The sequence below is a fragment of the Scyliorhinus torazame genome, chromosome 8, assembly GCF_047496885.1.
Source record: "Scyliorhinus torazame isolate Kashiwa2021f chromosome 8, sScyTor2.1, whole genome shotgun sequence".
NCBI classification, from domain to species: domain Eukaryota; kingdom Metazoa; phylum Chordata; class Chondrichthyes; order Carcharhiniformes; family Scyliorhinidae; genus Scyliorhinus; species Scyliorhinus torazame.
This window is the reverse complement of record NC_092714.1, coordinates 28,077,397-28,303,831: the sequence shown is the minus strand read 5'-3', so window position 1 is coordinate 28,303,831 and position 226,435 is coordinate 28,077,397. Positions and strand designations below refer to the sequence as shown.

Here is a 226,435-nt window from a genome sequence, read left to right as displayed (position 1 = left end):
AGGTGGTGCTGAGCCTTGGGTGTTCCTCTACATCTGCTGCCCCTTGTCCTTCTAGGCACAGCGCAGAGGGTCAGCACTGCTGCTCACCGCACCAGCAACCCGGTTGATTCCGGCCTTGCGTGTACTATTCCAGTTCAGAATTCTAATCAATGGTAACCCTCAAAATATTGGTACTGGGAAATTTAACGATGGTAATGCCATTGAATGTCAATGCGAAATGGTTAGTTTTTCTCTTGTTAGAGATGGTCATTTGCTTGAATGTTACTTGCCACATATCAACCCAAGCTTGAATTATGTTGCGGCATTGCTGCATTTGGACACGGACTGCGACAGTATCTGAGGAGACGTGAATGATGCTGAACATTGTGCAATTATCAGCGAACAAACTCACTTTTGGAAAGAAAACGTTTTTTATTGGTTTTCACATCTTGTATTTCACGGCTCTAGTTACATATGACAAAACCGTGCAAAAATGAAAAATTTAAAAGACAAACCAGCACATATATTTATAGGCAATTGGTCTTCCCTCCAGTGGCTTGTGCCCCCCCCCCCCTTTAGTCGGCATGCATTTGTTACAATCCCAGTATGGCCAAAGCACGTATTTACAGTGTGTCTACAGGTTAGTTTGGGCTTCAGCTCGCCCCCCTGACCAGTCCCCTGCGGCTTTGTCCCTTGTCCCTCTCGTTTACTCCCCCCCCGTCCCCCCCAACCCACTTCTTTTCCTTTGTCCCGTGGCTTGTTTTTCTCTCTCTCTCTCTCCCTCTCCCCCTCTTTTCTCTCTCTCTCTTTCCCCCCCCCCCCCCCCCCCCCGCGCGGGTTCACAGGGAAGATCTCGATCTCGCTCTTGCTCAGGTTAAGTTCATAATCCGAGAAGGCTCCAAACTCCTTTAAGGAGTTTGATTAGCTCTTCCATGCTGGTCAGGGGATTTGAGATGTAGAGGAGCAGGTCATCCGCACAGAGCAATTATTTAGAGCTGGTGTTTTTTGTTCCTATGCTCGCCATGGCAACGCTATACACTAGTTTCATTCAGGAGGTGAACTGTGGTCTGAACCCAAACTGTTCCAGTACCTCTAAGAGCTACGTCCACTTGACTGCTGAAGGCTGTTTTTTCTGGCCCAGGGAGATGGTCACTCGTGGTGTTCACTCCCCGCTGGGTTCATTATCTCGTGCAGGTGCCTGATGTTCGATGTGAGCTGTCTGCCCTTGACAAAGCCAGTCTGGTCCTCCACTACAATCTGGCATGCAGTTCTCCAGCCACGTCGGCAGGATATTTGCGTCTATGTTGAGTAGTGAGATGGTCCTGTAGGATCCGTACTCTGTCGGATCTTTTTCCTTTTGGTGTATCAGCCATACTGAAGCTTGTGCCAGTGTTGGTGGCAGGGTGGCCCTTACTCGCAAGCCTGCGAACATCTCCCGCAAGTGCAGGGCCAATGCTGGCGTGAATTTTTTGTAGAAGTCCGTCAGGAACAAAGAAAAGTACAGCAGAGGCACAGGCGCTTCGGCACTCCAAGCCTTTGCCGACAATGCTGCCCGTCTAAACTAAATTCTTCTGCACTTCTGGGGTCCATATCCCTCTATTCCCATCCTATTCAAGTATTCTGTTCAAATGCCCCTTAAACGTCACTCTCATCCCTGCTTCCACCACCTCCTCCGGCAGCGAGTTCCATGCACCCACTAACCTCTGTGTAAAAAAAAAAAAAAAAAAAAAAAACTTGCCACGTACATCTCCTCTAAACCTATGCCCCCTAGTAATTGACCCCTCTACCCAGGGAAAAATCCTCTGACTATCCACTCTGTTTATGCCCTTCATAATTTTGTAGACCTCTATCAGGTCGCCCTCTCCTCAGCTAATGCCCTCCATTCCAGGCAACATCCTGGTAAAGCTCTTCTGCACCCTCTCTAAAGTCTCCACATCTTTCTGGTAGTGTTGCAACCAGAATTAAACACTGTACTCCCAGGTGTGGCCTAACTAAGGTTCTATACAGCTACAACATGACTTGCCAATTTTTATACTCGATGCCCCAGCCAATGAAGGCAAGCATGCCGAATGCCTTCTTGACTACCTTCTCCACCTGTGTTGCCCATTTCAGTGACCTGTGGACCTGTACACTAGATCTCTCTGACTAGAATTAATTTGGTCCTGGTGCCTTCCCTGCCTGCATGGAGTTGATACTCTCCATGACTTCTCCCAGTTCTAATGGTGCTTCCAGCCCCATCTTTCCCCCCCCCACAACCGTCATGTGCAGTCCATCGAGGAACTGCTTTATCCCCGAGACCCCTTGGGGTGGGGGGTGCTCAGAAGTGGACAGCCCCCGGTCGAAGGTTGTGAAGGCATTGTTGACCTTTTCTGGCGTGGCGACTAGCCTACTGCTATCGTTCCTAACCTGAGCAATTTCCGTCGTGGCTGCCTGCTTTCTCAGCTGGTGAGCCAGCAGGTGGCCTGCTTTCTGTCCATGTTCAGAAAGGTCTCCCGTGCCTGGCGGAGCTGGTGCACTGCTTTCCGCGTGGAGAGCAGGTCAAAGTCCATCTGTAGCTGTTTTAGTCTCCACCAGTAGTTCTACGGTTGGGGTCGAGGAGTACCACCGGTTCACCTCCACTATGGAATTGACTACTTGTTGCCTTGCCCTCCTCTCCTTATATTTGCATGCCTTGTACGCAATAATTTCCCCTCCTATCACTGCCATCAGTGCCTCCCAGAACATAGGAGGGTGAGACCTCCCCATTCTGGTTGTTGGTAATGTATCCATCCAAGGACTGTGATATCCGTTCACAGAATGCCTTATCGGCCAAGAGGGCCGTGTCCACCCTCCATGGAGATCATTGTCCCCGGCCCATCTCCAACTTCATATCCACGTAGTGTGGAGCATGGTTGGAGATTATGATTGCGAGTACTCTGCCCCTACTACCCCTGTAATACCGTTTTCCCCACTACAAAAAAGTTGATCCTAGTATATAAAAGTCACAAGTTAACCCCTCACCCATGATGAGTTGATGATAAATTTGTGGGTGTCTATGTTGGGGATTTCCGACATGGCTTTTTTCATAAAATCCACCTGTTCCCAGTTGGGAGCATACATGTTTACAAGGACCTTCCATCAGGTAGAACCTTCCATCAGGCATCGGGGTACATCACCACCAACCTCTCCATCTCCAGTGAGGCATTCTGGGTGGTCGCGGCCTTCTTCAGCTCTCTGATCATCGCCTCCTGTGTCTCCAGTCGCCGTTCTGTCTTTTCCAGTGCTGTTTGAAAGAGGATTAGCGCCTCTCCTACCACCACTTTCGCCTTCGCCGTCGCCATCATTTTGAATTTCATGCCGTCTCTTGAGCATTTAGACCTGTGTTAGGAAATCCCTCCATTCATTTAACGGTGGGTATCCCACCATATGTTTTGGTGGCCCATCCCGTTTGGGTGTGGCTGATCCCTCGTCGCCCCATGTGTGTGCCATCGCCTCAATCTTCCTCTCCAGACTGTTACTGGCTCTGCCAGGTTGTTGCCTGGCATACCTCATTCATTGTGGGGGTGGTGTTGGAGGAATTTCCCCCCCCCCCCCCGGGTTTAGCGGTCGGTATTTGGACTAAAAATGCCGAATTTGAAGATTCCAGGAGGAGAGCCACCTTTTGTGCTTCCGCTCAGTACATCCCCGTCACCGGAAGTCTCGCAGCTTGATTCCGGAGGCTGAACATCCTCACTTCTGACCTTACAGTAAGAGGAATGCTAGGGCCTAGGACACTGCCCTGAGGAACTCCTGCAATGATGTCCTGCGGATGGTGCCTTGTTAAAATAACAGACTGAACATGTGGATTAATTGACAATATTGCACACTGCTGTGCAATACTAATGGATTTTCAAAAAGCTTCTGATAGGGAATGCATCTCGATCCCTGACTAAGGTCCGAGCATGTAGGGTCACAGGACAACCTGCAAAATGGGTACCAAACTGGACCAATTTGCAGGGGATGTGTAATTGACAAACAAATTTCAACATGGGTAAATGTGAGGTGGTGCATCTTGGTAGAAGAAAGCAGCATATTAATTGAGAAGTCTAAATAGCACACAGGTGTAAAAAGATCGAGGATACTGATTGGCAAATCGTTAAAGAGTGCCAACAAAGCACAGAAGTTCTTTTCTAGCGGAATAGAGTTCAAAAACGAAATGTTATGGGAACCTTGGTGAGTACTATGTACAATTCTGCCCTCCATATTACAAAGAAAGATAGATTAATAAAAGTAGCATAGAAGGTGCAAATGTGACTTGCAAGGATAATGCCAGAAATAAGAGGGTAAAACTGTCATGAAAATTAAACAGGCTGGAGCTCCTTTCTCTGGAAAAGAGATGACAAAGCTGATCTTACGTGAAGTTATGAAAGGGTTCAATAGGGGAGACATAGAGAATATGTTTCTACTTGGTGTTCAAAACAAAGGCTGCAAATATAAAATAGTCACCAATAGACTAACGAAGAATTCAGGAGACACTTCTTTACCCAGGGAGTGGTGAGAAAATAGCACATTGCTTGGTTCAGGTTTATTGCTTAGAGGTATTTAAGGATATGCTCGATAAGTAAATTAAAAAGTAAGGGGTAGAAGGACATGATGGATGAGATAAAATAAAGTGCAGCAAAAATACAGGCGTAGCCCTTGGGCTGAATGACTCGTTTCTGTTCTGTGAGATGATGTAATTCTGATATTTAATCCCAGTAAATACCTATAATCTTGAGATTTTACAACTCTTTGAGATCTGCAACTGAACATGGAAGTTGCATATGTTTCTGTAGAAATGTTGCCTGTTTACATACAAACATTGGGCAGCACGGTAGCATTGTGGATAGCACAATTGCTTCACAGCTCCAGGGTCCCAGGTTCGATTCCCCGGTGGGTCACTGTCTGTGCGGAGTCTGCACATCCTCCCCGTGTGTGCGTGGGTTTCCTCCGGGTGCTCCGGTTTCCTCCCACAGTCCAAACATGTGCAGGTTAGGTGGATTGGCTGTGATAAATTGCCCTTAGTGTCCAAAATTGCCCTTAGTGTTGGGTGGGGTTGCTGGGTTGTGGGGATAGGGTGGAGGTGTTGACCTTGGGTAGGGTGCTCTTTCCAAGAGCTGGTGCAGACTCGATGGGCCGAATGGCCTCCTTCTGCACTGTAAATTCTATGATCTATGATTGTTACGACACCCTGGGTTTGTGCGCGGTCAATTCCAGCCCACTTGACCCAGAGTCGCAACACAATTGAAATTTACAATGAATTCTTGAAAAGCACCCAAAGTCTTTGGTCTTTGCCGGCTGAGTAATTACAGTTACCAGGTTTGTAAATTTAAACACAATTTATATTTTATTAATTACAAATATAACTATTATATAATTCCTCACCCCCTTCTTTAACTCATCCCATCTTCTACACACACACACACACACACACACACAAAAGACAGACAAACACAGGGGAAAGGGGTGTTTTAAAAAAAAAAATACAAAAAGGAAAGGGATAAAAGTTTCAGGTGGACATCTTCCAGATGGAGTCTTTGAATCTAGGCCATCAGTTGGGTGTTTTTGCTTTTGGTCCGTAATGGTTTTCACTGTAGATTCATCAGGATCACACAACTTCTCTACAGTCTCAGACACAGCAGGCTGGAAGTATTTTTGGAGGAAGAAAGATAAACTCACAGCTTCTCTCAGCATCCAGAACCTTCTCTCCCTTTCCTGATTCGTCTAAAAGCATCCCACCTGGCAGGACCCAGTTACTGTCTGTGGCCGGGCAGAATGCAGTCTTTGGCGAATCCACTGGCCATCAGCCAACCAATTTAACTGAGTCCCTCCGATCGCTTGGGTGCCAGAAAGCCTAAATTCTGTTCAAAAGCTAGATTTTCACAGCAGTGTAGCATTTTGCAACTTTTGAGTTCCTCACTTCCTCTGCTCGACTTAAAGGTACATGTCAATAAAATATCCATGGATCAAAAACAACAAAGTAAAAGAAATGGGAAATAAGGGAATCATCTGGAAGGGCCCTTAGGATATACGAATTAGGAGCAAGTATTTGGCCCCTCAAGCCTGCTCTGCCATTCACTCAGATCATAGCTGAGTGGATTGTGGCCTCAACTCTGCTTCCCTTCCTATCCCCTACACCCTTTGACTCCCTTATCTATCTCACTTGAATGTAAAAGTATTCAGTGACACTGGGCTGGATTCTCCGCAGCTTCGCCTCAAAATCGTGTTTGCTGCGGGGGCGGAGAATTAAATTTCATGCTGAAATTGGGACCGGCACGGTCCAGCGATTCTCCGGCACCAGAGAAAAGGCGTGTTTGCGAAGTACTCCACGCGGCTGGGAGGCCATTGCCAGAGGCTCGCCCAGCGAGCCTCTGCTCCCGACCGTCTCTGAGTTCCTGATGCCGTGGTTAATCACCTCTCGCTGTTCGGGAAGCTCGCTGGTGGGAGGCGGGGCGGATCGGACACTGGGTGGGGGGGGGGGGGGGGGGGAGAGAGAGAGAGGCCTTATAGGCGGCCCGGGACAGACAGATATCTTCGGGTGGGTGCAGGTCAGTGAATCGGCTCCACTTTTTCACAGGAATCTTGAGAGTGAAACACCAGGGTTTTTACGCCAGCATGAGGACATAGCCCCATTTTGGGAGAATCCAGCCCACTGTCTCCATTGACTTCTTCGTTCAGAGTTCCACAGACTCACAACCCTCGAAAGAAAATAATTCTTCTCATTGAGTAGAGCCAGAGCGCACGGGAATACAGCTATTCCCGCATCACATGACCCCCTCCCCCAGATTTATTTTTATTGATTTGCCTAGAATAATATAATTTACAATAATTGTTTAATTCACAGATCCCACTGCAATTGGGGAATCTATAACAAGTTCTCAAGCGATTCCAGAAAAATATTCTTCATGCAAAAGGTTGTGCGAAGATCAAACACATTGTTTCAGAAGGTTGTTGTGGGCAGTCACATTGGATCTTTTAAAGGGAGATAGATGACTGGGAAATTGAACATTGAGATGGCGAGGGGAAATTGGAGTTACAGAGAGCTGACAAGACTTAGAAATTGATGGAGCAAAGTTAATGAGCCAAATGGATACTCTTGTTACCCATTAAACTCTTGAATGTTAAATTCAGTGCCAGCTGATAGGCAGCGGACGCTCGTAGATATCTCTGTGATTCAAATATCTTGCTCTCCTGAAAGTGTTCTTCACATTTAATCATGAGCAGATTGTTTCTATTTAATGTAATAAACTGAAGGTTTCTAATGTCAGTGATTTACCACCCCTCGTCATTCATGGCAGGCAAACCCATCGATGATCAGGATTGACCAAGCGGCAAATGACGATAAGAAATTCTCTAAAGGAGTCCAGTGTTGCCGTGTGTCTGAAATGCTCATAAATAAATTGTTCCTGGAAACTGGATATTACTATCGTGCGGAAAAAGAGCTACAGGGGACAGTGAAGGCAGGGTCATGTAACCACATTCTCTTCATCAAATATAGAATGATACAGTGCAGATTTGGTCCTTTATACACGAGCTAGCTCCTTGAATCAGTTATCCAGTTAATGCCAAGTCTCTTCCTCTTATCCGTTCGCTGGATGTGGCCGTTGCTGGCTGGGCCAACATTTACTGCCCATCCCCGAGTGCATTTAAGTGTCAACAAATTTTCTCTGGGTCTGGAGTCACATGTAGGCCAGACCAGGTAAGGATGACAGATTTCCTTCCCTAAAGGGCATTTGTGAACCACATGGGTTATTACGACTACCTTTCCATGGCTACACAATTAATTACAGATTCTTTTATTTTTGAATTCAAATTTCAGCATCTGCCATGGTAGGATTCGAACCCGGGTCCCCAGAGCATTAAATACCCTGGGTTTTTGGATTACCAGTCCAGCGACAACACCAACACATCACTGCCTCCCCATCGTGGTGATTGAATCACGGTTCTTATAAAATTCCTATTTTTATTACCCACCCTTATGTTTTATATTTTAAACTGTTTTGGTGCTTATAAAAGCAGAACAATATCCATAGTGGGGCATAAAATGTACTTTTGGTGTTCAGTGTTAGTATGAAACACTCCAGAGTTATTTCTAAAGCATAATCTGGGTCTGCCGTAATACCTCCTTCAGTAAATCCTGACAATATGAGAACGTAGAACCTACAGTGCAGAAGGAGGCCATTCGGCCCATCAAGTCTGCACCGACCCATTTAAGCCCTCACTTCCACCCTATCCCTCTAACCCAATAACCCCATCCAACCTTTTTTTTGGTCACGAAGGGCAATTTATCATGACCAATACACCTATATGCTTTAATCCTGACCTTTTAAATGGGATGTAGATAAATATTTCGAAATAGATAAATTTAAATTGCTTTGGGGAAAAGGCGTGGACAAAGTGAAGTAGCATTTCTCTTTAATTCATGAAATATCCATTAACTTTTTACCTTTATTCCGTGGGCAGCACAGTGGTTAGCATTGCTGCCTCACAGCGCTGAGGTCCAAGGTTCCATCCCGGCTCTGGATCACTGTCCGTGTGGAGTTTGCACTTTCTTGCCGTGTTTGTGTGTGTTTCGCCCCCACAACCCAAAAGATGTGCAGGGTAGGTGGATTGGCCACGCTAAATTGCCCAATAATTGGGAAAAAATGTATTGGATACACTAAATTAAAAAAAAACACTTTTAACCTTTATTCCAAAATCTTTGTACACAAGTAAGATTAGGATGTTTTGTGAGGTCTCTTTAATTTAGGGTATGTAAAGGCCTTTCCTATTGATTCCCTTACTTCCCATTTCTTTTATTTTGCCGTTATCATTTTTGATCCGTGGATGTTTAATGGACATATACCTTTAAGTCAAGCAGAGGAAGAAAAGTTGCAAAATAGTACACTGCTAGTTTTTGAACTGAGTAAGAAGTCTTACAACACCAGGTTAAAGTCCAACAGGTTTGTTTCAAACACTAGCTTTCAGAGCACTGCTCCTTCCTCAGGCGAATGGGTGGAAGGAGCAGTGCTCCGAAAGCTAGTGTTTGAAACAAACCTGTTGGACTTTAACCGGGTGTTGTAAGACTTCTTACTGTGCTCACCCCAGTCCAACACCAGCGTGCCCACATCATAGTTTTTGAACAGCAGAGCTGAGATCTTTTGGCCCCCAAGAGATCGGAGGGACTTGGTTCGATTAGTTGGCTGGTGGCCATTGAATTGGCAAAAGGCTGCAATTTGCCCGGCAACAGGCAGTGATTAAATCCAACCCCAGTGGGGTGGTTTTTACGATAAAAAGGAAAGGACAGTCGGGTACTTGGACGCTCAAAGAAGAAGCTGCGAGTCTCTGTATCTCTCCAGAAAAGCTGCACAGCTGTTGTATTTCGGAACCTGCAGAGAAACTGGATGAATCTACAGTGAAACCATTACAGATTGAGAGCAGAAACCTCAAACAGAAAGCCTAGCATGAAGGAAGGTGGGCTAGAAGACAACCATCCGAAACAGACACACATCTTTTTCATTCATAATTATTTTTACACCCCTAGTTTCCCCTGTGTTTAATTGTGTGTCGAGGGTGGGGACGAGTTAAAGAGGGGGGGGGGGGGGGGTTAGGAACTGGATCAGGGTTTTCAAAGGGTTTTCACAGCCCATGGGTGGGTGTCAGAAGGGTTGCGGTGATCTGCGCACATCAGCCTCTGAGGCACTTTCCCAACGACAACATTCAGAAGCCTGCAGGGAAAATCATGCCTTAAATGCCGATGAAGTCCTCTTGCAGTGGTTCCCGATCACGGGAAGCTTGAAAGTGTGCCCCAATCTGCTGCTGGAATGTTTCAGTGAGTGCAGCACTGGCAGCGGAGGGAGGGCAAGTGGGGACTGGAAGGAGCGCAGTCATCAGGCACAAAAACACCAGATATTTTTAACGAGCAGCATTTATGTGGTTACGCATCAGCGATGATCCGTTACTCCCATCTTATTAACATCACTGAAACTGTAACGTCAATGATGATACTGAAGAAAATGCAAGTCCCATCTCGGCGAGCCGTGGGGTCAACCATTGCAGAAAGCACATCTGAAAAACCTGGGTTTTTTCCTAATTTTAGTCGTTCGCCTCCAGAAAAGCGAGAGACAACTTGATTGCGTCAGAGGTTCAGTTAGCTAAGCGGGACCAAGACTTTCTTAGTCACAGATAAAAGCTCTGCACCTTGATCTTTCTAAAGCCTCGAGGGAGTAAGTTTAAAATGAGAAGCACCTTCACCTCCTGCTGTTTCTTTGTGTTTCCAAAAAACACCTCCTTATTGAAGTTGAAATCGCCACCTTATAATTCCCAGAGGTGAGCACTGACTGTATACAACTGAGAAGCTTCCATTTTCTTGTGCTGCCTTAAGGTGGGGTGAATGGTGAATATGCAACGGGACTTCTGATTGAACCTTGGGCCTGCCTCTCATCACTTTCAGCTTAACCTGCCCGTTGCAATTCCGACATCTGCTTGCATTTCCGATTCGCGTTTTGATTTTCATCCTTACAGTTTTGCAAGGTGATTTATTTTCCCCCAAAAGGATCGCAACATGGAATGGAAAGATTACGAGAGTTTAGTTTGAAGTAGGCGGAGTGGTGGGAAGGGAGTGTGAATTCTCCTTGGAGATCCTGTTAACCTGAGAAACCTCCAACTGACCAGGTCCCTTTTGCAACAAGCCATCGTGGGGCTGAGCGATGGTCATCAGACCAGCAGACTTGGGAAATGTGATTAACCGAGCCAGCTGGAGAGTTTCTTTGGTGGTGGAGTACCAGAACAGTTACTTATTGGACTGCGCCATACAACCTGATTGCTTCTCAATACACCAGACAGACCTCACGCCGTTATCAGGCAAAGCGAAGGGTGGAGGGGTTTGCCTTCTCACCACCTCCTGGTGCTTGGACGTGGCAACCCTGGCGAACTACTGCCCCCGGACCTGGGAATTGTCATCCATATCACCTGCCCCAGGAGTTCCCTTCTGCCATTATCGCGGTGGTCTACATCCCCCCCCCCCCCCCAGGCAGAAGTGAAGAAGGCGTTTGATGAATTGGACATAACAGTGGAACAGAATACCCGGAGGCCTTGTTCATTGTAGCCGGGGACTTCAACCAGGCCAACCTCAAGAGTGTACGGCTAAACTTCCACTAACACATCTGCTGTCCCACCAGGGACCCCAACATCCTTGAGCACAGCTACACAAACATCAAGGGCACCTACCGATCCCCCGACCTCACTTTGGAAAATCACCCATAAGACTGTGCTGCTTCTCCCAGCATACAAGCAGAAACTTCAGCGGGAAAATCCAGTTAAGAAGGTCGTGCAATGCTGGTCCGATGAGATGAGCTCATACGTAACTGTTTGGAGTCAGTGGACTGGTCCATATTCAAGAACTCAGCAGCCAACCTAAACAAGTATGCCACCACTCTCTCAGACATCACCATTAAGTATACAGAAGACTGCGTGCCAAAGAAGATAGTATGTAGTTTCCCCAACTGGAAACTATGGTTTAATCGGGAGATTCACTCCAGCACAATGGCTAGTATGTTGCTTCACAGCTCCAGGGTCCCAGGTTCGATTCCTGGTTTGGGTCACTGTCTGTGTGGAGTCTGCACGTTCTCCGTGTCTGCGTGGGTTTCCTCCGGGTGCTCCAGGTTCCTCCCACAAGTCCCGAAAGATGTGCTGTTAGGTAATTTAGACATTCTGAATTCTCCCTCTGTGTACCTGAACAGGTGCCGGAATGGTAACTAGGGGCTTTTCACAGTAACTTCATTGCAGTGCAAATGTAAGCCGACTTGTGACAATAAAGATTATTTACTGAAGATCAGTTCTGCAGCATTCAAGACAGGTGACTCTGACGTGCACAAGAAATCCAGATACGATCTCCGCAAAGCCATCAGGGATGACAAGAGACAATATCAGACTGAACTAGAGTCGCAGACTAAGGTCACAGACTCTCGTTGTAGCAAGGCTGAAACAACATAACGGGCTACAAAGCAAAGTCGAGTAGAATCTCCGGCAGCACCACACCCCTCCTTCGAGCAGGAAACCATCAAACCATTGTCAACTGTCCCAGCAGCCTCGGACACACCCATACCTACTGTCATAGCTTCCGAAGTCAGATCAGCGTTGTTGAAAGTGAACCCATGGAAAGCGACGGGTTCTGACAGGGTCCTTGGTCGTTCACTCAGATCCTGTGCGGATCAAGTGGCGGGTGTGTTCACGGACATCGTCAGCCTCTCCCTACTCCATTCCAAGGTTCCCACCTGCTTCAAGAAGACCAACATCATGTCGGTCCCAAAGAAGAACCAGGCAACGTGCTTCAATGACTACAGTCCAGTGACCTTAACATCTTATCATTATGAAGTGTTTCGAGAGGTTGGTCATGAGACACATGACCCCCATTCTCCCAGATTGCCTTGATCCACTGCAATTCGCATACCGCCACAACTGATCCACAGCAGATGCAATCTCCATGACCCCACACATCCCTGGAGCATCTTGACAACAAGGACTCCTACCTCAAACTTCTATTCATTGACTACAGCTCCTCCTTCAACAACATAATCCCAGCCAAGCTCATATCAAAACCCCAAAACCTAGGACTTGGCTCCTCCCTCTGCAACTGGATTCTCAACTTTATGAGCCACAGACCACAATCAGCAAGAATAAACAACACCTCCACGATAGTTCTCAATACCGGGGCTCCTCAAGGCTGCAAACTTAGCCCCCTACTATACTCCCTATTCACACACAACTGTGTGGCAAAATTTGGCTCCAACTCCATCTACAGGTTTGCTGATGACAAGACCGTAGGGTTGGATCTCAAACAACGATGAGTCATAGTACAGGAAGGGCTTAGAGAATCTAGTGGAGTGGTGTAACAACAACGATCTCTCCCTCAATGTCAGCAAAACTAAAGAGTTGGTCTTTGACTTCAGGAAGCAAAGTATCAAACACACCCCTATCTGCATCAATGGTGCAGAAATGGAGATGGTTAACAGCTTCAAATTCCTAGGTGTGCACATCACCAATAATCTGTCCTGCTCCACCCACAAGAACACTATGACCAAGAAGGCACAACAGCGCCTATACTTTCTCAGGAAACTAAGAAAATTCAGCATGTCCACATTGACTCTTACCAACTTTTACAGATGGACCATAGAAAGCATCCTATCTGGCTGCATCTCAGCCTGGTATGGCAACTGCTTGGCCCAAGACCGTAAGAAACTACAGAAAGTCGTGAACACAGCCTAGATCATCATGCAAACCCGCTTCCCATCCATTGACTCTCTACACCTCCCGCTGCCTTGGGAAAGCGGGCAGCATAATCAAAGACCCCTCCCACTGGATTATTCTCTCTTCCAACTTCATCCATCGGGCAGAAGATACAAAGACTGAGGACACGCACTAACAGATCAAAAACAGCTTCTCCCCCACTGTTACCAAACTCCTAAGTGACCCTCTTATAAACCGAGCTGACCCCACCACGCATCTTCTCTACTGAGTAGTACTATACTCCGTATGCTTCACCCGATGCCTGTGCAAAGTATTTACATTGTGCAGTTATCGTATATCCTATGTTTTTTCATGTATGGAACGATCTGTCTGGACTATACGCAGAACAATACTTTTCACTGTACCTCGGTACACGTGACAATAAATCAAATTCAATTCAATTTTGCATTTTTTCTTTAGTGTCACACATGGATATTTTGGCAGCACCAGGGTGGTTGACGTTGGCCAGCAAAGGAAAATTAGATAATTTTCTTTTCTCCCCCCCCCCCCTTGCTGGGGGAAAGAAAACTTTAATGTCCCAAACGCCGTCTTTACTCAGGGTAGACTGGGTAAGCGAACGTGCCGTGGGCCCCGAAGATTAGCCAGTTGGCAAAATTGGGTCCCGGGAAAATAAGTTTGAAAAACACTGAATTAGATAATAGTTAACCAGTTGTATTTGCTGCATATTTAATTAGTTATTATTAATTAAAATTGTGCTTAAATTTACAAACCTGGTGACTGTTATTGGGCAGTCAAGGGCCAAACACTTTGGGTGTTTCTCCAAGAATCATTTGTTATTTGTAATTCTGTTGTGACTCTGGGTCAAGTAGGGCTGGAATTGACCGTGCCCTAGGCGGGGGGGGGGGGGGGGGGGGGGGGGCGTAACAGGTAAAATGGAGGGTCGGTGCAGACTTGATGGCCCGAATGGCCTCCTTCTGCACTGTAGCGATTGTGTTTCTAGATGAATTCATATGTCCGAATTCCGAATTCTGCCGGAGGCCAGACCAACTAGCACATCTGCCTGGGGTGTTCTGTTTCGTTTTTAAAATTATAAGTGCAGTCCATGTGAAAGGCACAAATCCCAGCAATTGCCCAGGCACGCAAGTTATAACAGCAAAGAATAATAGAAAATAAAAGGAATACATTGGGGAAACCAGGTTTAAACAGGAGGACCTTTACAATTAGCAAATTGAAAATGCACAATCTTGTTGGGTATCTCTATAGTCATGCAGACATAATGTATCTGTGAACACTTTAATCTTTTGTATATTTGTTGGTATAAGGTGAAAAGAAAGTATGTGAGTGCTTTTAAATAATTGCATGTGTTTTATTTACTGATTAAATGTGAAACACACTTACCGGCATTGTCTGAGTGTATGTCAGGCATTTTCACTATAATTTGTGCAAGTGGCCAAATTGGTACCACTATAGTGGCTGGTCAGAAATTTCAATTGAACAATACTGGTGTAGAGCAGCACATATTTCTGGTGCAAGTTTGCCCTCTGCTGGTGAAATAAGAAAATAGCATCATTGGTTTGAAAACCTATGAAAACCATTTGCAATTGATAATGCCTTTCGCAGCCAATGAAATATTTTGAAGTACAGTCACTGTTGTTACGTAGATGAAATTGCCAGTTGCACGGCAGAGCGATGGTGCTCAAACTAGTTTCCCGCATTCCATCTTTCAAATGGCTGCTTTGAATGGAAGTTTGGCATTTGGATTTTTTTTTTTTTAAACTTAAAGGAAATAATTTCTTTATGGGCTTCAACATTGCAATCGTTTAATGCTGGTGCATTGTCAAAGCAAACACCGGTATACCCAAATCATCCTACGTGTATTAATGTTCCTGCCGACTGTATGTTTTTATAGCTGTTCTGTGAACCCTATCGAATGGATTGTTAACGGAATCGTAGAATTTACAGAGCAGAAAGAGGCCATTCGGCCCATCGAGTCTGCACAGCCCTTGAAGTGGATTGAAACAATTGTTTAGTATTAGACGGCATGAGGGTAATGTTAGAATATTTTCTAATGTGATTCATTAGTTCGTGGTTAAAATTGTGTTTTGTGTTGTGAGTTCAAGGTGCCATCTGTCTGGGTGACTAAACGTCCAGCAGCAATGAGAATCTGGCCTGTGAAAGGCTGCCTGGTGTCCCAATGCTTGGCAGGCTCATTCCTGATGAGCTGCATGGCAATGTTTGATAATGAGACTTGAAGGATGAAGTTAGAAGGACAGATCATAGAATTTACAGTGCAGCCCATCGAGTCCGCACCACCCCTTACAAAGAGCACCCCACTGAAGCCCACGTATCTACCCTATCCCCGTAACCCCCACGTAACATTCTTTGGACACTTAAGGGCAATTTAGCATGGCCAATCCACCTAACCCGCACATCTTTGAACTGTGGAAGGAAACCGGAGCACCCGGAGGAAACCCACGCAGACACGGGGAGAACGTGCAGACTCCGCACAGACAGTGACTCAGCCGGGAATTGAACCTGGGACCCTGGAGCTGTGAAGTAACTGTGCTAACCACTATGCCACTGTGCTGCCCATCGATTTGGCTTTTATTTATTGGGGTACAGGGATTGAGGGTGATCTGACCAATATGTTTAAAATATTAAAGGGTCGATCAGAGTAAGGTGCCGTCTGATATTGGGTGATTATTCTTCAAGGAAATACATGAGTGAGATTTATGAGCAAGGAATAAGACAAATTGCAAATCCATTTAAACATGTACGTGTGGGGTGAAACTTCATGTCCCAGATGATTGAGGGCAAGAGCCATATTTATGCTGCAACACAGCAGCAGCATCTGCACTTTTTCCTATTCATTATCCTCTCCCAAATGCTGGAACCAACTCAACACTGGTTGCTGCATTGCTCTCAGCTGTGGCAATCACTTTTATGTCAGTAGGCTCTTTCCAAGCTTCAGGAAGCGATTATAATGATCCCAGCCCACTTATATTGCCATGGTTGTAGATACACTCAGTTTAATTCTTCCATACATATCCACGTGGGTAATGTTAAGGCTGTCTTTTACTTTTAGGAACCATGGCCCAGTATGAAGAAGCTGCTGGCTAGCCGCAAACCCATGTAGAAGGAATTTTCACATTGTAATTGGAGCTGATTTTTCAGCCTGCCTTTTTCAACAAAAAAAAAAATCAGAAATGAAGCAATACTTCTGTTTGCAGTATTAGGTGAGTAGAGTAAAATAGTGGATCTCAAGCTTTTTTCTCCACTGACCTCATAGGGCCAATTGTGATTTCATGGTCTTTGGCCCGGCCTATGTCACCTGCTTTTGTTTGCCACTGCAACCCCCCCCCCCCCAGAATTAATGGGCCGAATGGCGCTAATTTCAATGTGATTGATACCAATGGGGTGACGTCTGGTTCTACGCCCAGGCAGTTCCTCCTCTTTGTTGTTAGTGCTGAAAACCCGATTTTGCTTAACACGAGCTGAAAACATGCTTGTAAAATACTTATTGCAGCTCATGTGCACAACATGCAAGTCTGATCAGGTTGTGTCACATCAGGTGAATGGAAGGTTTGTGGCCTGTTCTCTCCCATGACCTCGTAAGGTGTGCATTGGGGACTTCCATTTTGGACCAGCCTGCAGACCACCTGGAGGACCCTTGCAGAGCAGACTTTCGAAATGATTTTCCGACAATAAATAATTCACACAGCAAAATTTAAAATGGGCTGTCTGAAATTCACCAGTGCTGAAGGCAGTTGAAAGGATTTAAAGTCTAAACCACCCCCTCCCCCTTCCAAGTTGGGTGAGGAAATGCTCCCAGGAATGTTTGTGAGAGTTTATCCTGGTTTGAGTGGCGATCGTGTGGAATCGCCTACGGACTTTGATCAGTGTTGTCTGATGTGCTTTGCTGTGATAAATCTAACTTACGCTAGCCTCATGCCAGCTAAAGCATTCTAGCAAACATTTCTCACCTCAGTAAGAACAAAGATTCACCCCCAAAAAATAGATTTAGAAAGTCTTGATTGCTGAAGAGCCCTTTGATGCAACTGTGGCTGAATCCAGCCCCTGACAAATAGAAGCAAAGTACTGCAGATGCTGGAAATCTGAAATAAGAACAAAGCGCTAGAAATACTCAGCAGTTCTGGCAGCACGTGTGGAGAGAGAAATAGAGTTAACACGGAGTGAAATATGGCTTCTTCAAATCAATGTTAACATAGAACATTACAGCGCAGTACAGGCCCTTCGGCCCTCGATGTTGCGCCGACCTGTGAAACTACTCTAAAGCCCATCTACACTATTCCCTTATTGTCCATATGTTTATCCAATGACCATTTGAATGTCCTTAGTGTTGGCGAGTCCACTACTGTTGCAGGCAGGGCATTCCACGCCCCTACTACTCTCTGAGTAAAGAACCTACCTCTGACATCTGTCCTATACCTATCTCCCCTCAATTTAAAGGTGTGTCCCCTCGTGCTAGACATCACCATCCGAGGAAAAAGGCTCTCACTGTCCACCCTATCCAATCCTCTGATCATCTTGTATGCCTCAATTAAGTCACCTCTTAACCTTAGACATAGACATAGAATTTAGAGTGCAGAAGGCCATTCGGCCCATCGAGTCTGCACCGGCTCTTGGAAAGAGCACCCTACCCAAGGTCAACACCTCCACCCAATCCCCATAACCCCACCCAACACTAAGGGCAATTTTGGACACTAAGGGCAATTTATCATGGCCAATCCACCTAACCTGCACATCTTTGGACTGTGGGAGGAAACCGGAGCACCCGGAGGAAACCCACGCACACACGGGGAGGATGTGCAGACTCCGCACAGACAGTGACCCAAGTCGGGAATCTAACTTGGGACCCTGGAGCTATGAAGCAATTGTGCTATCCACAATGCTTCCGTGCTGCCCCTACCTTCTTCTCTCTAACAAAAACAGCCTCAAGTCCCTCAGCCTTTCCTCATAAGATCTTCCCTCCATACAAGGCAACATTCTGGTAAATCTCCTCTGCACCCTTTCCAATGCTTCCACATCCTTCCTATAATGCGGTGACCAGAATTGCACGCAATACTCCAAATGCGGCTGCACCAGAGTTTTATACAGCTGCAACATGACCTCATGGCTCCTAAACTCAATCCCTCTACCAATAAAAGCTAACACACCGTACGCCTTCTTAACAACCCTCTCAACCTGGGTGGCAACTTTCAGGGATATATGTACATGGACACCGAGATCTCTCTGCTCATCCACACTGCCAAGAATCTTACCATTAGCCCAGTACTCTGTCTTCCTGTTATTCCTTCCAAAATGAATCACCTCACACTTTTATGCATTAAACTCCATTTGCCACCTCTCAGCCCAGCGCTGCAGCTTATCTATGTCCCTCTGTAACTTGTAACATCCTTCCGCACTGTCCACAACTCCACCGACTTCAGTGTCATCTGCCTATCAGGGCGGAGCTATTATACACTCTCGCCAATGGCAAGCATACAGGTTCTACCAATGGTACTTTAGCCTCTCAGGTACCGTAATACCTATAATACCGCAGTGGCAGACAGTGACCCAAAACGGAATCGAACCTGGGACCCTCGAGCTGTGAAGCAATTGTGCTATCCACAATGCGACCGTGCTTATAAACCTTTCCAAGATTTTTCCCACAACAGAAGTAAGGCTCACTGGTCTATAGTTACCAGGGTTATCTCTACTCCCCTTCTTGAACAAGGGGACAACATTTGCTATCCTCCAGTCTTCTGACACTATTCCTGTAGACAAAGATGACTTAAAGATCAAGGCCAAAGGCTCAGCAATCTCCTCCCTAGCTTCCCAGAGAATCCTAGGTTAAATACCATCTGCCCCAGGTGACTTATCTATTTTCACACTTTCCAGAATTGCTAACACCTCCACCTTATGAACCTCAAGCCCTTCTCGTCTAGTAGCCTGAATCTCAGTATTCTCCTCGACAACATTGTCTTTTTCCTGTGTGAATACTGACGAAAAATATTCATTTAGCACCTCTCCTATCTCCTCGGACTCCAAGCTCAACTTCCCACTACTGTCCTTGACTGGCCCTACTCTTACCCTAGTCATTCTTTTATTCCTGACATATCTATAGAAAGCTTTAGGGTTATCCTTGATCCTACCTGCCAAAGACGTCTCATGTCCCCTCCTGGCTCTTCTTAGCTCTCTTTAGGTCCTTCCTAGCTAACTTGTAACTCTCGAGCGCCCTAACTGAACCTTCATGTCTCATCTTTACATAAGTCTCCTTCTTCCTCTTGACAAGTGTTTTGACTGCTTTAGTAAACCACGGTTCCCTCACTCGACCACTTCCTCCCTGCCTGACAGGTACATACTTATCAAGGACACGCAACTGTCCTTGAACAAGCTCCGCATTTCTATTGTGCCCATCCCCTGCAGTTTTCCTCTCCATCCGATGTATCCTAAGTCTTGCCTCATCGCATCATAATTGCCTTTCCCCCAGATATAACTCTTGCCCTGCGGTATATACCTATCCCTTTGCATCACTAAAGTAAACGTAATCGAATTGTGGTCACTATCACCAAAGTGCTCACCTACCTCCAAATCTAACACCTGTCCTGGTTCATTACCCAGTACCAAATCCAATATGGCCTCGCCTCTCGTTGGCCTATCTACATACTGTGTCAGGAAACCCTCCTGCACACATTGGACAAAAACGGACCCATCTAATGTACTCGAACTATAGCGTTTCCAGTCAATATTTGGAAAGTTAAAGTCCCCCATAACAACTACCCTGTTGCTTTCGCTCCTATCCAGAATCATCTTTGCAATCCTCTCCTCTACATCTCTGGAACTTTTCGGAGGCCTAGAAAACCCCTAACAGGGTGACCTCTCCTTTCCTGTTTCTAACCTCAGCCCATACTACCTCAGTAGACGAGTCCTCATCAAACGTCCTTTCTGCCACTGTAATACTGTCCTTGACTAACAATGCCACCCCTCCCCATCTTTTACCACCTTCCCTGAGCTTACTGAAATATCTAAATCACTGTTAACAGTGATGTTCTCTCTCCACAGATGCCCTTGATAACTTTCCCGCCCTTGTTTGGGCGGGAAAGTGGAGCCGAGTCCACAAAAGATCAGCCATGATCTCATTAAATGGCGGAGCAGGCTCGAAGGGCCAGATGGCCTACTCCTGCTCCTAGTTCTTATGCTGCGCGTGTCCAACACTTCCTCGTTTCAGATTTACGGACTTATATTTTGCTGTTAAAATAACGGTGGCGGGTTAGTACCACAAATGATGCAGCAAGTTCAGCCAAGGAGCAATGTGTGGTTCGCATGTTCAAAAGTTGATGTCCGAGTTGTGTAGGTCTGCCGTCAACTTTGAGGAAATGGCATCTTGTTAGTTGCCCTCTGAAATGCTGTGAAGTTATTTGTGGTCAGCGCACAGTAGATCTGGACTAAACTCACCCCAGTCATCATTTCAACTAAGTTTGATGTTACTGATTCTCCGTCACTGAATTAATTATTACCAAACGTGGAACCCCTTTCCTAAGGTAATTATCACTGGGGATTTCAAGAATATAATATTTTTGAAGTGATCTTCCTTTCTGTCTCAACCAAATCTAACTTTATATATTTCTTTATGTCCCTGATTTGACAATTAATTCACCTTCCAATTTATAACCTCTTCTCAGTCCCTACGCTGGTAATTATTCTATGTTTCAGTTTCAATTGCAAGACAGTTGCTTTCCCTTGCTGCAAAGTTATACATTTAGAAATCTAAATGCGCACAAAGAGCAGTCGACACCAGTTGATGATCTGCTGCAGCAAATGATGGCCGCACATTGTTTTCTTTCCCGTTTCCTTACGGTTCATGAACACCATTTGGTGACTGAACACCTCACAATGAGGTGTGCGATAAAGACTGAGGGCTCCACAGGTGGAGAAAGGAAGAAATGTTTGTAAATGGGGGTTAAAAAACATTCAATATGCTGATCGTGCTCATAGCCGGAGGGGAGGAAAGTGAGTCCACATTAGACTTCAATAACGTTCTAAAGGCCACATTTCTCAAAGGTTCAATGTTTTATTTATAGATTATTTAAAAACGCCATCACCTTTCAGATGTAGTTCAACAAGTCAGCACAACAAAATAGGGTAGGTGGCATGGTGTGTTGTGATGGTGAATTGATAGATATTTTCCCCCATGTCGTCCACTCTAATCTTCCTTACTCGGGCAAATTAATATCATTCAACTTTCCCCAGATCTGACGAAAGGTCATTGAGCCGAGAAGCTGACCCTTTCACTCTCCACAGAAGCCACCAGAGCTGCCAAGTGTTTCCAGTATTTTGTTTTTATTTCTAATTAACGTATGGTGTGATAGCCATTTTCTCTCCCACCCCACCCCCGTCAGCTAGAACAGATCCTTAATGAGGGCTGGCACATCAATTTGAATACTAATCAAACCCATATGCTTCTAAAATAAAAACAGACGATCCCGGAAACCATTCTGTGGCCACAAACTAAGGTTACCCAACAAGTCCCGAAAGATGGGCTTGTTAGGTGAATTGGACATTCTGAATTCTCCCTCTGTGTACCCGAACAGGCGCCGGAATGTGGCGACTAGGGGATTTTCACAGTAACTTAATTCAGTGGTAATGGTTAATGTAAGCCCACTTGTGACAATAATAAAGATTATTGATATTATGAGATTGCCCAATACATTCAGGCCTGTGTAGTTCTAAATATTGTTTTAACCTCCAGCTCCTCACAATTATGACTTATGTAACAAGAATACGTATATAGTCTCTTCAACTTAATAGCTGGTGCATTTATGCAACAAAAAATAAATTTAAAAAATCAATATGGCACACGATGGGGCAGAAGGCATTTCAATTTGGCATTTATACAAAATATTCAGCTGGTTTACCATAAATCCTAAAACCTCCTTGAGGGATTATATTGTGGAAACATTAAAATTGCAAAATATTGAGTGCTCAACTTGCTATTCCCTTGCAATCTTAACACAAATGCTTCAAAAACAAAGTGAGATCATGGTCACATTTGGATCTTGAGAGAACAGCTGAACCGTTTCCATTTTCGCTGTCACTTTGGCATGACAATCTTTAAGAAACGTCACAATTCCTGATAAATACACGTTTTAACAGGTCACAAATGACCTCCTTTTATCGAAGTTGAATGGCACTTAGTTCTCTGAAGTTAGGAGTCACTTTTTCCAAAACGTTACAGCACAGGAGACCATTCGACCCATCGCACCTGCGCAAGCCCCGAGTGAGAAATTCACCTCCAGCCACCCCCCCACCTTCTCCACGTAGCCCTCCCCATTCCTCCTTTTTTTGAAGGCCAGATTAAAATCAAACGTATGTTTATGGAACAAACAATAATTTGACAACATTGTAGAAAGCAATGATCGCTGTAACTTCAACAATTATATATGTTGATTCCCTCACCGAACACACACTTAAGAATGAAAGGTTGGTGCATTTTTTATAATTTCAGGCAGTTCAGGGAAATCTTCAGACAGGAGAGCATGAACTCGACATGTTGGGCAGGTGCTATTCTCTCTCAGCCATTGCTTGATGCACTGTAGGATGGCAAATCATAAAAAAATTTTCAGCACATTCATCATTCTACCGATTTCACAATGGAACAATGACGTGTCTTTAACATAACAAACAGCCCAAGGTACTTTACAGGAGCATTACAAGGCCAAATTTGACACAGCCACATCAGACCGGATTAAAGCAGATAGTCAAAAACATAGCTTTAAGCAGTGTCTTAAAAGAAAGAAAGAGGTTTAGGAAGGGAATTCCAGAGCTTGGGGTTTGGCAGCTGAAGGCATGGCTGTCAATGGTGGACCAATTAAAACCTGGCGAGCAGGGCAGCATGGTGGCTCAGCGGTTAGCACTGCGGTTTCACGGCACCGAGGACCCGGGTTCGATCCTGGCCCTGGGTCACTGTCCGTATGTTGTTAGCATATTCACCCCGTGTCTGCGTGGGTCTCACCCCCACAACCCAAAAAGATGTGCAGTTTAGGTGGATTGGCCACGCTAAATTGCCGCTTAATTTGAAAAAAAAAGATTGGGTACTCCAAATTTACTTTGAAAAAACTTGGCGTGCACAAGAGATTAGAATGGGGGAGGTGGGGATATCTCGGGAGGTGGTGGGGAGGGTTTGGTTTGGGGCTGGAGACGACGGAGGGAGAGTCCAACTGTCTCTCAATCAAGCAATGCTTTGTTAATGGACATAGGTGAACGGGATTTAAAAAATGTTTACAGATCAACAGCCCAATTTAGTGGTACAACAGGTCACTATCGAAGCAGTTAACAGGTAACAAAAATGATCTAGTTGGAAGTTGAATCATGAACCAAATTGTATCATAATTTAAACAACCTCTTCCGTCACCATTCTTTAAAATTATCAAGGAAATCTTATGCACGATTATAGCTCTGCAGAATGAGCACTTTCCCTCTTTGTCATTCTCGCTTACCTGACTTTAAAAGCAGGCCAGTAACAACTGGGTTAATGCTGTCATGTTACCCCCTTCTCCGAAGGTGAGCTATCCTCATCTTGACCACACCCTCTGGAGAAGTTGCAGGAATTACTCATATCAAACCCAACTCACCTGCATTTTCCAGAATTATCAGAATTGCAAATTTTGACTTCACGTGAATAGATGTCAGCCCTTTAATCACAATAGTGTAGCAATTCGTACACAGCATTACATAGTACTGACATTTAGGGGGAATTTGGACTTTTATCGCCTTGTTGTGCTGTGCACAAATCGGCTGCCACATTTCCCGTATTACAACGATGACCTCAAAAGGATTTGGCTGATAAGCACCATAGAAATTCAGGCTGGTCTTTATTCATTTCAAATTTCAACTGTCCTCTCCCCGTGTCGAATAACGTGGACATTTAATGATATTTTTGCTGTATTAGCATTAATTAATTATTAGGTTCAGCTTTCACCCTGTGTAGAAATGATCTGGCAGGATGATCTTTCAATCCATTCTTCCTCCCAACCTCACCATTACCATCTAACGCAGGCCATTTACCATCTAACGCAGGCCATTTACCATCAAACGCAGGCCATTTACCATCAAACGCAGGCCATTTACCATCTAACGCAGGCCATTTACCATCTAACGCAGGCCATTTACCATCTAACGCAGGCCATTTACCATCTAACGCAGGCCATTTACCATCTAACGCAGGCCATTTACCATCTAACGCAGGCCATTTACCATCAAACGCAGGCCATTTACCATCTAACGTAGGCCATTTACCATCTAACGTAGGCCATTTACCATCTAACGTAGGCCATTTACCATCAAACGCAGGCCATTACCATTTAACGCAGGCCATTTACCATCTAACGCAGGCCATTTACCATCTAACGCAGGCCATTCATTAACACTTCTAAATTACAAAAATGAGATGAATTGACAGCTATGCTTACCAGTTTATGAAAGTGATGTTTGCATTGAAGCACACACACACTGTCTCGTGTTAAATCCTCGTGACAAATAATACAAGGCTCGGCATCAAATGTCTATGATGAGAAATAAGGAAAACTTTTCAACAACCATCCTTGCCAATTAAAAACCATCTCGTTCACTGTGCTCCATCTAATGACCTTAGCTCTGCTATGCTCCTTTCTCTCTTCACCCAATGCTCCCCCTTCACGAGTTGAGATGCATCATGCTGGGGGAAGACTTCACCAGCAAAATTCTGTCCTATTTGAATGTTCAAAACAGTGAACTAGAGCTTAAGTTTCCAATGGTCACAATTTATGAGAGTGTGCCATTTCAGGGTATGTCCTGTTAAATATCTCCCTGTACCGTTACCTCAAAGGTGTTTCTTCACCATAGCTGATGGAAGTACAAGCTGGGAAGAGTGTAGTGAGGGCAACAAGGCATCTGGGAGCTTGATGAACCAATGACATGAAAGGATGGAGAAATTAACACAGGAAGGACTGAGGAAGAGTGTAAATAAGAGTGGGTAAGCTCACAGAATGGTAACAGAAGGAGGCAGTTCAGCCCATCGAGTCCATGCTGTCTTTCTGTAAGAGAAATCCAGCTAGCATCACTTCCCTGTACTCTCCCCTCGGCGCTGTAACTTTTTTCTCCTCAAATAATTCCCAAATTCCCCTTTAAAAGTCAGAAGTGATCAGCTTCCAGCACACTCCCAGTAAGTGCATTCCAGATCATAGCCACCCGCTGCATAAAAATGGTTTTCCTCATGTCCCTGCCAGGTTCTTTTACCAATCACCTTAAATCAGTGTCCCCTGGTTCTCAACCAGCCTGCAAATGGGAACAGTTTCTTTCTCAACCTGCCCTGCCACCTTCACCGAGTTACACCACCCCAGGGTCTCTCTGTTCCTGTACTCTTTCCTGAATTGTACCTCTAGTTTATATTGCCTCTCCTCATTTTTCCTATCAAAACGTGTCACTTTGCACTTGTCTGTGTTAAAATTGATTTGGCACATGGTTCCTTTACATCAGCCTAGGTGCTGTTGAAGTTAGGGTTAGGGATAGGGTTTCACTATCCTCCTCCTAGTTCATTATATTTCCAGGTTCTGTGCCACCTGTAAATAAAATGCTGACCTGTACACTTAAGTCCAAGTCATTGATATATATCATGAAAAGTAGTCCCGCTAGTGGCCTCTGCGAACACCACTGAATATTTTCCTCTATCCAAAAATCTGTTCACCACAGCTTTGTTTCCTGTCACTCAGCCAATCTCATCTCCCGCTTTGTTCATATCCACGGCTCCTTCTATTCCATGGACTTCAACCTTGCTGGCAAGTCAATTATGTGGCGCTTCCTTTTAAAAGTCCATATTCACCACAGTGACCACCTCGGTTACCTTACCAAAAAACTCAATTAAGTGTTAATTATTTTCCTTTAACAAATCTTTTGTTCATTTTCCCTAATTAGTCCACATTTGTTTAGGTGACATTTTGACCAGCTTTATTGTTTCCAAAGCATTCCCTCCACAGAGGCTAAATTAACCGGCCTGTAGTTGTAGGCTTTATCCTCACACTCTTTTCTGAACAAAGGTATAAAATGTGGAATTTCTCCCATCCTCTGGCACCACTCCCACATCAAAGCAGGCGTGGAATATTATGGCCAATAACTCCAGAATTTCCACCCTTCCCTCAGCTACCCAGGATGCATTCCATCCAAACCTATTAACTCATTTACTGTTAAGTACAGTTAGTTGTTGTTCCTGTACTTCCATCCTCTATCAATGTAAAACCCATCCGGTATCTCTTCATCCACTCGGACTTTGGCAGCATCTTGTCCATTGGTAACGAAGCTGCAAAGTGCCCATTTGGAACCTTGGCCCATACCCTCTGCCTCCATGCATAGGTCTCCACTTTGGTTTCTAATCAGCCTCAACCATCATCTTAGCACTTAGCAATATTAAATTCCTATAGAAAGCCTTTCAATGCCCTTTTATGTTTACTGTTAATCTATCTTCTGTTTTTGCCCCTCTCATTTCCGTTTTCATTTTCTGAAGTGTTTTAAATTCATCCTGGTTCTTATTTTATTATTCATTGGCATCTGTCATTATGCCGTTCCTCTGCTTCATCCTACTCTCCATCTCTTTCACCATCCAGGAAGCTCTAGATTTTGTTGGTCTATATTTCCCCTCAGGGGACTGTATCCAGAATACACCCAAACCATTTCTTTAAAAGTCACCATTGTTCGATTAGGGCTGGAATTCTCCGGACATTCGCTGACGGCGGATTTTCTGGTCCCGCTGGCAGCGCCCATGGGTTTCCCAGCGGCGTGGAGTGGCTCGAATGGGAATTCCCATTGACAGGGCGAGAGCAGAGAATCCCGCCACCAGCGAACGCAGCTGGGAAGCCGGAGAATCGCACCCTACATTTCTATCTGCCCGTTTCAATTTACCTGGCCAGATCTGTTCGAAACCCATTTAAAGTGGCCCACCTCTGATTAAGTAATTGTTGAATCAGCTCGAGAAAGAGAAATGAGGAGAACGGAAGAAGAGACAGACAGGAAAAGCAAGACTTTTAACTTTTATTACATTTTTAAAAATTTGATATCGTTAAATCGCCAACAATCCAAAACCTGAAGAAATGAGACTCCACATTTACTTTTAGTAATTTACTTTCTGGGCAAGGGTTGATAGGCATCATTAACAATTGTTAAAAGGGTACCTTAAGCTGTTTTGCTTTGGTGAGTTTAATGCCAAACCTTATGTGCAAATGCAGCAACTTCAAAAGGATGAGATGCTATTTTCACAAAGCAGCAAATCAGCAGGAAACGTCAATTTGCAACTCATGGGGTATCTTCCCGTCTCATGTTGCTAGTCAATTTGCACATGAATAACTTGCGGGCTTGGTTCACGCTGTTAATTTTTCGACAAAGTTTGGGCAAGAACTTGATAAGACTTTGATGTTATTTGTGCACAGTGTGTCGGCAGTCTTTCCTTGTCCCTACCATTATAGTGAAGGCAGTGAAATATATACTTGACTCTCACTTACTGCAGGATCGTTTCCATGCCACTGTGAGACAGTCTGAGCTTTGTCAGGTTTCCAAGCAGCTGAGGGAGTATTTGGTCTCGAGCCCTCACCCAATGCTGCAGGTAAAGCAACAAAGTCAGAGGTTGGCCTTTGGTGAGCCAGGATTGCGGACTGTTGAATGGTGGAAGACGGAAACTGTAAGGTGAGGGTGGGGTAAAACAAATATACAGGCATCATTATACCAGTCATGTGCTCTTCATTAAAATCAATAAGACCAATTCTGACAACTAACACCATCTAAGCTTGAATTCATTAAAACATCATGCATACGTTCTGGTTACAATTTCTAAGTAGCATTGCAGAAATAAGTTTAATATTTTTTCTGAGTATAATAATATTTGCTTTCAGCTGCCTAGAACCTGAGCTCTGAAATTCCCTTCCTAAATCTTTAAATCTCTGTCACATTCTGACTAATGATGCTCCTATGAAATGCCTCGGAATATTTTACTATGTTGAAGACTCAATAGACATGCAAGTTGTTTTAGCTTCAGAATGATCCGCTAACTGTCACCCTATGGATCCCTGCAGAACTTTATACACCGTGTAATATTTCTCCCAAGCATCAAGACCAATTGCAGCAGCCCTGCTGTAAATCGGCCGCGATTAATTGCTTCAATACAGATTAGGGATCACACAATAGCCAGAGTAACAAACTTTCAGCCACTGCAGGGGATAATAATATTGTTAATTATGATTAGCAATCATAATTAACAATCAGAGGTGGGCCACTTTAAATGGGTTTCGAACAGATCAGTCAAAATAGTATTGGGCACAATAACTTGTTTTCCACTAAAATATCCAGAGGCACTTCATAGGAGCACTATTAGTCAGAATTTGACAGAGGTGACACTTCAAGGGCCGCTGACGGGCTTTCTTGGAAGATGAGCACATACTGCCTTTGGCACACGTCTTTGTAGTTTAAGGGGCATCAGGCCAAAATAAAACCCTCCTACAAAGGCACAGCTTCCTGAAATGGGCCATCTTCGGGAAAGTGCCTGAGGTGTTGGAATATAAACTGATATCAGCTGTTCTTACAGTAGCCACTGTATAATAGAACTGAGCGTTGAAGGATGGAGGGAGATTACTGAAGTGAGACAGAGCAATCAACAGTGACCTGGGGCTCTTGGGATTATGGATGATAGAAACCTGTGTGTTTTGCTTCGAGACTGGGGGCATTGCCATTCTTGGTCATAATGCAAAAGGGAAGGCAGGTCAAAATGAACAATGTTTGTTTTCAATTTAAATCTCCACACAAAAGTCCAGAACACAGCGGACTGCAATAGAGTCAGAGTTTTACAGCTGAAAAAGAGGCCTTTTGGCCCAGTTATCAAGCACCAATCTATTCGAATCCCATCTTCCTGCAGTTTGCCCGAAGCCTTGTATGCTATGGTGTTTCAAGTGCTTATCTAAATACTCGTTAAATGTTGAGGGTTCCCACCTCTACCACTCTTTCAGGCAGCGAGTTCCAGATTCCCACCACCCTCTGGGTTAAAAAACCTTTCTTCAAATCCCCTCGAAATCTCCTGTTCATGAAATCTATGCCCCCTGGTTATTGATGCCTCTACTCAGAGGAAAAGTTTCTTCCTATCTATGCCCCTCTTTATTTTGTACACCTCGATTGGTTCCCCCCTCTGCTCTAAGGAAAACACCCAAGCTTAGCCAGCTTCTCTCCACAGCTGAAACGCTCCAGCCCAGGAGCACTCTGGTGATCCTCCTCTGTCCCTTTCTGGTGCAATCACATCCTTCCTATAGTGAGACCACCAGAACTGCACATTGTATTCCAGCTGTGGCTTAATGAACATTTTAAACATCTCCATCATAACCTGTCTGCTCTAAATATCCCACAAACCTTATTCACCACCTTATCTACCTGTCCTGCCGTCTTCGGGGATCTATGTACATGCACTCCAAGGTTCCTCTGCCCAGCTATGCTCCCAAAAGTCCTACTGTTCATTGTGGATTCCCTCCTTGTTAGTATTCCCAAAATACATCATATCACACTTATCAGGGTAAAATTCCATTTGCCTCTGTTCTGCCCCCATCTGACCAACCCTTCCATACCATCCGATAACCTAAGGCTTAGCTCCTCACTATTTACCACACCATCAATTTTTGTGTGATCTGCACACTTACTGATCATCGAGATTATTAAGTATGCTACAAACAGCAAGGGACCCAGCAACGAACCCTGCGGTACATCACTGGACAACAGGCTTCCAGTCGCAAAAACAACCTTTGATCATTGTCCTGACTCCTGCCACTAAGCCAATCTATGGGTCCAATTTGCCAAATTGCCCTGGAATCACATGGGCTCTTCCCTTCTTGACCAGCCTCCCATGTGAGACCTTGTCATAAGCCTTAGTGAGGCCCATGCAGTGGCGTCATGGGATTGTCGCTGGACTAAAAATCCACAGACCCAGAGTCATGCTCGGGGGACTCGGCTTTGATCTCACCATTCTTGTTCCACGGACTATGGTGAAGATTGAATTCAATTAAAATCTGGAATTAAAAATCTAAAGGTGACCAAGAAACCATTGTCGATTATCATAAAAACCAAGTGGAGATTAATTCTGTTCCTCAGAGGTTTTTCCAATAATTTGCCTACCGCTGATGTTAGACTCACTGGTTTGTAATTACCTGGTTTATCTTGAATAATGGTAGCACATTAGCTGTCATCCAGCCCTCTGGCACCTCTCCTGTGGCCAGAGATGATTTGAAAATGATGTGGAAGGCACTCAAACTTTTATCTTACCACAATCTTGTTCCACGCACTGCAGGAATAAACCTTTAAACCATCCAGACTTCTCCGCCTTGTTAAATATTAAAGTGGGGCAAGATAGGAATCACCATTTAACCGTTTCCATTTCCATCTTTCACAATCCCAAGTGCCAGATTCTCACCCTTGTTTTGTCCTGACGATCCAAGATGAGTTCTGCCACTCTGTTGATTATTTCATCGTATACTAATCCAGAAAGGGAACCACCATTTGCACTACGAACCTCTTTAATGAAGTTAGTCAGATGGGCCCTAGAAAGCAGGACAAACAACTATGATTCAGTATTTGTTACAAAACACTTATCGCTGACCTTAATACTGCACTGCTCGAACACAGCAACTTTTGTTTAGCTTTCATAGAATTTACACTGCAGAAGGAGGCCATTCGGCCCATTGAGCCTGCACTGCCCCCTGGAAAGAGTACCCTACTTAAGCCCAGGCTTCCACCCTAACCGTTTGGACACTAAGGGGCAATTTAGTGTGGCCAATCCACCTAACCTGCACATCTTTGGACTGTGGGAGGAAACCAGAGCATTCGGAGGAAACCCACGCAGCCACGGGGAGAACGTGCAGACTCCGCACAGACAGTGACCCGAGGCCGGAATTGAACCTGGGACCCTGGTGTTGTGAGGCAGCGGTGCTAACCACTGTGCCACCCCAAAGGCTAGTAACCCAGCTCAGAATTATAGCAATATTCATGTAAGATCATGTAAACTTATTAACTGTTTAAATTGGCCGCAGCCTTACCTTGAATAATGGGGGAACATGGTCGAAAGACGGTTGATGATTTTATCAAAGCTGTTCTTGGATTGCTGAGATGTTGTAATCACAGGTCGGCTTGCAGGAGGCTGAATAACAGCAGACTTTGCAAGCTCAGGTACTGGAGGTTTTGCTGATTTATTATTTATTGGCAGCCAGGCAGACTGATGTTTTGCCAAAGACGCTTTATGTTGAATTTGATTTGCGGAAGACTGGTTTTGAAAACTAGATGTCACAGATGGAGCCTTAGAAGTTACTTTAGCCGTTCCTAAGGTCGCTTGCATTAGAGAAGACAGAGGTTTGTGTGTTGCACCAGCTTGCGGAATGGATGAAATCTCACTTGCAGAAGGGAAAGATGCTATAATAGCAGGATCAACAAAGCTCCCATTCTCCAGTATCATCTGAAATAAATGGCAACAAGATGAAATTTGTTTTTTTTCTAAACTCAGTTGCTTAAATGAAAAGGTTACTTTACATTTACACACAAACAGGTCGTCAAACATTTAGATGCATTGACTTCCGGTCGCGGCGATGACCAGCTAAGCCGCACGTTTCGGCGTCTTTTAAGAGCCCCAACGGGAATTTTGTTTTCGACAAAACCCGGTGTGGGGTGAAGCGACAGGGAGTCCCCCCCAGTGGGAAAGAAAAAGATCGGCGTCGGCGGCCAGATCTCGGAGAATCCTCGAGGGCAGCGGCAGAGGAAAGAAAGGAGCAAGATGGCGTCGGAGGGAGCCCAGGCGACATGGGGACCGGACCAGGATGAATTTTTAAGATGGTGTGTGGAGCTGCTAAAAAAAGGAGGTGCTGGCCCCGATGCTACAGACAATCGAGGGGCTTAAAGAGACACAAAAGGCCCAGGAGATGGAGCTCCGTGTGGTGGAGCAGAAGGTAACGGACAATGAGGACGAGATCCTGGGCCTAGCGGTCAAAATGCAAACGCACGAGGCGCTCCATAAGAAGTGCATCGAAAGAATTGAAGTCCTGGAAAATAGATCAAGGAGAAAGAACCTCCGGATCCTGGGTCTCCCCGAGGGAGTGGAAGGAGCTGACGGCGGGGCTTATGCGAGCACGATGCTACGCTCGCTAATGGGAGCTGAGGCCCGCTCGGGCCCCTTGGAAGTGGAAGGGGCCCACCGGGTCCCTGCGAGGAGACCAAAGGCTGGAGAACCACATAGGGCGATGATCGTGAGATTTCACCGCTTCAACGACAGAGAGGTTGTTCTGAGATGGGCCAAGAAGGTACGAAGTAGCAGATGGGAGAATGCGGTGATACGAGTGTATCAGGATTGGAGTGCAGAGGTGGCGAGAAGGAGGGAGAGTTTCAATCGAGCCAAGGAGGTGTTGCATAAGAAGAAAGTGAAGTTCGGGATGTTGCAGCCGGCGCGATTATGGGTCACACACCAGGATAGACATTACTATTTTGAAACGTCAGAAGAAGCATGGACCTTCATTCAAAAAGAGAAACTGGACCAGAACTGAGGGACTGATGTTGGAGAGGAAACGACAATGCTGATGTATAGAGGTGTAAATTGGTGAGGGGGGGGGACACTGAGAAATGTGGGCGCCTGTGGGGGGAAAAAGAGACACAGGCGGGGGATGGGGAATGGGAACGGGGCGGTAGGGGGAGCTGCGCCAAGGGGGGGCGGGATGGTTCTAGAAAGCGCGGGGTTTCTTTTTCTTTTCCCGCGCCAGAGATGATGGCGGGAAGATAGGCGCAAGGAGGATGGGTGTTCCTCACACGGGTGGGTCAAGGAGAGAGCGGGAGAAGCCGGGGTCAGTTGAAGTCAGCTGACTTTCGGAAGCAATATGGGGGGAGTAACCATGCTAGTTGGGGACCTAGCCCGGGGGGGGGGGGGGGGGGGGAAGAGACCAACTGGGTTGTTACTGCTGAGATCGAAAGGGAGCTGGTAAGAGAAAAGGTGGTTGAGGCGGACGTGGGACTGGCCCAGAGAGGGTGATGGCTAGTCGACAGGGAAGGGGGCGGGCAGCCCTCCAGTCCGGCTGTTCACGTGGAACGTGAGAGGCCTAAATGGGCCGATTAAGAGGGCCCGAGTGTTCGCGCACTTAAAAGGACTGAAGGCAGACGTGGCCATGCTTCAAGAGACGCATCTGAAGGTGGCGGACCAGGTTAGGTTAAGGAAAGGATGGGTGGGACAGGTGTTCCACTCAGGGCTGGATGCAAAGAATAGAGGGGTGGCCATATTGGTGGGGAAACAGGTGTCGTTCGAGGCTAGGAACATTGGAGGGGACAGCGGGGGCAGATATGTGATGGTGAGTGGCAGATTGCAGGGAATAGAGGTCGTGCTGGTCAACGTATACGCCCCGAACTGGGATGATGCGGGATTTATGAAGCGGATGCTGGGACGCATCCCGGACCTGGAGGTAGGAAACCTGGTAATGGGGGGGGGGGGGGGGGACTTCAACACCGTGCTAGACCCAGGGTTAGATAGATCTAGATCCAGGACCGGAAGAAGGCCGGCAGCGGCCAAGGTGCTTCGGGGGTTTATGGACCAAATGGGGGGAGTGGATCCGTGGAGATTTGCTAGGCCGCTGGCCAAAGAGTTCTCCTTTTTCTCCCATGTCCATAAGGTATACTCCCGGATAGATTTCTTCGTTTTGGGAAGGTCACTGATTTCGAGGGTGGAAGGAACGGTGTACTCGGCCATAGCTGTTTCAGACCATGCCCCACATTGGGTGGATCTGGAACTAGGAGAGGAGAGGGAACAGCGTCCACTCTGGCGACTGGATGTGGGATTATTGGCGGATGAGGGAGTCTGCGGAAGGGTGCGGGGATGTATCGAAAAGGTACCTGGAGGACAACGATGATGGGGAGGTCCGAGTGGGGGTAGTATGGGAAGCGCTGAAGGCGGTGGTCAGGGGAGAGTTGATCTCCATCAGGACTCACAAGGGGAAAACAGAGGCCAAAGAGAGGGAAAGATTACTGGGGGAGATTTTGAGTGTGGATAAAAAATATGCGGAGGCCCCGGACGAAGGACTATATAGGGAGAGGCGACGACTCCAGACGGAGTTTGACCTGCTGACCACAGGGAAGGCAGAGGCACAGTGGAGGAAGGCACAGGGGATGAGATATGAAATGGGGAAAAGGCGGGTCGCCTGTTGGCCCACCAGCTTCGTAAGAGGACAGCGGCGAGGGAAATAGGGGGAGTTAGGGATGAAACGGGAACCACGGTGCGGAGAGCAGGGAAGGTAAATGAGGTGTTCAAGACCTTTTATGAGAGGTTATATAGGTCCCAACCCGCGGTGGGAAAAGAGGGGATGCAGCAGTTTCTGGACCAACTAAGGTTCCCGAGGGTGGAGGAGCAGGAGGTGGCAGGCCTGGGGGCGCCAATTGGGGTGGACGAGGTGACCAAAGGGCTGGGGAACATGCAGGCAGGGAAGGCCCCGGGACCTGACGGGTTCCCAGTGGAATTTTACAGGAAATACGTGGACTTGTTGGCCCCGCTGCTGGTAAGAACCTTTAACGAGGCCAGAGAAGGGGGGACCCTACCCCCGACAATGTCAGAGGCGACGATATCACTAATCGTGAAGCGGGATAAAGACCCGCTGCAATGCGGGTCTTATAGGCCTATCTCGCTCCTGAATGTGGACGCCAAGTTGCTGGCAAAAGTGCTGACAATGAGGATAGAGGATTGTGTCCCGGGGGTGGTGCACGAAGATCAGACAGGGTCCGCAAAGGGGAGACAATTGAATGTCAACGTGCGACGGCTATTGGGGGTGATAATGATGCCCCCAGCAGAGGGGGAGGCAGAGATAGTGGTGGCAATGGATGCAGAGAAGGCATTTGATAGGGTAGAGTGTTTGTACCTATGGGAGGTGCTGAGGAGGTGCGGGTTCGGGGAGGGGTTTGTCAGCTGGGTTAAACTCCTCTATGGGGCCCCAATGGCAAGTGTAGTCACAAATCGGCAAAGGTCGGAGTATTTTCGACTACATAGGGGAACAAGACAGGGATGCCCACTGTCCCCATTACTGTTCGCGCTGGCAATTGAACCACTGGCCATAGCGCTGAGAGACTCCAGGAAATGGAGAGGGGTGGTTAGAGGGGGTGAGGAACACCGAGTGTCACTCTACGCAGATGACCTACTGCTATACGTGGCGGATCCAGTGGGGGGGATGACAGAGGTTATGCAGATATTGAGGGAGTTTGGAGATTTCTCGGGATATAGGCTGAACATGGGAAAGAGTGAGCTTTTCGTGATACACCCTGGGGACCAGAGTAGAGGGATAGATGGCCTGCCGCTAAGGAGAGTGGAAGAAACTTCCGATACCTGGGGATTCAGATAGTCAGGAGCTGGGGAACCTTACACAGACTTAATCTGACTCGGCTGGTGGAGCAAATGGAAGAGGATTTCAAAAGGTGGGATATGCAGCCGCTGTCACTGGCGGGCAGAGTACAGGCGATTAAGATGATGGTCCTCCCGAGGTTCCTACTTGTGTTTCAATGTCTCCCTACATTGATCACTAAGGCCTTTTTCAAAAAAATAGATAGGAGCATCATGAGCTTCGTGTGGGCAGGGAAGGCCCCGAGGGTAAGGAGGGGGTTCCTGCAACGTAGCAGGGACAGAGGGGGACTGGCGTTGCCAAATTTGGGCGACTATTACTGGGCCGCCAATGTGGCGATGATCCGTAAATGGATGATAGTGGGAGAGGGGGCGGCGTGGAAAAGGCTGGAGATGGCGTCCTGTAAAGGAACGAGCTTAAAAGCGCTGGTGACGGCGCCACTACCGCTCTCCCCGAAAAGGTTTACCACGAACCCAGTGGTGGCGGCAACATTAAGTATCTGGGGGCAATGGAGGCGGCAGAGTGGTGTGCTGGGAGCCTCGGTGTGGTCCCCGATCAGGAACAACCATAGGTTTGCCCCAGGGAGGTTGGACGGAGGGTTCCAGAGCTGGCACCGGGCAGGAATTAGGAGAGTGGGAGACTTATTTATAGATGGGTCGTTTGCGAGCTTGGGAGCGCTAGAGGAAAAGTATGAGCTGCGTCCGGGGAATATCTTTAGGTATATGCAGGTGAGGGCGTTCACGAGACAACAGGTGAGGGAATTTCCGTTGCTCCCGACACAGGGGATCCAGGATAGAGTGCTTTCGGGGGTGTGGGTCGGGGAGGGCAAAGTGTCCGAAATATACCGGGAGATGAGAGAAGAGGGGGAGGAGCAGGTAGAAGAACTGAAAGGAAAATGGGAAGAGGAGCTCGGGGAGGAGATTGAGGAGGGTTTGTGGGCTGATGCCCTAAGTAGGGTAAATTCCTCTTCCTCGTGTGCCAGGCTTAGCCTGGTCCAATTTAAGGTGCTACATAGAGCACCCATAACAGGAGCGAGGTTGAGCAGGTTCTTCGGAGTGGAGGACAAGTGCGGGAGAAGCCCGGCGAACCACACACATATGTTTTGGTCGTGTCCGGCACTGGAGGGGAGTGGCGGGAGTGATCTCGAAGGTGGTGAAGGTCTGGGTCAAGCCAAGCTGGGGGTTAGCTATATTTGGGGTAGCGGATGAGCCGGGAGTGCAGGAGGCGAAAGAGGCCGATATTGTGGCCTTTGCGTCTAGTTGCCCGGCGTAGGATTTTACTCATGTGGAAGGAAGCGAAACCCCCGGCGTGGAGGCCTGGATAAACGATATGGCAGGGTTCATAAAACTGGAGCGGATGGAGTTTGTGCTGAGGGGATCGGCTCAGGGGTTCACCAGGCGGTGGCAACCGTTCCTTGACTATCTAGCGGAACGTTAGGGGGAAAATAGATAGCCAGCAGCGGCGGCCCAGAGTGCGGGGGGGGGGGGGGGGGGGGGGTAAATTGTTTGTGTTCTAGATGGGGTGAAGGGGTGGGGCAGCACTATTTCGTGTTATTTTGTTAGTTCACTATTTTATTTAAACAATGTTATCTATCAGTTATCATGTTGCCGTTTTTGTTGATTTGTAAGGGGGAAAAATTGTGTTTGAAAACTTTAATAAAATTTAAAAAAAAAAAAAAACATTTAGATGCATCACCAGGGCTACGTGCTTCCACTCCCAAACATGAAGTGTCTCCATTTACCTCCCCTTTCTGTTGCTGAAACTCACATCCAGTCTTTGGTGACGTGCAGACTTTTCAAATACACATTTAGGCTTCCCTGGCACTGCCCTACATACATAGATACATAGAAGATAGGAGCAGGTGAAGGCCTTTTGGCCCTTCGAGCCTGCTCCACCATTCATCACGATCCTGGCTGATCATCACAGAATGATAATATGCTAAATTCTAACTCACTCTGAGCTTTACTACTTGCATCTTGTCTCGTACAAAGTCTCATTCACCACCACGATGTTTGTTCATCTACGGAGGCTCAATTTCAAAATTCCTGACCTGTCTTCAAATCCTTAAGAGGGCCTCGTTTCTTTCCTGACTTTACAATTTCTTTTAGATTCCTAAGTTCCTGGCCATATTCTTTATTCTTTCAACACTGATCAAACTGCATGCGTTTCTGTTTCCATTCCATATTCAAACTTCTTTTATAAGCCCACAGGACTTGCTACAGGCATCTTTCCCACATTTGTAAAAATATCAACTTAAAGCAAGCCCTTCAACATCACCAACCCTTTCAACTGAAGTCCATCGCCTCATCTGCAAAATGCCCATGGTAATGATAATTTGTCATGTGAATATACAAGTTTTTGTAGTTTTCAGCAATGAGCCGAGTCTCTTTCCCTGAAGGTTGGTGAAGTGGTGGTGGGGCAGCACGGTAGCCTTGTGGATAGCACAATTGCTTCACAGCTCCAGGGTCCCAGGTTCGATTCCGGCTTGGGTCACTGTCTGTGCGGAGTATGCACACCCTCCCCGTGTGTGCGTGGGTTTCCTCCGGGTGCTCCGGTTTCCTCCCACAGTCCAAAGATGTGCAGGTTAGGTGAATTGGCCATGCTAAATTGCCCTGTGTCCAAAATTGCCCTTAGTGTTGGGTGGGGTACTGGGTTATGGGGATAGGGTGTAGGTGTTGGCCTTGGGTAGGGTGCTCCTTCCAAGAGCCGGTGCAGACTCGGTGGGCCGAATGGCCTCCTTCTGCACTGTAAATTCTATGATAATCTATGATAAAGTGTAGCACGGCACTGCACAGACAATGTCACACATACACTTAGAAAGGAGCCAATGTTAGTGGTAGCACACTGTAACTGCAGGAATCAAAGGAGGAGAGACGGGGGTGAAACTTCTTATAACTTTACCGTCACATATTATTCAAAAACCTATCAAAGTTGTGTCTACATCTACAATATAGGTTATTGCATTAATGGCGTAAAATCAGGAATTGTACCGGAAGAGGAGATTTGGCAGACAAGTAGACAAATCATTAAACGCTATTTACAAGCGTGTGAACTAATAAGAAAAATGGAATATTGACCTTGACCTTTTTCGCAAGGGGTTAAAGTACAAAGGGGAGGATTAGATGCATCAATTCTATAGAGCCTCAGTCTGGCCCACCCGGCCCACTGTGTAAACTGCACTTCAGGAAGGATATTCACCCAAATGGTACCGGAACTCAGGAGGGTTAAACTCGGAGGACAGGTTGCACAAATGTGGCGCATGTGAGCCCTCGAATATAGAGATCAAGGGGTAATCTGGTCAAGGTGCTTAAAACGTTACAAGGATTCAATAGAGTAGGCGCAGAGAAATAGTTTTCAAATTGGAAAGGTTGTTGAGGTAGGAAATTGAAAAGCACCTTTTCACAAAAAGGGGAGTGGAAATCTGGATTTCTGTTCCTAAAAAGGCTGTGGGATGCAAGAGCAATTGGCGGATTCAAGACCGATACAAACAGGTTTTTTTTTGCTAGATAAGTATATCAAGAGATAGAGTTTAAAAAAAAATTATTTCATGAGATGTGGAGCTGGTGGCTAAGGCAATTATGGACAAATTTATTATTCGCCCATAATTGCCCTCAAGAGGGTGCTGGTAAGCTGTCTTCTTGAACTGTTGTAGTCTTTGTGTCAATTTAATTAACAATATAAGGTGAAGGAATGATACAGAAGCTTGTCCTTTACCGTTAGAAAGTTTATTCCTAAAAGAGCTCAGTACAGTTACAAATTCCTTATGGTTCCCCACCCCCAACTGTTGCAGCTGTGTCTACTCGGTCCAATGCCAATTATCTGTCCTCAGCAATTCAATTGACGTAACAAGGTAATTGTCAAAGTATACAATTGCTAACAGTGTAGGTTCAGCCATAGTGCTGTTTGGGAGGGAATTCCCGGATTTTGACGCTGCGTCAGTGAGGAATGGTGATATATTTCCAAGTCCAGATGGTCCGTGTCTTTGAGGGGAATTTGCAGGTGGTGGCGTTCCCCTGCATTTGTTGCCCTCTTCTCTTTGTGGTAGAAGTCACAGGTTTGGAAGGTATGATTGGTAAATGGAGTCGAGATTCAGATCAGTCATGCTCTAATGGGGGGGGGGGGGAGAAAGAGAGAGAGAGACAGGCTCAAGGGTCTGAATGGTTTACAGCAAATTAGAGAGATTTTTTTTGGGGGGAAGGTGGGAAAGTGGAGTTGAGGAATATATCAGGTCAGTCACAATTTCATTGAATGGCAGAGCAGACTCGCTGGGCCAAATGTCCTATTTCTGCTCCTATGTCTTATGGTCTGAGCGAAGACCAACAGAGAAGATAGAATGGTGGGCAAGGAGGTAATCTTTTCTTGCATCTAGTGCCTGCTGCAGACCTGACTGCACCTACCGTGCATAACTGTGTATTTACCAATGTGTTACAACAGCACTAGTCAATGGCAATTTGAACAGGCTTGTCTTTTGTGCTGGTTAATAATAGTTTTGTGCTGGTTCAATGGACCATTCTCCCAAGATCCAAACAGTAATTTTTAAAACAGGTTTAAGCGACGCAGTCATTTGTCTTCTGAGTTTATACAAACATTCTGCGGCTAAAACCCTAAATCCGTACGAAAACTAGAGCGTTTTCTTAAGGTCCCATTGTTTTGTTTGACTAATGTTCAATTCTATCTAATTTGAATTACCTGACGTATGATTGAGGCATATGCTGCAGGATGCAGGCTTTTCCGACAGAATACATCTATATAGTGTCAAAAGTGTAAACTTTGTGAAAAGAAAGATTTCACTGAATACTTACGTTAGAGTTTGGTAGTGCTGGGAGGCTTGGGATATTCACTAGTGGAAGGCTGTTCAGTTGCGTTCCATCTTTTACCAGAGTCATCTGATTATGAAACTGTATCTGTAATATTTGAATACTTTGTGTTATTGCTCAAGCTCGAGAAGTTTTCAAACCTTTTCTGCAAAAAATGTTGCTGATAAAGACCATCAACCTTCATCGATAAAATCTGTGGTCTCAGTGCATGTCACGGGAACGTGACCACGTCGAGGGAACGTGACCACGTCGAGGGAACGTGACCACTGTTTGGTATTTAACTGGTACAAACACACTATCAAGTCAAGTCTGCTGACACCAGAATGATCCCATTCTTTAAAAAAAGAAATTCTAATTAAGGGCAATTTAGCCTGGCCAATCCACCTACCCTGCACATCTTTGGGTTGTGGGGGTGAGACCCATGCATGTGGAAACACCACATGGACAGTGTCCTGGGGCCTGGATTGAACCCGGGTCCTCGGCACCGTGAGGCAGCAGTGCTAGCCACTGTGCCAGCCGTTGTCCACAGAATTTAAAGTGGAATGTTTAGCACAATTATAGAAACGGACAAAGATAAAACAGGAATTAAAGTTGTAAATTGGGCCAATGCCCATTTTACCGAGCTGAGGAGTGATTAGACAAAAGTAGACTACAAACAGCTACTTGAAGGTGAATCAGTTTCAGAACAGCGGGAGGAATTCAAAAGTGACATGCAAAGGATTCAGAGTAAACAAGTCCCCGCAAGAAAAAGGGGTAGGATGGCCAAATGTAGAGCCGTCTGGATGTCAAGGAGCTTAAGGCACAAAAGGGAAGCTTATGTGAGACACAGTAAGCTCAATACTTTAGAAACGCCAAGAGAGAATAGAAAGGAGGGGTGAAATCAAAAAAGGAAACAAGGAGCGTAAAGAGAGGGCATGAAAGAATATTGACAGGCAAAATCACAGAGAGCCCAAAGATGTTTCATCAATACATTAAGAGGATAACTAAGGAAAGAGTAAGGCAAAAGGCCATAAAAGTAACACGTATGGAGGCAATGGATGTGGGCATGGTTCTCAATGAATACTTTGCGCCTGCCTTTACAAAGGAGGGAGACAATACAGACATTGTAATTGAAGAGAAATGTTATGTATTGGATGTGATAAACATAGGGAGAGAGGAAGTATTAAGGGGATTAGTATCCTTGAAAGTGGATAAATGACCAGGGCTGGGTGAAATGTACCCCAGTCTGTTAAAAGAAGCCAGGGAGGAAACTGTGCAGGGCCTGACCATCATTTTCACATCATCATCAGATACAGGCGAGGTTCTGGAGGACTGATAATGTTGTACCATTGCTTAAAAATGGAGCAACAGATAGATTGAATTAATTGCAGGCCAGACAGTCTGACCTTGGTAGTGGGAAAATTATTGGAATCAATTCTGAGGGCCAGGATAAACTGTCACTTAGAAAGGCACAGACTAATCAAGGGGGGTCAGCATGGATTGGTTAAGGGAAGCTTGTGTCTGACTAATACGATTCATTTTTTGAGGAAGTAACAAAGAGGATTGTGGAGGATAGTGTAGTTGATGTAATCTTATCATAGAATTTACAGTGCAGAAGGAGGCCATTCAGCCCATCGAGTATGCACCGGCTCTTGGAAAGAGCACCCTACCCAAGGTCAACACCTCCACCCTATCCCCATAACCCAGTAATCCCACCCAACACTAAGGGCAATTTTGGACACTAAGGGCAATTTATCATGGCCAATCCACCTAACCTGCACATCTTTGGACTGTGGGAGGAAACCGGAGCACCCGGAGGAAACCCATGCGCACACGGGGAGGATGTGCAGACTCCGCACAGACAGTGATCCAAGCCGGAATCGAAATTGGGACCCTGGAGCTGTGAAGCAATTGCGCTATCCACAATCCTACCGTGCTGCTCTTAGCAAGGCTTTCGACAACCTTCCATATGGAAAGCTGGTTTAAAAAAAATAGCCCATAGGATCGTGGAGAATGTAGCAAACAGGATACAAAATTGGGCGCAGTGGCATGAAACAAAGGGGAATTATTATGGATGTTTTTGCGACTGGAAGGCTGTTTCCAGTGTGGGGCCGCAGCTCAGTACGAGGTTCCCTGCTTTTTGTGGTATATATTAAATAATTTGAATTTAATTCAAAGGGGAATGAATGACCAAGAGATTTGCAGATCACAGAAAATTGCCCATGCAGTAGATAGCAAGGAGGATATATATTGAGAGGATTGCTGCGGGTGCAGGAAGAGGATTGCTGCGGGTGCAGGAAGAGGATTACTGTGGGTGCAGGAAGGGGATTGCTGCGAGTGCAGGAAGGGGATTGCTGCGAGTGCAGGAAGAGGATTGCTGTGAGTGCAGGAAGAGGATTGCATTGAGTGCAGGGAGATAATTGCTGTAGAGAGCAGGGAGAGGATTGCTGTGGGTGCAGGGAGAGGATTGCTGTGAGTGCTGCTATGAGTGCAGGGAGAGGATTGCTGTTAGTGCAGGAAGAGGATTGCTGAGAGTGCAGGAAGAGGATTGCAGTGAGTGCAGGGAGAGGATTGCAGTGAGTGCAGGGAGAGGATTGCTGTGAGAGCTGGGAGAGAATTGCTGTAGAGTGTAGGGAGAGGATTGCTGTAGAGACCAGGGAGAGGATTGCTGTGAGCGAAGGGAAAGGATTGCTGTGAGCGCAGGGAAAGGATTGCTGTGAGCGCAGGGAGAGGATTGCCGTGAGCGCAGGGAGAGGATTGCCGTGAGCGCAGGGAGAGGATTGCCGTGAGCGCAGGGAGAGGACTGCCGTGAGCGCAGGGAGAGGACTGCAGTGAGCGCAGGGAGAAGACTGCCGTGAGCGCAGGGAGAGGACTGCCGTGAGCGCAGGGAGAGGACTGCCGTGAGCGCAGGGAGAGGACTGCCGTGAGCGCAGGGAGAGGACTGCCGTGAGCGCAGGGAGAGGACTGCCGTGAGCGCAGGGAGAGGACTGCCGTGAGCGCAGGGAGAGGACTGCCGTGAGTGCAGGGAGAGGATTGCTGTGAGTACAGCTGTGAGTGCAGGAAGTGGATTGCTGTGAGTGCAGGGAGAGGATTGTTGTGAGTGCAGGGAGAGGATTGCTGTGAGTGCAGGAGGAGGATTGCTGTGAGTGCAGGAGGAGGATTGCTGTGAGTGCAGGAAGAGGATTGCTGTGAGTGCAGGAAGAGGATTGCTGTGAGTGCAGCAAGAGGATTGCTGTGAGTGCAGCAAGAGGATTGCTGTGAGTGCAGCAAGAGGATTGCTGTGAGTGCAGCAAGAGGATTGCTGTGAGTGCAGCAAGAGGATTGCTGTGAGTGCAGGGAGAGGATTGCTGTGAGTGCAGGGAGAGGATTGCTGTGAGTGCAGGGAGAGGATTGCTGTGAGTGCAGGGAGAGGATTGCTGTGAGTGCAGGGAGAGGATTGCTGTGAGTGCAGGGAGAGGATTTCTGTGAGTGCAGGGAGAGGATTGCTGTGATTGCAGGGAGAGGATTGCTGTGAGTGCAGGGAGAGGATTGCTGAGAGTGCAGGGAGAGGATTGCTGTGAGTGCAGGGAGAGGATTGCTGTGAGTGCAGAAAGAGGATTGCTGTGAATGCAGGAAGAGGATACTGTGGAATGCAGGAAGAGGATTACTGTGGAATGCAGGGTGAGGACTGCTGTGAGTACAGGGTTAAGATTGCTGTGAGTGCAGGGAGAGGATTGCTGTGAGTGCTGATAGAGGATTGCTGTGAGTGCAGGAGGAGGATTGCTGTGAGTGCAGGAGGAGGATTGCTGTGAGTGCAGGAAGAGGATTGCTGTGAGTGCAGGAAGAGGATTGCTGTGAGTGCATGGAGAGGATTGCTGTGAGTGCATGGAGAGGATTGCTGTGAGTGCAGAAGAGGATTTCTGAGAGTGCAGGAAGATGATTGCTGTGAGTGCAGGAAGAGGATTGCTGTGAGCGCAGGGAGAGGATTGCTGTGAGTGCAGGGAGAGGATTGCTGTGAGTGCAGAAAGAGGATTGCTCTGAGTGCAGGAAGAGGATTACTGTGGAATGCAGGAAGAGGATTACTGTGGAATGCAGGGTGAGGACTGCTGTGAGTGCAGGGTGAGGATTGCTGTGAGTGCAGGAAGAGGATTGCTGTGAGTGCAAGAAGAGGATTGCTGTGAGTGCAGGAAGAGGATTGCTCGGAATTCAGGAAGAGAATTGCTGTGAGTGCAGGGAGAGGATTGCTGTGAGTGCAGGAAGTGGATTACTGTGGAGTGCAGGAAGCTATCAACAGACAGCTCAGATGTGCAGAAAAGTGGTAAATAAAATTCAACCCAAACAAATGTGAGGTGATGTATTTGAGGGGGTCAAACAAGGGAAAGGAATATACAATGAGAGGTGTAAAGGAACAGAGGGATCTTGCAGTGAATGTCCGCAGGTCCCTCAAGGTAGCAGGACAAGTTGATAAGGTGGTTAAGGAAGCAGATGGAATTCTTTCAGATATTAGCCGAAGCCAAGAATAGACAAGAGTAGGGAGGTTATGCTGGAACTACAGAAAACATTTTTGGGCCACAACTTGTGTACTGTGCTGTTCTGGTCATCTCATCACAGAAAGGATATAATTGCATTAGAGGGGACATGGAGGATTGGAAAGTTGCAGCTATGAGGAAAGATGTAAAAGTGTTGGTAGAAAGATTAAAGGGGAGATGAGGAAAATGATTTTCACCCCGAGGTTACGGGGGTCTGGAAGTCACTCCCTGAAAGGGATGGGGCAGAAACCCCCACCCAACTCATTTGAAATATGGATATGAACCTCAAGTAACCCTAACCTGCAGAGCGACTGGCCAAATGCTAAAATGTGGGATTAGGCATTTGGCCATTGGAGATGCGATGGGCCAAGTGACCTCACTCTTTCTGTGCTCTCAACTTTCTAGGATTCCAAGTGCAGTGAACATTCTTTTCCAATTGGCTATTTTGTGTTTGGTAATTGTATTTATGAAGGTACCAGGACACCGTCGAACAAAAGTTGCAGTTGTGCCAAATCCAAGACAAACTCACCTCAGTTTGACGGATTTGCTGGTTGATTGCAAATAGAAAAGATTCCCAAGCCGCAAGTAAGATCTGAAGTTGTGGCATAGCCGAGATTGAGCTGCTGCATAAAGAGAGACTATTCAGATACAAGATCTTTCTCTGAAATGCAAGCACTGTTGCTTCAACACTTACACTGAAAGGTCTTGTCGGGCCTTTCTTCAAAGTCATAATAGGCATGTTTGTGTGCACATCTTCAGACATTTCTCATCAAAAAGGATTATGCTTTGAATGATCCTTTCTTTTATTATTTGTTTAATCTCATGATGCAGTCATCAGTGGCAGAGCTGAGTTTATAACCTACCCCTAATTGCCTGGGAGGAGGCATCTTTGAAAAGCATTTTTACACTGAAGTGATTTACTAGTCTAATTCAGAGGGGACTAAGAATTATTTCTATATATTTTTTAAAATATATTTTTTAAAAATTTAGAGCACCCAATTCATTTTTGTCCAATTAAGGGGCAATTTTAGCGTGGCCAATCCACCTACCCTGCACATCTTTGGGTTGTGGGGGCGAAACCCACGCAAACACGGGGAGAATGTGCAAACTCCACACAGACAGTGACCCAGAGCCGCGGTCGAAGCTGGGATTTTGGCGCCATGAGGCAGCTGTGCTAACCACTGTGCCACCGTGCTGCCCTCGAGTCATGTCTATATTAAGATCAGACGTGAATGGCATTAGCAAATTCAGTGATGTGTTTTAAAATATTCATACAAAAACTGTAGTTTTGATGGTCACTTTGTTCTGATGAGTGATGTTAGTGATGTTAATTTCATGTGTCGCCAGAGTGGAATTTAAACCGTCGACCACTGAGCTTCCAGTACAACCACTGCCCTGACATGCCCTCAAATCTCTATCTGCTAGACAAGACCAAGATTTAAAAAAAAATTAATTTAGAGTACCCAATTATTATTTTCCAATTAAGGGGTAATTTACTGTGGCCAATTCACCCAACCTGCACATCATTGGGTTGTGGGGGTGAAACCCACGCAGACATGGGGAGAATGTGCAAGCTCCACAGACATTGACCCGGGGCCGGGATTGAACCCGGGTCCTCAGAGCCGTAGGGAACAGTGCTAACCACTGCGTCACTGTGCCACCCTCAAGACAAGGCCAAGATGAGGGTCAACTGTACAAAGGAGACAAAACAGGGGGAATGCAAATGGTCCAAATTTGATGATGATACCAAAAAGAGTCGGACTAGTGAATTTGGAAGACAGCCTAGAGAAATTAATAAATGGGCTGAATAAAGTATTTAAGTGGACAGGACAATGGTAGATGAAATGGAGTGGCGACAAGCATGAATGGTGCTGTACAGCTAAGCACAAGGCGAGAGACCTAGGAGTTTTAGTGGATTCAATATGTCCAACTAGTAAGGGAAACAAGACACAGCAATACGTCTCTTCCCCCACTTCCCTATACCACCACGCTTACCTCAACTCCAGAGTCACATTCACTGCAGCTAGTACGGATCGGATTGTGACCTTAACTCCACTTTGCTGCTTGTCTGCTGTACCATGACTCCCTTATAGGTCATTGTGCAATGAGGCAGAGTTAATTAGCAATCTTGTACAGTATTGCATGAAACAATCTGTGCTTGGTCTCCGCAGTGCAGAGGAGACCACACTGCGAGCAGGGAATACAGTATGCTGGATCGAAGAAACATATGTAAATTACGGATTCACCTGGGAGGAGAGTTTGGGTCTAGGATCACTTCGATATTAAACCCCAACATCTATTAAGCAAAGAGATCGAAAATTTCCTGCACATTTCCCACACTTCTGTTCTCATCCCTTCCCCTCCCTGAGAACCACACTAGCATTCCCCATTGTTGCCTTCCACCTGCCTCTCTATTTTTTTTTTATTCGTCATGGGATGTGGCCATTACTGGCTGGGCCAGTATCAGTGCCTTCGTATGGGCAATAGAAGAGTCAACCACATTGCCGTGGATCTGGAGTCACAAGTAGGCCAGGTGAGGACAGATTTCCTTCCCTAAAGGATATTAGTGAACCAGATGGGTTTTAACGACAATTGACAATGTTTTCATGGCAACGTTTAGACTTTTTAAAATTGTATTCAAATTTCACCATCTGCCACGGTAGGATTTAAACCCGGGACCCCAGAGCATGACGCTGGGTCTCTGGACTACTAATCCAGCCACAATACCACCAGCTCCCCGCATTCAACATATCATTTTCTGCCACTTCTCAGCAGGGACCATTCCATCTGTGATGCCCTGGTCCATTTCTCAATCACCCCCAGGACCTCACTTTTCCATGAAAGCACAAGAGATGTAACATCTTTTATCTCCTCTCCTCATCATCCAAGTGTTAAGTATGTTCAAAGTTGAGACAGACAAGATTTCTAATCAGTAAGGGAATCCAAGGTAATGAGGCTAAGCCAGGAATGTGGAGCTGAGGGTATCAGATCAGCCATAATCTCATTGAATGGTGGAGCAGACTCGATGGGCCGAGTGGCTTTCTTCTGCTCCTACATCTTTTGGTCTCACTGAATGATGGAGCAGAATTGAGGGGCTGAATGGCCTACTCCTACTTATGAATATTAATCTAAAATGACTTGTTCCGGAGTTGGTTGCTCAGCTTACTGAATCTATAAATTATCTTGGATGCATTCAATAAACCACAAATGTGATAGAACATAGAACATAGAAAAATACAGCACAGAACAGGCCCTTCGGCCCACGATGTTGTGCCGAACCTTTGTCCTAGGTTAATTATAGATTATCATAGAATTTACAGTGCAGGAGGCCATTCGGCCCATCGAGTCTGCACCGGCACCCCACCCAAGGTCAACACCTCCACCCAACACTAAGGGCAATTTTGGACAGGAAGGGCAATTTATCATGGTCAATCCACCTAACCTGCACATCTTTGGACTGTGGGAGGAAACCGGAGCACCTGGAGGAAACCCACGCACACACGGGGAGGATGTGCAAACTCCGCACAGACAGTGACCCAGAGCCGGGATCGAACCTGGGCCCTCAGTGCCGTGAGGCAACAGGGTGAACCCACTGCGCCACCGTGCTACCCACTCAATAATAATCTTGATTATTGTCACAACTAGGCTTACATTAACACTGCAATGAAGTTACTGTTAAAATCCCCTAGTCTCCACACTCCGGCGCCTGTTCGGGTACACAGAGGGAGAATTCAGAATGTCCAATTCACCTAACTTCCGGACTTGTGGGAGGAAACCGGAGCACTTGGAGGAAACCCACACAGACACGGGGAGAACGTGCAGACTCCGCACAGACAGTGACCCAAGCGGGAATCGAACCTGGGATCCTGGAGCTGTGAAGCAACAGTGCTTTGCAACCAAGTGTCCGTATTGGCTATTCAAAACCCTTACATTTCTATCTGTGATATTAATTCACTGTTTGGATGTGAATGTTTTGCACAAATGTTGTACCTAAGCTTTAACTTTTTTCTATTTCCCCCCAATTTCATCTTGGTTACTAATGCTCCATTATCTTTATTAAGCTCTCTAATACGGAGTGTGTATTTAACAATCTGCTCAAACATCCAAGGCAGTTTTTACTGTTTTTGAAATTGTTTTTTGTGACTTCCCACACCCAATTACTTGATTTGCCAGAAGTGGCATCAGCCCAGTTTAAGTGGAACCTGCATCAACAGAACTGCTCCTCCTTTCCCCAATGCTGGTGTTAGTGCCCCAAGAATCGGAACCCTATTTTTGAATTTCAATCCTAGCTCCTCAAGCTCTCAGCAGAGTCTCATTCCTAGCTGTACCTATATCATTGACACCTAGCTGCACTGCAAAACTTGATGCCCTCCCACTACTGCCACAAGGAAATATCTTTAAATCTAGCACTCAGCAGACAATAGAGCTGTTGGAACTCCTGGTCACAGCTGCAAAAGGATTGCCTTGACTATCATGTCCTGTACATCTACCACTATCATATTCCTTTTCACTCCCTGGTACTGCTGTGCTACCAAGTTTGCTAGTTTGCTCAACCACCCTGCACACTCTGCTCTCATTCACACAGACATGAATAATCTTCTACCTGTTCCGTTAAGTGCAAAGCTAAGATTCTACGCGTGCTGCACCTGGGGTCCCCTTACTTACCTAACTCTCAATCACAACCTCCTGTCCTTGACCATTACTTAACCTGATGCATGACTGCCTCCTGGATTCAAGTGTTCTGGTAACTCTCCCCTTCCCTGAGGCCCCACAACAGCAGCACCTTGGACTCCAGTTCAACAACTCTGAGCTGAAATTCAAGACGAAGATTTATTACTGCAAATATGGTTCTCTGGGATTTCCCGCAAACTCCCAAAAGTGCAGTTGCCGTACAGCATTTGCACTGCAATCTGCATCTAATCTTGTTATGTATTGAATCAACTTTGTTTATTTAAGTTTTTAAACCAATTGCTTGATCTCGTTTAAAATAAATGTTTGTGCTTTGACATAACCTTGAAAGGTGAAAATCTTGTAATTGTTTAACCAACTGGATGCCAGAACGATTGGGGAACACGGGTTTCTTTTTTTTGCTGGATAAAGGCCTTTCTCAACCTCTACTTAACTTGTGGGGAAACTGGTAAACGGGAGGGAAAACAAAAAGCGGCTCTCACCAGAGTGTTGTAAATCAGACACATTTCCGACTCACCTGGCAGCTGTTGCTTTCATTTTATCTAGAAAACCTTTTGCGTCTTCAGCGGCTCTGTAATGGAAAAACAATTGTGTGTTCCTCCAGCTTTCCAGTGCAGACACCTGAGCAAAATGAGGGAAGAGACAATATAATTGAGGGATGAAAAACTAAAAAAAAAAACGACAAATAAAATTTCAATCAAATAGAGTTTACTTGCCTTGAGGGAAAAGAATCCCATAAAACAGCAATAAGACAAACTTCAAAGCTACACAAGATGGGTATTTTCTGGTTCTTACTAATTAAAGATCACCGTTTGTTCTCAACTTTAATAATAATGTCTGAATGAAACTAGGTCCTCTGATGTTTGCCAACAATTGTTGTTATTAAACCACAGAACTGTAATGTTTGAACTGCAGACCTTTATTGGTTCCTCCAATAGCTTAATGGACAATACGATACAATGCAGTTTTAAAGTTTGGGAGGTGAAGAACCTTTGAAACGCTTAATTTGTTGTGGGTTAGGTACATTGAGAGCACTACAGTTGATTTTGGCGAAAAAGGAGATTGAAAGCAGCAAATCAGTTCTTCAGATTAAAACCCAGTATCCCTGGCTGGAAGGCAGGGGAAAGAGGACTGGGTTTGTAACATATGATGAGAAAAGGCTGGTATGGGGAGAGAGAAACATCTCACTGGGTAAACTGCAATTCGTAACTTACTGTCGAACTGCGAGGAGTGGAAGCATTGCACTGTTCTCTTTTAAGACATGGTACAAATTTAGCCATCATCGAAGGCTGAAAGTCTGAGTGAATCCTGCTGAAATCCAAATGCATCTGGCTTCAAGCGCAGTGGTCAAGCCAACTAAACTGTGCATTTGCCCTCATCTGCCTCTCCCATTTGAATGATCTGCTGAAACTCATTGTCCAGACCTGTACTTGGAAACAATACCAGTGGGCTCCTGTGCAGTTGTAACCAGGCACCAGTCACTGGCTTCAGAAGTGGATTAAAAAACAGAAAAAATTGAAAATTAAAGTCTCTACCTCTGCATCATTGGCTCTTTTCTTAGTTTCTTGGTACACATCCACACTCTTTTTAATGGCATCTTCCAGTCTTTTCTTTTCTCTTGATGACTGATTACTAAGGATTCAACAAAAATAATATATATATATATATTATTTTTTAAAGTGGCATAAAGGAACGTTTAATCATTTTCGATTTTTATTTATCCTTTTATATACAAGTGCAGTAGTCAATCACGTATTTCAGAAACCTTTGCTGGGAGCCCTCAAAAAAAAGACTTGCCTCAATTCCTCAAATTCTTGAGAACGCTTTTCATAAAGTTGTTCATTTGCTTGAATATGCTCAGTGTACCTTCAGGGGAAATAAGGAAAAGGACATTACAAGTTTAAGATAAAACATCGGGCATGTTTTAACTGCAGCACAGGACACAAGTCCTCTCGAGTTTCTAATCATAAAGTTATTCTAAGTGGCACCAAATCAGTGGCCAGACCAGGAAAAGAGTTGGTGTTGATCAAAGGAGGACATAATAAATTGAACACCTAGAATCTGCTTAAAGCAAAGCAAAAGCAAAGGCTTTGGAAAGGTTGTCGACAGACCAAATAATGTAAAGAAAACAGAAAAATTGGAAGGATTCAACAAGTCTTAAAAACATAAAACTGCCATTCATATGGGACTTCGATTGCTGCATGTAGGCATGAATTGCGGCTAGTACATGATTTTTCCAGTTAATAAGTTGTTTAGTCACTTGATTTCAGACTACATTAATTTTATTAATGTACTGCAGGCGAAAGGTGTTGATTGTTTGCCAACTTGACTCTCTAGTATAATTTGCGATCATTTGAAATTTGGCATTCTTGAGTTTGTCTTGATGAGTGCAAGACAAAAACCTTCAGCAACAGGTCTCTCTTTTCAGTAATATCCAAGTTGTGTACAACCAAATGACTATTAATGGATTAATCCACCAAATCCGGTGGCAAGAAAGGTGGTCCAAAAACAATGTCCTCTCCCAAGCCAATTTGCCAGCATTGAGGCGCTATACACGCAAAATCAGCTTCATTGGCAAGACATGTCTTTCATACACCTACACCAGACTGCTGAAGCAACCGTTCAGCTTGGAACTCAGTCATGGCAGGAGGCTCCCAGGAGTCAGCGCTTTAGGGATGTCCTCAAAGCATCCCTGAAGAAGTCAAACATCTTGCCGACTCATGGGAGTCCTTGGTTTGCGACCGATGAAAAGGAGATGGTTTATATGGGAAGGCACCAAACACAAAGAGGCAATGTTGGGAGCTTACTGAGGTGAGGCGAAGAGAGAGTGCACAAACGTCCAAACGCCTCATTTGCCTTACTCTTCAAGCACCAACCTGCCCTGCGTGGGATAGAGACTGTAGGTTGCGCATTGGACTCATCAGTTATCACAGAATCCATTAAACTGGAGTGGAACCAAGTTATCCGCAATCCCAAGGGATTGTCTAAGAAGAGATATTAATTTTGTCCTGGGAATAACAGTGATACACAAGAAATAGGGGTTGGAAATGCCCTTTTGGCCATTCAAGCCTTGTCCACCATTCAACAAGATCAGGGCTGATCTTTCACCTCAACTCCACCTACCTGCACTGTACCCAATATTTCTTAATTCCCTTAGTACCCAGATATCTGTCTTAAACATACCCAAACACTGAATTTCCACAACTCTCTAGGATGGATACATTCACATCCCTCTGTGAGGAAATCTCTCCTCGCCTTAGTCAGAGATGGCCAACACCTTATTTTGAGACTATGACCCCAGTGTTCTAGATTCCACAACCAGGGAGCAATCCTCCAGCATCTACCCTGTCAAGCTTCTTAAGAATTGTATATGTTTCAATTCGATCACCTCTCATCCTTCTAAACTCTAGGAAATATGGGCCAGGTTTACTCAATGTCTCTTCATAGAAAAATTATACATCCCAAGAACCTTTGCGGAACTCCTTCTCGGGGAAGTGTGCTTCCTTTGCTATGGAGACCAAAACTGCATTTAATACTTTAGGTGTGGACTCACCAATGCCATGTATAATTGTAGTAAGGTTTCTTTACTTATGCTCCAACCCCTTTTCAATAACTGTTACATATTATTTACCATACACAAGGGTGGCCAGGTCCCACGGAATATTTTTTTACTCTCCTAACATTCAAAAAATCTTTGCTTTTTAAAAGTTTTTCCTACCAAAGTGGCTAACTTCACCACAGTGCATTCACCTGCCATGTTCTTGTCCACTCATCCAACCAATGTCCCTCTGCAGTCTCCATGCACTGTCCTCATCATTTACTTCCCCACCTGACATTGTATCGTCAGCAAACCTCGAGACATAATACTCACTCCTCATCTAAGTCAGTAATACTAAGGCCCAATATAAATCCTTGCAATATCCCGTTAGTTACAACCTGCCAACCCCAAAATAACCTATGTATTCCTACTTTGTTTTCCGTCTATTAACTGTTCCTCAATTTGTGCTCATATATTAACCCCAATCCCATGAATCCTAATTTTGCCATTGCCTCTCTTATGGAACGTAATCAAATGTTTTTTGAAAATGCGAGTACACCACATCAGTGGTTCCTCCTTATACACTGCATTATCCATAGAATTAAATTCTGTTAGTTACACCCTCAAAAGTTCCTTCCATATTGTGATTTTCTAAATGTCCTGTTACCATGTCCTTAATAATAGATTCTACTACTCATATTAGGCTAACTGGGCTAGTGTTAAGTTGCACAAAACAACAATACAAAAAGCAAAATACTGCAGATGCTGGAAATCTGAAATAAAAACAGAGGATGCTGGACATACTCATCTGGTCAAACAGCATCTGTGAAGAGAGAAATGGAATTAACGCTTCAGGTTGATAGTATATTCAATATTATATTTAAAAACCACTAATCTCCTTTAGCTGGATTCACTAATTAAACTGAAACTTATGACAAATTTGTACATTTCATAAACAGAAAAACTATTTAGTTTGCTACTGTAATGTCCCTAAGATGTAGTAGAGATCATAAACAGAGTAATTGGTTGCCCATTTGAGATAGAAATTAGGAGGAATTTATTTTCTCAAAAGGGTAGTGAATCTGTGGAATTCTTTACCTCAGAGAGCTGTAGAGGCTGGGTCATTAAGTATGTTCAAAGCTGAGATAGAGAGATTTTTAATCAGTATGGGAATCCAGGCTTATGGGGATAAAGCAAGAAAGTGAAGTTGAGGATTATCATATCAAGTCAGTCATGATCTCATTGAATAACGGAGCAGACTTGATGGGCTGAGTGGCCTACTTCTGTTCCTATTTCTTATGGTATTATAAACTATTTAAATCAAGCCTTACTATTTACGCTTATTTAGAAAATTAACTTTGTTGCTACAGGTCGCATGATTCACAAGCTGGCTAAATGTTTTGGAAATTGTCAACAGCAATTATAGGACAAAAGCTCAACACTTGTCCTTGTGGAATCTCACACCTCTCGTTGTGAGGACACATTACAATCAACGAAACCAGAGATCAGCAGATGTTCTGTCCCCCCCCAGCCTGGTCCTACAACAAAGGGAGAGCAATCAAAACATGTTGCACGTGTAGAGGTGCTAATAGCCACCATCTATCTCCTAAGGTAAACAATGAATTTTGACCAGAGGCATGGAAACGGCACATTAGTCTGCAATTGATTCATTAATGGGCAACATGACATGACTCAAGCTTCTGGTCTTTGGAAAGTTTAAATATTACATTTCTAGACTCAACTCAGTCTACTGATTAACCTCCAACCAGAAAATATCCCACCATGACTCCAGGATGATTAACAGCCTGCATCGAAGCCTGCTTCGCTGGAATATTCCTGCCATCAACTGCTGGCAGACCCAGTCTCTGCACACCAACCTCATCTCACTGCACCATCAACTTTAAAGGAATTATGCAACTCCTGCTTCAGCTAGCGGAACCTGCCGGAACTGTAATTCTTCCACGAAGGAACCCTCACTGAACTTTGACTTTCTGAACTCTGGCAATCATGTGAACAGATAGTCATATCTGCGGTTCAAACTCCTCTTTCCTTTCTTCTTATTGTGAGCTTGTGGTGAGAAGGTGCAACCATCTTCCTGGTTTCAACGTATGAATAAACTATACTTCTGTTTTAACTTTAAATAAAGTTTGCTGCGAGTCACTTTACAAATTGACCTCGCAGAGGGTTTGGGGAAACATGCCAGAGCTGGTTTCAAAAATTAAAACACCTCTGTTTATGGTGAGAAAATAGGGAGTTTACATTTCCCTCTCTCTCCTGTCTGTGACACTATTACTTCACAGGCCTATTGAAAATAATTCGACCTTCCACTTTAAGATCTTACATTCATACCATCCTTTTTAATGATGTCGGTGAGGTAATCGGGTACTATTCTGATTCCCCATGAGCCTTAGTCATAAGAGATAAAAAATAATGTTTTGAAACAGCAAAAGAGACACAATCCAATAAGTCTGTCGCTATCCACCTCAATATAACGGAATACAATTTTGCTCTGCTCCAGAAAGAGATCCAATCGTCTCCTGAACCCCGAAGTACGCGAATAACCACTGTAATAGCTTTCAATGTAATATTCTTTAAACCTGTTATTCTTTCCATGAAGCCCTGCTGCCTCACGGCGCCGAGGTCCCAGGCTCGATCCCGGCTCTGGGTCACTGTGCAAATGTGGCGCTTGCACATTCTCCCCGTGTTTGCATGGGTTTCACCCCCACAACTCAAAGATGTGCAGGCTAGGTGGATTGGTCATGCTAAATTGCCCCTTAATTGGAAAAAATGAATTGGACACTATAAATATATTTAAAGAAAAGAAATTCTTTCCATGAAAACTTTCTTCATGACTTCCCTGCTTAGACAGAATTTTGAAATGTACGTCTGATGACATTGGAACGTTTTGTTTTTGTGATTAATTTGCTTGAAGCAACTTAGTAATTTATTTTAATCATTTTGAAAACTTAATAGGTCTAAATCCCATGTGCAGAAAACTAAATGTGTAATCCTCATCTAGAAACCTCCAAGGCTACAAAAACAAGGGCTCTTCCTTCTCAATGTAAGGAGAGAATAGTTTCTGTTAAGTATGCAATTGGTCCATATAGGTACAGATAAATCAGCTAGCTTCAGTATGCCTCATGTCAGCAAAATGCTGGCAACTATTTAAACTATGTAAATCTTGGATCAAAATTTTTACTTACATTACATTGAGATCAGCAAGAGATTTCACTTTTGATTTCAGTATCTTTAAGTTTTCATTATTTTCTCGCTTTTCTTGCTGACTTTTCTTGATTTCACTCTCCAGGTCTTGGCGTAGCAAGTCAAGCTCAGATTTTAGCAGCTGCGGAGAGACTTTCCAAATTAGCACATCTCCACAATGCTTTGTCTACCAAGTGCTTTTTTAAATTAACAAATAACAGGCAGTTCATTCTATATACAAGACTTTTATACTATTTTGCTAGTTGACTGCTCATGGTCACACAAGGGTAGATTTTAAACACTATGAGTCATAGAATTTACAGTGCAGAAGGCCATTCGGCCCTTCGAGTCTGCACCTGGCCTTGGAAACAGCATTCTACTTAAGCCCACGTCTCCACCCTATCCCTGTAACCCAGTAACCCCACCTAATCTTTTGGACACTAAGGGGCAATTTAGCATGGCCAATTCACCTAACCTGCACATCTTTGGACAGTGGGAGGAAACCGGAGCATCCGGAGGAAACCCACGCATACACGGGGACAAAGTGCAAACTCCACACAGTCACATGAGGCCGGAATTGAACCCGGGACCCTGGAGCTGTGAGGCAGCAGTGCTAACTACTGTGCCGCCCCCAATAGTGCAGTAGTGCTATGCAATAGTGTAAAACTGATTATAGCAAATTTACAGCCCATTTTTAATCTCGCTTTTTTAACGTTTTTGTATTTCTACTGACTTTAATAGTAATGTAAAATCAGGTGGCTTTACACCATCATATTTAAAATCTACTTCAGGGAATTAAGACCTATTGTATAGGCTTGAGATAAACAACGTTCAAATGCAGGGGGGACATTTCCAGCACAGTCTGCAGATATAATTCAGACCCAATATTAAAATGATCCCTAATCAATTTTTAACGCAGCATATTTTTATTTCAAGTTGAAATTGAAACAGAAACAAAGGACAATTTAGAAAATAGACGTGAAATTAATTAGAGCAGTACAGGCCAAGGAGTGGAGGTGCAAAACTGAGACATCATTGACACAGCAGGCAGGAGGAAGCAATCCAGCATAGATTTGCTAATGATGTGGTTGCAGATGTAAGTTTTAAAATTCCAATTCCAGGTAGAAGAATTCTGCAAGTACCTCATTTTTCTTTATGAATGCAGACATCTTTTTTTCAAGTGCCGCAATTTCCTTGGTGCTGCGAACCGCAAGCTGGTCGTATTTTTCTTCTGCTTCTTGCAGATGCTTCTGCAGAACATTGTGCTCTTTCTCAATCCTCAAAATATCACCCTGTTATAAGACCATAAGACATAGGAACAGAATTATGCCACTCGGCCAATCGAGTCTGCTCCGCCATTCAATCATGGCTGATATTTTCTCATCCCCATTCTCCTGCCTTCTCCCCATACGCCTGATCCCCTTATTAATCAAGAACCTATCTATCTCTGTCTTAAAGATACTCAGTGACTTGGCCTCCACAGCCTTCTGCGGCAAAGAGTTCCACAGATTCACTATCCTCTGGCTGAGGAAATTCCTCCTCATCTCTGCTTTAAAGGATCTTCCCTTTAGTCTGAGATGGTGTCCTAAGTGGAAACATCCTCTCCACGTCCACTCTATCCAGGCCTCGCTGTATCCTGTAAGTTTCAATAAGATCCCCCTTCATCCTTCTAAACTCCAACAAGTACAGACACAGAGTGCTCAACCGTTCCTCATATGACAAGCTCTTCATTTCAGGGATCATTGTTGTGAACCTCCTCTGGATCCTTTCCAAGGCCAGCACATCCTTCCTTAGATACGGGGCAAAACTGCTTACAATACTCCAAATGGTGTAAACTCTACTGGTGACACCAAACAACAAATGATTAGATTTATTATCAAGCTCTATAAAGCAGTTCACTTGTTACATGGGCAGGGTGCGTATAAAGGGATATGGGCCAAATGCAGGCAACTGGGACTAGCTTAGTGATAGAAACTGGGCGGCATGGAACAGCTGGGCTGAAGGGCCTGTTTCCATGCTGTAAACATGTATGACTCTAGGTTATTTAGCAGCTCATATGGTATAGGTGTTGGAATCGTGCAACTTGTAGTTAAACTCTCACCTTGAGCTCAGAAAATCATGGTTTCAAGCCTCATCCAGAGACTTGAGCACATAATCAAGGCTGATACTTCAGAGTAGTACTGAGGGAAGTCTGCACTCTCACTGTTGGAAAGTTTGTCTTCTAGGTGACACATTAAACCAAAATCGGAATATGGAGTTGAGGCCATAATCAGGTCAGGCGTGCTCCCACTGAATGGCCTGGGTGGCTGAATGGCCTACACCTGCTCCTAATTCGCATGTTTATTGAGACTGCAGGAGAAATATCTTCCAACCATTTCCAAAGCAGGGTTTATCCCTCAACTAATATCAAAAAAACAGGTTATCTACTCCTTTATCTCATTGCAGTTTCTGAGATCATCTTCAATCAGAGAGAGGTCAGCCCATGGAATTCGCTACCACAGAAAGTAGTTGAAGCCAAACATTGCATGTTTTCAAGGAGGAGTTAAATATGGCACTTGGGGCGAAGGGGATCAAAGAATATGGGGGAAGTCGGGATTAGACTATAGAGGTGGATGATCAGCCATGATCATAATGAATGGCTTGAACGGTCGCAGGGCCTCCTCCTGGTCCTATTTTCTATGTATAATTTGGATTATAATACTACAGTCCTTCACCCCTCCCGTAGCTTAATAAATACATGCAGATTTTAAGATTTACACAGATTACAAAGTACATCTTACACTACAACGGTCTCACTAACAAAAAGTTATTTTAATCACAGGTTAGCTGTGGTCAAATGCACACACACTGCTCTGAACCCAAGTTAGTGTCTGTGGTTTTCTCCTCAGGATTGCCCCAGCCGATTGTCACACGAGAGATTCCAAACTCCATTCCCAGAAATCTTCTCACAATAATGCTTTTCGTTAGTGTTTGCATTCTGAAATCCAGTCCAGGTTTTACAAATGACTCTTTTAAACAGAGCTTCTACTCCACTTTTAAAAGCGAATATAGCCCAAGATTTACACTGCCTCCTTTAAGATTTCTTTGTCTTGATTGCTGTACAAACTGTTCACCTTGCTTTAACTTTCGATTCCCAGATTGTATTAAAATGGCAACAGATGTTTAATTTACCTCTGAAGTCTGCTGAACCATATTAAATCTGGTTCCTGCAATCGTCTCTTTAACTCAGAACACTATGTTTACTCTTCTCTGAATTCTTCTGAACAATACCTTGGTCTCTGTTCACTTAACTTTAGTCATCTTGAGAAATTATTGTTGTCCCAATTCCCTGGTTATCTGGATTGTATTTTGTTCCTTAGGAAGCCTGCATCTTTGCAACTCCCTTGTCCTCCCAGCTTCTCCTGGCACAGTTGAGAGCTGTTAACTCTCCAGTGTCCTATCTCCTAACTGCTCTGACTTCCAGTTAAAAGCACAAACAAAGGAAGGCCCTTCCCTCTGGAAAACGACCTGCTGTTGCTAAGCAATGACTTCTATTTACTCTTCACACCATAACCCTCTTGTAGCACAATAGAATCACAGCTGGAATTGAAACCAACCCCCACACACAGAAACATCTTTGACAAGCATGAATATAACTCTAGGTTTTACCTTCCAGGCACAGAAATATTAAATTAAACCCACTTAAAATTCTACCTTATTTCCTATGTTTACCAATACAAAGAAAAAGTTGCAAGAAGTTTGGGGAATCTCCCAAATCTGTGAAAAGGCACTATATAAATGCAAGCTTTTTTTCAACACTTACCTGTTGATTCTCAAATGGTTGAAAAGGATCAGTATTGATTTTGGCATTAGATAAAGATTCCTGATGCGCCTGCAGCAAAATCAGAAAAGTATTTTTAAAAATCAGAACTGAATTTTGTTTGGGAAGATATGTTATTTGAGTTAAAGATTTCTAATCTTTAGGCAGCACGGTGGCATGGTGGTTAGCACTGCTGTCTCAGTGCCAGGGACCCAGGTTCTCCGTTTCTGCGTGGGTTTCATCCAGGTTCTCCAGTTTCCTCCTACAGTCCAAGGATGTGCAGGTTAGGTGGATTGGCCATGATAAATTGCCCTTAGTGTCCAAAGGTGTGCAGTGGGTTGGTTGGTCATGATCAATGCGTGGGGGTAATGGGGAAAGGGCGGGGGAGTGGGCCTAGGTAGAGTACTCTTTCAGAGGGTTGGTGTAGACTCGATGGGCCAAACAGGCTGTGCACGAAGGATTCTACTTTTGTTATTGCTGATTGCCTTTACATTTGGAGCCAGTCTTATTTCTGTTCTGTGCACAATACTCAAAAGTATTGATATATTTTTTGTAATATGGTGACTTGAACTGACAAGTTTAAAAAAAAATAATTTAAGAGATCTGGGTGTCGCTGGTTAGGCCAGCATTTATTGCGCATCCCTAGTTGCCCTTCAGAAAGTGGTCGTGAGTTGCCCTCATGAACAGCTGCAGTCCCTGGGGTGTAGGTACAGCCACTGTGCTGTTAGGGATGGAGTTCCAGGATTTTGCCTCAACAACAGAGAAGGAATGGCAATATATTCCCAAGTCAGGATGGTGAGTGACTTGGGAGGGGAAGCTCCAGGTGTTGGGGTATCTGCTGCTCGTCTTTATAGATGGTGCTGTCTAAGGAACCTTGGCGAGTTACTCCAATGCATCTTGTAGATGGCTCACATGGCTAATAAAGTTAATCGGTAGTGGAGGGTTTGAATGTTTGTGGAAGAGGAGCAAGTCCTGAAAGACATGCGGTTAGGTGATTTGGACATTCTCATTAATGAATGAACCAGAGTCCACATTTTATTTAATTTGCTATATCTGCCCAATTGCTCATTTAACTCCCAGCTGCATCAGCTGCCACTAATTCACACCCTTCTTTACCTGCAGTTTCTTGTAAGCTTGGGAAGTTCCAGACAACAACCATCACCCCCACCAACCCCCCAATCAGTCCCCTCACTACACCAAAGGAATTGGTCCCAGAAAAGTCAGTGAAGTTTCTATAGCCATAGCATATAATGGCAGCCCCCTGTAGATAGTAGATAACTTTAAGAGTCAGAGGAAGAAATAATATTTCTCCTGTAACCATCTGGAAATGCCGACTCTAGAATTATGATTAAGTGATTAGCATTTGATTTCTGTTCCATTTTATATTATAGTGAATCATGTATTTTGGAATAGCAAGTTCGAGTCCCATAAGGATTTTATCAACTATTCCTAAAAATAATGCTTTTAAAAAAATGCAACAGAATTAAAACCGATAGCAAACAAAACACACTGCTTAAAGATTAGATTTCCTTTCGGTGCAATTTTAAAAATTACTTCTGAACCTCTGGGATGTGTATTTCCTTGCCCCTAGTTTCTCCTTTAAATGGTAGCTGATTTATGGTTCAAATAATGCAGGATAATAATAATAATCGCTTATTGTCACATTCCGGTGCCTGTTCGGGGAGGCTGTTACGGGAATTGAACCCGCGCTGATGGCCTTGTCCTGCATTACAAGCCAGCTGTTTAGCCCACTGCGCTAAACCAGCCCCATATCATTGTTATTATGGCTGACATGTCTGTTCTCAACACTTCCCCCTTCCCTAGTGTTTTTAACTGGTTGAACTGGAACAAACAGTTGAAATGAAAAACGCTTATTGTCACGAGTAGGCTTCAATGAAGGAAGTTACTGTGAAAGGCCCCTAGTGGCCACATTCCGGTGCCTGTTCGGGGAGGCTGGTACGGGAATTGAACCGTGCTGCTGGTCTGCCTTGGTCTGCTTTAAATGCCAGCGATTTAGCCCAGTGTGCTAAACCAGTTACAATAACCAATGACAAAATCCGCAAATGATTCCCCTTACCTGTACTGCAATGGTCCTTAGTAATGGACCTCGTTTATTCCCACACTTATTGTTACTTGTATTATTGGACTCCTTGCTGCTCAACTTGTTTGATGCACCATTAGCGTCTTCTGGCTTAAAATCGCTGAGAGGTATTTCTTCAAGTGTGTCCATTACTATTGTATTCGCACTGGTAGATGCAAGTATCATATTTTCCATTCCATTTGTCATGGGGTTACATCCTCCATGAGAATTAAGGGATTGAAACTGATAATTATAATTAGTAATAGGTAGATTTGAAAAAACAGGTCTTCCTTGCTCTATGTCAGGGTGCATAGGACTAGATGATACATCACTACAGAGTGTTGGATTGAAAGCTGATGAAGATTGAGAGGCAGAAGCAACTGCACTTAAGTGATGATCTGCCAATGGATCATTAGCCTCCAAATTATGATCCAATGAGCCGATATTTGAGCTCTGGCTATCTGGTATGGATTCATCAGAGTATAGATTACTATTCGTATACATATTATCTGTTGAAATGTTATTTCCTAGTTCAGTATCATAATGTAAATGCTGATTAAGATTTTGTATTTCACTTAGTGAAGTTGTAACTGACGGACATGATAAAGATGATTGATGAAGAGAGACAGGTTTAAATTCTTTAGCAGTAGGGTTGAGATGAGCCACTGGGCGTAAGCTTTCACTAGAAACTTCATCTGAGTTGTTCTCCGATTCCACGGTGCCTCTGGTTGCTGCGTTTTTGTTTAAAGGCAAGTTCTTCAATTGTACCGCATGCTTCATCAGTCCTATTAGGCTGTTAATCATCACAAACCGCAGTGATTCCATGAGGAATGATTTCAAACCACCTGCATTTACCACCAGCTGTTGGGCCTCCGGTGGGAAGTTTTCAAACTCGCCAACTAACATCGGATCATCGATTTCCATTGGGCCGTGCTCATTCAGAATTTGGGCAAAGTAACTAGGAGAAATGAGAATGGGGTTTGGAGGCAGGGACGGAGAGAACCAGGGATAGAAAAATTAGACAGAACAGTAATGTTATACCTGAAGCATTAATGTTGGTTAAATGCTATGGGCTGGATTCTCTGTTTCTGAAGCTAAGTGCCGGTGCGAATGGAGAATCCGCTGGAGGTTCGCAACAAGAAAATCGTCGTGAACCCCTCACTGATTCCGGTACCGGTGAGGGGCTAGCACCGGCGCTAAGTGAAACTCCCGCGGATCGCGGCGAAAACGGCCGGAGAATGGTTGGGTCCCAGGCCGCGCATGCGCACGGCTGACGATCTGCACCGGTCGCGCCGTAAAACATGGCGCTGGCCATGCGTGAACACTACCCGCCAACCGTGACCCCACAGCCCATCCCCTGGCCACCCCCACCAGTCCCCCAAACCCTAGCAGAAGCCCCCTTGGCCAGTGGCATGGATCCGGCCGAGTGTGGCACCGCTGGACACTGTCCGCAGCCGGCACACAGGTTCCCGACTGCTGGGACGACACGTGGTCCGTGCCGTCGGGAACCCGGCCGATCGGGGGTGGAGCATCTTGGGTGGGCTGGCCAGTGACGCGCCAATGACGTCATAACGGCGTGTGTCACGACGATGCTGGTTTGGAGGGGGCGGAGCAAGGCAGACTGGCGTCGGCTCCGATTCCAGCATCGGAATCCTTTCTTCGCCTGATCGCCGATGACTATTCCGGCGTTGGGCTACGGAGAAGCCAGCCTATGTGTATGCTATTTCTGTTTTACAAATGGCAAAATGAAAATGACGGAACTGTCAATTGCCAAAACGTAGGCTTATGTTTCAGTGGGACGCCATCAGAACCCAGTCCCAACTATTTTAGGTATGAACTGATCTATTGCGCACTTCAAGTATTTTCCATTTTGTTTTAGATTTTCAGCATTTTGTGTTTCCATTTCCCTATTTATTCATCAATCCCTATATTGTTCTCAAATGGAGACTCGTAGGATGCTACCTATATCCAATGAGCAAACTAAATATCTTAAAATAGCATAATTGTATTCTTTTCATATATTATGAATCGAAAAATGTTAGATGCTGCAGTTGAGTTAAACAAACGGATGTCCTTTTGTATCCCGTCTCAATTGAATAGGTGTTAGAATATCAAATTGACCACTGAATGGGAATTGCTCATTTCGAATGGTAATACCGACTCATCTGAGATACGGAACGCTACAGCTGATGCATAATATGCAGAATTCAAATTACTGTTACAAAAATAAACTAGTCTAATGCATATTTTTTAATTTTAAGATCATCTCTTCCTTATTGCATGTAGTCATATCGAGGGATGGTTCCATGTGCATTGGTTGCGATCCACCACCTCACCATGATCCCAGACAAATGAACGTGATATTGACCAGGACCGACTCTCTCCTTGACCCAACATTCACACTTACACATGTTACAGAATGTTACTGGAGAACAATTTCCCTAAAAAGCTTTGCAAGTTAGCTTATGATATTAATGCAGAGTGCATTAATAGGTTTAGAAACACAACATTGGTGAATATACTACTTCACATCTTGCATCCACCTAGAAAATAATAGAAATATATACTTACTCATATAGACTTTCACGTGTTGGGTCTGGGTGATTGTCTAGGACCCGCTGGTAATGATTGCCGCATATCTGAGGATCATAAATATCATCAAAATCCTCGAGCTGACCGCGAAGGTACTCCGGTATCGTAAAAGGGACTGCAGAGTGCATTTGGGCGCTATTGGAGAGAATAACCAGAAAGATTAATGTATCAGTCAGTGACGAGTAACTTCAGCCGATGAATTAAGAACACAGTACCGAGCACATTACAAGTGCACAGGAACCTCAGAAAAACATATCTCTGGTGCCAGTTCTTCTTGTTTCGTTCTATAATTAGTTTTCTTCATTCTGGTTGCATTGGAAAAACAGGTAAAGTCACCAATTTCTTCTAAACATTTACTGAAATTGAGATATCTTCAAACCATGGACAAACCTGAAGAACATGCAGTCTTTTGCTGCAGAAACCGCTGGCAGTACTGCAGAAACTGGCCTGGAGATGCCACAGCACAACCAATGGCATCCGTTCGTCTCTGAAGGGCGGCTGCACCCAGGGTGTACGTCATTTCTGGATTAAACATTCTCTGCTGTGGCTCTAAAGGTAGATTCCCGAGTGTCAGTCCCTCCCATAACTGGCACAGATGAATAGCGTGGCCCAGGGTCAACTATTGTTTTTCCGTTCCATCTCTTTTCTGCCACCTGGTTATTTATTGCTTTTGTGCAGTTTTTTCCGCACCCTACCTGACTTTTTGTCTCCACTTTGGTCAGCAGCAAGGGCTCCCCGAGTATCGACTACGATCCTCTTTAACTTTGAGGTCTTGTTTACCAGACACCCTTGTATTGCAGACATGGGAAACCTGTTAAGTCTCGGGCCGAAAGCAAGCTTGACTCAGAGCATGCCTTTGGGGATGCAGGTAACATCCATTTGGCTCATCCACGTGACCCAGCCAACGGAGTTGGTGCTGACTCAATAGGGCGAACAATCTGGGGATTTGTGCACTTGGTCCTGCCAGATGTTCAATACTCATCCAAGGCAGCGGAGGTGGAAGCTGTTCAGTCGCTTCTCTTGCTTGTATAAGTTATCCATGCCTCACTACTGTAAAGGAGGATACCGAGAACACAAGCCTGGTACACATGGAGCTTTGTATTTTCAGTTAGCTTGCTTTGGTCCATAATGAACTACATGATAGCTGTGGCCGCGGCAATCCTGGTGCTGATTTCAACAAGGGGCAGGTTGCTGGTGAATGTTGATCAAAGGTACATGAAGTTGTCAATGTTGATGGAAGGTGGAGTCTCTACACCCTGGCCCATAACTTTAGTCTTCCTGATGCTGATGGTCAGTCCAAACTCCTTGTAGGCCCTAGAGAACTGATCTACAGGATGTTGTCAGTGAACTTCAGTATGGGACCATCAGCAAACAGCAATTCATGGGTTAGGACATTATGTACTTTGGTCTTGGCGCACTGTCTTGCCAGGTCGGACAGCTTGCCATCAGCTCTGGCATGCACGAGGACACCCTCATTTGAGTTGCCGGTAGCATGCAATAGCGGCATGGAGAAAAACATACCACAAAGAGAGTTGGCATCAGGATGCAGCCCTGTCCTACCCTGTTGCTGATCTTGACGGAGTTTGATGTTGCCCCACAGCAAGTCATAAAACTGTACATGTTCTTGTGGAAAGAAGAAATGACACCCAGGACTTCAGGTGGGCAGCCTATTTACTGCAGCGGTTTAAAGATTCCGTCTTTGCTGACGGCATTGAAGGCATTGGTGAGGTCAATGGAGGCAATGTAGAGTATCTGCACTTTTTGCTGCACTTCTCCTGTAACTGAAATGAGAAAACCATGTAAACTGTTGATTAGCCAACTCTGAAGTGGCACAGAGATTCAGGGTAGATGCATGATGCAAGGGTCTTCAATCTGTTCAAGGAAATGTGAGCAAAGACTTTCCCCACAGTACCTATTAAGGGAATACCTCGGGAATTGCTGCAGTCACTGCGATCGCCTTTGTTTTTGTACAAGTTGACTATATTTGCGTCACGACGCGAGGCACAGATCTTTCCTTCCAGCGTAGATGCAAAAAGGTCATGGAAATGCTGCATCAATGTCAGTTTTCCACTTCTGATGACGTCAGACATCACATGATGAGCCAGTCAATGGCCTTGTTCAGTTCTTACATTCTGGCCTCCCTGTCCAGCACCCGCAGAGTGACAACTGTTTCTGTTGCGTAGAATTCGAGGAAGTGCTCCGTCCACCTTTTCATCTGCTTGCTTGGCTCAGAGATTTGTTTTGCTCTACAAGAGGGCTAATTTGGTTGCTGTTGGGCTTGTTGTTTTCTGGATTATTTCATACATCCCTTGAGTACCCCTGGATTCAGCTGCAGATTGTATGCTGTTGTAGACTTTCAACCAGTAATGACTGGCGCAGTGCTGTGCAATCTACTGAAACTTGATTCCGGCAGTTTTGAGAACTAGATTTTGTTTGCGAAGGACTTGCTTGTAGTTCATGAGGACCCTCCTCTTAGTTGTAGTAACTAGCTCCGGATGAATCCAATAAGCCTCAAACCAGTCAGTATTTTTCTGATCTCTTTCCCATCATACATAGAGCGCAGATGTAGATGGCGTTGCGCAGATAATCCCACTTTGACACCGCACTCTGGCATTGGGCGTTGATGTCCAAAAGAGCCTGATTGATGATGTTGAACGACTCCTGGGTGCATTCTGGGTCAGTGGTTATGGTGAGTGTTGAACTAAGGATGGCTCTTCTTCTTGGAGTGGTACAGTTTCCTTGGCTGAAGCCTGACCTTGCTACACACCAGGGGGTGATCAGTGTCACAGACAGCACTATGATACCTATAAGCGATGGTGAGAACTATCTGGTATAGGTGCCGTGATTTTGGGTGTCTCCAGGATGCCTTGTGGCGTGTCTTGGTTTGGAAGTTAGGTTGTTCGTCACAAAGTCCGTGGTAATAGCATAGTTCCAGCAACATCTGTCCATTTTCATCCAACTTGCCGATTCTTTGGTGCCCTCTGCACATTGGCCAAGCTATGCAGTTGGTACGCACCCTTGCATGGAAGTCCTCGAGGAGGTACAGTCCCTTCAGTGCTGAATTCTGCTGATTCTGTGGTGGCTGAGTGTCGGGGCATTGGTGCATATGTGATTAAATGTCTACTGTTAGATTTGATTCCGTGAATGTTCAGCAAGTTCTACCCAATCCTGAGTGAGCTAATAGCTACACTAACAGCCAATTTAAGATAGAACTGTCCAGCTCGTAATGTGACTCATTTACCCTTGCTGGAAGCAACATGTATTCTCACACAGGGACTCATTTTCTGTAATCAAAAGGAACACAAACAAAGCCTTGAGCCATTTAAAAATTATCCAATTGTTTAGGCGCCTGTAGTTTGCCGTTGCTTTCGCCAGGGCAATGCCTCAGCCAGTCAGATTCAACTTGCCAATAAACCAACACCCTTTTATCCTGTAGTATAAATTGTTGAGATTGTTTGAAATTTGACATTCTTGCATTGGTCCTGATGAGTGCAAAATGGAAAGCTTCAGCAGCATGTCTCTATTACTCTTACTTGCAGGTGTGCTATTTTAGTGCATGAAAATGCTCTGTGAGAATACTTACAGGATACCATCATCTGAGAATATTTCATCTTCTTCCTCCTCACGGGTTCCAGTTCCAACCGTCCCAGACAGAAGGACAAAAGGCTGAGAAGCAAAATTAAAGAAGAACGGATGAATAGAGGATTTAAAACTGGGATCATAAAAGATACAGCAACAACAATATTATAAACTTGTTTCAGGATTTACTCATTATAGCTGGGTGGAATAGTTTGGATTTCAGTTCTTTTCATAATCCTAAAAAATCTGTGAAGTGATTTTTTTACCTCACTGAATAAAAGACAGGCTGACATTGTCTTATTCAAGAATGCAGCAGCACAGTAGCACAAGTGGATAGCACTGTGGGTCCCAGGTTCGATTCCCCACTGGATCACTGTCTGTGCGGAGTCTGCACGTTCTCCCCCTATCTGCGTGGGTTTCCTCCGGGTGCTCCGGTTTCCTCCCACAGTCCAAAGATGTGCAGGTTAGGTGGATTGGCCATGATAAATTGCCCTTGACCAAAAAGGTTAGGAGGGGTTATTGGGTTACGGGTGGAAGTGAGGGCGTAAGTGGGTCGGTGCAGACTCGATGGGCCGAATGGCCTCCTTCTGCACTGTCTATTCTATGTTCTAATACGGATTCATTTGAAAAATTCAACAATAAGAAAAGACAACAGTCCAAAACACTGCAGAACAATTTCTGATTCATCGTTTTCTCCCCTCTTCTTCCCACCCCCAGCATTTGGGAACGCTCAACAACTTTCTTTGTCAGAATCCTCTTTTCCAAATCATTTTGCAACTCTACTGTAATAGCTAACCAATCCTGACTTTAAGCACCTTTGAGATTCACTTAATTATGTATCACTCTTCCCCCTTTTCCGTACCAAACTATTTTTTTGTGTATCAACCCCTCAAACAAAATCTCTCAAAATACCAAATGTCTACCTTTGGCCTCCATTCACCTCAACATTTCAGCGATACTATCCGCGCAACCGTCATATTTGATGCCCTGGCTCTCATTAAAACTATTACGCTCTCGGTCACCCGGGTTACTCAGAGTTATGATTTTCAACTCTGCTCCTTTAAGCCCAACGGATTTGGACTCCCAACAGATACAGCGGGCAATTGGTTTAACCTTTGACTGCCAGATCTGGCAGGATCACATAATGCACTATCGGGTCCTGTTCCCATCTACCAAAACTGTTCACTGGATTTCGGAACGATCATGGAAGGTATGCATCTTATCTCTACGATAAGTCACCTTTTTAAAAATACCTTCCATCCTCACCTCCAATAAGTGAGAGCTCAGGGATTTATTTGCCACCGAGAGAGACTTGACCAAATCAGCTCCTCTGCCACTTTCCTCTCTTCCCTTAGTGTACCTGGCCGAATGTCTTCAACAGTTGTCTCCTGCTGTAGCTCTGAACTCGTCTCATTCTCTCCTATCGTTCATCATGCCCTCTACAAGCTCATCCTGTCCTCGACTCTATTCCCAATGGCCTGCTAACCACTCAACCTTCCTTCCCAGCTCATATTTTTCTATGTTTCAGTTGCTGCCCCATCTCCCTCAAATCTATCATCACCATTCTGACAAAAAAAATCCTGACCCCTCCAACTACTGCGCCATCTACAACCTCTCTTTTCTTTGTAAAGTCCATGAACATGTTGCTGCCTCCGAAATCCATTTCCACCTTTCCCAGAGCTTGATGTCTGTATTCCTACAATCAGGTTCCCACTCCAACCAATGTACCAAAGCAGCTATTTCCACTGTAACAAATGATATCCTGTGACTGTGACAAAAGGAAACCAGCCCTTCCTAGTCCTTCTAGTCCTGCCTGCAGACTTCGAGATGGCGAACCACATCATCCTCATCCAACAACTCTTGTCATCATCCAGGTGGGTGGGACTGCACATGTCTTGTTCCAGTCTGATCTACTCGCAGCCAATCACTTGCAATGTCTTCTCCTCATACTCTTGCACTGCTACCTCTGGTACTCCCAGAGAATCTATCCTTAGCCGCGTCCCTGTTTCTTGTCCACTTTCTGCTCCTTGGCAACATCATTTGAAAATATTGCATCAGACCCTACATGCATGCAGATAACACCTAGTTCTACCTCACCACCTGCCTGTAAAAACAGGTTGCTTATCTGACATCCAGTAATGGATGAACAGAAATTTCCTATTGGGAAGGCCCAAGGCATTTTCTGTCTGCACCGTAAATTCTGTCTCCTAACCACTGACTCCATCCCCTCTATCAAGAAGCTTTTGCAACCTTGGTATTTTATTCCAGCCCACAATGAGCTTCATGGCTGGCCTCCCATATTCTACCCTCTGTAAACTTGGGGTCACGCAAAACTCAGCAGCCCAAGTCCTTACTTGCACCAACCCCATTCAACCACCATCTCCAAGTTCAGTGACCCAGATTGTGACCTTGTTCAGCACTGTCTTGATTTTAAAAGCCCTGCATTTTCTCGCTCCTCCCTAACTCTGCACCCTCCTCCAACCCCTGAACCCTCAGATATCTGGATTTCTGTAATCTTAAGCATCCCTAATTTTAATCACTTCAGCATTTGATGGCTGTACCATCAGATACCAACCAAGGCTCTGAAGCTCTGAAAATCCCTCCCTAAACCTGTCTATCTCAATTTCTCCCTTAAGATACTCGTTAAAATCTATTCCTTTGACCAAGCTTTAGGTGACCTGCCCTTATAGCTCATCTAGCTTGGTGTCAAACTGTGTTTCGGAATACCCTTGTGAAGCACCGTGGGGAATTTTACAACTTTAACGGTGCTGTACAAATAACGGGAACTAGAATGAGGTGCCAAAGGGTTGTGAGTGTTTGTAGCAGTAAGGGAATAGGGAACAAAACAGAATTTTTAAAAAGTAAAAATATGTTTACACAGAAAATTCTTACAAAATTGTGACATAAAAAATTAAAGGCTGCTATATGGAGAAATTACTAAACTACTGCCATAATTGAACTAGCGCAAAACATGAATGCAGAGGAAAGGCAAGTCCCCCACAGGTAAAGAGAAAGAAAGATCAGAGACACAACCTGCCTTCACTCAGCTGCTTCCCAGTGGGCAGTTTCAGGATGAACTACTGTAGGCGATGGGCCAGAATGACTGCCCTCCACCACAATACAGAATTGTGTGATGACCCAATAAAATGCTGGGCAGTTTCTCAAAAGAAAGGAAGGAGGCCGTTTCAAGACATTTTATGTTCCGTGGAATAAACCAGTGAAAGCCGGAAAGGCATTTGTTATCAAAATATACTAACCTTGGAATCCTTTGGTTTCTTTTTTCTGTTTCTAATTTTACTTTTAAGACCAGTATTCTGCAGGAAAATCAAAACAATCAACAGCTAGTTAGTTGAACAGCACTGAAATTAAGAATGGTCAATTCTCAAGAAATATACATTTTTAATTTTTTCTATATTTTTCTATATTTAGGTACAAATATACCTTCCTGAATTAAGGTTTGAGATAACACCAGACGCTCGTGACGTTTCTTCTATGTTTTTGCTCATTTAAAATCTAGTTATTCTTCAGCGGGATGATGGAATTGCAGTTAACATTCAGCTAGGATTGATTGTTCGGGGAGGCTGGTACGGGAATTGAACCGTGCTGCTGGCCTGCCTTGGTCTGCTTTAAAAGCCAGTTCTGCTTTCTCCTTTCTTTTAAGTTTTTATTGGGTTATCACGCAATTATTCTGTACTGTGGGGGAGGGCAGTCATTCTGGCCCAGCGCTTGCAGTAGTTCATTCTGAAACTGCTGGTTTTAGCACAGGGCTAAATCGCTGGCTTTTAAAGCAGTTCATATCAATTCGCTTCCATTTGCTGATTCACGGTCTCCTTCAGCAGTCAATACATTTCTCTTCCAGCGTGTAAAGTGTTAAATATAAATTAAAACCTTTCCCCCTAGTAGAGGGGTCAATAATCAGGGGCCATAAATTTAAGATAAGGGGCAAGAGATTTAGAAAGGCTTTGAGGAAAAACCTTTTCACTCAAAAGGTGGTGGGAGTCTGGAACTCACTGCCTGAAAGGGTGATAGAGGCAGGAACCCTCACAATATTTAAGAAGCATCTAGATGAGCACATGAAACGCCATAGCACACTACGCTATGGGACAAGTGCTGGAAATAGGGTTCGAATAAATCGGTGTTTGATGGCCGGCGAAGACATGGGCCGAAAGGCCTCTTTCTGTGCTGTAAAAATCTTCTCCTCCCTCCAAGTTAAAACTCAAGAACTCTTGAAAAATACAAGGCAATGCTAAATATATTAAAGTCCATCACATCTACGTCTTTTACAACTTAAACAAGTGTCAGCCTTGTCTCAGTGATACTGCTCTTCTGTTGGTCAGAAGGTCATGGACTCAAGCCTCACTTCAGAAGTTGAAGCATCTAATCCAGGCTGATATTCCAGTGCACTACTGAGGGAATGCTGCATTGTTTGTGATGCCACTGTTCGGTTGAGACCTTGAAATGCAGTCCCATCCAACCTTTTTGCTGAATGTAGAAGTTCACATGACAACATTTGAAGAGGAGCAGACTGCTGGTCAATGTATCTTCCACAAACAAAACTGTTGTTATCTGTGATCCTTCGTGTGTGTAAATTGGTTGCTGCCTTCCCCTGCCCGCAATGCAACACCGACTAAATTTTACATATACTTGATTGGCTGTGAAATACCTTGGAAGATTTTGAAGTTATGATGGTTATGAAGGGACGGTGCAGTGCTGGACCCAATTCTGGGGAATGAAGCCAGACAGGTGGTTGAGGTTTTTGTGGGGGGAGCATTTTAGTGATAGCAGCCAAGGAAGAGCTGATTTTAGTCAAATAAAGTACGATCTGGCCAAGATAGACTGGGAAGAGTTACTTGTGGGGAAATCTACAGAAGAGCAGTGGGGCATTCAAAAAGGAAATGGGGAGGGTACAGGCCAAACATGTTCCCTCTAGGGTGAGAGGAAGGAATAACAAGCATAGGAGAACCATGGATGGCTAGAGATATTCAGGTGACAATGAGAAGGAAAAGAGAGGCTTTTAGCAAGTACAAAGGGAGCAAATCAGTGGTGGCATTAGGGGAGTACAGAAAGTGTAGGACGTAGCTTAAGAAAGCAATTAGGAGAGCAAAGAGGGGATATGAGAAAGCTGTGGCTGGTGAAAATCCCACAATATTCTATAAGTATATCAAAAGAGGATAAAGACTAGGGCCCATTAGGGCCATCTGTGGGTGGGGCCAGAGGACATGGGTAGAGTGTTGAACGAATATGTCTTCACCCAAAAGAATGAAAATGTCGGCATGGAACAAAGAAGCATAAGGACAGGCCTCTTCAGCCTTCCAAGCCTGCTCCGATTATGATGTCTGTCCAATCAAAATCCTTCTGCACTTCCGGGGTCCATATCTCACCATTCCCATCCTATTCATGAATTCATCAAGATGCCCCTTAAACTTCGCTATCGTCCCATCGGCAGCGCATTCCAGGCACTCACCGCCTTCTGTGTAAAAAAAACTTGTCTCGTACATCTCCTCTAAAATTTGCCCCTTGCACCTTAAATCTGTGTCCCCGACTAATTGACTTTTCCACTCTGGGAAAAGCATCTGACGATCCACTCGGAGAGAGAGAGACTGTGATGTTCTTGAGCAAATTTACGTAGGGAGTGACATAGTATTGGAGGTACTGGCAGGCTTAAAAGTGGACAAATCTCTAGGTCCGGATGAATTGTGTCCCAGGCTGCCTTGGAAGCGAGGGAGGAGATTGCAGGGGCTCTGTCCCAAATTCATCATTACATCATTTCCAAAGGCTGAATGTAGATCTCACAAGCAGCTGACCACAATTATACATATTACTTCAGGTCGGGCCAGGCAAGGTTTGATAAAAGCAAATTACTGCGGATGCTGGAATCTGAAACAAAAAAGGAAAATACTAGACACTCTCAGCAGGTCTGGCAGCATCTGTGGAGAGAGGAGGGAGCTAACAATTTGAGTCTGGATGACACTTTGTCGAAGATGACGTTTGATAGTCAGCAGTGCTCTCCAGTAATAAGGTGTGGTGATCTGGGAAGTGACTATTATATGAACTAACAGAATATTTGATTTTTCACTTGGAAATCAATCTTAAATTAAAGGTTTGCACAGAATGCAAGTACAACTTACAGATAATTCTTCATTTTCCTGTTTCTTTAGTACAGTACAAGGAGCATCTACAGAAGAAGGAATAATGTTACAAAAGAATTCATCTAGAATGAACCAAACAAAGTCGCGCCTAATATGATCAGAACCAACAACCAAGTAGAAAATACATAAATTATACAAGGGCTGTAGCAACAAAATATACATCCTGGTTTAAACTTTTACCCAGCATGCTTACACTCACAGTCGGAGACCTCTCTCCTTTCACCTCCAATAGTAAAAATATCAGAGACGTTTTACTCCCATCTCGCAAACTGTTCTGGAGACAAATAAGCCCACATAACACGAATTAGGTTTGTCACATTTCAGGTAAGGTAATGGCTGGTTTCTATGGCTGGTTTGTACATTCCCTGCAGTGCGATCCATCCAAAAATGTGATTTAAATGACAAACTTCGGATGGTTTCGATTGGATTACGTTAATAGTTACCCAGAAAAAGTTAGGATTAAAACCACATCTAACATTGAACTCTCCACAGGACTCCCTTGCCAACCCTCTGCTTCCCTGCCACCCCGCGGTGGGCTGCATCCAGACTCGCGACATTCACTTACAATTACAAAAGTAGGGCCAAGGATACTGGCTGACATTAGTAAATGGTTAATTTTAGACTCATGGGAGGAACAGATTAACAGATGAATAACAGATTATTCACAGAATAATCAACAGATTGAATGCATTCCTGGATACAGCAGTCATTTAATTGTGCACTGGGGAATGTAATGTAATTCTGGATGTATTGACTAAGATGACTTTCTTCATCTCGTGTGGAAGAGCATTATATTTTCAATATCTACATATTCATTCTCCTATTGTTGTCTGCCGACTGAAAATAGAAGTCTGACTAATTTGAAGAGTCAATAGTAATTAGCTTTGCTTGCTGCTCAAGTACAGAGCCAAAACTTAAATACATACCCATTGCATTAAAATATTCATCTAAAGGATTCTGTAGGGAAGGGAATTGTTCTCTCTTCTCCTCCAACATCCATATAAAACTGCGGGTTTTTGTAGGCGATTCCTGTTTCAATTGTTCTACAATTTCTTTACTGCTATCAGACATGGGTAGATCAATCTTAGATGCATCCAGCAATTCCAGTAGAGAGCTCAAGTCCAACTGCTCTAAGCAGTTTGAGTAACGAGACAAGAAGAGGTCTGCTGCTTCACGGCCTGTAATTAATTAAATCACTACTTCAGGATCAACAATAACACACTATAACAATGATCGTTCGTACCGTTAAATAACCATAAAGCCTTGTAACTTCCTCAGAGTAGCAATCATCGCAGACTGGCATACTCCCTGTGCAAAGTCTCTGTGTTGCCCGGACAACTACGCTCAGGTTGGGAGTCAGATTGAGGTGGGGGAGGGTTCGGAGTCAGACTGGGCGAGGACGCGGTTCGGGACCACAGAGGGTCAGCCGGCAGTGTATTTGTGTTGGGGAGATGGGGGGGGGCTTCCAAACGGGGTTCAGTCTGGGACTTTCAAATTGTTACCCTGAAGTTAGAAGTGCTTTTATTTCTTCTAACTCTTTCAGAGTACATCTGGCAGAACCATCCGAAGTTAGCAATTTAAATCACTTTGTCGGACGGTTTTCGGCCCAGGGTAATCATCCAAGGGAAGTTAGCCATTCTGGACAATTGCCAGGTAAACCCTTGCGTCGGAACTTCCAAGAGGGATTCCCTCTCACATCATTGGGGTATCTCCCAAATGAGGCGCTGGAAAACTAGCAAGTTATGGTCCAATTTACTTTCCTGCTCTCCTGCATCTGAATAACTTGCTGGAACAATTGTAACAGTTACCCAAGCCCTGCAAACACTACCATTAAACTAAATACACATTCACTTTTACCTTGTTTTAACATTCAATAGTATTTCTTCACTGATTTGCAGTTGTCCTACTATTCCCTCATTCTGAAGTTAATTCTATGGGCATTTTTCAGTTTCATCACAGCCTGTGTGCACAAACCTTCGAGTTTGCATGCATTGTAACATTACCTGCGTCATTTAACCAATTGATCCAATCTAACAGCTTGTTGTCAACCTCATCGCACTTGCTAAGGGTGTAAAGGAATTCTCTGGTCTTTATTCTGTTATTTTTCTGGACAATGAGGTCAAGAAGTTGGCCCATAACCTGGCATGGTTTGGAGGCACCTGTGCAAAGCCTGTCATAGTCCTGTTCACTTAGAACATGAAAGGAAAGCAATTCTTGAAGTAGGTTTGAAACATTCTGCACCCCAGTTTCTATTTGTTCCTTGTTCTCAGTTATCAGCTGCAACATTCGATCACCAAGAGGATCCCAGGAATGACCTGTGTGTATAAGGAGGCCAAGTTATAAAATGAGACATGTAACATGCACTTGAAATCTATGCAACTTCATCAAAAATACTGTGTGCACTCTGCTGGACTACACGGAGCAAAAGCAAAGAACGTCAATTCACCAAAATGCACTATTCACTTTGTGCATAATTTCGTATCTATCACAGTACCATCGCAACGAGCCATAATTATCGGGAATTAGGCAAACAAGCAACGAGGGCTACATCCCCTTTTCTATCTTTATTCACATGTTATAGTCAAAAACATTTAATTTCTTCCCACACACACCACCAGCTGGTATAGACCAGTATTGATCTGAGTGGTAGAGCAGGCTCAAGGTTGAATGGCCTTCCTCTGCTCATCAGGCCTAGTAGCCATACAAGATTTGACAATAATATTTAGACCCCGATGGGGTATACTAACAAAAAACTCAGAACCGATATCACTGTGACCATGGACTAACAATCTCATAAGTATGGTTGAAAAAAATCCATTCACTGTGAGGTTTCTAGAACAAAAGAATTTTACAACACAAACAGGCCATTTGGCCCATTAAGTGTGCGCTTTCACCTTAAATAATCAAATTCCACTCACATCCCACATATTTTCAAACATCTGTACAATTCACAAAACAAAATGGATTCTACTTCAATAATATTTTGTGGCAAAAAATTCTGCATTATATTTCTAACCTCTCCCTTAACTTTCTTTTGCAATGCTCTTACATTTATGCCCTTTCTAGTCAACCTCATTATAAATTAACTTAATTTTTAATAGATTGAACAGGCACGCCAACTCCAAGATCATCAGGTTAAACGATCACTATGAATCAGTCATCTCATCTTTACCGGATTTAGAAGTGGCTTCTTCCACGCCGTTATTCCTTTCAACTTTTTCTTTCATCTGTTTTTCAGCTTTGTGTCTTGATGCTTCTTTTCTTAACTGTTTCCTGGCTTGCTTACGGTCTTCTTTAATCATCAACTTTGAAAGACTGTTAAGGAACAAAGAAAGTGTTTGAATCGGTGACAGATATAGATCATGGCACAAAAAACAGTGGACAATTGCTATTTAGAGATGACTGCAGCAAGAGAGAGACCGGAAATTAGGAATTTAAGAGCAACAATGAGTATAAGTGGTAACCTCGTTAAAGTGAAGATGGAGATACAGCAGGCATTGTAATAATGACAGAGACTGAAATGTGTGTGTATTATATGTATGTATGCATGAGGGAGGGAGAGAGGCAACCGGCGCTTGGGAGAGGGGGAACGGGCGCTTGGGAGAGGGGGAACGGGCGCTTGGGAGAGGGGGAACGGGCGCTTGGGTGAGGGAGAGCGCGCGCGAGGGGGGGGGGAAAGAGAGCGCGCGCGAGGGGCAGAGAGCGCGCGCGAGGGGCAGAGAGCGCGCGCGAGGGGCAGAGAGCGCGCGCGAGGGGCAGAGAGCGCGCGCGAGGGGCAGAGAGCGCGCGCGAGGGGCAGAGAGCGCGCGCGAGGGGCAGAGAGCGCGCGCGAGGGGCAGAGAGCGCGCGCGAGGGGCAGAGAGCGCGCGCGCGAGGGGCAGAGAGCGCGCGCGCGAGGGGCAGAGAGCGCGCGCGCGAGGGGCAGAGAGCGCGCGCGCGAGGGGCAGAGAGCGCGCGCGCGAGGGGCAGAGAGCGCGCGCGCGAGGGGCAGAGAGCGCGCGCGAGGGGCAGAGAGCGCGCGCGCGAGGGGCAGAGAGCGCGCGCGCGAGGGGCAGAGAGCGCGCGCGCGAGGGGCAGAGAGCGCGCGCGCGAGGGGCAGAGAGCGCGCGCGCGCGAGGGGCAGAGAGCGCGCGCGCGCGAGGGGCAGAGAGCGCGCGCGCGAGGGGCAGAGAGCGCGCGCGCGAGGGGCAGAGAGCGCGCGCGCGAGGGGCAGAGAGCGCGCGCGCGAGGGGCAGAGAGCGCGCGCGCGAGGGGCAGAGAGCGCGCGCGCGAGGGGCAGAGAGCGCGCGCGCGAGGGGCAGAGAGCGCGCGCGCGAGGGGCAGAGAGCGCGCGCGCGAGGGGCAGAGAGCGCGCGCGCGAGGGGCAGAGAGCGCGCGCGCGAGGGGCAGAGAGCGCGCGCGCGAGGGGCAGGGAGCGCGCGCGCGAGGGGCAGGGAGCGCGCGCGCGAGGGGCAGGGAGCGCGCGCGCGAGGGGCAGAGAGCGCGCGCGCGAGGGGCAGGGAGCGCGCGCGCGAGGGGCAGGGAGCGCGCGCGCGAGGGGCAGGGAGCGCGCGCGCGAGGGGCAGGGAGCGCGCGCGCGAGGGGCAGGGAGCGCGCGCGCGAGGGGCAGAGAGCGCGCGCGCGAGGGGCAGAGAGCGCGCGCGCGAGGGGCAGAGAGCGCGCGCGCGAGGGGCAGAGAGCGCGCGCGCGAGGGGCAGAGAGCGCGCGCGCGAGGGGCAGAGAGCGCGCGCGCGAGGGGCAGAGAGCGCGCGCGCGAGGGGCAGAGAGCGCGCGCGCGAGGGGCAGAGAGCGCGCGCGCGAGGGGCAGAGAGCGCGCGCGCGAGGGGCAGAGAGCGCGCGCGCGAGGGGCAGAGAGCGCGCGCGCGCGAGGGGCAGAGAGCGCGCGCGCGAGGGGCAGAGAGCGCGCGCGCGCGAGGGGCAGAGAGCGCGCACGCGAGGGGCAGAGAGCGCGCGCGCGAGGGGCAGAGAGCGCGCGCGAGGGGCAGAGCGCGCGCGCGAGGGGCAGAGCGCGCGCGCGAGGGGCAGAGAGCGCGCGCGAGGGGCAGAGAGCGCGCGCGAGGGGCAGAGAGCGCGCGCGAGGGGCAGAGAGCGCGCGCGAGGGGCAGAGAGCGCGCGCGAGGGGCAGAGAGCGCGCGCGAGGGGCAGAGAGCGCGCGCGAGGGGCAGAGAGCGCGCGCGAGGGGCAGAGAGCGCGCGCGAGGGGCAGAGAGCGCGCGCGAGGGGCAGAGAGCGCGCGCGAGGGGCAGAGAGCGCGCGCGAGGGGCAGAGAGCGCGCGCGAGGGGCAGAGAGCGCGCGCGAGGGGCAGAGAGCGCGCGCGAGGGGCAGAGAGCGCGCGCGAGGGGCAGAGAGCGCGCGCGAGGGGCAGAGAGCGCGCGCGAGGGGCAGAGAGCGCGCGCGAGGGGCAGAGAGCGCGCGCGAGGGGCAGAGAGCGCGCGCGAGGGGCAGAGAGCGCGCGCGAGGGGCAGAGAGCGCGCGCGAGGGGCAGAGAGCGCGCGCGAGGGGCAGAGAGCGCGCGCGAGGGGCAGAGAGCGCGCGCGAGGGGCAGAGAGCGCGCGCGAGGGGCAGAGAGCGCGCGCGAGGGGCAGAGAGCGCGCGCGAGGGGCAGAGAGCGCGCGCGAGGGGCAGAGAGCGCGCGCGAGGGGCAGAGAGCGCGCGCGCGAGGGGCAGAGAGCGCGCGCGCGCGAGGGGCAGAGAGCGCGCGCGCGCGAGGGGCAGAGAGCGCGCGCGCGCGAGGGGCAGAGAGCGCGCGCGCGCGAGGGGCAGAGAGCGCGCGCGCGCGAGGGGCAGAGAGCGCGCGCGCGCGAGGGGCAGAGAGCGCGCGCGCGCGAGGGGCAGAGAGCGCGCGCGCGCGAGGGGCAGAGAGCGCGCGCGCGCGAGGGGCAGAGAGCGCGCGCGAGGGGCAGAGAGCGCGCGCGAGGGGCAGAGAGAGCGCGCGCGCGAGGGGCAGAGAGCGCGCGCGCGCGAGGGGCAGAGAGCGCGCGCGCGCGAGGGGCAGAGAGCGCGCACGCGAGGGGCAGAGAGCGCGCACGCGAGGGGCAGAGAGCGCGCACGCGAGGGGCAGAGAGCGCGCGCGAGGGGCAGAGAGCGCGCGCGAGGGGCAGAGAGCGCGCGCGAGGGGCAGAGAGCGCGCGCGAGGGGCAGAGAGCGCGCGCGAGGGGCAGAGAGCGCGCGCGAGGGGCAGAGAGCGCGCGCGAGGGGCAGAGAGCGCGCGCGAGGGGCAGAGAGCGCGCGCGAGGGGCAGAGAGCGCGCGCGAGGGGCAGAGAGCGCGCGCGAGGGCGAGAGAGAACGCGCGAGGGCGAGAGAGAACGCGCGAGGGCGAGAGAGAACGCGCGAGGGCGAGAGAACTCTCGAGGGAGAGAGAGAACGCGCGAGGGAGAGCCAGGGAGCGCGAGGGAGAGCCAGAGAGCGCGATGGAGAGCCGGGGAGCGCGAGGGAGAGCCAGGGAGCGCGAGGGAGAGCCAGGGAGCGCGAGGGAGAGCCAGGGAGCGCGAGGGGGAGCCAGGGAGCGCGAGGGGGAGCCAGGGAGCGCGAGGGAGAGCCAGGGAGCGCGAGGGAGAGCCAGGGAGCGCGAGGGAGAGCCAGGGAGCGCGAGGGAGAGCCAGGGAGCGCGAGGGAGAGCCAGGGAGCGCGAGGGAGAGCCAGGGAGCGCGAGGGAGAGCCAGGGAGCGCGAGGGAGAGCCAGGGAGCGCGAGGGAGAGCCAGGGAGCGCGAGGGAGAGCCAGGGAGCGCGAGGGAGAGCCAGGGAGCGCGAGGGAGAGCCAGGGAGCGCGAGGGAGAGCCAGGGAGCGCGAGGGAGAGCCAGGGAGCGCGAGGGAGAGCCAGGGAGCGCGAGGGAGAGCCAGGGAGCGCGAGGGAGAGCCAGGGAGCGCGAGGGAGAGCCAGGGAGCGCGAGGGAGAGCCAGGGAGCGCGAGGGAGAGCCAGGGAGCGCGAGGGAGATCCAGGGAGCGCGAGGGAGAGCCAGGGAACGCGAGGGAGAGCGAGGGAGAGCCAGGGAGCGCGAGGGAGAGCCAGGGAGCACGAGGGAGAGCCAGGGAGCACGAGGGAGAGCCAGGGAGCGCGAGGGAGAGCCAGGGAGCGCGCGGGAGAGCCAGGGAGCGCGCGGGAGAGCCAGGGAGCGCGCGGGAGAGCCAGGGAGCGAGAGGGAGAGCCAGGGAGCGTGGGAGAGCACGAGAGGGGGAGGGAGGGAGCAAGGGGGAGAGATGTAATTGAGAATATGGAAAGATGTGTCATTTGAAACATGGAAGTCTGGCAATATCTGGTCTGAGAGAAACATGAGGATACAGGGAAAGATTTCACAAAGGGTTAACAGCAGCTGCAAAGAGCAGGATTGTAAAATGCAGATATCCTTGGTCAAGCAGGCTTAGCTAACAAAACAAACAGGATTTTGAATGAAGCCAAAACAGTGGCTCACACCTTCATTGGAAGCATCTGGAAAAGAAAGTATGAGGTTCAGTTGAATTTTGTGACAATTCTAGGTGTGAAATTTTGCTAATACCAGGTAAATTGAAGAAAACTGGAGACTATCAGTCTACGAGAAACATAATTCGAAGCCAAAATCAAAGTCAAAAGTATGAGCTGAGGACACAATTGGAAAATAAAACTATTGAAATGACAGGCATTAAAAGTAACACCTCTTGAAACCAAAGCATTTTTGAATATCACAAAGGAACTTTGAATATCACAAAGGACACAATGTAATCAGATCTATGAGATGAGGTTATGTCAAAATGAATACTTAGTTGGATTAGAATGTTTGGATACTTTTTACAATCAAAGTGAAATAAGTTACTTTCAATAAAGTCATAAAAACTAGATAACTGTTAGAAAAATATATAAACCCAGAGACCAGGGCAGGAACCAGAACCAGAACCAGAACTCAGAGAGGCGGAGAAGCAGAATCAGATTACAGTCAGCTCAGCCATGGGAAAGGGACAGGGCAAAGCAGCCGAGCTAAAATAGCTAATACATCTAAGGAAGACTAGTATTTAAAGAGTAGGCAGAGTCAGCTCAGAGATAGCCAGCAGAGCCAGCTCTCACAGCTCGGTACTTGGGAAAGAAAGGACACAGCAACCGAGCTCATCAGCGAATACATCTAAAGAAGACCAGATTTTAAAGAAGATTGATTGTCAAGTTGGGCCTGAAGGTCCCTTCAACCAACCAGAAGGATGCAGAAGCAAGATCTTTTTCCTTTCTGTAAAGAAAGTAATTGCAGCTTTTAAAAGAAAAAATATAATAATAAAATAACTAAATTTAACCTGAAATAGTGGTTATTCCAAAGTCTACTTTACTTACTTAGCATTGCGGGACCCAGGATCGGTGCTACTAAGTGGTAAATAGATGAAATCTTCGGTGAAGGTATGGGTTATACCGGGGGATAACTTGAAAACATAGTTTGACCCGAATAGCACCCACTGAAGCCTGCATTGGAGTCAGGGAGTGAGAAGCCCTGTTCACCATTTAGAATGTCGGCCCTTTTTGGTATAGGGGGACGTCTAAGAATAGTGGTGAGTTTTCAAAAACAGAGCGAGGGGGCGAGCAAGGGAGAGAGGGAGGGCTAGAGGGAGGGATGGCAAGAGGGGGGGCGAGAGGGAGAGCGAGAGGGAGGGAGCGAGAGAAGGAGGGGGAGAGCGAGGGAGGGAGCGAGGGAGGGAGCAAGAGACGGAGCGAGGGAGGAGTGTGTCCATCTTCTTAAAAGGAAAAATAGCTGCATGATTATCTAGCAGAAAACCTAACTTAAGTGCCAGATATTAACTGCTGGAAAGTGTGCAATTTAAATATTCAAATATATATACATTGATGTTAAAAGTATAAACTATTGCGAAGACATGTAACTAAAATGAAACATTAATATGTCAGATCGGAAGTTAAGCGTATTACTGACTGGAGGAAAATAAACTAACAAGAATTCCCCTAGTAACTAGTCCCCCAGTTTGTACATAGATGGAAATCAGCCAATATTAAAAATCCTCCAGCCATAATGCATAGTTTACACCATGAAAAGGTGAATTTAGGTAAGCAGCAAAAAGTAATGTTCAAAAACAAAATGTAATCAAAATAAGTTTAAAAACATTGTTTCTAAAATGTTCGAAGGCTAACATTAAGCATTTCATTTCTAGAAGCGTTGTGCTTAAATGCAAGCTTGGAGAGCTTCTTTCCCACTGCTCAGAAGAAAACAAAGGCAGCACCACTCACTTTTGTCTGTTTCAATCTCAAACTGGTATTTGTGGTCTAAACCTTTCAAAACTTGTGCGTACTTGTGACAGATACAAAATAAACTTTACCTTGAACATTTCTGCTTCACAACTGTTTTTGAAGGGTCTTTACTTTTTATTATTTTAGCCTCAAACTGAAAAACAACGCAATTCATTTAGTAAGGATAAAGATATACATTATCATATAGTCTGTTAAAGAAGGATTATGTATCCAATCATAAGAAATGAAACCAAGTACACGGACTATTCCACGCATTCTTTGATCCTTACCTATTTTAGATTAAAATTGCTAGGTAGGTTGCAACATTCCATTTTAAATGCATTAAAAAAACACCATGAGGCAATTTCCATGGAACATCTGCATTGAACACAGGCAGGTGACACTGTCGACCTGGGTGCAATCATCCCAGCCTCATGGAGACAGCTTTGAGGTTTGCCAGGGGGAGGGTTGGGAAACTTACAAAGCCCCATCGTGTCAGCTCTCCGAGATGATCCTACCTCACTTGGCTAGTTTCCCAGGGGTGGGCTGCCAGTGAATCAGCAAACTGCTCTATCAAGCTGGAAGCAGAACCACACAATTACGTTTTATTCAAGTGCCAGTTTCTGACAGTCCTGAAATCTACCCTGCATGGATTGCCAGCAACACGTCGGAGGCAGCCTCTCAGTATAAAAGCCATCAGAGGCTAATCAAATGCTGCTTCTGGAGAGCCACAAAGTTTAAAGAGGTTCACGTGCAGCCGCAAGCAATCTTGTGGAGGGGTTTCCACTCTACTTTTAGGTCCTTCAGAATTTTGGCTTTCATTTCAACAAACTGAGATTGGAGCCTTTCGTGAGTACTTCTAGTTTGAGGTGCCTCCTAGGTCTCCCTCTTCTTCAGCATTGATCGTCTCCCCGCCTGGAGCTGCCAGCTAGACATTCCTGCCAGTTCTCTCATCTCCTTATTCGCCGCCATCTAACGCAGAGGCAGCCTGCAAATTAGCTGCTATCGGCAAAATTACCCTCTGCTGGCACACGCTGACCCAAGTAGAGTCAGGACCTGAAATGGTCTCAACACCGGAATCCTTTACACGTGCAGAAGATTCTGCCCTGGATATGTCCCCGGTCTCGTGGCTTAATATTAATTCACAGAGGCTCTAGTATGGCATCAAAATCATAATAAGTCTGGTAGTTGGAGGGAAAATAAAGTCATGCAAAATCAAACCTATCGATAACTAGAAATTCTATGCAAAGTGTTGGGAGGGATTGTAGGAGTGAAGTGTGACAGAGGGAAAGAAGAGATGAAGATATATTACAGATGAAGATGTATCCCTCAATTAGTCTTGCATCAGCACCTTCTTGGTGGATCTTCTTGACCTGGGGGGGAGGGGGGGGGGGGGGGGGGTGAAGTCCAGGCTAATACTCTGGGGACATAGGTTCAAATTCCACCATGGCAGCTTGTGGAATTTAAAGAAAAACTCAGTGATAGTGTCCATGAAATCATTTGTCGATAGTCAAACCCATCTGGTTCACAAGTATCCTTTAGTGACAGAAACCTGCCATCCTTACCTGGTCTGGCCTACATGTGACTCCAGACCCACAGTAATGTGGTTGCCTCTTAAATGGCACTCCGTGGTATCAAACTAATAGAAAGCCTACAGCACTGTGGGTGTACCCACACCACATGGACTGCAGCAGTTCATGAAGACAGCTCACCATCGCTATTTCAAGGGTAATTAGGGATGGGCAATAAATACTGGCCCAGTCAGCTATGCCCACATCCCGTGAACAAATTTTAAAAAATGAATTCCAAGCACAGTTCATGCCAACTTTCTTTTTATTTGGCTGCTTCCCAAACTCGTAACTGATGCTTCCCCCATTATTTCCTAAGGTCTGTGCAGTCTCACACATACCTACACCTTTGTACAAATAACTCTTCATTAAAAATAAGTCTTTAAAAATAACTCTTGAAGCCTGTCCAAACTAACTGATATATCCTAGCAATGCAATCCGCTCACCGACAGATGAGCATATTCTAAACAGAGTTTGTGGTGACAATGCCTTGCTGACCATTTCTGACTCAGCTGACATACCATCAATCTGCTACCTACTGTCACAACCCACTTGGCTCGTGCGTGGTCAATTCCAGCTCCACCTGACCAGGAATCGCAACACAAGTGACATTAGATGTTATTTTAAAATACCCGAGGACATTGGCTGAGCTCAATAAACTGCAGTCACCAGGTTTGTAACTTTAACATGAATGACCTTTTATTGGTTAACAGTAATATAATTAAACTGACAAAAATGTAAACGACTACCTAATACCCCCTACCCAACCTTTCCAACTCGCCCACTCTATATAAACAGACAGGCAACATAGAGGGAAAGATGGTGATGATGTAAGAAAAACGATAAAGAAAAAAGGATAAAAGATTTCCGTTGCACTATGATGGTTTCCAGTTAAGATCTTTCAGGAGTTCAGGCTTTCACGTCAATGCTTCTTCCTTCTAAGCTTGAGAACATTTTCTCTGGCAAGGCTGTCTACTTTCTTTGTAAATTCAAGGTAATTTCACATCTATCGTAAAGATGCGCAAGGTGCTCACTGGTTTTAGAACAATAAAGCAATCCTTTTACTTCAGAGAGAGAGAAGTCTAATTGCTCTGACCAGCTCTCAGAAGCATCCCACAGGAACCAATCACTGACTGTTGCCAGCCAGAACTCTGTCCCTGGCCAACCCACAGGTTGTCAGCCAGCCAATCGAACCAATTTCCTCCAAAGCTGGTTTGGGAGATTCCCTCGGCGCCGATGAGTGTGTATTCCCCCCTCTAAAAACAAATCCTGGAACACACTGTCCTGACTAGCAGCTGCTTCACCTTAAATTCACTGTTTAAAGGCTCACTCCGATTAAGAGTCCACAGACCAAAAATAACATATAAAACAAAAGAAATGGGAACAAAGGGAAAACAAAAGGAAGGACTCTAATAACAACCACCGTGCACCACCAAAGAGTCCACAGCGGGCTCCCTGCTTCGCTAAAATCCCTATTTGTCCCCTATTTTGTACAGATCAATTGTCAGGCGATTTCCCCGGCTTTCTGACTTCCCATTCCCCCTATACTTTTCCACCCCACCCTTTAATTGCCTATCGCAGTCCCCCTTTCCTCATGCTCATGTAGCTGTCATTACACCCGTCCTACCTATCTGACATAAATAATACACTTGTGTCTTTATGCTCAATGTACACCATGAGAGCCAAATATAAAATTCTGAAACACAAAGACTGTGGAAAAAATTTGTTTGGCATTAGAGAAAATTCTTACCTCACACTTCACAAGGCCTTTTGAATTAAAGATGATGATTTTTGAAATTTGCCCTCCACAATCGGGTGTGAAACATGGACTTTTGAGAAAATCCTTCAAAATAGAGAAAAAAAAAACTATTCGGCTACGTTTAAAAGTACATTTTGATCTATTATAACCCATTAGGAGTCCATTAGCTTGAACTCCTTAAAACACATGTCAACGTTATACCAAGATTGCCTGCCACTCTTACCTCTGATTCAGAAGGCTGTGTTCTGAATCAGAGACCACTCTGGACTTAAGCACAAAAGTAAAGATTGACACTCCAGTGCAGTACTGAGGTGCTGTCTTTCCAATGAGACATTAAACGCAGCCCTCTCAGGTGGCTGACATTATTTTGCTGTACAAAAACTGTCTATGCCCCTCATAATTTTATATACCTCTATCAGGTCTCCCCTCAACCTCCTTCGTTCCAGTGAGAACAAACCGAGTTTATTCAATCGCTCCTCATAGCTAATGCCCTCCATACCAGGCAACATTCTGGTAAATCTCTTCTGCACCCTCTCTAAAGCCTCCACATCCTTCTGGTAGTGTGGCGACCAGAATTGAACACTATACTCCAAGTGTGGCCTAACTAAGGTTCTATACAGCTGCAACATGACTTGCCAATTCTTATACTCAATGCCCCGGCCAATGAAGGCAAGCATGCCGTATGCCTTCTTGACTACCTTCTCCACCTGTGTTGCCCCTTTCAATGACCTGTGGACCTGTACTCCTAGATCTCTTTGACTTTCAATACTCTTGAGGGTTCTACCATTCACTGTATATTCCCTACCTGCATTAGACCTTCCAAAATGCATTACCTCACATTTGTCCAGATTAAACTCCATCTGCCATCTCTCCGCCCAAGTCTCCAGACAATCTAAATCCTGCTGTATCCTCCGACAGTCCTCATCGCTATCCGCAATTCCACCAACCTTTGTGTCGTCTGCAAACTTACTAATCAGACCAGTTACATTTTCCTCCAAATCATTTATATATACTACAAAGAGCAAAGGTCCCAGCACTGATCCCTGTGGAACACCACTGGTCACAGCCCTCCAATTAGAAAAGCATCCCTCCATTGCTACTCTCTGCCTTCTATGGCCTAGCCAGTTCTGTATCCACCTTGCCAGCTCACCCCTGATCCCATGTGACTTCACCTTTTGTACTAGTCTACCATGAGGGACCTTGTCAAAGGCCTTACTGAAGTCCATATAGACAACATCTACTGCCCTACCTGCATCAATCATCTTAGTGATCTCCTCAAAAAACTCTATCAAGTTAGTGAGACACGACCTCCCCTTCACAAAATCGTGCTGCCTCTCACTAATACGTCCATTTGCTTCCAAATGGGAGTAGATCCTGTCTCGAATAATTCTCTCCAGTAATTTCCCTACCACTGAAGTAAGGCTCACCGGCCTTTAGTTCCCGGGATTATCCTTGCTACCCTTCTTAAACAGAGGAACATCATTGGCTATTCTCCAGTCCTCCGGGACATCCCCTGAAGACAGCGAGGATCCAAAGATTTCTGTGAAGGCCTCAGCAATTTCCTCTCCAGCCTCCTTCAGTATTCTGGGGTAGATCCCATCAGGCCCTGGGGGCTTATCTAACTTAATATTTTTTAAGACACCCAACACCTCGTCTTTTTGGATCACAATGTGACCCAGGCTATCTACACCCCCTTCTCCAGACTCAACATCTACCAATTCCTTCTCTTTGGTGAATACTGATGCAAAGTATTCATTTAGTACCTCGCCCATTTCCTCTGGCTCCACACATAGATTCCCTTGCCTATCCTTCAGTGGGCCAACCCTTTCCCTGGCTACCCTCTTGCTTTTTATGTACGTGTAAAAAGCCTTGGGATTTTCCTTAACCCTATTTGCCAATGACTTTTCGTGACCCCTTCTAGCCCTCCTGACTCCTTGCTTAAGTTCCTTTCTACTTTCCTTATATTCCACGCAGGCTTCGTCTGTTCCCAGCCTTTTAGCCCTGACAAATGCCTCCTTTTTCTTTTTGACGAGGCCTACAATATCACTCGTCATCCAAGGTTCCCGAAAATTGCCGTATTTATCTTTCTTCCTCACAGGAACATGCCGGTCCTGTATTCCTTTCAACTGCCGCTTGAAAGCCTCCCACATGTCAGATGTTGATTTGCCCTCAAACATCCGCCCCCAATCTATGTTCTTCAGTTCCCGCCTAATATTGTTATAATTAGCCTTCCCCCAATTTAGCACATTCATCCTCGGACCACTCTTATCCTTGTCCACCAGTACTTTAAAACTTACTGAATTGTGGTCACTGTTACCGAAATGCTCCCCTACTGAAACATCTACCACCTGGCCGGGCTCATTCCCCAATACCAGGTCCAGTACCGCCCCTTCCCTAGTTGGACTGTCTACATATTGTTTTAAGAAGCCCTCCTGGATGCTCCTTACAAACTCCGCCCCGTCTAAGCCCCTGGCACTAAGTGAGTCCCAGTCAATATTGGGGAAGTTGAAGTCACCCATCACCACAACCCTGTTGTTTTTACTCTTTTCCAAAATCTGTTTACCTATCTGCTCCTCTATCTCCCGCTGGCTGTTGGGAGGCCTGTAGTATACCCCCAACATTGTGACTACACCCTTCTTATTCCTGATCTCTACCCATCAAGCCTCACTGCCCTCTGAGGTGTCCTCTCGCAGTACAGCTGTGATATTCTCCCGAACAAGTAGCGCAACTCCACCTCCCCTTTTACATCCCCCTCTATCCCGCCTGAAACATCTAAATCCTGGAACGTTTAGCTGCCAATCCTGCCCTTCCCTCAACCAGGTCTCTGTAATGGCTACAACATCATAGTTCCAAGTACTAATCCAAGCTCTAAATTCATCTGCCTTACCCGTAATGCTCCTTGCATTAAAACATATGCACTTCAGGCCACCAGACCCGCTGTGTTCAGCAACTTCTCCCCGTCTGCTCTGCCTCAGAGCCACACTGTCCCTATTCCCTAGTTCATCCTCAATGCTCTCACCTTCTGACCTATTGCTCCCGTGCCCACCCCCCTGCCATACTAGTTTAAACCCTCCCGTGTGACACTAGCAAACCTCGCAGCCAGGATATTTATGCCTCTCCGGTTTAGATGCAACCCGTCCTTCTTATACAGGTCACATCTGCCCCGGAAGAGCTCCCAGTGGTCCAGATAATGGAAACCCTCCCTCCTACACCAGCTGTTTAGCCACGTGTTTATCTGCTCTATCTTCCTATTTCTAGCCTCACTGGCACGTGGCACAGGGAGTAATCCCGAGATTACAACCCTCGAGGTCCTGTCTTTTAACTTTCTGCCTAGCTCCCTGAACTCCTGCTGCAGGACCTCATGCCCCTTCCTGCCTATGTCGTTAGTACCAATATGTACAACGACCTCTGCCTGTTTGCCCTCCCCCTTCAGGATGCCCTCTACCCGTTCGGAGACATCCTGGACCCTGGCACCAGGGAGGCAACATACCATCCTGGAGTCTCTTTCACGTCCACAGAAGCGCCTATCTGTGCCCCTGACTATAGAGTCCCCTATTACTATTACTCTTCTGCGCTTTGACCCTCCCTTCTGAACACCAGAGCCAGCCGTGGTGCCACTGCTCTGGCTGCTGCTGTTTTCCCCTGATAGGCTATCCCCCCCGACAGTATCCAAAGGGGTATATCTGTTCGAGAGGGGGACAACCACAGGGGATTCCTGCACTGACTGCCTGCCCTTTCTGGTGGTCACCCATTTCTCTGCCTGCACCTTGGGTGTGACCACATTTACATAACTGCGATCTATGACGCTTTCCGCCACCTGCATGCTCCTAAGTGCATCCAATTGCTGCTCCAACCGAACCATGCGGTCTGTGAGGAGCTCCAGTTGGGTGCACTTTCTGCAGATGAAGCCATCCGGGACGCTGGAAGACTCCCGGACCTGCCACATCTCACAGTCAGAGCACAGCACCCCTCTAACTGACATTGCGTCAATTAATTAAAATTTGTCTTTTTTAAAAAATATTTTTAAAAAAATTTCAAAGTTACTGTCAACTATCTGTTTCCTAGCACTAGATTTCTAATAGAAATGCGATAGCTAACTATAGTACTCTCCGATCTCTGGCTTAGATATCCCTCTAAATTATAATTAAGTTATTATGTTTAATTAGTTACCAAATACTCAATTTTTTTTAAAATTTAGGGTAGAATCCCAACCAGCCACTCTGGCCACAGCTTTTCTGTGATGTCACTTCAGTTTCCCCCCCGACACACACAATTTGAAAAAAGGTATAAAAGTAAAAATAAGTAAAAATCACTTACTTACCTTCTCACCTTCTGAGTGTCTTAGATGTTCTCAGGTTCTCTCGCTGACAGAGACAGCTCCTCCACCTCCGAACCTTGACCTGCACAATGCTAATAATATAATAATAATATAATATGGCACTTACCTTACTCCAATGGGTCTTATTATTAGGTTAGAGGAGGAGGGCGGGTGGGAGACACTACACGTGTAGTGTCTCGGGTTTCCTCTCCACCAGAATTTATTGATTGGGGGGGGGGGGGGGGGGGGGGGGGGGACTTCCCAGAGGTCCGCGGGTCGAACTTCCGGTTCCCGCCTTATATAAAAACAAATAAAACAGAAAAGAACAGACACGGGACCAGGTAAGGCTTTTTAAAGTCGCTACTCACCTCCCAGAGGGCCCCTGCGCACCGCTGCCGCCGAAATCCAAAGGGCTGCTCCTGTAAAGGTAAGTGGTTTTAAAGTCGCTACTCACCTCCCAGAGGGCCCCTGCGCATCGCTGCCGCCGAAATCCAAAGGGCTGCTCCTGTAAAGGTAAGTGGTTTTAAAGTAAGTACTCACCTCCCAGAAGGCCCCTGCGCACCGCTGCCGCCGAAATCCAAAGGGCTGCTCCTGTAAAGGTAAGTGGTTTTAAAGTAAGTACTCACCTCCCAGAAGGCCCCTGCGCACCGCTGCCGCCGAAATCCAAAGGGCTGCTCCTGTAAAGGTAAGTGGTTTTAAAGTCGCTACTCACCTCCCAGAGGGCCCCTGCGCACCGCTGCCGCCGAAATCCAAAGGGCTGCTCCTGTAAAGGTAAGTGGTTTTAAAGTAAGTACTCACCTCCCAGAGGGCCCCTGCGCACCGCTGCCGCCGAAATCCAAAGGGCTGCTCCTGTAAAGGTAAGTGGTTTTAAAGTAACTACTCACCTCCCAGAGGGCCCCTGCGCACCGCTGCCGCCGAAATCCAAAGGGCTGCTCCTGTAAAGGTAAGTGGTTTTAAAGTAAGTACTCACCTCCCAGAAGGCCCCTGCGCACCGCTGCCGCCGAAATCCAAAGGGCTGCTCCTGTAAAGGTAAGTGGTTTTAAAGTCGCTACTCACCTCCCAGAGGGCCCCTGCGCACCGCTGCCGCCGAAATCCAAAGGGCTGCTCCTGTAAAGGTAAGTGGTTTTAAAGTAAGTACTCACCTCCCAGAGGGCCCCTGCACACCGCTGCCGCCGAAATCCAAAGGGCTGCTCCTGTAAAGGTAAGTTGTTTTAAAGTAACTACTCACCTCCCAGAGGGCCCCTGCGCACCGCTGCCGCCGAAATCCAAAGGGATGCTCCTGTAAAGGTAAGTGGTTTTAAAGTAAGTACTCACCTCCCAGAAGGCCCCTGCGCACCGCTGCCGCCGAAATCCAAAGGCATTTCTGTAAGATTACTGTAAAATGCAACCACTTTAACTTCCTGGTTAAATATCAAAAACAGATTACACTGTAATCAACCTCATTTGCAAAAATGAACTGCATTCAACTGACATACTTTGTCAAAGTGATCACCACCTTCGTGACTCAGTTTCAGCATTAACTTATCTTTACAACAGAGGTATCATCACCTGCCTACCAATCCTAAAACAAGATTGATAGGCCTATCACCAAGTCCAAGCATGCCAGGTACTTGGATGAGAACAAGCAAAATTATATCACGTGTTCTACAAAGAACAAAACAGCACAGGAACAGGCCCTTCAACCCTCCAGGCCTGTACCGGTCATAATGCCACCCTTGGCCAAAGCTCTCAGCACATCTTAGTGCTGTATCCCATTACAGTGTTCTGTAAATGATAATGAACTGATAAAGAATCATTCTAAATTCTGTATACATTTTGATTGTGAATGCAATTTAATTTCAGATTACTGTAAAATCCAACCACTCATTTACCCATTTTGTGGCCAATCGCACCAATGCTCACATTATTGCAGAAATACCATAAATATACATCAACCTCCTTTTGTAAAGGGAACTAACCTTGTCATTTTTATCTTCAAAGGAAGTTGCCTTCAATTTCTTCCAACAATTGATATGGTATTCCACACTGCATTGTAGGCACATCACTTGAATAAAACCCTGACATGCAAGAATCAAAATGTTCAAGTAGTACGTATTGCATAGCTAAACAAATTACTTTATTTCTTCCAGGTACAAAGAATGTGTTTACAGGATGTTCACTGATTTGAGCTGTGAGTACAAGGTCAGAGATGACTGCTAGCCAGGCCGGCATTTGTTGCACTACCGAAGCGAATTGCTCTCTGAAAATAATTTTGCCTGTGCCACTTACACTCAAAAACTTATTACCTTAAAATCTGGGTCTGAGAAGTAGATCTGGATCTTAGAATGTCCCTGGCAATGTTGATAGCGGCAGATTGCATCAGATTCTGGAGGGAATCGGCATTTCTCTATGTATTCTTCCAACATTGTCTGGAAGACGAAGTTACATGAATGAGGAGATCTACACTGAATGTTTTCAATCTAAAGCAGAATAATATATTAGTTTTAATTAGGAAATCCAGATGCTAGACCAAGGTCTATACTGCAGGATACTAGCAGGGTTGATGAATGAGACAGATGAACAAAGTTGTCATAAATAAGTGAAAGCAAAGTCAAAAACACTGAAGATTTTAGGGATGGCAGATGTATGACACAGCTAAGGGACTGGAAAAGTCAGCCTAAGAGATTGTACAATAGGTACAGTTTGTTCTATTGAATTGCATCAGCACACACTTATTTGCATTAAAATAAAACTACCAGAATAAATAGAAAAATTGTAATAGACAAATTAATGGGATTGAAGCCAGATAAATATCGAGGCACAGGTTTATCTAAAGGTATTCAAATAAATGGTTCAGAAGGTGGAATATATTCCTTATTTCTCCAATAGGTAATTTGGGAATAATTCTTACCATAGCAATTTCATTTATAAAATCGCGTCTCAAATTAACTTCAATTTCCATTTGAAAAGTTCTCTCTTTTTCTTTTCCATCTCTTTCCACTTTTCCAGCATCGCTAATTCAAGTTTTTTCATTTCCATTTCCTGCATTTCTAATTTTTAAATTGGATTTCAGCTCATTCAATATTCTCACTTTTTAAAATAATTGGTCTATCTTACAATCCTTGCAATTTAAGGTTTCTCACTATGCTTTCAATAATGTCAGTTTTCTTTACCTCTGCAGATAATTCCAACTACAATTTATCTCCCAATTCAGTTAACTGAGACTTGGTTACTTTCTGTAAACCGGAGTTACATCTTCCAGCTTTACGAAAGTCGTAGCAATTTCCAACACCGTTCTGAGTTCTAACCTGTACAATATACTTCAAAGTAACTCTACTTCCTTTGTCCAGTACCTCAGTAACCCACTTACTCTTTAAGGATTCACAGATCCCACCATTTAACAATAAATCCCAGACCAGGTTTCACTATTCATGCATCCAGGAACCTACTTTCCACGTTTCAAAATATTTCAACAAATTATTACTAATCAGCATTCAATAACCCTTTCTCTGTTTTAAAATCCTGGACGAGTGTCCATTTTTGCTGCAAGCTGAAAGACCCTTCTTGTTAAGCTAAATTCCAATGGCAAACAGCCACTACAGACAGACCTGGCTCCTCCCCTGAATTATATAATCTATACCCAAAGCATAAGGCACTCTTCTGTTTCCTCCCACAAGATGTCCCATGACCTGTTTAACCAGGCCCAAATACATGTCTCAAATTATCTACAGCCTAGGGGCCTCCAAACCAAATGGTTTTCCATCAACCCAGCTCTCTGCAAACAAGTAAATACTTCTAAAATCTATCAGAATATTCACCTTACAAAATCAAGGATTACTTCATTTTTACAACAGCTTAATCACAGTTTTAGTAGAGTGTCTGTATGTATCTTACCCAGGTTTTTTAATATCACTGCAACAAATATAGAATATAGCAATTTCTTACATTCATCACACAACAGTAATATGATTAAAATTCAAGGTTGCAGAGAGGCCAGAAGTGGATGAATGCAGAGGTCTTGGGGGTTGTGAGGCTGGAGAATTCACTAGGAGGATATCCTGGAGGGACTGAGATATAGAACATAGAACGATACAGCGCAGTACAGGCCCTTCGGCCCACGATGTTGCACCGACATGGGAAGTCAAAAAACAAAAGTCATCTAACCTACACTATGCCATTATCATCCATATGCTTATCCAATAAACTTTTAAATGCCCTCAATGTTGGCGGGTTCACTACTGTTGCAGGTAGGGCATTCCACGGCCTCACCACTCTTTGCTTAAAGAACCTACCTCTGTCCTATATCTATTACCCCTCAGTTTAAGGCTATGTCCCCTCGTGCTAGCCATTTCCATCCGCAGGAGAAGGCTCTCACTGTCCACCCCATCTAACCCCCTGATCATTTTGTATGCCTCTATTAAGCCTCCTCTTAACCTTCTTCTCGCTATAGTGTAGATTAAGCAGTGATCTGGACAGGGAAGGTGGCGGCGTAGTGGTATTGTCACTGGACTGGTAAACCAGAGACCTGGTATATATATTGCTCTGGGGACCCAGGTTCAAATCCCGCCACTGCAGATGGTGAAATTTGAGTTCAATAAAAATCTGGAATTAAAAGTTTAATGATGACCATGAAACTATTATCGATTGTCGTAAAAACCCATCAATGTCCTTTAGGGAAGGAAATTTGTCGTCCTTACCAGGTCTGGCCTACATGTGACTCCAGGCCCACAGCTCTTAACTGCCCCCTCAAGGGCAATTAAGGATAGACAATGGCACAGCCTGCAAAGCCCACTTCCCAGGAATTAATTTTAAAAAAACAAGGGAATTGGCAAGGTAGACATAGGGCGGGATTTGTTTGGTCCCGCTGAAGGTGACCCACAATACCTTTCCGATGACAGGGCGAGCAAGGCACAGGCATCGGAAGATCCCACCACTGGACAATGGGGAGTTTTGCCTTAGCCGCTGGAAAACACGCTGTGGGGACCCAGTGATCTCGCCCACTAATTGGTTCTCCCTGCTTGTATCTCCAAACAAATCAATAAAAACTTAGAATTTTAGCTAAGCTGGCAAAATCCATGATAACCTTCACATGAAGGAGTAAAGAAATGTAGAAAATATAACCCAGAGGTCCATAAAGTTATTTCAGGTGTTTCAAAGGGTGATATAGAGATTTAAAAAGCTGATAAGGCTAACAAAATGGCATACAAGATTCAATGGCTCAACATGACCTAGTGTTAGCCATATATCTTTAATTACTTGTCACAGAGTAAATAAAAAACACATCTTTAACAGATATTACCTTTAACTTTTTATCCTGTGTTTCTTCAATAACCACCGTTGTTGTGGGCCATGTTAGTATGCCTGGGACAATCTTACGATTTACCATAGTTAAGGATTTTGTGAAAGGGTCTAAAGCATCAGCAAACCTAGGGGGAAAACCACAATGGAAAATGGAGAAGAATTAGCTGAAAAGAACCAACATTGTGTGTTTCAGTACGCTGCAGCTGTATTTTAGGCAGCAGATTGACAGGGGTGGAGGTGGGGGGGAAGAGAAACGTAGACAACCACAATACGAACCAGCACAAAATAAGCTGTATAATGGGGTCGAAGTTGTAACTATACAAGGCTCAACCTGGATCAAGCCCACCTCTATAACATCTTTTGTACCAAGTCTCACAGCACAGACTCCAGCTGTCATTAATTACCCAGGGAATCTGCTACACAAATTGTCTCTAGTTCCTTTATCATAACCATTGACCCCGGATACAGGAACACAGGAACTTAAGAGACATAAATAGGTTATTCATTTCCTCAGGTTGGTTCCTGGGACAAGAGGGTTGTCCAATGATGAGAGGTTGTATAACTGGTCACATACTTTCAAGTGTAGAACAAGAGACGATCTCATAGAAACATACAAGATTCTGAAGGGGCTTGACAGGGTAGATACCGAGGTTGCTCCCCCTGGCTGGAGAATCTACACAGGGGCACAGTTTCAGGAAAAGGCACTGATTATTAGGACTGAGACGTGGTGACATTTCTTTACTGAGGGTTGCGAATCTTTGGAATGGTCCACTGTTGAATTTATTTAAGACTGAAACTGGCAGATTTTTGGCCTCTCAGGAATTAAAGGAGATGCAGGCAGGTGGACAAGTGGCGTTGAGATAGCTGTGGTTGTATTAAATGGTGCAGCAGGCTTGAAGGGCCGTATTGGCTACCTCCAGGTCCTATTCTTATGTTCTCAAGCCTATTTTACTATTCTATTAGATCGTGGCTGATCTGTACCTCAACATCAGTTACCCACCTTTTCTCTATAACTCGACACCGTTACCTAATAAAACCCATCTACCCAAGACCTCAATACTTCAAATGACCGAGCCCTGATTTTCACAGTGTTTCATGTGAAAAAGTGCTTCCTGATTTCACCCCTCGATACCTTCACAATAATATTTGTAAAGATTTTGTCGCCTTGTTCAGGGTTCCACCAATAGAAGAGTGTTTCTCTGTATATAGTCTACCAATGTCTTCATCATTTTAAACACCATAACCAGATCACCCCAATCATCTACCCTCGAACAACTTAAGCATTACTTCCTGACTTTTCTAATCAACACCCATGGAAATAAAAGGCCACACTTTATTAGCTTTATTTGGTCATTTATGTTGAAACCCTTCACTAGATTTTTTAGTGAATTGTGCACATGGACACCTAAATCCCATTGCTCTTCAACAACACCTGGTCTCTCACCATTATGAAAATATTTTAATTTGCCTTTATCAGATCTGAAGTGGATACCCTCATGCTCCCCGACAATGAAATCCATCCATTGCCCACTTATGTCCCTTTGTAATTTCTATTCCAATCTACATTACTCCCAATTCACTGTCAACTGGCAATGGGAACAGAGGGATACGGACCCAGGAAGTGTAGAAGATTGTAGTTTAGTCGGGCAGCATGGTCGGTATGGGCTTGGAGGGCCGAAGGGCCTGTTCCTGTGCTGTACATTTCTTTGTTCTAACTGGAAATTTGAATAAACAACCCTCTTGGTCCTTCTTCCAAGTCATTAATATGAATAGTGGAAACCACTGGTTCCAGTACAGGTCCTCGAAGAATACCACTGGTTATATTCTGCCAATTACCTTGTCATGTTTTATCTTTGCACGTTTATTTTGTTTGACACAAACCTGTTCTGCCGGAAGTACACTTTGCCAAGTCCGTAGAATGCCAAACAGTCAAGCCGCTGTTTTGGGAACTGTTCCAAGATTTTATTAAATTGATTTTCAGCCTCAGTCAGCTCCTAGTCAGGCAAAATAAGAATTAATGACTCCAGGACAATGAAGTATATGAGAAAAACAGGAGATGTCAACAGTTATCAAGCTGGGGCCAGTTCACATGTACAGTGAACTGTACTGTGAAGACTTGGTCCTTCGGACATGGATTTTCAAGCGGGGCTAGGGCATCTTAAAATAGCAATTACCTTGGTTGGTTGGGGGTTCGCAGTTCTTGGTTTATTTCCCTTTTGTACTGGACTATAGATTTTACTCCTCTTTATTCACTGGATGTGGGCATTGCTGGCTTGGCCAGCACTTATTGCCCATCCTGAATTACACTGGTGACTTTTAAGCGCCAAACAAATGCTGAGTCACATATAAGGCATACCTGATAAGGACAGCAGATTTCCTTCCCTAAAGGGCATTAGCGAACCTGATGGGTTTTTATGATAAGCACAGTGATTAGCACTGTTGCTTCACAGCACCGGGGACCAGTGTTCGATTCCCGGCTTGGGTCAGTGTCTGTGCAGAGTCTGCATGTTCTCCCACTGTCTGCGTGGGTTTCCTCCGGGTGCTCCGGTTTCCTCCCACAATCCCGAAAGACGTGCTTGTTCGGTGAATTGGACATTATGAATTCTCCCTCAGCGTACCCGAACAGGCGCCGGAATGTGGTGACGAGGGGCTTTTCACAGTAACTTCATTGCCGTGTTAAATTCCAGATTTTTATTGGATTCAAATTCTAGCATCTGTCATGGTGGGATTCGAACCAAGGACTCCAGAGCATTACTCTGGGTTTCTGGACTGCTAGTCCAGTGACAATACCACTATGCCACTGCCTCCCCGTAAATTTGTTTATTGGAATGGGCTTGTATCAAGCAGGTCTTCAAAATAAAATGGTATTTTCCAAGTTCCACTGATGGAAAACTGTTTGCGTGCACATTCTGCTTAGCTATAAATAAGGTTTTATCATGGTGGTGTGTTCTTCAGGATCATACAATGTATTGGGTAAACAGTCCTCCTGAAGGTAGCAGATGGAAAGATCGATCAGTGTGTTGGCTCATTCTGGTGAGAGAAAACCCACCTCATATTTTTATTACTAGTGTCACAAGGAGAGCTGTTCTTAATCAGTCAGCAAACATTTTAATTTTCTTTTCAAAATCACATTTATATGGTAGGTACACCTCAATAGGAAAAAATGCAAACCAAACGGCGTTGCTAATATTTGATACTGCTTTGTATATGCAACAATATACAGCGCTTAGCATTTCATAAATGCATGCAAAGCATCAAAATCACTTAATAAACCACCAGCAGTCATGCTCTAGGGAGCATGTACCTTTATTTGCCACTGCAATCAAAGTACCATTTAATGCATTTTTTCTGAAACGTTCACCTTTACAATTGCTTAGCAAGTGAAACCAAAATTGGCAGCTGATTAAATCTTTATTGTGGGGATACCCAAAACCATTTTTCTTCTTCTCATACAATTGCTTTGTTATATATTATGTTCACATAAACTGTGAAACCATAGAAAAGTTACAGCACCGAAGGAGTCCATTCGGCCCACCTTGTTCGTGCCAGCCTGAAGACACCCAGATGCCCTTTCTTTTTTTTTTAATAAATATTTTATTGAGAATTTTTGGTCAACCAACACTGTACATTGTGCATCCTTTACACAACATTATAACAATACAGATAACAATGACCTATTTTATATAAACAAAAAACAAAAAATAAATAAATATTAAATAACAAAAATAAAAACTAGCCCTAATTGGCAACTGCCTTGTCACAAGCTACACCCCCCCCCCCGCCCCCCCCATCCCTCCCCCCCCCCCCCCCCCCAAATCCTGGGCTGCTGCTGCTGCCTTCTTTTTTCCCCCATCTATCTATCCGCAAGATATTCGACGAACGGTTGCCACCGCCTGGTGAACCCTTGAGCCGACCCCCTTAGGACGAACTTAATCCGTTCTAGCTTTATGAACCCCGCCATGTCATTTATCCAGGTCTCCACCCCCGGGGGCTTGGCTTCTTTCCACATTAACAATATCCTGCGCCGGGCTACTAGGGACGCAAAGGCCAAAACATCGGCCTCTCTCGCCTCCTGCACTCCCGGCTCTTGTGCAACCCCAAATATAGCCAACCCCCAGCTTGGTTCGACCCGGACTCCTACTACTTTTGAAAGCGCCTTTGTCACCCCCATCCAAAACCCCTGTAGTGCCGGGCATGACCAAAACATATGGGTATGATTCGCTGGGCTTCTCGAGCACCTCGCACACCTATCCTCCACCCCAAAAAATTTACTGAGCCGTGTTCCAGTCATATGCGCCCTGTGTATTACCTTAAACTGAATCAGGCTTAGCCTGGCACACGAGGACGACGAGTTTACCCTGCTTAGGGCATCCGCCCACAGCCCCTCCTCGATCTCCTCCCCTAGCTCTTCTTCCCATTTCCCTTTTAGTTCATCCACCATAGTCTCCCCTTCGTCCCTCATTTCCCTATATATATCTGACACCTTACCATCCCCCACCCATTTCTTTGAGATCACTCTGTCCTGCACCTCTTGTGTCGGGAGCTGCGGAAATTCCCTCACCTGTTGCCTCGCAAAAGCCCTCAATTGCATATACCTGAATGCATTCCCTTGGGGCAACCCATATTTCTCGGTCAGCGCTCCCAGACTTGCGAACTTCCCATCCACAAATAGATCTTTCAGTTGCGTTATTCCCGCTCTTTGCCACATTCCATATCCCCCATCCATTCCCCCCGGGGCAAACCTATGGTTGTTTCTTATCGGGGACCCCCCCAATGCTCCAGTCTTTCCCCTATGTCGTCTCCACTGTCCCCAAATCTTCAGTGTAGCTACCACCACCGGGCTTGTGGTGTAGTTCCTCGGTGAGAACGGCAATGGGGCTGTTACCATAGCCTGCAGGCTAGTCCCCCTACAGGACGCCCTCTCTAATCTCTTCCACGCCGCTCCCTCCTCCTCTCCCATCCACTTACTCACCATTGAAATATTAGCGGCCCAATAGTACTCACTTAGGCTCGGTAGTGCCAGCCCCCCCCTATCCCTACTACGCTGTAAGAATCCCTTCCTCACTCTCGGAGTCTTCCCGGCCCAAACAAAACCCATGATGCTCTTTTCTATCCTTTTAAAAAAAGCCTTCGTGACCACCACCGGGAGGCACTGAAACACAAAGAGGAATCTCGGGAGGACCACCATCTTAACCGCCTGCACCCTCCCTGCCATTGACAGGGCTACCATATCCCATCTCTTGAAATCTTCCTCCATCTGTTCCACCAACCGTGTTAAATTTAGCCTGTGCAATGTGCCCCAGTTCTTAGCTATCTGGATCCCCAGGTAACGAAAGTCTCTTGTTACCTTCCTCAACGGTAGGTCCTCTATTTCTCTACTCTGCTCCCCTGGATGCACCACAAACAGCTCACTCTTCCCCATGTTCAATTTATACCCTGAAAAATCCCCAAACTCCCCAAGTATCCGCATTATTTCTGGCATCCCCTCCGCCGGATCCGCCACATATAGTAGCAAATCATCCGCATACAAAGATACCCGGTGTTCTTCTCCTCCCCTAAGTACTCCCCTCCATCTCTTGGAACCCCTCAGCGCTATCGCCAGTGGCTCAACCGCCAGTGCAAACAGTAATGGGGACAGAGGACATCCCTGCCTTGTCCCTCTATGGAGCCGCAAATATGCCGATCCCCGTCCATTCGTGACCACACTCGCCACTGGGGCCCTATACAATAGCTGCACCCATCTAACATACCCCTCTCCAAAACCAAATCTCCTCAACACCTCCCACAAATAATCCCATTCCACTCTATCAAATGCTTTCTCGGCGTCCATCGCCACTACTATCTCCGTTTCACCCTCTGGTGGGGCCATCATCATTACCCCTAACAGCCTCCGTATATTCGTGTTCAGCTGTCTCCCCTTCACAAACCCAGTTTGGTCCTCGTGAACCACCCCCGGGACACATTCCTCTATTCTCATTGCCATTACCTTGGCCAGGACCTTGGCATCCACATTTAGGAGGGAAATTGGTCTGTAGGACCCGCATTGTAGCGGGTCCTTTTCCTTCTTTAAGAGAAGCGATATCGTTGCTTCAGACATAGTCGGGGGCAGTTGTCCCCTTTCCTTTGCCTCGTTAAAGGTCCTCGTCAGTACCGGGGCGAGCAAGTCCAAATATTTTCTGTAGAATTCAACTGGGAATCCGTCCGGTCCCGGGGCCTTTCCCATCTGCATGTTCCTAATTCCTTTCACCACTTCTTCTACCTCGATCTGTGCTCCCAATCCCACCCTTTCCTGCTCTTTCACCTTGGGAATTTCCAGCCGATCCAAAAAGTCCATCATTCTCTCCCTCCCATCCGGGGGTTGAGCTTCATATAGTTTTTTATAAAATGTCCTGAACACTTCATTCACTCTCTCCGCTCCCCGCTCCATCTCTCCATCCTCGTCCCTCACTCCCCCTATTTCCCTCGCTGCTCCCCTTTTCCTCAATTGGTGTGTCAGCAATCTGCTCGCCTTCTCCCCATATTCATACTGTACACCCTGCGCCTTCCTCCATTGTGCCTCTGCAGTGCCTGTAGTCAGCAAGTCAAATTCCACATGCAGCCTTTGCCTTTCCCTGTACAATCCCTCCTCCGGTGCTTCCGCATATTGTCTGTCCACCCTCAAAAGTTCTTGCAGCAACCGCTCCCGTTCCTTACTCTCCTGCTTCCCTTTATGTGCCCTTATTGATATCAGCTCCCCCCTAACCACCGCCTTCAACGCCTCCCAGACCACTCCCACCTGGACCTCCCCATTGTCATTGAGTTCCAAGTACTTTTCAATACATCCCCTCACCCTTAGACACACCCCCTCATCCGCCATTAGTCCCATGTCCATTCTCCAGGGTGGGCGCCCTCCTGTTTCCTCCCCTATCTCCAAGTCCACCCAATGTGGGGCATGATCCGAAATGGCTATAGCCGTATATTCCGTTCCCCTCACCCTCGGGATCAATGCCCTACCCAGCACAAAAAAGTCTATGCGCGAATAGACTTTATGGACATAGGAGAAAAACGAGAACTCCTTACTCCTAGGTCTACTGAATCTCCACGTGGTCCACACCTCCCATCTGCTCCATAAAATCTTTAAGCACCTTGGCTGCTGCCGGCCTCCTACCAGTCCTGGACTTCGACCTATCCAGCCCTGGTTCCAACACCGTGTTAAAGTCTCCCCCCATTATCAGCTTTCCCGTCTCTAGGTCCGGAATGCGTCCTAGCATTCGCCTCATAAAATTGGCATCATCCCAGTTCGGGGCATACACGTTTACCAAAACCACCATCTCTCCCTGTAGTTTGCCACTCACCATCACGTATCTGCCCCCGTTATCCGCCACTATAGTCTTTGCCTCGAACATTACCCGCTTCCCCACTAGTATAGCCACCCCCCTGTTTTTCGCATCCAGCCCCGAATGGAACACCTGCCCCACCCATCCTTTGCGCAGCCTAACCTGGTCTATCAGTTTCAGGTGCGTTTCCTGTAACATAACCACATCTGCTTTAAGTTTCTTAAGGTGTGCGAGTACCCGTGCCCTCTTTATCGGCCCGTTGAGCCCTCTCACGTTCCACGTGATCAGCCGAGTTGGGGGGCTTCCCACCCCCCCCCCTTGCCGATTAACCATCACCTTTTTCCAGCTTCTCACCCAGTTCCCACGCAGCTGTATCTCCCCCAGGCGGTGCCCCCGCCGCCCATCCTCTCCCGTACCCACTCCCCCCTTTCCCCAGCAGCAGCAACCCAGTAATTCCCCCCTCCCACCCCCCCCGCTAGACCCCCCGCTAGCGTAATTACTCCCCCCATGTTGCTCCCAGAAGTCAGCAAACTGTGGCTGACCTCGGCTTCCCCCCGTGACCACGGCTCGCACCGTGCGACGCCCCCTCCTTCCTGCTTCTCTATTCCCGCCATAATTATCATAGCGCGGGAACCAAGCCCGCGCTTCTCCCTTGGCCCCGCCCCCCATGGCCAACGCCCCATCTCCTCTCCCTCCCCACCTCCCCCCATCACCACCTGTGGGAGAGAGAAAAGTTACCATACCGCAGGATTAGAACATAGAACCCCTCTTCGCCCCCCACATTCGCCCCACCACTTTGTCCAAACGTTCTTTTTAATAGTCCACTCATTCCAGTTTTTCTTCTACAATAAAAGTCCACGCTTCATCCGCCGTCTCAAAGTAGTGGTGCCTCCCTTGATATGTGACCCACAGTCTTGCCGGTTGCAGCATTCCAAATTTTATCTTCCTTTTATGAAGCACCACCTTGGCCCGATTAAAGCTCGCCCTCCTTCTCGCCACCTCCGCACTCCAGTCTTGATAAACGCGGATCACCGCGTTCTCCCATTTACTGCACCGAGTTCTCTTCGCCCATCTAAGGACCATTTCTCTATCCTTAAAACGGAGGAATCTCACCACTATGGCTCTGGGAGTTTCTCCTGCTCTCGATCCTCGCACCATAACTCGGTACGCTCCCTCCACCTCCAACGGACCCATCGGGGCCTCCGCTCCCATTAACGAGTGCAGCATCGTGCTCACATATGCCCCGACGTCTGCCCCCTCCACACCTTCAGGAAGACCAAGAATCCTCAGGTTGTTCCTCCTTGCGTTGTTTTCCAGTGCCTCCAACCTCTCCACCCATCGTTTCTGATGTGCCTCCTGTATCTCCGTCTTCACCACCAGGCCCTGTATATCGTCCTCATTCTCGGCTGCCTTCGCCTTCACGACCCGAAGCTCCTGCTCCTGGGTCTTTTGTTCCTCCTTTAGCCCTTCGATCGCCTGTAGTATCGGGGCCAACAGCTCTTTCTTCATTTCCTTTTTTATCTCCTCCACGCAGCATTTCAAGAACTCTTGTTCAGGGCCCCATATGAAACTGCCACCTTCCGACGCCATCTTGGTTTTTGCTTGCCTTCCTTGCCGCTGTTCCAAAGGATCCGCTGCAATCCGGCCACTTTCCTCTCCTTTTTCCATCCGTGTCCAGGGGGGATTCCCTTCTGGTTTACCGCACGGTGTTTTTAGCCGTTAAAATTGCCGTTGGGGCTCCTATCAAGAGCCCAAAAGTCCGTTCCACCGGGAGCTGCCGAAACGTGCGACTTAGCTGGTCATCGCCGCACCCGGAAGTCTCCCAGATGCCCTTTCTAATCCCATCTTCCTGCACCTGGTCCGTAGCCCTATGGTTTACAGCTCTTCAGGTGCAGATCCAAGTTCTTTTTAAAAGAGTTTAATGTCTCTGCCTCCATCACCAACTCAGGGAGCGAATTCCAGACTCCCACTACCCTCTGCGTAAATAAGTTATTCCTCATGCCCCCTCTACACCTTCTGCCACTTATCTTGAATCTATGTCCCCGGTTCTAGAATTCTCCGCCAAGGGAAACAATTTTATCCCACTCTATCACTTCCCCTCATAATTTTGTACAACTCAATTAAGTCACCCCCTCAGTCTTCTTTGTTCCAAGGAAAATAACCCCAACCTGTCCAATCTCTCCTCATAACTACACTTTTCTAGCCCTGGCAACATTCTTGTAAACCTCCTCTGCACTCTCTCCAGAGCAATAATGTCCTTCCTGTAATGTGGCGATCAGAACTGCACACAATACTCCAGTTGTGGCCTCATCAGTGTTTTATACAATTCCAACATTATATCCTTATTTTTATATTCTACACCTTTGCCAATGAAGCAGAACATTCCATACACTTTCTTTACAAACTTGTTTCCTTGAACTGCTGCCTTTAGGGATCTGTATACTTGTATGCCAAGATCTCTCACTTCATCTACCCCTCTTAGTATATTCCCATTTATTGCGTACTTCTTATAACTATTTGACCCTCCCAAATGCATGACCTCACACTTGTGTTAAATTCCACCTGCCACTTTATCGCCCACTCCACCAATCGATCTACATCATTTTGGAGATTATAGCTATCATCTACACTGTCCACCACTTGGTCAATCTTTGTATCATCTGCAAATTTCCCAATCATGCCCCCCCACATTCACGCCCATATTGTTAATATACAACACAAACAGTAGGGGCCCCAACACCGAGCCCTGTGGAACACCACTTGAAACAACTTTCCATTTGCAAGGCCAGCCATGGACCATTGCTCTTTGTTTCCTGTTACTAAGACAACTCTTTATCCAGTTTGCCCCATTGCCCTGCATCCCATGGGCTTTTACTGTTTTGATTAATCGGCCTTGTGGGACCTCGTCAAACACCTTGCTAAAATCCATGTACACCACATACGCTGCTCTACCTTCATCAACCCTTCTTGTCACTTCCTCAAATAATTCAATCAAATTTCAGAGGCAAGACCTTCCTTTAACAAATCCATTCTTACAATCCCTGATCAGTGCATGCTTCTCCTATCTCCCAGGATTGATTCGACTATTTGCCCATCACCGGCGTAAGACTAACTGGCCTATAATTGTTTGGCACCTTTCCGAGAGGAAATAGTTTGGTTATTTCCTTCTACCCCTTTTTAAACAATGGAACCACGTTTGCATTTCTCCAGTCCTCCGGTACCTCCCTTGTGTCTCTTGAGGATTAGAAAATGATCCGCAGAGCATCTGTTATCTCCTCCCTGACCTCTTTCAGCAGCCTCAGAAACAATCCATCTGATTCTGGCAACTTATCAACTTCCAAGGATTCCAATCCTTCGAGTACTTCCTCTCTCTTTATGATTGTCCCACCCAATAACTCAAGTGGTCCTCTTGGACTACTATACCTGCATTATCTATTTCCTTTCTAAACAATGTCATGTGAGAGTCCCTTTAAGAAAAGTGTGTTTTATCAACTGGCTGCAGTAACGTCATTGTGTGGGTGGCTGAAATGTGATTCTGCTTTATACTTTCATTTTGAGATAGAAGCTCTTTTTGGCTCTGTGTTTTAGTTTCACTTTCAGTTGGAGAGCTACATTCAAACCAAGCAGATGTATACTGGTGTCTCTCTGTATGTTAAACAAGGTCTTTAGATCACTTGATTTCAAAATAATACCTGTACTCTGTAGAGAATTCAAACCTACTGTCTTTGTTAAAAAGTGTTTTGGTTTCTGGATGTTGTTTGGAAAGTTACTAAGGGTTACCGTTTTGGGGGGTTATCAGTGTTGGTAGTTGGTAAGATGTTTACTGTGGGTTCATAAAATGTTAACTGGATTCATAGAATAAACATTGTTTTTGTTTTGAAACTACTTTCGATCTCTGTTGCATCACACCTGTAAAGTGGGCCCTTGTGCTTCCCATAGCCAAAATCTATTCGAGGTTGTGGGTCAGGTGAACTCCATGATATACTTTGGTGTTCTCTAAACCCTGGCCCATAACAACAGGGAGACAAAATATTCATTTGAAATTAAATGAATGAAAATCGCTTATTGTCACGAGTAGGCTTCAATGAAGTTACTGTGACAAGCCCCTAGTCGCCACATTCCGGCGCCTGTTTGGGGAGGCTGGTACAGGAATGACATTTCCCGTATGACATTTCACAATGACATTTAAAGCCTCTCAGCCTCTGCATCTACGCACAAGTTCCCTTCATCTCGGAAAGGTACCATTTTTTCCTTAACTAACCTTTTACCATTAATATATTGGTGAATCATCTTTGTGTATTTAACTTTACTTGCTAATCTTTTTTCACGGCCTCTCCCTGATTTCCTTATTTCCATTTATACTTCGTCCCTGCACTTCTTATACTCGTCTGTAATTCCTAGTCCTTTGTTCCGATAGTACACTTTATTTTTCTGTTTGATCTTCCCCTGTATTCCTCTCGCAACCAGGGGGTCTAGATTTGACAGTACTACTCTATTCTTGAAGGGGACTTGTCTACTTTGTACATTTTGGATCACACTTTTTAGTGCTTCCCACTGGTTTTCCACTAATTTATCTTCTAGCAATGCTGGCCAGTCCATCTCAGCCAAGTCCCTTCTCATTTCTGAAAAATTTGATTTTCCCCAGTTCAAAACTTTTACTCCTGCTTTATCTGTCCTTGACCTTTTCTAATTGAATTGTGATCACTATTCCCGATATGGTGGCCAACTGTCACTTCACCCACTTGCCCTTCTTCGTTCCCCAAGACTAGATCTAGAATTGGTTGAAAATATTTCCCTGGACACACTGCATGGATTTTTCTCCCTCTGTTTGAGTCCCAGTTGATATTGGGGTAGTTAAACGTCTCCAACTATTATTGCTTTCTTGTTTTTACAGGCAGAAGTTTGCCTACATACATGCTGTATTTTTGACTTCATCCAACATGCTGCAACTATAGTTTGTCAAAACATAAACAATTGTTTTTTTTAAATGGGATGGGGGGGGGTGTCGGGAGAAGTGCTCATTGCTTTTTCGGATGGTAATGGTCCTAGCCATAGTCAGAAAATGCTTTGTGTCCATAGGCAAGTGTATGACTGTATTAAATGCACTATAGTGGTACACAAGGGTCAGAGGGTGTATTAGGGTATGGAGACAGAAAGGCCCCCAGTTTCATCCCTGATCTGGTTAAGCTGATTTGATTAGCCACAGAGGAAACACAATTCACCTCAATGCCCCCCCCCTGCATGGGAGGAGAAAACTAGCCTGCATTCCTACTCCTCACTGGCATCCAAAGATTGCTAGTTATATTCCCGTGATAGAATATTGGGTGACGGCATTTGGCAAGGATCATTCCCAGGATTTATTAGGATGCTAGCATCCAATGTCAAGATTCAAAAAGGAGAAACTGGCACTTGGGTGAGGTACTGGTGTGCTGATCGCAACCAAAGAACTATATCTCAGTACTACCATCAGGAGGAGGTTGAGATAACAGACTACCACCAAGGGGTCCACTGATTAGATTACGATAATTTACTCTATACACTATGCATTTCAAACATGCTCACTTATATTAATAATTTACAACTCACAGAAAATAGAGAGAAAATTATGGGTCCTACCTCAGGAAGTCCAATGCCAAGGAGGGCACAGGCATGACCATAAATAATTATCACATAGTCGTTAGTGGACAAAGACATTTCCTAGAAAAGGCAAACATGATTAACATCTAGATATGCAACGACTATTCACGTCGGCATAGCTGACAAATTAGAATCCATGGATTTATGCCTTTAATTAAAATGAGGACATTCTTGGAAATTATGGCTGGATTTTGCGCCCAGCATGTGGGTCCCATGGACAGTTACAGAAGTGGGTGTAACATCTGCCGCTGCCCAGTCTCATGGTTCTGCAGCGATTTAACATCCATTGTGACATTAATTATTTTGGAGCATGACTTTCGACCTCATCTGGGGAAGTAGCCCCCCTCAAACAGCTGCCGGCCATCCAGGAGCAGTGGCCACTGCACAGACTGTTGCTGAAGCCGGATGCATGGTGGGGGGGGGGGGGCTGGAGGTGGGGTACTACGTGCTGGGGCCAGGTAGCTAGACCGGGTGAGGAGGCAATGGGGGAAAAGCAGGGGGCTTTCTATCGAGAGAGGGAGTCCATAAAGGAGGCTCCCACCTTTCCTGCCCGAGTAATGTTACCTGCAGGGTTCCAACCTCCCAGCAGCATCAGCCGCCACCCATGCAATAGAGGTGCTATTTTACTTGGCCAACTGACCCCTCCCTGCCAATCGTAAAATTATGGCAGGGAAAGACGTGCACTGTATTCTAGGTAGGGCCCCCTGATGCTGCCCAACATATTGACTTCACTGAAGCTTGTTTGAGTGAACTCTCCCCAAAGAAGGTCGAACAAGTTCAAAGGTGTTCTTTCAGTGGGATTTCAATTAGGTGGCTTGGTGTCAATTTTGTCTGATAATTGTAGGTTTTTAAAAAAATCCATTGCTAAATTATTCTAAGATTTTGTCAGTAAATTATCAAGAAGAATTGTTAGAATTTGAATAGAAGTAAAATAGGTTCAATCTTTGCCTTCAAAACGGTTATAGAATGTTATTATTATGCATCTTCTTATTTAAATGCATGCTGATGTCATCAAAGCGCTGTGACGTTTAGTTGTTGTTACTGTGTATATTCCCATTTAACAGCCGTTAGTAACAGAATAGAATCAGAACTCTTATTCCGTTGTTTAGCTACCTGTTCCCGATTTTGAGTCCATACTGCATTTTAAACTTTGTTATTTTTCTATATTAAAGATTAACTTTATTAACAATGCATTTCGACTATCTCTTTGTGGTCAAGTTAGCACAGAAACTGAATGGAGTTCGAACTGAAAGTAATTAAATAATTTTAAAAAGGTAAAGACACACATTATCATCTTAATACCAGTTTGTCCCAATGACTACAGGCTATATCTTTGATTAATTCTAATCAAGGCATTCTTAGCCATTGCCTTGTTGTACTGGCTGATGCATGTCTTAATACATTGTTGTAAACTGCATACACATAGTTGCTATGGAGTATAGGCTGTTTACTGAGTACAGAATTCTTTGCTGAGTTCAGTGTCGTCTTCAAAGTCATGTGTTACCTTCTTAAGATGGCTGTTTTAGCATTTCTAACTCATGTGAGGTAAATTGATCGACAAGTGGAAGGCGTTAAGAAAAATTGCTATCCAGAATGATTTACATAATGGTCCTGTTAAGCGACCCGTGACATTTTACTAGATTAAAGATGCTATATAAAGGCAAGTTTGATAGCACAAAACAGAAAATATGGAAATACAGAGCAGGTCTGCGGTTGGAGAAAAAGGCATCCCAATAATTTGGATGGGAACCACCTTCAGAATTTCTCCTTTAGATACTAGCTATGTGTCTTTCAGGAGTGTTCCTTTATTTTAAATTTATGGCCTTTGTGCTCATCTCGTTAACTCTATAGTCGCTTTGCAAATGACAAAGAACAAGGTCTCTCTCTGGTAGCTGTAGAGAGCATCAAAAACCCAACATACTTCTATAATGTGCCACCCACTGGATCTGTACCACCGGTTTCTGTATATGCAGGCACCAGTTCAGGAATTTACATTTTGTGTCCTCATTCTGTACAACGGAGTCCAGCAGCATTACAGAAATTGGCTCCAAAGTATTTTGTTTAAAAGGGCAATCTGAGGGGCAGCACAGTGGCACAGTGGTTAGCACTGCTGCTTCACGGCGCCAGGATTCGTGTTGAATCCCGGCCACGGATCACTGTCCGTGTGGAGTTTGCACATTCTCCCTGTGTCTGGGTGGATCTCACCCCCACAACCCAACGATGTGCAGGGTAGGTGGATTGGCCACGCTAAATTGCCCCATAATTGGGGAAAAAAAATTGGGTACTTTCTTGGGCTAGAGTAAGCTTACTCAGAACAAAGTCAATTATCTAGAACAGTTTGAAGGTGTTATTTGAGTGGGGGATTCTTTGGCACAGTTCAGTGTTTCAATGCTCAAAGACAAAATGCAACTTAGGTTGAACAGTAAATGCACTATGGTAGGAACAGTTGAAGGGGAGTATGAGACCATGAATTAATTTGAATGTATACAAGTGCTACCTAACCAAGATGTATCATAATTACAAACTTAAACTAGGATCTTTTGCTGGGATCAGTTGAGTCAGAAAATTCATTACATTGGATTTTGTAATATCAAGCATCCATGTGAAATTAAAAACTGCTGAAGGGTGCACAGATTTCCCATATATTTAATATTATTTTGTTCACTACAAAAATGGAGGTGAAAGGACAGGTCTCATACTCAAGTTCATTTAACATGCAAAAACAGAATCCAAAATTGGATCACAGACAGAATAGTCATAAACATACCTCAAGTTTTTCAGGATCCACTAGGTTCAGCACCTTTATAAAAGCATTTTTTGCATTGTGGGCACGCTTGTCCAATAAGGCTATGTATCCATCATGAATAAGAGACTTCAATTTGCTCATTATGTTGTCTGAATCATTTACAGGCATCAGAGTCTAACAAAACAAAGTAATCAGAGGCTACTAAACTTTGTTTGCATCTTCTTTTTTGAAAAAAAATTATTTTTATTAAAGCTTTTTTCAACCAGGATTTTTACATAACAAAAAGTTAAACAGTAAACAAAAAATATTTAACAAAACAAGGTGACTGCTATCATTATACAAAACGAAAACACACATTATATCAACAAGTCCCCCCACCTGAGCCCCACTCCCTCCCCCCAACCCCCATCCCCTGTTGCTGCTACTGCTGACACTTTACTGCTCCCCTAGAAAGTCAAGGAAAGGTTGCCACCGCCGGGAGAACCCCATCAAGGCAAACTTTATTCGCTCCAGGCTGACAAACCCAGCCATATTGCTAACCCAGGTCTCCACGCTCGGGGGTTTCGAGTCCCTCCACATTAACAAGATCCGCCTCTGGGCTACCAGGGAGGCAAAGGCCAATACCTCGGCCTCTTTCGCTTCCTGCACTCCCAGATCCTCCGACACCCCAAATATCGCTATTGTTGGACTCAACTTCACCCGCGTGTCCAAAATCCTGGACATAGCCCTCGCAAAGCCCTGCCAGAATTCTTTAAGCGCCGGGCATGCCTAGAACATATGGGCATGGTTCGTTGGACTCCCTGCACATCTCCCGCACCTGTCCTCTACCCCAAAAAACCTGCTCATTCTTGCCGTCGTCATGTGAGCCCGGGCACCACCTTAAATTGAATCAAACTGAGCCTGGCGCATGATGCGAACGAATTCACCCTGCCCAGGACATCAGCCCACAGGCCCTCATCCAACTCCTCCTCCCACTTGCCCTTCAGCTCCTCCACTGTGGCTTCCTCCGCCTCCTGCAGCTCCTGATACATGTCCGACACCTTCCCCTCTCCTACCCAGATGCCAGACACAACCCTGTTCTGTATCCTTCGAGGGGGTAACAGCGGAAATGTCCCCACCTGTTTCTTGAGAAAGTCCCGAACCTGGAGGTATCTGAAAGCATTTCCCGGGGGCAGGCTGAACTTCTCCTCCAGCCTGCATGCTGGGGAAAGTCCCGCCTATAAACAGGTCCCCCATCTTTCTAATGCCTGCCCTATACCAGCCTTGAAACCCCCATCTATCCTGCCCAGAGCAAATCTATGGTTGTTCCATATCGGGGTCCAAACTGAGGCCCCCTCCTCCTTCCTGTGCCTCCTCCACTGACCCCAGACCCTCAGTGCAGCCGTCACCACCGGTTTGTGGTGTATCGTGCTGGCGAGAACAGCAACAGTGCCGTTACTAGTGCCCCTAGGCTGGTGCCTTCTTTGTTTGCATCTTCAAAAGTTAAAAAGTTTTCACATTTCTGAATGACCTCATCTCTCCCCATCTCTGTAATCTCCTCCAGTCCGACAGCCCTCCATGTGTTAATCTAAATCTGGTTTCTTCAGCATCCCCAATTTTAACTGCTCCACTATTCTTGGGCATGCCTTCAGTTGCCTGGACTCTAAGCTCTCAAATTCCCTCCCTAAACCTCTCTCCCTTTGTATCCCCCTTCAAGATGCCACTTAAAACATAAATCTTTAACCAAGCATTTGGCTATCTACCCTAAAATTCACCGTATGTGGTGAGTGCCTAATTTTGCTTCGTAACATCATATAAAAGGGGCGGCAGGTAACACAGTGGTTTGCACCGTTGCTTCACAGCGCCAGGGACCCGGGTTTGATTCCCAGCTCGGGTCACTATCTGTGTGGAGTCTGCATGTTCTCCCCATGTCTGTGTGGATTTCTTTCGGGTGCTCCGGTTTCCTACCACAAGTCCTGAAAGATGTACTTGTTAAGTGAACTGGACATTTTGAATTCTCCCTGTGTACTCAAATAGATGCCTTAGTGTGGCAACGAGGGGATTTCACAGTGGCTTCATTGCAGTGTTAATGTAAGTCTACTTGTGACACTAATAAAGATTATTATAACACTTTGGGATTTTTAAGGCACAATGTATATTGTTGCTGTTGACTGTCCTTCAACGTAATTCATCCGTTAGAAATCAAAAGCGCAATCAACATGTACCAGGTACAACAATGTGAAGTACTATAGAAAATGGTACCATGCATTATATGTTGGCAACATATAGGCAGAGCATCTCTAATGTGTAATCTTTGCTGCTTTCAATGAAAGATGAGAGAATGGTATAGAATTCCAATACCAGCAGTACCAGACACTCGGGGTTGAATTTTACAGGGGTCAGGGCCTCAGGGAGTAAGACCTCCTGCAACAGCAGTCAAATAATCAGCTTTCTGGTCCTAGCAATGGCACTAGGAGTGGTGGCCTCTGCTGGGACTCCGAGTCCTGAAAAGATATTCAGCAAAGGAGCTCAGACTTTATGTTAAGTGGGGCCTTGTCAGTGCTAAGGTGGAAAGCCCCAACAAGGTCGACAAAGGGATTAGAATGGAGGTGGGAATGAAGACCTGCAGGCAGGGGAGAAGGGGGATGAACTCTGATAGGCACTATGATTTCCAGTAAAGCACGCACCACACTCACCCACCCTTAACCTGCTACCTAACTTGACCTGTGAAACCTGCATGGGCCAATCACACCATGGGTAAAATCCCAGGGGTGCTAATTAAGGGCCTCATTTAGCCCACAGGCAGGTAGAACTCCCAACACCTCCAGTCACTGGTAAAATTGTTGCAAGGGCATGTAGGTTGGCATACTTTATGGTCTTTCTCATTTAGATAGTGAGGCTTGATCCCAAGGTTATAAATATGCAGTAAGTGTTTAGCCAAGCAATAATTAAATATCTTGTTGTCACCTTTTCAGGGTACTGTGAAAGGCGGGTCTTTGATCCATTTCTTTCCTGGTTTCTCTTGGAATCATTTTTGTAACTTTCACATAATGGCTTAGTTGGTAACTTTGACTGCTCCCTGCATTTCATAAAACAAAAGCAAAAAATTATGAAAAATAGTGGCTCCTTTTGTGTTTAAAGAGGTTAATGCCTGTAAATGTACATTGCATGGGATAGTAAAAAGAACATGCTAGAAAAATAAAGTTACGATAAAATGCTTAATTCACCTACATAACAAGCAAGCATTTTGGATCTCCACTCTGCAACCAGCTAAGTACAAAACAAGATTTTGTCCTGTCCTACAATTAAACAATTCTGATACGCAGTTCCCGTACCAGCCTCCCCGAACAGGCGCCGGAATGTGGCGACTAGGGGCGTTTCACAGTAACTTCATTTGAAGCCTACTTGTGACAATAAGCGATTTTCATTTTCATTTCAATTAAAGAGGCAGAATTCACAAATAGGTACTCATCAACAATTCTGCTTGCTAACATATATTTTTCCTTTCAGCAGTTGCACCATATCATGAACAATATTTCAGCTCCAGATCATCTCACTGAATGAACAAGCAAAATCTGCACAGCGCAAGTCATTCAATGACATTGCCATCATTGAATACTCCCCCATCAACCTCCTGAGGGTTACCATTAACCCAAAACTGAACTGGACCAGCCACAAATATTGCGGCTACAAGATTAGGTCACAGGCTGGGATTCTATGGAGAGTAACTAACCTTCTGACTCCCCAAAGCCTAACCATTATCTAAAAGGCGCAAGTCAGAAATGCGATGGAATACTTGACTGGAGGAGTGAAGTTCCTACAACACTCAAGAAGCTCAACACCATCCAGGACAAAGCAGCCCACTTGACTGATGTCATAGAACGATAAAATCCCTGTAGTGCAGGAGGCCATTCATCCCATCGAGTCTGCACCGACCCTCCAAAACAGCACACTACCTAGGCCCATTACCCCGCCCTATCCCGGTAACCCCACCCAACCTCCCCCGCCTTATCCCTGTAACCCCACCCAACCACCATAAACATTCATTCCTCTACCACCAATGCACAGTGGCAGCACAATCACAAGATGCACTGTGGCAACTCATCAAGCCTCCTTTGAAAGCACCTTTTAAACCTGGGATAGCTGATGCAAGGGAACACAAATTCCATTCCAATTCGCAAACCGTAGTGATTTGGAACTATGTTGCATTTCTTTCACTTATGCTGGGCCAAAAACATGGAACTGTTTCGAACGACACAGAATTTCCCTACACCAGAAGGGCTGCAGTGAATTCGCAAGGCGGCTCACCACCACCTTCCCAAGGGCAATTAGAGAAGGGCAACAACATTGACCATGCCAGCAACATTTGCATCCTATGAAAGAAAAAAGATTACTAAAGGCTCAATGCACTTCTGGAGTTTGGTACTCTGTGGAAACAATACTCTGCAGAACTGAACTCTTGTGCTGCTTACTCCACGCATTAGCAAAAACCTCCTGTATTTATACTACCAAAAATTCCAAAGGCCATTGTCAGAACCTAGCAACAACAATTACCAGTTCCAACTAGTCACCGAACTGTGCTTGTGTACCACTGGCAACACTGTGAAATAAACTTTAACCTTAACCTATAGTTGTAGTTATGTAAAATGGTAAACACAAAAAATAAGGTGGTACTTTTATTTCTTTATCATATAAGCAGACTTACTTTTTGCTATTTAGCTCCTCCTTTAATCCATCAGTCCTTGTTCTTCCACGATCTGAACAGAAGCAAATTTGAAAAATAATGAACATAAAAAGATAATATGGTCAAAGGTTTTCAATTCAGATTAAAATCAGTTCTTCATTTTAAACTTATTAGCCACTGAACCAACCTTGGCTCTGAATTGCAGCAACAAAATAATTATAATTCACCACTGAGATCACTATTTCAGAAATGTGAAAATAAAAACTACGCCGACTCAGTTGACATTAAAGTGGTACAGCAGAAATGATTGAAAATACTTCCATTTGTTCAGTGTAGAGTGATGAAAGATAGGAGACACACATGGCAAGAATGACAATTGACAAATAGGAAATTGAAAACACATTACTATCAATGGATAGTTTTGAAAGATTCTTGAAATGGCACAGCGCACTGGTAAAATATGCAGCACCACAGCAGTACAATGACTGAATCACAGTCTGATGCGAGAAGCTTCTGATTTCAGTTGGGCTGTCCTCTTAAGTCCGTAGTGCCCAACGGCAGAGACACACAGATATAAGGTGAGAAAGCAGATGCAGAAGAATGCTAGATATGGACACAAGCATGGTGGTTCAAGTAAATGTTGGGGTAATACAAAGAACAAAGAAAAATTACAGCACAGGAACAGGCCCTTCGGCCCTCCAAGCCTGCGCCGATCCAGATCCTCTATCTAAAACTGTCGCCTATTTTCTAAGGATCTGTATCCCTCTGCTCCCTGCCCATTCATGTATCTGTCTAGATACATCTTAAATTACGCTATCGTGCCCGCCTCTACCACCTCCGCCGGCAATGCGTTCCAGGCACTCACCACCCTCTGCGTAAAAAACTTTCCACACATATCTCCCTTAAAGTATTCCCCTCTCAGCTTGAACTCGTGACCTCTACCCCACTCTGGGAAAAAGCTTCTTGCTATCCACCCTGTCTATACCTCTCATGATTTTGTAGACCTCAAATGAGGTCCCCCCTCAACCTCCGTCTTTCTAATGAAAATAATCCTAATCTACTCAACCTCTCTTCATAGCTAGCACCCTCCATACCAGGCAACATCCTGGTGTACCTCCTCTGCACCTACTCCAAAGCATCCAGATAATCCAGGTAATGTGGCGACCAGAACTGTACGCAGTATTCCAAATGTAGCCGAACGAAAGTCTTATACAACTGTAACATGATCTGCCAACTCTTGTACTCAATACCCTTTCCGATGAAGGGTAGCACGGTAGCATTGTGGAGAGCACAATTGCTTCACAGCTCCAGGGTCCCATGTTCGATTCCGACTTGGGTCACTGTCTGTGCAGAGTCTGCACATCCTCCCCGTGTGTGCGTGGGTTTCCTCCGGTTTCCTCCCACAGTCCAAAGATGTGCAGGCTAGGTGGATTGGCCATGATAAATTGCCCGTAGTGTCCAAAATTGCCCTTAGTGTTGTGTGGGGTTACTGGGTTATGGGGATAGGGTGGAGGTGTTGACCTTGGGTAGGGTGCTCTTTCCAAGAGCCGGTGCAGACTCGATGGGCTGAATGGCCTCCTTCTGCACTGTAAATTCTATGATAATCTATGGTATGCCTTCCTGACCACTCTATCGACCTGCGCAGCCACCTTCAGGGTACAATGGACCTGAACACCCAGATCTCTCTGTACATCAATTTTCCCCAGGGCTTTTTCATTTACCATATAGTTCGCTCTTGAATTGGATCTTCCAAAATGCATCACCTCGCATTTGCCCGGATTGAACTCCATCTGCCATTTCTCCGCCCAACTCTCCACTTTATCTATATTCTGCTGTATTCTCTGACGGTCCCCTTCACTATCTGCTACTCCACCAATCTTAGTGTTACCTGCAAACTTGCTATATCAGACCACCTATACCTTCTTCCAGATCATTTATGTATATCACAAACAACAGTGGCCCCAGCATGGATCCCTGTGAAACACCACTGGTCACAGTTCTCCATTTTGAGAAACTCCCTTCCACACTACTACTCTGTCTCCTGTTGCCCAGCCAGTTTATCCATCTAGCTAGTACACCCTGGACCCCATGAGAGTTCACTTTCTCCATCAGCCTACCATGGGGAACCTTATCAAATGCCTTACTGAAGTCCAAGTAAATGACATCTACAGCCCTTCTCTCATCAATCAACTTTGTCACTTCCTCAAAAAATTCTATTAAGTTGGTAAGACATGATCTTCCCTGCACAAAACCATGTTGCCTATCACTGATAAGCCCATTTTCTTCCAAATGGCAACAGATCCTATCCCTCAGAATCTTCTCCAGCAGCTTCCCTACCACTGATGTCAGGCTCACCGGTCTATAATTATCTGAATTATCCCTGCTACCCTTCTTAAACAAGGGGACAACATTAGCAATTCTCCAGTCCTCTGGTACTTCAGCCGTGTTCAAGGATGCTGCAAAGATATCTGTTAAGGCCCCAGCTATTTCTCTCTCACTTCCCTCAGTAACCTGGGATAGATCCTATCCGGATCTGGGGACTTGTCCACCTTAATGCCTTTTAGAATACCCAACAAATCCTCCCTCCTTATGCCGACTTGATCTAAAGTAATCAAACATCTATCCCTAACTTCAACATCCGTCACGTCCCTCTCCTTGGTGAATACCGATGCAAAGTACTCGTTAAGAATCTCACCCATTTTCTCTGACTCCACGCATATTTTTCCTCCTTTGTCCTCGAGTGGGCCAACCCTTTCTCTAGTCACCCTCTTGCTCCTTATATATGAATAAAAGGCTTTGGGATTTTCCTTAACCCTGTTTGCTAAAGCTATTTCATGACCCCTTTTAGCCCTCTTGATTCCTCGTTTCAGATTGGTCCTACATTCCTGATATTCTTCCAAAGCTTCGTCTGTCTTCAGTCGCCTAGACCTAATGAATGCTTCCTTTTTCCTCTGAGCTACTCTCACAATTTCACCTGTCATCCATGGTTCCCTAATCTTGCCATTTCTATCCCTCATTTTCACAGGGACATGTCTGTCCTGCACTCTAATCAACCTTTCCTTAAAAGACTCCCACATTTCAAATGTGGATTTACCCTTAAAGAGCTGCTCCCAATCCACATTCCCTAGCTCCTGACGAATTTTGTTATACTTGGCCTTTCCCCAATTTAGCACTCTTCCTTTAGGACCACTCTCGTCTTTGTCCATGAGTATTCTAAAACTTACAGAATTGTGATCACTATTCCCAAAGTAATCCCCGACTGAAACTTCAACCACCTGGCCGGGCTCATTCCCCAACACCAGGTCCAGTATGGCCCCTTCCCAAGTTGAACTATTTACGTACTGCTCTAGAAAACCCTCCTGGATGCACCTTACAAATTCTGCTCCATCTAGACCTCTGACACCAAGTGTATCCCAGTCAATATTGGGAAAATTAAAATCTCCTATAACCACCAAACCTGTTGCTCCTACATCTTTCCATAACTGACTTTGGAATATCACTGGATAGGCTTGCAGCAACTCCAACACTAATGCGGTGTATGATTCACTAATGCAAACAGTGCACCTTGCTAGAGTTAAAGGAAAATTAAACAAAGACTTTTAACGGCAGAATTGACCAAATTTGGAACTTTTCTTAAACCGAAAAGATAACACCAAGAGATATTGAAACATAAATAAAAGGGTTGTTACTTTCATCTCGCTGCTTTTTAAGGAATCTTTCTTTCTGCTGAATTAAATCCCGAATTCCATCTGGAACATCCTTGCACAACTGCTGAGCTTTGGTATTAGCAGCAATAGCTCGCTTGTGTTCTCCCAACGAGAACAAGGCATCACACAGACGATAATGACCCTGGCAAATTAAAGTTCAGCATCAAAACAAGAAATTTGAACTAGAATCCTTTCACAAGGTATATCAAGAAAGAAAGTGTGTACAATACTCATTTACACTTTCAAGCATGGGGGCCGGTTTAAATCAAAAAGATAACACCAAGAGGTATGGCTTCATAGATAAATGTGTTGTTACTTTCATTTCACTGCTTTTTATGGAATCTTTCTTTCTGCAGAATTTAATCTCTAATTCCATCTGGAACATCCTTGCACAATTCTTGAGCTTTGGTATTAACAGCAATAGCTCGCTGATGTTCTCCCAACGAGGGCAAGGCATCATACAGACGATAATGACCCTGGCAAATTAGAGTTAAGCACCAGTTGGCTGGACAGTTGGTTTGCGATGCAGAACAAGGCCAACAGCGTGGGTTCAATTCCCGTACCGGCTGAGGTTATTCATTAAGGCTCTGCCTTATTAACTTTGCTTCATGCCTGATGTGACCCTCAGGTTAAATCACCATCGGTCAGCTTGCCCCCTCAAAGGGGAAAGCAACCTATGTCACTTGGGACTATGGCCACTTTACTTTCTTTTACACTTTCAAGTACATGACTACATCAACTTGCCACTTATTCTAACCCAAAAAACTGCAACATGCTATTTTGAATTAATTTGTATACAAACATATGAAACAGTGCATACCCACATGTACAAAGATCTGGACAACAGGCTTTGGTTGATAAGTGTTAAATAACATTTGTGCCACACACATGCCAGGCAATGGTCATCTTCAACAGGAGATAGTTGAAGCAACTCCCCATAGCAATTCCCATTGCTGAATCCCCCATGATCAACATCTTGGAGTTATCACGGACTACAAATTAAATGCACAAGCCACATAAATACAAGAAAACGTCAGTGATTGGGTATTCTGATTTTCCAAAGTCTTTCTACCATCTACAAGGAATAAGTCAGAGAGGTGATGGAATACTCTCCATTTACCTGGCATTACAACACTCAAGAAGCTTGACAACCATTTGATCACAGGAATCCATTTGATTGCACCCCATGCACCAGCTTAAACTTTCTTTCCTTTCATTACTGTTGCACCACAGTTGCACTTTATACCATTTGCAAGATGCACTGCAGCAAGGCTACTTCGACAGCACAAGCCTATGACCTCTATCACCTACAAGAGCAAGGGCAGAAGACTGATGGGAACACCATCAGCTGCACATTCCATTCTGTGCCATCACCATCCTCGCTTTGTAAGCATATTGCTGCAGCTTCATCAATATATCAAAACCCTGGAATTCCCTGTCCAACAACACTGTGCATATATCTACAACACACAGATTGCAACAATTCAAAAAGGCAACTCACTCGCCTTGTGCGCGTAAATCGGGATGAGCAATAAATGCTGGCTTTGTCAACGATGCCCACATCCCATGAATGAATAAGAAAAATATTTTGTTCAGCTATCCCATATCTGTGCTGTATCAAGGTCATGAGTGATCTAGGTCAGCTTAACATGGTTAACTACTTACATTAATAATTTTGTAAGTTCATTGAAACAAGTCCTGCAACTTGGCCTTGAATAAACATGTACCAACTGCAATTAGTTTAAATTCTAGTACTGAAAAGAATGACAGATATTTGCAATATTAAGTTTAGCTTTGTTTACCATGACAGAGCCACAGGATACAACAAAATGATCCTGAAAGCCATAAAATATTAGCAATTAAACCATGAGCAAGTTGTAACAAATGCCTGATGTTATATCTCTCAATTATATTTTCTGTTCTGACCATCCTTACAAGGTATATAAATTGAATATGATTGGGATGCAAATGTAAAAATTTGCATTTTCCAGTGTGTGTTGCGGCAACAGCGCTAAGCTATTTATTTCAGTAGAAGTTTGTCCTCAATGCGTCATCTCCAAGAAATTTGAAAACATCATTATGTGGGATATAATGATGAATACATGATTGTGGGTGGGGCAGAAGGGAGAGAACTGTAAACAGTAAAAACTAACCTTGGGCCAATTAGGTTTCAAGACTATGGCTCGTTTTCCATCACCAAGTGCTTTCCTATAAAGAAAAATAAAATTTTCAAACAACCCTTTCAACTGATAAGCAGATAAAGTGCAATTTTTTTCTGCTGATATTTAGCAAAAACGCTGCAACAAATTCAGTTTAAGTTAAAGATACTGGAGGGCTGCTGCTGCCACTCGGAGCATGTCTCAGCAAAGAGTCAACACCTCCCGGAGGATCTGCAATGTCCTCGACACAATGCGGACATACTACGCACGCACATTTCATCATCCAACTATCGCATGTTAAGCAAACTATTGTCTGGAACAGGTTTAAAAATATAGTCACACCCAACCTAAAACTGGTTCAGCAGCTATCTGGTTGTTCCTGGCCTTAGGTAACTCTAAACGACACACAGCTTCTGATAAGAATTTAATTTTCGTATAAGGCAAAACTGACTTCGCAAACACTTCCCTCATCACTAATAACAAAAAAAATGTGGACTTGTGCAGGACCCGTTTGCCAAAGTCTCTTATTCAACTCTGGGTTTTAACCTGGCGAAGTACATTAAAAATATAATCTAACTCAATCTAAATCTTCACATTTTTCATAAAGTATGTGCGAAATGACTGAACGAATGGACAAGAATCAAGCAAAACGAACCAATTTGGCAATTTTCTATCAAGCCCAAAGGAATGGTCAAGATTTGGTCCTCAGCTATTTCCCCCAAGTATATGCTTAACTAAAAAGTTTTTTTTGCAAATCTCTTCACAATATCTGCCTTCCGAGCAGAGCAGTTTTCTGTACACTGTTCCCCTCTGCTAAAAACGTGCAATGCTCCACACTTTAGAATACAAATCATATTTTAGCAACTCACATTGGATACTCACTAAGGAAATGGTTCACCTCATCACAAAGCTGATCACTGTAGAGGTTTGATTTTAAAAAAGTGATATGGAGGGGTACAGTTTGAAAAATGGGGAGTAGGATAGAAAAAGAAAACAATGCCAGCAAAAGGGTGAAATGGCCTATTTTGGTGCTGCAACATTCTATCAAAATCTCAGCCCACTTCCAACAAGGGTGTCTGGAATATCATCAGAAACAGTTGAGTTTCTTTCCTGTAAGAACAGTACCGCTACAACTACCCAGCTGAAATCATCTAAAGGCATTGACTTGAGTGTGGAATTTAGAGCATTTTTATAGGAATGCTCAGCTGGATGCTGGATAACCTTGCTTACCCAACAGGAAAACTAGCTCCAGCAAATCTACATATAACTGGAAAGATTCTAAAACATGAAATGTGAGAATTTTCCAAGCACCATGCAACAATTTATTAAGTTGGAGAGCTTGCAGCTGGACTTCAGAAGTGCTTATGTGATATCTTTCAGCTGCTTTCCACCATGACAACAGTGACTACATTGTAAAAGTACTTAATTGGTTTTTAGGACCTCCTGGGGCTGAAGGTGTTATAAAAGTCTCTTTTTGTAATAAAGTATTTTTTGTAAAAAAGTATAGCAGAACATATATACACAAATTTCCATCAAGAGCCAAGGTGCCTCTAGTTTAATTATAATTTTTTAAAATGTATCTTGCCGTATTTGTTGAAACTTCACTGAAGATGTAAGGTGAGACCTTATATCTTCCAGGTTGGTAAAGGCAGCCTTGAGGAGGAGTTTATAGAATGTGCCCGGGATAATTTCCTGGAACAGTATGTAATGGAACCTACAAGGGAACAAGCGGTCCTCGATCTGGTCCTGTGTAATGAGGCAGGATTGATTAATGATCTCATAGTTCGGGATCCTCTTGGAAGGAGCGACCGCAATATGGTGGAATTTAAAATACAGTTGGAGGATGACAAGGTAAAATCAAACACTAGTGTTTTGTGCTTAAACAAAGGCGATTACAATGGGATGAGAGAAGAACTAGCTAAGGTAGACTGGGAGCAAAGACTTCATGGTGAAGCAGTTGAGGAACAGTGGAGAACCTTCCGAGCGATCTTTCACAGTGTTCAGGAAAGGTTCATACTGACAAAAAAGAAAGACGGTAGAAAGGGGAAAAATCGACCGTGGATATCTAAGGAGGTGAGGGAGAGTATCAAATTGAAGGATAAAACATACAAAGTGGCAAAAATTAGTGGGAGACTAGAGGACTGGGAAGTCTTTAGGGGACAACAGAAAGCTACTAAAAAAGCTATAAAGAAGAGTAAGGTAGACTATGAAAGTAAACTGGCTCAGAACATAAAAGCAGATAGTAAAAGCTTCTCCAAATATATAAGACAAAAAAGAGTGGCTAAGGTAAATATTGGTCCTTTGGAAGATGAGAAGGGAGATTTAATAATAGGAGACGGGGAAATGGCTGAGGAGCTGAACAGGTTTTTTGGGTCAGTCTTCACAGTGGAGGACACAAATAACATGCCAGTGACTGATGGAAATAAAGATATGATAGTTGAGGACCTTGAGATGATTGTAATCACTAAGGAGGCAGTATTGGGCAAGCTAATGGGGCTAAAGGTAGACAAGTCTCCTGGCCCTGATGGGATGCATCCCAGAGTGTTAAAAGAGATGGCTAGGGAATTGTAAACACACTAGTGATAATTTATCAAAATTCACTAGACTCTGGGGTGGTCCCAGAGGATTGGAAAGTAGCAAACGTGACACCATTGTTTAAAAAAGGAGGTCAGCAGAAAGCGGGTAATTATAGGCCGGTAAGCTTACCTTCGGTCTTAGGGAAAATGCTGGAATCTATCATTAAGGAGGAAATAGGAGGGCACCTGGAGGGAAATTGTCCCATTGGGCAGACGCAGCATGGGTTCACAAAGGGTAGGTCGTGTCTGACTAATTTGGTAGAATTTTTTGAGGAGATAGAACATAGAACATAGAAAATACAGCACAGAACAGGCCCTTCGGCCCACGATGTTGTGCCGAACCTTTGTCCTAGATTAATCATAGATTATCATTGAATTTACAGTGCAGAAGGAGGCCATTCAGCCCTTTGAGTCTGCACCGGCTCTTGGAAAGAGCACCATACCCAAACTCAACACCTCCACCCAACACCAAGGGCAATTTGGACATTAAGGGCAATTTATCATTGGCCAATTCACCTAACCCGCACATCTTTGGACTGTGGGAGGAAACCGGAGCACCCGGAGGAAACCCACGCAGACACGGGGAGGACGTGCAGACTCCGCACAGACAATGACCCAAGCCGGAATCGAACCTGGGACCATGGAGCTGTGAAGCAATTGCGCTATCCACAATGCTACCGTGCTGCCCTTAAGAACAAATAAATCTACACTATATCATTTTACCGTCATCCATGTACCTATCCAATAGCTGCTTGAAGGTCCCTAATGTTTCCGACTCAACTACTTCCACAGGCAGTGCATTCCATGCCCCCACTACTCTCTGGGTAAAGAACCTACCTCTGATATCCCTCCTATATCTTCCACCTTTCACCTTAAATTTATGTCCCCTTGTAATGGTGTGTTCCACCCGGGGAAAAAGTCTCTGACTGTCTACTCTATCTATTCCCCTGATCATCTTATAAACCTCTATCAAGTCGCCCCTCATCCTTCTCCGCTCTAATGAGAAAAGGCCTTGCACCATCAACCTTTCCTCGTAAGACCTACTCTCCATTCCAGGCAACATCCTGGTAAATCTTCTTTGCACCTTTTCCAGAGCTTCCACATCCTTCCTAAAATGAGGCGACCAGAACTGTACACAGTACTCCAAATGTGGCCTTACCAAGGTTTTGTACAGCTGCATCATCACCTCACAGCTCTTAAATTAAATCCCTCTGTTAATGAACGCGAGCACACCATAGGTCTTCTTCACAGCTCTATCCACTTGAGTGGCAACTTTCAAAGATGTATGAACATCGACCCCAAGATCTCTCTGCTCCTCCACATTGCCAAGAACTCTACCGTTAACCCTATATTCCGCATTCATATTTGTCGTTCCAAAATGGACAACCTCACACTTTTCAGGGTTAAACTCCATCTGCCACTTCTCAGCCCAGCTCTGCATCCTATCTATGTCTCTTTGCAGCCGACAACAGCCCTCCTTACTATCCACAACTCCACCAATCTTCGTATCGTCTGCAAATTTACTGACCCACCCTTCAACTCCCTCATCCAAGTCATTAATGAAAATCACAAACAGCAGAGGACCCAGAACTGATCCCTGCGGTACGCCACTGGTAACTGGGATCCAGGCTGAATATTTGCCATCCACCACCACTCTCTGACTTCTATCGGTTAGCCAGTTCGTTATCCAACTGGCCAAATTTCCCACTATCCCATGCCTCCTTACTTTCTGCAGAAGCCTACCATGGGGAACTTTATCAAATGCCTTACTAAAATCCATGTACACTACATCCACTGCTTTACCTTCATCCACATGCTTGGTCACCTCCTCAAAGAATTCAATAAGATTTGTAAGGCAAGACCTACCCCTCACAAATCCGTGCTGACTATCCCTAATCAAGCAGTGTCTTTCCAGATGCTCAGAAATCCTATCCTTCAGTACCCTTTCCATTACTTTGCCTACCACCGAAGTAAGGCTAACTGGCCTGTAATTCCCAGGGTTACCCCTAGTTCCTTTTTTGAACAGGGGCACGACATTCGCCACTCTCCAATCCCCTGGTACCACCCCTGTTGACAGTGAGGACGAAAAGATCATTGCCAACGGCTCTGCAATTTCATCTCTTGCTTCCCATAGAATCCTTGGATATATCCCGTCAGGCCCGGGGGACTTGTCTATCCTCAAGTTTTTCAAAATGCCCAACACATCTTCCTTCCTGACAAGTATTTCCTCGAGCTTACCAATCTGTTTCACACTGTCCTCTCCAACAATATCGCCCCTCTCATTTGTAAATACAGAAGAAAAATACTCATTCAAGACCTCTCCTATCTCTTCAGACTCAATACACAATCTCCCGCTACTGTCCTTGATCGGACCTACCCTCGCTCTAGTCATTCTCATATTTCTCACATATGTGTAAAAGGCCTTGGGGTTTTCCTTGATCCTACCCGCCAAAGATTGTTCATGCCCTCTCTTAGCTCTCCTAATCCCTTTCTTCAGTTCCCTCCTGGCTATCTTGTATCCCTCCAATGCCCTGTCTGAACCTTGTTTCCTCAGCCTTACATAAGTCACCTTTTTCCTCTTAACAAGACATTCAACCTCTCTTGTCAACCATGGTTCCCTCACTCGACCATCTCTTCCCTGCCTGACAGGGACATACATATCAAGGACACGTAGCACCTGTTCCTTGAACAAGTTCCACATTTCACTTGTGTCCTTCCCTGCCAGCCTATGTTCCCAACTTATGCACTTCAATTCTTGTCTGACAACATCGTATTTACCCTTCCCCCAATTGTAAACCATGCCCTGTTGCACGTACCTATCCCTCTCCATTACTAAAGTGAAAGTCACAGAATTGTGGTCACTATCTCCAAAATGCTCCCCCACTAACAAATCTATCACTTGCCCTGGTTCATTACCCAGTACTAAATCCAATATTGCCCCTCCTCTGGTCGGACAATCGACATACTGTGTTAGAAAAGCTTCCTGGACACACTGCACAAACACCACCCCATCCAAACTATTTGATCTAAAGAGTTTCCACTCAATATTTGGGAAGTTAAAGTCGCCCATGACTACTACCCTATGACTTCTGCACCTTTCCAAAATCTGTTTCCCAATCTGTTCCTCCACATCTCTGTTACTATTGGGGGGCCTATAGAAAACTCCTAACAAGGTGACTGCTCCTTTCCTATTTCTGACTTCAACCCATACTACCTCAATAGGGTGATACTCCTCGAACTGCCTTTCTGCAGCTGTTATACTATCTCTAATTAATAATGCCACCCCCCCCACCTCTTTTACCACCCTCCCTAATCTTATTGAAACATCTATAACCAGGGACCTCCAACAACCATTTCTGCCCCTCTTCTATCCAAGTTTCCGTGATGGCCACCACATCGTAGTCCCAAGTACCGATCCATGCCTTAAGTTCACCCACCTTATTCCTGATGCTTCTTGCGTTGAAGTATACACACTTCAACCCATCTCCGTGCCTGCAAATACTCTCCTTTGTCAGTGTTCCCTTCCCCACTGCCTCATTACATGCTTTGGCGTCCTGAATATCGGCTACCTTAGTTGCTGGACTACAAATCCGGTTCCCATTCCCCTGCCAAATTAGTTTAAACCCTCCCGAAGAGTACTAGCAAACCTCCCTCCCAGGATATTGGTGCCCCTCTGGTTCAGATGCAACCCGTCCTGCTTGTACAGGTCCCACCTTCCCCAGAATGCGCTCCAATTATCCAAATACCTGAAGCCCTCCCTCCTACACCATTCCTGCAGCCACGTGTTCAACTGCACTCTCTCCCCATTCCTAGCCTCGCTATCACGTGGCACCGGCAACAAACCAGAGATGACAACTCTGTCTGTCCTGGCTTTCAACTTCCAGCCTAACTCCCTAAACTTGTTTATTACCTCCACACCCCTTTTCCTACCTATGTCGTTGGTACCAATGTGCACCACGACTTCTGGCTGCTCACCCTCCCCCTTAAGGATCCTGAAGACACAATCCGAGACATCCCTGGCCCTGGCACCCGGGAGGCAACATACCTTCCGGGAGTCTCGCTCGCGACCACAGAATCTCCTATCTATTCCCCTAACCATTGAATCTCCTACAACTATTGCTTTTCTATTCTCCCCCCTTCCCTTCTGAGCCCCAGAGCCAGACTCCGTGCCAGAGACCTGACCGCTAGGGCCTTCCCCCGGTAGGTCATCCCCCCCAACAGCATCCAAAACGGTATACTTGTTTTGAAGGGGAACGGCCACGAGGGATCCCTGCACTGTCTGCCTGTTTGTTTTTTTCCCCCTGACTGTAACCCAGCTATTCTTGTCCTGTACCTTGGGTGTGGTTACTTCCCTGTAACTCTTCTCAATCACCCCCTCTGCCTCCCGGATGATCCGAAGTTCATCCAGCTTCAGCTCCAGTTCCCTAACACGGTCTTTGAGGAGCTGAAGTTGGGTGCACTTCCCGCAGGTATAGTCAGTGGGGACACCGGTGGTATCCCTCACCACCCACATCCTACAGGAGGAGCATGTAACTGGCCTAGCCTCCATCCCCTCTTACCTTAAAGAATATAGCTGCTGTGTGGACTAACTAGATCTCCGCCCTCCGACTCTGCTCCCAGTCAGCTACACTTCCTGTAAACTCCTGGCTCTCTTCGCACTTTTTGCGGAAATGTCGGAAACAAAATGAAAGGAGCACCTTACTCCCTCCTCACCTAACTCCCTCGGTCACCAAACTCTCACTATCGCACTCAAAAAGCACCAAATTCAGCACTCAGTGCAAACAAAGTCTGCACTGTAGGGGATCACTTTTATACTGTGAATCTAGCCTCTGAAAAACTGGCCTAATCCAATTAACTAATTACCAAGCTCCAGCTGCAAGTGCCTACAAGTAGAAGCCTGTTTAAAGCTGATTGAAAATTCACCTTCTTCTAAACCAAACAACAACTTTTAAGTTAATTAACTAAATAAAAGAAAGACTAAACTTTAGATAAAAATGAAGCCTTATACTCCCTCGGTCACCAAACTCTCACTATCGTACTCAAAAAGCACCAAATTCAGCACTCAGTGACATTACCAGTGCAGTAGATAACGGGGAGCCAATGGATGTGGTATATCTGGATTTCAAGAAAGCTTTTGACAAGGTGCCACACAAAAGTTGCTGCATAAACTAAAGATGCATGGCATTGAGGGTAAAGTGGTAGCATGGGTAGAGGATTGGTTAACTAACAGAAATCAGAGAGTGGGGATAAATGGGTGTTTCTCTGGTTCGCAACCTATAACTAGTGGGGTCCCTCAAGGATCAGTGTTGGGCCCGCAGTTGTTCACAATTTACATAGACGATTTGGAGTTGGGGACCAAGTGCAATGTGTCAAAGTTTGCAGACGACACTAAGATGAGTGGTAAAGCAAAAAGTAGAGGATACCAGAAGTCTGCAGAAGGATTTGGATAGGTTAGGTGAATGGGCTAGGGTCTGGCAGATGGAATTCAATGTTGCCAAGTGCGAGGCTATCCATTTTGGGAGGAATAACAGCAGAATGGATTATTATTTAAACGGTAAGAAGTTAAAACATGCTGCTGTGCAGAGGGACCTGGATGTGCTGGTGCACGAGTCGCAAAAAGTTGGTGTGCAGGTACAACAGGTGATTAAGGCGGCGAATCGAGTTTTGTCTTTCATTGCTAGAGGGACGGAGTTCAAGACTAGGGAGGTTATGCTGCAATTGTATAGGGTGTTGGTGAGGCCGCATCTGGAGTATTGTGTTCAGTTTTGGTCTCCTTACCTGAGAAAGGACATATTGGCACTGGAGGGAGTGCAGAGGCGATTCACTAGGTTGATTCCAGAGTTGAGGGGATTAGATTATGACGAGAGGTTGAGTAGACTGGGACTGTACTCATTGGAGTTCAGAAGGATGCGGGGGGGATCTTATTGAAACATATAAAATTATGAAGGGAATAGATGGGAAAGATGCGAGCAGGTTGTTTCCATTGGTCGGGGAAAGCAGAACTAGGGGGCATAGGGGGCAAAATAAGGGGAAGTAGATTTAGGACGGAGTGTAGGAGGAACGTCTTCACCCAAAGGGTTGTGAATCTCTGGAATTCCTTGCCCATTGAAGCAGTTGAGGCTCCTTCTTTGAACGTTTTTAAGAAAAAGATAGATACCTTTCTAAAGAATAAAGGGATTCGGGGATATTGTGTACGGGCCGGAGAGTGGAGCTGAGTCCACAAAGATCAGCCATGATCTCATTAAATGGTGGAGCAGGCTCGAGGGGCCAGATGGCCTACTCCTGTTCCTAGTTCTTATGAGATCTTTTGCTTCTGGGACCGAATGGAAAGAAATCATTGGTTCAGAATGATGTTTCTGAATCAGTTTGTTTCAACGATTGGAACATCACTTTGCATCCAAAGTACTTAATTATAATTTTTCAAACTTACATGTAATTTTCAATTCGTAAAAGGCAAAGAGCTCGGTTTCCATACAGAAGTTCATTGTCAGATCTAGAAGAGATTGGAAAGTAATGCAATCATTAACCCACAGCTTAAAAAACATAATTTTCTATACAGCTTTTAGTTTAACTCCTTTCTCTCGGGATCATTAAATTCCCATGAGACAACTGCCTACAAAAAAGTAAGTAACACTCTTGACCTAGAAAGTGAAAAGGGCACGGAGACTACTCCTGAAAGCATGGGTTAAGTTTAGCAATTTGTAATAAAGATTTGCTGGAGGAGATCTGTGACGATTGTGGTGTTTGTCCTTTGAAGGGCAGCATAGCAGAATAGGGTCACCTGGTTTGAGGGACCAAGTGGAACTGGGGGGGGGGGGGGGGGGGGGGGGGGGGTAGTAGAGTCCTCCCTTAGGCAGAAGGCTGATACAGCTGGTGGGCTGTCCAGGGCAGCCAGGGCCTGCTGGCCTCTGTACAGTTTTTCCTTATTAATAAATAACCTTTGTGTTCCTGACCAAGTCTGTTAAATGGAAACATGGAAAAAATAGGAGTAGAAGGAGGCCATTACACCCTTCAAGCCCGCTCCGCCATTTATTATGATCATGGCTGATCATCCAATCTAATTCAATAGTCCAATCCCGCTTTCCCCCAAATCCTTTGATCCCCTTCGCCCCAAGTGCTGTATCTAATTGCTCCTTGAAACCATACAATATTTTGGACTCGACTACTTCCTGTGGTAACAAATTCCACAGGCTGACCACTCTCTGGGTGAAGACATTTCTCCTCATCTCAGTCCTGAATGATCTACCCCATATCCTCAGTGTGACCCCTGTTTCTGGATACGCCCACCATTGGGAACATTCTTCCTGCATCTACCCTGCTCTGTCTTGTTAGAACTTCATAGGTTTCTCGGAGATCCCCCCTCATTCTTCTGAACTCCAGCGAATATAATCCTAACTGATTCAATCTCTCCTCGTACATCAGTACTGTCATCCCAGGAATCTGTCTGGCAAACCTTCGCTGCACTCCCTCTATAGCTAGAACATCCTTCCTCAGATAAGGAGAGAAAACAGCACACTCTATTCCAGGTGTGGCCTCACCAAGGCCCTGAACAATTGCAGCAAGACATCCCTGCTCCTGTGCTCGAATTCTCTCGCAATGAAGGCCAGCATACCATTTGTCTTCTTTATCGCTTGCTTCACCTGCATGCTTACCTTCAGTGGCTGGTGTACGAGGACACCCAGGTCTCGTTGCACGTTCCCCGCTCCTAATTTATGGACATTCAGATAATATTCCGCCTTCTGGTTTTTGCTACCAAAGTGGATAGCCTCGCATTTATCCAAATTATACTGCACATTCATTTGCCCACTCACTCAACTTGTCCAAGTCACACTGAAGGATCTCTGCATCTCCCTCACAGATCACCGTCCCACCCAACTTGGTGTCATCTGCAAATATGGAGATATTTTGTTCCCTCATGTAAATATGAGCATCGATCCCTGCAGTACCCCACTAGTCACTGCCTGTCAATTTGAAAAAGACCCGTTAATTCCTACTCTTTGTTTCCTGTCTGCCAACCAGTTTTTTTTGTCCACCTCCATGCCCCATCCCACGCACTTTAATTTCACACGCTAATCTTTTGTACAGGACTTTGTCAAAAAACTTCTGAAAGCCCAAATGCACCGGCTCCCCTTCATCAATTCTACATCCTCGAAGAATTTCAGTAGATTTGTCAAGCATGGTTGCCCCTTAATAAATCCATGCTGACTCAGTCCGATCTTGCCACTGTTTCTAAGTACTCTGCTATAAAATCTTTGATAATGGATTCAAGAATTTTCCACACTACTGAAGTCAGGCTTACTGGTCTATAATTCCCTGCTTTCTCTTGACCTCCCTTTTTAATAATAATCTTATTATTGTCACAAGTAGGCTTCCATTAACACTGCAATGAAGTTAATGTGAAAAGTACCTAGTCGCCACACTCTGGCACCTGTTTGGGTATACTGATATGCAGGAACTGTTCAGCAGTCGATAGAATCCTGGAAGATGACCACCAATGCATCAACTATTTCTATAGCCACCTCCTTCAGTACTAGATTATCAGGCCCTGGGGATTTATCAGCCTTCAACCCATTAATTTCCCATTTCTATACTGATATTGATCACCTTCAGTTCTTCTCTCTCACTAAACCCTGCATTCCCCAACATTTCTGGTATCTTATTTGTGAAGACAGAACCATAAGTATGTATTTAGTTGCTGAGCCATTTCTTTGTCCCCTATAATACATTCCCCTGTTTCTGACTAAGGGACCTACATTTGTCTTCACCAATCTTTTTCTCTTCCTGTACCTATAGAAACTTTTACAGTCAGTTTTTATGTTCCTGCAAGCTTACTTTCGTACTCTTATTTTCCCCTTCTTAATCAATCCCTTTGTCCTTCTTTGCTGAATTCTAAACAGCTCCCAATCCTCAGACCTGATGTTTTTCTAGGCCAATTTGTATGTACTTCCTTGGATCAAATACTATCCTTAATTTCCCTTGTAAACCATGGCTTGGCCACCTTTCCCGTTTTCCTTTTGTGCCAGACAGGAATAAACAATTGTTGCAGTTCCTCCATGCGCTCTTTGAATGTTTGCCATTGCCTACCCACTGTCAGTCCGTTAAGTAACATTCCCTAATCGACCATAGCTAACTCACGGCTCATTTCATCGTAGTTTTCTTTGTCACGATTCAGGACTCTAGTCTCAGAATCAACCACTTCACTCTTCATCTTGATGAAAAATTCTATCATATTATGGTCGCTCATCCCCAAGGGGTCTTGCACAACTCGATTGTCAATTATTCCATTCTCATTACACAGTACCCAATCAAGGATGGTCTGTTCTCTAGTTGGCTCCTCAACATATTGATCCAGAAATCCATCCCGCATATACTCCAGGAATTCCTCCTCTGTTGCTAATTTTACTTTTCTAATCTATATGCAGATTTATATCACTGATAATTACAATTGTTCCTTTACCACAAGTATCTCAAATTTTCTGTTTAATGCCATTCCCAATAATACCACTGCAGTTTGGGGGTTTATATGACACCCACTAACATTTTTTGCCCCTTGCTGTTTCTCAGCTCTACCCGTAGATTCCACATGTTAAGAGTTAATATCCTCCCTCACTATTGTATTAATTTCTTCCTAGACCAGCAATACAACTCCGCTGCCTTTTCCTTTATGTCTGTCTTTCCTAAATACTGAATACCCCTGGACATTCAGTTCCCATCCCTGGTCACCCTGCAGCCATGTCTCCATAATCCTGACTATTGGATTGGATTTGTTTATATAATCCTGACTATTGGATTTGGATTTGAGGTACAGTGAAAAGTATTTTTCTGCGAGCTGCTCAACAGATCATTAAGTACATGGGAAGAAAAGGGAAGAAAAGAAAATACATAATAGGACAACACAACATATACAATGTAACTACATAAGCACTGGCATCGGATGAAGCATACAGGGTGTAGTGTTAATGAGGTCTGTTCATAAGAGGGTCATTTAGGAGTCTGGTAACAGCGAGGAAGAAGCTGTTTTTGAGTCTGTTCGTGCTTGTTCTCAGACTTCTGTATCTCCTGCCCGCATTTGGAGTATTGCGTGCAATTCTGGTCACCGCATTATAGGAAGGATGTGGAAGCATTGGAAAGGGTGCAGAGAAGATTTACCAGAATGTTGCCTTGTATGGAGGGAAGATCTTATGAGGAAAGGCTGAGGGACTTGAGGCTGTTTTCGTTAGAGAGAAGGTTAAGAGGTGACTTAATTTGCGTTTGATAAGGTTCCCCAGCGTTTGATAAGGTTCCCCACGGTAGGCTATTGCAGAAAATACGGAGGCTGGGGATTGAGGGTGATTTAGAGATGTGGATCAGAAATTGGCTAGCTGAAAGACAGAGGGTGGTGGTCGATGGGAAATGTTCAGAATGGAGTTCAGTCACAAGTGGAGTACCACAAGGATCTGTTCTGGGGCTGTTGCTGTTTGTCATTTTTATCAACGACCTAGAGGAAGGCGCAGAAGGGTGGGTGAGTAAATTTGCAGACGATACTAAAGTCGGTGGTGTTGTCGATAGTGTGGAAGGAAGTAGCAGGTTACAGAGGGATATAGATAAGCTGCAGAGCTGGGCTGAGAGGTGGCAAATGGAGTTTAATGTAGAGAAGTGTGAGGTGATTCACTTTGGAAGGAATAACAGGAATGTGGAATATTTGGCTAATGGAAAAGTTCTTGAAAGTGTGGATGAGCAGAGGGATCCAGGTGTCCATGTACATAGATCCCTGAAAGTTGCCGCCCAGGTTGATAGGGTTGTGAAGAAGGCCTATGGAGTGTTGGCCTTTATTGGTAGAGGGCTTGAGTTCCGGAGTCAGGAGGTCATGTTGCAGCTGTACAGAACTCTGGTACGGCCGCATTTGGAGTATTGCGTACAGTTCTGGTCACCGCATTATAGGAAGGACGTGGAGGCTTTGGAGCGGGTGCAGAGGAGATTTACCAGGATGTTGCCTGGTATGGAGGGAAAATCTTATGAGGAAAGGCTGATGGACTTGAGGTTGTTTTCGTTGGAGAGAAGAAGGCTAAGAGGAGACTTAATAGAGGCATACAAAATGATTAGGGGGTTGGATAGGGTGGACAGTGAGAGCCTTCTCCTGCGGATGGAAATGGCTGGCACGAGGGGACATAACTTTAAACTGAGGGGTAATAGATATAGGACAGAGGTCAGAGGTAGGTTCTTTACGCAAAGAGTAGTGAGGCCGTGGAATGCCCTACCTGCTACAGTAGTGAACTCGCCAACATTGAGGGCATTTAAAAGTTTATTGGATAAACATATGGATGATAATGGTATAGTGTAGGTTAGATGGCTTTTGTTTCGGTGCAACATCGTGGGCCGAAGGGCCTGTACTGCGCTGTATTGTTCTATGTTCTATGTCATACAAGATGATCAGAGGATTGGATAGGGTGGACAGTGAGAGCCTTTTTCCTCGGATGGTGATGTCTAGCACGAGGGGACATAGCTTTAAATTGAGGGGAGATAGATATAAGACAGACGTCAGAGGTAGGTTTTTTACTCAGAGAGTAGTAAGGGCGTGGAATGCACTGCCTGCAACAGTAGTGGACTCGCCAACACTAAGGGTATTCAAATAGTCATTGGATAGACATATGGACGATAAGGGAATAGTGTAAATGGGCTTTAGAGTGGTTTCACAGGTCGGCGCAACATCAAGGGCCGAAGGGCCTGTACTGCACTGTAATGTTCTATGATGGAAGAAGTTGGAAGAGTAAGCTGGGTGGGAGGGATCTTTGATTGTGCTACCCACTTTCCCCAGGCAGCGAGAGGTGTAGATGGAGTCAATGGATGGGAGGCAGGTTCGTGTGATGGACTGGGCGGTGTTCACGACTCTCTGAAGTTTTTTGCGGTCCTAGGCCGAGCAGTTGCCATACCAGGCTGTGATGCAGTCTGATAGGATGCTTCCTATGGTGCATCTGGAAAAGTTGGTAAGGGTTAATGTGGACATGCCAAATTTCCTTAGTTTCCTGAGGAAGTATAGGCGCTGTTGTGCTTTCTTGGTGGTAGTGTCGACGTGGGTGGACCAGGACAGATTTTTGGAGATGTGCAGCCCTAGGAATTTGAAACTGCTAACCATCTCCACCTCAGCCCCGTTGATGCTTGACAGGGGTACAGTACTTTGCTCCCTGAAGTCAATGACGAGCTCTTTCGTTTTACTGGCATTGAGGGAGAGATTGTTGTCGCTACACCACTCCACTAGGTTCTCCATCTCCCTCCTGTATTCGGACTCATCGTTATTCGAGATCCGGCCCACTATGGTCATATCGTCAGCAAACTTGTAGATGGAGTTGGAACCAAGTTGTGCCATGCAGTCATGTGTACAGGGAGTAGAGTAGGGGGCTAAGTACACAGCCTTGCGGGGCCCCAGTGTTGAGGACTATTGTGGAGGTGTTGTTGTTCATTCTTAATGATTGTGGTCTGTTGGTCAGAAAATCGAGGATCCAGTTGCAGAGTGGGGAGACAAATCCTAGGTTTTGGAGCTTTGATATGAGCTTGGCTGGGATTATGGTGTTGAAGGCGGAGCTGTAGTCAATAAATAGGAGTCTGATGTAGGAGTCCGTGTTTTCGAGATGCTCTAGGGATGAGCGTAGGGCTAGGGAAATGGCGTCTGATGTGGACCGGTTGCAGCGGTATGTGAATTGCAGTGGATCAAGGCGTTCTGGCAGTATGGAGGTGATGCGCTTCATGATCAACCTCTCGAAGCACTTCATGACGACTGAAGTCAGGGCCACTGGACGGTAGTCATTGAGGCACGATGCCTGGTTCTTCTTTGGTACCGATATGATGGTGGTCTTCTTGAAGCAGGTGGGGACCTCGAGTGGAGTGGGGACAGGTTAAAGATGTCCGCGAATACCTCTGCCAGCTGGTCCGCGCAGGCTCTGAGTGCACGACCAGGGATCCCGTCCGGGCCCGTCGCCTTCCGAGGGTTCACTTTCAGGAAGGCCAATCTGACTTCGGAAGCTGTGATGGTGGGTATGGGTGAATTATGGGCTGCTGGGGCACTCTGCAGCGGATTGTTGGTTTCCTGCTCGAACCGGGCATAGAATGCATGGAGTTCATCGGGGAGGGGTGCGCTGCTGCCAGAGATACTGTTTGGCTTTGCTTTGTAGCCCGTTATGTTGTTTAGTCCTTGCCACAACTGCCGAGAGTCTGTCTGTGACTCTAGCGTGGTTTGATATTCTCTCTTGGCATCTCTGATGGCTTTGCGGAGGTTGTACCTGGATTTCATGTATAGGTCAGGGTCGTCTGACTTGAATGCCTCAGATCTGTCCTTCAGTAGGGAGTCAATCTCGCGATTGAGTCCTGGTTTCCGGTTGGGGAACGTACGTACTGCTTTCTTTGGCACGCGATCGTCCACACATTTGCTGATGAAGTCTGTGACGGTGGTGGCATACTCATTTAAGTTGGTCGCTGAGTTCTTAAATATGGACCAGTCCACTGTCTCTAAGCAGTCACGCAAGAGCTCTTCTGTCTCCTCGGACCAGCACTGCACAACCTTCTTAGCTGGATTCTCCCGCTTGAGTTTCTGCTTGTATGTCGGGAGAAGGAGCACCGTCTTATGGTCTGATTTCCCAAAGTGCGGTCGGGGGATGGAACGGTAGGCGCCCTTGATTTTTGAGTAGCAGTGGTCAAGAGTGTTGTCGCCCCTGGTGGGACAGGAGATGTGCTGGTGGAATTTTGGCAATACATTCTTGAGGTTGACCTTGTTGAAGTCTCCGGCCACGATGAACAAGGCCTCCGGGTGTTCTGTTTCGTAGTGTTTATAACGGTGTATAGTTCGTCCAGCGCCTTCCTCACTTCTGCCTGGGGTGGGATGTAGACCGCTGTGATAATGGCTGAAGTGAACTCACGTGGAAGATAATATGGGCGGCACTTTACGGTCAGGTATTCCAGGTCTGGGGAGCAGAAGGTCACCAGGGTCGCCACATCAACTTGCGTCTATATTGCGTCACATCCGCCTATATCCGCTTGCGTCTAGAAACAAAGCCTTTAAGTTTGTCTTTTTAACATTACTTGTCTCGCTCCCAATATTTTCCACTGTGGCCCTGTTTGAATCTGGCTCTTAGTTTATCTCCTTATATCTCTTTCTGTCTTTTATTTTTGTCCTTATTTCCCCCTCCTCTCGACTCCTCACATAGGATTCATCCCCCTGCAATATTAGTTTAAACCTACTCCAACCACTCTGGCAAATACTCCCCAGGACATTAGTCTCGGTCCTGCCCAAGTGTAACCCATCCAGTTTGCACTGGTCCCACCTCCCCCAGAACCGGTCCTAATGCAACAGGAATCTGACCCCCCATATCATCTCTTCAGCCACATATTTCTCCGATATAACCTGCAATTTCTACTCTGACTAGCACGTGGCACTGGAAGTAATCCTGAGATCACTACCTTAGAGGTCCGACTTCTCAACTATATTCCTAACTCCCTGTATTCTGTCTTGTAGGACCTCATTCCTTTTTTGAACCTCTGTCATTGGTACCGATGTGCACCACGACCACTGGCTGTTCACCCTCCCCCTCCAGAATGTCCTGTAACCGCTCAGAGACATCCTTGACCAGAGCACCAGGGAGACAACATACCATCCTGGAGTCTCGTTTGCGGCCACAGAAACTATTCCCCATACAACTGAATCCGCTATAACTATTGCATTCACACACTTTTTATTCCTCCCCTGTGCAGCAGTTCTAACCGTGGTGCAACAAATTTGGCTACTGCTGCTTTGCCAAGAGGTCATTCCCCTCAACAGAATCCAAAGCGGGATATCTGTTTTGAGGGGAATGGCCACAGGAGATTCCTGCACTGCCTGCCGAGCTCCGTTCTGCCTGGTGGTCACCCATTCCCTTCCTCCCGGTGGAGTGAGTCTGCGATGTGACCACTTTGCGGTACCTGCTATCCACGACACTCTCCGCTTCATGGATTCTCCACAGTGTCTCCAGCCGCCGCTCTAGCTCCGAAACCGTACAATTATTATAAGATCAATTAACAATTAATCCAAAGAGTGCTGTACTGCAGCAGACTGCAAGCATGTTAAAAGCGGTAGCTAAAAATGGAGTTAAAATGAACTTATGCTTTATGTTCTTTCGATGAATAGTCAGACTGCTACATGTCTTCATGCTTGAGATCGTTTCTACTGTTATTAAAGCATTTTCTTTTTTTCAATCAGTTAGAACAACAGAGCAAAGCGGCTTGCAAAGGAACTAGCGTAAATATCAGGCTGCACAATTGGACTTGTGAAGTTCTGTGCTCTTGGCTCAAGTACCTTAAATCAATTGCCTTGGAGTACCAGTTTACAGCAGCTTCGTAGTTTTCATTTTTAAATTCATCGTTGCCTCTATTTCTATATTCTTCACTTTTCTGAAATGAAGAAAGGAGAATGGAGACTCCGCACTCACTGCAGGTTTTAATATCAATGAATCAAAGTCTAACAGTATTAAAAATGTTTTCTATAAAAGGCATTACTTAAAAAATTACAGGCATACCTTCTAAATACAGATATTAACTCCAGACGTATTGGCTCTGATTTATTTCAAGATAGCAATAGAAATGCAATATTTAAAGTATCAAAACACCTGAAAAAGTCACAAGGTGGCGAAATCTAGCATTGCATCTCCTTCCCACTTTCTCCGCAGGCCCAAAGAATAAATTCAATAAATATTGGAAGTGCATAATAATTTTTTAGTTTATCATACACTCAGTGCGGCTCACCTATGCATGCTTAAAGTTACATATATGCACACGCAGGGCCTTGTAATTTGCTAACAGAAAGATGGCCAGGCACGACACTTTTTTCAATTAAATGAAGGCCTGGGGGAATGTTTTCTGGTGCATTCTCCATGGCAACACCTCTACCAGTGTCCACTTGCCAACCAATCAGCACTCTTTTCACCTACAGGTTAAATTGTTGTTCCCAAGGAAATTCAGTATCCTTGAAAGTCTGGCCTGATGAGTGCAAGACGAAAAGCTTCAACAGCATGTTTCTTTTTACAGCAATACAGGAACAAAGGCGATAAACCCAACGTTAAGAACAGTGATGAAAAAAAGTATGAGCCTTCGTGGCAGTGGTTATTGAAAAGTGAGGTAATATTTATACCTGAAGGAAATGTTACAGTACATTTCAGAAAACTTTGCAGTTCAGCATTCTGCAGCACAAAATCTTAGTCACAGAATGTTTTACCTTCTATCTACATACCTGGTCCTCTCTCTTTGGCATTAAATTAGGAATGTTCTCACAGTTTAGATACATCTTTACAAAATATGCATCTGTAAGAAGAAAATGAAACATTTAAAGTAAATATAGTTCCTTCACAATTTACACAGTTAAGTTTCTAACAGTCAAACTGGTGGTTTATTTAGACTTTCAGAAGGCTTTCGACAAGGTCTCACATAGCAGATTAATATGTAAAGTTAAAGCGCATGGAACTGCGGGCAGTGTCTTGAGATGGATAAAAAGCTGGTTAGCAGAGAGGAAGCAAAAAGTTGAAATAAACGGGTCTTTTTCTGATTGGCAGGCAGAGACTAGTGGGGTCTGACATACATGGGACCATGCCTAGCAAGAATTGAAACTTTCAAGAGAGGATGTGAAAAGAACACAAAATTGTAAATATGCAGGAACTAAACTTTAATTTTAAACAGATTCCAAACTAAGTCACAACTGGCTTACACTCACAAACATTGGAACAGAAATGCTCCACAGTGGTCGATAACTGCAGGACGAATTCCCAATTTCAACTACGGGAGATACTGTATCGAGATCAGGTAGCTAGCTACCTGTAAGGTTTTCGGGCAATTCGGCCTTTTTGGAACTGCCCAAGAATAAAAACTCAGAGACTGTAAACTGACTTTTCAGCCAAGAGAACGGAACCAGTTTTCCCAGCAGGCTTGGTCCGCTGAGCTGAGTAGGGACATAAGTACATAAATATTTACAAACCCCCCCCCTAGGAGCTACAAGGAAGAAGGAGCCAGACAACGAGATAACATCAAAACACAGACAAAGGGGCACGGGAATACACAGGAGGCTTGCCTGCAAGCAGGACAATGGGATGGTCATAGCCCCATGCAAATGTAAATGACCTGGCCTCCACCAGAGCAGAATCCAATTAACACCCCATCAACATAGCGAGGTGAGAATAGCAGCCATCTCCGGAGCAGCTGGAAGACACTGAAATTCTTCACAAGAGAGCTTAACCTCGTTATCCTAGAAAACAGACTGTCTGGGTTCAGTATATTGCGCTGGAAAAGCCCCTAGAAGATAAGCGGTAGAAAAAACCAAGTTGGAGGCGGACCTGGGGGAGGTACTCCAATCTTGACAGAAGCTACCGGCAGAAACTCACTGGGAGAAGGGGGCGGAGCCAGCGCCAAATTCAAATCGCGCAGGTCTGAAAAAACCAAGTTGGAGGCGGACCTGGGGGAGGTACTCCAATCTTGACAGAAGCTACCGGCAGAAACTCACTGGGAGAAGGGGGCGGAGCCAGCGCCAAATTCAAATCGTGCAGGTCTGAAAAAACCAAGTTGGAGGCGGACCTGGGGGAGGTACTCCAATCTTGACAGAAGCTACCGGCAGAAACTCACTGGAAGGAGGGGGCGGAGTCAGCGCCAAATTCAAATCGCGCAGGTCTGCCTAGCTGGAAGGGGCGGACCTGCGAGGAATACCCGGAAACATACAGCTCTGGCCGGCTCAAAGGGGGCGGGACCAGCGGGAACTTTAAAACTTACCTTTTTCAATGCAAAAGGGGCTGGCCGATCACAGAACAAAGCCAGGTAAAACAATATAAAAGGGGCTGTGTTTTCGATTGGGGGTCTCTTCGTTCTTGGCTCGACCTCTGCACCCCTGACTTGACCTCTGCAGCCTGTGACCGTAAGTACCCTGCAGCAGCTTGCGAAACTCCCTTGACTTTAATAGTGGTTGAGGCTTTGGGGAAGGGAACTTGTTTTGTGCCTTGTGCTATTGCTAAAAACTGTGTAATCATAAGAATTTTCGTTGTGTCCGTTATATTACTTTTGAATAGACTTAGTTTGTATTAGAGCATAAGATTTTATTGTATTTTCTTCTGTTGATGATTTTGACCTGGGTTTTGCAATAAACCTTGATTTGATGATAATTGGAGTCGTTTAAATTCTTCAATCTTTCACCAGCGATCTCTGACCAAGTCATTGTTAAAATACTCCTCACCTTAATTCCGGGTTCAAGAATCGAGGGTCATCTTGAGCGATTCACTCAGGACAGACTGCTGGTTAGGAAATAAACAGCAGTGTCCTATTCTCTCTCTTGGGAAAGCTACTCTAGCGAAGTAGGAACCGGGTGGGTGTTGCACCACCGGCAAGAGAGAGAATCACCTGGGTATTGGTAGGGGTCTGGAGATCTGTGTGATATAAGCCTCAGGCTGCCGGTTAGGAATAAACGGCAGGCTTGATTCAGTGCTCTCTTCAGTGGAAGTGTCCCAGTGCGACATCCCCTGGCCTCTGAAGTTTCAGTGCCAGCTGGAGAGAGACACACACAGATACTCAAACCCCAAATATCGGCCCAGTAGTGGAGTAGCGGAGATGGCACCCTCTACATACCCCACTGGATGTGGTCAGTAGAAGATAAACTTATGAGAGACAAGAGTTGCCAACAGCTGTTGCAAAGCAGACGTGCATCATGTTGCCAAGTGAGACAATGATGCATGCTCCTATCAACATTTTTGAGATATAATTGGAATGGAGCGGAGAGCAAGCCGGAGGAGAAACAGTGCGAGAGGTCAACAGAGAAAGGTGGGTGAACCAGCAACAAGAGTCAGTGAGCGTAGAGAGTGAGCGTGAGGGGAAACAGTGTGAGGCCTTCAGATAAAAATAGGAGAACAAAGGCAGAGAGTCAGTGAAAGCGGTATATCAGAGCCAAAGCATGAAAGGAAAACAGAACTTTTAAATAAATAGTGTAATGGCTAGCCGAGGGAAAGGTAGAGCCCATCTGATAGGATAGATATAGGTTTCAGGATGACAGGCAGATAATGACAGGATAGGTACAATCATAGAAAATGGAAAAATGTGAAGGATTGACATTGGAATGATGAATATGGAAAGACAGTATAACATGAAAAGCACAATTTTGAATGGTGTAGATGAGCAGAGATATCGGTGTATTCATATATACAAATCCTTAAACTGTGGTAGGGCAAATGATAAGATGGTTCAAAAAAATAGCACATGGGTTACTTTGCTTTTATTTTCCAAATCATGCTAGAACTTTAGAAATCACTGGTTAGGCTTCCACTAGAGTACTGTGCACATTTCTGATCACATTTCAGGAAATATATACTGCAAAGGCTTAAAGGTACAGACGGAGTTCACTATGATGTACCAGGAATGATAAATTCAGTTATGAGAAGCGTTTGGAAAAGTTAGGATTAATCTCCCAAGAACAAAGGTTAAGAATTAATTTAATAGAGATTTTCAAGTTGGTGAATTACCCCAAGAACAAAAGTGAAGAATTAATTTAATAGAGATTGTCAAGTTGGTGAATTAATAAGAAATAATATTCGCTCTGGGAGGTGAGTCAATAAACAGAGGCCAGAGACTTAAAATCAATGGGAAAAGATGCAATGGGAAGATAAAGAGTGTCATGGAATATAACATACAGTGCAGAAGGAGGCCATTTGGCCCATCGAGTCTTCACCGACCCACTTCAGCCCTCACTTCCACCCAATCCCTGTAACCCAATAACCCCATCTAACCTTTTTGGACACGAAGGGCAATTTAGCATGGCCAGTCCACCTAATCCGCATGCCTTTGGACTGTGGGAGGAAACCGGAGCACCCGGAGGAAACCCACGCAGACACAGACATTGACCCAGCGGGACCCTGGTGCTGTGAAGCCATGGTGCTAGCCACTGTGCTACCAATTTGCAGCACTATCTGAAAAAAGTAGCTGATTCCATTAATAATTTTAAAAGGGAGTCACAAGTAGTAGAGGATGAGGAATTTACAGGATTATGGACAGGAAGCAGGGGTGTTTGATAAGTAAAACTTCCCCCCAGAAGGGCCAGCACAGGCACCAGGTGCCAAATGGCCTTCTCCTGTATTGTAGGTTTCTATACTTGTATGAATAAGACAGAGAACAAATCCATGAACGTAAAAATGTAACGACCGTATGGATTGCTAAAAATAAATTCAAATCTACCACGAATGCTGCTCCTCACAGATATTCACAGAAGCACAAATGTAACGAATCTAGAACTCCAGCTCACAACAGCTCAATTCCACCATCTATTGCTACAAACCTTTCCTACTCTGACGCTGGTTTACAAATTCTTTCATAACTTGATCGCTGTGAACACCGAGATCCATCCTATATCCTTCTCTACTCCTCCTGCTCCAACAGCAGTACATCAATCAGTTTACATGGCCCTACACTCTATATTTACTCTATAAACCAGGAGCACAGGGCTAAAGAGCTGGCTTTTAAAGCAGACCAAGGCAGGCCAGCAGCACGGTTCAATTCCCGTACCAGCCTCCCCGAACAGACGCCGGTATGTGGCGACCAGGGGCTTTTCACAGTAACTTTGTTTGAAGCCTACTTGTGACAATAAGCGATTTTCATTTCATTTTTCATTTCATTATCCCAAACCCTTCCACCTTGAAACATCTCACCTCGCTTTCAAAAGCCTCTATGTTCTATGTTCTACCTTCAAACACACGAACAACTCCTGCTTATGGTCCATTTACCCCAACCTGTTCATAAAGCCCCCTTGGGGCTTTACAAATTCCTAGGGGTGCACATCCCCAAAAATCTGTCCTGGTCCACCCACGTCGACGCTACCACCAAGAAAGCACAACAGCGCCTATACTTCCTCAGGAAACTAAGGAAATTTGACATGTCCACATTAACCCTTACCAACTTTTACAGGTGCACCATAGAAAGCATCTTATCGGGCTGCATCACAGCCTGGTATGGCAACTGCTCGTCCCAGGACCGCAAGAAACTTCAGAGAGCCGTGAACACAGCCCAGTCCATCACACAAACCTGCCTCCCATCCATTGACTCCATCTACACCTCCCGCTGCCTGGGGAAAGCGAGCAGCATAATCAAAGATCCCTCCCACCCGGCTTACTCACTCTTCCAACTTCTTCCATCGGGCAGGAGATACAGAAGTCTGAGAACACGCACGAACAGACTCAAAAACAGCTTCTTCCTCGCTGTTACCAGACTCCTAAATGACCCTCTTATGAACAGACCTCATTAACACTACACCCTGTATGCTTCATCCGATGCCAGTGCTTATGTAGTTACATTGTATATGTTGTGTTGCCCTATTATGTATTTTCTTTTATTCCCTTTTCTTCTCATGTACTTAATGATCTGTTGAGCTGCTCGAAGAAAAATACTTTTCACTGTACCTCGGTACACGTGACAATAAACAAATCCAATCCAATCCAATGGTGCTTTCACTAAACTAAGCGCGACCGCCTGCACACAACTGTAACTTTGCTCATTAATAATCAATATTAGCATCTTTCTCCATTTAATTTTTTTATACCTAAATACAGTTAAAGACTAATAAAATAATTCAGCATATTATAATTCAGAATATTATAATTGGGTCATCACACTGGTGTAAATGGGATGTGACATTTAACTCACAGGCACCACAGACATTGCTCCAAATTTCACCACCTCTTATATTGCCGGCTGGTTTGTAGCGTAAGTATTAACATATCAGCATCAATGTGGGTATTTTACATTAATATTTGAAAGAAACTAGCTATTTCTTTAGGTAAAAGAGGGTTAATTAATAAGTTGAATTAATAATTGATTTAAAAAGCTCAATCAGAAACCATTTAAAATGGATTCCATCATGACTGTGCAAAATGAATATTGCTTGCCTGTGCAAAATGAATATTGTGTGCCTCTGCAAAACGGATATCTGTTTGCAAGGAAAAGCTTGCAACAAGCTAAGCAAATGCAACATTTCTAATGAAGGTCAGGTTGACAGAGTTCATATGAACCATCCTTTGTCCAAAAGAAAGAATTATATTACGTGCCCTAGATAAAATGCACACCAACATACCATAAGCACAAAAATTAAATACCAATATGCGATAAGGCCCTACTGAGGAATTTATGGATGCAACATTTAATGTTAGCTTTAAGGTTTGATGAAATAATGTTGCATATGGGCTGGCAGCTCACAGATCAAATCAAAAGCATTAGAAATTGACTCAATCCAATCAACACGTTACAGGGGCAAGGAATAGATTGATTTAGATGGATAACAAATTCCTTTAAAAAAGCCATGGTTTCGAACTATAGCTCTGTTCATGAATCATCCTTTTACTTTTGCTTAGAAGCTATCTTCTAATATCTAGCAGTCTACACTCTATGATCTATTTTCTATTTCTCTATGATCTATTTCATACAAAGAAACCGTTACTGTTATTGTATTTTGAATTCAAGTTGTCTGTAAGTTACTAAGGATAATCTGATTCTCAAAACAGTCTTTTGCAGGCAAGGGCTGAACTGAGAACCTTGTAAACTCTGTAACAAGAATTTCTTTTATAATCGATCGACAGATACAAAATAAATTACTTTGCACCGAAAAGGACTCTCAAAGATTCTGCATTGTTAGTTGCATGGTGCAGCGTCACAGAAATATATGCAATAACAGAAAGTGTAGATCTACCAAGATTATACAGCTCGGAGACCACTTACATTGAAAACAGGTAATTGCAATGGCTGCCATCCGTGACCGTTTTGTTCCATAGCTCACCTCCCCACGCAGAGAGTTAAATTCTCCTGTCTTTTCTATCATATCAATGGCACCATCAAGATCACAATTAACCTGCGTAAAGGAAATGAAAAGAACTATGCAGAAATTACAATTTTCTTTTCTGTCTTCAGCATACATGATTCTTCAAGCAAATAAAAGTAAAATTAAATAATTAAAAATTGTATTTCAAATAAAAGGAGAAAATGTTGAAAACATTTCAAGACTCCTCACCCACAAAGGCGGGTTTGAGAAAAGTAGGGATGGTGCTATCAGGCAGGAAGATATAGGCTGCCGATCGCACTGCCTTCCCTCCTCCCTCCAATTTACTCCAGGGCAGGAAGACTCAAGAATAGCCTTCACGGCCGGAGATCAATCAAGATCCTTAGGTGGCAAATTAAAGGCCTCAAACTGCCGCCGTTAGTATTTAATCAGCAACAGGTAGGGACAACACCAAATAGGCCGACAACCAGAAAAACCTTGCCTGGTAGGCCTAGTAGTGTTCCTCCTTATCGGGTATGTCTCCACTCCCTCGTCGGGGGTCTTCATCTTGCACCAGAAAATCCAACCCACTCACCTTTTTCCTGGGGCTCCAGTTTTAATCCATGGTGTGGGCTACACTGTAATACCAGCAGTGGCCCCCGCGCATGATGGCCAATACTGGAGAGCTGCCAGCCTCTGACTGGTCAGCATCTCTTGAAGGTGGGATATCTGGTCTCCAGCAGTATTTGCGGGGGCGGGGAAGAAGCGGAGGGGAGGGAAGAGGGGGAGAGAGAAAGAGAATATCCCTCATAGGATACAGGAAGCTGATCAAGTAGGTACTTGCTTGTGCTTAAATCTCTTCGGTCCTCATGGAAATTCCCAGGGTGGGGTTACTGCCAGTTGGCCAGCTCGTGGGCAGACCCCCTGACGTGACCATTAAATTCTGCCCAACGTTTCAGGTTCATGATCTTGGCAGAACTGGAGATTGAAATAACATGTTTTAAACAAGCAAAGGGGAGGTGGAGGGAGGAAAATAAAAAGGAAAGATTTGTAATGGTGGAAAGCAAGAGATTAAATGACAAAAGGGATGATGCAAAAAAAAAAAAAGTAGTTTTACAAGAAAAGAATCAAAAGATGGGTCTAGAGGTATAAATTAGTAACTTGTCTTTATTTAACAGCACTGCTGAAAAAACGCTAGGATTTAGATCAAATAACGCAACTTTATCACTCCATGCAAGTTCTTTGCAAACAACTACTTATTACTGTTCCATGAAGTCAATGCTTAGTTACTTTACTTACCCCATCTACTTTATCCCATAAATCCAATAAGCAGGACAGAAATTTTGTAGAGTGCTGCAAAAGAAAAGCTGAAGCATAACTGAGGTGCTCAACATACCTGCTTTTTAAGTAAAAACCGAAAGCTGAATTTAGCAAATGTTTCAGTATACGTAACTATTATTTCCTCCAAATGAGTTGTCAGCCTTGGCTCAAGCCCTACTCTAGAAACCCGAGCACATAATGTACTTTTTTCACCCAGTAGGAGGTTAGCATCTGGAATGCACTGCCCGAGTGTGTGGTGGAGGGAGGTTAAATCAATCGGCGGGAAATTGGCATGAGGCGCTTCTTTCGGAAAGCCGCTGCAGACGCAATGGGTTGAATGGTTTCCTTCTGCATGGTAACAATTGTGTGATTTTATAATGCAGGCAGACACTTCAATGGAATACTGAGAGAGAGGGATGCACTGTTGCAAGCGCCATCTTTTGGATGCAATTTAAACTGATGACGTGCATGTCTTTACTGGTGGACATCGCGGTTCTCATGGTACTGTTTGAAGAGCAGTATGGGAAGTTCCCTGGTGTCTTGATCAACATTTATTCCCAACTCTCCAAAAACAAAATTATCCAGCCATTTATTCCATTGCCATATGTTGCCCCTTGCTGTCCACTAATTAACTACTGTGTTTGCCTGCAAGTGACTACACGCAAATACGACTTAATTCTGCTCTTAAACTCTATGCCTCTGTTAACATGGGCGGCATGGTAGCACAGTGGTTAGCACTGTTGCTTCACTGCCCCAGCGTCCCTGATTCGATTCCCGTTTGGGTCACGGTCTGTGTGGAGTCTGCACGTTCTCCCGTGTCTGCGTGGGTTTCCTCCGGGTGCTCCGATTTACTCCACAAGTCCCGAAAGTAGTGCTTGTTAGGTAAATTGGAATTCTGAATTCTCCTTCTGTGTACCCAAACAGGCGCCAAGTGTGGCGACTAGTGGCTTTTCACAATAACTTCATTGCAGTGTTAATGTAAGCCTACTTGTGACACTAATGAAGATAATTATTCTTAATGGCAAGTATACCATATGCCTTAGATCATAGATCATAGAATTTACAGTGCAGAAGGAGGCCATTTGGCCCATCAAGTCTGCACCGGCTCTTGGAAAGAGCACCCTACCCAAGGTCAACACCTCCACCCTATCCCCATAACCCAGTAACCCAACACAACACTAAGGGTAATTTTGAACACTAAGGGCAATTTATCATGGCCAATCCACCTAACCTGCACATCTTTGGACTGTGGGAGGAAACCGGAGCACCCGGAGGAAACCCACGTACACACGGGGAGGATGTGCAGACTCCGCACAGACAGTGACCCAAGCCGGAATTGAACCTGGGACCCTGGAGCTGTGAAGCAATTGTGCTATCCACAATGCTACCGTGCTGCCTTCTTAACTACTGTACCCACTTTAGGGAACAGGTGTACATGCCCACCTAGGTCGCTCTGATCCCCGGTGCTTCCCAGGGTCCTGCCATTTATTATGTATTTCTTTGCCTTGTTTGCCCTGCCAAAATGAATCGCCTCACACTTATTAGGATTGATTCAATTTGCCACTGATCAGCCCATCTGACCAGCCCTGTAATGGAAGGCTATTCTCCTCACTATTTACCGCCCAAAAATCTTTGTTTCATCTGCAAACTTACTGATCAACCCTCATATCTAAATCATTTATCTAAACCACAAACAGCAAGGGCCCCAACACTGATCCTTGCGGGATCTCAACAGACACAGGCTTCCAGTCAGAAAAGCACTCCTCGACCTCACCCTCTGTTTCCTGCCACTCAGCCAATTCTGGATCCAGTTTGCCAAATTTCCTTGGATCCCATGGGCTCTTCCCTTCGCTCAGTTTCCCATGTGCGACCTTATCAAAAGCCTTGCTAAAGCCCAAGTAGACTACGTCAAATGCATTTTCTTCATCTACTCACCTGCCACCACTTTGAAAAATGCAATCGGTCAGACATGACCTTCCATTAACAAAACCATGCCGACTGTTATTGATTAATCCCTGCCAAATGCAGATTAATTCTTCTTTAGATAGGAATCAACAGAAGGGCATCACAAGCAAGGGGTTTTGCAACCAGCACCTATGAACAGTAACTTGCCAAAATAAATCACCAGATATCAATTAGGGAGATGATCACTGGATGCTATTCCCCTCACTGCACAGACAATTCGGTGCCCAATTGTGGCAGCATGACTTTCTTTTTAACTTCATTTATTCTCGGGTTGTGAGCATTGCAGGAAAAGGCCAGCATTTATTGCTGAGCACTTTGCTAGCACACTTCAGATAGTTAAGAGTCAATCACAATGGTGTGAGACTGGAGTTACAAAGGCCAAATCAGGCAAGAAGGGTCGTTTTTCTTTCCCCTCAAGGATATTTTCAAACCAGATGGGCTTTAGTGACAATCCGAGAGACCAGATACATTGCTACCAGCTTTTTAAATGCAAATTTCTTTTGAAATTGAATTCAGCCGAGATCAACTAATTCAGCATTAACTGCATATCAGAGAAAAGTAGCCATGTCACTATTACTTCCATGCAGGGGGGCCGGTTTAGCTCATTTGGCTAGGCAGCAGGTTTGTGATGCAGAGCGAACTCAGCAGTGCAGCTGAGGTTATTCATGAAGAGCCCACCTTCTCAACCTTGTTCCTCACCAGAGGTCCTTCTGGTTAAATCGCCACCAGTCAGCTCTACCCCTCAAAAGGGAAAATAACCTATGGTCATCTGGGACTATAGCGATTGAATTAAAACCTGAAAATTCCTGCCAAGATAATGAGAGTGCTGTGCAAAGACGACATGAAGGTTTTTAATGCACTGAGCTGCAAGGATCTGGAATGCACTGTCTGACATTGGTGGGAGCAAATTCAATCATGGCTTTCAAGACAAAATTGGATGGGAAGCTGAAGGGAAAATATATGCAGGGCTACAGTGGAAAGGATGGAGGAATGGGTCGCAGAAAGCTAGGGCTGGCTCGACAGGCTGGATGGTCTCCTTCTGTGCTGTATTGCCACCACTTCCCCTCCAGTTTGTTTCTTGCTAGACTCTGTTCCCTTAACTCACCAGAAGCAAATGTTCCTGATTCCAAAGCACGGCATTGTAAACGATTCTGCTCCTAATTATTCACTTAACTTTAAACATACAGACAACATTTTTCACCAACTGTCAGAGGCCCAATTTACAAAAATATACTTACATTATGTTTCTCTATTGCCTCAAGCACCACTTCCAGGAGTTCAATACTTTGCAGCTTCATCACATCGATTTCAAAGACATCATAATTCCTGGAGAAAATAAAAACTGAAGATTGAAGCTTCTGCAACCGTTACACATTGAGGCCAGAGGTTAGCGGCTGTTCACGCCAGCGGGATATTCCGGTCCCACCAACGGCACACCCGTGCCTCGGGTTTCCCGGAGACGAGGGTGCATTCAACGGGAAATCCCATTTACAACAGCGGGCCGCCTTTGCTGCTGAAAACCACACGGCGGATTGTGCAGAAAATCCCGCCCCATGTTTCTTTTGCGCTTAATGTCAGAACATGTGCCAGTCACTTGCTAAAAGGTTTGTGAAATTTTGAGACTCATCACACTTTCCAGAGCACTCATAGCAGAGGTGGCTGTGGAGTAACGTTCCCTTAAAGCTATGCCAAAATGTGTCACATTCTGCTTCTTTGAATAACACTAGCAAAAAATTTCCTATTCTCACCAGCATCCCTTACATCTTCTTGTAGTGAAATTAGCAATTAGTGTGAAATTTCGCTCAGCGGCCTGGTCAAACTCATTTCATATCTCTTAAAACAAGTTAAGCATGGAAACATTTGTTCTGGTGGTCCGCGCCGACATGAACCAAAGTTCTGGATTCCCACGCACGTCGCAAATTGTTAAATATACATTATGAATCTGATTAACACAAGTACTAACTAGTTTGTAGAAAATATGATGGATTTATAAGATTCTTTGATGCTCTTTTAAGATGGCCAGGGCAGTTCTCCAAGTATCCTGGCTGACACCCATCCCCCCAATCAACACCATCAGATTATGTTATAACTGTTTGCGGGGCCTTGCTGAGTACAAACTGAGTCGCAAATGCCTAATTTAAGCAGCGCCAACACAATAAAAAGTAATTCATTGTAACCTTGGACATCTTGAGGATGCAAAAGGTACTACATAAATTACTAAACTATTTTGCTCCTCCTTTCATTCCCACTTTAAGCACAGGAATAGCGGTGTTCCCCTGCACCGTACTAGCCTGTACACCCTGCATGTCAAATTGTAAGGACAATGTCTACAGGTCCACGGAAAAACAAGTTTGGAATTTGTGTTATCAACCACTATGTGACCCAGGTCATTGTGGGACGCCAGGTCAAATAAACTGTATTTCTCAGACTTACTCTGCATCTATGAATCTGGCTGCAAAGGCCCACTCGAGGAAACGATCAGCCATTTTTTTCTGAACAAATAAAAACGGCCATAGTATGTGTATGGATATCACATGGCTCCGCTTGCAATACGTCAGATTATTTTTTGCATTGTCAGAATGCCACATCTCGGCTCCTTCCACTAAAAGGGAGGGGAGATTAAAAGAATTAAAAAACACCAAACATTATCATAAAATTCATTTTCCCCGCCATCATAATGTCTCAGAATGTGTTGTTGCAAACCAGGATATAGTTCCACAGTCACTGACAAAATTCTAACACATTACCCAAAGAGACTTCTGTCACGTGGAGGTCTAAACTGCAAGGTGGGCGTGTGGCAAACAATTTATTCCTGGGGATACAACACAGCCCATTCAATCAACTTCTTAAAGATTATCCAGACACATAGTATTTCTGAGCAGGGACACTTTCTTTAGGGACACCCCATTAGCCTGGGCACTCGGACAATTATGCAGATCTCTTACTATTATCATAACGACATTTTTAAGTCGACTCTATGCAGACGATGGTTTGAAATTGGACCATTTTGGTCCAAATTGCACCACACAGCAAATCTACAGTAAACAGCATTTAAAAATGAATGGCACTGTGAGGCAGTAGTGCTAACCTCTGTAATCAGAACCTTACTCTGGGTCTCGGGATTACTAGTGCAGTGGCAATACCATTATGCCATTGCTTGCCCTCTGTTGGTTTCAGGAGAATTCTTTTGAACAATATGCTCTTGGCCCAACTAGAAACGAGCTATTAAAATCTCTGGTGCTAGGAAAGGAGGTAGAATAAGTGGACCAAGTATCTGTGGGAGAACATCTGGGTTAAAGTGATGATCGTACATAAGGTTTAGATTAGTAAGAGAGAAAAGCTAGGAATGATACAAAGTAGAATGTCTAGATTGGAACAAGGTTAATTTCAACGTGATGAGAAGGAATGTAGCCAGAGTAATGGAATCAAAGAATGACAAAAACAATTGTAATGGAATGGGCGATTTTTAAGGAAGAGGTGCTTCAGGTACAACGAGCTAGGTTCATTCCAACAGAAGTGAAAGGTAGGGGAATCACAAATAAGAATCCTTGGATGACTTTGGAGTTGGAGATTATGATGAAACAAAAAATAAAAAAGAGGGTGTACATGATACATGTCAGATGAATTCTTCAAGTGAGAACCAGATTAAATACAATAGGTTGAGAGAGGCCATCAAGAGGGAAATAAGACTGTCAAGGAGAGAATATGAGAATAGAATGGTGGTCATGATGAAAGGGAACCCAAAAATCTTCCAAGAGCATGTAAATAGTAAGCAGATAGTAAGTGGTGAAGCTATTAGGAAAAAATGTGATTTGTGCTCAGAGGCACATGACAAGACCAGAATACTTCATAGGTACTTAGTAATGGTATTTACTAAGGAAGAGAAATTTGACAAATACCTGTAGAAGCAAAGATAGAAGCAGTGGATAGAGTGAAAATTGAGATGGAGACGACAATCGAAAGGTTGGTTATAATTAGGATATATAACTCACCAGATCCGGATAGCTTGCATGGAGAAAGTGAGGGTGAATATGGTGGAAAGGCTCTTCATAATCGCCCACTTGTCCCTAGATAACAGGGAGGTGCCAGAGAACTGGAGAGTGGCAAATAAGATGCCCTTATTCAAGAAAGGATGTTAGAACAGTCCTAGCAACTACTGGTCAGTTAGAAACAACAATCAGGAAGAAAAATCAACAGGCATTTGGAGAGGTTTGAATTAATGATGGGCGGCTAGCACAGATTTGTAAAAGGCAGATCGTGCTTGACTAATCTAATTCATTTTCTGATGAAGTAAAAGGGAAGATTGATGAGGAGAGTGCAGCATACATTGACTATATGGAATTGAACAAAGTACCACATAAAAGGCTTCTTAACAAAATTGAGGCCCATGGAATAGGAGGTCAGTGTCCAATTTGATTATAAAATGGCTTAAGGACAGAGAAGTTGTAGTCATTTTTCACTCTTGACTAAGATAGGAAGTGGTGTTCCCAAAGTTCATTGCTAGGCCTGTTTTGATGTATATAAATAATGTGGATCTTGGCATTCAGTGTAGAATTGATGGTGATACCAAACTTGAACACATGGACTGAATTATGTTCCAGTCTTGAAAGTAAAGGAGCGAAAAGGAACGCTTATGGGCAAATCCTATCCTGCTTTAAATTAGACAGAATCATTCCCTACTCATATCCCCACCAGTATAACAGTTTTATGCACTTACTATTATTTTTTGGCTTAACTTGACTGTCTCTTTCAAATATTGGTTCGCTCTGAAAGAAAACAAGAGTAATTACTGTCTTGTCAACTGGTTAAGTCCAGTACAAAGAAATATAAATCATTCAACAAAATCATGTAAAAGAAACTGTTCACTGAGAATAACATTATAATGCTTGACAGCAGTTGGCCAGCTATGGCAGGTTTAATCATTTATCAACAGTAGTCTATTTATCTTTACCACTGCAAATAATAAGTCACCTGCAAGAGAATTACTGAACCAAGTATTCACACAACTCATTAATTTAACATGGCATTCCAAGCAAATTTAATGCAAAGGTATGCCACAATATCGAAGAACTATTGGAATTCATTGAAAATGAAACATAAGAACATAATAACTAGGAACAGGAGTAGGCCATCTGGCCCCTCGAGCCTGCTCCGCCAATCAATGAGATCATGGCTGATCTTAGTGGACTCAGCTCCACTCTCCGGCCCGTACACCATATCCCCTAATCCCTTTATTCTTTAGAAAGGTATCTATCTTTTTCTTAAAAACGTTTAAAGAAGGAGCCTCAACTGCTTCACTGGGCAAGGAATTCCAGAGATTCACAATCCTTTGGGTGAAGAAGTTCCTCCTAAATTCGGTCCTAAATCTACTCCCCCTTATTTTGAGGCTATGCCCCCTAGTTCTACTTTCCCTGACCAATGGAAACAACCTGCCCGCATCTATCCTATCTATTCCCTTCATAATTTTATATGTTTCAATAAGATCCCCCCGCATCCTTCTAAACTCCAATGAGTACAGTCCCAGTCTACTCAACCTCTCGTCATAATCTAATCCCCTCAACTCTGGGATCAACCTAGTGAATCTCCTCTGCACTCCCTCCAGTGCCAATATGTCCTTTCTCAGATAAGGAGACCAAAACTGAACACAATACTCCAGGAACATTTGTTTTTATCACTATATTCCTCTCTAGTTTAATAGTGCCAATGATCAATAATAAACTGCACAGGCTTCACAAACTTTAAATAGTATACAAGCGATGTAAAACATTAACAAGCACTTCGGCAATTACCGTTACCACACACAGATACGATAGGTATGAAATGAAAATGAAAATCGCTTATTGTCACAAGTAGGCTTCAAATGAAGTTACTGTGAAAAGCCCCTAGTCGCCACATTCCAGCGCCTGTTCGGGGAGGCTGGTACGGGAATTGAACCGTGCTGCTGGTGTGCCTTGGTCTGCTTTCAAAGCCAGCGATTTAGCCCTGTGCTAAACAGCCTTAGCACATGTGTGATATTAGCTCACACATTTGACATAGTTAAATTGTAAATGCAATGAAAGAAGGTAAATACTGTGATCTTTGATAGTCAATCAGATTCTTAGTCTCTTCACAGAATACATATTAAAAAGAACAAAGGATTACAGACTGAAATTCATTCCTTAAGAAGCTATGAAAGCGGGTTTGTAGAGCTGTGCTAATTAGTCAATTTAACAATGTATCAGAGTAAATTTCAGCATTGATGCTCGGTGTTTGATGAAACGTGTAACATTCTGAGATGGTTTGACAGAGTAAATGTCGAAAGATTGCTTCCCTTCTCTGTACAGTCCAGGGATCAAAGTCTCAGGATAAGGGGTCAGCCACATAGAACTGAGATATGGTGAAACTTTATGGAGAGGGTTGTGAATCTTTGGAATTCTTTTCCACAGCCGATCTGTGGATGTCACATTGCAGAGTATATTCATGGGCAACAGGCTTTTCAGCACTAAGGAAATTAAGGGACAGTGGAGAAGATGTACAGGTTCGGTCATGATCTGATTGAATGGTGCAACTGACTTGATGGGCCAAATGGGCTGCTCCTAATCTTATTTCTTCTGTAGCTGCTGCCCTTCGGATTCAATGCTAAACCAATTATTGTTGCCTTTTTACGACAAATACACATCTAAAAATGTATTTCAATTGTGATCTAATAGCTAGTTCTGTGCAGTGTACATCACAAGTTATCTTTCTTATATTAATTCAGCAAATGTCTGAATATCTGCAATATTTTCAATTAAAACGTAACGTGGACCATTTTGAAGAACAAAAGAGACAAGGAGAGAAATAGAGAAAGACATGCATTTTTGTAGTGCTGTCAAGATAGTCAGATGCATCAAAGCACTTTACACCAGGAAATGGGGCAGCCAATCTACAGAGTAAGCTCCTCAAAACAGCATGAACAAATAGATGTTGATTCAGGGATAAATATTGGCCAGGAAACCAGATTTAACGAACACACTTTTTCTTTGAACTAATTTCATGGGACCTTTTACAAAAATAGGTAGGAAAGTAAATTGTGAAGAGGATGAAAGGAGGTTTCAAATGGACATAGTTAGATTATGTGAATGGGCAAAAATCTGGCAAATGGAGGAGAATATGGGAAAATGTCCATTTTGGCAGAAATAATACAAAAATAAGCATATTACCTAAATGGTAAGAGACTGCAGAACTTGAGGGGCAGAAGGATCTGCATATCCTCGTGCATGAATCACAAAAAACTATGTAGGTACACCAAGTAATTAGAGAAGCTAATAGAATGTTATCGTTTATTGCAAAGGGAATCGATTACAAAGTAGGGAGGGAATGCTTCAGTTGTACAGGGCACTAGTGAGACCATATTTGAGAATATTATTTACAGTATTGGTCACCCGATTTAAGGAAAGATGTAAATGCATTAGAAACAGTTCAGAAAAGGTTTACTAGACTAATGCCAGGAATGGGCGGATTGTCTTATGAGGAAAAGTTGAAGAGGGTAGGTTTGTATCCACTAGAGTTTAGAAGAGTAAGAGGCGACTTGACAAAACCTTTCAGAACCTGGGGGTACTTACATGGTGGATGTGGAAAATATTATCAGAAAATCTAGAACCACGGGTCACTGTTTAAAAATAAGGGGTCGCTCGTTCAAGACAAATATGAGGAGAAATGTTTTCTCTCAGAGGACTGAGAGTCCCTGGAACTCTTCTTCCTCAAAAGGCAGTGGAAGCAGAGCCGTTGAATATTTTTAAGACAGAGCCAGATAGATTCTTGATTAACCAGAGGGGTGAAAGGTAATTGGCGTTAGGCAGGAATGCGGGGTTGAGAGGACAATCAGATCAGCCACAATCTTATTGAATCGAGGAGCAGACACGAGGGGCTGAGTGGCCTCCTCCTGCTCCTAATGTGTATGTTCATATGTACACACACCCAAGAGGACAATGAGGCCTCAGTTTAACATCTCATCTGAAAGACAGCTCATCCAACAGTGTAGCACTCCCTTGCACAAGCCTGTCAGCCTTGATTTGTGTGCGCTCAAGTCCTGGAGTGGGCTTGAAACCAGAACCTTGAGACGTGGCGAGAAAATGACCGAGACACAGCTGAGAAAGAAATAGAATTTGTTGCTGTTTCAAAGACCGCTTTAACAACAGACCGTGGTACCACGTATAATGTGAAACGGTAAAGTAGCCTTCACTGATGCGAAGCTGTAGAAATACATGATTATTATTGGAATGCTGGCACATGCGGCTGGTGGCAGATGTGGTGCTCGCTTGATTGACAGCACCCCCAGTTGCAAATAACAAATGTTGAGGGGGCTTACAGAAATGCACATGTATAAAAATGAGCAAAGCAACGTGGAAGTCAATTTTTAATAAGGCTATAAGCTGATAACGCAACAATCACCACAATGGGTGCCTGTATAGTCCTTTGTAATTTAAGCAGGATATATATTTAATCAGGGATAGTTAACATTAAGGCAATAGGAAAAAAGTACAATTTTAGAAAAAAATGTGTGGATTTTATTAGTGGGGGGTTCAAGCTTCGAAAATTCAAACTACATAATCAACATCAGCATTTGTAGTCTGATAGGGCATAGGGCACAGGTTCCCCCCCCCATTTCTCAATTCTTCAGGAGGGGTATTGAAGAAATTAGGAAAGTGGTTTCCAGAGGAAAATGAAGCAAAATTAAAAATGATGACATCAGAAAGCTTTTTGATTTATATGAAGTATGGAGGGACCTTGAAAGGTCCAAAACATGTTATCACCAATCTATCATCACAAGGCTGTGCTCCTGCTCCTGGCTTATAAGCAAAAACTGAAGCGGGAGAATCCGTCAAAGAAAGTCGTGCATTGTTGGTCTCCTACAGGACTGCTTAGAGTCAGTGGACTGGTCAGTATTTAAAAACTCTGCGACCAGCCTGAACGAGTACGCCACTACAGTAACTGACTTCATTAGTAAGTGTGTAGAAGACTGTGTGCCAAAGAAGCAAATCCGCGTGTTTCCCAACCGGAAACCCTGGATGAACAGGGATGTCCACTGCTTGCTGAAGTCCAGATCTGAGGCGTTCAAGTCAGGCGACCCTGACCTCGACAAGAAAGCCAGATATGATCTAAAGAAATCCATCAAAGATTCCAAAAGACAGTGCCAGACCAAGCTCGAGTCCCAGGCTAGCCACACGGATCCCCTCCGTATATGGCAAGGTCTGCAAGACGTAACGGGCTACAAGATGGAGGCATGTAAAATCGTCGGCCCAACGCACCCCTCCCTGATGAGCTCAACGCATTCTATGCCCACTTTGAGCAAGTGTTCAGCGAGAGCGCGCCCTCCACCCCAGAAGCCGCGCATGAACTTGTATCTGAGATCACCACTGCAGACGTCAGAGCAGCCTTCTCGAAGGTCAACCCACGGAAAGCCACTGGCCCAGATGGGGTACCCAGACGAGCACTCAGGTCTTGCGCGGATCAGCTGGCAGGGGTATTCGCAGACATCTTCAACCTCTCTCTACAACAATCTGAAGTCCCTATCTGCTTCAAGAAGACGACCATCATCCCTGTATCAAAACAAAGTCAAGCAGCGTGCCTTAATGACTATCGTCCAGTGGCTCAGACATCCACCATCATGAAGGTTCGTCATGGCACAAATCAACTCCAGCCTCCCGGATTGCCTTCATCCACTACAGTTCGCCTACCGCTGCAACAGGTCTACAGTAGATGCCATCTCCATGGCCCTGTACTCTACCCTGGAACACCTAGATAACAAAGGCACCTATGTCAGACTCCTATTTATCGACTACATCTCAGCCTACAACATCATCATTCCTACTAAACTCATCTCCAAACTCTGTGGCCTTGGCCTCGGCTCCTCCCTCTGCGACTGGATCCTGAGCTTTCTAACCCACAGGCCACAATCAGTAAGGATAGGCAACAACACCTCCTCCACGATCATCCTCAACACCGGTGCCCCACAAGGCTGTGTCCTCAGCCCCCTACTATACTCCTTATACACCTATGACTGTGTGGCCAAATTCCCCTCCAACTCGATTTTCAAATTTGCTGATGACACCACCGTAGTGGGTCGGATTTCAAACAATGATGAGACAGAGTACAGGAATGAGATAGAGAATCTGGTGAACAGGTGCGACGACAATAATCTCTCTCTCAATGTCAACAAAACGAAGGAGATTGTCATCGACTTCAGGAAACGTAGGAGAACATGCCCCTGTCTACATCAATGGGAACGAAGTAGAAAGGGTCGAAAGCTTCAAGTTTTTAGGTGTACAGATCACCAACAGCCTGCCCTGGTCCCCCCATGCTGACACTATAGTTAAGAAAGCCCACCAACGACTCTACTTTCTCAGAAGACTAAGGAAATTTGGCATGTCAGCTATGACCCTCACCAACTTCTACAGATGTATCATAGAAGGCATTCTTTCTGGTTGTATCACAGCTTGGTATGGAGCCTGCTCTGCCCAAGACCGCAGGAAACGACAAAAGATTGTGAATGTAGCCCAGTCCATTGCGCAAACCAGCCTCCCATCCATTGAATTTATCTATAATTCCCGCTGCCTCAGAAAGGCAGCCAGCATAATTAAGGACCCATCGCATCCCGGACATACTCTCTTCCACCTTCTTCTGTCAGGAAAAAGATACCTACCAACCGACTCAAGAACAGCTTCTTCCCTACTGCCATCAGACTTTTGAATGGACCTGCCTCGTATTAAGTTGATCTTTTCTCTACACCTTGCTATAACTGTAATATTATATTCTGCAGTCTCTCCTTCCTTCCCTATGTACGGTATGCATTGTTTGTACAGCATGCAAGAAACAATACTTTTCACTGTGACAATAATAAATCAAATCAAATTGTCAGGGAATTTGTGTCTAATCTATATAAAGAGGGTGGGAAACTAACATACAAAGCATTGCGTGGAGGGATGGGAATTAAAAAGTCAATAGCATGAGATGCTAGGTGTACACAGGTTAATAAAGAGAACAGACAGTTTACAGCATTTCAATCAACACCGTTCATCAGAACAACACCAAAAAAGCTTCTGCAGAGTAAAATAGCACTGGCAAAATTATTTGTTTTTCCCTCACCATTGTCTCCTCGCACCCCACCCTATCCCACTAGGGCCATCTGTTCCCTGTTCCTAGTTGTCCTTCGACACATGGTTTAACCTTTGATCTACCATTAACATATTCTGATCTCTTAATCTCTTAGAAATTCTCACCCAAGAGATGCTGTCAGACCTCGAGATTGTCCAGAATTTTCTGTTTTTGTTTTAAATTTGACAAAGCGTCACCCAGATACAAAACCATAGCTCTGTTCTCTCTCCACAGATGCTCTCAGACCTGCTGAGATTGTCCAGTATTTTTCTGTTTTTGTTTCAGATTCCAGCATCTGCAGTAATTTGCTTTTATCTTAAGTGCATATATTTTCCATCTGATTAAGAATCCACACCCCAAGGTCTTTCTTGTCTTTTGACTTTACAGACGATATGGATTGATCCGCTGGTATTTTATTTCAGAATTCGCAATTTTCTATTTTTAAAAAAAATTAGTGTGCCCGATTCTTTCTTTTCTAATTTATCGCGACCAATTCATCTACCCTGCACATCTTTTGGGGTTGTTGGTGTGAGACCCACGTTGACACGGGGAGAATGTGCAAACTCCGCGTTGACAGTGGCCTATGGCCGGGATTGAGCCTGGGACCCCAGCGCTGTGAGACAACAGTGCTAACCACTGTGGCACCATGCCGCCCTGGAATTTTCTGCTTATTAAAATGAACATCTGTAGGCTCGGCGATTAGTAAACTTTCAGATTTACCTATTAATGATATTTAACTTGAAGATAATTAGGTTGCTGATAATTAATGGCAAATAATTTATTTACCTTTACCAAATCATCTGATTTTCACAAATTTTTAAAAATGTAACAGGAATTTATAACAAGCTGCAACAATACAGCTGAGATTTCTCCCAATCCAAGTCTGCCATTCTGTGTTTAGAAACAGTGCAAAACCACCCTTTCATTTTGAAAAACTGAGAAGAAGTTCCTCCCCTCTTTATAAGAACTTACCAGAAAGCTGTTTTGATGATAAACCAGTTTACTGTCCTCGGAGTCTGAACTAGAATCATCCATGGCCGTGGCACCTGAAACAACATTCATCATATTATTTTCAGGAGGTAATTCAGAAGCCTCAGTAAAGTTGCCGTACAAATTTGATGGTCAGCATGAAGGGACATTCATTCCTGCATAGACTGTACATAGGAACATTTTGGCAACCCCGGACCTGATCATCCTCAGTCGGAAGGACAAACAAGCCAGCGTGCAATCCTCTGCTACAAAAGTGTGACTTTCAGAGTCGGACACAAAACAACGTCTCCTATCCTCATGACCTGGGGAGTGGGGAGGGAGTTTAAACTCACTACTATTCCAAAATAAAAAGTCTAAAACTGTTTTTTGAGAATGCTGTTGATCGCCTGAAAATCAACACACTAAAGTTATACCAAACCTTTAATGTACAATATTATTTGTGTGTTGTACTTCCTTCAAAGGTTATAATGGATCTTGGGCACTGGACTTTAATTTTACTGGACTATATTGATGCCAGTCTCCATTCTAAGGAACAGGAGAATTGAATCCCAAAGCCAGAACAAGCATCCTTGAATTCCCGAAATAACATTAATAAAACTGGAGCAGCTCATGGGGAAGGCCCAACGCCACCTACTCAGGTAAATCAGATATGGGGGACTGGATATACATTTCCAAACACCAAATACGTCCAGAGAATAACTTAAGAAAACATGATACAAGCCTGGACCTGAAGGTATCAAAAATACAGGGCAAAAAAACATTCTTACAACTGTCTTGTAGACACATTTTAAAAATAAGTGAGCAATCCAATTTTTGATTCACACCTGCATTTACATCCAGGGGCTGGTTTAGCACAGTGGGCTAAACAGCTGGCTTGTAATGCAGAACAAGGCAACTGCGCGGGTTCAATTCCCATACCAACCTCCCCGAACAGGCGCTGGAATGTGGCGACTAGGGGCTTTTCACAGTAACTTCACTGAAGCCTACTTGTGACAATAATCGCTTATTATTACATCTTTTTAAAATAAATTTAGAGTACCCAATTATTTTTTTTCCAATTAAGGGGCAATTTAACATGGCCAATCTAGCTAACCTGTACATCTTTGTATTGCGGGGGTGAAACCCACGCAGACATGGGGAGAATGTGCAAACTCTACACAGAGAGTGACCCAGGGCCGGGATTTGAACCCGGGTCCTCAGCGCCGCAGTCTCAGTACGCCACATGCTGCCCACCTATTACATCCTTTTTTAAAGTAATTTAAAAAAATTAATTAATGGATGTGAATGCCACTAGTAAAGCCAGCATTTATTGATCTCAAACTATCCTTGAGAAGGGGGTGGTGAGCCATTCTCTTGAACTGTTGCAGTCAATGTTGTTTAGGTACATTCACAGTGCTATTAGGGAGTGTTCCAGGATTTTGTCCCAGCGACAGTGAAGAAAGGACACTGTAGTTCCAAGTAAGGATGATGCCTGGCTTGGAGGTGAAGTTGAGGTGCAGGTGTTCCAATGAACATGTTGCCCATGTCCAATCAGGCGGTAGAGTGCCAGCTTGGGAAATGCCTTGGCAAGTTCATAGAAGAATCATAGGATCCCTACAAAAGGAGACCATTCTGCCCATCTAATCTGCACCGATTCTCTGAAAGAGCACCCCACCTAGGCCCACACCTTCACCTCATTCCAGTAACCCCACCTAATGTTTTGGACACCAAGGGCAATTTAGCATGGTCAATCCACCTCACCTGTATATCTTTGGACTGTGGGAGGAAACCGGAACACCCAGATGATAACCCACGCAGATACCGGGAGAACGTGCAAACACCAGAGTCACCCGAGGCTGGAATTGAACCAGTGACACTGGAGCTTGTTAGCCGTTTTGTTTCTGTGATATGAAGAGTCTAAAGTTCTTGTTCCTTTTCACCAAACACCATTTATTTCATTTCCACAGTCTCTGCTCAAAACTCTGAACAACACACCACCTGACAGAGGCCACCTGAAGTCCCTTTACATGTGTGTCAATTAATGGATACTTAACATAAATGAGACAACTAATTGCAATGTCTCTTAACCCATTACTTAACAGTCTCCCCTTCCTTGTAGAAAAAAAATAATTAGGTGAAAACAAAATTTCAAGAAACTCAAAAACACACACGATTTCTCACCTGTTTTTTGTTTGGACGAGAAAGAAAAAAAAAGTCACAAAAACAAGCGCCCTTCATTAACAATATCCAAAAGTTTCTGTGGACTTGCCCCTCTTTTCGTAAAACAGTCTGACAGTTGAAAGCTCCTGTCGACCCATTTAATTTTTGTTATTTCCGCTCTGTCCAACACCTGCTTCAAACTTGTGATGTCTATCCATAACCTCTTTTCATTGACACTTTTTGTAGAGTGCACATTTTCCCACAGGGATTTATTGTCAATGTGACAGTCAATAGGTATATTACCCAAATCCCCTAATCCCAAAATTTCTGTCAATATCATACTTATATAAAAGGCCATATCTACCGCCTCTACAAGGCTTAACGTCTCAGCAGCCAAAGTGCTTTTTACCACTCTCCTTATTTTCTTTGTTTCCCACACAAGCGGGTAACATTTACCATTGTTCCCCAAAAGGAAAATTATAAAACCTCCTGCGCTTGAAACCCCATCACATAAATTTGCGTAGGACGCATCACTATAAACTATGAGTTTCAAGTGCCTACGGTCATCTAAAACCGGGAATTTCAAAACACACTCCTGCATTTTTAGTTTGGCCAACGCTTTATTTGCTCTTATTATGTCTTCCACTTTGGGATCATTCATTTTTGTACTCAACTCTAAGACATCAAAACTCACGTCCGGTCTAGTCTGTCTACCTAACCAGTTCAGTTGCCCAATTAAACTTCGCAGTTGCTCTTTTTCTATCTTTGAAACCATTGCGTCTTTTTGTAAAACTCAGCCACGACTAATTGATATTGGGGTGATGCTTTCCAAATAAGATTGCTGACGTAAAGTTGCCCCTAACTTAGTCTGTCCAATTTCCAGTCCAATATGTTCAAATGCACCGGAAGCCTGACTTCCAACCCTGAATTCTTTCCTCAAACCAGAGATTACAATAGCTTCAAAATCACTAGTCCCACCCCACAAAAAATCATTGACATGCATCATAAAAATGCCAGAAAGATTTCCTTTATAGTGCCAGTAAAACATTGATGGATCTTCTTTCAACTGGCAACAGCCTAACTTTAACAAAACTGACCTTACCGAAAAATACCAGACACTAGATGCATCATTTAATCCATATACACATTTGTTCAACTTCCAGAGTACCCCTTCTGTGTTGGCTGCTTCATTCAAAGGACGGAGAAAAATGTCTCTCTGGAGCTGATGCCCCTGCAAAAAGGCAGCTTTTATATCTATAGATTTGCATCCCCATGCCTTTGTGGCTAATAGAGCCAAGAAGATCTTTAAAATAACCGTTCCTGCTGTAGGTGAATCTAGCCTTAAATCCTGATCTTCAAGTTTTCTTCAAATTACCTTGCCACAAGCCTGGCCTTTGCCTTATAAGTTCCATCCGGAAGAACCTTTTCCGTGCAAATTCATCTGTGGGATAGAGCTCTTTGTCCCCTATCCGGTACTTCCGTGTATACCCCAAATTCACTCCAACTATGCAATTCTTGCTGTTTAGCTTCTTTAATAACTTTTTCGTCTAATTTATTTGAAGCCACTAAAATCTCACGTGCATGTGGGCTTCTACTCCTATTAGTATTCGTAGTTTTACTCATGTTTCGAGATCTTGACAAACTACGTCCCCTCTCCCGCCTGGTATCTCGTTCTGTACTGCTACTGTTTGATCTTTCCCTTCTGCTGTGGGATGTCCTTTCAATAGTTCTCGACCTTTTCCTGCGGACCTGTTCACTATCCGATGTACTATCTGAACTGGCACTGCGTTTCTGTGCCCTCCATTTTTGAACTTTGTTTTCCCAATCCATTGTCTTGACTTCTTCCCCTGAATGCTGTACATTCAACCAATGTTTATACTTTCCAGTGGCCTTCCCTGCTCTACTAATAACAGTTGCATCCTTCCACTGACTAGACCCTTCAGGCAAGTATGTCACTTTTGTACCAACTTTTGGCAGTTGCCCTTTCGGAAAAATGGCCTGTTTTAATTCACAAGTGTTGTGTTCCTCCACAGAAACCCTGTCTATATCATTTAATTGGTCCTCATAGTTCTGTAACACATGCGTACCAGATGACTCTGGTTCCTCGTCATGTCTGTCTGCTCTGTCTAAATTTGAAAATTTGTAATCTGTACCCATTATCCTTGATGAATGGACCCTAACAGTTTGATTACCATGTTGCAAAATAATTGTTTTGCCATCTATTCCTATGATCTTCCCTGGGCCTTTCCATTCATTAGAATTGTCTCTCTTATAGTATACCATGCCTCCTTGCTGAAAAACGGCATCTGATGGCCGTACATTATGTCTTAAAGCTCTGCGAATTCTTTCAGAGACTTCTGCTTCCAAAAAAGCTTTTCTACTGCTATGTAATGCATTTAAATGTTCAGCAAAACCAGTTCAGCAAAACCAGAGCTAATTGTAGTCCCCTCCCAAGCTGGAGGCTGGTCATCCAAAATGGACGGAATTTTAGGAATTAGACCAAACACCAATTGATAAGGACTATAGCCCCCAACCATCTGCAATGAATTCTTTGCATGTACTGCCCATGCTAAAGCTGAATTTAGGCTGCAATTTGGTCGATCTGCCAAAATTTTCCGAAGCATTTCATCGATGACAGAATGATTTCCTTCACAGACACCATTACTAAACGGGCTTTCTGCAGCCGTATTCATAACTCTGATATTCATGTTTTCACACATATCCCTAAACTCATCATTTGCAAATTCTCCCCCATTGTCCGTAAGGAATTTTGCCGGTGGACCCATTCCTGCCCCTATCCATTTTTACACTATTTGATCCAGAATTACTCGCTTTTCTTTACTTCGTACGATCGTTGATTGACTAAATCTGGTTGCTAAATCTACAAAATGCAAAATAAATATATTATTTGCTTTAACCCAGATCTTAAGGTCCATGGCCACAATGTCGTTAAAATCCCTGGCCAAAGGTAGGGTTACTATCGGTCGTGCTGGTGTCCTTCTGTACTTGCTACAAACTTCACAGCGGTCACTAGCCTGTTCTTTCAGTTTAATATAGTCGTCATCCCTTACCCCTGCATCCTTTAATAAATTTTTCAGCCTCCGAGGAGACGGATGTGCAAATTGCCTATGCAGTTTTAATACCACAAGCTTTTTATCAGCTAAAGTCCCATTTCAACTGCCATTAACACATCCTTAAGCACTCTACTTGAAAAATTATTTGTCAGTAATGGAATACAATAGTGTCCCGATTGTGTAAATTGTAAGTCCACCGTCTTTCCAAAAACTGTTGCCTTATCCTGTTCCATATCCAGTTTCATGTGTGCTTTCTTCATTGACGGTCTGCTCAGAAGCAAAGGTATCTCACTTGATACAACATCCGTGCTAATGAAATGATTCACTCCGGGAATATTGCAAGGGATCACCACTCTTTTCAGCGACTTCAGTATTATCATCCCCAAACTTGAAATTTGTGGAACTTTCAAATTCCTTAACCTTGTTACGATTTTCAGCATTCAAAGAGTCCAGGTAACATTTTAACCAGTCAATTCCACACACAGTAGATGTGCAGCCACTGTCCAATACAGCACAGTTGAAGGATTCTGCTACTAACACCCTCATTACCGGTGTAAAACTGCTTGTCAATAGGACAATTCCTTCTTTCTGGTAAATACCTTTTTCCTCTTCTGACTCTTCCGTGTCATGTGTTGCTTCAAACACTATCATAACGAGTTGGACAGTTGAAAGCATAATGGTATTGAGTCACATCGAAAACATCGATTTATCATGCCCCGTGCATTTCTGGGGTGCATCTTCCTATTGTAGGTTCTAACTGGGTTTCTGTCTTCATAATTTCCTTGTCTCGGTCTCCATCTATAGTCTTGAGCCCTGTTCGTAGCCATACGATTTCGCCATCCTGTTACTAGTGTATCTTCCATATTCTGCCTTATTGCAGGCTGACCTATTTGGGTCATCAGAGCCATCGGAAACGAATGTTTCCCCAGAAACTTTTGTAAAGCTTTTGTCATCTGTTCGAATAAGGTATCCTGATCAGTAAACTGAACTCCTGTCAAAACCAGGAGCCTATCCATGTTGCTCACTCTCGCACAGTCAAGTAATTTAAAGGCCAACAGACTGTGGAAATTCCAGATTGTGTTTCTGCAGCCTTTTATATAGTCTGCCAAATTCCATTATATAGTCTTCCATGGAGATAGCCTCCATTTTCCGGAACTTACCAAAATCCGACCATGCTTCATACGCACTTAACAAGTCATCTTTCTTATAAATCTTATCCATATAATGTAATAAAGTCTCCAGACCTTCTTCGGAGTCTAACTCTTCCAATTCCAGCCCAGAAAGCACTTTGTTTCGGATTTTACTGCCATATGGTAGAGAAAGAGCCAATGCCATACCTTGTTTTCTCTTTCCCAAAGCAGTTACTTTAGTCCACATAACTACTGCACTTCTCCATTGGTTGTACGATTCCCTTTCAGAAAATAAGGGAGGATAGTCATATCCAGCCATCTTTATCCTCGGTTCAGCCATATAGCCCTCTTTTTCTTTTTTCCTTTTCTCTCACTCCTTGGTTTGATCTGGAAAAGTTGTATCTTTCAACCCTTTACATTTACACAGCAATCATCCTCTACCAATTGTTAGCCGTTTTAGTTGCTGTGATATGAAGAGTCTAAAGTTCTTGTTCCTTTTCACCAAACACCATTTATTTCACTTCCAGTCTCTGCTCAAAACTCTTAACACACCACCTGACAGAAGCCACCTGAAGCCCCTTTACATAGTGTCAATTAATGGATACTTAACATACATGAGACAACTAACTACAATGTCTCTTAACCCATTACTTAACAGAGCTGTGAGGCAGATGAGCTAACCACTGTGCTACTGTTCCGCCCCTAGTTGCAGGTACCATGTAGCTGGCACATACTGCTGCCACTGTGCAGTATTGATGGAGGAAATGAATGTTTGAAATGAAAGTGGTGAATGGATTTCCTATCATCGCAGGTTTCGTCTTGGATTATGTCAACCTTCCTGAGCGTTAGAGTGGCAAGCACTCATCCAAGCAGGTGGAGTGTATTTCAGGGCACATCTCAGTTCTTTCCTTCTGAATAGTGGAAAAGATTTGGTGAGTCAGATTGTAAATCATTCAGCACAGGATACCCAGCCTTTAACCTGCTCTTGCAGCTGCATTATTATATAACCGGTCCAGTTAGGTTTCTGGTTAACAGTACCCCAGAATGTTGTTCATTGTGAATATTGTTGAATCTAAATGAGAGGTGGTTATATGCTTTGTTAGAAATGTTATTGCCTCCAACGTCTCTGGTGCAAACATCACTTGCCACTTTTCAGTCCAAGCCTGAATGTTATAGAAATCATGCTGTCTGTGGACAAAGGCTGATCATTATATGAGGAATTGCAAATGCAACTGAACATTCTGTAAAGTAAAATGGGAAAGATGTCATTTGAAACATGAAGGTCTGATAAAACCCAAAGGAATATGAGAAAAAGCAAGCAAAAATCCCACAAGGGTTAACCGCATTCAGAAAAGAGGGTTTGAAATGCAGACAGCCTTTATCACACAGGCGTTAAGAGAACAGCTCTAAAACAGCTTATGCTGTAATCTGAACTTTTCTTTCAAATTAGAGAAATTCTAGCAAATTAAGTTTTTTAGTTACATAAAGGGAACAGTATTCCACCCTTTTACAGAAGTTAATTAGTTTAGCAAATAATTGATTAGAATTGCCAGAGTCTTAAGTGAATTACGTGAATAATGTGCATTTGTGAATAATAGAAACTTCATGTCATCAGTTAAAAGTGGAAGTCTGGAGACAACGGTTGAGTCTACTAAGGGATAAATGAACACCAAGCAGGTATCAGTTTAAACATGACACGAGCCGGATGTATCACTCCTCTACGATTTGACAAGCATCGAAGCATTTTTACCAATGCTTATCATTGAAACAGTCTCTTGTTAGACATGGTGGAAAGTAGATGAATACAATGGACAAACAAAATTAAAATAAATGAGAAGATATTACGTGAAGATAATGAAATGTAACCAGCACAGCTGTGAGAAGGGTAATAATTATCCTGTATCGCTAACGGCCATCATCACTTTCAGCTCTCAGAGCTGCTTCGGTAGATGGGAATGACTGAATGCAGGAGCCGTACAGGGGATCGAAGTTACTGAGAACACCCACAGATAAGAGAGATTGTCCGAACAACCGGAACGGAAAATCCAGAAGCAAGATTTTTTACTTGTTGTAAAGACAGTAATGTTATTTTTTTTAAAGTAAAATTAAATAAGTTAAACATTTATTCCAACCTGAAATAGTGGTTATTGCAAAATTGTCAAAGTCTACGTTACTATACCTCAGCTAGACGGGACCCAGGATCGAAGCTACTAAGTGGCAAGTAGATAAAACCTTCTTTGTAGATATAGGTTATACCGGGAATAACTTGAAATATTAGTTTGACCTGAATAGCACCTACTTAAAGTCTGCAAAGGAGTCAAGGAGTGAAAATCCTTGTACACCATTTAGAAAATCTTTTTGACCCTTTTTGGTTTAGGGGGGAGATTCTAATAAAAGCCAACGATAGTTGGGGATTGGGGTTGAGGAACTCCTGCTGCAGTGTCCGAAGGCTGTGTCAATTGACATCCAACAACACAACAATGTTCCGAGGTATAACTCTAGCCAGTGAATGTGCTCGACACCACGCTCGGTCAAATGCTACCTTGATGGCAATGTTAGTCACCATCATCTACATTTTGACATTTATCCCTTTGGTACATGTTTGGGCCACTGATGAAGGTTGAAACTAGACTGAGCATCAGTAATGGAAATGTAGAAAATGGGAGCAGGAGACGACTATTTGGCCCTTCAAAACTGGTCCGCCATATATTATGTTCATGACTGGTCATCCAACACAATAAGCTAATCCTGCTTTCCCTCCATATTCTTTGATCCCTTTTGCCCTAAGTGCTACATCTAACTGCTTCTTGAAAACATACAATGTTTTAGACTCAACTACTTTCAATGATAACAAATTCAACAGGCATTCTCTGGGTGAAGAAATTTCTTCTCATCTCTGTCAAAAATGCTCTACCCCTTATCCTCAAACTGTGACCCCTGGTTCTAGGCACCCCCCTCCCCCCAAATCAGGAACATTCTCCTTCTTGCATCTACCCTGTAAAGTGCTGTCAGAATCTTATAGGTTTCTATGAGCTCCTCCCTCATTCTTCTAAGCTCCAGCAAATACAATCCTAACCGATTCAATCACTCCTCGAAAATCAGTCCCCCTCCCCCATCCCAGGAATCAGTCTGGTAAATCTTCGATGCACTCCCTCTATAGCAAGGACCTCCTTCCTCAGATAAGGAGACCAAAATTGCACACAATATTCCAGGTGACCTCACCACGGCCCTGTACAATTGCAGCAAGACATCCCTGCTCCTGTACACGAATCGTCTCACTATGAAAGCCAACATACCATTTGCCTTCTTTATCGTCTGCTGCACCTGCATGCTTATCTTCAGTGACTGGTGTACGAAGACACCCAGGTCTCGTTGCACTTTCCCCTCTCCCAATTTATGGCCATTTAGCTAATAGTCTGCCTACATGTTTTTGCTACCAAAGTGGATAACCTTGCATTTATCCAAATTATACTGCATCTGCCATTCATTTTCCCATTCACTCAACTTGTTCACATCACACTGAAAGCTCTCTGTACCATCCTCACAGCTCATCTTCCCATCCAACTTGGTGTCATTTGCAAATATGGTGTCATTTGAAGATATTACATTTCATGCCCTCATCTAAATCATTTATGTATTACTGTGAACAGCTGGGGTCCCAACACCGATCCCTGTGGTACCCCCACTGCCTGCCAACTGGAAAAAGATCCGTTAATTCCTTTTCTTAGTTTGTCTGCCAACCAGTTTTCGATCCATCTCAATACGCTACCCCTAATCCCACATGCGTTAATTTTACAAGTCGTTGTTATGGGCCAGAGTTTAGAGAACCTCAAAGTGTATCATGGAGTTCACCTGGCCCACAACGTTTAATAGATTGTGGTATGGGGAGCACACGGCCCACTCTACAGGTGTGGTACAGCAGAAATGGTAAAGTTCTTTTTAAAGCAAAACCATGTTTATTCTATTAACTCAAGTTAACCTTTTTAAAAACAAAGTGACCATCTTAGCAACCATCAATTCAAATACAACCCCCAAAGAATTCAACACTAAGTAATGCATAAGCTGTCCTTTTAACATCCAGAAGACTTTTAAAAAAAAACCTTTAAGCACATCAGGTTGAAGTCGCTACTGCGAGCAGTTATTAGTTTTAAATCACCAAAGGATCGATTTACAGTCTTTAGATTACAGAGGGAGTCTCTAATACACCTTCTGGCTGTGACTGCAGCTATCCAGCTCTGAAAACGAAACTAAAACACAGCCTGCAGCAAACAGCCTAAAACGAAAGTAAAAAAGCTGACAGACAGCCCAGCTTCACCCACTCTGACATCATTGCAGTAATAAACACCCATTCTTCAAGGTACTCTCACTACAGATACTTATATACACACCCATTCATAAACCTCCATTTCTTAGAGGTACTCCCCCATGACACCTCCCCCCAAGAAAAAAAAAACTAACATCAAGGTGGTTTCATTTTTCATCTTTTCACTATCCTTTAAGAAATGCACACAGTAAATATACTTTTTCGTTTCAAAATTAACACACGCAATATAATAATATAGTCCATTTTTTTTTCGTTCTTCCTCCAACTGAAACCCTTGACAGTCGCTTTGAACAAGAAGGTCCATGCACGATCCGTCCATTTTTCTACGCCTCGGCATTTCTCTTTAAAGTCAGATACTTTAGTTCTATCTGATCACAGAGTCCCTTGTAATTCTCCAACACAAGAGCATTGGTTATCACAGCTTTCAGGCCGTCAAATGCCTGTTGACAGTCCGCTGTCCACTGAAATTTTTGACGTTTCTTCAACAAGTCCATCAGTGGAGCAATCACGCTACAAAAAATTTTCACCAATGTTCGAACAAATCCACTCATGGCAAGAAATATCATTATTTCCTTCGTCTTGAGGGTATCGGAAACTCCTCAATAACTGTTGGTTTCCCATCCTGTGTGACCATTCGACCCTGTCCAATTGTATGGCCAAGGAAAGTGACTTGGGCTTTTCCAATTTCACTTTTGGCTAGGTTTATCACCAAACTCGCCTCCTGAAGTCGAACGAATAACTCCATCAGATGTTTTAAATGTTCTTTCCATGTCTGGCTGAAAATTACCAGATCGTCGATGTATATCGGACAATTGGGTAATCCTGAAACAACTTTGTTAGTTAACCGTTGAAATGTGGCTGGTGCGTTTTTCATGCCAAATGGTATAACTTTGAATTGGTATATACCACCTGGAGTCACAAAAGCTGAAATCTCCTTCACCCTTTCGGATAAAGGTGCCTGCCAGTAACCTTTAAGTAAATCCAGTTTGGAAATAAAAGCTGATCGTCCCACTTTCTCAATGCAATTCTCCAAACGTGGGATAGGATAAGAGTCCGTTCTTGTAACTGCATTAACCTTTCCATAGTCCACACACAACCGTTGAATACTGTCTGGTTTTGGTAGCAATAATATGGATGAGCTCCATTGGCTGCAACCCACTTCAATTATGCCATTTTTAAGCATACTCTCGATCTCTTTGTTAACCTTATTTTAAAGGGTTAAGGCTGTATGGATGTTGTTTGATTGGAATAGCATTTCCCACATCTACATCATGTATAGCTATTTTAGTACTTCCCAATTTATCTCTACAAACTTGCCCATGTGATATCAATACTTCTTTCAGGTCAGTTCGTTTTTCCTCTGGAAGGTAACTCAACAATTTATCCCAATTTTTAAGAACATCCTCGTTTTCCAATTTAATTTGAGTTATGTCAAATTCACATCTGGATTTATCATAGATATCATAGAATTTACAGTGCAGAAGGAGGCCATTCGGCCCATCGAGTCTGCACCGGCTCTTGGAAAGAGCATCCTACCCAAGGTCAACACCTCCACCCTATCCCCATAACCCAGTAACCCCACCCAACACCAAGGGTAATTTTGGACACTAAGGGCAATGTATCATGGCCAATCCACCTAACCTGCACATCTTTGGACTGTGGGAGGAAACCGCAGCACCCGGAGGAAACCCACGCACACACGGGGAGGATGTGCAGAATCCGCACAGACAGTGACCCAAGCCGGAATCGAACCTGGGACCCTGGAGCTGTGAAGCAATTGTGCTATCCACAATGCTACCGTGCTGCCCCACGGTTGGTTCGTCACTGAGTTAGAATCAATAAAACCTCCTCCTTTTACTCTCCTTCCCTTTCAAAGTATCTTTTAAGCATATTCACATGACACACTCGGTGAGTCTTCCTTCGATCTGGTGTTTTTACCACATAATTCACCTCACTTAATTTCCTTTCAATCTGATAAGGTCCACAAAACCTTGCCTTTAAAGGTTCACCTACCACTGGTAACAACACTAAATCTTAATCTCCACTGGCAAAACTACGAACTTTGGATTTCTTGCCTGCTACAAGTTTCATCACATTTTGTGCAACTTTTAAATGTTGTCTAGCCATGTCACCTGCTCTTATTTAATTGTTCCCTAAAATTTGCCACGTAATCCGATAATGTAATTTCCGATTTCTCACTCACCAACTTTTCCTTAATCAATTTAAGTGGTCCTCTTACCTCATGACCAAAAATTAGTTCAAAAGGACTGAATTTGGTTGACTCATTAGGTGCATCCCTAATTGCAAACAGTACGAATGGAATTCCTTTATCCCAATCCTCTGGAGAATCTTGACAATAAGCACTCAACATTGTCTTTAATATCTGATGCCACCTTTCTAACGCTCCCTGCGATTCTGGATGGTACACAGTTGATTTAAATTGTTTTATTCCTAAGCTATCCATAACGTCTTTGAATAACCTGGAGGTAAAGTTTGAACCTTGATCCGATTGTATTTCTGTGGGTAGTCAATAATCTAGTAAAGAATTTAAGTAACTCCTTCACAATCTTTTTAGCTGTAATATTACGTACTGGAATGGCCTCTGGAAACCTAGTAGACACATCCATTATAGTCAAAAGATATTGATTCCCACTTTTCGATTTAGGAAGCGGTCCTCCGCAATCAATTAGGACCATGTAAAAGGTTCCTCAAATGCTGGAATGGGTAATAAGGGTGCTGGTTTTATCACTGCTTGAGGTTTCCCTATCACTTCACATGTGTGACATGTTTGACAAAATTTAACTACATCTTTATGTAGTCCAGGCCAATAAAAATGTTTTTGGATTTTAGCTTGAATTTTCCTTATTCCCAAATGACCTCCCACTGGTACCTCATGTGCAACTCGCAACACCTCCTTTCTATACCCCACCAGCAATACTACTTGATGAACTTCTGCCCACTTTTCATCCGCCTGCATATGTAAAGGTCAAGACATCACTTTTACGGTAATAACTCTCTGGTATACACTCAGATTCCTCTTCCGTATAGGCTCTCTGATACATCAGTTTTATTTCTATATTTTCTTGTAACTCCGCCAATTTTCCTGAACTAAAAAATATCTGCCTCATCCTCCACCTGTTCTTATTCTTTTTCTACAATCGTTTCTGATAATTGCACTTCAACTTCACTCTTTGATTTCTCCTCTTGTCTTAACCTGCGACTTTGCGACCTTGTTACCCACAATCCGGGAAAATCCCAGGATATTCGTCCTTCAACACTTCAGTTGTCTGATTTTGCATTGGCTTATCAACCACAGTAGGCATCACTCCCACCTGCGATCCAGCTATATCATTACCCAAGACAAACTGTATTCCTGGACAAGATAGTTTCTCTATTACTCCTATTACAACTCTTCACTGGGCTTTCCAACCGTACCTTATATAATTGAACACTACTCCTCTCACCCTGAATTCCACATATACAACCTTTTCTGGCAATATTCTTCCCAAACTACATAACTCCTCATCTCTTACCATCAAAGATTGACTAGCTCACGTATCTCTTAAAATTGTGACTTCTTTACCTACTCCTCCTGATACACATGAATAAACTTTACCCACACAAGTAAATTCTTTAGAGGTCTGGCACCTTCTTATCAATCACCTCTTGATCAGGCTGTACAATCTTTTGCACCTCTTTTGCTTCACTTGGGCTTTCCTTTACCGCTTTAACAAACCCTACTGTCTGATCCTGTTTTACCACATCAGCCTTCCCAGTGCTTTTCTTCAACCACCAACACTGTGACTTCACATGGCCTAGTTTATTACAGTGAAAACATTTGAAATTTTTCATTTCTTCCCCACCCTCCTGGAATTCTTTTTTAATCTGAGGTACACTCTCCTTATTATCTCCTATCAGATCACCTTTGCCTCAACCACTTGAGTATTTCTCATGTCCCCAGTTTCTATTCCTCACAGGCTGAAACTGATTTCGGAAATCAAACTTTGATTTATGAACTAATTCATAATCATCTGCCATTTCTGCTGCTAACCTCGCAGTTTTAACCCTCTGCTCTTCCGCCTTCTCACTACATCTGGAATTGAATTTTTAAACTCCTCCAAAAGTATAGTTTCTCTGAGAGCTTCAAAGCCCTTATCCACCTATCAAAATTACTCTGTTTGCTCCTTTCATACTCCATGTACGTTTGACCAAATTCTTTCCTTAAATTTCTAAACCTTTGTCTGTAGGCTTCAGGCACTAGTTCATGTGCACCTAAGATGGATTTTTTCACCTCCTCATACGACCCAGATACCTCCTCTGGTAGTGATGCAAACACTTCACTAGCCCCACCTACCCGCTTTGTTTGAATCAGTAATACCCACATGTCCTGTGGCCATTTCATTTGTTTAGCCACCTTCTCAAATGAAATGAAAAAGGCTTCTACCTCCTTCTCATCAAACCTTGGCAATGCTTGGACATATTTAAATAGATCCCCACCAAGCCTTCGACTATGACGCTCTGTCTCACTATCCTCATCACTATCACCCAACTGTACGTTTCCCTTTATGTCTGCCAATTTTAACTGTCATGTTTCATGGCCATTTTCTGAAGTTCAAACTCTCTCTCTTTATCTTTTTCCCTGATCTGTATCTCCCTTCCTCTTTCTTTTTGTTCTGCTCGGGCCATTCTTTTAGCTTTCCTTTCTTCTCTTTCCTTTTCCTCACTCTCCTTTTCTCTTTCTTTTTCCTCTCTCTCTCATTCGTATTCAAGCTGCTTTAATTCTTTCTCATATTCCATTTGTTTAATTTGTAATTGAATTTTTGCCATTTCCAATGAGTCAAACTGTATCTCAGGCAACTTTAAATGCTTAGCCACCGCCATAATTACCTCATCTTTTCGCACCTTGTCAGGTAATGTCAACTGCAATGTTTTTGCCAAATCTAACAGTCTGCTTTTAGTCTCTGTCCGTAAGGTACTGCGTGTGACCGTCTCCACCCCCAAAAACTTCAGAGCCTATGAAAGAGCCATGGTCCACAACACACTCCCCACAAACTAGAATACCACACCTGAAAATAAACCACAATATGCTCACCCCTCACTGTCTTTAAGTTCACAAAGCCAATCCAATAGATAGGACTTTTATCCCGGACAAGCCCCCAATTTGTTATGGGCCAGTGTTTAGAGAACCTCAAAGTGCATCATGGAGTTCACCTGACCCACAACGTTTAATAGATTGTGGTATGGGGAGCACACGGCCCACTCTACAGTTGTGGTACACAGAAATGGAAAAGTATTTTTTAAAGCAAAACAATCTTTATTCTATGAACTCAAGTTAACCTTTTTAAAACAAATAGTGAACATCTTAGCAACCATTAATTCAAATACAACCCCCAAAGAATACAACACTAAGTAATCCTTACTAACTTCCCAAACAACATCCAGAAGACTTTAAAAAAACCTTTAAACAGAAGCACATCAGGTTAAAGTCACTACTGCGAGCAGTTATTAGTTTTAAATCACCAAAGGATCGATTTACAGTCTTTAGATTACAGAGGGAGACTCTAATACACCTTCTGGCTGTGACTGCAGCTATCCAGCTCTGAAAACGAAACTAAAACACAGCCTGCAGCAAACAGCCTAAAATAAAAGTAAAAAAGCTGAGACAGCCCAGCTCCACTCTCTGACATCACTGCAGTAATAAACACCCAATTCTTAAAGGTACTCTCACTACAGATACTTATATACACACCCATTTTTAAACCCCCATTTCTTAAAGGTGCTCTCACATGACACCGTCTTGTGGGATTTTGTCGAAAGCCTTCTTAAAGTCCAAATAAAGCACATTCACTGGCTCACTATCATCAAGTCTACTAGCTACATACTTGAAGAATTCTAGTAGATATGTCAAGCATGATTTTCACTTCATAACTCCATGTTGACTCTGTCCGATCTTGCCTGTTTTCTTAATGCTCGGCTAAAAATGGATTCTATAACTTTTCCCACTACCGACATCAGGCTGACTGGTCTATAATTCCCTGTTTTTGCTCTACCTCTCTTTTTAAGCAGTGGGATTACATTAGCTGCCTTCCATTCTGTAGGAACTGTCCCCGAGTCTATAGAGTCTTGGAAGATGAGCACCAATGCATCCACTATTTCTAGAATCACTTCCTTAAGTACCCTGGGATGTAGATTATCAGGCCCTGGGGATTTACCAGCCTTCAATCCTATCAATATCCCCAACACCATTTCTCCACTAATACTCATCTCCTTTCATTAACCCCCTCATTAAACCCTGCATTCCCCAACATTTCCGATATATGATTTGTGTCCTCATTTAGGAAGACAGAACCCAAAGTATGTACTTAGTTGCTCAGCCATTTCTTCGTCCCCCATTATAAATTCCTGTTTTTGACTGTAAGGGACCTCCATTTGTCTGCACCAATCTTTTTCTCTTCACATAACTATAGAAACTGTTTTTATGTTCCCTGCAAGCTTACTCTTGTACTCTACTTTCCCCTGCTTAATTAATCACTTGATCCTCCTTTGCTGAATTCTAAACTGCTCCCAATTCTCAGTTGTGTTGTTTTTCTTGGCCAATTTGTATTTCTTCCTTGGATCAAATATTATTGCTAATTTTCCTTGGAAGCTATGGTTTAGCCACCTTTCCAGTTTTACTTTTGTGCCTACAGGAATAAACAATTGTTGCTAAATCCCCCATAATCCTTGAATATGTTTGGTGAATACATTTTACTTTACAGTACTGCCAATGACCATAAAACATAGGAGCAGAATTCGGCCACTCGACGCATCGAGTCTGCTCTGCCATTCAATCATGGCTGATATTTTCTCATCCCCATTCTCCTGCCTTCTCCCCATAACCCCTGATCCTTAATCAAGAATCTATCTATCTCAGTGATTTGGCCTCCACAGTCTTCTGTGGCAAAGAGTTCCACAGATTCACCATCCTCTGGCTGACACCTCAAATCACCTTGCTGATGGAGTGTACACTGAAGTGGCTGGATTGGATCTGTTCTGCTTTTCTGTGGCCAGGACAAACCTGGGCAGTTTTCCACGATGTTGGGGGCATACATCAGTATTGTAGCTGCACTGCAATAATGTGGCTATGTCTGGAGCACAAGTCTTCAACATTACAACTAGGACATTCAGAGGCCAGACCCTTTGCTGTGTCCAATGTACTCAGCCATTTCTCGATGCCCGGTACAGTGATCTAAATTTACTGAAGATTGCTTCTCTGACGGGTATGTTTGATGAGGAGGCAGAGATGGATCATTCACTTTGCATTCTGAGCTGAAGATATTTGTGAAAGCTTCAGCCTTTTCTTTTGCATTCGCATGCTGGGCTCTGGCAAAGTTTGTCGAGTCTTCTGCTTTTAGCTGTCTAATTGTCTTCGAGTTTGGATCTGATCCATTGGCTTTAAGATCACTTAGCACAATCTATAGCAGCTTGGTTGTGCTGTTTAGCATGCACGTAGTTCAATGTTGTGGCTTTCCAGGTTAGCACCCAATTTTTAGGTATGTTTGGTGCTATTCCTGGTACGGTCTTCCGGATTCCTTAATGAATTATGGGGTCCCCTGGCATGATGGTGATGGCAGTGAAGGGTAAGCCAGATCATTTGTTTCCAGTTTGCAATGGAGTAAAATTCTACGGTTGATGTCCCACAACGTCTCATGGGTGTCCAGTTGTGAGCTGGAAAATCTGTTCTGAATATAGATCCCATTTGGCAATGGTAGTGGCACGCTATATAATGGAGCATGTTCTAGTTTCAATTTGGGACTTTGTCTCCACAAGGACTGTGCAGTACTCACTCCTACAATATTGTCATGTACAGATGCATCTTCTAAGAGGTAGAATAGCAATGAGGTCAGTAGGTTTTTCCCTCGTGTTGGTTTTCTCATTGCCTACCACATGCCTGGTTTGGCAGATACATCATTCTGAAGTGGTGTTAATGGGTCAGCCCTGATGATAAACAATGCAGTGCTCCACCCAGAGTACATTCTGTGTCCTTGCAAACCTCGATGCTTCTTCTAAATAGAGGTTTCCTTGACTACCTTTAATCTGATGCCATAGGACTTCATGGGTTTCAGAGGTAATGTTAGAGTTCTCCTTCCCAACTGTATATCACTGTTCACAGCGTGACCTTTGAAAAGGAACATTTTAGCAATTGTGATATGTACTTCGTTTTTTTTTTGGCATGTCTAGATTTCTTGGCATTTTATCAGGAACTTTGATTCAATGACGGTATGTTGAAATCATTTTATTCTAACTCCATCCTCAAATTACACAATTTTTGTTGCCACGTTATTGACTTCATTGTTACAGGTTTCTCAATTACTCAAAGTGAAAACGGGAAATGACTTCCAGCTTTAGTTTCTGTCTCCAATGCCAAGGCAGGTGACGTACAACTGTCTAATATACGGACGAGTTTCTGTTTTTATTGTCAATATCTTTTCATCTGCTTCAGTCACAAGGTATCACTAACACTATTTTTGCAGCCAGTACAAAGTGGAGTACAAAATTTTCAACCAGCCATGAAAAATACAATGGCCATACTAACTCCGCACCTGATTACAGATGCATTTCCTAGGCTGCATTATAATTCAATGATAATACATTTTCCTGGCTGGTTCCACTCCTAAACTTCAAAAACGCCAAATATTCCGAACAAGGATATGGAGCATCAAAGTTGAAGGGAGGGTGGGGAATCTTTGGAATTCTCTACCCAGAGGGCTGTGCAATCTCAATCATTGAGCATGTTCAAGACAGAAATTGATAAGATTTCTGGATGCTTATGATATCAAGGGACATGGGGACAGTGTAGAAAAGAGACACAGACGTAGGTAATCAGCCATGGTCTAATTGAAAGGCAGAGCAGTCTCGATGGGCTGAATGGCCTACCCCTGTTCCTAGATTCCTATGCAGTAGACAAATGGTGAGATGAACTGCGGTTATAGACAAATCTTAAAAGCATGTACCAATTATAAAGAGAAGGAATCAGTAAAGGAGACAAAAAAAATCCAACAATGGTAAGGGAAAGCTTCAAGTAAGCAAGTACAACTTATTTAACACAGACCACGTGGAAGGAAAGATCATTTAGAACAGTACATATAAGGCTTAGGAACAACAAGAAATACAATATTTCAGACTTAATTAACCGAATTCAACTTCACCTGGATTTTGTCTTCACACACAAAGGTGACAAGTGGTGAAGTCTTGTACAACATGAAAATTAGTGTGAGCAACAAATGTTTGCCTTGTCAGCAACACTCATCCCATCCCATGAGAGAAGAAAGAATACCCAACCTTCTCTGCAGTAAAAAATGATTGATATAAATAGTCCAGACAAATGTAAAAAAACTACAATAAAGGATCGTCAATGAACTAATTAAATGGTATGGTTGAGAAATCCCAAAATAACACGCAAGCAATTGTCACGAACGAAGCATGATTGCCACTCATGAGTCATCTGAACTACCAGATTTAGGAAAAATTTCTGACGACTGCAAATTCTACGCTACCGAGTCACACAACATTCATACAACCCAGAACAGGAGTGACCAAGTCACATTTGTGACTTCATGTAGGTTGGATAGAGTCTCCTCAACCTGAGCAGAGTCAGGAGTCGAGTCAGGTCAGTTGAATGGAGCATGGGGAGGGCCATCACGCACAAACTACCCTGGTCTGACATTTTCAATATACTTCTGGATAATAATTAGAATCCAGAAGCCTAGCTGATTGTCCCTATTTTGTGTCTGGAGTGTCTATCTTCGCCGAGCAGAAACACTCTCAACTCTATTGGATTCAATTCAGGGCCCCAGCGCAAGTGCAAAAAGACAAGGCTGAAATGTTCAAGCGATCTTCAGCCAGAAGTGCTGAGCGGATGATTCATCGCAACCTCCTCCGAATATCTGCAGCCAATTTGTTTCACTCTCGATATTGAAAAGTGGCGACGGGCAGTGCATATACAAGAGGTAATGGGCTGTGAAAACATCTATGCTGTAGTACAGAAGACTTGTGCCCTACAATTAGCTGTGACCCAAGCCAACCTGTTTCAGTACAGTAAACTGACATCCACCAAAGTGGAAAATTGCCCAGGTATATCCTGTCCAGAAAATGTTCAATACAAGTTCCAGTAGGACCACTCAGCTGCAGACCCCATCATTGTCTAGGTCCAAATATGGTCAAAAGAGCTGAACAACAGAAGCGAGACGAGAGTGACTGCCCTTGACATCAAGGCAGCATTTCACCAAGTGTGGCACAAAGGGATGAGTGAAAGTGAAGTCAATGGAAATGGGGGGGCTGTTGAGGAGGAGGGGGAGGGGGGGCCTTCAATCATACAGTCAGTAGTGGGGACATTTGCTGTATGATTGCACAATGCTCCATTCCATTCACAATCTTTATAATAGTTCATGTCCACATGCAGCAATAACTGGTTTGGATTCATAAGCAGCAAGGAACATTTGTGCCACACAAGTGTCAGGCAATGATCATCTCAAAAAAGGGGACACCTAATCACTTCTGCTTGACATTCAATGGTATTACCGTGATCAAATCCCCCACTGTTAACTTACTGGGTCATTATTATTGGCCAGTAAAGTAAGTGGACTGGCCACATAAATAATGTAGCTACTGCAGCAGGTCAGAGGGTGGATATTCTGTAATAATTAACTCATCATCTGATTGTACAGAACATTCCACCACTTTTAAGGCACAAGTCACGAGTAATGGAATACTCTCCACTTGTGTGGATGAGTGGAGCTCCAACAACACTCAAGGAGCTCAACAACATCCACGGAAAAGTGGTCCTCTTGACTAGAATCCCATCCACCATTGTAACCATTTATTCCCTCCACCACCGATGTACCATGTAAGGAGTGCACACCATGTAGAATATGCACAGCAGTAACTCAGCAAGGTTTCCTTTACTGCACCTCCCAAAAACATAATCGCTATCCTGAGAAGGGCAACAGATACAAGACAACACCACCTTCTCTAAGCCCCCCTCTAATCATAACCTTTTATTGTCACATGTATGAAGTTACTGTGAAAAGCCCCTAGTCGACACATTCTGCCGCCTGTTTGGGTAAGCTGGTACAGGAATTGAATCCGCACGGCTGGCCTTGTTCTGCATCACAAACCAGCTGTCTAGCCCACTGAGCTATCAAACACTATCCTGCCTGTTTCATCATCGTTGCTGGGTCAAAATCCTGGAAGTTCTTACCTAACAGCACATGAACTGCAGCAGTTCAAGTAAGCAGCTCAGCACCACCTTTTCAAGGGCTTTTCGGAGTGAGCAGGTTCACCCCATGAATGAATAAATATAAGTAGGATTAAACCCATAACCATTTGGCTGAGTCATACCTGGCAGCATATTTACCACTTATGACACAAGGAATCAAAACTAAACATTAATTGTAACCAAAACAGAGAATGCTGGAAACCGTCAGCATGTCTGGCAGCATCTGTAGGGAGAGAAAACAAAGTTAACATTTCTCCCTGAAGAAGCTGCCAAACCTGATGAGTTTTTCTAGCATTCTGTTTCCCTTTTAGTTCCAGCACCTACAGTATTTTGTTTTTTAATTAAACTTAACCAATTTATGAAAACTAATCTCACCAGAAACCAGTTCCTTCATGCCTTTTCTGACGACACCCCTCGCCATAAAACATTTCGCAATCATTGTCCCAAAAGACCAAAGTGCAATTTATACAAATACTTTTTTAAATGTCAAACAGGAGATATATGGTGCAATCAGAGGCACAATTCGAATTTGCACAGAAAATGTAACACAGTAAAACACCCCAAGGGGCTTTACAAGGGGGGGGGGAGTGGGGTGTCAGTCAAATCTGACACCAACCCATCTAAGAGGCTATCAAGACAAGTTACTAAATGTTAATTGAAATGTTAGGTTTTTAAGGAAAGTAGAAATAGAGGTAGAATTGGAGAGGGGTTTGGGGAGGAAATTCCAGGGACATCAAATTATAATGTACCACAGAACAGAAACCTGCCATTTTGTCCATCAAGTTCATGGTAGCTTTGATCTCTCTCCCAACCATGCTCAAACCACCTAATCTAATCCAATGCAGAAATTACTTTCGTATTGTTTTTATTCCTTTTTGTGACAGAACTTGAATTTCTTTTTCCAGCAACGTTGCCCTCAGCTTCAACAAGAATTTTAGCGGTGAATTCGAACTGCGCGAAGTGTAAGTTAGCAATTACAAGAGTCTTGGCTGATTTCCCCCATCCCTTTGGTCATACCCATCCATGTCTGTAAGTTACAAGACTGTGGGCTCAAGCTCTTCTGCAGAGACAAGAGCACATAATCAATGTCAACAATTCAGTTCAGTAGTGGGAGAGTGCTACGCCCTCACAGGCATCATCTTGCGGATGAGATGTTCAACCAAAATAAGCTGCCTTCTCAGGCAGGGCTGAAAGATCCCAAGGCGCTAAAGGAAGAACTGGGGAGTTTGCCTCGGGGTCCTTTTCAACATTTATCCCTCATCCAAAACCACTAAAGGTGCATGACCCATTTACCACACAAAAGGATGTTTGTGGAGCCTGCACATAGGTTTTCCACCTCTCCCCGACAGCCACTGCTCCCAAAACACTGCAAAATGGAATCCACTCCCAAACCTTTTGCATGAGCTCCCCTCAAAACTGACAATGTTTAAAAGAGGACAGGCTGCAGAATTATTCAAGGAGGGAACTCTGCCCAGGATAGGAACACAGAACCTCTTTCGAAGGGGCAGCACAGACAGGATGGGCCGAATGCCCATGACTCCCAAGGCATCACGATCAGGCAGGGAGAATAACACACAGAGCGAGGGGGTGAGAGAGGCGACCCCCTCTGTCAGGCTGGGCCCACGGCCTCAGCAGCTCCGGCATACGCAAGCCCCCTTATTTCCCCCGACCCTGACAGCGATTCCAGCCGCTCACCTCACCTCGCTCCTCCTCGGACGTCCCTTCAGCTCGCAGCCGCCGATCAAAGCGAACCGCACGAACAGCCAACTACGAGCAGCCGTCACTTCCGGCCCCACAACCCCCCGCGCCCCGGCCCTTGTGACGTCACGCATGTTGTTCCCGCCGCGGCCGCCCCTTTCCATTGTGACGTCAGCCGTTCTTGCGGCCAGCAGGGATAGCCCCCGGGGAAAACAAAGCCCACAAGGTGCTCATGGGGCAGCACCTCTAGAAAGGGAAGCAGAATTTTGAAGAGCTTCGAAGAAAGTTCAGAGGCAGGGGAGAGGAAAGAACATAAGGGAAGGTCTGAGTTAGAGTGCTAAATGACTCACTGGGGGCAGGGCCAGCATGGTAGCACAGTTGCTTCACAGCTGCAGGGTCCCAGGTTCAATTCTTGGCTTGCGTCACTGTCTGCGCGGAGTTTGCATGTTCTCCCTGTGTCTGCGGGGGTTTCCTCCGGGTTCCGCCCACAGTCCAAAGATGTGCAGGTTGGGTGGACTGGCCATGCAAAATTGCCCTTAGTGTCCAAAAAAAGATTGTGTTGCGGGGATAGGGTGGAGGTGTGTGCTTGGGTGGGGTGCTCTTTCTAAGGGCCGGTGCAGACTCGATGGGCTGAATGGCCTCGTTCTACACTGTAAATTCTATGACAAAGGTGACAAAGCACACCTACTCCACCATTCAACAAGATTATGATGTGGAGATGCGGGTGTTGGACTGGGGTGGGCACAGTAAGAAGTCTTACAACACCAGGTAAAAGTCCAACAGCATTCCTCAGCATTCACCCGAGGAAGGACCTGCGCTCTGAAAGCTAGTGATTCGAAACAAACCTGTTGGACTTTAACAAGATCATGACTGATCTGGTTGTGGACTCAACTTCATTTTGTTGTCTGCATGCCATAATCCTTCACTGCCTTGTCTGTCAAAAATCTATCTAACTTTGTCTTGAGAAAAACATCAATGGCCCGAATTCCACTGCTTTCTGGGGAAGACGATTAATTCCCCACACTGACAACCCGATGAAGATAAGAACATAAAAACTCATCAATTCAGCCCCTCGACCCTGCTATGCAATTCAATACGATCATGGCTGATCTTATCTCGGCCTCAACACTTGCCTGCCTGTTCTCCATAACCCTTCAACCCATTACTAATTAAAAATCTATTAATCTCCTCAAATGTACTCAATGTCCTGGCATCCACTGCACTCTGGGGTAGTGAATTCCAGATTCACGCCTCTTTGAAAAAAGTAACTTCCCCTCATCTCTGTTTTAAATCTGCTGCCTCTTATCATAAAACTATGACCTCTCATTCTAGGTTGCCCCACAAGAGGAAGCATCCGCTCTACATTTACTTTAGAACATATAGAACATAGAACAATACAGCGCAGTACAGGCCCTTCGGCCCACGATGTTGCACCGAAACAAAAGCCATCCAACCTACACTATGCCATTATCATCCATATGTTTATCCAATAAACTTTTAAATGCCCTCAATGTTGGCGAGTTCACCACTGTAGCAGGTAGGGCATTCCACGGCCTCACTACTCTTTGCGTAAAGAACCTACCTCTGACCTCTGTCCTATATCTATTACCCCTCAGTTTAAAGTTATGTCCCCTCGTGCCAGCCATATCCATCCGCAGGAGAAGGCTCTCACTGTCCACCCTATCCAACCCCCTGATCATTTTGTATGCCTCTATTAAGTCTCCTCTTAACCTTCTTCTCTCCAACGAAAACAACCTCAAGTCCATCAGCCTTTCCTCATAAGATTTTCCCTCCATACCAGGCAACATCCTGGTAAATCTCCTCTGCACCCGCTCCAAAGCCTCCACGTCCTTCCTATAATGCGGTGACCAGAACTGTACGCAATACTCCAAATGCGGCCGTACCAGAGTTCTGTACAGCTGCAACATGACCTCCCGACTCCGGAACTCAATCCCTCTACCAATAAAGGCCAACACTCCATAGGCCTTCTTCACAACCCTATCAACCTGGGTGGCAACTTTCAGGGATCTATGTACATGGACACCTAGATCCCTCTGCTCATCCACACTTTCAAGAACTTTACCATTAGCCAAATATTCCGCATTCCTGTTATTCCTTCCAAAGTGAATCACCTCACACTTCTCTACATTAAACTCCATTTGCCACCTCTCGGCCCAGCTCTGCAGCTTATCTATATCCCTCTGTAATCTGCTACATCCTTCCACACTATCGACAACACCACCGACTTTAGTATCGTCTGCAAATTTACTCACCCACCCTTCTGCACCTTCCTCTAGGTCATTGACCCTTTGTCAATACCTTAAATCATCTCGGGTGGATGTAGCTGTTACAAGGGGGCATAACTATAAGATTCAGGGTGGGAGATATAGGAGGGATGTCAGAGGTAGGTTCTTTACTCAGAGTGGTTAGGGTGTGGAATGGACTGCCTGCTGTGATAGTGGAGTCGGACACTTTAGGAACTTTCAAGCAGTTATTGGATAGGCACATGGAGTACACCAGAATGACAGGGAGTGGGATAGCTTGATCTTGGATTCGGACAATGCTCGGCACTACATCGAGGGCTGAAGGGCCTGTTCTGTGCTGTACTGTTCTATGTTCTATGTATACTTCAATTAGAACTCCTCCCACTGTTCTAAACACGAGAGAGTACAGGCCTAAACCACTCAATCTCGCTTCATATGATAAACCGCTCACCTCTGGAATTAATCGAGTGAACCTCCTCTGAACTGCCTCTAATACAGCTACATATCCTCAAATCAGAGGATGAAAACCATACACAGTACTCCAGGTACGGTCTTACCAATGCCTTGTTCAGTTGCATCAACACTTCCCTACTTTTCACTCTATTCCTTTAGTTATATAAACCAAAATTCAATTTAACTTCCTTATTACCTGCTGTTAGCAAGCTAGTTTCCTGAGATTCATGCACAAGGTCACCCAGTCCCTCTGCACTGAAGCACTCTGAAATTTCTCTACATTTAGATAATGAGTTGTATTTGCTGGAGTTCAGAAGAATGAGGGGGGAATCTCATAGAAACCTATAAAATTCTAACATGACTAGACAAGTACATGCAGGAAGGATGTCCCCAATGGTGGGGGTGTCCAGAACCAGGGGTCACAATCTGAGAATACAGGATAAACCATTTAGGACAGGGATGACAAGAAATTTCTTCACCCAGAGTGTCGTCGGCCTGTGGAATTTGCGACAACAGAAGGCAGTTGAGGTCAAAACACTACATTTTTAACAAGCAGATATAGCACTAGGGGCAAAGGGGATCAAAGGATATGGGGGGAAGGCAGGATCAGGTTATTGAGTTGGATGATCAGCCATAATCATAATGAATGACGGAGCAGGCTTGAAGGGCCAAATGGCCTGCTCCTCCTATTTTCTATGTTTCTTTACATTTTTCTGACCAAAATGGATAACCTCACACTTCTCCACGTTAAGCTCCATCTGCCAAATTTGGTCCACTCACGTTATCTATATCCATTTGTAAATTTCTTATTTCCTCATTGCAACATTATATCCCACCTATTTTGGTGTCATCTGCATATTTGCCCATGGTACCTTCAATCCCTGCATCCAAATCATTATAACATATTGTAAATAGTTGAGGCCCGAGGAATGGACCATGTGGCACCTGTTACGGGCGAAGTGTTTTCAGAACCCCAAAATGTATCATGGAGTTCAACCAACCTTCCCCTTTAATGGACTGTTGCTTTTGAAGCACACGGCTTGTTCCCCAGGTGTGGTATTACAATTATGGACACGTCTGTTTTTAAACAAAACAATGTTTATTCCATGAACTCAAATTAACCTTTTAAATAAACATTGGATCTCTTAACACCCCTTACTTCAAAGATAACCCCAAAAATAATACAACACTACCCAATCCTTCAAACTGTCCCTTTAAACATCCACAAGACTTCACCTTCAAAAAAACAGTAACACACCAGGTCACAGTTAATATATATATTTTGTTGGATGGCAGAGATATATCAGCTTGGTTGACTTCAACTCCAGCACCTTGCTTTTCTTCCTGCAGCTCTCAGCTAAACACACAGACACTCCCAGCTTTCTCCTCAAACTGAAACCAAAAGTAGAAGTGAGCTCAGCTTCCCCCCACCCTCTGACATCACTTCAGTAATATGATCAGCTCCATTTCTTAAAGGTACATTGCTTAAACATCCATTTCTTAAAGGTACTCTCACATGACACACCCCACTAGTTACATCTTGCAAACCAGAAAAATACCCATTTATCCCAACTCTCTACCTTCTGTCGGTTAGTCAGTCTCCGACCAAGCTAATAAATTACCCCTAATCCCATGTGAGTTTACCTTGTGTATTAACCTTTTGTGCGGTACCTTATTAAACGCCTTCTGGAAGTCCAGATATATTACATCTACAGGATCCCCATTATCCACTTGGTTTGCTACATCTTCGAAGAACTCTAGCAAATTAGTCAAACACAATTTACGCTTCATAAAACTACGCTGTCTCTGATGGCTTACATTTTGACTTTCCAAATCTCCCGATATTACTTTCTTATTAATGGCTTCTAACAATTTCCCAACAACAGATGTTAAACGAACTGGTCTATAGTTTCCTACTTTCTGCCTCCCTCCCCTTTTGATTAAGGGTGTTACATTAGCATTTTTCCAATCCACTGGAACCTATCCTGCATCCAGGGACTTTTGGAATATTATACCCAATGGATCCACTGTCTCCGCTGCCACTTTGTTTAAGACCCTAGGATGTAGGCCATCAGGCCCTGGGGACTTGACTGCCTTCAAATCCAATAGTTTGATCAGCACGTTTTCCCTGATATCATAGAATCCCGACAGTGCAGAAGGAGGCCATTTGGACAATCGAGCTTGCACCGACCCTCTGAAAGAGCACCCCACCTAGGACGAATCCCACAACCTATCCCCATAACCCCACCTCGGGGCAATTTAGCACAGCATGTGGGAGGAAACTGAAGCACTCGGAAGAAACCCATGCAGACATGGGAAGAATGTGCAAACTCCCCACAGACATATGTGATTGTTCTAAGTTCCTCCCTTTTTATTACTTCTGCATTACCTGTTAATATTCGGAAGATACTAGTGTCCTCCACCTGAGACAAATATTGATATAGCATCTCCACCATTTTCGTGTTCCCCACTATTAACTCCTCGGTTTCATCCTCCAAGGGGCCAACCTTCACTTTATCTCTCTCTTTCCTGTTATATACTTATAAGAAGCTTTTGCTATCGTTTGTTATACTTTGCGCTAGTTTTCCATCATAATTTCATTTGCTCTTTTTATTACCATTTTTGTAATCCTTTGTTGATCTTTAGAGGTTTTCCAGCCTGTCACAGGCCTTTGATCTATGATATGACTTAGTTTTTGTCTTAATGTTATCTTTAACTTCCTTGCTTAGCCATGGATGTTTTCCCACCCTCTTACAATCTTTCTTCCTCACCCGAATATATTTTAATTGGGAGGAATTGAATATCTCCTTAAAAACCCTAATGCTCATCAACCCTTCAGTCTTCTTGCCCAGTCCACTAGGGCCAAATCTGCTCTCATACTCGGATAACTACCCCCAGAACCCTAGTGTGGACTCCAGTTTCCCATCCTCAAACTGAATTTTGAATTCTATTATGCAATGATCATCTTCAGCAGCATGGTAGCACGGTGGTTAGCACATTTGCTTCACAGCTCAAGGGTCCCAGGTTCGATTCCCGGCTTGGGTCACTGTCTGTGTGGAGTCTGCACGTTCTCTCCCTGTCTGCGTGGGTTTCCTCCGGGTTTTCCGGTTTCCTCCCACAGTCCAAAGATGTGCAGGTTAGATGGATTGGCCATGATAAATTGCCTTTAGGTGGGGTTACTGGGTTACGGGGATAGGGTGGCAGTGTGGCTTAAGTGGGGTGCTCTTTCCAAGGGCCCGTGCAGACTCGATGGGCCGAATGGCCTCCTTCTACACTGTAAATTCTATGATTCCCCAGAGGATCCTTAACTATGAGGTCATCAATTAATTCCTTCTCATTAAACAATATCAAATCCAGAATAACCTGCTCCCTGACTGGTTCCACAACATATTACTCCATGAAACAATCTCAAATACATTCATTGAACCCCCCCTCCCCCCACCCCTCAAGGCTATCCTTGTCAATTTGATTAATCCAGTCTATATGCATAGTAAAATCACCCTTTATTATTGTCAGACCTTTCTTACAAGCCTCCAATATTTCCTGGTTTAAAGATCAAGGTAAAGTCACCATAGTCCCAGATGACCATAGGCTGCTTTCCCCTTTGAGAGGGAGAGCTCACTGGTGATTAAATAAATAAATAATCTTTATTATTGTCACAAGTAGGCTGACAGTAACACTGCATTGAAGTTACTGTGAAAATCCCCGAGACGCCACACTCCGGCGCCTGTTCGGGTACACTGAAGGAGAATTCACAATGTCCAAATTATCCAAAAGTATGTCTTTCGGGACTTGTGGGAGGAAACTGGAGCATCCAGAGGAAACCCACGCAGACACGAGGCGAACATGCAGACTCTGCACAGACAGCGACCCAAGAGGGAATTGAACCTGGGTCCCTGGCGCTGTGAAGCAACGGTGCTAACCACTGATTTAACCTTAGGGTCACCACACCTCAGGCGAGGGGCAAGGTTGAGAAGATGGGACCTTCATGAATAACCTCAGCCGGTACAGGAATTGAACCCGCGCTGCTGGCCTTACTCTGCATCATGACCCAGCTTTCTAGCCAAGTGAGCTAAACAAACCCCTGTGCCCAACTGTGTAACTGCTGATTGGGGACCTACAGATTACTCCCACCAGGAACCTCCTTCCTTTGCTATTTCTTATTTCTCCCCAGACTGATTCCACATCTTGATCTCCAGTGCCTATATCATTTCTCACTACCGCGCTGATCCCTTCCTTGACTAACAAAGCTACACCACCTTCTTTTCCTTTCTGTCTACCCTTCCTAAATACTGAGTACCTTTGGATATTCAACTCCCAGACTTGATCTCCTTGTAACCATTATCGCCACCAAATCATACCCCTTTGTCACTATTTGCACTCTTAGCTCATTAATTTTGTTCCAAATGCTTTGTGTATTCAGACACAAAGCCTCTAAGCTTGTTCTATTATCAAAATTCCCTCTTATCTAATTCCTTGGTGCGATATGACGTTCATAAGGCCTGTTCCTTCCTTTTATTTTCTGGTAATAATCAGGCTCATCAGTAACCTGCACTCCTACCTTCTCCGCTAACTTTGATTTTCTGATTTTCTTTGCAGTGGAACCATCCCCTCCACTATTTCGTTTAAAGCCCATTCTACAGCCCTGGTTATGCGATTCATCAGGACTCTGGTCCCTGCATGGTTCAGGTGAAGACCATCCCATCGGAACATCTCCCTTCTTTCCCAGTACTGGTGCCAACATCCCATGAATTCAAGCGATTTCTCCCAAATCAACCTTTGAGCCCAGCATTTACCTCTTTAATTTTATTGACCCTATGCCAATTAGCTCGTGGCTCAGGTAATAATTCAAAGATTTGTAGTTCTGCTTTTTAATTTAGCCCCTAGCTCCTCATATTCCCTCAGCAGAACTTCTATCATTGTTCTACCTATGTCGTTGGCACCTATGTGGACCACGATAAATGGATCTTTCCCCTCCCGCCCCAAGTTCCTCTGTAGCCTAGGTGAGATATCCCAAACCCTGGCACCAGTTAGGAAACATAACCTTCGGAACTCTCGATCCTGGGCACCGAGAACAGTGTCTATGCCCCTAACTATACGATCCTTGATTACAACTACATTTCCCTTCACTCCCCTCACTCGAGTGGCTCCCTGTACCACGGTGTCGTCAGTTTGCTGATCATTCCTACAGTCCTCGCTCTCGTCCACACAGGGAGCAAAAATCTAGAACCTGTTGGACAAGGACAAGGGCTGAGGCCTTCAACCCTACCTCTCGGATCCCTCTACCTGCCTCACTCATAGTCATACCCTCCTGTCCCTGTCCACTGGCCGAATTCAAGGTCGTTAATCTAAGCAGTGTGATTACCTGCTGAAATACAGCATCCAGGTAACTCTCCCCCCCCCCCCGATGTGTCGCAGCATCCGAAGCTCAGACTCCTCGAACAACCAACACTTGCTACAGGTGTGTTCACTAGGAACCGCAATGGGATCCACCAGCTCCCACATCATGCAGGAACAACACACCCGCCTGGCCTTGCATCTCGATTATATTTAATTTTGAAGACAAATTCCAACTGGTGTTTTGTAATCTGTACAATATTTCTCCTTTTTCCCATTAATCTGAAAGCAACTTAGAATAGGTAATGTAACTTAACAGTTACTTACCAGCCATTGAACTTACTGCTTTCCTGTGACATCACTCCTGGATTGTTTTTCAAACTCAGCCCACTGCCCGAGTAGAGGTACATCTCACAGGTCAGGCTGTTTCCACTTCTCCCTCTTTCACCTAACTCCCTGTTTCACCAAACTCCAGCTGCACTCTGATGCAACAAGACAGCACTCAGTGCAGACTTTGAGAGAAAAATAATTCTCCTTATCCTCTTATTCATAAACTGTGGCCCCTGGTTTTAGTCTGTCCCACACATGGAAATATTATTCTGTTATTCACCCAATCAAATCCCTTCAGCATTTTATATGTTTCAAAAATATCACCTTTCATTCTTCTAAACTCCAATGGATACTGGCAGAATGTCAACATGTCACCATTAGAAAAGTCCACCATTCTGCAGTATTAGAGTATTCAGGACTATAAATAATGTGGGACTGAGGAAAACGTACCTGCCACATTATGGTATAGAGATATAAAACACTGAAGGGATATGATTGGATGGATAACAGGATAATATTTCCATTTGTGGGATAGACTAGAGCCAGGGGCCACATAGAGAATCACATGGGACTAGTACAATGTAGCAGTAGGTGTGGTAGAAGTCAGCATGAAGATAAAACCCAGACAGGAATGTGTCATGTAGATATCTATTATTAATAAAAAGCTACTGTTCTACCATACAAGTCATTAGACACCTTCATGAGGCAACATGCACATCATACAACATATCTCAGGAATGAGTTGAGTGAATCTTCTCTGAACTGCTTCTAAGCAATTATATCCTGCCTTAAATAAGGAGGCCAAAGCTGTTCACAGTATTCCACATGTTGTCTCACCAATGTACAGCTGCATTCCATCCTCCTTGCAATAAATGCCAACATCATATTTACCTTCCCAGTTAGTTGTGGCAGATGCAGGCTAACATTTTGTATTTCAAGTAGTGATCTGTAATACAGAACTTGAGTATTGTCATGTGAGAGTACCCTTGAAGAAATGGGTGTTTAAGAAATGTACCTTTAAGAAATGGAGCTGCTCATGTTACTGGAGTGATGTCAGAGTGTGGTGGAGCTGAGCTCCACTTCTGCTTTTTGAGTTTCAGTTTGAAAATGCTTGGGTGCGTCCGTGAGCTGCACTGCTGTTGATCAATGCCATCCAAAGACTATCTACAGATCATTTGGAGAACTCAAAATTGTAAAAAGCTCTCAGCATTGAATATAAATCTAATGTGCTCCTGTTTGAAGGTTTGTTAAGTCTTTTGGATTGTAAAAAGGACAGCATACTGGTTATTTAGTGTTGTATTCTTTGGGGGGTGCATTTGATTTACTGGTTGCTAAGATGTTCACTGTTTTAGAAAGGTTAGCTTTAGTTCATAGAATAAACATTGTTTTGTTTTAAAAAACACTGGTCCATTTTCTGCTGTACCATACTTGTAGAGTTAGCCGTGTGCTCCCCATACCACAATCTATTAAAAGATGTGCATCAGGTGAACTCCATGCTACACTTTGGGATTCTCTAAACCCTGGCCCATAACAATTGGGGGCTCGAGGGGGATAAAAGTCTATCTATTGGATTGGCTTTGTGAACTTAAAGACAGTGAGGGGTGAGCTTATTGTGGTTGTTTTTCAGGTGTGGTATTTTAGTTTAAGTAGGGAGTATGTTGTGGACAATGGCTCTTTCAGAGGCTCTGAAGTTTTTGGGGGTGGAGACTGTCACACGCAGTACCTTACGGACAGAGACTAAAAGCAGACTTAGATTTGGCAAAAACATTGCAGTTAACATTACCTGACAAAATGCGAAAAGGTGAGGAAACTATGGCGGTGGTTAAGCATTTAAAGTTGCCTGAGGTACAGTTTGACTCATTGGAAATGGCAAAAATTCAGTTGCAAATTAAACAAATGGAACATGTGAAAGAATTAAAGCAGCTTGAATACAAAAGAGAGAGAGAGGAAAAAGAAAATGAGAGAGAAGAAAGGAGAAAAGAAAGAATAGCCCTAGCAGAACAAAAAGAAAGAGAAAGGGAGATACAGATCAGGGAAAAAGATAAAGAGAGAGAGTTTGAACTTCAAAAAATGGCCATGAAACATGACAGTCAGTTAAAATTGGCAGACGTAAAGGGAAATGTACAGTTGGATGATAGTGGTGAGGATATTGAGAAAGAGCGTCAACGTCGAAGGCTTGGTGGGAATCTATTGAAATATGTCCAAACATTGCCAAGGTTTGACGAGAAGGAGGTAGAAGCCTTTTTCATTTCATTTGAGAAGGTAGCTAAACAAATGAAATGGCCACAGGACATGTGGGTATTACTGATTCAAACAAAGCTGGTAGGTAGAGCTAATGAAGTGTTTGCGTCACTACTGGAGGAGGTATCTGGGACATATGAGGAGGTGAAAAAATCCAGCTTCGGTGCATATGAACTAGTGCCTGAAGCCTACAGACAAAGGTTTAGAAGTTTAAGGAAAGAATTTGGTCAACATACATGGAGTTTGAAAGGCTCAAACAGAGTAATTTTGATAGGTGGATAAGGGCTTTGAAAATAGATCAAACATACGAAGCTCTTAGAGAAATTATAATTTTGGAGGAGTTTAAAAATTCAATTCCTGATGTAGTGAGAATTCATGTGGAAGAGCAGAGGGTTAAAACTGCGAGGTTAGCAGCAGAAATGGCAGATGATTATGAATTAGTTCATAAATCAAAGCTTGGTTTCTGACATCAGTTGCAGCCTGTGAGGGATAGAAACTGGGGACATGAGAAATACTCAAGTGGTAACGGTAAAGGTGATCTGATGGGAGATAATAAGGAGAGTGTACCTCAGATGAAAAAAGAAATCCAGGAGGGTGGAAAAGAAATGAAAAGTTTCAAATGTTTTCACTGTAATAAACTAGGCCATGTGAAGTCACAGTGTTGGTGGTTGAAGAAAAGCACTGGGAAGGCTGATGTGGTAAAACAGGATAACACAGTGGGGTTTGTTAAAGTGGTAAAGGAAAGCCCAAGTGAAGCGAAGGAGGTGCAAAAGATTGTACAGCCTGATCAAGAGGTGATTGATAAGAAGGTGCCAGATCTCTTTAAAGAATTTACTTGTGTGGGTAAAGTTTATTCATGTGTATCAGGAGGAGTGCGTAAAGAAGTCACAATTTTAAGAGATACGGGAGCTAGACAATTTTTAATGGTAAGAGATGAGGAGTTATGTAGTTTGGGAAGGATGTTGACAGAAAAGGTGGTATATGTGGAATTCAGGGTGAGAGGAGTAGCGTTCCATTATATAAGGTAAGGTTGGAAAGTCCAGTGAAGAGTGGTGAAGTGGTAGTAGGAGTAATAGAGAAACTATCTTGTCCAGGAATACAGTTTATCTTTGGTAATGATATAGCTGGATCGCAAGTGGGAGTGATGCCTACTGTGGTTGATAAGCCAGTGGAAAATCAGACAAAGAAGTGTTGAAGGATGAATATCCTGGGATTTTTCCGGATTGTGTAGTAACAAGGTCGCAAAGTCACAGGTTAAGACAAGAGGAGAAATCAAAGAGTGACGATGAAGTTGAAGTTCAATTATCAGAAACGATTTTTGATCACATGGTTGAAAAAGAACAAGAACAGGTGGAGGATCAGGCGGATATTTTTAATTCAGGAAAATTGGCGGAGTTACAACAAAAAGATATAGAAATAAAACGGATGTATCAGAAAGCATACACGGAAGAGGAATCTGAAAGAATACCAGAAGTGTTATTACCGTAAAAGTGTTACCGGCTTACTCACTCTTCCAACTTCTTCCATCGGGCAGGAGATACAGAAGTCTGAGAACACGCACGAACAGACTCAAAAACAGCTTCTTCCCCACTGTCACCAGACTCCTAAATGACCCTCTTATGGACTGATTTCATTAACACTACACCCTGTATGCTTCATCCGATGCCAGTGCTTATGTAGTTACATTGTATATGTTGTGTTGCCCTATTATGTATTTTTTTTAAATTCCCTTTTCTTCTCATGTACTTAATGATCTGTTGAGCTGCTCGCAGAAAAATACTTTTCACTGTACCTCGGTACACGTGACAATAAACAAATCCAATCCAATCCAATCCAATCCAAGTGATGTCTTGATAAGAAAATGGAGACCTTTACATATGCAGGCGGATGAAAAGTGGGCAGAAGTTCATCAAGTAGTATTGCTGGTAGGATATAGAAAGGAGGTGTTGCGAGTTGCACATGAGGTACCAGTGGGAGGTCATTTGGGAATAAGGAAAACTCAAGTTAAAATCCAGAAACATTTTTATTGGCCTGGACTACATAAAGGTGTAGTTAAATTTTGTCAATCATGGCGCACATGTCAAGTGATTGGGAAACCTCAAGCAGTGATAAAACCAGCGCCCTTAATACCCATTCCAGCATTTGAGGAGCTTTTACAAGGGTCCTAATTGATTGCGTAGGACCGCTTCCGAAAACAAAAAGTGGGAATCAATATCTTTTGACTATAATGGATGTGTCTACTAGGTTTCCAGAGGCCACTCCAGTTCCTAATATTATAGCTAAAAAGATTGTGGAGGAGTTACTTAAATTCTTTACGAGATATGGACTACCCACAGAAATACAATCGGATTAAGGATCAAATTTTACCTCAAAGTTATTCAAAGAAGTTATGGATATCTTAGGAATAAAACAATTTGAATCAACTGCGCACCATCGAGAATCGCAGGGAGCGTTAGAAAGGTGGCATCAGACATTAAAGACAACGTTGAGGGCTTATTGTCAATATTATCCAGAGGATTGGGTTAAAGGAATTCCATTCGTACTGTTTGCAATTAGGGATGCACCTAATGAGTCAACTTCTGGAGGCGGGTTTGGTGATAAACCTAGCCAAAAGTGAATTTGGAAAAGCCCGAATCTCTTTCCTTGAGAAGTTTTCGATACCCTCGAGACAAATGGAAATAATGAGATCTCTTGGCACGAGTGGATTTGATCGAACATTTGTGCAAAAGATTTGTAACGTGATTGCTCCACTGATGGACTTGCTTAAGAAACATCGAACATTTCAATGGGCAGTGGACTTTCGACAGGCATTTGACTGCCTGAAAACTGATAACCAATGCTCCTGTGTTGGAGAATTGCAAGGGACTCTGTGATCAGATTGAATTAAATTATCTGACTTTAAAGAGAAATGCCGAGGCATAGAGCAATGGACAGATCGTGCAGAGAATTTCAGTTGGAGGAAGAAGAATGGGGAAAAAATGGATTATATTATTGTACCTGTTTGTGTGTGTTGTTTTTTTGAAACGAAAAGTATATTTACTGTGTGCATTTCTTAAATAATGGTGAAAAGGTGAAAAATGAAACCATCTTGAAGTTGATGTTTTATTTTCTTTTCTTTGGGGGAGGTGTCATGTGAGAGTACCCTTTACGAAATGGGTCTTTAAGAAATGTACCTTTAAGAAATGGAGCTGCTCATGTTACTGGAGTGATGTCAGAGTGTGGGTGGAGCTGAGTTCCACTTCTGCTTTTTGAGTTTCAGTTTGAAAAAGCTTGGGTGTGTCTGTGAGCTGCACTGCTGTTGCTCTATACCATCCAAAGACTATCTATGGATGATTTGGAGAACTCAGAATTGTAAAAGGTCTCAGTATTGAATATAAATCTAATGTGCTCCTGTTTGAAGGTTTGTTAATTCTTTTGGATGGTAAAAAGGACAGCATACAGGTTATTTAGTGTTGTATTCTTTGTGGGGGTGTATTTGATTTACTGGTTGCGAAGATGTTCACTATTTGTTTTAGAAAGGTTAACTTGAGTTCATAGAATAAACATTGTTTCGTTTTAAAAACCACTGGTCCATTTTCTGCTGTACCATACCTGTCGAGTAAGCCGTGTGCTCCCCATACCACAATCTATTAAAAGTTGTGGGCCAGGTGAACTCCATGATACACTTTGGGATTCTCTAAACCCTGGCCCATAACAGTATCGCTGAAAAAAGACATTTTGTCAAAGCTTTTGTCTTGCACTCATCATGACAATTTGCATGAATAACAAATTATACAAGGAACTACAATTTATACTGCATGAGAAGAGAGTGCTGATTGGTTGGCAAGAGGACTCTGATTGGTAGAAGTGTTGTTAACAAAGAACAATACAGCACAAGAACAGGCCCCTTGGCCCTCCAAGCTTGTGTTGACCATGGTACCTGAATAAACTAAAACCGTATGCACTTACGGAGTCTGTATCCTTCCATTCCCACCCTATTTTTATATTTGTCTAGATGCCCCTTAATTGCCCCTATCGCACCTACTCCCACCACCACCCCAGGCAGCACGTTCCATATATTTACTACTGTCTGTGTAAAAAACATGCATCGCACATCTGCTCTAAACTTTTCCCCACGCACTTTAAACCTATGTCCCCCTGTACTTGACTCTACTACCCTAGGACAGAGCATCTGACTATTCACTCTGTCCATGCCACTCATAATCTTGTGCACCTCTATCAGGTCGCTCTTAACCTTCGTCGTTCCAGTGAGAACAGACCGAGTTTATCTAACCTCTCCTCATGCTAATGCCCTTCATAGAAGGCAACACCCTAATAAACCACTTCTGTACCCTCTCCAAAGCATCCATAACCTTCTGGTAGTGTGGCGACCAGAATTGTACACAACATTCCAAATGAGGCCTTACTAAAGTTATGTACAGCTGCAACATAGTGTGCCAATTTTTATATTCAATGCCCCAACCGATGAAGGCCAGAATGCCGTATGCCTTCTTGACCACCTTATACACATGCGTTGCCACTTTCAGTGATCGGTGGGTATGCACGCCCAGATCGCTCTGCCTGTAAGTACTCGCAAGAGTTCTACCATTTATTGTGTAATTCCTACATGCATTGGACCTTCCAACGTGCATTACCTCACTCTTGTCCAGATTAAACTCCATCTGCCATTTCTCCACCCAAGACTCCAACCAGTTTATATCCTACTGTATCCTCTGACAATCTTCTTCACCATCCCCAACTCCACCAATTTTTGTGTCGTCTGCAAACTTACTAATCAGACCAGCTACATTTTCTTCCAAATCATTGATATACACCATGAACAACAAATGTCCCAGCACTGATCCCTGTGGAACACCACTGGTCACAGCCCTCCAATTAGAAAAGCATCCTTCCATTGCTACTCTCTGCCTTCTATGACCTAACCAGTTCTGTATCCACCTTGCCAGCTCACCCCTGATCCCGTGTGACTTCACCTTTTGTACTAGTCTACCCTGAGAGAACCTTGTCAAAGGCCTTACTGAAGTCCATATAGACAACATCCACTGCCCTACCTGCATCAATCACCTTTGTGACCTCCTCGAAAAACTCTATCAAGTTCGTGAAACACAACCTCCCCTTCACAAAACCATGCTGCCTCTCACTAATACGTCCATTTGCTTCCAAATGGGAGTAGATCCTGTCTCGAAGAATTCTCTCCAGTAATTTCCCTACCACTGAAGTAAGGCTCACCGGCCTGTAGTTCCCTGGATTATCCTTGCTACCCTTCTTAAACAGAGGAACAACATTGGCTATTCTCTAGTCCTCCGGGACATCACCTGAAGACAGTGAGGATCCAAAGATTTCTGTCAAGGCCTCAGCAATTTCATCTCCAGCCTCCTTCAGTATTCTGGGGTAGATCCCATCAGGCCCTGGGGACTTATCTACCTTAATATTGTTAAGACACCCAACACCTCGTCTTTTTGGATCTCAATGTGACCCAGGCTATCTACACACCCTTCTCCAGACTCAACATCAACCAATTCCTTCTCTTTGGTGAATACTGATGCAAAGTATTCATTTAGTACCTCGCCCATTTCCTCTGGCTCCACACATAGATTCCCTTGCCTATCCTTCAGTGGCCCAACCCTTCCCCTGGCTACCCTCTTGCTTTTTATGTACGTGTAAAAAGCCTTGGGATTTTCCTTAACCCTATTTGCCAATTACTTTTCGTGACCCCTTCTAGCCCTCCTGACTCCTTGCTTATGTTCCTTCCTACTTTCCTTATATTCCACACAGGCTTCGTCTGTTCCCAGCCTTTTAGCCCTGACAAATGCCTCCTTTTTCTTTTTGACGAGGCCTACAATATCTCTCGTTATCCAAGGTTCGCGAAAATTGCCGTATTTATCCTTCTTCCTCACAGGAACATGCCGGTCCTGAATTCCTTTCAACTGACACTTGAAAGCCTCCCACATGTCAGATGTTGATTTGCCCTCAAACATCCGCCCCCAATCTATGTTCTTCAGTTCCCGCCTAATATTGTTCTAATTAGCCTTCCCCCAATTTAGCACATTCGTCCTAGGACCACTCTTATCCTTGTCCACCAGCACTTTAAAACTTACTGAATTGTGGTCACTGTTCCCAAAATGCTTCCCTACTGAAACTTCTGCCACCTGGCCGGGCTCATTCCCCAATACCAGGTCCAGTACCGCCCCTTCCCTAGTTGGACTGTCTACATCTTGTTTTAAGAAGCCCTCCTGGATGCTCCTTACAAACTCTGCCCCGTCTAAGCCCCTGGCACTAAGTGAGTCCCAGTCAATATTGGGGAAGTTGAAGTCTCCCATCACCACAACCCTGTTGTGTTTACTCTCTTCCAAAATCTGTCTACCTATCTGCTCCTCTATCTCCTGCTGGCTGTTGGGAGGCCTGTAGTAAACCCCCAACATTGTGACTGCACAATGCTTATTCCTGATCTCAACCATATAGCCTCGCTGCTCTCTGAGGTGTCCTCTCGCAGTACAGCTGTGATATTCTCCCTAACCAGTAGCGCAACTCCGCCACCCCTTTTACATCCCCCTCTATCCCGCCTGAAACATCTAAATCCTGGAAAATGTGGCTGCCAATCCTGCCCTTCCCTCAACCAGGTCTTTGTAATGGCAACAACATCATAGTTCCAAGTACTAATCCAAGCTCTAAGTTCATCTGCCTTACCCGTAATACTTCTTGCATTAAAACATATGCACTTCAGGCCACCAGACCTGCTGTGTTCAGCAACTTCTCCCTCTCTGCTCTGCCTCAGAGCCACACTGTCCTTATTCCCTAGTTCTCCCTCAATGCTCTCACCTTCTGACCTATTGCTCCCATTCCCACCCCCCTGCCATACTAGTTTAAACCCTCACGTGTGACACTAGCAAACCTTGCGGCCAGGATATTTATGCCTCTCCAGTTTAGATGCAACCCGTCCTTCTTATATAGGTCACACCTGCCCCGGAAGAGCTCCCAGTGGTCCAGATAACGGAAACCCTCCCTCCTACACCAGCTGTTTAGCCACGTGTTTATCTGCTCTATCTTCCTATTTCTAGCCTCACTGGCACGTGGCACAGGGAGTAATCCCGAGATTACAACCCTAGAGGTCCTGTCTTTTAACTTTCTGCCTAGCTCCCTGAACTCCTGCTGCAGGACCTCATGCCCCTTCCTGCCTATGTCGTTAGTACTAATATGTACAACGACCTCTGCCTGTTTGCCCTCCCCCTTCAGGATTCCCTCTACCCGTTCGGAGACATCCTGGACCCTGGCACCAGGGAGGCAACATACCATCCTGGAGTCTCTTTCACGTCCACAGAAGCGCCTATCTGTGCCCCTGACTATAGAGTCCCCTATTACTATTGCTCTTCTGCGCTTTGACCCTCCCTTCTGAACATCAGAGCCAGCCGTGGTACCACTGCTCTGGCTGCTGCTGTTTTCCCCTGTTCTAGACTAGACTAAAATCCCACTTTTATAGAATAGCTGACTATTGCGACCCACACCACACTGCTATCCCCCCCCCCGACAGTATCCAAAGGGATATACATGTTCGAGAGGGCGACAACCACAAAGGATTCCTGCACTGACTGCCTGCCCTTTCTGGTGGTCACCCATTTCTCTGCCTGCACCTTGGGTGTGACCACATTTTTATAACTGCGATCGATGACGCTTTCCGCCACCTGCATGCTCCTAAGTGCATCCAATTGCTGCTCCAACTGAACCATGCGGTCTGTGAGGAGCTCCAGTTGGGTCCAGTTTCTGCAGATGAAGCCATCTGGGATGCTGGAAGCCTCCCAGACCTGCCACATCCCACAGTCAGAGCACTGCACCCCTCTAACTGACATTGCGTCAATTAATTAGTAAATTAAAATTATAAGTTTTAAAAAAAAAAATTAAATTTTTTTTTTAAGTTACTGTTAACTATCTGTTTCCTAGCACTAGATTTCTAATATATAAATCTGAAAGCTAAATATAGTACTCTCCGATCTCTGGCTTAGATAACTCTCTAAATTATAATTAAGTAATTATGTTTAATTAGTTACCGATGCTTAATTTTTTTAATTTAGTGTAGTCTCCCAACCAGCCACTCAGGTCACAGCTTTTCTGTGATGTCACTTCAGTTCCCCCCCACACACACACACAATTTGAAAAAGGTATAAAAGTAAAAATGAGTAAAAATCACTTACTTACCTTCTTACCTTCTGAGGGTCTTAGATGTTCTCAGGTTCTCTCCCTGACCGAGACTGCTCCTCCTCCCCCGAACGGCTCCCGAAACTAGGCCGCGATCTTTTAAAATCTCCGCTCCGACTCGCAGTTCCCGCGCTTTTTAAAACTCCCGCTCTCTCTCCTCTCGCCCTGTTTTCCCTGTCCCGACTCGCTCTCCTCCCGTGCTTTTTAAATCTCCCGGCTCTCTCTCCTCTCGCGCTGTTTTCACTGTCCCGGCTCTCTCTCCTCCCGCGCTGTTTTCACTGTCCCGACTCTCTCTCCTCCCGCGCTTTTTCAATCTGACAGACAGTAAATATCACAAATTGTAACAATCATACCAAAACTATTGATTGATTTGATTTTATTGTCACGTACTGAAGTACAGTTAAAAGTATTTTACTGCGGCCGAGGGAACGGACATAGTACGAAAATAGTAGACAAAAGAATAATCAACAGAGAACATTGACAAATGGTACATTGACAAACAGTGATTGGTTACAGTGCGGAACAAGGGGCCAAACAAAGCAAATACATGAGCAAGAGTAGCATTGGGCATCGTGAATAGTGTTCTTACAGGGAACAGATCAGTCCGAGGGGGAGTCGTTGAGGAGTCTTGTAGCTGTCGGGAAGAAACTGTGCCGATGTCTGGATGTGCGGGTCTTCAGACTTCTGTATCTTCTGCCTGATGGAAGGGTCTGGAAGAAGGCAATGCCTGGGTGGGAGGGGTCTCTGATAATGCTGTCTGCCTTCCTGAGGCAGCGGGAGGTGTACACAGATTCAATGTGAGGGTGGCAAGCTTGTGTGATGCGCTGGGCTGAGTTCACCACACTAAGTTTCTTGCGATCTTGGGCCAAGCAATTGCCATACCAGGCTGTGATGGCTAACAGCTTTATTTACAAGTTAGAGATGATTAAATGAGAATAGAACATAAAACTTGTATGATGCATACATTTTCAAAACAATAAAAAGAAGTTAAATTTCTTTGTGATAGCTCTTGACTGAGTTCTTGAAATATTATCTGGATGTTGATTCTTCAGAGTCCATCTGTGGCAGCAGTGCTAACCACTATGCCACCGTGCTGCCCCATCTCAGAAATCACAGAATTATTGCACAAAGAAGAAGGACATTGTCATTCCTGTTCTGACACTCCACTAAACCCACTCCCCTGCCATTTCACATTGGCCCTTCAATTTCTTTCCCTGACAGAAAACTATCCAATAGGAGGAGATCTATCATGTCTGCATTGGATCTATTGAAATAGTTATTTAGCATCTCATTCACCTAGTATTTCCCAAACTTTTTCAATGTTTACTTTTCCCAAATATTTTTAGATTTGACCTTCAAAAATTATTATTCCCATTCTTTCTGCTTTTAAAAACTATCTGCATGAAGATAATTCTACTAAGCTCCCCCATCTCTCTTTTGCTGCTGATCTTAAATTTATCCCCTTATAGTTCTTGACTCAGTGACCAGTGGAGCTGATTTAAAAGCCCCTATAATTTTCATCACTTACACCCTTCACCTTCTATGTGCTAACAAATCATTCTGGTTATACTTGCTTCACAACTCGCCTAACTAGTGCAGTCCAGTTTTGTAGACATTTAATTAATGGCATGTACTTTTTGATTAGTCCTCACTGAGGCAGTATTTTACCACTGAAATTCACACAGTCGAGTGTTTGTGAGGGTGTTTCCAACAGTGACATCTGTGGCACTGGATGGCAATTGCAGTATGAATTGTACCACTGTACATTACGTAAAAAAACTGAAAGGGACAGTGTAATATCCCCCACGGGACTTATGGAGTGGGAATGAATATCTTCGCTGTGGTTCTCATCGAGTACGAGCTTCCCACCCTTCAGAAGTCCATTAACTATTGTATAAAAGGTCGGACAGGGAGGCACTAACCAGAGAAGGAACCCAATAGGGATCTACTGTTATTGTAAATAAATCTAAGCTCTTAATTTTATCCAGTGTGGACTCCGCGTCCTTATTGAAGGCAAAAAACTGGAACCAAGTAGATCAGTGTTTTTCAAACTTTTTTTCGAGCCACCCACTTTTATAGAATAGCTGACTATTGCGACCCACACCACATTCTCAAAAGGTTTTCCATAATTACTGTTAAAAAGTCACATTCATTGTTGGCACTTCTGTATTATTGAATGTAAATTTGTAAATTGAGCTGCTGTTTCACCTTAAACGAGAGCTCCACCCTGACACATTGCTAAAGGGTGTAACGCAGAATTATTTGACTATTTTATTTCTTCACACCCATTGCTCTCATTTGGAAAATTGCGTTCAAGCACTGGAAAGATTAATAGGCTCAGTATTGCACAGCTTTAACAACATCATGTCCTGGAGTTCAAAACCTAACACAACCTCGGATGGGAAATTGCACTCAAAACGTGATGAAAAAAAGATGCGTCCTTTAAGGACAAGAGCCCCGGTGTGGAGAGATAATTCGGAAACGGAAGGAGTGGACATAGGGGCTTGTAGGGGTGGAGAAGGCTGTACGTCCAGCTTAACTGAGAGAATGATAAAATACACACGGAGTTTGTTAGCGACACACTGAAATCAAGAAATAATACCACACTGAACTCAAGAAATATTACAGATCCTCACGCTGAACACAGTAGCAGGAAATGCCACCCAAGGAGAATTTTACAGATCTCTGACTGCAAAGTGGCCAACTACACACTGGCCAAGAGAGCCAAGGACGTCCACGGCACCGGCTTCTTCATCAGCCTCCCGCGGTCATACACTGTAACGCAGTGAGAATTTATCCAGAGAGAAAACGGTAAACATGGTCAGACGGTATTTGGGATCATTTTGGTGACCTTTTGGCGACCCATGCTAAACCATTCAGTGACCCATCCGCGGGTCGCGACTCCCAGTTTGAAAATCACTGACGTGGATGCCTGAACAGAGAACAAATGTTCAATTATTAAGGTCAAAAATGTTGCAGTCTAAAAATGTAATAGATGACTCTTGCAGTTCAAAGCAATTCTAATATAATGTTGAAAGCAAATCACAATAGCCTCAAGGAACTCAATAACTCTCATATGCTCTGTCACAAATTACATTCTTGAGAAATATAACTTGTGGCAATAAAGATTATTATTATAGTTACCAGATATGATCAGAACGTTAAAGTTTAGTGATGGCTGTTGGGTCATTAACTTCGACCATAAGAACATTTGGGTGGCATTAAGTTCATCCAACCAAAGAGATTCACAGGAGCACAATGAAACAACATTTGGCCACATGAGGAGATATTGAGGCAGGTGACCAGAAGCTAGCTCAAAGAGGTAGGCGTTGAATAGCGGCCAGAATTCCCCAGCTGTTTGCTGGCAGCGAGATTCTCTGGTCCCGCTGAAGATCTGAAGATGCTCCCCCGCTCGTGGGTTTCCCGGCAGCATTGGGTGGCCTCAATGGGAAATCCCATTACCAGCGGCAGGAACAGAGAATCACCAACAATAAATGGCACATGCCGCCTCCAGCCTCCGGGAAACACGCGGCTGGGAGGCCGGAGAAATGTATTCTAGGAGGAGAGAGGTGAACCAATGGGTAAAGGAATTAAAATTGGAGATGCCCAGAATTCAAGGAATATTGTCATCTCAAAGTGTTAGAGGAGATTACAGAGATAGGGAGGGTCAAGACCATCAAATGATTTGAAACCAAGGATGATCATTTTAAAACTGAGACGGTGTTTAGCTGGGGGCCAACATAGATCATCGAGCGTAAAGGTGATGGTGCATGGAATTAGCAGCAGAAGTAGGCAATTCTGCCCCTCGAGCGTGCTCCGCCAGTCAATCAGATCATGGCTGATTTCTTCCTGGTCTCAAAGCCACCTGCCTACCTGTTCCCATATCCCTTTAACCCATTTTGAAAGGAGATAGGTCTTGGTACGAGTTTGGACACATGCACCAGAGCTTTGGATGACCTCAAATTTATGGAGTGTAGACCTATGAGGTGGACCAGGCGTGTGTTAGAGTAGCCAAGTCTAGATGAGTATTCCAGCAGCAGAGCGGTGGGATCCTCCACCCCACCGTGCCACATTTCTGCCCCGAACTGCCGGCGGGATTCTCCGTTACGCCAGCCGGTCAGTGGGGTTTCCCATTATGGGGCAGCCCCACGCCATCGGGAAAACCCCGGGCGGAGAATCACGCCGGCGGGGAATCCCGCCCGAGGTTAGAGCTGACCAATATTACACAGAGGTAGAAATACACATTCTTAATAGGGGTACAGATATGTAGTCAATAGCTCATCTTAGAGCCATGTGTGACACCAGAGTTGCAAATAGTCTAGTTCAGGCAGAAGGATGGAGTCAGTTGCTATAAGGAATGGACTTTGTAGCGGGGACTAAAAACAATGGCTCTGTCTTTTCAATGTTGAATTGGAGGACATTTCTGCTCATCTAGCATTGGATGTCAGACAAGCAGTTTGATAAGTTAGAAATTTAGAGACAGTTGGGTGGGGGCGGGGGGCTCAAACTCAGGTTCTTGGCGGTGTGAGGCAGCAGTGCTAACCACTGCGCCACCATGTCGCCCTCCAGTGAAGGATAGGACCCCTCCAATGAAAATAGGACCCCAAATCCCCTCCTTTGCAAATAAAAATAAAAATCACTTGCTTGACGTTGAAGCGGGTAGAGTGCGGGCTGCAGGGACCACCAACATGGTGAAGCTATACGAGCTGCAGGAACGGGGATTCAGAAGTCTTCCGACCAAATACAGGCCACTCCTTGGGGAAAAGTCAAACCGCAGTGAGGCATAAAGAAAGGTTTCTCAGCTGAATTGTGAATAAGGGGATCGTTTGTGCCATACATCCAAAAGAGTTGGAAGGGAAGAAATTGCTTGAAGTATAGACCCTCGGAGCTGGCATTCAAAATGGTGGGAAAAACATCGCCATCGATGGATTTGATGGAGACTTGGAACTCATATGAGGAAAAATCCCAATTATATATCACAGCGAATTAAACAAGGGATGACCGAAAGATGGGAATTTTTCTCAGTTCTGTAGGGTGCTACAAAATTTAGTTAATCCAGCAAAACTGGGAGATAAGACCGATAGCGAACTAATGAAAATGTAGAAGGGCATTTCTCACCTCCACTGTTGATAATTGCAGAAAGAATTTTGTTCCCCTGCCGTAGTCAGGAAGAAGGTGAAAGCATTTTACAATTCATAGCGACTTAAAGAAGGTTATCAAAATACTGTGAGTTTGAAAATGAAATGAAATGAAAATCGCTTATTGTCACAAGTAGGCTTCAAATGAAGTTACTGTGAAAAGCCCCTAGTCGCCACATTCCAGCGCCTGTTCGGGGCGGCTGTTACGAGTTTGGTGCAACACTTGATAACACTATTTGTGATAGGCTGGCTTGTGGACAGCACAGTGAAGCTTTTCAGAGGAAGCTGTTGACAGTAAGTAATTTAACTCTCAAAGCTGCTGTGGAAGTTGCCACATCTATGAAACTAGCAACAAAAGGTGCTTCACAGATGGGGACTGGAGTAAAGATCCACAAAATGGAGACTGTTAGAAACGAGGCTGCAAGGGGACAACTATGTGACATGTACACAGGTTGGGCACTCAGTGAGGGAATGCTGGAGTAGAGAAATTAAATGTTAGAACTGGGGCAAAAAGGGCCAAATTGCTAAAGCATGTTGGGCTCAATAGAATTCTCCAACACCAAGGATTTGCAAAAAGAGAGACACATCTATACAAACTAGCCGTGTCTATAAATTAGCAGATGAAGATCAAAGCCACTCAGAAGATGATGGACCCGAGCAACTTTAGGAGAGAAAACCTGGGAATCCAAGGGATTATTCCTTGTGTAATAAGATCCTTGACCAACTATATGAGGGACATCCTGGTGTGGTGAGGATGAAAGAGCAGGCCAAGATTAAAATTGAGGAGAAAGTGGAGCAATGTCAATCCTGTGCAAAATTACGGAACACACTCCACCACTGAAACCATTACATCCGTGGGAATGGCCGACACAGCCCTGGCAGAGAATACACATGGTCCAGTTGAGGGTCACATGTTCCTAGTGATTGTGGACACTTTAAATGGCCAGAATTTGTGTTCATGAAATATACGACTACAGAACAAATGATTGAAAAGCTAGACGAAATATTCGCAAAATTTGGAACACTACAGCAGATCGTAAGTGACAATGATACTCAGTTCACTTCAGAGGAGTCCGAGGACTAGCTGAAGGGAAATGCTATGCACCATATCATGTCAGTACCACACCATCCTGCAACAAAGACAGGTCCAATATCATACACCGAGCAGACGGATGATGGAAGAGTTTGGTGACCTCATACTGACCAGCTACTATCTTCACGAAGTGAGATCGCTGACACTTCTCAAGAAGTATTTCCCTTGGAAAATTTAGACAACTATACTTCAGAACAGAGCCTAAACACAGAGGCAAGTTCAGATTCTGTTTCTGAGGATTTCCCAATACTTATAGAGACGGATACTGGATTCAATTCCCAGGAAGTACCTCCGACTGAAGGTAAAGAGTACACTTCCAAGGTCACGAGTAGTCAAGTTCCAGAATGTCAAATATAACCCAAAAGGAATAGTCATCCACCTGAGAAACTGTCTTATTCAGTTGCATGTATATGTATAGAGATGATGCATAAGTGGGTCTGTTGTAAAAATGTCAAGCAATTGTTGTTGTACTAAAGAAAGTGGAGGGGTGTTATGTATCGGAGTATACATCCTTGCTGGTGAAGTGTCATGTGATCTGCAGTTATGCCAACAGAATGTTTTGCATGGGTCTCAGTTCTCCATCATTGATTGTATGGCAGCATCTCCTAATAAAACCTCTCATCATGTTTGTAAGATTCCAAGAGTGTGGCACCTCCATACATTTTCTTTTTGCGGCAACCCTGAGTCCATATAACACACTTGAACCTCCTCCCATCCTTCCACACCTAACTCTATCAATATCGACCATCTGTTCACTTGTTCCTCATATGCATTTCCCCACACTATTCACTTCAACTGCTCTCTGTGCTGGCAGGTTCCACATTCTCACCATTCTCTGGGGAAAGAGGGTTCTTCTGAATTCCCAATAGATTTCTTGCTGACTATCTTTTGTTTTTTTCCACCTTTTTTTGACTATCTTTTGTAAATGGCCTCCGACAATGTCCTTTTCCCTTAAGTTGAAACACCCTCTCTGTTTCTCCTCTATCAAAACATTTAATATTTAAAAACATTTTTTTAGATTATCTCACAGCCTCCTCTTTTCAACAGAAAATAGACCGAGGTTGTTTATCCTTTCCTGACAGGTATAACTTCACAGTTTTGGTAACATCCCTCTATATCCTCTTTTGCTTCCTTTTATAAGATGGAAACCCTACGGGAGGCGTGATGCGCAAACCACATGGGAATTCTCCAGGAAGTTTAAAATTCCCGTGGGCAATTTCCTGCCACCCAGGACTCTGAGCGAATGTGGAATTTCCACCTCACATATCTACCCACCTCATTGATCTATCCACCGACCACTCACCCACCTACCCACCTCAATCTTATGAACCTGCATCATTACTTTTCATGATTTCTCATTCTGAAACCCCAGATTCCTTTGCTTTTCAACCCGTTTAGATTTTTTAGGGTGGAAATTTCCGTTTATGAAACTAAGTATGGTGGTGTGCGGATTCCGCGGCGCATCCCACTGCTTGGAATGGTGGGAAATCGTGCCAATTCGGCGCTTTGATGCTCACTAATGTTGCACAGGTATCTCTCTGAATTACCAGGCGGGCCAGGAACCGATACCTGGCAGGGTCAAAGTCTCTGAAATGTTTGCAGGTGAGCTGTTTTCCGTTTCAAATGGCAAAACTTTAAACTGATAAAGTCCATTTGGCTCCACAACTGCTGGAATTTTCATTGGTCTCGCTGACAAAGAAACTTGTCAATATCCTTTTAACAAGTCTATTTTTGGAATGAATTGGGACGATACAACCTTTTCCATGCCATCCGCCAACGTGGAATGGGAAACAAATCCCCCTTGGTGATGCAATTCACTTTCCTGTAGTCCACACAGTCTTTGTGTTCCATTGAGCTTTAGCGCCATTACAATAGGTGAACTCCAATCACTAGACCTCAATTCAATGTTATCATTTTGGAGCATATATTCAATTTATTTTTGTACTTGTGGTAACCAGGATTTAAGGTTGGTATTTTATGGAGACTGCTTCACTCGCATCTATGTCACGCATAGCTACCTTTCAATGTTTCCTTCTGAATTCACAAGCCCCATTCCATCTCTTTCTAAAAGTTGACACATAATCCAGAAGTGTAATTTCTGATTTCATACTTAAGAACTTCTCTTGGATTAATTTGTTTTTGTTTTTTTAAACTTAGAGGACGCAATTACCTTTTTTTTCCAATTAAGGGGCAATTTAGCGTGGCCAATCCACCTAACATGCACATCTTTGGGTTGTGGGGGCAAAACCCACGCAGACACGGGGAGAATGTGGACAGTGATCCAGGGCCGGGATTCTAACCCGGGTCCTCAGCGCCGCAATCCCAGTGCTAACTCTTGGGAAAAAGTTTAGCAGTCTTCTCACTTTATGTCCATAAACCAATTCAAAAGGACTAAATCTTGTGGAATCATTTGGTGCATTCCTCATGGCAAATAATGAAAGAAGGAATCCCTTTGTTCCAATCATATGGATTGTTCTGACTATTGTAGCCATCTGGGTTGGCCACTTCCCGACTTAAAATGGAGATCCGCAAAGAATACAGGGAAATTCAGTCAAGCCAGGAAAATCTAGCAGGTGCAAAGTTTCCTGTGTATTAAAACTTGCAGAAACCCAGACAGCACTAAAACCAACAGCCATCTGCATATTAATGAGCGATCCCCGGGAACAATTAAAACATTTAAGGTGAATAAGGCCAAGCCAGACTCCTCGGCGCCAGCAGGAGCCAAGACAAAGGAAGGCCAACGGACACTTAGGGACCACCCAGCGATCATGGAACTGCTCCAGTATTGGAGAAATCGATCCAAGTGATCGGAACATAGTCCAGTCACTTGGAACCAGATACGGGGTCCGCCCCGAACGGCGCAAAGCCCCTGGGGACTATGAAGTAGAGTCCCCAAGTTCAATTCATCCTTCTTGGCAGGGTCACTCAGCAGCTCGAAACAACCCTTGACAGTGACCTGCCTAGCTGCCACATCAACCAAGTAAGTCTCCAGTCAACACACGCTACGAGATAGGCGCTCCTAGCTACCAGTCCATACCAGCTTTTGAATCCTGCAGGCTCAGAATCGAATGAAAGGCCATTTGTTCCCCTGACCTGGTGGGCCAGTTCCGAAGCTAAGTATAGGCCTTTTAGTGATAGAGAGAGTCTAGTAAGTAGAGTTTTATGCATGAGTAGTGACTGACTGTGTATAATAAATGTGTTTTGATTTGAATCTTACTAATTGATGTATTGAGTTATTGATCAGCACTTGAACTTGAACCTCATGGCGGTATCATAAAAATACCTGGCGATTCTAGAGCAAAGGTTATAGAAACAGAGCAAATTAAGTAAAGACACAACGAGCAACGAATTAAGAGCCAACCAAAGTTAGCAACACTATACACTCTCATCATTGATTTCAAAGTTTGATGTCTTCTCTCTAGTGCTCCCTATGATTCTGGGTGATACTCCAATGATTTATGTTGTTTTATCTCCAAGTTATTTATGATTTAAAATTTGACCCTTAATCCTACTGTATTTCTTTTGGCCAGTCATAGCTATTGAAGAACAAGTTACTTTTTCTACAAATCTCTTCACTGTAATGTTTCTTAATGGTACGGTTTCAGGAAATCCACTAGATACACCCATAATTGTTAGTAAGTGTTGATTTCCACTTTGTACTTTCGAAGGTGGCTCCACGCAGTCAACTAGAATTTGTGGAATGTTATTTGAAAGCCAGAATAGGAAGTAAAGACCCCTGTTTTATTACAATTTGTTGTTGTCCTATTACTTGACATGTGTGACATGCCTGACAAAATGTAACTGCATCTTTGTTTCACCCTGGCCAATAATACAATTTCTGCATCTTTGCTTGTGTTTTCCTTATTATTAAATGTACCTTTAATCGAATTTCTTGAGCTATTATTAGAATTTCCTTTCTATACTCAGGAGGTAAAACAACTTATTGAAGCTCTGCCCATCTTTCATCTGCACTAAACTCCCTAAAAATAATGTCAGTTAGTTTTAGCTCACAGCCCTTATCCTGTGTTCTTGACTTCTCCGGTTTCATCTTATGAAATGAAATGAAAATCGCTTATTGTCACAAGTAGGCTTCAAATGAAGTTACCGTGAAAAGCCCCTAGTCGCCACATTCCGGCACCTGTTCGGGGAGGCTGGTACGGGTATTGAACCGTGCTGCTGGCCCGCCTTGTTCTGCGGTTTAGCCCTGTGCTAAACAGCCCCTATATGCTTGTGACCTTATTACCACACAATCAGGAAACACTCCAGGAATCTCCATTTTCAATCTTTCTGTAGTTTGACATTCTGTGGCTGTTCAGGTAGGCTGTACGCATCACTACCATCTGTGACCCAGCTATATCATTCTCTAAGATAAAATCAACCCCAACTATGGACAATGTTTCTACCACTCCTACAATCACCTCTTCTGTCTTAAAGCTGCTCCTCAAGTTCACTCCAACCAAAGGAATTATTTTAACCTTCCCATGAATACTGCTACCTAGAACCTCTTCCTTCACTATCTTCTCTGGACAACAAGTATTTTTATCGCACAACATTAGTGATTGACTTGCTTCTGTATTGACATTTTAATATCCTTACCCATTGCATTCTGTAAACATGAAAATACTTTCCCTTCACACACAAAGTCCTTAAATACATACTCTGCCCCTGAACAAGATGTGTACACATTCTCACATCTTTATTCAGTCCTATTGTTTGTTCCTCTTTAAGCAAAAAATCCTGCCAGTTTTTCTTGTTCCCCAGTCTCTTATTTAATATTTCCTTTCTTAAGACCCGCAATTCCAACCGACCTGCCTTATAAAACCCAACACAATGACTTGGTATGGCCAAATCTATGACAATGAAGTAATCTAGCTTTCCTCATATCCCTTATACCCGTCAGTGCCATCTTTTTTATTCTGAGGAAAAATCCCTTTGGTACTTTCAACTAAACCTTCTCTGAATAAATGTTAGCTCACCATCCCATTTTCTATCCCTCTCAAATCTAGAGGTGTGTCGAGAGAAAGCTTTGGGGCTGAATTCTCCGTTTCACTGGCTAAGTGCTGGCTCAAACAAAGAATTCCCGGGCATTTTACGACCCGAAAATCGGTGCCAATCTTCACTGATTCCGGGGCTGGTGAGGGGCTCGCAGCGGCGCCCGGTGAAACTTCACTTTCTCCTTTTACAACCAGGCACTAGTTAGCTCAGTCGGCTGGACAACTGGTTTGTGATGCAGAGCAAGGCCAACCGCGCGGGTTCAATTCCTGCTCCACCTTCGCAACCTTGCCCCTCACCTGAAGTGTGGTGATACTCAGGTTAAATCTCCACCAGTCAGCTCTCCCCTTCAAAAGGGAATGCAGCCTCCGGGACTATGGCAGCTTTACTTACACTTTCTTTCTTCACAACTTTTTTCTCCCTTCTGAGTCTCCTGTGTGACCCATTCCTCTTCTGCCCTGCCTTTCTATTCCAGTACGAAGTCTTACCACACCAGGTTAAAGTCCAACAGGTTTGTTTAGAATCACTAGCTTTCGGAGCACAACTCCTTCCTCAGGTGAATGAAGAGGTGGGTTCCAGAAACATATATATAGACAAAGTCAGTGATGCAAGATGATACATTGAATGCGAATCTTTGCAGGTAATTAAGTCTTTACAGGTCCAGACAGAGCAACTGGAGAGAGGGACAATCACAGGTTAAAGAAGTGTGAATTGTCTCAAACCAGGACTGTTGGTAGGATTTTGCAAGCGAAGGCCAGATGTTGGGGGGGGGGGGGGGGTGAATGTCATGTGACCAGAATCCAAGGTCCTGGTTGAGGCTGTACTCATGTATGCGGAACTTGGCTGTAAGTTTCTGCTCGGCGATTCTGTGTTGTCACGCATCCTGAAGGCCGCCTTGTAGAACGCTTACCCGGACATCAGAGGCTGAATGCCCTTGACTGCTGAAGTGTTCCCCAACTGGAAGGGAACATTCCTGACTGGCGATTGTCGCGCGATGTCCGTTCACCCGTTGTCACAGCGTATGAGGTAGACAACGTTGGCGGAGTCGCACGAGTATTTTCCACGAACCTGGTGGGTGGTGTTCTCACGTGTAATGGTGGTACCATGTCGATGATCTGGCACGTCTTGCAGAGATTGCCGTGGCAGGGTTGTGTGGTGTTGTGGTCGCTGTTCTGAGGCTGGGTAGTTTGCTGCAAACAATGGTTTGTTTGAGGTTGCGCGGTTGTTTTGAAGGCAAGTAGTGGGGGCGTGGGGATGACCTTGGCAAGATGTTCATCTTCATGGATGACCGGTTGTAGGCTGCGAAGAAGATGTTGTAGTTTCTCTGCTCCAGGCAGGAACTGGACAGCGAAGGTTTGTGTACCGTGCTTGTCTTCTGAGGAGGTCGGTGCGGTTTTTTGCTGTGGCGCGTTGGAACTGTCGATCGATGAGTCGAGCGCCATATCCCGTTCGTACAAGTGCATCTTTTCAAACGGTGCTCCGAAAGCTAGTGATTCGAAACAAACCTGTTGGACTTTAACCTGGTGTTGGAAGACTTCTTACTGTGCTCATCCCAGTCCAATGCTGGCATCTTCACATCATTTCTCTTCCAGAGTCTACATATGTGTGCTATCCCATTCACCCCTGTTTTTGTTAGCATTTCAGTCCCCCTTGTTGAGCTCTAGCTTCTCACCCTTTGGTCTCCTCTGCCTGCCACCGTTGCCATTCCTCTTCCACACCCTTGCAAAGCCTATCTGCTCCTCTCACTTTCATTGTTCCTTCTCCTCCACCTCTACAGTCTTGCAAAGCCTTTCTGCCCTCTGACCTCCTTTGTTTCCCCCTCTGCCCCAACCCCTTGCAATGTCTTCCTGCCCCTTTTTTTCATAGAATTTACAGTGCAGAAGGAGGCCATTCAGCCCATCGAGTCTGCGCCGGCTCTTGGAAAGAGCACCCTACCCAAGGTCAACACCTCCACCCTATCCCCGTAACCCAGTAACCCCACCCAACACTAAGGGTAATTTTGGGCACTAAGGGCAATTTATCATGGCCAATCCACCTAACCTGCACATCTTTGGACTGTGGGAGGAAACCGGAGCACCCGGAGGAAACCCACGCACACACGGGGAGGATGTGCAGACTCCGCACAGACAGTGACCCAAACCGGAATCGAACCTGGGATCCTGGAGCTGTGAAGCAATTGTGCTATCCACAATGCTACCATGCTGCCCCTTTTTTTTTCAAGTTAGGGTGAGCACACGGACGTATGAAAATTTCCCCCACAACAGCCAATCAGCAGCTCCGCTCTACTGCCCTCTGCTGGATGCTTGACTTCACTTGAACAGCTAGGGTCTCTTGCTCAGGTACACCTTCAAGTTAGGATGAGCACACGGACGTATGCAAATTTTCCCCGCAACAGCCAATCAGCAGCTCCACTCTACTGCCCTCTGCTGCATCCCATGTGCTTATTATCTTCTCCACCCTCCGCCCTCAACACCCAGCCCTGGTCTAAATGCTGGTCTTTGAAAGTTCAGTCCTGTTTGAGTTCTGCCGCACAGTTGTGTCTTTCAGGACAATGTTGGCACCCACCTGGAGAGGGCCAACATTACACCCCCCTGCCCTGGATGCAGTACTGGTCTCATGTCCGAAAGGTCAGCCCTGCCTGAGTACCACTGCACAGTTGTGTTCTTCAGGACTATGGAGGCATCCATCAGGAGCTGACCAACCCTGCACTCCCAGTAATGTGACGTTCCAGTGGCATCTCAATGAGACCAGCACAGCGCTGTGGCAGGTAGGCTATGTATGCTGCACTCACCTCGAAGTCACGAGCGAAGTGAGGTCTGACTGCTGCAAGCTACCCTTTTTTCACACTCAATCCAGACCAATGTGATTTCCTGCTGGTGGCGTGACGCAGGATTGGAAGGCGGCACATGAGTCTGTTAAGATGCTAATTCAATGAGCATTCACAATACTAATAATCTTTATTAGTGTCATTTGGGGCAGCACAGTAGCACAGTGGGTAGCACTGTTGTTTCACAGCTCCAGAGTCCCAGGTTCGATTCCTGGCTTGTGTCACTGTCTGTGTGGAGTCTGCACATTCTCCCCGTGTCTGCGTGGGTTTCCTCCGGGTGCTCCGGTTTCCTCCTACTAGTGCCGAAAGACGTGCTGTTAGGTAATTTGGCCATTCTGAATTCTCCCTCAGTGGAGATGTGGTGACTCGGGGCTTTTCACAGTAATTTCATTGCACTGTTAATGTAAGCCTACTTGTGACAATAAAGATGATTATTATTATTAAGTAGGCTTACATTAACACTGCAATGAAGTTGCTATGAAAATCCCCTAGTCACCACACTCCGGCGCCTCTTCGGGTACACTGAGGGAGAATTCAGAATGTCCAATTCACTTAACAAGCATGCCTTTCGCAACTTGTGGGAGGAAACCGGAGCACCCGGAGAAAACCCACGCAGATACGGGGAGAACTTCAGACTCCGCACAGACAGTGACCCAAGCCGGGAATCGAACCCGGGTCCCTGGTGCTGTGAAGCAACAGTGCTAACCACTGTGCTACCGTGCCGCCCATAGCTAGTAATGAATGCAAATGGCATTCACGCCATTACCCAGCAGAGTATCTGACCCACCTTAGCTGCCACCAGGAAAACTGCAAACTACTTTTACATTGTTTCTGATTTTGTGGCTTCCGCTAGATTTTCTGCTCCGACCTGCCACAAACCCTGCTGTGGGCAGAATAGGAAAATTCCACCCTTAATTTGTAAGTAATGTGCATCCTCCTTATTTTTATTTTCAGAATGTAACATTTCACATTTTTTAAATGAATTTAGAGTATCCAATACTTTTTGTCCAATTTCGGGGCAATTTAGCATGGCGAATCCACCTACCCTGCACATCTTGGGGTTGTGGGGGTGAAACCCACACAGACACGGGGAGCATGTGCAAACTCCACACAGACAGTGACTGGTGGTGAGATAGAACCCGGGTCCTTGGCGCCGTGCGGCAGCAATACTAACCACTGATCCGCCATGCCGCCTCCACATTTATCGACGTTGAGATTCACTTGCTCGTTATATGCCAATTCTGCAAGTTTATTAATATCTTCTTCTAATTTGTTGCACTCCTCCTCAGCATTGACTACACTCCCCCAAGTACCAGCACCAAAATAAAATTTGGTGTTATCTCCATGTCTGACATTATTGTGTGGTTCCTTATTGTTGAAATCTACCATGCGGTTTAAGTATAGTCCCATATATACTTTGAACTCAGTAGGAATTTAATTTACACGTCTCGGGTGCAAAGTAAAATCTTTTATTGTTTCTTCTGATTATAATTGAGAGTTTGAGATCTTCTTGTGGTTACAAATCAAATGTTCTCAATAAAGCCCTGCCAGCAGAAGACTTTAAGAGATATAATCGACTTAGTAGTTTACAAACAGACTTAACTTTCAAAATACAGTAATGGTTTCTTGCTCAAAACAAACAGCTTGTGCAGACTTTAAGAGTTAGAGTGGAAAAATGAAAATGCGAAATAAGGATAGTGAATAGTTAGGTAAAAGGTATAGAGTGATCCTGGATGGAAAATGTCTGCCCGGACCTCTATGTTTAAGGAGAATGTTATCAGTCTGACTCCATCTGTCCCTACCCTTGTAATGTGCTGATTGGTTTGGATGAGTCTCAAATGCATTTGGTTGGATGGTCAGTTGTCAATCATCAATATTCAACATAGCTGTAGATTTGTTGCTTTTTAGATGCTTGTCGTTTGTTGGAATGTGAGTTATACTTTTAATCAGCTCTGGTTTCTGCTGGTTTTTCTGCTGACTGCTACACTATTCATATTCTGAACAATGGTAGATTCATGTTGTCATGGTGCTTATTTTGAACTTGATCAGATTGTGGTAATGAAACTAATTTGAACTTTGCAAGTCTGTTCATTAGAACAATGGACAGTTTATAATGTCAATTTAACCTTTCAGTAAAAATGTTGCATTCGCTTCTAGCTAGCCTGTAGATGTTTCAAATTCTGTGCTTTTGTTACTGAAAGCTGTGTGTTTTTGTAATCTAAAGTTATGCTTGAAGTCTTATGATGAAATCCATTTTAAAATGGATTTCAAACTGGGCTTTAGTATTTACATTAAAATGGCCAAATCAATGACCCTTTTACCTATCAGAAATAGCTGGTTCCCTTCATTTATCAATGGATTTTTGAGAACCTAGATATATTACATCAACTACATTAGCCTTGTCTGCACTTTCTCAGTTGCCTTTTCAAAGAATTCAGTGAAGTTGGTCAAGCAAGACTTTCTCCCTGGAAATCTATGCTGACTATGGGTTATTAGAGTTTTGTTTTTTTTCTATGTTTTTGACTTTTTCTTTTAGTGGGGATTCTATTATCGTTCCTACCACCACCAATTAGCTGAACATAGAACATGGAACAGTACAGCACAGTACAGGCCCTTCAGCCTACGATGTTGTGCCGGCCATTTATCCTAATCTAAGATCAACATAACCGACACCCCTTCAATTTACTGCTGTCCATGTGCCTGTCTAAGAGTCGCTCAAATGACCCTAATGACTCTGACTCCACCACCTCTGCTGGCAGTGCATTCCACACACCCACCACTCTGTGTGTAAAGAACCTACCTCTGACATCTTCCCTATACCTTCCTCCAAACACCTTAAAATTATGTCCCCTCGTGACAACCATTTCCGCCCTGGGGAAAGGTCTCTGGCTATCCACTCTATCCATGCCTCTCATCACCTTGTACACCTCTATCAAGTCACCTCTCTGCCTTCTTCGCTCCAGTGAGAAAAGCCCCAGCTCCCTCAACCTCTCTCCATAAGACATGCCCTCCAGTCCAGGTAGCATCCTGGTAAATCTCCTCTGAACCCTGTCCAAAGCATCCACATCCTTCTGATAATGAGGCGACCCGAACTGGACACAATATTCCAAGTGTGGTCTAACCAGGGTTTTATAAAGCTGCAGCAAAACCTCACGGCTGTTAAACTAAATCCCCCTGTTAATGAAAGCCAACACACCATACGCCTTCTTAACAACCCTATCAATCTGGGTGGCAACTTTGAGGGATCTATGTACGTGGACCCCAAGGTCCCTCTGTTCGTCCACACTTCCAAGAATCCTGCCTTTAACCCTGTATTCAGCATTCAAATTCGACCTTCCAAAATGAATTACTTCACAGTTATCTAGGTTGAACTCCATCTGCCACTTCTCAGCCCAGCTCTGCATCCTGTCATTGTCCTGCTGTAACCTGCAACAACCCTCAACACTATCTGCAACTCCCCCAACCTTCACGTCATCGGCAAACTTACTAACCCACCCTTCCACTTCCTCATCCAAGTCATTTATAAAAACCACAAAGAGCAGAGGTCGCAGAACAGATCCTTGCGGGACACCGCTGGTCACCGACCTCCAGGTGGAATACTTTCCATCCACTACCACTCGCTGTCTTTTGGCCAGCCAATTCTGTATCCAGACAGCCAACTTTCCCTGTATCCCATGCCCCCTATCTTTCTGAATGAGCCTACCATGGGGAACCTTATCAAATCCATATACAACACATCCACTGCACGACCTTCATCAATGTGGCTCGTCACATTCTCAAAGAATTCAATGAGGCTTGTGAGGCATGACCTGCCCCTCACAAAGCCATGCTGACCAACTTTAATCAAACTATGTTTTTCTAAATAATCATAAATCCTATCTCTCAGAATCTTTTCCAATATTTTGCTCACCACAGACGTAAGACTGATGGGTCTGTAATTCCCAGGGATTTCCCTATTCTCGTTCTTGAACAGGGGAACAACACTCACCTCCCTCCAATCATCCGGTACCACTCCAGTGGAGAGTGAGGACGCAAAGATCATCGCCAACGGCACAAGAATCTCCTCCCTTGCTTCTCGTAGTAACCTGGGTATATCCTGCCAGGCCCATCTATCCTGATGCTTTTCAAAATTTCCAGCACATCCTTCTTCTTAATATCAACCTGTTCGAGTCTATTAACCTGGTTCACACTGTTCTCATGAGCAACAAGGTCCCTCTCTTTAGTGAATACTGAAGCAAAGTATTCATTTAGGGCCTCCCCCATTTCCTCAGACTCTAGGCACAAGTTTCCTCCACTATCCCTGATTGGCCCTACTCTCACTCTGATCATCCTCTTATTTCTCACATAAGTGTAGAACGCCTTGGGGTTTTCCCTAATCCTTCCCACCAGGGCTTTTTCATGCCCCCTTCTAGCTCTCCTCAGTCCATTTTTCCGTTCCTTCCTGGCTACCTAGTAACCCTCTAGGGCAGAGTCAGATCCTTGCTTCCTCAACATTATATAAGCTTCCTTCTTCCTCTTGACTAGAAGCTCCACTTCTCTTGTCATCCAAGGCTCCTTCACCTTACCATTCCTTTCTCGTCTCAGTGGGACAAAACTATTCAGCACTCGCAGCAAGTGCTCCTTAAACAATCCCCACATTACTGTTGTGCATTTCCCCAAGAACAAGTGTAGCTGACTGCTATACATTTCCACTTTTCTATCTCCCTTTCAAACAAAGATATAGCTTCAGTTTGCTTTTACTGTAGAACAAGAACATCATTAGCCACATAATCTCTGATTGGGTCTGACTTGTCAACAGCCAGGTAGACTTCCTAATGGCCTTCAAGGTTAGCGTTATCCTTTTTATTGTTAGACACTATGGTTCCGTGTCTGCGTGGGTTTCCTCCGGCTGCTCTGGTTTCTTCCCACTGTCCGGGGACTTGCAGGTTAGATGGATTGGCGTGCTAAATTGCTCCTTAGTGTCCAAAGGTTGGGTGGGATTACGGGGATAGGGTGGGGGAGTGGGCCTTGGTAGGGTGCGCTTTCAGAGGGTTGGTGCACTCGGTGGGCCGAATGGCCTTGTTCTGCACTTATTCTATAAGTTTCAACTACCAGTAGGACAGAGGCTGTCAGTTACTCTCATTTGCCAACCACCTTTTGTTTCAAGGCAAATGTACATCTGCTAAGGTCTGAGTCCGTGATGTAGGAACTGCTGACCTAAGGAATCTTTTCTCAGTGACCAGGTGGAATTGGCTGAAGGCTCCAGCCCTGCAAGGAAACATCAGTGCAAGGCTGGGACCCAGTAAATCCAGGTCACAGTGGGTTTACAGTTGCAATCACAGAAGGTGCAACATCTGCCCTTTCACCTCCTCCCTCTTCACTCCTTTCAGGTGAAGCAACTTTTCGTTTGCACTTCCTTAAATTTGGTCTACTGCATTCGCTGCTCTCAATCCTGTACATAGGGAGATTAAAAACAGATTAGGTGACTGCTTCGGAAAGCACCTTTGCTCAGCCTGTAAGCATGCCCCCAACCTTCCTGTTGCTAGCTGTTTCAAATGAACATCTTGCTCTCATGCTCACATCTGTCCTTGGCCTGCTGCAATGCTCCAACGAAGTCCAACACAAAGTGGAGGAGCATCATCTCATCTTCCGATTAGGCACGTTATAGCCCTCAGGACTCAACATTGAGTTCAACAACTTTAGCCCGTGAACTTTCTCCTCCATCTTAAACCCTTTAAAAAAAAGATCCCACACATTCATTGTCTCAATGCAAATACACTCCCTCCCCCCCGCCCCCCCCTACCCGCCACTTCCACACTAGGCCACCTGTCTCCTGTTCTTAGGATTGTTACATCTTGTTGCAATCTTTCCCAGCTACAGTTTAATATGTGATAAATGTAAGCAATTGGTATAAATGTTGTATTTTATGTTGCAGTAAGGTTTTTAAAAACTTGGGTTGAAGTATATATATATTTGTTGCAGTAATTTTATGAAAGAATCTAGATTAAGGTATCCAGACTGTGTGTCTGCTAAAGCTGTAATTAAGGAGGCGTAAAAAGTAAGGTCATGATTCATTCCAACCACTTACCTGTTTACATAGGGAGGGTTAATGGAACATTGTTATGATTGCTGGAGATTCACTGGAGAGTAGATAATTGGGGTTGTATTTAGTCCTAGCTAAGCAGGTCATGTGACATCTTAGTAGAGTAGAGATTATGTAATAAATGGCAGGAGCCAGATATGTCTGAAGTTTTGCAGTTTGATATAGGATTTGAGTCTGACAAGACAGAAGGGTTTTAAGTTGAACAGCAGTTTTGCTGAATGCTGTTAATTTAAGCAGAAGTGCACTGAATCTGCTCCTGA

The 226,435-nt window shown here is 44.5% G+C and overlaps 1 protein-coding gene across 4 annotated transcripts; it reads right to left on the bottom strand.

Moving 5' to 3' along the window:
• Positions 1 to 21,257: 21,257 nt before the first annotated feature.
• On the bottom strand, positions 21,258 to 187,338 carry ttc3 (tetratricopeptide repeat domain 3). 4 transcript variants are annotated; one of them, XM_072513225.1, is made up of 43 exons: positions 187,226 to 187,338; positions 163,589 to 163,662; positions 156,219 to 156,267; positions 153,935 to 154,103; positions 152,740 to 152,827; positions 149,516 to 149,569; positions 148,180 to 148,309; positions 141,686 to 141,756; positions 140,756 to 140,850; positions 131,888 to 131,950; positions 122,876 to 122,930; positions 120,705 to 120,864; positions 117,037 to 117,088; positions 115,299 to 115,410; positions 112,374 to 112,526; positions 109,586 to 109,666; positions 98,535 to 98,647; positions 96,652 to 96,778; positions 93,659 to 93,781; positions 93,332 to 93,430; positions 87,047 to 87,139; positions 83,818 to 83,882; positions 77,707 to 77,849; positions 76,538 to 76,849; positions 75,461 to 75,712; positions 74,514 to 74,560; positions 71,643 to 71,699; positions 68,390 to 68,472; positions 64,786 to 64,941; positions 62,212 to 63,172; positions 60,138 to 60,206; positions 57,478 to 57,627; positions 56,338 to 56,477; positions 51,394 to 51,462; positions 51,132 to 51,228; positions 50,114 to 50,217; positions 45,437 to 45,530; positions 40,406 to 40,507; positions 31,293 to 31,705; positions 30,671 to 30,797; positions 27,732 to 27,905; positions 24,675 to 24,767; positions 21,258 to 22,796 (listed from the first exon to the last, which is right to left on the bottom strand). In XM_072513225.1, exons 2-43 carry the CDS (start codon positions 163,649 to 163,651, stop codon positions 22,674 to 22,676), a joined length of 5,781 nt encoding a protein of 1,926 aa, XP_072369326.1. In that variant the 5' UTR covers positions 163,652 to 163,662; positions 187,226 to 187,338; the 3' UTR covers positions 21,258 to 22,673. The 4 variants fall into 4 exon arrangements, with proteins under 4 accessions (XP_072369326.1, XP_072369328.1, XP_072369327.1 ...); XM_072513227.1 differs by having other exon boundaries at positions 45,437 to 45,527; XM_072513226.1 differs by having other exon boundaries at positions 187,231 to 187,325.
• Between the last annotated feature and the right edge of the window lie 39,097 nt (positions 187,339 to 226,435).

Bases quoted from the DNA above. Each gene is read 5' to 3' on its own strand.
- ttc3 (XM_072513225.1), bottom strand. From the start codon at position 163,651: ATGGATGATTCTAGTTCAGACTCCGAGGACAGTAAACTGGTTTATCAT. The intron at 76,850-77,706 runs GTAAAGATGAGA...TTATACACACAG, and splicing joins AGAAGCCACTTCTAAATCCG to GTCATTCCTGGGATCCTCTT. The intron at 75,713-76,537 runs GTAATGTTACAA...AATTAATTACAG, and splicing joins CAATTGGTTAAATGACGCAG to GCCGTGAAGCAGCAGACCTC.